Below are 254,407 nucleotides of genomic sequence, written 5' to 3' on the forward strand. Positions count from 1 at the left end.
AGACTTCTGATATACATATTTCATTGTGACCACTTAAGTAGGACAGTTTACAACTTGTGTTAGCTGCTCTGTGTGGTGTTAATTTGCGAAGAGGAGACTTTCCCTTTTTATAACTGAATCTGTTACAAACAACAAAGCACAGGTAGCCCTGATTTCAGATTCCGTTCCATTCATTTTTTGTTGCAAAAGTTGGGCCAATGGATTATAAATTGAGGTAGTGTTTTTATCTTGCATTTTTATGTTGTGAACCACCCAGAGATCTACAGATGAAAAGTGGTATATAAATTTAATTAATAATGATGATGCTGCTCTCTGGGTGACTGTAGGTCAGGTGCCATTTCTCAGCCTAACCTACCTCAGGTTGTGGTGATGATAACATGGGGCAGGGTCTGAAATGTAATAAAGAAATGAAATTAACCTTATCCTGTCATTTCACTGCATATTTTCCACTCATGATTAGCATAACTGTGGTATGTCCATCTTTCTTTTAAAAAAACCCTAATCTAAAAAGAAAAACAGAACAAAAAAAGGCACAATTGTGGAGGCTGACAGTTAATGCACAGCATCTTATAAAGCAGAAGTTATAAAACTGAAACTCCTCTACCTTTCATCTTTCCTTCTATTAAGATCTTCAGCTGTACCATGCTGTGACTTTCTAAAAGTAAAAACTCTGCTTTAAAAGCCTCTGCAATTAAAGTCCACATTTCTTACTCTTTTCAGTGTATCTAGGGATTTAATTACAACTCTGCAGTTTGAGAGGACTGGAGCCTCATATCTTCTTGTGTGGACTCCTTGCACTTGTCTTTTGTGATTTATTTTGCTTTTATAGTTGCTATTTTATCCTATGCAGTGATTAATAATAACCCAGAATAACCCTGGGCAGAATGGGAGAGAGGCTGTCCTTTTTTAGACACCATTTGAGATCACAAACAACAACGAGCAACACATGATGCAATTAGTTTGTTTTTATTGCATTCTTTCATAGTATTTTGGATTAACGCCTGTTTGGTTTAATCACCCAATCCTAGGAAATATTGTATAGCCTCATCACAAAAGATCGTTTATTTAGAATAACTCAATGAACAACTACCAGGGTTCTAGATTTGCCCTTACTCAAATTTCAACAGGGCTGGCCCTACCACTGGGTAGAGTGAGACAGCTGCCTCGGGTGGCAGATGTTGGAGTATTGAGGAATGGCAGTCTGATGTTGGAGAACAGGACTATATCTGCAGTATGGCCTGCCCTGTGCCCCCTAGATTAACCTGTTGCCCTCAGATACAGTGGAGGAAGCTGGCCTGTCAACCAGTGTTGGGGTATGATTCAACTGCCAGTCTAGTTTAGTAATGATGTTGGCTTCGTCACTGGTCTTTACTTCCACTAAATCACACTACTGTATAACAAAAGTGTCTAATGAAAAACACTGAGCAAAGTTCATGAACCTTCTGGTTGCTTATTAGTCTTATTTTAGACAGCAGTTCAGATAAAAGCAAGATGGGCACAGTGGTACCTCTGGTTAAGAACTTAATTCGTGCTGGAGGTCCGTTCTTAACCTGAAACTGTTCTTAACCTGAAGCACCACTTTAGCTAATGGGGCCTCCCGCTGCTACTGCGCCGCCGCCACACGATTTCTGTTCTCACCCTGAAGCAAAGTTCTTAACCCAAGGTACTATTTCTGGATTAGCGGAGTCTGTAACCTGAAGTGTCTGTAACCCGATGTACAGGGGAAGGATATGGGATTACACCACTGGCTCCAGTCCCCCGGTCTTCAGGTATTGGTCCCCAGTCTGTAAAGAGTCTTAAAGGTAAAGGTAAAGGGACCCCTGACCATTAGGTCCAGTCGTGACTGACTCTGGGGATGCGGCGCTCATCTCACTTTATTGGCAGAGGGAGCCGACATACAGCTTCTGAGTCATGTGGCCAGCATGACTAAGCCACTTCTGGCGAACCAGAGCAGGGCACGGAAACGCTGTTTACCTTCCCGCCAGAATGGTACCTATTTATCTACTTGCACTTTGCTCTGTGGTTTAACCCACAGCACCACCCGCATCCCTGTAAAGAGTCTTACATGCATACAAATTGTAAGACACATTTGCCACTTTTCCCCATTGGTTTTACCTAACTGTCGTCTGAATAGGGCTAGTGTGTTTGTTTGAATGGGCAACCACTTGGATGAGCAGGTGGTACCTTGATTAATGTGTAAACATTACAGAACCCTTTTATTGCCCAAATAGGAGACACAGCCATCCTATAAGGATGTCTATCAAAACATCTAACTGGATGTGAAGAGAGAGTCCTTGGGCACCTCTAAATCTAACTGGACACAATTCTAAATATGTAGCTTTCGTGCCACTATTATCTGTGTGGGTCTAGGCAAATTAGTAAGTTAATTATGATGCAATGTTGCATGTGTTATGCTTATTATAAGGCTATTGAGAATTGGTATTTGCCCTATATTTTAAAAACACCCCCAAAGTCACAGAAAGCCAGCAGTAAGTCTTCTGGATGATTCACCAGCTATGGAATCTTCACGAATTATCTCAGTGAATGAGCCTGTTTAGCAGCTTGAGCTGCGTTTGTGTGGCTTACTGCTCTTCCTTACCAGCACTCCTACGCAGATCGTACCTTCCCTGGCTGCCATGACTTAACTTGCAAGTCCCCATTTTTGTAGAACTAAAAACTACCTTGAAAGAACAAAATACAGGGTCATTGTTTAATAGTTTGTTGCTGAGAAAACTATGAAAAATTGCTCCCGTTACGATTTTCAACTGCTCCATGCAGTCCCAGTAAATGTGACTGGGGAGCTGCAGGCACTTATAAAATGGCGAGTCCTCTTAAATTCATAAGAAGCAAACACCCAGGACCAAACATTCAATAACTTCTGACTTCTTGACTGCAGCATCAGCTCTCATATCACCATGTTCCCCTCTAGCTAGGACACTGGACAACTCAAACTTATCAAGGTCTGAGTCTTCTCAGAAGATGTTCCCTCCTCCTCCCCCCCCCCTTTGCTTTCTGTGAACCATTTTATTTCCAAATAAGGAATCTACAGCCTCAGGAAGCATCTGCCAAGCTCTTTCAAAACTTTAAATATGGGACAGGGAGCCATCTGGGTTTTCTTCTTCTTCTTTTCCTTTTAAATGAGGCGGTGATGTCTCTTTTGCAGTAAACTTGCTTGCTATTTCAGGATTCTGAAGCCAGTAACTTAACCTGCTTACAGTTCCACTTTTATTTGTCTTCTGCAATCATCACACTGTGGAAATGAATCCACTGCAGTTTAAATGAAAACAGTAATAATAACAAAAGAAATTGTGAATGGACGCTTTCTGAAAAAATGCACCCAGATTTCCCTAACAAGCTAAGACTGCTCTTTTTCGGGGCCAGCCCTGCCATGAGACAGAGTGAAACAGTGGCCTCAGACAACAGATTTGGGGCATCAGGGAAGGGCAAAAAATTGCTAATGGTTTAATTTGTTGTTATTATATTGATACTGCCAGGAAATGGGGACAGACACTTGCGGAATTTTCTGCCTTTAGTGCAAAAAATCTTGGCTAGCCTTAGGATGACTTGGAAAAGGGACAGGGCATAACTTGTTGCTCTGCCTCAGACAGCAAAATGTATTTAGTTGACCCTGCATGCTTTGAAGATGTACTCTACAGTGTTCCATTTGTTGGTATAATTTTCTGGTCATTTGTAGTCTTAGATAATCTCTGAAATGTGGTGTTCTCTTTCCCTATTAATATAAGAAATGTAAGGTAAATTTTAGGATGAACATAGGAAGTGGCCTTATACTGAGTCAGACCATTGATCCATCTAGCTCAGTATTGTCTATCCTGATTGGCTGCAGCTGTCCAGGGTTTTAGGTGGGAGTCTGGAGATGCTGGGAATTGAACCCACAACCTTTTGAATTCAAGGCAGATTCTGTACCACTGAGCTATGGCCCTTCTTCAGCGCTACACTAAGCATTCTGGGCACAACCTCAGAAAAAGGAAGTTTAATGAAATATTACTAGAGGCTTAAGAACACAATTCACTATCATTATTCTGCATATTATATGGCTATGTCTGCAGACACTTCTACACAGCAGCTTATTGTGGACTTGGTGCTGCTCATGCAAGCAAGCTTTAAGAAGGGCCCATCATTCTCTGTGAGTAGAAGCGTGGCTGTCTGAAGCAAAGTCTTTTGCATTAAGAAGGAAGATCTGAAGGGGACTTCTAAATCCATTCAGCCTCCTTGGGATCAGAAAGTTTGATAAGGCAGCCTTCCCGATCAAAAGAAGACTTCTATGTGGGAAGGAACTTTACACAAGTAAAGATGCATTGCTCTTTAACTCAAGGACTGTCTCTCCCCATATGAACCAACCTGAATCCACCTCTCATAACCTGAGGTCCTTTGTGTGCCCTCTGCGCAAGAGACCTGGAAGCTGGTAACACCAGACTGGGCCTTTTCTGTGGTGGCTCCCCATTTGTGGAATGCTTTGCCCAGGGAGGCCTGTCTAGTACCTTCATTACATATCTTTAGGTGCCAGGCAAAAATATTTCTCTGTTACCAGGCCTTGGGCTGATTAAACATTCTATGGCCCTTTAAATGTGTTTGTAGGACTGAGCTTATTAGTTTATTTTTGTTTTATTGTGCATTTTGTGTTGTCATTTTGCTTTCCCCCCCCCCCTGTGAAGTGCCCTGTGATCTTTGGGTGAAGGTATACAAACTTAATAAATAGTAAATGCAAATAGTAACTAAAAAAAGTACTGTCCAAATATAGTTAAAAGCTCATTCTTCTCAATTAGCTTGCGTTCACCAAGATTCAATTAGCGTTAGCTACACACACATTTTTGTAGCAGGAGGGGAAAGATACTATAAAGGATTGTGGAAGTTTTATCCCTGTAGCTATGAATGCAGTCCTAACTTCTGCCCTTTATACAAATGGTGCCACATTGTCTGTCTATTTGTTATAGCTTCACCAACGACTAAAGAGTTCCTTCCAACCACTGAAATAATTTATTGGTGATCATGATCAGTGCCAGGCCAGATCATTTGTGTCAGCTTAGATGTAGAAACTTTTCATTGAAATGTTTCCCTTCTCTTAGATAATGGGTAGATTGTGCCCAGAAGACTTGAACAGGATGGATAATTAGTACAGCATTCTAAATTATGTGGTGTAGTATGTATATGTGAATATATCTTAAAGGCTCATTAAGTTATGTGGTGCTCTGTTTTGCTTAGTTTTACCCTGTTGAACTGATTCTGCGTCCAAAAACAACAGAGTGGTGGTGGTGAGGGACCCTTGACATACATTCATATACACACTGTCCGCAAATCCCAAAAGGGTTTAAAATAACAATGCTATTGGAGAAAGTGTCATCTCCCAAATGAAAGATTGGTTTAAAAAAGAATGGGACTTCCAAATCAACAAATTATATAAGACAAAAGACAAAAGTGGGATCCTATTATCATTAGCTGGTCATCTTTTGCTAATTTTTGTAAAAATGCAGTACTTTCAAAATGTGAGCAAAATTTGGTTTATCTGGTTCATCAGTGGACTTCATAATTATATCATAGTGAAATCTGTTATCAGTTTAATATGTTTTAGAAATGAATCTCAATATATGCTAAATACACATCATGAAAGAAAACTCCAAGAAGAGGGTTATACTTGTGGTGGTTTAGTTTGGAGTCATTTGAACTCCTTTTTATTTTTTTTTAAAGTAACCACTGTTTTTTTGCAAGTCTAGTAGACATGACAGTCTGAATTCATTTAAGTTACTTAGATTTATGTTTGATTCGAACATTAGCAGTCTGGGCTAGGCCAATTAACGGCTTCAGCATTTTGTGCTGACAGGACACCCAATGTGTTAAATGGCAGATTTGGTCCTTCTGATAGGCAGCCTGCTGGCAAACGCTGCTAAACATAGTCAGACATATCACAATACAAGCAATGGGGAGTGTGGTGTTTCTCTGACAGGAAGTGAGCACTGTGCACTACAGACATTTCATTTATCAATCTCATTTTGCCCAGAGACTGAGCTGGAGTTCTTTATATTTATCAGCCAAAATCAGTTCTCCCCAAAGGATCTGCTACCCACGGAATCATTTTGTCTGATGGCTGCTGAATTTCATCATGGCCTAATCGCTGGATTATGACATTTTGCAATGAAAGAGGAAAAACACTGACCAAAAATGCAGAGATAGGATTTCCAGAGTTCAACTTACACCAAGAGGGACAGCTCTGCCTCTGTACATCACTGATCTGCGTCAGCCATGATGATGTTATTAATTTGGGAGGGGGCAGATCTCTTTAAATTACAGGGTCTAATAAAAGTGAGATTTAATCAATGCTTGGAACATTAAACGGAAAGTTAGGCTTTAAATAGCTGGACTCAGCTTTCCCTGTCCAGGAAACTGCCTGGCAGAGGAGCCATCAAGAGAACCCAAATTTGTGGTGAGCTTGTCAAAAAGAACAAGGTCTTTATAGATGCACAGGAAAGAGTCAACACATGATTTAAGTGCATTTATACAGCCAGCTATTATAATCCAAAAGAAATGTACATACCTATTTCTCAGTAAGACATCTCTACAGGTTTCCTTAGGTCATCCGTATATAGGTATCTTTCCCCTCTGGCATATTCTAGACTTCCTGGGGCTATTCAGGGATTGTAGGACCCCAAGTGGCTCACCTTTCACATACCTGATCCATATTAATTGGAAAGTGTGATGTAGCCAAGGCTCGTCACTGGTTTGCTCCTTAAGGCTGGAATATAAAAATTTAAAGAACATGTTAAATACTTAGGCATCCCGCTAAGTGTTTATGTCAGATCTGTGAAGCTTTCCAGAGCTTTATAGATGACACCCAGCACAGAAACAATGGACATTTCTGCAGTGTTTATACTTCAGCCTTCACCATCCTCCAGCTGGCTGGGGCTCATGGGAGTTGTATTCCAAAGCATGTTGAAGGCACCAGGGTGGTGAAGGCTGTCTGTTCTATATAGGTAGAGTCATTTGTGGGAAATATACATAATCTCGTTTCACACAAATGGCAACACCTCATATAGAACTTCACTCTTGGGTACCCGGAAGTCGAAAGGAAGAAGACAAGACATTATATTTATACGCAACAGTAGCCACAAGGCTATCCAAAACAATGGGAGAAATTGGAAGGATCTCAAAAGAGAAGATAGACAGGGACTGGAAGGTGTTCATATTGAAACCATATTGAAAAATCAGAAGTCCTATTAGAATAAACAAGTTCCGTTTTAAATACTGAAATACTAAATAAGATGGATAACAATGTGTAATAGAAAAAGAAGCATGAAATTAGGTTAAAGGTATGTGAAAGAAAGTAACAGAAGTGGGAAGAAATTGCAATTGAGTAGATTGGAAGTCTAACACAAAGGTGGGGTGAGGGGTGGTGGATGGTGATGGGAAAAGGAATTATCTGTGGGAATGAGTGTAGGTATGTTTGAACATTTTTAAGGATTGTATGAAATGTATGTTTGTATGCTTGTATATTCGCAATATGTGTGTATTAATGCTGAACTATTTTAATAATAGAAACTTTTTTTAAAAAAGAACTTCACTCTCTAACAGTCTTTGACAACCTAGTGCCCTTCACGTATTTTGGACTACAACTCCCATCAGCCCCAGCCAGTTCATCTGATTATGTATATCAGGTTATATATGCATCCTACACCATGGCAGAGTTCTTTACTGGAATTTTAATTGCGTGCCTCCTTGTGTGATAGATAGCTTTCTTCATTCTCCCACAGACATTCATTCTCCTCCTCAGCAGTTTACAGGCAACTTCCCATTTATTTGGGGGTTATGTTCCAAGGCACCGAGCATTTAAATGAAACTGCGTATCTTGGGAACACCTTTGAAAATGCCTGCAAGCACCCTCTAAACCTCTGGAAACCCTTGGAAAACTCTTTTAAAAAACCCCCATCAAATTCCACCACAATCGCTCCCTCCAAACCTCCTTGCTCAAACTCCAGCTGTCCACAGGCCTCAAAGGTCAGTGCAAAAGCTCCTGGGATTGCACTTGCAAAGGCTTGTGGTATTGCTAGACACTATTTTTGTGCCATTTTTTGCTAATTTCACATTTTTAAAGCTGTTTTTGCCCCTTTCATGCCACTATTTGGTTCATGGCAATGAGCACATGTGCGGTGGTGCGTGCCTCAAACGTACGTAAATGGGAACTTGCCTATAAATGCAATGCCTGTCTCTTGGAAGCTTATTTTTTTGCTAAACCAGATGCAACTTTAATCAGCATCTGACTTCCCTTCCTTGTTGTTTCGCTTTACAAAAAAATATATAGCCATGCTCTCCCCTGATTCAGATCTAGACTGTCCTGTGGCAGAGGAGGGGAGTGAGGCACACTGTGTTCAAAGTGTGAAGCACATAAGTGGCATAAATCAAGTGAAAAACGGCTTGCCCAGGGATAAACTTAGACAGGGCCACCCTTACTGTTTGGCAGAGTGAGGCAGCTATCTCAGGTGGTAGATGCTGGGAGATGGGGTGTGGGACTGGGTATTCTCTGTGATCTGCTCTAGATATCCTTAGTAAATTGCTACCCTCGTGCATAGCAGAAGATGCTGGTCTGTTGCCAGTGGTGAAATAAGATTCATCTGGAATGGGGGGGGGGGACGGACGGACAGGATTTTGTCCTTCATCCTCAGGCAGCAAAATATTTCAGGCTGGTCCTGCTGAAAGAATATATGTGACTGATTTTAAGCACATGTTGTTCTGCTGTCATCACTCTGTGTACTTACTACAGCTATGTAACTCTGCAAAGTTGGCTCACAACTATTGTGCCTCCTGTTTGTTGGCGGATATGATCTATCAGCATGTAATCATGCCATTTCTGTTTTTCCTGTGTTCAGTCTTCCTTAAACATAAAGGAAACTTGATGAATCCCTCCTGTTGAAAATGCCTTTGGATTATATCGGAAGACAAGACAACTTTGATCTGCTTTGAGCTTGGATGGCTCTTTTGATATTTCAGAAGGAAAGGCTGTGAAAGTTATGAGTCTTTATCTCTTGGAAGGACATCAAAACAAAACCCACTAGAACACTCAAGCTAGGATTGAACTAGATTTGAGTGGCTCCTTTTAAAGTTAAAAGCAGGCTCAAGAGGCCCTGCTTTGGATTGGGACCTGGCGTGATACATGAAAGGGGCACTTTAACCCTTCACCCCCCCATGGTATAAATCTGGATTGTCCCCCCGCCTTCTATTTGCATTAGAAGGAAAGTCTACTTTTGTGGCTGCTGTTTACTTTGTAAATGTGATTCACTCGATCGGAGCTGGTGCCTGATGTTGCCTACTTTGTCCCCTGTATCACCTGGCTCTGATTGTGGAGATACTGATGGAAACACACATAATATTGTGGGGTGCCTAGAACCAATGAGGGCTGCTCCAGTGGACAAATAGGACACCAACCTGGAGCCCTCCTGTCTTCTTACTTAAAACAACTTCAAGGGGTGGTCCAGGACCCCAGGCTGTCTGCTTTCTCCTCCTTGATCTCAATTTTGCTCTCTTAGAGAACCCAGGAAGGAAAAGTGTCAGTTGACTGAATGTCACTCCTTAGCACCACTGCTCAGCCTTCCAGCATTTTTGTAGGGTAACCACAACCCATTTGAAACATATGAGATTCAAACAGGCAGTAAAGCCTTTTAGAAAAAACAGCAAGCATTTATGCAGCCCAAACAATGCAGAATGAAGCACTTCAGGGCAAGTGTCTTTGCACAGGGCAAACGTCTTTGTTCTTCTGCAAAAACGTGGCATTAGAATGTTCAGTTCCTGGAGGAATGTTGTTGAAACAAGTTTCTTCTTCTGAACTTCCTAAAAGAAACAATCTGTGTCTACAATTCCAAGTGCTTCTGTTTTTGAAAAAGTGACACAAACCCACTTCGCTGTTGCAACATTAATAAAGAATTACATGCCATTTGTATCTATTTACACAATGTATTTAACCTGTCTCCGTGTAGTTGCTGAGTATTCAGAGGCTCAGACATACAGAATTTGCCATTATAATGTACAAATATTATCAACTGAGATTCTAAGTCAATTGCCATCTGAAGGTTTATATTGCTTCCTGTTGGCTGCTGGTTTTTGTATTAGAGTAGTAATGGAATTAGTATTTCATAACTATATATTCTAATATTGTTGTGGCTCTAAATGTTGTTGTAAGCTTCTTTATTGAGAAGCTTTCTCAAAAAGGCCAGGTAGAAATTCATTAAATAAATAGCTGCATATACATCTGAAAAAAGAGGGACGCGGGTGGCGCTATGGGTTAAACCACAGAGCCTAGGACTTGCTGATCAGAAGGTCGGAGGTTCGAATCCCTGCAATGGGGCGAGCTCCCATTGCTCGGTCCCTGCTCCTGCCAACCTAGCAGTTCGAAAGTACGTCAAAGTGCAAGTAGATAAATAGGTACCACTCTGGTGGGAAGGTAAACAGCATTTCCGTGCTCTGCTCTGGTTCGCCAGAAGCACCTTAGTTATGCTGGCCACATGACCCATTGGCTCCCTCGGCCAATAAAGCGAGATGAGCGCCGCAACCCCAGAGTCGGCCATGACTGGACCTAATGGTCAGGGGTCCCTTTACCTTTATGTCTGAAAAATACTTACTTGACTTACAAATTTTCCCAGTTGGGTAAGCAAGCACATTAAAGATTTAAAATGTCAAAAATAAGAAAAATGGGGCTGAAAATTTTGACTGGAATATCCATGCAGGGCAAGGTTTGGGATGCAATCCTGATCCCAGCCACTGCCCAACAGGACTTTAACAAAGTGGTGGGTCCATTGACACATCCTTGGCCCTTCCTTGATGCCTTCGCATGACAGCGGTGGGGCTGGCTCAGAATTTAATGGATGCCTCTGATCACCCCCCACCCCCACCCCGCGGAGCTGACTGTATCGTGTTAGTGTGGCCTGTGCTGGCTACTCCTGGAGTAGAAACTTTGGGTTGTTGTTGTTGTTGTTAATTAGAAGTAAGATACTAATCCAAGTTATTCTAACCCGAGCTTTCCAGGAATACTATTTATTGCTGAAATTGTTCCATGCAGGACATTAATTAGTCTGTTTCTTGACAAAACTCTGTGTAGCTTGAGGAAAAGAGGAAGAAGGGAGAAGCTGTGCTGTGCTGTGCTGTGTGAAACATTTACCCTTTTAGCAGAGTTCAAAGTTTAAAATGTCTGGCTAAGCGCCTAGTTTTTGTATGGCTGTTTGTTTTTGTCAACCCCTTATATTATATCTGGAATGATGGCGAAATTGCATGAAGAGAAAGTGAGAGATTGTGGGAAACTCTTGCCTGGCAAATGGTAGTAAACAAATCATTTTAAAAAGGGAGACACTTTCACTCAATCAGCTTAAAATGCTCTTGATAAAGAGGATGCAACAGGAAGCGAATTCCAAAATGAACTATAGCGTGAAGTCAGTAGCTGCCTTTATGTATTATATGGGAAAGTTCCTACTCTGAGAGGAGCCTACGTGTAGGTTTTTGGTTAGCAGACCTGGATGTCAGGGTGGGCCAGGGTGAAGCTATGTGATTTCAGGAATGGCAACTGCAGTAGCTCTGTCCTCCTGCCCCTTTGATTGCATGGAGAACCTCCAGAACATAACCCTCCCACTCCACACAATTTGGTCACTGCCTGTATATTAGACCAGCAGTTTCCCAAACTTTCTTTCCCTATGGACCATTGAAAAATTCCTGATGTTCATGATGGACCACTTAGTGCTAAATGCTGCATGGTTTTTCGTTGTATTTTTCTAGCTTCTTTTCTTTCCTGCATTGTATTCTATTGTCTTACAACTTGAATTTATATATAAATTATAATAATAAAAATTACAATACAAAATTAATAATCAAGGTGAATATTTAATGTGCTACTCCAGCCGTTCACAGCCACTGCTCCTGCCGTTCTTCACAAAAACATTGTGGACCACCTGAATGAAGCTCATGGGAAACTGGTGGTCACAGTTTGGGAACCTGTGTTTTAGATGATTGAGATAAATGTGGTACTATACTGAATATTTTTCACTGGACTGTAATAGGATCTTGTGAAATTTATTTGAACCAAACAGAAGTAATATTATGGCAAAACCAGGAAGCACTCTGAACAGGAAACTACCGTACAACTTTGTGACTCCCCTCTATAAGACGGGGGGGGGGAGAGAGAATGGTGGGATTTGTAGTTTGTGAGACTAACTCCCCAAAAGTAAAACTCCCAAAATTTCTCAGTTGTTCCCCCCCCCCCGGCATTTCCTATGCATGGGCTGGAGGACAAAACAGGATTTGAGATGATCATGCTGATAATAAAAAAAACTGAGGTGCTAGACACAATTATAGCCAGTACTGCTGATAGGATCTATAGATCTAAGAATGTATGTGAGTAAACAAGTTAGGTTTGGGTCTCCAGAGGCAATAGAAAATTGATAATATACATATGCCAGGAAAAGTACACTTGTTTCTTCCATTCGTTTTAAGACTGAAAGCCTCAGTTACTTCATATTTTAGTTCTTAAAAACCAGGTTCGTTTTGCTTCGTGTATTAGCTTTTCATTTGTTTTGCTGTTCCAATCTGTTGTCTTCCACCGATTCCAATGAAAAACTCAGTTGCTTTTCTGCTTCTGTGACTCACTGTTTTCCTGGGAATTGGCCTTTTTGAGCATTCTACTACATCCTGCCAATGAATCAGACACACACCCCCTCCCCAAATTTCAGGCAGTGAGAAAACGGCTAGCTCTGTTTTAAGAAGTAATTTTAAAAGACACAGAGACAAAAATAATTTCATTTTAGTCCAAGCGCTGGACATCAATAGCACGTTAGCAGGTGATCCTTTCAGTGATCCTCTTGCCTCGCTGTGGAATGGTGAGGTGAGGAGGGCTCCTGAGCGCCGTCTCTGGTCCTGTGGGGCCCACGATGCCCCTGGTATTCTAGGGAGCTGCGTGTGATGAAACAGGCTCCCCATCTCTGATTTAGAGCCTTGTATGATTTCATCGTGAATTTCACTCATATACTAAAATCACTTAGCCTTCCAACAAGGATGTCCCTCAATTTCCGGTTTTAAAGCCCATAACACACACTTTGTCATGTGCTATTAGTTACAGAACATGTCACAGGAGGACAAATGGTGGTCATTAGCAGAGGTTCCTGGGATGGTTGTTTTTGCTATCTCTCTTTTTCCTTTTGGTCCCCTCACATTTAACAGCTATTTCATGTTTTGCCTGCAGGCTAAAACCTTGACTTATGCCAGAAGCATTTCTACTTTCTCTGCTATACACACCCCATGCCTCCCCCCCCCCCATTAACACTTTTGTTTTTAAAATAAAATGGGGAAGCCGTGTGCAAAACAGAGAATGTAATTGATGTTGAACACTTGCAAAATAATTGCATTGGATGAACAGCTGGTTAATGCAGTGCCAACGAGAACGCAGAATCACCTTCAGTTTCCTAGAATACAGGTAAAATAAAGTTAGGGAAAGCTTGTTAGCTTGTTGGAGTTGGAGCACAGATTCCAAGTACATATTGTGAAACTTGGCTAAAGTCTGTCTATCTGTTTGTGTCGTGTGTGTGTGTGTGTGTGTGTGTGTGTGTGTGTGTGTGTGTGTAGTTGGGGGGGATTGGTACAAAAAACGAGATGCTGGAACTCCTATATGCAGAAAGTTTCATAGGTGCTAGTGCAAAATGACTGCCATAAGAAGCAGGGAAAGAGGGGGTGGTACTTCATACCTGTGAGTGCTGTCACACACAAAAAGTCATGAATTAGTGTAAGATCTGCTATGTAGCTCTGCCTCACTCTGTGCAATAGAAGCATTGGTCCTCCTAAGGAGAGATTCCATTCATAGGTGATATCCCCAGGACAGCTTCCAACAGCACAGGGCCAAACTACACATTCTTTTAATCATGTAAGTGCAATATTTTCTTTTTACAAACAGGTTGGGACCCTGGCTTGGAAGCTGTGGGCTGTAACCTCTTGCTCCATGTTGTGGTCCTGATCTGGATCCGAGCCCCCACGTCTGCATACTTGCCTTGGGGACAACAGCTCCTCTTTGCTTTAAAGGGTAAACCACATCATTAACGCAATGTGTAGTTTGGTCCAAAGATACACTGGACACAGAATAAGTCAAGATGGTTTGCATCTCCTTAAAAAGAACAAGTACAGAACACATTAAAAGTCCTATTAGTGCAAGCACGGTCATAGGTGTTGTTTTGTTATGAACTGTTTATTATGGTTCTCAGTCATGTACAAATGAACAAAATGTAAAACATTAATAAGGTTATTCTCATGTATAGTCTCCCACACCCTTGTGCGACTATACCACCTCTGGCTCCGGAAACTGGAAGAGTAAATTAAACATAGGAAAAAAGGTAAAACTTTTGTAAAGGAACGCAATGATTTTTCAGCTGCTTCTCTCCTCAGCTGGCATACAACCCTAAGTGTTTGCCCCTCATCACATCTATAAAATTGTCTTCCTTCTCATGTTTTACCAATGTCCCTGATCTGTGGGCTCCTTGGTCTAAAAAGGTTTGTAAGCCATGATCCCATGGAGATTTCTTTGATTTCAAGATTCTTAACCTCATTGTGACTTTGTTGCTTTCCAGCATTTAGGCACCCATCCTGCATATCTTGGGGATTATTTAAAAATATTATGCCAAATGCAACAAAACTGTGGGTGTCCTCCTCTTTTCACAGGGTATTGTGTTCATGTCTCTTTTTTTCTGCACCTGAACGCTGCAATTATTTTGTTTCAAGTTATACTACAATGCACATTTGCTTGCAGTTTGTAGATGTGCTCCTACTGGCCACTGGATGTCACTATTGGTCTTTGCTAAGTAATTCTGTAAAAGTTTCAGAAGATCTTAATATGGTAGAAGAACAAAGATTATTCCTGGTTTCCTGACTACGGTGAGTATTGTTATTATATTCCAAAATGTGTATTTGTAAATAACTGTGGAGAAATACAGAATAGTATATTAGATTATATTTGATGTAACAGTGAAGCAAATTGAGAAAAATATTGTACATGACTTCATGCACATAGGTAACAGGCTAGTAATATTTCCTGTAATGTTGTCTTCTTGGGATTAAATTGTCAATAAGAGTGCCTGAAACCCATAACGAAACCTGAAAATAAACTGATTATTCTTCATGCATCACAAAAAAACCTTACAAAACAAGTGGAACCAATCAGTACAAAATTAAAGCAATGATAACAATTCTGATATGGGAAATGATTCTTAATTGAAACTTGGTGAGGTGTTTTCAGCCTGTCACAGTGCCAGCAATAACTCTGGCATTTTAAATGTGGAACATGTTCAGATTTCTTTACTGGGCATCACTGTGGGTGTCAGGAGTCAGTCTAACAGAGACCATGATGGCATCTAAGGAAGAGGCTTGGGATCCCACAGAAGGTTCCAACACATCTGAGGAGCCTTTTAAGTAACCTGGATACTGGGAAATCTACTTACTAGACTTCAGATGACTATGGGATGGTCTTATCCTAGTAATCATTTCATGTGGAACTGACACAAGAATCCACAAATACTTGAAGTTCATCCATTTTCCCACTTTGCTATTCACAATTTTGAATTGGAAATTTCAGTGCCAGATACGGATTTTGAATGTGATGCTTTCAGCTCAGGATTATACATTCTATTGCTTTGGACTCATTTTGATTTTGACAAACTTCAGTGTGGAACATTTTCCTGAAATGGAGAAGTTTGAAAACCACTGTGGTACACCATTGCATGTCTGCTGTCAAGATTGACGAATACGAAATGTTACGCTGTTATAGATCAACTCCCAGGTATGGAGAAAATATCAGCTGCCATATATCATACATTGAAATTAAAAAACCATTGGATGCCTAAAATAGTGACATTTAATATTCAGAGAATTTTTGAGCACCCAGTGGACTTGTGGATAGTGCTTTTATTTTAAATAATGGCAAAGGAGATTTTTGAGAAGCATCTTTAGGAGCAAGTTCATTTCAATTCTGAACTGTTAACAGCAATCTGAGGTATTTTTCTTGTATAAACGAATTAAACACCACACCTTTTTTCCTAACAGGTTGCAGCAGTTAACAACAAATCACAGCACTAATTTTTGACATGTTTAAACATGTTTACATCCTTTTTGGAATCCAGAGATGTTGACTTCTCAACCTCCTCTGACAGACATTTTGGAACTTAAGGAAGAATACCGTACATTTTTTTCTGCCTGAAGCAAAGGAAAAGACGATTCTCTCTCTCTCTCTCTCTCTCTCTCTCTCTCTCTCTCTCTCTCTCTCCTTGTACAGAATCTGACCAAACTGGCTGTTGAATCTTTCTTTGATAACTCAGGTAGAATGGTGGCTGGACTGCTGCTGTTTTTTATCAGCTGCCGCCTGAGGCAGACGCCCCACTCTGCCTAATGATTAGGGCTATTCCTACTAAGGAAGCTGTGCAGTGAAGCCCTGGTAATAGCAGCCACAATCTAAACAGTACCTGTTGATCTGACCTCAGTTGATTGTCAATGATGGCTACATGGCCACTTTAATCTATAAAGACAGTTGCCCTCAGTGCTCTGACAATAGTTTTTTCCAGTTTTGTTACCCATCACTGCACTTTTTGACAATTCTAATAGATCTTTTCTGGAAAGGGATGCTCAGAACTATTAACTCAATATTAATATTTCATATACAAAAATGAAATAAAGCTGAAACATTTTGTTTTCCTTGCCATGTTAAACAGGTTTCTAAGCCATGCTTTTAATATTTTTTAAATATATATATTTTACTGGAATTTTCAATACAGAAAGAAATGACATATACAGCAACATGCCATCAAAATTAAATAAGTACATCAAGACAAGATAAAGCATATATATAAGGTATAACAAGAAAATGTATAAATAAAGGAAAATGGAGCTTAAATATACTTGTAAAAATGAAACCAAGAAAATCATTTCATTTAAGAAAATGGAAGAAGGGGGGTTTTTCAGTAAAAATGTTTCAGTATGCTATGGTGAATAAACAAAAAATAGCTGAATTAAGGGCATGTTATGTAATCAGACAAGAAAAGGACAATATGGTAGAAGCATGTGCTAAGGGAGGCCTCCCATCATTCTTTTTACTTGATGTATACTTGGAGGTCACAACCATTCTGCACAGAATGTATCTTTGTTGGATTTTAACTTTGTCAATTTTTCCATCCATGCCAAACTTGGGCATAGCTCAGTCAAGTTTCCATTAATCTGCTTCCAATTATGAGCCACCACAATGCATGTTGCTGCAAAGAAAGAGCTTTAACAGGTCTTTTTTATTAAAAAAACAACCAACAACAATCTTACCCTTGTCAACAAATTTAGAGAGCAATGCCATGAGTTGGTCAGGCATTAAATTCTGTCCAAGGATCGGCTGGATTTCACAAAATATATTTCCCCAAATATTCTTTGATCACTGGACATGTCCACCACATATGGAAAAATAAACATGCCTATCTCTCCATACCCTCTCCAGCAACTGTTACTTTGAGGAGTTCCACTTAAGGTGTGGAGTTGGGTACCATCTTTGGGCTCCCTTGAAGGAATGACACCAGAGTTTGTCCAAGGAAGAGAGAAATGGATTCCACTCTCAGATCTGAACCTATTTTTCAGAGCCAAGGCTTTAGATCTTTTTTTAGCAAACCAATGTTAACCTTTCCCCCCACTTTCTCTCTTTAATGGAACACAGTTTGTCTCTCTCCCCATGTCCTCATTTTGCAATTTGCTCTTTGCTCTGCAGTGAAAAAGGTCAAGAGTAAAGGCATTAGAGACAGCAAATGAATGCAGATCCCAGCTGAAAGGAACGGGAATCCATAATAGTTTCCAGCATTTATAGTATGAAAATTTTGGTGCAGTTATATTTATTTTTTTTGTAAAATGCTATGTAAAAATTAATTGTTAATCCTGTTAAGGGTGGATGAGTGCTTTTCAAAATAAACAACAAGTTTGTTTTTAAACCCCACACAGACTCCCAGGTTGCTAGAGAATCTTAGCCTTCTCCATTGGCATTCTGCATATGAGAAGTTTTTCCCTGCCTGTGACCATATCATGGAGGGTCAGGAATGCAAGAAGTTAAAGTGTAGAAATTATATATAATTTGTAGCGTTCTGTGTTACCTTTGTTTCTTCCAACCCTGCTTCCTTCTTAAGGGCAACAATACATTTTGCTATGATTGGTTAACTTTTCTTTCACCCAAACCCTAATCTGTCTTCCATTTTAAGGGGGGAAAGTGTGTCCTGCTATGATTGGTTAATCTTTGTTTCACTCCACCTTGTGACCTGAAGCAGTCACACCATTGCATAAATTTTACAAGTGGGCTATAAATGTGCAATTAACTATTATGTTAAGGCTCTTCAACTGGGTTCAATTGGGCTTTTATTCTGCATCTTCTGGAGGGTAGAGAATTTTCATTTCAAAACACAAATCAATTGTCTGGTGTTATTGATCTTCCAGTACTGTGTAAAATCTGAGTTATCCTTGTACTTCTTTATCAACTCAGGCAAATACTAGAAGCTTTTCTATATTTGAAAAATCATCCTGATATGAGCAAGTTTGGATTGTGACATTGTAAAGAAATCTTACATATTGTAAGAGATTTAAAAGACAATGTACAGCAGATAGGCTTGTTCATAAATCACTGGAATCTGAAATATGAATGTAATTTTAAACTGTATATATTATTTTCATTGATATAAGTCTGACTCATTGCTACAGTTGAAATTTTCAACTATTGCATATTTGCTATGCTACACATATTTGGGTTTAAATATAGGATGATTTAATAGTAAGGTTTTTTATGTATTTTAATAACTGTAATTATGTAATTAAAATAACATTGTAATTAAACAACAACAACCTCTGTTTCCTTGAATTCAGTTCCTTGTGTCTGTCGACAAACCTAACTTCTGATTAATCATACTGGTCAACATAGATTCTGATGGGCTTTACTCACTGCATCTAAATGCCTTGTTGGTCTTGGTTACAATGAACTCCAGGGAAATTGGAAGGTAGCAGAGTCATAACCTATTACCCTAGCTTGATCTCTCCCCCAGAAGATTCCTAGAAGAGCTCTATTCAGATGTTGTATCATTTGTGTTAAAATCAATGCCCTGGGATGAGGGCATGAGTACTGCCTCACCCACTCCCAGTGTCCCTGTTCCCACTGGCTTCACTTCTAACCTTCTCAGGAGCAGTGCAAAGGTCTGAAGAGAGCTTCTAAATGCATTCAATGAATGTCTCCAAGTAATAAGAAAGAAGCCTGGTTCCTGGTCATGGGGAGGCTTCAGCTGCACTTAGAAACCATCTTTACAGCATCACCAATCAGAGGGACTATGACCTGGACACTAGTTGCAGACACCCACCCCACCCCTGCTTCCTACACTAGTTGATTATAACACAGATAATGTAATACCCAGAGATGCCTTATTCCCGGGCGATGGGGGACATTCTTGAGGGATGATGTGATGTGTCTAGTCCCAGTGATATAGCTGGACACCCATCTAATTTGACTTACCTGAGGTGCCAGGAAATGGTCATTGGATGCAAAATTATTGAAAGAAGTAAACGCAAAGAAACATTTTGAATCAGCCAGCCCATAGAATTTTGGTTTTCTTAGCACAGTATTGGGATTCCTTGAACAATTTGGATTTCCCTTAGTTCAGTGTACAAGCAGCAGTTTCTGTTTATATGCAGTCAAGACGGCAAAATGATCTGAAGAACAAACCAGCATTTGCCTAGCCGTAATACTTTTTCTTTCTTTCTTTTAAAGGTTTTGCCCTGGCTAAAGTTATCTTGTTCTGATTGAGCATCTTTCCAGGAATTAGGGCACAGTGGGAGAAGATAGCCCAAACTGTCTTGCTGTTTAAAAACTTTTATAAAAGTGCACGCACGCACACACACAAATTATAGAGAATAGAATCAATTTTCTCAGTAGGGAAGAAAGCAGGGATGTATTATTTAAGAAAGATATACAGCCAATGTGATAAAAGTATCTTTCCACCACATCTTTTGGTCAGGTGCTCTGTGCATATAAATGTTTCAAGTTAAGCTTTAAGATCAAGGGGAATTCTGTAGGGAACCCGAGTTCCTGGAGACCTGCTTGCTGGAACAACTCGGCAGCACTGACTACCCTTTTTTATTATTATTTCATTATTAAGGATGAGAGGATGAATCATTTTCTGGTACACATTAGTTCTTTGCCCGCCATTAATTTTCGCCCATGATTCTAAAGAACTCTAAAGAAGCAAAGTGTGTTGGATATCTTGCACAGATATTTGGCCTAAAGGTTGGGTTAGCTGCTTCCCATGTTTTAGTACAAAGTTTTACATCAGTGGCTTGGTGGAAAATGGGTAAGATTTCAACTTTTCGCAACAAGTAAGGCGTTGTCAGCCTCCGATCACACTCAAGCAAAATTGTATTCAGTGTGTGTGTGTGTGTGTGTGTGTGTGTGTGTGTGTGTTATCCTCACTTTCATTCTGTGTCTTGGGGAAGATGTTATTTACTTATTTTTGGCATTTATACGCCACACAATTAACTATGTCCTCTAGGCAGGTCACAAATTAAAATCAACAAAATTCAAATACAAGCAACAAGCTGCTAAAAGAGTCAATACGAAAGCAGTACTAGCACAAAAAATAGCACAAAACCATGAAAAACAGCAGGGCTTTTTTTCCTGGGGGTACACAAGCAGCACTTGCATTTAAAAAGGGGGGGTTAAAAGTGTGGCACTTACTGTGACAACTTCATGGTGAATACCACCACCTTTTTTTCAAAAAAAGCACTGTAAAACACAATCTTTTATAACACTTAATCGATAAAACCCTCCAAACAGTTTACATAATGCAATACAAAATATTCATTAAAATACAGATAAATGTTAAAAACAAGTTCACATAAAATTATTTAAGTAGAAATAAAATTAGCAGGTTTAAAACAAATATATATAATAAAACTCCATGTCAAAATTACTTGTAAAAGAATGTCTGCTTAGCCTGACAGCCCAAATGTAGAAATTATTTTTATATTTTAACCATGTTTAATGAGAAATGCCATGTATGTTATAACTACTACTTACTGGACTTTTTAAAAAATAATAATAATAAAGTGCAATTAAGTTGCATCCATGCATTACTTCTAAATCCTAATGACTTCTAAACTCTGGCCTTGGGTAGACCTGAAGCATTCGAACACTTTACAGGAAAAGTTGTGGCACCTACTGATTCATCCTAATGCTCGGAAGGAGATGCCAGGGAGCTTTGGGGGGGGGGGACAGAGGTGATCGCATTCTGTATCATTTGGAGAATTTACACACCCACATTTTCTCTTACACTGCCCTCATGCAAAATGCAAAGCTAACAAGGACTGATCCATATTCCATGGAGCTTAAGAAGTCGACTCTCTCTTCCGCTGACTCTGGAGAAGAGCAATTACAGTGACGCTTGATTCCACTACACCTGATTTTTCTAAAGTAACAGTCAGTTGTGTGTGTGTATGAGAGAGAGAGAGAGAGAGAGAGAGAGAGAGAGAGAGAGAGAGAGAGAAAATCTTTACATTCTCCTTCCATTAGGCTTCCATTGCTTATCTACCCCCACCCCCAATTATTTAATATTCCACATTCCCATGCCTTAACACACCGTTACAATTCCAGTGTAACTTGGCTGTAACACTAATATATGTCTTTTGTGATATTGTTCTGGCATAGATGTTGGTAGGTATATGCCCTTCCAATCGTTTTATATATTTGGCACAGCAAGTCTTAAGGGTCATATATATGTACTGGATAGCTCAGTTGGTTAAGAGTGTGGTGCTGATAACACCAAGGTTGCAGGTTTGATCCCCATATTGGACAACTGCATCGTAGGGGTTAGACTAGACTAGACCTCAGGGCCCCTTCCCATTCTATAATTCTGTGATTCTATGAAGTGGACATAGAGTGGCCAGATCCAACACAGAGCGCAGGGCACCTGCACCTTTAATACATGTGTAGAAAGGGAATTTCAGCAGGTGTCACAAAATACTCAAATGACACCTATTGAAGTTCCCTTTTATTTGTATTTTTTAGCTTGGAATGGCATGAGAAAAAGACATTTTCCATGCTGCTCCACTAGCTGTGTGATCCAGCACTCAGTTGAGGCCGGTATTGTGCAATTACTCCACATGATGAAGATGCTGAACTGGTATGGTGCTGCCCAACTTTCTCACCAACTATAATAAAAGAAACTTTTATCATAAAAACATAGCTGCCTTAGAAATTAATGCATGCATCACTCAGGGATGGATAGCAAAGATGGTTTATTTTCCCTACCCTGGCTTTCCTATAGCTGACACTCACCAAATGATGACTTTTTTTTTCCTAGCACAGCTAAATAGTTGGTGTATTTAAAAATGAATAAATGTAAGATGAATTTTAGTAGGTAGGCACAGCATACCACAAATAAGCAAGAAATACAAGTAAGAATTTTAAAACGTGTACTTTTATTATGCATAGTTGCTTTTAAATTCTGTTGATGGGATCTATATTTGTTAATTTGCTATATTTAATAATTGTCTTTAAAGGTTGTTGACTTAAATATTTTATACTATTTCATGTAAACCACTTAGCTTTTTTTTATTAAGTGATTGTTACATTTTGTTAAACAATTTTTTGTTACACTATTTTATGTAAACTGCTTAGATTTTTTAAATTAAGTGGTCTATAAATATGATTTAAAGAATAAACTATCACTCTAGGCAAAACAAATGACTGACAATGATAAATTGCATTGGATGAAGATATCATATAGGTTTGTGTTTATTCCTGTTTCAAGATTTTGACGTTAATTTGCCAGAGGCATATTCCTTTTAAAACTCAGCATCTTTTCCTCAAAGGTTCATATATTGTCTCATTTTCATGAAAGTTCTATAGCAGGGGAGCTACAGTCTGGAAATGAAAGGTAACTAACCTAGAGCACTACGTGAACCTATTTCCTTTTTAAAGACAGCTTTAAGCAGAACAGTTTGGAGTCACAGCTCTACAAACTGAACATAGCCTAATGTTGCAATTCGGGATTTTACATTTTAAGGAAAATTTATCAACTTTCCAAAACAATGTGTGAACTGAGCACACAGACCGCCTTCAAAACTTGCACTTATCTGAACCAGATTATTTGTACTTATTGGTAAACCATGTTTCCAAAGATTCATATAATAGGGGAAGGTGTGAATAAAATTAATATATTACTGAAAATGACATAGAGAAAATACACAATATTAGGGTAATCTACTTGCAAAATCATTTATCAAAACTGCATACAAAAATGTGTTTCTTAGGCAAATTTTCACGAGGATTTGGTTGGTTGAAAAAACAACAACTGCAAATGGCTGCAGAAATGTAGAGATGGGGAAAATAAAAATCTGAGTGGCCTGAAATTATCAGATCCTTTCACCCCTAGCTGCAATAGTTCATATTTAGGGAGCATTTGATATCTGTTTTGTTGACCAGTCTCCCTAAACCCTTATGGCAGATAAATCTGTCTGCTTTAAACTGACCATTTGGGTGGTCTGCCAAAAACAGTGTAGAGTGCAGCCGTGCAAAGTGGTGAGAAAATGTTGTCAGTGATTTCTGAAAACAAATATTCATTTTAATTTATAACTGCTCATGCTGGGAAATACCATGCCTTTCCCACTCCAGTGTATTAGGCATTGCCCACATTACTTCAAGTGTTGCATTTTTGTCCATCTGCAATTATTTATGACACTCCTGTTGAAAAGAAAATGGGCCTCTCTAGGAAGCTATATAGGATGAAACAGAATTAAGGAAGTCTAAGTACTAACAAATAGAGATATTTAAATTCATTTTGTTCGCAGGATAAACATAGATAAAAGCACAGTAAATAGGAGACTAATATCCTTGGCACAGGAAGGAGACAGACAGTTTTCTTGGCCAAGTGCCTTTGTAGCTCTTTACTTCACCAACCAACTCAGAGTACATGCAATATATCTGAGTCTATTAAAAGAAGAAATGCGACAGTTCTGTTCTTTAAAAAGCTGTATCAGGATGAACAAATGTTTTGGGGAAGGAAAATAATCACCCATCAAGTACGGAATTAAGGTGATTTGGATTTTATCAAATACTATTTTACCGTGAAAGGAACAGGCCATAGCCCAGCACCCTATTAATCTGTTGTGGTGCACAGAGCAACAGGTACAGCTGGAACCATGGTCATGAGGTAAATGATGCATAGGAATGTAGGGATCCATTGTCATACTGGGTAAGAATATTGGACTGCCTAGCTAAGCACTGTCTACATCAGAGCTTGCCAACCTTATTGAGTCTGTGGACCCATTTGGAGTTTTGAGAGAGTGCCCATCGCAAAATGACTGCTGAAGGGGCATGGAAGGACACAAAATGGCTGCTGTGGGAGTGTGGCGTAACACAAAATGGCTGCCGTGGGGCATGGCTTCAATGCAGGAGATGGCGACCCAGTGCAAACAGGAACTGAGTAGAAGTGCTAACAGTTTCTCGTGTACTGCAGATGTTTGAGGGAATATTTACTGAGACCTCTCGTAGGTGCCATAGCAGGTACCAGCTGGCACACCAGCACCTGTGGGCACTACACTGGTGACTCCCAGTCTATATTGACTTACAGTGGCCCCCTACAGTCCCAGACAAGGTCTTTTCTACCTCTGCCTGGAGATGCCAGGGACTGAACTGTGAGATTTTGACCAGCTTCGGCCCATCTGAAGCCGGTACAGGCTCGTCTTATCTTGAGCCCAAGCAGAGCATCGTTACACAGCAGAAGGATAAGCAGGTAAATGTGCTACATTGCTAAAGTTTATTTACACTCTATGCTGAGAGCATACAAACATCCATCTTGCCTCTGTGAGAGCAAAGAAGCAACTACTCTCGGAAACAAAGAACACCGAGAGAAAACAGTGAAAACAGGAAACCAGTGTACGTCACATCCAGTCTCCCATTTCCCGTGGGAACCCAACAGTAACTCTGACTGTGGAATGTAAACAATTGTCTTGTGACAAGCATTTTGCTGCACAGTGAAGGAAGCAGAAACCAACATGAACCTGGTCCCTTTGGAATTCAAAGCATGTGCTCTGTGCTGAACTGAAGGTGAGTTATTCCTAGTCTCAAGCCATTTGCAAGAGCAGCACAATTCTTGTGTATTACCCAATAGTGACATCTTAAGAACTCTTCTTGCATGTATTCCAAACACATGAAAGGCATACACTAGGGGAGATGTGTTTCTCTCCAGAAGCTGAGAATGTACGTGCCACCTGGAACTAGCTAAAGCACATGAGGAGAGGGAAATTCGTCAACAAAATATAATTTGTGATGTAGTGATGTAATGTGTGGTTGTATTTAACTTGTTTGGTTCCCTTTACCAAGAGCAGGTTGTGGCAGGGGGACAACAGAATTAGACTGTGATGCATTTTGAAATAATATGAATGGTTCAATAGCCATTCTTGCATAGCTCTTTGAGGCATATATCCCATCTTGCACACAGTTCTTCAAAACACACAAAGCCAATCCATGCATCACAGTAAGCGGCATGCAGGATAGATTATGCTTGTCAACATGCTGTACATCACTTCATTTAGTGCTCCATCCCTTTCAAATTGAAAAATGTGGTCATTAACAGGATGACTTGCAGTAGGAAGTTACGACCTGAGCTGGCATTTATAGCAAAGCGGAATATCTAGCCTTGGATTCCTCTCCTACAGGTCACTTGTCCTGCTAGCAAACTGAGTGGTTGCTCCCAAGGGAAAGAAAATTGGCCCATTATGTCAGCTCACACTCCGAGAGAGGCTACCAATTTCATAGTTTTATTTGTACAGCATCTTCAGCTCTGCCCTTTCAGTGGGGTCAGTGTTGTAGCAGCTGAGAGAGAGGTTTCAGCTTTGAGTTGGGTGCATGTAGAAGGTTGTACCTGACTGTCAGGAGCAAATAAAATTATAGACTGGCCCATTTGGTGCTGCATATTTGAAAACACTTATATGATTTGTGCCTGTGTCTGTATGGATCATTGATTTAAATGTCAGGCAGATTAAAAACATCATTCCCACATGCCTTCATCATTATTCTAACAAGTATTCCTTTCATGTTAAAGAGCACTAAAGAATGCCAACTTTTGACATTACCAGAACAGCCATATCAGCTTTCATTTTCCTTTGTTTGGTTGTCAGGGAATGGACAGCACAAACTGTGATGTCAAATTGGTTAACTCAATGTTATTTTCTCTGTCTGCCCACTCCCAATCTCTTTTCCTCTATAATGACATTATATCATGTAACAAGATTAGCATTCGTTAGGAAAACGCAACAAAACATGCACACACACTTCCAAAAATGGTTTCAGAACTTTCCAAATATTACTTTGATTTAACAGATTCATTCTTTACAACCGAGATAGCAAGAATTAACATAATACAGCTGTCCTGCAGTTCCTGTGCAATATTTTGAATCTAACCAAATAAAGTACCATTTGGAGAGAAGCCGGATTATATAACATGTCCAAATGATCACATGATAATTTGAACAGACATATATATAGCTATAGTACATAGTGGTTGGGTTTTTGTTCCACAATCCAATCCTAGTTGAACTTGAAGCCCTGTTCATAATCCCAGATATATAGGAACAAGCTGAAGGGTTTCAGAGAGTAGCAATGAGCAGTGGTTAACTAAGCAATGCCAAGGCTAGTCCAATCACTTTGACCCTGACAGCTCCATCATGTATGCACTCACAAACCTTGATTTCAGAAGCAGCTCTAACAGGGGTTTGCTGCATGTTTGCTGAATGGGAGGGAAATCCTAACACTTTTATTGTGTGGGTAGACATGGAGACTGCTCCCTCCAAATCTTGCAAGCACATAGCTGCTGAGCACATCGCAACACCTGCTGCAGGGTCAGGCAATGGTAGCAGTGGTCCGTGCTGGGCACTGCTATCCATTCAGCAGCCATGTGCTCGCATGGTGATGAAATATCAGCACACACATTGTTATCTGATATGATTAGTGATCCTAGAATTTTTTATGTGAAATGTTGGCAGCAAACTTCAGTCACCCACTGAATTCAGTCACTTACTTCTCTGTAGACGCTGTCAGTTCTTCTATGCATTCATTGCACTACAGTCCTATAGCCATTTGCATGGGAGAAAACACCTTTGAACTTGATAGCAGTTACTTCTGGGTGCATGTATAGGATTGCCCTGTGGGTTACTTTAGTTAGAATACGACATATTTTTAAGCAAAGCTATTCATTTGTTGTTGAAACACCAAAAGCAAGCAGAAAGTGATGTGGATACAGAACCCAACTACCATGAACTTAAAAGTTGTTTTTCTCTTCTTGAGAGGATTGCAAACTATTTCGAAGTTTGACTCAATATATCACATTTCATTTCGGCAGTAATGAAAATAACTGATTTATGCAACCCAGTCAGCTGGAGAGAAATTAAATTATACAGTTAACCAAGATTCAAATTAATTAACACTAAAATATTTGAATAATGGACTCTGGGAAAAACAGAATCATGGTGGGAAATGCTTACTAATTACAACCAGGGCAGTTGCATGGAGAGCTGCTTTTTAAGTAAAGCTTCAAATTCCAAAGGTCACTATGAGTGTATTCAAGCAGAGCAAGTCATGTTCACTATCAGATCTGTTTCAGTAGTTTTATAGACCTGATTTGCTATTTCAGCTTTCAACAGGAACTTGATATATATTTTTAAAAGAAGCATACGGTGAGCTCTGTTCCTGTAATAGACTGTAGATACTAGAGACAGTATATAAATATAGAACTTGGCAGTTCATGTTCATTGAAATCTAAATTGTGATTCACCAGGTGTATTTCTCCTCTGTCCTGGGGCTCTCGCAAGTCATTCAGTTTCATCTCATGTTCGTGTGATTAAATCAATTTACTCTCTTGGCTTTTAATGCTTTGCCAAGAGAGCATGCCTCTGTCCACCATGGGCCTGTGCAATGAACAATGATACGGGGATGTCACATTGCCAAACGATTTAGCTCTTGATTCCCTCTGTGATTTTTATTTTGTCTCTATCCCTGTAGGTTCCTCTGGCCTTTGGCCTCTGGGTAGGATCACATAAATTTGGATTGGGGAGGTGGCTGAATAGACGAGCTCTGTAGAATGTGTTTGCTGTGTGTTGTGAGAGCAAAAGAGAGAAGCACCTGGGAAGCAGAGTTCCTTCTTTGTCTCGATGACTGAAGGAGGCCTGTTCAATATATGATGCAGATAATAAATATTACAAGTTGCATCACATGAATTGTTGACATCGGGAGACAACGTTAGGTACTGTGCTTTGTGAAAGACAATGATTTAATAAGGCAAGCATCATTATGAAAGGTAGAATGGCATGCAACTTCGTGCCTGAAAGAGTTATTTTGAGACACTTCCAGTTGTGTACATGGAAGTGACACAGAACTGTCTTTCAGTGTTACAGTTTCCCTAGATACTGTTATGGGGTGGGGGGTGTCAGTCTGTATGAAACCCTGGGTCCCCTTCCAAACCTGTGATCGTCTATCTCCAATGGTAGAATGCATAAGGAGAAGTTTGCCAAACCATGTCCTTTGTCAAGGTAATGGCTTTGGGTGGCTAGTTAAAAAACATGATTTAGCATATCCAAACAAGTTGCTCTCTACCATAGAACAAATGGCTGGGCCTTTCCCCTCACTTGGCTGGTAGGTAGAAGAAAATGGCCAGCATTGTTGTGTGAGAGAGCCGGATGCTGAATTCTCTAAGCTGCAGACAGAGGGACACATTTTGCTCTGTGCTGAACCTAAGCAGGGCTTTGGGGCTCCTCTGGAACCCAATGAAGAAACAAGATTTGTTGAGGTGCGGTGATAATGCTATGAGCCCCTCCATCCTATGCTCAGGTTGCATATGTGTAAATAAAACCACATATCCTAAAGACATTACACTCTTCGCTGACCTTCATTCCAGGGAAATCAAACCTGGGTTAGCGGAGGAATCCATGAACTCTCTCACCACTCAGCGACTCAGATGGCAAACTTTTTGCTTGCTTGTATTTGCTGAAACACTACAGTTAAAGCAAGAAGACTACTTTTCTGGCCTTTGCCACATGCTCTGTGACTGACATTGCATAAGAGCATAAGAATATCCCTGTTGGATCAGGCTAGTAGCCCATCTAGTCCAGCATCCTGTTTCTCACAGTGGCCAATCAAATGCCTATGATAGGCTTGAGAGCAGGACCTGAGCACAGCAGCACTCTCCCTGCCTATGGTTTCAAGCAGGGGAGCCAAGGGCCCCCAGGTTATGGGTGCCCAGTGTGTGTGACGTCATGATGTCATGTGCAGCATGACAATGTCGTGCCCCCACCTTGCTGGAACCTGACTTCCGGTGGCACCAGAAGTCAGCCTGCGAGACCTCGTGAGATCTCGGAAGTTGCATTGGGGGCCCTGAAGTATGGGTGCTGAGCACCCACAACAAAATGTTAGTGGCTGCTCAGGCACCCAGAGCCCCTATAGCCCCCCCTGGTTTCAAGAAGCTAGTACAGTGGTGCCTCAGGTTAAGAACTTAATTCGTTCTGGAGGTTCATTCTTAACCTGAAACTGTTCTTAACCTGAGGCACCACTTTAGCTAATGGGGCCTCCCGCTGCTGCTGCGCCGCCACCATGTGATTTCTGTTCTCATCCTGAAGCAAAGTTCTTAACCTGAGGTACTATTTCTGGGTTAGCGGAGTCTGTAACCTGAAGCAACTGTATTCTGAGGTACCATTGTACTGCCTCCAACCACAGAGGCAGAGCACAGCCATTGTGGCTAATAGCCTTATCCTCCATGAATTGGTCTAACCCTCTTTTAAAGTCATCCAAGTCTGTGGCCATCACTGCCTCCCATGGAAGTGTAGCCCACAGTTTAACTGTGTGGCATAGATTTGTATTTTGATTCTCCACCCAGGAGCTCAAGATTGTGTATGTTTTCCTACCCTTCCCACTTTTGTATTTTCAACAGCCCAGAGGATCAATGCCAGAAGATGGCGATGGAGGCAGAAACCCTGATCATGGCTTGGAGTTTATAAGGTAACAGCCCAGTGTGGTAGGCTAGGTTAAGTTAATATATGTGCATAAGAAGCTGTTCTTGTCAGCAAATTGGGGGGGGGGGAGAGATAGGGAGAGATGCTGTTGGCATCCCTGCTCTCTGTGAACAGCACTCTCAAACTGACTGTTTTAAGGGGTGTTCAGACAACAGCTTTGCTGCCAGCATCTCTGTTACGGACTCTGAATAAAGAGTATTGTGGGATCACAAAGAACCTACCATTTCTGTAATAATTTTGTATATTATGATAGGATTACTTGACAGTCTCTTCCAACAGCATTGCATCGTCTAATCTGACAGGTGGAAATGTGAGCCTTAGGACTATTAAAATGGATTTTCTATTATGTCTGGTACGTGTAGCAAGGCCCTTGGTGAATGGAAGTCCTAATACAATCTGAAAGCTTACAATTTTCAATAGCTTTCAGCATTTCCCATGGCTGCCCCTTGGTGAGGAGGCCTGTTGATTATACATATGGGCTACAGTAGCAGCAGACATCTGTGTCTGAGACGTTAATCTGCCTGTGAGATACATGCAGGATTTCTTTATTTCTCTTGGAGAAGTTCCCTTCCCGAGTACTTAGATCACTGCTGAGCAGCAATAAATTGGACAAATCATTGCAGTGTATGCGCATCATAGTAGAAGAATAACACTTACATGAGAAACACTTAATTTTATGTATTTTCAGTGTCTACATGATGACATCATACCAACCTGTGTTCTAATGCATGTTAAAATGTTAATACTTTAATCCACTGGTTTTAATGTTTTATTATTTTTGGCATGAGAGAAGATGTGTCTGCAAAAGGAGAGACCGGATGAATTTCTATGAAACAAGAATGATGATTAGCAAGCAGCAATGCTCACATATTAAAACACCAAAGCTGTTCACAGGAACAGAAAACATGATTTCAACAAGTTCTTCAAATCACATAGCAACATTTCTATGGACTGTCTTTCCAAAATGACTAGCTTTTTTCTTCGCACACTGCAGTAGTCATGCTTCTCATTTTAATCATATACATATTGTTATAAGCTTGTGAGTGCCAACCTCCCCTAAATGCCAGGAGTTCAAATATAAGCCAAGCCAGTTTCCTGATGAGGTAATCACCTGGGAGAGGAGCCATTAAGATATCAAAGGAAAGTGAATGGGGCATTAAGAAAGCCAAGGATAAGGGGCTCTGTGCCAGACAGTAATTGGGTGGGACGCCTCTTCCAGCTCTGAGTTAGTTAGAAGACAAAGCCAGAGTTTAGAGTTGAGTTTAGCTATGATGTGAACTGGGGGATAAAAAGTTGCAGGGTGGTGAGAGGGTGAGAGGCAGAGCACATTGGTTGATGTCTGTTTGAATCCAGGGCTGTAGCTATGAGAGAAACAAGACCTTCTTGGGGTTTTAATGCTATGGACTGCTCTACCATAGGCTCAGGGTTTATATAAGTGCAAATAAACCAGATAGCATAAAGACATCACAGTCTCCACCATGTGTCATTCCCCAAAGGAAACACAGACCCTGGAACCCCTGGAATCTTGCACTGCTCAGAAATTAGACTGAAGTGCAACAATATATATTTATTTGGGCCAAAAAGGGCATTTGTGCAAGCTGATTTTATGGTGCCTCTCTGGCACCAAAAAGGATGGCTGAAACTAGGTAAGGTGCTATACTCCAAGGGTTGCAAACATGGAGCCTTCCAGAGGTTATTGGACTCCAACTACAATCAGCTCCAGCCACCATGGTCAATGATCAGGGATGATGGGAGTTGTAATCCAACAGTATCTAGAGGGCATTATGTCGACTCCTCCTGCTACACATTTCCCAGTGAAGGATAGTCTCATGGAGTTTTATCCAACTAAGCTATAAACAGAACAGACTCAGTGAAGTTAATGGACCTAGCTTAATTATGTCCATTGTTTTCAGTTAGTCTACTTTGAGTAGGACTAACATTAGATACAACCCATGGGCTTAGTATTACTGAAAGTTACCTGACATGCGTACTTTGCCTAAAGAGGTTAAATGTGCACAAAATGGAGGAACTATATAGGAACGGTAAATAAAGACATATCTTCATTAAGGATAGGCCTGTCGTTGTGTGTTCTGATTTATATAGCCAGCTCTTTGAACCCATGCAGTGCCCCAATATGACTCAAGCAAGCTTATCTCCAGAGAAAGCCAACACCCATAAAAATAAAATGAAAAAGATAATTCCAAAATTGCCCAAAATGACCTTTCTCTCTTCCTATCCCCTCATGCACACCTTTAATTGCAAAAATAAAACATTACCTCAATGAAATCAATTTCCCTTTATGTTCACTTTGGGCCTAGCTCAATTGCCCATTAATATTTTTTAGCATCCAGAGCTCTTGAGCTCCCTTTTAAATGATCTGAAATAAAAGAATGTGGGGTTGGTTTTGTTGTTTAAGAAGTCACTTGAATCGAGATGGTGAACCTGCTTTAAGAAAAGGCTAGGATATGGTAGAAGCAGCCAAGTCCATACCTACATGTTGTCATTATGGAACCTGAGCAGTCAACAGTGCTTGGAAGAATTGCTCCCTCTCTCGTAAACCACAACCGCCACAGAGGCTTCTCTGCCAATGATGTCATTGGTTCATTGGTGATTTTTAGTGCTTTGAGGCCTTTTAAAAGGCCTAGCATAATGTGACTTTATCTTCCAATGTGCACACTCATCTCAAACCTGCTTCTGAACTGACTGGAAGCCTTGATTCATTTTTATATCAAAAGTCTGGGTATATAGATCTGTCAATGTCAGTTCTCCCAGTTTCTAGTTTTTCTCAATATTTAGTTTACATTTTGCAGCAACTGCCAATCAAATAAAAATACTCATGAGCAATTTCTGCTAATAAACAAAATATATGCATGTCAGGGAACTGACATCGGAGGCAAGAGGAGAGGTAAGGCTCCCCAATGATGCAGGGGAGGGAACCAGCAAGGAGAGAGAGAGAGCTTCCGCTGGGGAAGGAAATCCAGGGGACACCAGGAAGAAAGGGGAGGCTGAGAGTACTGCGGAGGGAAGGCTCCGAGACTCTTCCAGTGAGATCAGCGGAGAGAGCACAGGACCTCCACTTGGCACGCCTACGCTGCGCAGAAAGCTTCCGCGCAGAGAATCTAGGCGGAGACTTTGAGTCAAGGAACTTTTATGTTGGAAGAAGTTTAGGAAACACCCACTGACGGATTCTGCCAGTGACTGAGACAGTCGCGTTGTAAGGGCTGTCAAACCAGAGAAAGGTTTAGCTATACAACCAGCTTGGAGCAGTTTGCAGTTTATGCACAAGCAACCCCAATTCCCATTACATATGCAGTTTTGACCAATGTATACCTCTTTGCAAGCAATTCCTCATAATATAATGTATTTTTATAAAAATGGGTTGGAAAGTGTAGATTTGATAGATTTGGCATTAAATGTATATTGAATAAAATTTTGCCTCCATTCCTATCCCCCACATCACTTGACACTGCGCTTCCTACAGAAAGTTCCCTTGGGTGGAAAAAAAATAGTTGTTTGAAGCCTTCTTAAAATGTCAGTGGAATAACTCCACAGACCTGCTACCAACCCAAAGAGGTCTCGTGTCCACACAGATCCCAAGACCACTGTTTGACTACAATCCTATTCTCCTTGAAGCAAGCCCTTTCCTTCTAAACTCAGTGGGACATTTCTGAGTAGGCACAAATAATGTTGCAGTGTAAGTTCATCACTCGTAAGAGAGTGTTCCTTAAGCAAATGATTGTTGACATCAGTAATTTTATTATTAAGGAATGAGTAACTATCTAGAATAAGGCTTTAAGGAATTGGATTAAAACAATTACCTCTTTCTGTATTTTTTTAAAACGAACAGGTAAAGTGGTTATTTGGCAGATAATAACTGAGTTCAAAACTTTATTTCATACAATGTTATTCATAAATGTTCATTGAAAGTATTGTGCCTGGAGAAAAAAGTATTAAAGTTAATAAGCTCCATTGTGTGATAAACATATTTTTCTCTCTCTACAGAATGAAAGATTTTCTGCAATTCATATATTTTCCATATTAATTTTCTACAGAACTATATTCATCTTCCCTTATAAATACTCATTACTGCCTAACACCTACAGCCTGCTAGCATCTTCGTTTTGAGAAAGCATGGCTTCTTAGCAAACATCAAGGATTAGGTGTGGAGAGAACTTCTCATGATGTGAGACAGTCTGAGTCTTTGGTGAATTCTTTTGTCTTCAAAGTAGTGTGTGCAACGGGCTGAAACTCTGACATAAAGAATAGCTGAGAGCAAATTAAAACTGTAAAACATGTACAGCAAGCAATACCATTTCAAGATACTTCCTCAAATATTAAAGCAGATTTCCTTACGCAAATGATGAGCTCATGAAATGTTCATGGAAATGTCATGAGTATTTATTCTAGGTAACGTGCCCATAGTCCAGGACCCCCCTCTGAAGTTCATGTGAAATTCTGTTTTGTTTTATTCCCTATATTTTCTACCTTTAAATATTGTAAATCAAAACAGTCATCAGATCAGATCTTTGAATTCTTCAGGAAGACCCCCTACCGTGCTCTCTGAATTTTTAACCTGTTTGGTATCTTGTATGACAGACACTTTTTTATAATAATAATAAAAAAACCTGGACATAAGCTTGCAGGCAGAATGTCAGCTTTTTAAATTTCCATCATTCCAAAGTAACTTCAGAGCTCCTAATTTATCTTATTCCTGTTTGCATTAAGTGCTCAGTCATGAATAAAGAGCCACACCTCTTGTGGTAGAATAAACACCGGTTCCTCTCTCCTGGAATGGAGCCTTAAACAGATTTTTGCTCACAGCTGTTTTTTCCTCTTCGGATTTAACTTATGAAGCAATCCGTGCTCTTTTTTTAGGGTTGCTCAATGCACTCCCTCTAGTGATAACGATGTATAAACATTGTTGCTTTGTGCGTTAGAGATGGAATTTCCCAGGTGGCCTGCAAACTATTTAATGAAGTGTACAGCACAAACATTTCATTACAGCATATCGTGCACTTTTACCTTTAATAACTACATTCCTCATCCAGGAGGTCTCCATAGTTTTCAGAAATGAATTACGCTAGTATTATTTCCAAGAGAGTGTATCCCCCCCCCTGCCCGTTTCATTGCTGAGAATGATATTTTACTAAACTATTGCATTGATTACCAAATGTGTTGGCCTCTGATACCGCTGCTAATTTAATCAAATACGATTATATGTATGTCCTGTAAAATAATTTGAAATGATTAGCCTGGTTTTATTTTGTCAGAGTGTTTTCACAGCTCTGCATTGAATAAGGAGGGAAACTTGGAATATGGAATGGCAATGACTAGAATGAAAGTAAAATGAAGTATTCAAGAAAGTACCGTATTTCACCAAGACAGGATCTTCACACTATATCTAGACTGGAGAGGTGAATCTCATAGGGCCAGTGAATATCCTAGCTTTCTGAAAATCATTATGATATTTTGCTTCTGTTTTGTCCAATACTCTCCAAATTTTCCTCTAGTGAGTCTCAAAATCTGGCTTTGTTAGGAACATAGGAAGCTGCCTTATATTAAGTCAACCACTGGTCCATCTACCTCAATATTGTCCACCCTGACTGGCAGCAGCTTTCCAGGATTTCAAACAGGGCTTTCTCCCAGTCCTACCTGGAGAAACTGGGAACTAAACTAGGGATCTTCTGCTGGCAGATGCTTTAACACTGAGCTATAGCCCTTACTCTCCATCTCTGGCTCCTTCTTGCATCCAGTCTTCTTTCACAGTTGGATTCTACCACTTAGCCATCAGTTATACCACAATAGTTTTTCACATATATACTTCTGCCCTTTTACTCCTTCCTTCTTCCTTCTCTAACAGATCGAGTTCATCCCTTCAACCCAATCTGTCACCTGAGACAAGTGCCTCTATGTGTCTCATGTTAGGGTCAAGACTGGCTAGCTAGATCAGTGTTTTAGAGGAAATGCAAAAAGTAGTATTTTGACACAGTTGCAGTCATCAATGTAGGGTAGGGTGGTACTGCTTAATAGGCTTCCCAATGGCAGGGTCACTGACTTACTAAGAGGGAAGTGATGAGCTGGCAGAGAGGTCAATGCATTGCAGAGTACAGCAGCAGAGCCAATCTGCAGTGCCTGCACCACACTGATGTTGTGCCTGCGCCATGGCTAGCTGCTTCTCTTACCAGGTTGTTGTAATTGTGTGTTACTGACTCACACTTTTGTGCATAAAAAGAGTTAACCTGAGCCCAGAGCTCAGGTTGCAAGTGGGTGAGGCTTAGCAGACTCTGCCCCACCCCCTTCTCAGTCTTTTTCTTTTTGTGCTTCCTGGAACAAGTGAAGAAGGAGCCATGCGGCTTGGCTCCCAGCTCAGAAAAATGTTTCAAATGGACTGAATCTTTCCAAAAGAGAGCTTTTTCAGCCTTTGGTAGGAAACCAAGTACTTTTTCTTTTAAGTTGTTTGGGACCTTTCTTCAATCTTTGTTTTACCGCCAGCAGCTGGAGACTTGTAAGTTGTAACTCCTGGAAATGCTGTGAGTAAAATCTTCACATATTTGGAAAACTAAGTGTCTATGATTTATCCTAGTTTAAATATTTGTGTGGGGAACGTTTGTTTAAAGATAGATGAGGACAGATGAAATTTTAACGGAGTTTTAATGTTCCTGGAGCAATCACCATTGTGCTTAACTCTACTACTGAAGACTAGGAATCTCTCTTCCAAACCTCTGTCTCCAACACAGGTAACCCTACAGCCAGGGCTCACCAACCTTGGAGAGGGCTCACCTAAGGCTACTCTGCTGAGGATCCCCTCAAAACTGGAGCTGGCATAAGAAACAGATTTATCATGTCAAAAATATGCTAGCCATCAAGGTGCCACAGGACTATTTCTTGTTTATTTTTAAAGAGAGAGGGGAGGGAGGGAGGACAGGTTGCCTGGTGCATAGTAGAGTAATGAGACTGACATATGAACCAGCATTTGCTGATACACATTTCAGTGGCAAGCTCAAGAGGAAACCAGGTTTGGAAAGTATCTATGGGAGCTGCTTCTTGTACTATGGGTGAAAGCGGATGTAAGACTCTAAGCATGGAGGATAGACATATGCATTATAATGTGTGTTGAAAGTGGTTGGAAGGATTATTGGCTCAGAAATGGAAGCAAGAAGAATTGCCGACGATTGAAGAATGGAGGATGAAGTTAATGGACTATGCAGAACTAGATAAACTAACAAGAAGGATTTGAAACCTGCGGAACCAGAAGTTTACTGAAGACTGGAGTAAATTTACGGACTATCTGATAAGTATTTGTGAAGACCAGACAACGTTTGTAGGTTTGCAAGAAGTTTTGTGAGAAGTATTATTAGAAGTATTGCAAAAATGGAGAAGGGGGAATGATAAGTTAAGCGATGTAAACGCAATATAAAGTTAAGAAATGCATAAGAAGTGGTTAAGATGGAGGATCATCAGAGGTGCTGATGGAAATCCAATAAGATTGTATAAGTGATAAATTGTGTGGTACATTTTATAATTTGTATGTTAAAATCAATAAAAAATTATATATATATAAAAAGTAAGTGGTTGGAAGGAAAACACATTTACTGACCTTTCAGAGCAGAGAATGTGTGTTCAAACTACTTCCAGGATTCCGTCTGTCTTTACCCCAAGGGTTCAAGCCTGTTCCTCTTTTGCATCCAATAAAGAATTAAAAGCTGGGAAATGCTCAGGATATAGTGAGCTGCAGCATGACCAAAAAGAGAGAGAAAAGCTTACCAATCAAACCACCTGATATACTTAGCTCCTTATTAGCCAATACGGATGATTCTAACCTTTGCTCTTCACACTGGGGAATGTGAAGTCAGAGATGCTGCTTCCCACTAATGCATGCCCTATTGTGGTCAGCAAACTTCCACCCTCATGTGCAAAAGCACATCAAGTAAAAGACTCACGAGCTATGACAAGCAAGTCAGGACCTAAGAGGATAAAGGAAAGCATTTCTGAAAAAGTTATTCCCCAGATGATTTGTGTGCACTGTAGTATTACATGTAGATTTTATTTTGCCAACTATGCATCCCCCCACTGTGCTTAAAAATATTGTAGCAACTTGTAGCAGCAGATGTGGATGGTGGTGTGTATTCCAGTGTGCACCCATAGAAGAAAGTAATGTCATGTGCATAGACAGCAGAGACATTTGGACACGCATCTAGTTTCTGCCTACATTTTCTGATCAAGCAAGGGAATATCTCCTTATTTGGCTCAGAACAGCAGTGTTTGGTTACTGAGAACTTATTTGCACAGATCAATCTGTAACTAGAGATAGATGAATCTGTCAATTTTGGTTTGTCTCAGTTTCTCATTTTCGCAATATTACATTCACACCATTTCTGCATCATTTTGAGATTTCTTTTTTTAAGAAAATCCTTGTGAAACTTCCTCAGCCTTTTTGGGGCCATATATACACATTTTTCTTTGCAGAGATGTATTCAAGAATTGTTCCTGATATAATGCACTTTTATGTAGTATTTTCAGTAATGTATGCATTATTATGCAGTTATAATTTTCTGTTAAAGAAAGCTCTCCCTCCCTGCAGACTGCAGTTCCCAGGGTTCCCTGAGGAGAAGGAATTAGGTTTGCCCTGATAAAAACAGAGGGAGGAAGATGAGTGACATGTATTTTAAGGAATTTTAAATGGGTCCCATGTAGTACAGTGGAGCTGTATGTTGGGGTCCTGGGTCTCAAAATGCTGAAGACTACTGTTATAACCCCTCTGATCTATTAAACTCAGATACTTGGCTTATGCATTTATAAAATGCTTTTGAGTACAGGAGATGTGCTACACTTGCTTTGGAGCCTACTTCTTAAGAATACAAAGAAGGCCAATACCATCAGTTCATGCCTTTGCAAAGCATTTTGTTTATATTGCAACTCTGATTGTGAGAACATTCATTTCTCTATTTTTTTAAAAAAATTAAAATGGATAAAGCCATAGATGAAACTATTTCATGCCATTTCCACCTATGCCATACATTTGCATACAACAATTGAGAGAGAATATTTTATCTTTCTAACAAAATCAGAAATAATAGATGTCTTTCCCATGTTAGAATTTTGTCCTTGGGGCATTGCAGTTATTCTGAGTGTAGTGCTTCTGGCAGATACTTGAAAAGGAAAGCTCTACTGTGTGCATAGACATAGTAGCAGCTATGTCTCCAGTCTCCACCTACAGGTATTTACTCTCACAGAAGATGTTTGAAGATGGAGCTATCCGCTGAGGCCAAATTCTGCACAATGAATCGATGTTATTGTGCGAGTCTTGGATTGGATGAGACTTTAATAAGAGGGGCAAATGTCAGCATCTTTGGGGGTCAATTGCACACAAATATCATGGTGCGCCCACTGAACACATGCTCCTTTCTAGCCTTCTGTGTAGTTTGCCAATTATTGTTTCGTAGCACATGCGTTTCTTCCACCATGGAATTCAAGGTAGCATTCAAGGGTCTTCCCTAAATAATAGCTTTCCTGCAGGACATTGTGTTGCTGTGTGACATCCAGTTAGTTGTTATTCTGCAGTCAGGCCTATCATGGGAGGGTTTCAATTCCACAGCATTTTGCTTGCTGGGAAACTGCTATCACTTCCTCAGCAAGACAGGTCTGTTTTGCTTTGAGGATGGTGTGTTGTTGCCCAGCAGGGCTGTCTTTCTTAGGCATTTCAGGTAAACTCAAACACAAACAGACATGCTTACTCCTAGGCTTCTAAGGCTCACACTGACTTCCTCCCTTCACTAACTGGTACAGGAATCTCTCACTTCAAGAACTTCATATTGACCCAAGAACTAGCTATATACATAGGTGGGAATTATCCAAATGTCACAGGCATCTACCGGTAATTGTGAGAATAGGGAGACCATTGTCATTGGCTAGTCCTATTACCACACTAGCCAATGAAAGCCCTTCTCCTTAGGTCGAAGGCCCATTGCCTGCCAAGGCCTACCCATGTATAATTGCCACAGGATGGAGGCTTGTGTTTTTACTCCAGATAGTTGTACCTTTACATTATTATTTTTACTCTCACGGCAGGGTTGGCATGAATTCTCATCTGTAGATGAATTTAGTGAAGCAGCAACTTAGCCTCCTTTTAATGTATACTTTCTAAAATGTGTCCAGGAACTTTATGAAAGGAGACCCACTTGTAATAGTTTCAGATTAAAAGAAGAGCCAAGTTTCCCTTTTTAAAGAATAAACAGAAGAAGAAAAAACTCTATCATTCCACACACACCCCACCCGACACACACACGAAAAGGAAAATAGAAGAAAAAGAAGTGTAACAGAAGGAAGGATCTTAAGAGTTGCATCAGTCAAACAGTGCTCCAAAGGCAGGGAGTAGCTCAAACACAATTTTTGCACCTCTGGCTTTCAGAACTCAGTTGGATGTAATGTCTACATCAAGGAACTGACAGAATGAAGCTAACTGGTGTGAAAAAACCACTCCTTCTGAAGAAGCTTCTAAATACCAGTTGTCTAAATCTATTGATAAGCATGGATGCATTATTTATGAGGCCTGCAGCTCGCCTGGTGCTGCTCAGATGGTTCAGGCATTTAGTAGGAACTATTTCTGTGAAGTGTTGCACAGAATAATGACAGTGTCTGTCTTAAATCGAACAAATGACTCTAGCGGGCTCTTGGGAGGCTCCGAGCAAGCAGATGCTTTTCCAAGTGAAAGGCGGCGAGGTACCACCTGCTGTAGGCAGGCAGGCAGGAGCAGGCCACTGGAATATTGACTCGTGAATAATTCAAGGCAACAGGAACCCCCAGCTCTTCGAACATCGCACTGCCCCTTCATCATGCGCTTTTCATCACCCTAATGAGTGACTTGAAGAATTAGATGCTAAAATATCTCCCAGCACTCCCCAAAGACTAGGATTCAAAGTGCCATACTAGTGGATAAAAAAAGTCGGCAGTACACGCAACAAGAATAATGTTGCGAGTTTCCGAAAGTAGGTAAGAAAGGAATCCATGGCTTCTTAAAAAACCATCTTTAGACCCGGCCAGTATGGCCAACTATCGCCCAGTCTCAAATCTTCCATTCTTGGGCAAGGTGATTGAGCGAGTGGTTGCTGAACAACTCCAGGCACGCCTGGAGGATGCAGACCATTTGGATCCCTTCCAGTCGGGATTCAGGCCTCATCATGGGACTGAAACTGCCTTGGTCGCACTGGTTGATGATCTCCGGCGAGCTAGGGACAAAGGTGAGAGCTGTTTCCTAGTTCTGCTGGATCTCTCAGCGGCCTTTGATACAATCGACCATAACATCCTTCTGGACCGTCTAGAGGGGTTGGGAGCTGGGGGCACTGTTATACAGTGGTTTCGCTCCTTCCTCCTGGGCCGTGTTCAGAAAGTGGTGGGGGGGGATGAGTGTTCAGACCCTTGGGCCCTCACTTGTGGGGTGCCTCAGGGTTCCGTCCTCTCCCCCATGCTTTTTAACATCTATATGAAGCCGCTGGGAGAGATCATCAGGGGGTTTAGACTGGGTGTCCATCAATATGCAGATGATACCCAGCTCTACCTTTCTTTCAAATCAGAACCAGTGAAGGCGGTGAAGGTCCTGTGTGAGTGCCTGGAGGCGGTTGGAGGATGGATGGCGGCTAATGGATTGAAGTTGAATCCTGACAAGACAGAAGTACTGTTTTTGGGGGACAGGGGGCGGGCTGGTGTGGAGGACTCCCTGGTCCTGAATAGGGTAACTGTGCCCCTGAAGGACCAGGTGCGTAGCCTGGGAGTCATTCTGGACTCACAGCTGTCCATGGAGGCGCAGGTCAATTCTGTATCCAGGGCAGCTGTCTACCAACTCCACCTGGTACGCAGGCTGAGACCCTACCTGCCCGCAGACTGTCTGGCCAGAGTGGTGCATGCTCTAGTTATCTCCCGCTTGGACTACTGCAATGCGCTCTACGTGGGGCTACCTTTGAAGGTGACTCGGAAACTACAGCTAATCCAGAATGCGGCAGCTAGACTGGTGACTGGGGGCGGCCGCCGAGACCACATAACACCGGTCTTGAAAGACCTACATTGGCTCCCAGTACGTTTCTGAGCACAATTCAAAGTGCTGGTGTTGACCTTTAAAGCCCTAAACGGCTTCGGCCCAGTATACCTGAAGGAGCGTCTCCACCCCCATCGTTCTGCCAGGACACTGAGGTCCAGCGCCGAGGGCCTTCTGGCGGTTCCCTCATTGCGAGAAGCGAAGCTACAGGGAACCAGGCAGAGGGCCTTTTCGGTGGTGGTGCCCGCCCTGTGGAATGCCCTCCCATCGGATGTCAAGGCGATGGACAACTACCTGACATTCAGAAGACATCTTAAGGCGGCCCTATTCAGGGAAGCTTTTAATGTATGATATTTTAGTGTTTTTTGGTTTCTGTGGAAGCCGCCCAGAGTGGCTGGGGAAACCCAGCCAGATGGGCGGGGTACAAATAATAAATTATTATTATTATTATTAAACCTTTTCAACGGAGTGTGAGTTACAGTAGGTACTGTATTTTGTAAATGTGCTGGGACAAGGGCAAAAGTTGGGTCACTTGGCAGCGTTACTTATTATAATTTAGTATAATAATTTAGTAGTACGTGATCCCAAGTTACATAGTATGGAAAATCAGAAATGTTTTCTTCAAAAGAGCTATAGCACTGGATAGGTTTTCAACGCTCTGTTTCTCAAACAAGGTTTTCTTTTATAAAGGTAGTAGGTTGGATCCAGGCTTCAGTTACATACATACGATACAGTTAAAGCACTCTTATTCCACTTTAGCATCTTTGGCTTTCCCAAAGGATCCTGGGAACTGTAGTCCGTTAAATGTGCTGGGGAATTGTTTCTCTGTGACAAACTGTTGTGTGTGTTTTTTCAGTTGTATACTGTCTTGTTATCTTTCCTGTGAAAGTGTGGTTTATAAATGTTTAAATAAATAAAAATAAAATAGATACAGTGGTACCTCGGGTTACATATGCTTCAGGTTACATACGCTTCGGGTTACAGACTCCGCTAACCCAGAAATAGTACCTCAGGTTAAGAACCTTACCTCAGGATGAGAACAGAAATCATGCTCCGGCGGCGCGGCGGCAGTGGGAAGCCCCATTAGCTAAAGTGTTAAGAACAGTTTCAGGTTAAGAACGGACCTCTAGAACAAATCAAGTACTTAACCTGAGGTACCACTGTACTTGGACCAGAGGCACCAATATGTTGAACTGAGCCTGGTAGCACACAGGCAATGAATGCAGTGGTTTTAGGATCGGTATGACATGATCCTATGTAGCTGCCCCAGTTCGTAACTGGGGAGCAGCATTCTGTACTAGCTGCACCAGCTTCCTAATCATTCTCAAGGGCATTGCATTACACAAAGCCCATTGCAGTAATCCAAATGCTAGGCCACCAGAGCATGGATTACTGGTGTGCTTGTGTGAATCCTTTTTCAGGGGCGTCTTACCCATAGAGGCTAGTGGTGCAGGGTGCCAGGGCACTGAGTTCTGGAGGGCACCAGGGAAGAGGCAGAGGCTGGATGCGGCACCTCCCGGCACCAGCTTGCCACCCTCGCCTGCCTCCGTCATGCCGCACAGAAGCAGCGCCGCGCCCAGAGCTTCCATCTGCCATGGCTACCACGGCACGAAGCAGCCAGCTGAGCCGGGAGGTCCAGCCTCAGCCTCTTCCCCACCAGAGGAGCTGCCCTCCGGCCGCTGCCTGCCTCCTCCAGCCCCGCCGGCAGCGCCATCCTCCCTAAAAAACCCTCTGGGAAATGGGGGGGGGCGCAGGAGGGAGCTTTGCACCATGGCGCCAGATATGCTTAAGATGGCCCTGTCCATGTTTTATGTGTTAGTCTTATAGGAACATAGGAAGCTGCCATGCTGAGTCAGACCCATGTGTTCATCTGCTTCAGTATAACCTACACTGACTGGCAGCATGCTCTCCAGTGTATCAGGCAGGGATTCTCTCCTTTTCCTACTTGAAGAGGCCAGGGATTCAACCAGGAAGCTTCTGCATAAAAAGCGAATGCTGTACCACTGAGCCACAGCCGTTCTAATTGTCACTGGTATGGATATCTCATAATAGTGACCTTTTTATGTTTTTCTTTGGTCCACATTTACCTCAGTTACTATGCCTTAGCTTTGGTGTATCACAGCTGATACTGCAAATTCAAGAAATTCTTTGTATATTCAGAACATCAGGATGCAACAGAAGAAAGAATGTGAGCAGTAATTGTCCTTGTATTTGATTCATGTTAATTTTCTTCAGCAAAGAAAAATATTAGTTCATAGAGAAAAGGTTTGTGGTATCATTGGTGTTTGTGTATGTGTGCATGTTGTGCAAGTACATCACACTAATGGGAGCACCCAAAGGCAAGCTGAAGGCTACAATGGCCTTCTAAAGAAAATACTATATCATGGCTTCCTCCCCATCCCCTGAGGTTAGCCTTTTTAATTTTGATTTTCTGCTACAGAAAGCCTTGGGTCATTGCAGGACAGTAGAGCATTATTATCTTGAGTGGCATGAAAAGAAACCTGTTTTTATTTCTCACAGTATGATGCCTCATTTACACTGACTGACTAGGCATGGTGGCTTATTATAACCTTTTGGAAGCTGCCACATGTAAAACCATCTGTATCATGCATTTCCATAGGTTGGGTTTTTTATGTTTTGTACTGCCAAGGTGAAACTCAGCAGAATCATGTGGCAAGTTTTGCCATGGCAGTACAACAGGGTGGTGTGGCAAAAATTCCTGTGGTGTGTGGCTGAACACCAATGCTTTGATATTTAGAGCTTAGGGTACACAAGAACCCCAAGTTCTGCTTTGCATTTGTCTGTATTTTGTTCTGTGCCCTTTCTGCTTTGAACTGTGCTGCATCTTCCAAGCCGCTCAGTATGAAATGAAGCTCTGCTCCCTATTGATTATAATGGGCAATCTAAAAATGGCTTTAACATTCTTCCCTTTGGGTCAAAGTTGGTGGAATTTACAGGCACAGAGTTCCTGTAGCAAGCATGGGTTAAGCCTGCCAAATTGTAGGCAGATACACCCAGGATTTTTCATTCTCTGTCAGAATTTGATCTTCAGAAATGGTTGTACCTTCAGAGCAGATGAAGCTTGCCTAACTCTGATAAGATATATGCAGAGATTGTCCTGCAAAGGCATACCTTACCATTTGGGGCAAGAACAATCAGAAGCAGAGGTGTTGGCAAAATAACATGAACCCTCCCCACCCCCAAGCAAAGACCCTTTTAATGTCTGGTGGTGGGTGGGTTTCTGCATCCCTCCCCTTACAGATTTTTGGAGATTGGACGGAGATCTCTCTGTTGCATAGGGAAGCAGGGTGGAAGAAGGAGTTTGGGGGATACAATTTAAATTTCTCCACTGACTTGTATAGGGAGAGGCATTAAAGCTGTTCCCCAAATCACAGTGATTGGCACGCCCTGGGGAAATAAATTGTTGTGATTAAAAGCTGGACCTGTTCATCAAAATGAAAGACACCCCCCCACACACAACTCTCCCACACCTCCCCCCTTGAGCTCTGGGTACTTCTGCAGTCAGTTTGCTTTTGTATCTCAGCTGGCAGGAGAGGGACACAGCCACGCCATTTTTGTAGAGCCAAGGCCTCAGAGCCACTAAGAAACTTGCAGAGTCCTTGATGTGCCTCAAGAGACATCTTGTTAATGGTACAATTGAACTCAGAAATGTGAAAATCTTCCCAGAATCACCCTGATTCATCTTGTGATTGAGAGTACAGACATAATTGATGTGTACCCTTAATGTTTCCATTATACACATGCATATCTGAATTATGACTATAGCAACTTAAGAAGAGCTCTGTTGGATGATGATGATTTATTTATATGCCGTCCATCTGCCTGGGTTACCCCAGCCACTATGTAGTCTAGCATTCTGTTCTCACAGTGAGCGAGCAGACACCTGCATGAAACCCACAAGCAGGATGTTAGTGCAAAAGGACTCTCCCACCTGTCAACCCAAGCAGCTAGCATACTGCCTCTGATCCTGAAGGTAGTCTAAACCTACCATGACGATCAACTATTGGTAGACGTATGCTCCAAGGAGCTAAAGATGGTGTTGAGACTGCTGGTACTGTCCTATCCAACTTACTAATGTATTTGTTTTGTTTAGAAAAACCCTTAAATTTGCACACATCAATAAAACACAAAGTCAGCAAAATAAAAAATAAAAACAAATGCACAGGCCTAAACTGTATGTTACTTACTTTTACTTGACTATACAAACCAAGGACAGCTCACAGAAGTGGCTCACCAGGTGGGATGGAGCTATTAAGCCAGCTTCCAGGCAGGTGAATCGCTTGTGCTTACCAGGAGGGAGAGCTGCAGAAGTGAAGCAGTGGAGAGGTCAGCACAGTACAAATACACCAGCAGGAGTGCTGGACTGGCTTTGCAAATCTTACAGATCTTCAGGGCAAACCTGGGATTTTTTTGGTGCTAGGTCAACTATGAGTCTGTTACTGAAGCTAACTGAACTAACGCCTGAGAAAGGACACACATTGCATTCGATGTGTCTTATAGTACTGCAGAGGAACCATGGATTATTTAATACCAAAATAACAGTCACACTAGGTCAGCTTTCACCAACCTGGCACCCTCTAAATGTTCTGGACTACAACTGCCATCAGCACGGTGGCTGGCTAAGGCTGATGGGATCTGTAGTCCAAAACATCTGGACAGTAAGAGGTTGGTGAAGGTGGTGCTAGATGATTCCAGAGTGAGAGACAATAAAGCCTCTCCCTTTCCCCCTTTGCTGTGACAGCATCACATTTATCCTGATATTTGCTCCTTGTGTAGACTTTAATTATTAAATCAATAGTCTTAATATTCAATAAGGCCCTTGGGGAAATGCTTTGAGTGAAGGTGACTAATCAGTATGCCCATTGCTCCAGATCTATATAGCTCCATGTTCCATCAGAGAACACTTTTGCCAAAGAAATTAGAGAAGTGAGAGTCTTTCCTTCCTCATCTTTCTAGAGAAAGAGCAGGTTCGTCTTACACATATCTTTAAAAAAGTTTGCCGTTTTGGCATCTTACGGTGTGAGTGCCGTGCAATGAACCATAAATGAGAAACATCAAAAGTAACTTCGAAAGATTTTTTTTTAATATTAAAGTGATGAATCAGAGGCCAAATTAACAAGTGAAAGAATCCACCTATAATGAAATCTTTTTTCCAACATAACACTTCATTATAAAGGGAGTTTTTCTATAATAGTAGCAAGTGTAATTACATTTTTATATATAATTAGGACATTATTATCATTTCACCATATCAAAGTTCATTATAAGACATCTCCAATGCATTTTTCATAGAGCAAAAATAAAAAGAGAACAGGGGTCCTTCAATTAGACTAGTATAAGGACATCCACAGAGACTGACGGAAGCTGATCAAACAGCTTAGCCCAAAAGGGACCAGGTAGGCTGCTCATTGCTTTTAAGGCACAGAGAAGTTGCATTTTTACATTCCCTGCTTGGTTATTAATTATATTTTTCACCTCACTCATAGTTTAGTCCATTATTTAGAATAAAACTATGTCTCAAAAGTTGTCCGGAACCAAACATGAACAGACCACCAAACTCATTAGCTTCCAAAAGAGGAAATACTGATATGACTCACATACAGATTTTCTTCTGAATTTGGCTATGTGGAAAGCATGGTCCTCCGCACATTTTCTCAGAAAGAAATTGTACTGTGTACAATGGGACTTACTTACAGGAAAATGTATGTGGGATAGCTTTAGAGCCTTCAGGTGTTATCAAGGTTGAATCTGGTAGTTTGAGTATACTCAGATATTTTTCCTTAATTGGGGCGGGGAATATTGTTTTTATAGATGCTCAACTTCAAGCCAGATTTTCCTGGCGAACGGCCTTTTAATTAGTTAAACAACTCATTCATTAATAAATAGCTATAAAAATAAGGCCGTGGATTTCTAGACACTTAGGACAGGCCAATTTACGTAGTTATCTTTGAAACATATCCATCTGTTTACAGAGGAGGAAAGTAACTCGTAATATTTTTAAAGCTACGATAATACAAAAATATGAATGGTAATTAATTGATGTATAATCACAGTCATATTGCTAATACAATTTCATCTTCAGTGTAATTATATTAAGTCAGTGAATGCTCTTTTAAAAGGAAGATGACTTCTGAATCATGTGCAGTAGGCCTCTTACAAAGGAGAATATTCTGCACTGTTGGGTCCTTTACAGAGAAGGTTATACATATACCTCGCACTCCAATTTCACAAGATTCTCACAAGATTTTTATTTTTTTGTAAGGCTGGGTTGGCTTATGGGGGGGTTAGATACTCCTGAAACACATATGCTTTGGAAAAGGGATGTCCACCTTTTTAAGTCTGGGGTAGAGTGGGGCATATACTTTAGCACTCAGGTATTTGAAGGATATGCGGGTGGTGCTGTGGGTTAAACCACAGAGCCTAGGGCTTGCCGATCAGAAGGTCAGCGGTTTGAATCCCTGCAACAGGGTGAGCTCCTGTTGCTCAGTCCCAGCTCCTGCCAACCTAGCAGTTCGAAAGCACGTCAAAATGCAAGTAGATAAATAGGTACCGCTCCGGCGGGAAGGTAAACGGTGTTTCCGTGCGCTGCTTTGGTTCGCCAGAAGCGGCTTAGTTATGCTGGCCACGTGACCCGGAAGCTCCCTCGGCCAATAAAGCAAGATGAGCGCCGCAACCCCAGAGTCGGCCACGACTGGACCTAATGGTCAGGGGTCCCTTTACCTTTATTTGAAGGATTGGTTCATTTACACAAATATCTGATTAAGTTTTACATATTCTATAAAGGACTATGGTTTTCCCCAGGAGAACTGGGTTTTGCCACTCAGCCTTCAGATGTAGTTGGTATCCCCAATATGGAGGCAACACAGCCTAGTCTAGAAGCCACAGGCTCTAGAGATTTAGACAAAAAGCAGAGGGAGGTGCTATATGGCCTGCATGCTTTTATTTGTCCATTCCTCTTTCTGATTATTTGTAAAAATGTGTACATTATGCAAAATATACATATACAAATACGTGTATATTAGGAGACACTTGCACTATTTTTTATGAAGACCTTTAAAAAAATAAAATGTGGAGAGATTGGTAAAAATGAGCCAAGCTTCTTCACTGTATTGTATTCAGTGTAGAGCTCTGAAGTTTCAGCCAACCATTAGTCCAGGAGTTAGAGAAAGTTCAGAACTCCTTTCTAAATAAAGTATTGACTTTACTTGTTGGCAATCCTGCCATTTATATTTGTGCAGAAGTGGTTGGCCCTCTGCTGGGCTAGAATTCTAGTCCAGGTCTTATATTTCAATAACAGAATGTTAATTGTGCCATTGCAAGCCTTTAAAGTTTCAAAGGTGATTAGCTGGTTTAGGTACACGTGCCAGAGATCTTGATAGTGAACTGACTAAGATCTAGTCAGTGGCTAAGTGACAGTTCAGGCCTATCCTATATGGGAAGGAAGGCTTAATTGACTGATCTGCTAATTATCCATTCATTGAGATTTTCTAGGCTGTATCCCTATATCAAGCCAGAGTATCAGAAAGCTCACTGTTTGGATCTAATTAGCTCCATGTAGGAATGCTTTTCTTGAAAGAAATTACCCTTGGAACCACTCTTTTGTGTGTCCCGTGAAATGGTTATACAGGATATTCTTCACTACATTACTCAGTGTCCTTTTATAAAGGTCCTAGAGAATAATATTTGTCCAAGTTAGGTTTCAGGAAGAGTTTTGTCACACTTAGTGAGTTCGGGTGTTTTTTGCTTCTTGACATTGAAAATTGTATTACAGTATATTGCCTGTTTCCTTGTTTGTGTTGGCAGCCAACAAAATTTGCAGCCAGCTAAAATTGTGGCTCAATTCTGAATGTTCTTTATGTTTTGTTATGACTTATAGCCAAGCAAGTAAAACTATTATAAAGAGAACTTAAGACTAGAAAAATGAGAAATGGAGAGAAACCAATATAGTCTGATTCACACATCCCTAGGAAGGAACCTCTCAAGACAATTCACCCTACTGCCCAGCACCTTTTACTGTTAGGAAGCTTCTCCTCCTACTACTTAGCCAAATTCCTTACAATATCCACCCTGAGTGCTAGTGTACTATGCATTTTATGCATGTGAAGCAAATGCTCCATTCGTACATCCCCTTGGATAGCTCAGGCAGTAGAGCTTGAGACTCTTAATCTCAGGGTCATGGGTTCAAGTCCTGTGTTGGGCAAGAGATTCCTGCAATGCATGGGGTTGGATTAGATGACCCTCATGATCCCTTCCAACTCCATAGTTCTATGATTCTGTGTCAGATTCTGTGTCAGATGCAGCTGTGAAGAGCCAATCCAGAAATGGGTCTTCTCTGCACATAACCCAGCATCAAGTGATGCTCAGTGCCGCACTGCAAGGGACAGCAGGAGGATTCTGTATGAATCAAATCGAGGTTCATTTTCCACTTCTGTTGTCAAACTTGAAGGGCTGGATCTGCATGTGAATAGGCATCAGATTAGGTACCGGTACGTGTATTGAACCTTTTCACACATATGCATACCAAGATGACCCCCATATCTATTTTATTCCAATCTCCATCTGGCAATGCAATCCAGAATGTATACAATGCAAGCAGGGCTGTTGTCTGCTGGCTCTTCATGGAAAACGTTTGCACCTGAGAGCAAGACTGTGATCATGCAGTCTAAGCCTGAAGAAGCGCTGAATGAGAGATGACTGACTCTATTAAAGCATTCCCTGTTATAGCCTCATGTCTAATTATTAGTAGGCATGGAGCTGAGCAGCTAACCATTTTATTTTTTTATTTTATTAAGTATCCTTATCTCAGATTCTCTGAACTACAGTGGCAGCGTTGTTTAGATTCAAGTTATTCATTTACGCCCAGATGCTTTGGAACAATGCGGCGATCGATGGTTTACACCTAACAACTTGCTCTCCTGACAAGCAGGGAAGTTAAATTATGAAGCCAACTTGAGCTTTGAAGAAATTTTTTATTTAATCTGTATTCCCCTGTTTCATCTGCTCATCCATCCGGCACAATCTGCATCATTATTAACCGCACCATATTTCTAAAAAAAGAGCCTGAAAAGTAAGACATCTGTGTTATAGCATTAATATATTCAAAGGTTTTTCACTTTCATCTTCCAGGCATTAACACTATGTAAGTGCAATGTAGCCGCAACTTGCAGCATCAGTGAATTAGCCAGGGGGGGGGGCGACGACAGAGAGAGTCATTTAGTGACAAAAAAGGGTGATCATCGTGGTGGCAGTGGCAGTGCAGAAGATAAAAATAGTCAGGGCATTATGTAAAAAGCTGGCTTTTATTTATAAACAGAGCCTCTCTCCTTTTTCCTTTTCTTTCCCCCCCCCCCTTCTTTTTGCCCAGTGCTGCTGTGCACCTTGATTTCTAATTGCTAGCACAATTTTTAAGGCACTGAGGCAAGCCTCCAGCAGTGTGCTGAAGGTGTGTTTGTGCTGTTATGCCCTCTGGCTTGGCTGCCAGCCTATTCCCTTAGATCAGAGCCAGAAGGCAGACTGTTTTCGAATACCGATCACCTCACCCGGACCTAATCCTTTGAGTTCTCTTTGGCATCCATTCCTTCTGCCAGTTTCCTCTTCTGTTCCTCTCTTTTCTTCTGAAGTTGACAACAAAGACATCCTCAGGGCCCTCCTTAGATGTAAGACCACTCTTGATGTTGCTACAGTGGTTGGGTGTGTTTTTTTTTGTACCCTAAAGTTGTGCTACTTTTACATTCAGCTAGCACAATATTTGCACACCAGAAGATAAAGAAAATGTGAATAAGTTATATGGTTTCTTTTTAATTTGTACACCTTGGTCATTGGGATGGAAGCCCCGGTTGATACCTCTGATATTCATCTCCATACCTGATCAAGAACCTTGAAGGTTTTGGTTTTCTTAAAACACACACACACACACACACACACACACACACACACGTAGGCTACGTGGCTTATATACCTTAAATTGGCCTGAGCTGCCACTTTTAATTTTAAAATGATGGCTGCATGGGATGTGGATGAATATGGAATTTCTATGAAGCACAAAACTTTTGAACGGTTCCTGTCCTCTGTGATAGTGAGTTTTAAAAGGGAAATCTCCAAAGAGCTAATTAGTAGACAAGTAGAGCTCAGGCTGAACAAAGCTGAAAAGATAGCAGATAACTAAAAGGACCTGGCCATAGCTGACAAAAATCAAAGCACTGACAGAGAGCTGGCAGTAACCTTGGGCTGCTAACTGACAGGGACAATAAAAAAAAAAGCCTCTGAGTGTGGCTGAGAGTGACAGCTTCACCACAGGCTCTCTAAAGAACATGAAGCCTCCACCAAAAAAGAAGAGATAATCTTCTGACTGGCGATAACATAGGCCTCAGCCCTCCTCTCTAATTCGGCAAGAGCTGAGCTTGTTTTTATTATAGCCTTTCATACAATATATGGGTCAAGGTAGAAAACATGCAAGGACATGAAGACCCAAAAGCAGGGGAACAGGGAACCTTTGACCATCCAGGACTACAACTCCCATCATCCTTGACCAGTGGCCATGCTAACCTGGGGCTGATGGGTGTTGTAGTCCTGCAACAACTGAAGGGTTGCAGGTTCCCCAGCCTTGCCGTAAAGGCTATGAGTTAACAGAGGATTTGCTCTAGTGTGAAAGGAATAGTTGGTTCTGATAGTAACATTTCTAATTTTGATTCTCATTTTTTACTAATCCACCTCACCACCACACCACTCAGTAATGCCATCTATGTGCCATTTTGGGGCAGCAAAGTGTTGAAGATTCATTCCCCATGTCTGCAGTCATGGGATTTTGTCTTTCACATGATGGTGTATGTTTTGACTCCACAGAGTGGGAAGTGACGGAGACAGGATATTTGTGTTACTGTGTTCTGTGAAGTTGGGCTATCGTCCTTTGTTCATTTTCTTTGCTGTCTGATGCTAGAGAGAGAGGGAGCCATATTGCAGTGCTCTGCATGTGTTTATATGTACCAAATAAAGTAGATTAGCCAAAATGCTGAGTTGCTGAGGTCTGTTACGCAAGCTGTGAAGACTCTGTGGATCCCTAAGTGTGCCGATGTCTGTTGGCATCGGTCGCTGTGATGTTTGAACTGAAGAAAGCTTTTGAAGCTCCCGAACAAACAACCAGGAGGGAGAGAACATGCCAGTTGGGCATGTGACTCTACCAGGGTCCTACTCGAGTGTAGGACAAGCTCCTGACACAAAGATGTGCAGAGGGGAGTTTGGAGTGGCTTCTCCATAACTGTAAAACGTCTGCTCTGGGAAATCCACCAAAGGACATGCCTGAAAATCTTTTGTAAGTCTAACACCACTTTTTCCTTGTTGGTTTGTTTTTTTTATTTTAGACTGTTCGGTTGTGTGTTCATAGGGTTTTCATCATATGATATATATTTATATTGGGCTACATATACACTCTGACTTTCCGTTTTTCAAAACTGGTATTTATTTTCCTTCCGTCGTCTCTAAAAAGTAGAGCCATGCCCTTCTGCCAGCTTCTTCTTTTATTGGGATAGGTAGGGCTGGTTCCTGCCTTTAGACATAGTGAGGTAGCTAGAGACGTTGGAGGTTTTGTACCCCCTAAGCTAGCCTGCTTCCCGCAAGTGCAGGAGAGAGGTCTGCCTTGCCACCAGAGCTGAAATAAGGTTCAACTGCCAATCTGGTTGACTTTTTTTTGTATGGAATGAGAGAGACGTTGTCTTGTCCTTTGCCTCAGGCTACAAAATGTATTGGGTTGGGCTTGTCGATATGTGTGCTATGTTGTAGCATCACGTCTGGTCTGTGTAATGCAAATATTCTATGGTTGTGCCAACTCTGTGTGGCCTTTTATGGTCTCGTGGTTTCTCTCCATGTTGGCTTTTCCACTTCAGCAAGTTTGGTGTTTGCTCTATATTTTCTTCTCAGTGCAATGATGGAGTCCTTGATAACAGGGATTACATGAAGAGTTTGGACTGGTCCTGATACCTTTGCCTCCCCATACCCAGAATGAATTTAGCACCAATTAGAAATTAAGAGACAATACGAGCCTTAATTTACAAAATACATCTACAGAATCATTCAAAACTCTATATTACTGATACTTCTATGGCACTTTTGTTTGGATTAAATGTAGTGCCTACTCAGGGCCTTTGTGATGAAGTGGAATATAGATTCAAATAAATAAATAGTCCTTGGCTAGCAATAGGTCACCAGGCCCTTTGAAACTATAGTTTGTGTTCTGTTCAAGATTATCTATTTACCAAGCATCAGATATATGTGCTGAAGTGTCTGCAGGGGGGGGGGGGTAAGGGTAAGGGAATAACACAATGAAAGGTATTAATAATTATATATATATACACATACACACACAAAATGGAGACACTTACTTGGCTTAGGACAGAGTCTGCTTTTACTAAAAATGTGGAGGTTATTCCTATGTGAACCAACAGCCCTGGAAGGATCAAATTCACTGAAGTACCACTGCCATACATATTCCTTCAAATGATGTACAGCCTTTAAAAGTGAGCAGTTTTATCCCATCCCCCATTTCCTAAAAGTTTAGAAAAAGCTAATAATAAAATGGACGAAAAACCCAACAGAAATTGATAAGCTTCCCCCCCACCGAACGCTCACTGAGAAAACTCGTACATTCCAAAACTCCAAGTTGAACTGAAGAGAGTTTTGCCCATGATAATCAGACAAGTGAGATTTCCTGCATCAGAAGTAGGGTTTTTGAATGGTGGGTCCTTCCCTAGGGTCTGAACCACATAGTCCTTCTGACAGCCATGCCTGATGCCTTGCAGTATCGTGACACCATTGATTTATTTTCCAGCACCCTAGGGGAGCATCAACCAGCTGCCAAGGATAACTTGGTAATGGTAGGAGCCAACTTTTCACTCTGAAAGCCTACTTTTTGTTTATTGACCCAAATTAGCACGGCTTGTGCAGACTAGGATGCCACCAGTTTGGCTCTCAAGGCAGCAGCTGAAGCATCTCAGGAGTGCCTGAGCGCCAGTTCTATCCTCCTGTCATCTGATCCTCAGGGAGTTCTTCCCTCACCATAGGCAATGCTGTCTCCTTAGATAATGAGGCAGCTGCCTTAGGAAGCTCAGGCAGAACAGCGTTTCCTTCACAAAGGAAAAGGTAAGCTTGCTGACTCTGAGGGAGTGGAAGGGTCTGCCCCACATGAATCTAATGAGCTGTGCAAAGGGGTGAGTAAAGGGGGGGAACCGACTAGCTCCAGTTGTGCCAACTGCTGGAATGTCACAATTCTGAAAGGTCCCCCCTGAAGCAGAAGTCTCCTTCCCTGTCTTGGCCCAGAAGTTTAGAGAGATAATGACTTCATGAAGTAACCTCTCAAATGTAACTGAGTGTGTGGGGAAGAGAGAATCTGTTGAGGAAGATTAGGATGCTTCCAAAGACTTTAAATTGCAAATGGGTCATTGAGATACCACAAATGGGTCATTGGCAGCAGGTGGTGGTGTGGAATAACTTACTGGTTTTCCGCAGAAATGAGAAATTTGAATTAAATAGCAGTGGTGGGAAAACAAACTAGCATTTTGATATCAATGAAGTTTGGATGTTGCAAAAATATTGCATGCATGAGGAGCACTGATCTCAGAGTAAACACCTACCCAGAAGCACCCTCATTATCGTGCCTGAGCTTCTGTCCAGAAAGCAGCACAAGACAGGGAATCAAATCTCTTGCACCTGCCCTAGTCTTTTTCTCACTGATTTTCTTGCACAAGACAGTCTTCCTTTGTGCTTATAAGGCAGAGGGAGAAAGACTCTGGAGAAAATATGCTTCCTCTTATTTGCCTTCCTGGTATTGATGTTTTATTTTTATTGGTTTTTATGTTGTTTTTGAGCCACTTGGATAACTGTTTGTTATGGGTGGCCTAAAATTAATTAATTAATTAATTGTTGCATTTATATCCCACCTTTTTCTCCAAAGAGCTCAAGGTGGCATACATGGTTCTTCCCATTCTCATCTAATCCTCACAGTGATTTTGTGAGGTAGGTTAGATGGAGACGCAGTAACTAACCCAAGGTTGCCCAGTAAGCTTCATGGCTGAGTGGTGATTAGTCTGGCAATAATTCATAATCCATTCAGTAATAATGAATGAATGAATTGGGATCATATGGATGGGCTGTTCAAGTTCTAGACCAGCCTTTTCCAATCTGGTGCCCTCCAGATGTTGTTGAACTTCCGACTCCTCTCAGCCCAAGCAAACATGGTCAATGGTGAGGTATTATGGGAGTTGTAGACCAAGATACATAAAGGGCACAATTTTGGGGATGGCAACTCTAGACCAAGGAGTAAGCTATGAGAGCACTTGCTTTGCATACAAAGATCCCAGGTTGTGGGTGGTGGTGGTGGTAGTGTTAGAGTGCAACCACTGCAGAGCAGTGTCCCCAATACTCATCTCCCATAGACAGTCCAGGAGGATACCATGGTTGATGATAACAAAAGCTAATGTAAAAGCAACAGGGTTGTATTCTCCTTATCCATCTCCCAATCGTGATCATCCTTCTTAGTGACCAAGGCAGATTCAATATTAAACCTGGGTCTGAACGGGCCTAGATTACCAGTTTCCTCCAGGAATGTCTGCAGCTGCATTACTTTGACTCTCTCAAGTACTTTGCCCCAAAAGGGGGGCATTTGCAACTGTACTGTAGTTGTTAAATACAAACGGGTTCAGGGTGGACTTTTTCAGGAATGATTATTATCTCCTCCAAGGTGCCTGGCACCACCCCATCAGCAAACAACTCACAGGGAGTCTCTGGGGGCTCTCAGGCTCCATCCACTGATGTAAACAGTCTATGGACTATCCTGAAGAGTTCTGCTGGTTGATGTTAGGGATGGGCAGGAACCTAAGCAGTGCAGGAATGTGTGGGCAGAGAAGACAGACTGGGGGGAGGATTGTCCAGGGGAAGGAGTCCGTGATTTGTGGGGATTTGTGCCACCTGTGCTGCAGCTGCCAGTAGTGGGTGAGGAACAGGGTCAGGAGCAGGAGACTGCGTAGTCAGAGACAGCGGAGAAGGAGGCAAGAGAAGAGCTGCGGGAGATTCTGGGTCCAGGAGAGCCTGTGAAGCTCTGGGAAAGGCTCATGTCTGCAGAATCCCCTGGGTTCCCTGCAGAATCCCCTGGGTTCCCTGTGGTCTCCCCATTCAAGGAGGGACTTGAAGTGAAGGGAATAGCTAGAGCTTCCACTGAGGTGGAGCCATTGGGTGCTCAAGTGCACCATGTCAGCAAGACGGTTTAAGAAGGATAATAGTCCCGGCATCTCCAGACAGGGCTGGAAAAGACCCCTCTTTAATAATAATAATAATAATAATAATAATAATAATAATAAATTTTATTTATATCCTGCCCTCCCCAGCCGAAGCTGGGCTCAGAGTGGCTACCAACAGTAAAAATAACACAGTTTACATAAAATCACAATCAATTAATTGAAATACATTCTAAAATCAATTCATTCTAAAATCAATTCAAAATCAGATTAATGGCAACCATTGGGCTAGAGTGCTATGAGGATTACAGGAGGAGGGTGTAAGGCTGTGCCTTGGCCAAAGGCCAGGTGGAACAGCTCTGTCTTGCAGGACCTGCGGAAAGATGTCAAGTCCCGCAGGGTCCTTGTTTCTTGTGACAGAGCGTTCTACCAGATCGGGGCCAAAGCCGAAAAAGCCCTGGCTCTGGTTGAGGCTAGCCTAACCTCCCTGTGGCCCAGGACCTCCAAGCTGTTTTTGTTTGAAGACCGTAAGTTTCTCTGTGGGGCATACCAGGAGAGGTAGTCCCGTAGGTACGAGGGACCTAGGCCGTATAGGGCTTTAAAGGTTAAAACCAGCACCTTAAACCTGATCCTGTACTCCACTGGGAGCCAGTGCAGCTGGTATAGCATCGGATGAATGTGATCCCGTGGCGTAAGGAGTCTCACCGCAGCATTCTGCACCCGCTGGAGTTTTCTTTAGCCCTTAAGAGCCAATTCTATGTCAGTATAGATAATAGATGGACTAATAATCAGACTCAGTAACATATATGGTACTTTTCTATGTTCCTGCTAGTAAGACATGGCCACAGAAAAGGATGGGGAAACATTCCATGTGAAAAACATGTTCTGTCGCATGTTTTGTCGTACACTCAGCCCACCAAGGCAGAGAAACATCTGGACTTCAGGAAGGAAAAAAACAATTCTATACCCAGGTTTCAATTATCTTTGATAAAGGCTGTCTCTTACCAGTTTCAAGAAGGAACTGCACCTCAGAGATTGGTGCTCAGTGCCACCTGGAAAAATGAAGTAACCTAAAGGGCACACTGTACATGATTTCAGTTTTATTTGTCTGTACATTACGATGGATGAGGCGTAGGAATGTACTTTGTTCTCTCTCTGGCCCTTTTGGGAGAATGCAGCTGAAGACAGATAGCCCTAGAATTTCTGGACCTGGTGAGGATAATGTGGCAAACTAATTAGCACTTCTGCTGTATAGTTTGCTCACAGTCATGAGCAATGATATGCAATTTGAAAAGTTGGATAACTAGGAAATTTCTAGGTTACTCTTTTCAGAATTACCTTCAGCAAGGCTACTCAAGTAAATATTCTATTACTTCTGGGCACTAGTCATCACTGTGATTTTCCCTGCTTCCTCTCCCCATCTCCACCCTCCGCTGCCTGCAACTTGTAGCAGTTGGCTAGAGAAATTCAAAGGGTATCTATTGCTTGCTATAGTGACTGACAGTTTGTTTGTTTGTTTGTTTGTTTGTTTAGAAACCAAACATAGTATGTGTTTGAAAGGGGGAGAAGGGGAAGAGAAAGAGGGAGATAGGCAGAGTTTTGAATTTAAAATTCAATATATGAGATGTGAGTGGGGAGAAGAAAAACATAGTTTCTGATATTTCAAGGATCCCCTGGTATAACTACACTATTCATTAAGAATAAAACCAGTTAAATTGCATAGTGATCCATTTTTGCCTTTGCTAGGTATGGGATTTAAAGTCTGATTTCTTCAATTTGCCAAGTTTGGGGATGAAATTGGGGGGGGGGGATATTAATTGTGCAATATATATATTTTGTGCAGTAATGGATGCCACTGATTAACAATTTTGATACCAATCCATTTCCCCTGCCATATCCTGTGCCTTTGACAAGGTGTGGGTTGGTTGTGATTTATTCAGTGTCTCTTCTCATAATTCCTTGATAGCAACATACCTTTGACGATGTCAGCGGTGCTGAGTGTAATCCAGTGACTGAGTATGATACACAGGCTGCATGAAACCAATCTCTCCTTTGCCCTTTTCATGCCTCTTCTGGTTGTGGGAGACAAGGAGGGAGGAAAGCTTATCAAAACAGGAGGGGGAGACATCTGTGACTCAGCCAGCCTGACTCATCTCTGCCTTTTGGCCTACCTCCTCCCCTGCTTCAGTTTCTGCCTCTGATTCTGGACTCCTCTCTGCCACAGATTCTCCCAGCTCACTAACCTCTGTTACCTCTTCAGCTTCTGACACCATGTCTTCTCAGTCTTCTCCCTCTAACCATTCATTGTTGCCCCACCACCAGTCTATGGGCTCTGAGCCTTCCTCCCTCGATGGTTCCCCCAGCTGGGTTCTCCCACAATTCCTCTGCATCCAAAAAGTCCATGATATCTGGATGGAGGACAGAGAGGTGTGTGCGTGTGGAAACTAGCCTACCATACAAAAGTAACATTGACATTTGTTGCTCTGTCCACTTTTGCCTTTGATCTTGCTCACCAGGTTGCCCAGAATGGAATGTGGCCCTTGAGATGAAAAACATTCTCCATCCCTGGCCTGATGGGACCTATACAGTCTGGCTCAGCCTGCAATGCCAGGGAAACATAGAATAATACAATCATAGAATTGTAGAGTTGGGAGGCTCATCTAGTCCAATGCCCTGCTAATGCAGGAATCCCAACTAAAGCATCCATGACAGGTGGCCACCCAACTTGGGCTTAAAAACCTCCAAGGAAGGAGAGTCTACCACTTCCCGAGGGAGTCCATTCTCCTGTCTAACAGATAATCTTGGTTGCCCTCCTCTGTACACGTTCCAGCTTGTCAATACATAGAGTACAATGCGCAGTTCTCCAGATGACATAATAGGTCACAGACCCTTAATGAGGATTGTGTCACACAATCCTAAATTCTTAAAGGGCAGTTCTGAAGCTCCTGGGAATTGGCATCAATGGCATTTCATGCCACACCCTTGTTGTGTCAGGCTTCTGATGCTTTTCACAGGTCTCTGTAAATATGTCTTAGTCCTGTCAATGCTCAGGTAAAACTGAGGACACAGACCTTTTGAGCTCCAAGGCTGTATTTCTAATTTTGTACATTTAACCTAAATAGTGGCTAGAAATGCTTTCTTCTTCTTCTTCTTCTTCTTCTTCTTCTTCTTCTTCTTCTTCTTCTTCTTCTGACTTGAAGATGAGATGTGTGTTGTTGTTTTTTTAAAGAAGGAAGACAGCATCTCCGTTTGTGTAATGAATTTTTATTTTGTATGTGCTCGTATAATCTGATAAGCATATTTTATAAATCAAAAAGTGTGGCATACAATTGTGTATAGTGCATTCAAAGAGAATGTGTTATGAAAGCTTACACTTAACGGTATCTAATTCAAAGACCAAAATCCCACAGCTTACCACAGGAAATGGGAAATGAAAGGGATAATACTAACGCAGACAGATTTAAAAGTCCAGCACTTTCCTCCTTGTCCCTGAAAAAGTGTTTATTGCAGCACAATTTCAAGGTAAAAGCAATGGGCTGAATTTATCCTTAGCATTGTTGTCAATGGGGTGACACCTTGCATGAATTTGTCCCATATTTGCTGCAATCAATTTTTGTTGCCTTGTCACAGCAACTCTGATCTAATGCGTTGAAAGCATAATTCTTACATGCCACTGCATTGATTAATGGTCTAGAAGACTCATGGGTGTGTGTGTGTGTCTCACTCACTCACCTCATCATTTATCTAGCTCCCCAATATCTTAGGATCCTTTATCCCAGGAAGCTGCACCCTCAACAGTCACAATCCAACAAAGACATGGCTTTGGTTGGCATCCGTCTGTCTCAGGAGACAGTGGAAGAGTGTGCCTTTGGGGGTGAAGTCAAATCATAGGAGAGTTATAGCGCCTGCTGTGGCTGTGGAGACATGCTTTATTGCAGGTGGGGCAGATGAAGGTGTCCGGTTTTGCTGCTACAGATGCACAATGGCATTTCTTCTTTTTGCAGTCCTCCCAGCGATCATTCCTCTGCTGGTCACTGCTGTGGATACACAACTTGTCTGTCTGTCTCCAGGCACTGTGGCCACCTGCAAGGAATTCCCACACACTGCAAGGTTAATGTTCCCAGCCTTCACGTAACATTTGCAGACATCTTGGTAACTCAAAGCTGGTCTGCCAACAAACCTGGTGCCTGAAGACAGCTCCCTGTACAGCACATCCTTGGGGATCCTGTCAATTAATGGATTATGTGTTCATTGTGCATTTGAGTCCACTCTTATTTCACACCATACAGCAGTATTATATTGCTTTAACAGTCTTAGGGGTTCTGACCTCACAGAGCTACATTCCCCAGCATTCTCCATAACTGTTAAGGTGGCATGATAACGTTTCAAATGATGTGGATGTGATCACAAATTCCCATTGTTCAGAGCAGATAGGGCTAAGCAATGGCCCACATGTCCAATCTGGTCTCCCAAGCTATTTTCTGCGACTTCCCGAGAATTTGCAGCAAAGCAGAAGAAGAAATTCACAAACTGTACTGCCCTGAGACTTTGCAGTCCTTTCCTTTTCATTTCTTCCCCAGTAGCTTTCCCTTCCCAGAAAAGCACAAAAGTGCAAGGTGAAGGTGGAACTATGAGAAGCTACAAACCTGCTGATTCCTTCTGTCTTATGATGCCCCCAGAAATAACACATTCTCTCCCACCCCCTTGCCCTTATTTCTTCATCCATTCCTACTATGATTGCTAAGAGCAAGAAGCCCTGTTGCTACTGGAATAGGTTTTATTTGCATGCCGTTAGTGGAGAAAGCCTTGCAAGACATCACTCAGGAGAGAGAGTGCGAGAAAGTAGTTCATCTGAGCTCCTTGATGAGGCCCTGCTGGACAGCTCCCTGGCTAGAAAGGTCCAACACATTTGCCAAGGAGCTTGATGATCAAGGACTGGAAGACAAAGAAAGCCACACATGCATCTGTGTGTGTACGTGTACGCATGCATGTGGTGTTTGCGTGCATCTGTGTTCATTTGTGTTTCTCTCTGAGTGTGTGCTCCCTCCGCATTTCTCCCACACCTGCCACTCCGCTGTTTCTGTTTTGAAGTTGCCTGTCAACAGTTAGCACCTAAGATTGCCACCTGTCCTGTATAATGCAGGATTGTCCTGTCTTTCAGTATAAAATGCTATGTCCTGTATTGATACAGTTTTGTCCAGTATTTCAGGTCCTCTTTCTCTCTCCCACCCAAGTTAAGGATCCTCCAAGTGCATGTGTTGGGTTAGCTTAGCACAGATTGTGTGTGTGTGTGTGTGTGTGTGTGTGTGTGTGTGTGTGTGTGTGTTGCAAATTCCAGAGAGGGGTATCCTGTAAGGCTGCAATAGATTGTACAGTGGTACCTTGGGTTAAGTACTTAATTCGTTCTGGAGGTCCGTTCTTAAGCTGAAACTGTTCTTAACCTGAAGCACCACTTTAGCTAATGGGGTCTCCCGCTGCCTCCGCGCCGCCGGAGCACGATTTCTGTTCTCCTCCTGAAGCAAAGTTCTTAAACCGAGGTAATATTTCTGGGTTAGCGGAGTCTGTAACCTGAAGCATATGTAACCCGAGGTACCACTGTAATGGTTTGCTTTGAAATAACATCAGCACCAGATAATAATAATAAAATCTTCCACCATTCGCACCACCCTACACCGTCCTTTCCTGTATTTTGCCATAACAAAGGTAGCAACCCTATTAGCACCTGACCAGCACTGACTGTGCAGGCACACAGGTCACCTGAACACTGTCTTGCCTGTAGTAGTGACAGTGGTTACCATGGGCAGAGGCAGTAAGGCTTCTGAATACCAGTTGCTGGAAACTGCAAAGAGAGTTCTTTTGTGTTCAGGCCCTGCTTGCAGGTTTCCCGCAGTCAGCTTGTGTGAGAACAGGATGCTGGACTGATCCAGCCAAGTCATTGGCCTGATCCAGCAGGCTCTTCTTATGTGCAATGAATTGTATATCTATTCAAATTACATATATTCTTTCCCTATTGTGCCAATTTAATGCAAGTCTGTGCCCCGGCTTGTTTTCTTTGTTTGGTCATGCACAAGTCCTCCTGTCCCCCATCCCCTTAGAAGAAGCAAGAGCAGATGAGTAGCCACCCCACAATTTGACTCTCACATTTCCTTGCCAGAGCTACAAATGGTTTATTTAAAAACACATTAGACTGCCAGTGACAGGTAGCAACAGCAGCAGCTAAGCAGGATACACATGAAGTGCACCCCTGTTGCTAATGAGGTAAAATCCAATTCCTATCAATCCTGTGAGCATTCAGAAACCTTTCCCTCCCATATTGCTATATAAATAAAAGCCAACGAGATGTGACACACACGCCTTTTTGCAGACGGGTAAACCAAAAATATCAGCGATTCAAGAGACACTTTGAGAAATGTGTGGACTGAGCAGTAATAAATGCGTATGTTTTCATCTCCTCATTCCAAAAAGAGGAAGGGATCGCTCTTTTAACAGCCATCTTGAATTCATTGCAGCAGGAATAGGCAGTGGTGAATAAGCCATTAAGGCAGGTACAGGGGAGCTGGTGTTTATGATGTTTCTGCCAAATATGTTTTCTGCCTTTAACTGAGCTAAGTATTTTATTTTTTCTGTGCCTTGCTTTTTTGCTCACAATTAGAGAGATGTGTGTGTGTTTTTTTTAAAAAAAACCCTACTTTCCTGCCCCAAAAAGATTGAAGGTGGGAAGGGGGTACCTAAATCTCTTCAGAACTCGTTGAAAATATACTGTTATAAGATTGTGGGTGTTAGGCTTCCCCTAAAATCCTGGGTTCAGTGAACGTTCGAATTTTTTAAAGGCTTATGTGTTGAAACTGGGTAAGCAGCCGGAGTGTGCATTTAAGCCGTGTGCTAGACCTTGCTAATCCTTTAATTAAGCCAAGTGTCAAAAGCCAGTTAAACCAAGTGTCAAAAGCAAGTTAAGCCAGGACTAGTCTCCTGCAGTGAAGTGTTAGCCTGGGGTAATGATATATTAGCATGACAAAGGATCAATGGCAGTGTTTTGAGGTTAGAGTTTAGAATGGCAGTTAGGAGTTACGCAACAGAGTTAGGAAGCAGTGGGCTGGAGAGAGAGAGTTAGAGAGCAATGTTTGAAAACAGTGGTTGGGGTCTGCTTAAGTCTAGGGCTGCTGTGGCAATGGAAGAAGCCAGAACCTCTTGGGGTATGAATGCTGTGACCTCTCAATTGGAGGCTCAGGTTGTATCTATGTGTAAAGGTAAAGGGACCCCTGACCATTAGGTCCAGTCGTGGCCAACTCTGGGGTTGCGTCGCTCATCTCGCTTTATTGGCCGAGGGAGCCGGCGTACAGCTTCCGGGTCATGTGGCCAGCATGACTAAGCTGCTTCTGGCGAACCAGAGCAGCGCACAGAAATGCCGTTTACCTTCCCGCTGGAGCGGTACCTATTTATCTACTTGCAGTTTGATGTGCTTTTGAACTGCTAGGTTGGCAGGAGCAGGGACCAAGCAACGGGAGCTCACCCCGTCGTGGGAATTCGAACTTCCTACCTTCTGATTGGCAAGCCCTAGGCTCTGTGGTTTAACCCACAGTGCCACCCGCGTCCTGTTGTATATATGTGTACATAAGCCATATATCACAGAGACACAACAGTCTCCACTGTGCCTCATTTCCAAAAGGAAACATGAACCCCAGGTTGTGTGGTGAGGCCCTGGGCCCTGGAGTTCTCTTAGATAATAAACACATGGACTGCACCACAGTTTAAACAGCAAGAGGCCACGCCATGACTGTGCTGATTGGTCTGCATGACGTGGCCAGGAGTCCTGATGACATGGGTGGCATCCCTTTGCCCTCCAGCCAGGTCACTGGGAGGTCCCAGATGCCCTTCTGCAACACTGCCCACTGGGGAAGGTGAATGGACTACTGTAAATGCTTGGAACCCCTGGAATCATGCACTACTATGGAGATTAGGGTGGCATGTAACAATACTATCACATATCATAGTTTGGCAATTATTTCTCTTAAACAGCCTATCCCACAACTTGGACTGATTAAGAAAGGAATGAATACTGCAAATAATAGTTGTTCAGGTCTGAGTGTGTGAAGTGAATGTCTAATGAAAGACATTACTGTATGTAGAAGACATAACCTAATCCAGAATCAGAAACATCCCGTCTCAAATGGGTCGTCTGCTTTCAGCCTCTGACACCGATTGTGATCAGTCTACTGTAAATAAAAGGGTAAGATCCCAACATTCCATACCACCCTCCCAACATTTTGACACACTTCAGTGTGGCCGAAAACAAGAACTACCACCACCTCAGGACCCAGCTATGTAGACAGAAAAAGGCTTTATTCTCAGGGACTACCGTCATTAGGGGCAAGGAAACAAGTTTACCCCTCACCCCTCTGTATATGTTGTTTATTTCTTATTTAAAATATTTATACACTGGCTTTCTATTCCCCCAAAAATCCTTAAATTAATTTACATAATAAAATTGGGCAACAGTTAAACTGTCCTTAGACCTAGTGTATTTGGACTCTCAAAAAGCTTTCAGCGAAGTATCTCACCAAAGATTCCTGACTGAATATGCTTAACAGTTATGGATAAGAAGAGAGATCCTCAGTGGAGAGCTGAATAGCCTGGTACACATCTTTCATCATTCCTATGTGAATATTATGTATGTGTGAGGCATTCATGTGAATAGCTGACCTGTAGGAATATCAGGTGACTTAATGTTCGAGAGCAGCTGACCTATTGGAGCATCTCATGACCTGGTCAGCTGACATATAGAAACATCATATGTGTAAGTTTGGTGTGTGCTGTTGGTGGGGGGGGGGGAGAAGTATTAAAAGGTGAAATGCATGTGAGAATTATCTGACTAGGGAAGAAGTCCAACTCTGCATGCTGGGTTCAAGCTACCAGTGATGCTAAAAGGAGAATGCCTATGTTGAAACTGCACTCTTATTTTGAAACCTAGTACTATACATCTGCTCAGGAAGGAGAAGCATTTTTGTAAGTACAGATAAATCCAGGGAATGCTTCACATCACATTAATCTGATAGCCCCAAATTGAACTTCATTGCACTTTATTTTGCTTTATGTTTTGTAGACTGGTAGTGAGAATATAGCACATCATGCATTATTGTAGCAAACAAGTAATGTTGTCAAGGTGATTTAATGGTGTCTGGTGACAACTTATTAAATAATATTGCAGCAGAGTCCAATACAAGTCAACTCAACAGTAAGCCCCATTGAATTAAATGGGACTTACTCCCTGGTAAGGCGGCATGGGACAGCATCATTGGAAACCTTTTAAATGAGGGAATTTCCCCACCTACCTTAAAAACATATGTTTACACCCAAGCATGTGCACACATGCACATGCAAGCACACACACACAATAAATCCATGTATTTTGTTTCCAATAAAATATTATCTACCAAATGTGAAGTTTTTTCAGATCTTCAGCAGTGCTAAAGGTACTTCCTAGCAGTACACTATGGAAATACAATGCATGTGTGTATTGACACTCACGGTAAAAAGTAATTGTTCATGTTATCTGTAAAGATTATTGTCTTTGAGAGAAAGACATTTATAACAGTAAATTATTAATCCCAGAGGATTCACTACAAGGAGAAGAAATTGACTTCTCAGCTGCCTTTTAAAGGAGCCAATTAATTGTAGTTAAAAAACAAAATAATAAATGCCATTAAGAACTACTTTGATCTAAATTACAGTCTTGAAGTAACAAAAGACGTAACTGAAGAAACATAAAATGGTTCTCTCTTCAGAGCTGTTTTATTATGTGTACACCAAAGGGAGAAAGGCAGTGCCAACTAAAGGAAAAACATTAGCAGTGTAGTCAAAATAGGTGTGAATCTGGCTCAGATATTGAAAGCTAATAATTTATAAGGAGCATTTTTTTTATTTATCACTAAAATTTTATTTCTCTATTAGGAGTAACTGTGTGGGGTGACACTCTGAGTCCTACTGAAGTTAAACTAGGCATTAGACACGTTCCACATAATTTGCTTTTTCTGTAAAAAGTAATCAGTAAAAGTGGAAGGGGAGCCTGTGCCCTTGACTGGGGTCAACGTAATCATGCCCTCGGTTACAATCATGTAACAAAATAAATTAAGTCAAAATTACAAACCAAAACCAGTGAAATGCTGCTAAATGTCTGGCCAACATTGGTGCCTTAAAGAAAGCAAAGATGGTGCCTTGATAAATGTCTCTGGTGAGGAAATTCTGCTGCCAGTTCTAAGGCCCCGTTCTTGATAGACACTCCCCTCACTTCAGAAGGTGAAAGCACCTGGATCAGAGCCTTGATTGAAAAGCATAAAACAAGTTTATATGGGAGTAGGCAGTGATTCCATGATCACTGCAGATGGTGACAGCAGCCACGAAATTAAAAGACACCTGCTTCTTAGGAGAAAAGCAATGACAAACCTAGACAGCATCTTAAAAAGCAGAGACATCACCTTGCCAACAAAGGTCTGTATAGTTAAAGCTATGGTTTTCCCAGTAGTGATGTATGGAAGTGAGAGCTGGACCATAAAGAAGGCTGATCGCTGAAGAATTGATGCTTTTGAATTATGATGCTGGAGGAGACTCTTGAGAGTCCCATGGACTGCAAGAAGATCAAACCTATCCATTCTGAAGGAAATCAGCCTTGAGTGCTCACTGGAAGGACAGATCCTGAAGCTGAGACTCCAGTACTTTGGCCACCTCATGAGAAGAGAAGACTCCCTGGAAAAGACCTGATGTTGGGAAAGATGGAGGGCACAAGGAGAAGGGGATGACAGAGGACGAGATGTTTGGACAGTGTTCTCAAAGCTACCAGCATGAGTATGACCAAACTGCGGGAGGCAGTGGAAGACAGGAGTGCCTGGCGTGCTCTGGTCCATGGGGTCACGAAGAGTCGGACACGACTAAACGACTGTACAACAACAAGGCAGTGATTCAGATACTATATCCCTGACTGTTTAGATATCTAGTAGCAATCCTAGTAGCAACTCTGTCCAGTGGGAATAACTCAAGGATAATCATTTAAATTATTTAGACCAGAGATTCCCAAACTTATTTGCCCTACTGTCCCCTTTTTAGCACCCCCACCTGGAAATCTACCTTCTTTAAGTGAACAGGAAGTTGCAGTCTATTTGTATTTCTACTTGCGTCCTGCAATATAGTAAAGAAAGATGCTGTTGTAAATAAGACACCTCAAAGCTTGAAATTATAAAATTATTTCTTAAAATAAAACCCATAGTGTAGCTTGCCGACTCAGTCCGATACGCCCCAGGAGCAGAGCCAGTGCGGGAGTCCGCCTGCCATCGGCCAAACAGGCAGGCAAGCTGCGATCCACTTCTTGGGCCTGAATGAAGCCAAAAAGGGTTCGCCCAAGCCAGGGAAAACCCCTTGGCTCCAGCATGACTGCCAGATCAAGGAGAGGTGTGGTCGCCCCATAACAGCGCCTGACCTGGCGGTAAGCATCATTACACAACAGATGAAATGTGCATGAATGGTTTTCCATAATTTTATTCTCTTCTTTCTTTATGCTTCCACAACCCCCTTACTTTTATTCAACACCCCCCACTATTGCTCCCAAGGCTACTACCACCCCCAGGATCTTTCCAGAGCCCCCTGCAAATATTTGATTTTTAATAACTATACTACAGCTATTTTGCTCTATACTATCTACATAGACCTGTATATCTTTCATACTTTAGTGGGCATCCTTGCTTTCTAAGGAAGTTATATATCATTCTTAGTACTTCTAATCACAAAGCATAACTTAATGAGAAACATGCAAATATGGGGATTATTTGTTCATAGCCCAAGTTTCTAATATACATTTAAATTGTGCTATTAAATAAGCATATTAACTTCACAGTTTCTGTTTTACACTTTTATTTTTAATTAAACCACTGGCAGCCTCTTTTTATTTCACATTGTGGTCCGCTCCAAACAGGCTGCAGATTCTGAAGTATCATTCAAATGCCTGTACAGGATGAAAGTCTTTCATGCTATTCCATACAGTGAGAAACCAAAACGGTAAATAATGTGCAGTATCATTTTTGACTGACTTGTCTTTGAAATGGATGCAATCTACGTAAGCTGTTCTGCGGGTGCAAGGTTTTGAACCGCAACACTAAATCATTCCATAGATTAGTCTGCTAATGTCGAAAATGATTATAAACATCTCAGTTCATCATATTAATGAGTTATAGTCAATGGGAAAGGACAAAAATCCATAACTTTTCCACAAACTTAGTTAAACGTCAAGGTTTTTAAAGGCCTAGTTAGCAAGTATATTAGATGAGATATGTCAGTTTCCCAATTTACGACTCTGACTTGTCTCTTGTGATTCCTTATAGCCTCTAGCCATTCTCCTCTTACCTGAGGCATTCTCTGGCAAAAACCTGATGCTTCCAGTCATTCTGCATTCTTGTGTTCCTTCAAAAATAATTGGACAGGCAGCTCTCCATAAACAATCATCATTAGTCATATAAGGTACACAGATAAGGACACCACAAATAAGTTGCCAGAGAATATATTCAGCTAAATAATAATAATTTGGCCAGCAAGTGGAAAAAAAATGTGATTGACAGAGATTTAATGCACTTAACACTTTTCTAGGAGGCTGTTAGAATTGCGGTCGTTCCTTGATGCTCAGAGAGTCCTGCTCCCTGAAAAGTGACACTGACATTGACCATTGAGATGGTTGCTGTTCAATAACATCTTCACTCCCCAGACTGTATGATTAAAGTCATTATGGCAACTGTCAGCAGGGAGGAAAAATGGAAAATGTCATAAAAAGCAACTGACAGAAAATATTTTTTGTTAAAAAAAATAATGTTCAACTCAATTAAAGCATCTGATTCTAATTTCCTCATGCCAAACTAGAATAAAAGTTAAAATAAAATAAAAATCCAATACTGTTAGCCTAGGTCCTCCACATAATTGCTCATGCCTAAGTTTTGTTTGCTGCTAAATTCTTCATTAATACTGGAAATCAAGTAACAATTTGACCTATAACCTATGGAACAACTTGGATTTTAGCCACTTTCACCCCATCAATCTATTGGGTTCAAGAGGATTTATATTTTACCATTTAAAAAAAAATAATCACAGCTGTATTTTAAAAAATGCTATGTGGAATTTAAAATTTCAAAACCTGTTTGTTTAAATTGACAGGATATCATGTATGACTCAACATCAATAATTCTTTCCAAGCATTATATTAATGTATATACTAAAAAAGGAAATACTAAATATGATTATACTAGTTCTTAAGAAAAATGTGTCTTTCATTAGCATGAATATCTCTGTTTAAAATAATATTAACTGTGCAAACCTAGACTACAATCTTACACACACTTTTGAAGTAAGTACCCTTAGAACAATGGAGCCTATTATTTCTAAGTAGGTATTACATTGTTACAGAGAGATCCATATTTGTTCAAAGTAACATATGCACAACAACAAAAATATGATTTGGCTCTGTTCGTAGTACTACATATTTAGTTTATCATAGAGCTGAACATTGCAGATGGGAGTGTATATTTCTATGCATGCACTGTACATTATAAAGTGCATGGTATTGAATTGAATTTCAGTATTTACTATCATTATAGTAACATTGATGCACCTGAGTGGGCTTTAATGTGTCCCTCTGTCAACTCATGAATACATGACTTGCACGTTGCTCTAAGATTTGTTTTCACCTTTACTTTGTCAGTGTAACCTCCTGACCCTTTTTCTCCATTAGGTTTTGAAATGCTTTATACCAATCAAGAATGACCTAGCATAGAGGGCAGTGTTGTTGTTTGTTTCTAACCCTACAGTTGCCTCGTATTTATTTTTCTCTCCTCTATGCCTATGCCCAGGTTTTGACATTAGGTACATTGTGTTTGATATTTTCAGCATTAAAAACCACTTCAGGCTTTGGTTCCACTTTACACCCAGTCAGAAGGATCAGAAAAAGCTCAAGTCACACAGTGAGAAACTTTATTCACTGAATGAGACATTATTCATTCCACTAGACTACAAATCAAAGAGTATCTCTTAGGCTGCTTAAAAATTCATTTTAAAATCTGATCCTGATTGTACTTTTATGGTAATTTCATACCATCAATCATCCTTTTACCTTTAGTCTCTAGGTCCACTGCTTTCCCCATAGATCTCATTCACTCTACCTCATTATAATTCTTTAGGTGAAAAAACAGAGTAAGAAACCTTAACAGAAAATGAGAGAAAGATGTAAATTTCTTGAGAAAAGTCAGGTTCACTAAGAAGCATGGCTAATGATATGTTCTGATCTAGTTTTTTTAAAATAAAAAGAAGAGGCGGGGTAGAGGAAAGGACAGAATAGAAGTGGAAAACATGTTTTCCATGCAAATAACTTATTTGTACATTGCACTGCACCTCAGTCACATCATTTATACTACTAAGCTGCCAAAATACTACATGCAGGTAAGTTGGAAGGAAAGGAAATCCAACTAACCCACAAATATTTCTGGTGTTTCCATGCTACTTTTTTCTGGTTTTGAACTTCTTAGAATTCTCTCATTTTCCTCCTACTCCAATTCTGCTTCACCTTTCTTAACTCCATTGATTAGAAACATATACAACATGAAAACTTTTGTCAGTGTGGTTAACATCTGTGTAGCTATGAATAGGATAGCCGTCTCAGTTTACCATAAAATCAGGTGTGTAGCTTGGCTTGTTTAACAGCTTGTGCTAGCCTTAACTACAGAAAATATATAGTTGGTGCAGATTTGTAAAAGCTAATGGAACTGTAAAGCTGTAAGCCACACACACACACATGCAGTGGTACCTTGGGTTACAGGCGCTTCAGGTTACAGATGCTTCAGGTTACAGACTCCGCTAAACCAGAAATAGTATCTCAGGTTAAGAACTTTGCTTCAGGATGAGAACAGAAATCGTGCGGCGGCGGCACAGCGGGAGGCCCCATTAGCTAAAGTGGTGCTTCAGGTTAAGAACAGTTTCAGGTTAAGAACGAACCTCCAGAACGAATTAAGTTCTTAAACCGAGGTACCACTGTACTTGGGAGAAAATCCCATTGAACTCAATGGGATTCCCTTCCAATGAGACACTGAATGCACAATAAATATCTAACCAAAGATTATCATAATAGAGCATTTTTGCACTAAATTGTTTTTGTAGGTTTGGAGTCAAATTGTAAAACAAAAGCGTGTTTCACAGATCATTACATTTGGCAAGGTTAATTCATTTCATCCTGTACACCCAAGAAGCTGAATCCAATAAATGGGAAGAATTATTAACCTCCCGGGGGAAAGGATCACCTCCCCCCCCCCAACTCAGTTTGGGTAATCTCTATTTCATTTCCTAATACCTTTAACAAAATGTAGCCATAAACCACTGCATACCTAGTAATAGGCATAATCCCACCGAAATAGGCTCTTACCAGCACTTAGTGACCAGTTTCTTATTTAATAGCCTAAGGGGGAGAGGCTTTAAAAAGACTCTATGCAATGTTTCCTCTCAGGCAATTTAAATGGATGCATTAAGCTGCATTTCTTCAGGGGTTTTTTTTCCAAATGTCTCTAACCTTAACAAAATTCTAGTCTGAGGAAGGTTAAATAAATCAGCCATGATTTTTATCTATTTATAATTAAAAATTATTGGGGGTAGGGAGCTGAAAAGGGTGCTGTTATCCAGATAATTTAGGCTTAACCCATTTATCCCACTGATACATATTCTTTGCTCAAAAACCTTAAGTACCTTGACTTAACTATTGGTGAATAACTATCAGGGTTGCATTGTTCTAATTAAGCAAACCAGCTTCATTTGAAAGAATTTCAGATACATAACTGCAGATTATAATTTATGGTTAACAAAAACAGAAAAGCACACCAATAACTTTATAGTTAGATGTTATAATTCTACCTTTAATAAAAATGTAGAGAAAATACCATGTTTCAAACTACAGTTCAAGCAGATCTTAGGAACCCAGTAAAAAGAAAATCAAGAGTTTCCTACAAAATAATTTGATTTTGCTGACCTTAGAAGCCCTAAACAGCCTTGGCACTGTATACCCAAAGGAGCATCTCCACTCCATCGCTCAGGTAAGGTCCAGCTTCGAGGGTCTTCTGGCAGTTCCCTTGCCGTAAGAAGGGAAGTTACAGGAAACCAGGCAGAGGGCCTTCTCATTGGCACCCACCCTGTGGAACACCCTCCCATCAGTTGTCAAGGAGATAAACAATATATGACTTTTAGAAGACATCTGAAGGCAACCCTTTAATGTTTCATGTTTTATTGTGTTTTTATATTTTGCTGGAAGCCACCCAGTGTGGCTGGCCCAACCCAGGCAGATGAGCAGCATATAAATAATAAAAACATCACCATCATCATCATCATCACCATCATTAATCTAGCCAGTGTTATCCATGAGAATAAATGGGTTTTCATTTGCAATTTCTCTGCACCCATACATGCAAAGGGGACAATTCCCACATATAATGACATAGCATATAACAGAGCTCTCAGCTCTGACAGGCCAGTCACCTTTTCGGCCAGAGTACGGAGAACGCAGGTATCAGATTAGTCTAGATGCCTCTGGACTACCCAAAAGGTGTTACCAAAAAGTTATCAGCACTTGGACCAATCCCTGCCAGAGAGGAGAAACAAGTATTACAGGAGCAGAACAGAATGTGAGCAGCCTCCCACCTTTTTAGGAAAACATTTTGGATATGTGCAGCAAACTACTTTTGCTCCATATTGCTTTTATAATTCACACCTACTGCATACTGTTGAGATTTCAACCAATATATTAACTTTAGCATGGTAGTAAAATAAATAAAATTTATAAATGGAAAATATTCACAGACTAGGAAGATTATGTTATTTTATCTAACATACTGGATATAAATATTGGATTGTAAGTATTCACTGAATAAGGAATTAATCAGAAACATTAACCTGACTATGCTAGAAAAATCAAATGGCTTACTGGCATAAGACTGAATACTCTGAACTCCACATTGAAATGCACTCACTCATTGGTACAATCTTGATAAAATACTGGACATTGGTACAACAGGGTGATAAATTTGACCTATAAACACCTGAGAAGGCTGCCTCCTTTTCTTTGTGCAATCACAGCTGTTAAGAATACTTCCATGTTGCCAAATTAAATCAGCAAGGTGGGCACAGAGAGAGGCCTTCTTAGTCGCTGACATTCAATGGGCCACCTAGAGTGATTGGCATGAGTGCTCATACAACAGTGATGCAGAAGGCAGTACAAATAAGATGATGATATTATATACACACACCGTACAGTTATACTGTAGAAGCAAAGGGGATGAATTATGGTCTGTGAAATCCCTCTAAATATATTAAGTAAGTTAAATGAAAGGCAACTCGGCAACTCTGTGAAATTCAAATCTCACTTAACCCACAAAATCAGTCTTAAAAATGCAGTCTTATATAGATTTGCCCATTGAACTCAGCGGGGCTTACTTCTGAGTAGACATGTATAAGATTGCACCGTAAATGACCTTACATTTATATACCTCCTTTTTCCTCCAAGGAGCTCAAGGCCTCAATGGTCCTCCCCTCCCAATTTTATCATCACAACAACCCTGTGAGGTATGTTAGGCAGAGAGACAGTTCTTGGCCCAAAGTCACCCAGTGAACTTTACAGCTGAGAAGGGATTTGAACCCTTGTCTCCCAAGCCATAGTACAACACTCTAACTATAACATCACACTGTCTCACAGGCTCATCTGCAACGTGGGAATAAAAGCAACAAAACTATCCTGAAAAGTGGTTGTAAGGACTATTGAGACAATGCCTCTTCAGTGCTTTCAACACTAAAAAAATAAATAAATCTTTTCCATCATACACTTAATCATATTTAATCATAAGAAGGCTTCGATACTAATCGCCTGTAAGTTCAGAGGATGAGTTTTGTGAATCTATGTGTAGAGCCGCGGTTTGGAGTTGAAATAGCCTAACAAGGAGTGAGACACTTGGCATTATCAATTCTCTGTGAGATTCTTCTGTGTAACAGAGAAGCCGTACAAAGGAGAATAAATAGGAAGACCCACCTGAATTAGTTCATGCTAAGCATTAGGAACACAAGCATTATGTGTCTGAAAGCAAGTGACTTTGGGCACAGAAACATCCCAGATGAAAAATACAAAACACAGGTAAGAGAAAAAATCAGAAAGTGTGCTTGAGGCAAAGAGACAGAGATGATCAAGGGTGAGCAAGATGGGAATAGTTTTCTTTAGTGTAGCCTGAGATGGATTTTCGGCAAGTAGAACAGCCTCTGCATGCATACTTTGGGTCACCCATTAAAAATGGCCAGGATGTATTTCCAAGTTTAAAAAATATTATTTAATACATTTCTATACCACCCTTCATCGGAGGATCACAAGGCAGTTTACAATAAAATAACATAAAACTGCATAACATAGTAACAAACGAAAATAATCACACATACACACACGTGCATACAGAGAGAGAGAGAGAGTTTAAACGGCCTCAATTGTTTAATTAGCCAAAGGCCTGGTAGAAGAGGAACGTTTTTGCCTGGCACCTAAAGATATGTAGCAAAGGGGGCCTCCCTGGGGAGATCATTCCACAAATGGGGAGCCACTGCCGAAAAGGCCCGTTCTCATGTTGCCATCCTCTTGCAAAGAAGGCACACAAAGAATGGGCTCAGATGATGATCATAGGATCCAGGTGAATTCATATGGGAAGGGGCGGTCCTTGAAGTATTGCGGTCCTGAGCCATTTAAGGGTTTACCAGCTCTTTGAATGGGGCCCAGAAACTAATTGGCAGCCAGTGCAGTCTGGCCAGGATTGGCGTTATATGCTCAAACCGTCTTGCCCAGGTTAGCAACATGGCCACTGAATTCTGCACCGGCTGAAGTTTCTGAGCTGTCTTCAGAAGCAACCCTATGTATAACATCTAACCTAGAAATTACCAGAGCAAAAACCAGAGCATAACTTGTTCCACTGAAATAAGTTAAATGGAAAGGCACTCTGCACTTGTGGTGTGCAATTCTTTCCCAGTAAGATTCTAAACATATTTTGTCAATATGCAAAATAAAAAATTGCCCTGATTCAAAGAGCTCGTCACATAGAGCAGCATGCTGCTGCTACATCCAAAGACCATCCCTATTGAACGGCCAATCGGCACCCTCAGCATTGACAACAATTCTTGCCACCTGTACTGAGACAGCCTGGATTCTACCCCAAGAAATCAAAATCACTGTCAAAGATAACAGCTTCAAAGGCCTGTTTGGGTGAATGAGCAGTGGAAAATCACTAGGTGTGCACAGTCAATTAAGCAGTATTTAATGTGCATAGAACCTGAACACTAGGAAAGTGTTCAGTCTGCCTTTGGTCTCATACCCCTGGCAATGTTAGTTTAACTAAATCACTTGACTTGAAGCCTGCTTTCTGCATCGCCATTGTATGAGCACTCATTCTATGTCAGAAAACATCACATGAAAATGATTGGTTTTAATTATATGGACAAAACTACAAATCAATTCTATTAAAAATATGATAGCAGAATGCTTACTACACAAGTCGTAATAGTTTGGGGAAAGATGGATTTGCTACAAGACTCCAAAAGTGGCTTCACAGCACACGTCTTTCTCTGAGACCGATAATATATTAATCACCCCCACGCTATGTTTTCAGATGCAGGAATGACTCTCAGGCGCACTCCTGTGTCATTAAATCGTAATGTGTAAAGCACTCCTGAGCTAGAAAGTTAGACTAGTATCACAAGTGTTGAAACTTCATACTTACTATGATCAAGATGCTTATTTTTATTTTGCTGCCAAAGACAGAAATGAAGATTGTGTCGTGTGAAATGTGAAGATGCGGCATTGGTAGTTTTGTTCACATTGTGGCTTAGTCAGTGTGCAGCCTGTATAACTATGAGTGTACCGCAAAGAGAATTTACTTGGTTTCACTACTCGTCAAGTGCACCTTACTGGTGTGTGTGCCTAATTTTGCCAGTAATTGCCAAAACAACTTTTATGCTTTATTTATCCTTCCCTTCCCCTATCCTCCTTCCCCACCCCACTTCATTCTCATCTCCAACGATCCTTCCACTTGTATTTCTGCTCCCCAATGTTTTATTTACATTGTATCACTGAGCACTCGAAGGGACCTTATGTTTCATGACTAGCCCCCTTTTCAAAGCTCCAGGCTCAAACAGAATAACTTAGTATTAGATGACCTTTTGCACTGATTTTTCAGTCAAAGCTTAGGCTAGAGACTGCCAAAAGCAGTCTGTGTATCGGAGCTCTTCTCATTATGTAGTACAGTTTCTGCAGTGCAGAAGGTGGTATTCAGAAACATAACCTCTGCTTTTTATTTAACAGTGATAAGGAGGAAATCGAAGGATTATTTAGTTGTAGTTATCTGAAAGATATGCATTGTCATTTGCAAAACACTGTGGCAAAGCTTGCTCAGTTTGTGTGTGCAGTTTAAGTGTACACAACCTAACAGACATAGGCAGAAATTCCTGATTGAATAGGTGCTGTATCGCATATCATACAGTTTTATAAAAAGCTGACAAAACCCTAAGATATATATCTGGGACTAAGCACCATTGATCAAATTTCTGAGGATACATGCATAGGAATGCACTTCTAACCAGAGCAAATTGGTTCTTTATTGGCTTACTGTGCAGTCTGATCCTATGCATGAGTACTCAGAAAAAGTCCTCGTGTATTCCATCTGGAGTCCTGTGCCCTGTTGACTTGGCTAAGTGTCATTAAGCACAGTAGAGGTTACTTTTTAGTAAGCACACATTGAATTGGGTGCACATCATGCAACTATTTTTAAAAGGAAAGGCCCCATTATAACTGACAGAATCATGTGTACCTTTGAAACGACATCTGTATTTGGTAACATAAATAGCAGCTGAAGGGATATTTCAGCTGTTTGGGGACAATGGGAAGGGTGGGTGAGAATGAAAAGTTTGACTCTTTCTCTCCCTGCCTCAATCCTGATTAAAAGTGGTCTCACAGAAGCTCCTGTTTTCATTTCAAGGGAAGCTTCCATTGGTGCTGAATGGTAGAAGACTTGGGGCAGACAAGAGGGAGTTACTTATTCACACAGCACGTGGGTAAACACAGAATTCATGGCGAGAAGGTATAACAATGTCCACCAACTTAGGCTACCAGTCATGAAAGCCGCATGCTGCCTCCAGCATAAGGGGCAACATGCCTCTGATTACTGGGGGACAACAGTGAGAGAGAGAGAGAGCCATTGTTCTCTTGTCTTGTTTGGCATGTGGTTAGTCACTGTGGGTGGGTCTGTGCTAGACTAGACAGTGGGGGCTCTTTTATGTTTAGAGTGGGTGGTATGAGCATATGGCAGTTCCATGGCCCCCAGTCCATTTCCAGTCCCAAGTCCAATACTGGTTTTGACATTTACAAGACCTTCACAGCTTGGGACCCGAGTATCTGAAGTATCTTGTGCTTCCACATGCATCTACCTGGACCTTTTGGGTGCTGTCTCCACTGTCTGAGATGTGGTGGGTGGCTGTTGGGGAAAGGGTCTTCTCAGTGGTGACCTCCCTACAGTTATGGAATACACTCCCCAGAGAAGCTCACTTCTCAAGCTCCTTGATATTTCATCAGCAGGCTAAGGTCTTCCTTTTTTTCCTGTGCCTTTTAATCCGCTCCACCTCAAACTTAACCAGTTTTATCTTTGCTGCACAATTTTTATATACTTTATTGTTGACTTGCCCTGCTATGTTGTATGGATTTGCTTTATTCAATCTAATCAGGCAGTAGTTACTAGGGGGTAGATAACCAAACCTATCCCCATCTAGGTACAGTGAGGGGGAAAGTATTTGATCCCCTGCTTAATTAGCCCATTTGCCTCCTGACGAAGAAATGACCAGTCCATAATTCTAATGATAGGTTTATTGTAGCTATGAGAGACAGAATAGCAACAGGAAAACCCCCAGAAATCCAGAAGACAAAAGCCAGAGATTGATGTACATTATAATGAGTGAAATAAGTATTTGATCCCTTTGCAAAAGATGACTTAGTACTTGGTGGTAAAACCCTTGTTGGCAATTACAGAGGTCAGACGTTTCTTGTAGGTGGCCACCAGGTTTCCACACATCTCAGGAGGTATTTTGTCCCACGCCTCTTTGCAGATAGATCCTCTCCAAGTCAGTAAGATTTTGAGGCTGATGTGTAGCTACTCGAACCTTCAGCTCCCTCAACAGATTTTCAATGGAATTAAGGCCTGGAGACTGGCTAGGCCACTCCAGGACTTTAATGTGCTTCTTCTTGAGCCACTCCTTTAAGGGTGCCTTGGCCATGTGTTTTGGGTCATTGTCATGCTGGAATACCCATCCTCGACTCATATTCAATGCCCTGGCTGAGGGAAGGAGGTGCTCACCCAAGATTTGACGATACATGTTCCCATCCATCGTTCCTTTGATGCGGTGAAGGTGTCCTGTCACCTTAGCAGAAAAATACCCCCAAAGCATAATATGTCCCCCTCCATGTTTGACAGTGGGGATGGTGTTCTTGGGGTCGTAGGCAGCATTCCTCCTCCTTCAAACACGACAAATTGAGTTGATGCCAAAAAGCTTGATTTTGGTCTCATCTGACCACAACACTTTCACCCACTTCTCCTCTGGGTCATTCAGATGTGCATTGGCAAACTGCAGACAGGCCTGTACATGTTCTGTCTTGAGCAAGGGGACCTTGCGGGCTCTGCAAGATCTCAGTCCTTCACAGCGTAGTGTGTTACCAACTGTTTTCATGGTGACTATGGTCCCAGCTGCCCTGAGATCATTGACAAGTTCCCCCCCGTGTAGTTCTGGGCTGCTTCATCACCGTTCTCATGATTATTGCAACTCCACAAGATGAGATCTTGCATGGAATCCCACACTTAGGGAGGTTGACAGTTATTTTGTGTTTCTTCCATTTGCGAATTATTGCACCAACTGTTGTCACCTTTTCACCAAGCTGCTTGTAGCCCAGTCCAGCCTTGTGCAGGTCTAAAATCTTGTCCCTGATATTCTTGGACAGCTCTTTGGTCTTGGTCATAGTGGCTACTTTGGAATCTGCTGGATTGATTGCTTCTGTCAACAGGTGTCTTTTGTACAGGTACTGTAATGAGCTGGGATTACAGGTAAGACCTCTCCCTTACAGCGGGTGCTTCCAATATCAGCTCATTACATACAGTGAAGATACCAGGTAGCCTGACATCTGGCTGGTTGATAGGGGATCAAATACTTATTTCACTCATTATAATGCACATCAATTTCTGACTTTTGTCTTCTGGGTTTCTGGGGTTTTTCCTGTTGTTATTCTGTCTCTCACAGCTACAATAAACCTACCATTAAAATTATGGACTGGTCATTTCTTCACCAGGGGGCAAACGGGCAAATTTAGCAGGGGATCAAATACTTTCCCCCCTCACTGTAAGGACTATAGCAGATGCAGATGTATCAGCCTAAGCTGGTAAAAGGTTCTCTGTGCCGTGGAGGTACCATGTGCCTCCAGTGATGGTGGATCAAAGAGCATGACCAGACTATATACCTGGTTCCTTGGGGCAAGGGTGGCTAACCTGTGGTCCTCCAGATGTTGTTCAACTCCCATCAGTTGCAATTACCATGGCCAGCAGTCAGACATAATGAGAATTTTAGTCCAACATTATCTGGAGGGCCACAGAACAGCCACTTTTGCTTTAGGAGGAATGTGACCCCACTCTAGAACTAGTTGAACATCACTCACCTGGGCAAAACAGCCACCTGTTAATCTTGTCTGGATTGAGCTTCACTCTACTGACCTTCATCCAGTTCATTAATACACCCAACCACAAGGCCACAAGGCCTGGTTAGCAAGGAGAGAGCTTAACCACAACTGGATTTGGATGACACAGCAAGCCAAATCTGCTCCAGAACCTATTTGTGTCCCCTGTTCTTTGCTTATGTTTGGAAATAAAACAGATATTGCAAGAGTCCAGTTCTCTGCCATCCAAAGGAAACTAAATCCTGTGGCAATGTCCCTAAACTTCTCACCACTCAGGAAAGTGAGGAGTCTGTAATGCTATACACTGATTACTTGTTGAGACTGGTGTGGAGGGGGAGGGGTGGAAACACTGATTTCCCTGTGAAGACAACAGAAAGGTACTATTAATTGTAATTGGGATGGCAGCTTTGTTCTCGGGGACATGAAACTAAACTGGTAAATCAAAGGAAAATATACTCTGACAATTTAAACAGAGAGCTCTGATGATCTCAGTGTAGCACTGCAACTTTCAGTTTCATGTTGAAGGCTTTGATACATGCCTACACTTGCTTTAAAAAAATAATAATTTCAGAACAGGTCTGTGAGTGATCAGCAACCAGTCATGGGAGAATCCACATAACAGGAAGTTTAGAAAAGTGTGGACTGGAAGGAGAATGAGAAGAGTCTCTTCTTTTTCAAGAAAATGGCATTCTTTGTGCTTCTGACAGCTTCACTAACACCGGGGCGGGGGGGGGGGAGTCTTCAAGTCTTGTTTTCTATTGTTTGGGATGATGTATGGAGCCCAAAGAACACAGCTTCACATTTGTTAGACAGTGGTGAAATGATCAAAAACTTGTTTTGACTGGTAAACTGAGCACACATAGAAAGGAAGTTACAAAGCAAACACTTCAACACCAAGGTCTCACTTTTACAGTGTCTGCGTGTGAGGAGATGGTTATGTGCTTTTTGCACAGGGTGGAAAATACTTTTTTTATTTCATACCTGTGAAGTAAAAGTATAGAATGTAAAGAACACTTTTGTAACTTCCTGGTACGGAATAGGAAATAAGCATGGCAATGCCAAAAAAAACACTGAGTTTGTGACAGATATAATATAGTGGGTCCAACTTGACAGTGTGTGTGTCCCTAAAAAGAATGCTTTGGGGTTCTTGTGTCTGCACGTTGACACATTTGGCCTTTGGGAAAGCAGGAGGTGTGTCACAAAATGGCCTCTGTGATGGCAGGAGGTGTGATACAAAATGGCAAGAAGGTAAAAGTTTGATCTAGTAAAAAAAAAATGAATAATTGTGAATGAGCATGATTTTCACATGCAATTTCCCCTGCCCCAAAACCACTATCAAATTGAAGTTTCATCCAGTGCAGCCATCCCGTGCGCTGTTCTGTAGGGGGCACCACAGCAATGCTGTGCAAGAGGCAGGGGTGCCAAATTTTAGCATCACACAGGATGCCACTGGGACCTGAGAGCCCCACATCCGCCACTACTCCAACCTCCTTCCTTCATCCACTCACTACTGATATTGGGGACACTCCAATTTCAGAACAGTGTGAGATTCTCCCGCACATACTAGGAGATTCTATATCTTACACCAATGCATCCACGGGTAAGTTATGTTGGGGTGGGAGCCTCCATTTGAGAAAGGCCACGGTTAGTTCAAACTATCCTGGAAACGGAAGAGAAAGTTAACTTGCAAGCATCTAATTTGAAGTTTTGGCACTTTGAAACTATGCTTCATGGCTGTACTTTGTACTAGCATGACACAGGGAAATCACTTCTAAATGTGTTCACATAGCATAGGCAATGCCAAGATCTACCTCTATCTAATTTGTTATTTATGAAACATGGGGGCACAAGGAATCCAAGAGCAATAAATAAATGTAATGCTAATACAGGAGAATGCTTACAGGGCAGCTTTGAGTTAGGGCTGTACACTGGAGCCCAGTGAAAGGAGAACCAGGCTGCTGTGGGCCATCTAGGCATATAATAATGTAAAGCTGTCATCTGCTATGTTAATATAACCAAAGATGTGGCCGCAATCTTATGCGAAAAGAGGCAGTCACCAGCTGTTGTTCCTGAACAAACAGAGGAAAATAAAAACAGGGAACATTAGGACATGCGGTGACAAGATTGTATAAAATTAAAAGACTCTTTAACACCCTAACACACACCCCGCCCCTGCCCCCCCCCCAAAAAAAGATCAGGGGCTGAAGGCAGGGAAGGCAGGAAATGTACTGTAGGCTGTAATAATTGCAGGCTGCCCAGGGAAAAGGCATCAAGGCCAGAGCAGCCACGGTTCCATGCAAGCACATCCTCTAATTATTGAAAAACCTGTGTAGAGTCTCAATGTTAATCAGTCTCTGAGAGACTTCAGCTTTATATGGTTAGTGCAGATTTATGGCATTTTTCTTTTCTGGTTATTAAAACTGATATTTCACAAGGAAGGATCTTTCTCCAGACAACTGTTAAAATGCAAAGTTTCAGTCATAAAAGAAAACTGCAGGATTATTCTGAGACTATTCCACAGAGAAACCAAACAAGGAGGATAAAACACATCAAAAGGCAAGCAGGGTAGGATAAGAAAAGAGACAAAAAATTAAGTGAAGACTCAACAGTTGGCCGATAGATTCCAGAGGTTAGGAGCATAATTAATTTCAGCGCTTGTTGCAATTACAGAAATAAACACAGCATCCATAAACACAGCATGAGCTATGCATAATTATTAGCAGGCAGAAACAAATTGCGCTGCTTGTATGAACATGCGACCGAAGACAGTCGCATTGCTGAGCAAGTCACACTAATAAAAGTGTGGATTTTGAAAGTGATGTCACACAGCCAAACTTTGCTAGACTTGCAACTATTCCCATTAATTCTGTAATTTGGGTGAAAAAAACATAGAAGCTGTCTTATGCTGAAGTAGACCACTGGTCCATGTAGCTTAGTATTGTCAGGGGTCAGCAAACTTTTTCAGCAGGGGGCCGGTCCACTGTCCCTCAGACCTTGTGGGGGGCCGGACTATATTGGGGGGGGGTGAACGAATTCCTATGCCCCACAAATAACCCAGAGATGCATTTTAAATAAAAGGTCACATTCTACTCATGTAAAAACATGCTAATTCCCAGACCATCCGTGGGCCAGATTGAGGTGGTGATTGGGCCGCATCCGGCCCCCGGGCCTTTGTTTGCCTACCCATGGTCTACACTGACTGGCAGCTGCTCTCCTCAATTCCAGACAAGGGATATTTTCAGCCATACCTGTAAGTACTAGAAATCGAACATAGTACATTCTGCATGCAAAGCAGATGCTCTGCCATTGAGCTAGAGCCTTATTGGGTGGGTGTGGATATTATAGCAGCCTCTTGTGGACCATTCCTTTGTCACTCTGGTAGCCCAGAACAACTGGCATTTCTCCTCAATTGGGAGCTGATGACAAGAGATGACCTCCTGGGACTTTTGCCATCATGCCTCCTGCCAACCTGACTTATCCCCACCTAAGGTCTGAACCCTAAGTTTACAGGGTGCTAAATATTGCAGGGAGCCCATAGACAGAGCAGGGACCTGCTCCAGACCTTTAGTACCAATATATGGATGACCTGAGAGTTGATAAGCTGAAACCTGCTAAGGCATGTGCCGCAGTTCCTAGGTCCAGATTTTGCCTGTTGTAGATGGGATAACACTCTCTCTGAAGGAAGGGGTATGTAGCTCAGGGATGCTCTTACAATTATCTTTGTCCATAGAGTGCAAAATGAAAAATGCATAGTAGAGAATGCATTGTTGTTGTTGTTGTTGTTGTTTAGTCATTTAGTTGTGTCCGACTCTTTGTGACCCCATGGACCAGAGCACGCCACACACTCCTGTCTTCCACTGCCTCCCCCAGCTTGGTCAAACTCATACTGGTAGCTTCAAGAACACTGTCCAACCATCTCGTCCTCTGTCGTCCCCTTCTCCTTGTGCCCTCCATCTTTCCCAACATCAGGGTCTTTTCCAGGGAGTCTTCTCTTCTCATGAGATGGCCAAAGTATTGGAGCCTCAGTTTCAGGATGTCCTTCCAGTGAGCACTCAGGGCTGATTTCCTTAAGAATGGAGAGGTTTGATCTTCTTGCAGTCCATGGGACTCTCAAGAGTCTCCTCCAGCACCATAATTCAAATGCATAGTAGAGAACATTTCAGGTCCATTTCAGGTCCATTTATCCTATGCAACTACATACAAACAGATTTCTGGTCTCTTTGTAACACAGCATCCTGCAAAGTCATCTGCACAACGAGACATGAAAGATGGTTGGCAACATGCCACTTTTAAGTCCACTCTTGACCAGGTGGACCGATTCACAGGTGGTCCTGAGCAGCCAACCACAGGAACTTCACACAGCCTGGAAAATAGAAACAATACCTTTTGGGGGGCTAGAGCATGAATTGACTCAGTTGTCAATAACAGGGAGATAGGGGTTGTCAAAGTGTCCCTACAACTAGAAAATCTGGTAATCCTAAAGGGACAGGTTAGGGCAAGGCAGAACCGTGTCACATCCCTGACTGTCAGTCTTCAAAAAGGAACAGAATAAAACTAAACAAGGTAATGTTGCTCTACTTCTCATTTCAAAATGACAGTCAATGGATAAACGCTGTTGTTGTTCCTTGGCAATGGAAACTTGGCTTCAAATCCCAGCTGAGCCAGATAGAATTGATTCAAACCTTGGATAGGCCTGGGGTTTTGTTTTGCTTTGTTTTGTTTTGTTTTGTTTTGTTTTGTTTTGTACATATTGGAATTCTTCTCCCATCTGCATTCATACAGAAGTTATGCAATGTGCAAGTTGGGAGGGTGGTCAGAATTGTTGTCCCTGAGAACAGATACCGAGGTTTTAAACTGGCCATATGAGTGCTAAAACCAAGAAGTCTAGCAAGGGCAAAAAACTGCCCAACATGAAAGCTGATGTAGACTTTCGACAAGGCCCTGTATTGTTAGTAAAACAAGGATTGCCATGTTCTGTCCCACAGAATTATTATAGATGAATGATGTTGTAAATGCATTTGATGAACTATAAAGGGCCGTAGAGATATGTCATAACGGCAATAATTTTATACATCAGAATTAAGAAGTGATAATATAGCAATGAATAACTCCCCCCTCCACAACTCAGTTCTGAGATTTCAAAGCTTCTACAGTGTATTGCTTCCAAAGGAGTCAGCAGGATTATGGGATAAAGGATATATGCTCTGAAGCAAGTGCGCTGTCCCTTCCTTAGCCCAGTGGCAGAAGATAAAAGTCATAGCACTATTATCTCTCTCTCTCTCTCTCTCTCTCTCTCTCTCTCTCTCTCTCTCTCTTTCTCTCTCTCTCTGAACTGGCACAGTGATCGTCTCCTGTATGCCAAAGCACAGCCACTATTTTGCCAGCTTCAGCAGTTCAACTGTTTTTATTTTGTTTCAGTTTTTTATTATGTGGTAATTTAGATGTAGCTATTGAAGTTTCTACAGTTTGTGTTAGAAAATTCTCAGTAATCCCCCAGAGTTTTGTATCTTGTTTTCAAGTCCTTCCCTTGTTTTTATCAGTTGTCATCTATTGTGCTTGAGTATTTTACTCTTGGGTATTTCAATTATATATGAATGTGAGTGCTTCACAGCAGCTAGTTTTCATTTGCCATCTAAGTATCTTTGTACATGAATGGAGCAACCTACATTTAACTTCAGAAGCACTCGTGTAAGTCTTTTGTATTCAGGGCTGTGTGCGTGTGCGCATGCATGTGCCTTGCTGGCTCTGGTTTGCTTGCTTTTATTTGATGGTTTCTGGTTGATTCTTGCAGTGTTCTTCAAAAACAACATTTTAAACCCGCTTTTTAAAATGCACTCCCCTTTAAAACAAAAAAAACCTTATCACCTCCATCCCAATGCCTACAGCAGCGGCCAGTCATAAATTTTCGAACAGTTCCATTTGCATGCGGGGGGGGGGGGCTAGGCCCGCAGTTAACCCATTCATAAAAACACAGGTCCCATGTGGATCTCCACACTGAAGGGCCTGTCTGAAAAATCACCTCACAGTGGGAAAACAATGTATGAGCTTCTCAGCAAGTGGAACAGAAAAGAAAAAAGGGGGACTATGCACATGCTGTTAAAAGCTTCAGTGCTCAATTTTCAATACAATGCATGGATAGCACTTTGACCCCTTTACATTCAGCCTAGAAACTGCTGCATCTGAGCAACTTGAAGAACTAGGAAAGAAAAGATGGCTGCATAGATCAAATATACAAGGGGCAAAAAAACCCAAACAGCATCTTTTCTGAATTTAGGGACTCAGGGACCAGGCTGGGAGCTCTGATTTTTATATTTATGGGCCTTTCTGAGTGACAGCAGTTAGAGCGAATAGGCCCAAACCCGTTAACAGACTGATTTATTTCCTATTTCTTTGGAAGTCTATTGTCACACTCTCCTAGCAAAACCTTCAAGGTAAGTGTCTGTTGCTTCTGCCAGGCTCTATATAATCTTCCCATAGCAACTTTGTGGGCTTTCCTTCTGGTTGTCACTATTCTCTTTTCCCTCCTTCTTTGAGAGCTCTAACATCTATAGGATTCTCCTGTCTGTCCTCGGAAAAATTCCTGCCTCTTTTGCCACATTTCCTCCCTGCAGGATGTTGGTGATCACTTTACTAGCATCATTGAGACACGGGGTGCTGTGGTGAAGTAAACAGCACTTCTCTCTGTGCACATGGAGAGACACAAAATTCCCAGTAGCAAAAGCAGTATACAGTGGTACCTCGGGTTAAGAACTTAATTCGTTCTGGACCTTAATTCGTTCTTAACCTGAAACTGTTCTTTACCTGAGGTACCACTTTAGCTAATGGCGCATCCCGTTGCCACTGCGCCGCCACCGCACAATTTCTGTTCTCATCCTGAGGTAAAGTTCTTAACCCGAGGTACTACCGGTATTTCTGGGTTAGCAGAGTCTGTAACCTGAAGCGTCTGTAACCTGAGGTACCACTGTACTATCTCTGAACATAGGTCTTGATGGTTATTCAGCCAAATTAGGGCTACTGAAAAATAAAAGGCAGATACCGGCACGTCTGGCAGAAGAACAAGTGTTGTTATTGTTATTTCAGAGGACTGAGTATGATTAGTGTGTATGGAATATTAAGTATGTTGCAGTGAGGGGAAACTGGAAACTGGAGTAAGTAGAGAAATGGAATCATAGAGTTGGAAGGAACCTCAAGAGTAATCTAGTCCAACGCCCTGCAATGCAGGAATCTCACAGTCCCCCATCCCATTTGAAACCATGCCAGACCCTGCTTAGCTTTACAAATGTGCTAACAGTTTTATTGCTGCACCTCTAGGTGTAGTAACCTGTAAGAAGGCATAACTGACTTGCGCATTGAACTGGAACACTCCACACTCCCAACGCTTTGTTGCTAGTCTTACTTTCTTAGTTTGAAATGATTAAGCAACTCAAGCAGTCTGAGCAGTCACAGTTAAAAATCGCAATCAAATGTGCATTACCTTTAGTCCGTCTGAAGTCAAGTTAGAAATATATTCCTCATATCAAAGATCTGCGATTTATAGGTGAGAACTGAAAGAGTTTAAATTAATCAAGACAAATCTTTTATGGTTACATCCATCTAATATCACACCTGTGCTACATTACCTCTGAGTATATGAAAGCGCTTGTTAATCGTTTACCTATATCTTTTTTTAAATGAGGGAAGCTTTTTGAAGTCACGTGGTAATCCACGATTTGACTGACAGTTGTGATAATTGGGGAAATAACATGAATAACTGACTAAATAAATACAAGTCAAAAAGCATGAAAAAATACATGACTGACAAAAACAACAACAGGAAATCCATGGAGGGGGATGCTGTCCTCAATCCTGCTAAAATACAAATTGAGCTTAAGATGTGTAATTATTGGTTAAACTATGTTTAATGAAAAGTAAAGACCTTTGTACTCCTGAATGGATAATTTATGTGCCACTTTATTGTCTCCCAAGGTTTAATTAAGTGTTTGCCTCGTGGCTAATCAGCTACAATTAATAAGAGAGGCTTATATTCATGTCACTTATAGGGAATGTTGAAATGCTCTATTAGAATTTCACTAACTAATTTGTTGATGGCCCAGAAAAATAGAAACTATTTTCCCTCAGAGTCTTAGTCATAAGAGTAGGCAAAATAAAATGCCAGGACTAAGCGGGTACAGCAATCCTATACCTGCATTGCCCTGAGACTGGAAATGCTCCTCAGTTACACCAGCGGAATGGTTGCGGAATCCAATGCATGTTCAGCCCAGAAAGGGAAGAGAAAAATACAATGGGAAAATACAATGGTGGGCAGAAAAATGGCAGACACACCCACAACATTCCCACCAGTTTGCCCTTCCCCTGCTTACCTGCATGAGGTGCACTGTCCTCACATTTTCATCTGCTGGGAGGCGAGTTTGTTGTTTGTGAACTAACATCAGTGCCCACCAATCAGAGACTGTGCTAGTGGAAATGCTTACTTGTTCTGCTGCTGGCCAAGGGGGAGTCTTTCTCCCAGTTTGCATGAAATGGAGTGTGAAATAGATCTGGGACAGGGGCTGTGAAGAGCAAAGGGTGGTATAGATTGTGTAAGCACTAACATGTTTGTAGCAAAAAATGTAGTTTTTCCTCATCTTCAACATTCTGCTTTCAATCAAGGCATACTTTGCTCCCTCCATTGCATCCTCATTGTGCTGTTCGGAAGAGCTTTTCCAGGTAGTGTGGGGCCTTTTGTTGTCTGGACTGAAGGAGGTGGCAGAACCGACAGTAGCTCACTGTCACTTGTCTGTGCAGCATTTTGAGGATAAAATTGGTAGCATCCACTTGGACGTTGACTCCACAAGTGTTGATTCAGTGGATGAATCTCAATGAGTGTCCAGAGCACTGTCTAGTCCTGCTGTGTTAGTTTAGTTTCGGTTGTTAAGACTTGAAGATGTGAACAAGGTGTTTGGATCGGTCCTGGTAACCACTTGTGTTCTGGACTCCTGTCCCTCTTGGCTTATAAAATCTAGCAGGGAGGTAATTAATGCCTCCTTGTGAGAGGAAGTGGTCCCTGCTTGCTTGAAGAAGGGAGTGGTAAAACCACTCCTTAAGAAGCCCTCCCTGGATTTGGAAAAGATGCTGATGACACATAGATCTACTTCTCCTTTACATCTGCAGGTGTGGCAGTGGATGTGCTGGACCCTTGTCTTGCCTTGGTAATGGGCTGGATGAGAGCCAACAAACTGAAGCTCGGTCTAGATAAGACTGAGGCACTGGTAGTGGGTGGTTCCGTAGGGCCAGATAAAGAGACCTAGAGAGGGTCACATTTGGCTCCTGGGCCTGAAGTTCCCCACCCCTGTCCTAAGACTACCCCCTCAACCACACACTGCATTCTAGCCCCACATCTCTTCTTCCCCAAAAGGAGTCTCATAATTTCCTTCCCTGTCTCTTCAATTGCCCTTCTCCATATTTTTACTTTTATTTCATTATCTTTAACCAAGGTGGAACATAGATAAAAGGAATCATTTTTTGAATCAGTCCCTATGAAGCCTGGTTGCTATTATTTTCCTTCAAAAAACCCAAAAAGAACCCCCTCAAGAACGACATAGAAAAAAATGTATCTCACCCTATGTTTTGATTATCTTTCACTCATTCAAAAAGGAGACCTTCGCGTTCATTTGCCTGAGGCTATGAAGAACTCAAGGTCTTTCATACTCAGGAAGGAAAAGTAACAGCTACTGTTCTAGAGAAAACCTTTGATGCTTGGATTCCTCGTTATATATATTTTACAAGATTTATATACCGCTTGATTATAATACAAAACCTCAAACAACTGCTGGTCTATGACCGTAATAATAAACTGATTGATTGACCTCAGTTTACAAAAAGGTGTTTATGTAGCATTCCAGTCATAATTCAATCCAGCCGCGTTGTGGCCAATATATGTGCAAACTACCAGTGTTTAAAAACAAATCTTTTGCTGATAACCTGTAGCTGAAAGGAACATAAGCAGTAAGTTTAGCATTTAGATTGCAATATTTTAATACTGCTACATGTAACTCCCAATCTATGCCAAGCAGTAAGAAGATTCCAGGGGTTTCTGGGGACTGACCCAGAGTGGTGTTTCCTTCTGGAGAATTAGGCAGAGCAGAGACTGCCGTGTTTTTATGAAATACGGTTTAATTACACATATTTACAACTTGCACCTAGATGGAGAGAGTTCCCAGCATTCACATCACAAGAGAGTCCTTTGTCGCCCTGCTAAGAGCAGCCAGCTCAAATCCAGAAGCAGATAATCAGCCATGCTGCCTGTGCCCTGTGGTGATGGCTTCTTCTTCTTCAGCCCCGCATGGCTGTCTGCCCATTTCCTGCTTCTTCCCAGCACCAGTTGCAGAAACAACTCCTCCTCTTCCGCTTATAGCTTCACCCATTGTCACCCAGGCAACCTCCGTTTTCCAAGCCTATTGCAAAGCAACCACATTTTTTTCAAGGCCCACTGTAACCCGGACAACCCTTGTTTTTCCCAGACTCAATAATCTTCCTTTGATGTGTTCATGACTGGTCATCAGCACCTTTTGTACTCCTTAACAGCTTCCCCCCAGGCGATGCCCTGGTCTGGAAAAGAAGCTTAGTCCACAGGAATCTATAGGGAGGCAGGGCACCCAGACACCCAGGGGAATTTGGATACCCACAAATCCATAACAATACTAATGTGAGTTCATATGTGTATGCAGATGTGGAGTCTAAGACAGTAACTAGCATGTGAAATGTATTCCTCCAATTTCCATATATCTTTTGACCATTTTATTCCCCAAAATCTATCTGCATAGGATGAATTCTATTCTGATAAACTGCTTCAAGCAAGTATTCTCTTCTTTACTGGCAGAACAATATACTCCCTCTGCTGAATATATTATCCCGTCCCACACCTTAAAACCCTCCATTACAAAGGAATTGTCTTTCAAAATAAAAAAGATATTATTTATCTTATATTTTAAAAAATGCAACTGCTTCATCAAAAGATGAATATAATATTTTAAAACCTTAAAGACATATTAAGAACACAAAACTTAAGGAATGGCAGAGGCAGTTCTAACTAAATATCACACATCTTTTTTGGATCATTATAAATGTACAGAATTAGGCAAATTTCAATTTGCTCAGTGAATTGTCTACACAAATCCAATCCTTGAGCCAAATAAAGAGCATTGGCAATAGAATTACTCCTGTGGCTTTTGCATATAATGTTATCGATTTATCCATCTAATAATACCTACCACTAGCATCCTAATCTGTAGATTGATTTCCCTTTCCATGGAACCACCCATCTTTAAAACCGCATTATGGTATGTTGTATGATGGTTAGGTAAAGATATGCATTATAGTAGATTTTAAAAATCTTCCTGGAATTAAGGATTCTTAGTGCTGGAACTGTGAATTTAAAACTTAGTACCATTACTGTAAAATTATGTAGTTTCACAATTTTTAGTTCAACATGTAAGTTCACGGATCACTATTTTTGTAAAGGTTATATTTACTCTCTATGTATCCACTATTAGCGAACCCTGGAATATTAATATTTCTTTTGCTCATTGTCTAAAGACACACTTTACATGAATTAAATCTGCAGGATAAAAGAGTTTTCTTCCATTTTGAATTCCAGACCTTCAAATGGCATGAAAAGAAGCTGCTTGAGAAAACAATTTAACATACCTAGTACTTCTATTCAGATTCTTTTTACTTTAAATTGATTTTTCCTCTAAGTAACCATAAACAAGCTCTGAGCACTTTTTCACTGCCAACAGCACATTCCTAACCATGACTACTCAGAACTATGTCCCAGTGAGGAACGCGGGTGGCACTGTAGTCGAAACCACCGAGCCTCTTGGGCTTGCCAGTCGGAAGGTCGGCAGTTTGAATCTGTACAACGGTGGTGAGCTCGCGTTGCTCTGTCCCAGCTTCTGCCAACCTAGCAGTTTGAAAGCACACCAGTGCAAGTAGAAAAATAGGTACTCCTGTTGTAGGAAGGTAAATGGCATTTCCGTGCACTCTGGCTTCCATCACTGTGTTCCGTTGTGCCAGAAGCAGTTTAGTCATGTTGGCCACATGACCCAGAAAGCTGTCTGTGGACAAACACCAGCTCCCTCAGCCTGAAAAGCGAGATGAGCGCTGCACCCTCATAGTCACCTTTGACAGGACTTAAGTGTCCAGGACTGGAGGAGACTCTTGAGAGTCCCATGGACTGCTCACTCTTGAGAGTGAGTGAGCCATGGACTGCAAGGAGATCAAACCTCTCCATTCTGAAGGAAATCAGCCCTGAGCGCTCACTGGAAGGACAGATCGTGAAGCTGAGGCTCCAATACTTTGGCCACCTCATGAGAAAAGAAGACTCCCTGGAAAAGACCCTGATGTTGGGAAAGATGGAGGGCACAAGGAGAAGGGGACGACAGAGAATGAGATGGTTGGATGGTGTTCTTGAAGCTACCAGCATGAGTTTGATCAAACTGCGGGAGGCAGTGGAGGACAGGAGTGCCTGGCGTGCTCTGGTCCATGGGGTCACGAAGAGTCGGACACGACTAAACGACTAAACAACAACAAGTGTCCAGGAGTCCTTTACCTTTTTTACCTTATGTCTCAGTGAATGAAATTGGGCTTACTCCCTGGTAGGGACCATTTGCCATTAAGTACTTGATTTATCTTTATACATGGCACAGCTAACACCAAGCCTTAAATAGGTTTAGAAGAGCTTACGCTCTGGTAAATATGTTTTAGGACAGCAGGGGATGGCCTTCCAGCTGTTGATGGACTCCAACTTCCATCTGACCCAGCTGGCACTGTCAATGGTTAGAGATGGAGATAGTTGTAGTCCAACATCTTCAGGAGGACCACAGGTTACCCCATCCTTCCTTTCTATAGAAAGACTAAATGAAATAAAAGTTTTGGCTTTTTAGCCTCTAATGACAAGAAACATGATGCTAACCCATATTAATGAAAAGCAAGACTGGAGATTCCTTTAGTGATTTCTTTATAGAAAGTCTGTTTGATCTTCATTGGCACCCACTGTCTCCATCACGTTTTTCAAACAGAGTTAAACAAAAGAAACACATGACACAGAGACAATTCTGACGATGGTTCTATAGAAACTATGTCTATCATTAGAAAGAAGAGACAGATTACTTTAGTAGGTAGGGTGTTGTTTATACAAATGTAAACGGGCTGTCTTGGTAATCAGTCAAAAGAAAACCAGCATGTTTAGTTGGGGGGGGGGAGTGTTTGATTGAAATCTCTATCTTCATAACTTTTAAGGAAATCATAGGAGATTAAACATAGGGGTTTGTAAAGTTAGTATGCTCCTAGGGCAGGCATCTCCAAACTCAGTCCTCCAGAAGTTTTGGAACTACAACTCCCATCATCCTTAGCTAACAGGACCAGTGGTCAGGGATTATGGGAATTGTAGTCCCAAAACTTCTGGAGGGCTGAGTTTGGGGACGCCTGTTCTAGGGAGATGTAGCAGAGTGAGGTGAGACAGAAATGTCAGAGAGGGAAAAAATATGTCGAGGAAAGAGTTGGGACAAATGCTTGGTTCTTCAGTGGCCATTTAAGAGGCCACTGAGAAACCTAGAACCTTGGCATACACAAAACTGTGCAAAAAGGAGAAGGCTGCAGTCAATGCTGTTTTCCTTAACTTGCCCACGCGGGCACAGAGCAACAGCTCTCCATATGTCAGTCAAAACACCAGCCTTTTGCAGCTACAAAACACATTCTGAAATTTGCAAGGGAGAAAGATTGCTTGGGGACTAGACGGATATGATAAACTGAAAGATACCCATGATTGTAATATCATATTAACATTATTTCTAGACAAGAAAGGAAGTTATATGTTAAAAGATTTCTAGAGTTCTTTTATGAAATAAAAACAGACAGCTCATACCACACAACCTATGATTCATTCACATGGGCAGCTGAATCTGAAGCATATTTACTCAAAAGAAAATCCTGTTGAGCTCTATGAGACTTACTTTCTCATATGAGTGTCACCACCAACGCGAAGCCTGCCAGGCCGCTGCTGCCAACCTCACAGGCTGCTATGAAGCCTGCCACGCTACCAATGGCAGGAGTGCCAGGCACTTCTGGAAGCCGGTGCCAGAAGTTTGCTTCTGGAATAGGGCTGGCAATATATCAATGTATCGCCCCAAACCGGTTTGAAGTTCATATCATGATAATTGTTTCATAATATTTGAGCTGGGCAGTGGCAGAAGTGGCGGTGGCCTGCCAGGCCTTGCCACAATGGTGGGAGGAGGCAGCAGAAAGCAGCGGCAGAAGCAGCAGCCTGGCAGGCCTTGCTTCTGTGCCGGGAAGTGGCAGCGGCAAAAGCATTGGTGGTCTGCCAGTCCTCATCACAGCAGTAGGGGGCAGTGGCAGAAACAGCTGCAGCCTGGCAGGCCAACGCCGCTTCTGTCAATACCTCCTGCCACCTCAGCGAAGCCTGCCAGGCCTGGCAGACCATTGCTTCTGCCACTGCCTCCCACCACAGCAGCAACACCTGCCAAGCCACTTCCACTTCTGCCACCTCCTGCGGCCACTGCCAGGCCGACTCCGCCTCTGCCACCACCTCCCGTTGTGCCTACCACACAATCTCTTTGCGAAATCCTGTGTGTGCTCTAAATTCGGCCCCGCACACCATTTGCAAAAGGCGTCATCTAGCTGCAGGCCGAGGTTGCCTGCTTACCAAGAAAATGTAACCGGCAGTACCCTTCCAGCAGCTGGGTTGGGATGCTGAAAAAAGTAACCCAACAGGATTTTTCACTCACATGCCCATAACAGACTGGCAGCTATTTCGACTCTTGTAGCGACCGACAAAATAGCAAAGGGCCAACTGTTAATAATAATAGTAATACAGTAATAATAATTTTTTTATTTATACCCTGCCCATCTGGCTGGGTATCCCCAGCCACATGAAAAAGTCTCCATGAACCGAAAGTGGAGACGAAAGATGCACTTTCTCCCCGTTTATTTGTTTGTTTTGTAGCGCAAGGAAATCTTTCAATTAAAGCCAGTTTTTCCAAATGAATGAATGAATGAGCAGCGAAGGGAGCCATTGCAAGACGCCAGCCGGCCACTAGCATGAAGCCGGATCCTTCCTCTTCCCTCCAGCCAGGCCGAGGGCGGGAGGGCGCGCCTGGGAGGCGGGGGCGGAACACTTTCCCTGGCGCCGCCCCGTTGCCATGGTGACGGCTAGGCGTCTTTCCCTGCCCGAGTCCGTAAGGCCTACAAGTAAGCGGTGCAGACGTGGGGGTAGACCCGGTCTTCACTTTCCCTTCCCCGGGGGCTGGGTTGAACGCCGTTATTCATGCTGGGAGGGCAGGCGCGGAGAGAGAGAGAGAGAGAGATGGAAAGAAAAAGAAAAGCAACAGGTTGAGCTGCTGGTGGAGAAAGCGCCTTTGTATAGCCTGGCTCTAGCTGCAGGTGCTGAGCCCCAGTGACGTAGCGTGGGTTGTCAGCACCCGGGGCAAGGCAAGTAATTTGCGCCCCCTAACCCGTGGATTTGCGCCCCCTAACCCTAACCCCCAGATGTTGCGCCCGGTGCGGCCGGCCCCCCCCCCTGCACCCCCCACGCTACGCCACTGCTGAGCCCTCCCTCTCGCATCCAGCGGAGGGCAGGGAGAGGGGCTGTCCTCTCTGCGTGCGCCCGGCTACTGGGGGCTTCTTTCACACGTGCATAGAATTGGGCTGAGCGTGCCCGCGCAGAGAGGCGCCTCGCCCTTTCCCCATCTGTGTGGGGCTTTTTCTTCGGGGGGGGGCCGTTGCGCGCTTTTGTGTCTGGATCCTATAGTAGACTTGTTTTCTAGCGTGTAGAATCAGCCCACGTTTCTCCTTTCTCCTTCAGTTCCGGGTTGAGGCGAGTGGGGCGAAGTTGGAGGTGATGGGCAAAGGGGAATAGTGGGGAAGATGGCGAGGGGGGGCGACGAAGATCCGAGATCAATGGGGTCTTCTTTCTCTCCCCCCCCCCCCCATTCCGGGCTGTGTGTGTTGAGAGATTGCTGTGCCGTCTGGTGTTCAAATAAATCGCTCCTGATCCCCGATCACGATTAGTTGCCTCCTTGGGATTTGGGAACTGAGAAGCGCAAAGCTGGAAAGCAAAAGGTGCTTTCAGACGCTCCAGAGCTAAAACTGCTGGCGCGCGGAAGCGCAGCGGAGAATACATATATACATAAATGTAATCGGGCACATTTTAGCTCCGGAAGAATCATTTTGCAGTTGTCAGTCATGCTTCACTTTAATAGGTGTTGACCCTCTAAAATGTACAACACAGCAGCGCAAGATCTCGGACGCCCTGCGAGAAACCTTTGTGGGGGGGGGGGGGAGACGAAGAGGACGCAGTGGAAGCGCAGTTTCTCTCGCTAACTGAACAGCAAGACCCTCGTCAGATTCGTGTAGCTGTCCAGTCTTTTTAAAAGCAAGTAAATGCAATATTTCAGAACTCCCTCCAAGGCTGCATTTCTGTATTCATCATGCTGGTTAGAGGTGGAGTGGTTATTTTGCTGCCACAGTAGTCTGAAGCGATTTGAAATGTGTTTCATTAAAAAGGATTTGCCTTAAGTAAGTCAATAGGCAGGGAAACTTCTAATTCAATATTTATTTAAGGGCGAAAATAAGTGTACAAGCCCATAGCCAACAGTTAAACTGACTTATGCCAACTGAAATCAATGTGCTTGAGTATGCCTAGCTAAGTTACCTCCATGTTTTAAGTTAGGATATACAAATGTTACACACAAAAATGGGTGGGGGGTATACCTGATACTTTTGCGGGAGGATATAGATAGTATTTTGAATTATGGTGCTGGAGGAGACTCTTGAGAGTCCCACGGACTGCAAGAAGATCAAACCTATCCATTCTTAAGGAAGTCAGCCCTGAGTGCTCACTGGAAGGACAGATCGTGAAGCTGAGGCTCCAATACTTTGGCCACCTCATGAGAAGAGAAGACTCCCTGGAAAAGACCCTGATGTTGGGAAAGATGGAGGGCACAAGGAGAAGGGGACGACAGAGAATGAGATGGTTGGATGGTGTTCTTGAAGCTACCAGCATGAGTTTGATCAAACTGCGGGAGGCAGTGGAGGACAGAAGTGCCTGGCGTGCTCTGGTCCATGGGGTCACGAAGAGTCGGACACGACTAAACGACTGTACAACAACAAGGCAGTGATTCAGATACTCATATCCCTGACTGTTTAGATATCTAGTAGCACACGACTAAACGACTAAACAACAACAACATAGATAGTATTTTAGGTTTTACTGAATAGTAGCAAAGGGAAATTATAAATGTCAATAAGAGATTTTAGGAAAACAGTCTTGTCAACCCTTCACCAATCACGAAAAAGCTTGTCTTGAACCTTTCCAAGTACAGTATAGGCAAGAGAAAGGATCCCAGGTAATCAAAATCATCACAGAAAGCAAGAACTGTCCCTTTGAAACTGCTTCTTTTGGGTGGCATGCCCTGCACTTTAGCACTAATCCTTTCAAGAGCAATAGTGTAATATCTCTAGCTGATTAAGAACACTGTGAAATTGCTTTTGATGTAGGAATTCTTCTCCAATTAGGCCAGTTTGGACAATTCAACCCCAAACCTCTCAAAGAAGGGTTTTTTTAAATCGCTAGTCCTTTGTTAAAATGACATTCTGTTGCTTTTATGTCGTAACTTTACGGTTCTAGAAGGATTCTCCCTGCTTCAGAATGTAACATTATGGCAAGATATGTGTATGTAGATCCTCAGCTTTTTACACAATAACTTTAAGTAGATACAGTTTGTTACTTGGTGAGGTGTAGGTTTTCTGCATTTCATAGTGAACTCCTGGACTATTTTTCTTTCAAGATGATTGTATTAACATTTCCCTGCACGTATTTTTTGCTTGCTGTTGCACACTATCCCCGTCCCATCTATTATATAAGCCACTGCTTGTAGCTATTCTAGAACTGGATTGGGGTAGTGCAATTATAGCTCAAGCATCAGTTTTTGTGAGTTTGCTGCAGGTACATTTGAAAAGGCCTTCAGCAACAGACAGGGCCAAACTAGATGTTATGCTAACACATTTGCAATCCTAGCCCCACATTTGCCAAGATAGCAGGGCTGGGAAAGGGTTGGCAGTGGGGTGGGGTGTTTATCTCCTCCTATACCCATTTATAATCCACTGCAAATACCCTCAGAGATTTTTTCCTTCCCCTTATGGGGGGTGGCTAACTTTGTTGCAGAGCCTAGTGTGAGGGCAAAAAGCTGCCTGAAGGCATAGAAGAATGATTGGGTGATTAAATTAGGAATTTGGCTAATTAAACAATCTATGTATTTTTAAACTCTGTGTGTGTGTGTGTGTGTGTGTGTGTGTGTGTTGCTGTGCTCTGTATTTTTGTATTTTTATATTGTAAGCTGCCTTGGATGAAGGATAGCATTGAAATTTAATCAATCAATCAATAGCCATTCTGCCCTGCTAATCCCTGCAACTCTTCTGCTGGAATTAAGATGGAAAATGTGCTTCTTTTGTAACAATTTGGGTGACAAAAGCAACACTGGTAATCTGGTAATGTGTATTGGCTACCCACAAGGAGGAAGTTTGCCAGCTTTTTTGGGGATAAGGTATGTTTCATTGTCTTGTAGGAGGGGATTTATTCAGACTAAATAGATAAGATGGTTATTTTTCAGGAATATATAAATCAGGTGCTTATTTTTCAGAAATAATTTTAACATTCTGAACATTTGGTAGTTCTTTCTGGAATTTTCCACTCATTTTAAAATTAGCATAGTTTATGGAAGTTGGGTGACTCGATCCAAATGCAGCAGAAACGTGGTCCAGGTTTGCAGCATACACCGAAAAAGCTTTAACAAATTTATTACGTCACAAGCATTTAGAAAATGTGCATATGGTTATGCTGCAAACATTATTACACATCTATTCAGTAGTCAGTCCCATTGAAATCAGTGGGTTTACTCACATGCCACTGTGTACAGGATTAGAGTCTTACGGTATCTATCTACTTACCTGTCTAAACTAGTTCCCAAGAACTGTCACACTATTCATGTAACCAAGAAACAACCCAGATGCAATTTGATTCACAAATGCTAGGGGCATAAGGGGTTTGAGTAGTTTAGCTCCTGGTCCTGTGGTGTACTCCTTTACTTTTCCTACCCTATTGAATATTCAATTACCATCCAATCCTGCGGGGTCAGATAAAGTGCTGCACTTGAGTGTGCTTCTAGTCAGGGCAAACCTGCTCTCAGCTCTCAATGACAGCGATTGTGGCAGGGAGTGCAGAGTATGCACAGAATATGCAAAGACACACTGCAGTCCCCTGGTAGCCTTGCAGTGTACAATCCCCACCCCTGTGGTGCCTGCCATGAGGGACACTTTGCTAACGCTTAACAATTTATCAATTTCTTTGTCTGATATGTGTTTAAAGTGCATTTCTTTCTTTTTTAGGTATCCTAAAAGAACAAGCACAGCACTGCACTGCACATCATTAAGCTGTAAGAGTTTATCATCTTTGGTTCATTATTCATACAGTTTGAATAATCTCTGTTCTAATTTTGAGATGTTTATGGCACTCAAGTAGCAGCTCTTGGCATGGGCATAGCCAGGGGGCAAGGAGGGCCAGCTCCCCCCCCCCATCAATAAAAATCAATAAAAATACATAGTTAACTGAGGTTCTCTCCCCCCTCCCCAAGAAACATCCTGGCTACACCCACGGCTCTTGGTTATGTGGCAAACTGCTCATATGCAGTCGCTTATTAGGTGGATGGGGAAGCGTTCACAAGTCACGGCAAACTTCTAGTTTTGACATGCGCAGTGCCATGAGTAGAAAAATATGGTGAGCTGATAGACACAAATGTTTCAGTATATGTTGCCATATGGAGTGAATTAAAGTGAACACCGCGTGGTAACTACCCCATAGCCTTTCTTCTGATGTCATTGATGAAAATACGCTGCTTTCAGTTTTATTCTGATTTCAGAAATGGTATTCTGGCCACGAACCACTGATACATCTAAAGATGGCATTGCGTACTTGTTGGTCATAGTATTCACAGACTCACTAATGTGTAGAAATAAATTGCTGTTATTTTTATTTTGCAGGAAAATGGTTTAGAGTGGTATTCTGGGTAATACTTCCTCATATTACAACTTTGTGTATTTTATATGTTTTATTTTTTCTTTCTTTAAGAAAATGTATACATCTTTTGATTATAATAAAATCTCTAAGTGGTTTACAAGAAATATTAAAATTATCAGCAAAAATTAACAGTAAAACAGATGAAAACCTGTCAACATCTATTATTCAGTTTGTTTTGTAAGCTGCCTTTGTAAGCCTGAATGGCAGCATATAAATCTCTTAAATAAGTAAATGAGATTTTATTTGGCTTCATTAAGCACTGTTCGACTTTTCAGTGACAATGTACTGTCACTCTTCTTCACCTGCTGCTGGCCTGTCAATCTGCATTTTAAGCTGAACCTGAATACATCCCCTAAGAAGTTTTTTTATTTACTTTGTTTGCACATTCTCATGGCAATTATCCTGTCAAATGGAGTTTTCCCTAAGAGAAAGACCTGATTTATATACATTATTCTGTGTCTTGATTAGTAATGGGCAAGCTTTCTTTCACGTACTTTGGAATGGGCTCAATTCAGATCAGCCCATTTAAGTTTTAGGTCTAATCACACACTTGGTGATATAACTAGGAACACAATGAGGCAATAATGATTGCCATTTCCTGCTGCCTCTTTCACTTTTTCCAAAACTTTCTGGGAGGTAGCATGCAATCAGAGGTGGTTTTAGGGCAGTGCAACTGGTTCCACCACACTGAGCACCAAACCTAGAGAGCAACAGGGCATCACAACTATGATGTAGTGAATTGAGCAGAATGGAAGGCGAGAGATGGGGAGCAAATTTTAGCTTCACACAGGTCACCACTGAAATTTGAAAGACCAAAGTCCATTCCTGATGCAGTTGTTGCTTCTGCTTCTGCTGCCTTGACTAAATCCTGGAACACTCCAGCAATCTCAACACGCTTGCCAGAATCACTGGGATTATAGTGGAACTTGCAATTTTCCAGGAATCTTGAGACACACAGTGCTGTTACATGGTCTAACAAAGTCCCATTTAATCACTGACCCCAGATAGGTTTCGGCAAAACAAGGGAAGTGAGTGGCTTTGGTTGTGGGAAGGGCTGGTGCTAGGGCAAAATTGGGTTAATTATGAACTGAATCCAGTCTCTAGATATGTTTGCCCTGCACTTGTAATTTATTCAGAAGGTCCAAATGAAAAAAGTTCGAATTCAAAAGACTGCAGTTCTGAAATGGGGATTATCATTAGTCTTGATCTAACAACAGCAGAGGCTCTGTTACTTATTTTTACTTTTTAACTACTATCAGCTATTCCGTACTTGTAAAGCAAACTAAATTTCCTTGGAATAACATATCTCTAACAATTGGAGAACCTTCTCTCCATTTTTACAATGCTGTGTTTCTGGCTCCATTAAAAGTTTGTGCCTTGAGGCCTGCCAGCAGGGCTTACAATATCTACATTAAACCAAATTTAAGAGTAAGGGTGCTCCTGCTGCTAACATTCTCAGATCATAGACTTGCAAAATGAAGGAACTGGCAGCTGTAACTTTAATGGTGGAAAGTGTAAGCTGAGTACGTGGGGAAAAGAACACAGTGCTCTATGTGACAAAAAAGTCCTATTAGCATTTATGAACTTCAAAATGACAAGCTAGACTGCTCTGTCTAATGGCTTTTTGTTGTTGTTCTGCTTAAAAGAAATAAAGCTTGTGCTCATATAAGACTAATTGTTGTATTAAGTTACTATCATTATGTTGTCATCATAACATGTTAGTGTTCCATAAGCAATATTCTTATAGCTACTGAAATGTAAGGCTGTTAAAATAAGTACTTGTTGGGTCATTATTTAAAATTGGGGTTTCATTCTAATATACAGGAGTTGGAAATTTGTTGCAAATGTTCAGTTAGAAAGAAAAACAGTGAAACAGAATGTTACAGTTAAATGCTGGGAAATGCTAAGTTGAGATACTTGTAGGCAACTTGTACTATCACTGTTACAAAAATAGCTATGTTTTTGTTTTCCCTGTTCAACATGAAGTTTAGTAGTATGATCACAATATTCTATGTATTAATTTCCCACCTGCTCCATTATCAAACATAGATTTGTCTCATGCCTACATGATGATAAGAGAGCGGTTCTATTGCAAGCACTGTTTCTGGGCCAGTGAATATAACCAAATCTAATATTTCAATCTACAAATACTTAGAATGTTTTTGAAATCCCTATAAAAAAATTCCTTCCAGTAGCACCTTAAAGACCAACTAAGTTAGTTCTTGGTATGAGCTTTCGTGTGCATGCACACTTCTTCAGATACACCTGCATGCACACGAAAGCTCATACCAAGAACTAACTTAGTTGGTCTTTAAGGTGCTACTGGAAGGAATTTTTTTATTTTGACTATGGCAGACCAACACGGCTACCTATCTGTAATTTGAAATCCCTGTTTTTATAAAAAAAAAAGAACAACAAAAACTTCTCTCTGCTTTCATTGTTACTTTTATGTCTCCCAATATTCTTGGAAGTTTTGCATCCCTAGTTAAAATATGGTTTTGGGATAACATCTCTTCATTGCTGCTCTTACTCCAAGTTGATTTCAAATTGGTGTGTGCTATGAGGGGTCTCTGTTTATTATGATGGGTATCTAATGAGTCAATTTCACAGTGACTAAAAGCTCTGCTGATATCTTGGTGCTGCGAAACCTCTGAACAACTAGTATAGTTTACACCGAACAACATACCTGTAATGAATGTCTAAGAAAAGTGAAAACTATGTGACATGAATTTCTGACAATTCTGTATTCATTTATTTAGTTCAAGATGAATATATTCCTTCCTGTGCCAGTGCGAACCCCCAAAGCGCATCCAAGTAAGGAAGAGATGAGATGCCCATCACCAGAACTTGCAAGGTGTGTGTTTCTTGTATTTGTTTGTTTATTATGTCTCAGTTGAGTGTTCCACTCTTTAAAGCTAAAGTACTGAAGGAGCACATTGAGGTACAGGCCAGCAATGAGAAAGAGTCAGACCTGTGCACTAATTGATTCTGAGAGGGACTGTATGCAGTCAATTAATGTGTAATTAGAGTGTTTTAAAACTTTACGTCTCCCTCCCCTTTCTGCTGATGACCAAGTCACAATAAAAGTCAAACTGTGTGCCTTGTGATAGAAGTACAAAATAGTGGAGCTGAAATTAAAATGGAGAGGCATTTTTAATATTTATGGATTCTCAATAGTAGCTGTTTTTCTAAGTAAATGGGCAGATGGTCTAGGTATAAAAAAGAGCCTGTTGGGGGGATAGGTGAAGGCACAGGGGCCTGGAGGAGAGAGGAAATCACACAAACCAGTCTTCCTCTGCTTTAGGTTGACAGTGCTATCCATCAGTGGAGGGGACAGCACTGGATACCACCCACGGTCTCTAAAGTTTCTTACCAATTCACTATATTTCCCCCCTCAGGAAGCTAACCACCCACGGTCTCTAAAGTTTCTTACCAATTCACTATATTTCCCCCCTCAGGAAGCTACATTTGAATTTATTTATTTTTAATTGAAAGCATTATTTGACTTAGTTCCCTGAGTTTGAAGTAATGAATGCATTGGGTCTCAGTTGTGCTCAAATGTTGTTGTTGTTTAGTCATTTAGTCGTGTCCGACTCTTCGTGACCCCATGGACCAGAGCACGCCAGGCACTTCTGTCTTCCACTGCCTCCTGCAGTTGGGTCAAACTCATGCTGGTAGCTTCGAAGACACTATCTAACCATCTCGTCCTCTGTCGTCCCCTTCTCCTTGTGCCCTCCATCTTTCCCAACATCAGGGTCTTTTCCAGGGAGTCTTCTCTTCTCATGAGGTGGCCAAAGTATTGGAGCCTCAGCTTCACGATCTGTCCTTCCAGTGAGCACTTAGGGCTGATTTCCTTAAGAATGGATAGGTTTGATCTTCTTGCAGTCCATGGGACTCTCAAGAGTCTCCTCCAGCACCATAATTCAAAAGCATCAATTCTTCGGGGATCAGCCTTCTTTATGGTCCAGCTCTCACTTCCATACATCACTACTGGGAAAACCATAGCTTTTACTATACGGACCTTTGTTGGTAAGGTGATGTCTCTGCTTTTTAAGATGCTGCCTAGGTTTGCCATCGCCTTTCTCCCAAGGAGAAGGCGTCTTTTAATTTCGTGGCTGCTGTCACCATCTGCAGTGATCATGGAGCCTAAGAAAGTAAAATCTCTCACTGCCTCCATTTCTTCCCCTTCTATTTGCCAGGAGGTGATGGGACCAGTGGCCATGATCTTCGTTTTTTTGATGTTGAGCTTCAGACCATATTTTGCGCTCTCCTCTTTCACCCTCAATAAAAGGTTCTTTAATTCCTCCTCACTTTCTGCCATCAAGGTTGGATCATCAGCATATCTGAGGTTGTTGATATTTCTTCCAGCAATCTTAATTCCGGCTAGGGATTCATCCAGCCCAGCCTTTCACATGATGAATTCTGCATATAAGTTAAATAAGCAGGGAGACAATATGCAGCCTTGTCGTACTCCTTTCCCAATTTTGAACCAATCAGTTTTTCCATATCCGGTTCTAACTGTAGCTTCTTGTCCCACAGAGAGGTTTCTCAGGAGAAACCCACAGAGAGGTTTCTCAAATGTTACATCTTATCAAAATGTTACAAGGATTTTGTGAACTGCCATCGGTTGGCATTATCTAAAGCAGTTTGTTACTGGGTTATGCCCTGACTTTTTCACACGGGTTAGATAGAACTCTGTGCTAATATTTCAAAACATTTGTGATTAAACCTGATTTTCAAAAAATAACAGCGAAATCCTCCTCAAAAGGAAATTCCGTTGAATTTAGTGAGGATTACTCCCCGGTAAATAGGGGTTAAGATTTCAGTCTAAATGTATCTTGCCCAACTCAAATAATGCTCATTGTGGTCATTGCACTTGAGAGAAGATGCACGTTTACTTCCCAATCATTGCAAAACATGGAGTCCAATAAGGTTTATTATTTATGTACTAAAAGTGAAAGTCATGAATAAAAGGAGCCTTTCTACAAAATAAAGGTTTGAATTAGCTGCAGACCCAAAAGGTAAAGTGATACTTGTACATGTTGATAAAATACTTTGTCAATATTTTAATATTTATCTATCATTGCTTGGCAAAGGTTAATACATAATACATGTAGCAGATTTTGATGTTAAGTCACCTCACTGTTCTTTAATTTTTTTTATTTAAATTTAGGATGCATTTGATCAAAGGCAAAGATGCCATCGATCGTTATTTGGCCAAGCATATCAAAGGATTGTCAAAACAAGAGGCTGCTGCGTAAGTAAGGTCTTTCTGAGGCATTTTTATACTGAAAGTTTATTGTTTTCTTTCTTTCTAGTCTTATTCATTGAAATCTAAAGTTCCTCAGGCAATTTTCTGAGGAACATGGCATTTAAAAATTAAAACTGATATTAAATAATTATGTTTCACTGCTACTTATCTTGCATATATCAAAGCATTCAGTTCAATGCTTGTGTTAATTCACCGATTTACCAAAGTAGATTTGCAGCATTTAATTGTTTGTCAGTAATTAAAACGTATTTTTCTTCCTTGGTTTTTGTAAAGCCTCTCACTTAGGGCTGAAATTTTACTTTCTGAAATATACTATTGTGATTTGCAGTACTTAACTCTTTAATGTTCCCTGGTTCTCTAAAACCCACTGTCCAAAGTCAGCCTGGGGAAAAGTGCAATTTCCCACACAGTTTACACAGCAGAATCACTGCTGTTTCTACACAGTGTTTAAAAATAGTTGTATGCATAGCAGCATTTTGATGTAGGTCATTATCCCAACTTTTGCCCTTGTTTTGTCTGTGACCCTGAAATTAACGTCGTAATTCAGGAATTGCTACCTTAGGGTTCAGTATTGTAGTTGCAAGCAGAGTTTGCCTTTGACTTGCAAAAGAGCATTTTATTGAAGTCTAAATGTGATTCTTTTTTCAAGGGTAGATACCTGGAGGAGTTGCTGTCTGATCGTCTCCATACTCCCCCTCCAGAACATTCTTTATTTCATGTAACAGTACCCTTCATTCTTATTGTGCAAGCTCATTCACCATAGGTATCCAATCACTAGCCTTCTCATTAAAACAAGACAAGTGGAAAAAGACTAACATTTGAAAGTGAGACAACTATTTAAAAATACTTGCTTGGGGCAGCCCGTCATATGACTTCAGGCGAAGGCTCATTCAATTTTTGATTCCTTGCTGCTGGGATCTGTTTAGGATTTCTGCAAAATCCAGTGTAAGAACCTGAATTCATGCCTCCGTGATTTTTGCAGACGCCAGCTTCTCCGAGTTCATCTGTAAGTGTGGCACTCTGGCCCCTTTTCTCTCTCCTGTCCCTTTTTCTGGTGAGGAAACCTCTGAAGCACTGCCACATTATTCACTTCAGTCATGCTTCAGATTGGAGGGCACAGAACAGAGAATCTCCGCGCTTCATAACATGTGTTGATAAATCACTAAAGCTGCAATTGCACTGCAAATGATACCAAAGTGCAAGAGTAAATTCTGGACTGCACAGTAACATTCTTCCTTTCCCTTTCTATTATTATGTGCTATTGCAAATTCAAAAATGAGATTGTTTCAAAACAATTAACAGCAGGCATGTTAAAATATTGCTTTTGGAGAAAAGAGTTGAAATATGACATTAGAGATTACTTTTTTTGGAAAACTCACCCAAAGTCTCCTTGTGCACAGTTGTGCTGTTCATTTAAATCTAACCAAAATAAAGATCAAATGTAGAATATTAAAGTAGATTAAGAAGTGCTGATAAATTATCCTAAAAGCAACAGGCCAGAGCATTGCCCCTCTAGCTGCAATAAAGGAAAGAAATCGTATTTCCCACCACAAATACCATTGGTGCTCACTCTGTTTAGCTTTAGATGCCTATTAAAAACCCTTACTGACATTCTGAAAACTTTAAATATTTCACAATTAACAAAATGCAGTACAGGTATAGAAACATAAATTAAATTGGTACCTGAGTACGACAGATAGAGATAGGAGCCTGTAATGAAATAAAATGTAATTTCAGGGATACTAAATTATGCCAACTGTGTCCATAAGGTTTAGTACAGTTGAGAAATACCTGCTGAATGTGTCTTTGTTTTAGTGTTCCTTCTATCTTCAGTAGAAGTAGAAGAGTGAAAGACTGCTTATACTCAATTACAATTCCACATTTGGGTAGGAAAGTCAAGTCAGCTTTCTTATGAAAGCCACATAGTACAGTATGATGAGTACATTAGAGCAGCTTCCTAATGTAGTGTTATGAAATTGAGCATTTTTTAAAAAATAGGGTTATGTCCACCTGAGCTGCTCACTGGTGTTAAAATTTCTGTCAGAAGAATGAGGAGAGAAACCATTTTCAATGATTTCCCCTTCCCACTCTGCATCCCCACATGCCCTCCCTAAATCTGCTGAGTATAAGCAGTCTTTCACTCTTCTACTTCTACTGAAGATAGAAGGAACACTAAAACAAAGACACTAAAACAAAGAACCTTACATTTGTCCCTGTTGAAATTTGTTTTGTTAGTTTGGGCCCAGTTCTCCAATCTTTTCAGGTCCTCTTGAATCCTGATTCTGTCTTGGCTACCCAAGCCAAGTCAGGATTATGTTGAATCCTGATTCTGTCTTGGCTACCCAAGCCAGATGACACTTTGGTGTCATCTGAAAACCTGATGAGCATCCCTTCAATATCTTCATCCATGCCATTTATAAAGATGTTGAACAACAACAAGCCCAGGACAGAACCCTACACCACCACTTGCCACTTTCCCCCAGGATGACCAAGAACCATTAGTGAGCACTCTTTGGGTTTGGTCAGTCAGCTACAAACCCACCTAACAATTATCTCATCCTGTTCACATTTAACCATCTTCTCTACAAAAATAACATAGGCGACTATGTCAAACGCCTTACTGAAATCAAGATACAGTATGTCCACAGCATTCTCCTGAGCCACCCAAGCTTGTAACTGAGCATGTTTGGTTCTCATTCAACTGTATTGGGATTTCTCTCTCTCTATAAAAAAAGTACTTATGCAAACATACTTATCCTAAGCCTGCTGATGCTTCATTCTTGTGGAAGTTTGGTGGGGGTTCCATTTTGGATACATAAGGCTCCACAGTTGGATAATGAATTCACTAACAGTATATAGTGAATTCAAAATTAAAATTTGTTTACCTTCTAAACTCCCCACTGATATGATGCTGTCCAAGAGAAAAAATGAAATACATTATAGACAGTATTATAAGACACAGATTTGATGTTTTTTAATAACACTGACATTTTTAATTTTGTTTCAATGTGTATTCCTCTTTTCTCTAAATAATTCCTAATAATCTTGCCTGTTGTGACCAAAATTTTATGTTTTTATGAAGCAATACTCTCTTAGAATTATATTCTCTTCGAAAAAGAGGAGGGAAGTGAGTCTTTTATTGAAATCAGTGGTCTCTCCACACTTTGATTTGATCTGATATATATGGTGTAACTAGAGAAAGACGAAATAATAGGAATGCAAGGGAAATGAATAGTTTACCATTCATGAAAAAGCTGCCCTACACATTTGGAAGAGTTTTCTTGGAAAGGTTAAAAAGTTCTAATCAACTTCTGTACATTATGTAGAAGTTCCATTTTCTAAACTCTGCAAAAGAAAGTTTCATATTTAATGGGAAATCATGAATAATTCCATTTATTATCTACTTCCTCCTTTCAAAGACATGATCTGGATAAAAGGCGGGGTGAATAATTTCAAAAAATACAATACATTTTTAATGGGAAGGTGCAAACTACAGATTCTCATGACTATTAGCAAGTGTAGAGGAAACAGAATTTTACTTGCAAAAACTCATCAGATTCTTGCAAAGATAAAATACAAGACATTATTTAATAGAGAAGAACGCTGTGAACTGAAGTTAACTTTGTGTAACTTGTTTTTGCTGAGTTTAGTCCTATTGTTTTCCAAACCTTTCTTTTATCAATAGTTCAACAATATTTAATAGGAAATATAGGGCAAAAGTAAACAACTGTGTTTTATTTGTGATGTGCACAGAGATACTATGAAAATATTCAGAATGTAAAATGATACAAAATGACAAGTGGGAATTTCATTGTCCTAGAATTTATAGTGAAGCTTCTTTCTGAACTCCGTCATGCTCTGGCTGTCTCTCTCTCTCTCTCTCTCTCTCTCACACACACACACACACACACACACACACACACTCACACACCACAATTAATTACAGTGGTACCTCGGGTTAAGTACTTAATTCGCTCCAGAGGTCCATACTTAACCTGAAACTGTTCTTAACCTGAAGCACCACTTTAGCTAATGGGGCCTCCTGCTGCTGCCGTGCCGCTGGAGCACGATTTCTGTTCTTATCCTGAAGCAAAGTTCTTAACCTGAAGCACTATTTCTGGGTTAGCAGAAGCGTCTGTAACCTGAAGCGTCTGTAACCCAAGGTACCACTGTAATTGTGTGTGTGTGTGTGTGTGTGTGTGTGTGTGTGTGTGTGTGTGAGAGAGAGAGAGAGAGAGAGAGAGTGTAAGTACACACACACACACACAACACACACACACACAGAGAGAGAGAGAGAACACACTGAAAACCAAACATGAATTGTAACTTTGATGTGCTGCATATTTTTTGCCTAACTTTTTTCTTTCAATGTTCCCGTTATGAAGCAGAGGGAGTCTAGTAATATCCCGGTTTGAAAGACAACGGTCTTGTTCAGAAGTAATGAAAAGCTATGGTTATGAAAATTAGCATGCATAAGCCTTGGGCTTTTATTCTCCCCCTCTCCTCCCTCCTTCTATGCATGAAAAGAGTTGTTAAGACAGATCAGTTTGTTGAGTTTGGACTTGATGGAGAACTATTTTGAATGTTAAAAAGTGAAAGCTTTCAGTGCGTTTTTTCCTTGCATGCTAAGGGGTATGCAAGCCAATGCTGGCGCAGGCTTGTTCTGTGAACAACAATACATGGTTTGTCATTTCATCTGAACTCAGCCAATGAAACAAAGCTGCAAGCAATTAAGGTACCGTATTTTTCGCTCTATTGGACGCACCGGACCACAGGACGCACCTAGTTTTTAGAGGCGGAAATCAAGGAAAAAAATATTATCCCCCCCCAGCCCCAAAGAGCAACGGACAGGCTGCATGCAGCCTGTCCACTTCTCCCAGAGCTTCTCGGGGCTGCGGGGGAAGCCCGGGTTACCCCCCCCCCAGCCCCAAAGAGCAAAGAAGCCAAGACAGCGCACGGGATCCATGGCCGCGCAACCTCTCCAGCCAGGAGCTAAACCTCTCCAGTGCAGCTAAAGAAGACAAGGCAGCAAGCGCGATCCATCCCGCTCACTGCCTTGGCTTCTTCTTTAGCCTTGCACAGCATCTTTAGTCTTGCGCAATGGGATGGATTGCGCCCGCTGTCCACCGGGGCTGGACTAGATGACTCCTGGGGTTCCCTTCCAACCCTGCAATTCTATGACCTCGGAAGGTGTTTGGGGTCTCCACCACTGGAGGCTTTTAAGCAGCGGTTGGGGGACCATCTGCCTGGCGTTCTTTAGCTGTGATTCCTACATTGTGAGGGGGCTGGGCTAGATGACCCTTGGGTGGCCCTCCCAACTCTATACAGTCCTACAGTTCTGCGGCAGGAGATCCACAGCCACTTCACACAATGCCCACTCCCAATTTGTACCCCCCTACCTGCCACACTTCCCCCACCCCACTTAAGCTGAGGGAATTCCTGCCCAGAGAAACTCCCAGCAATCAAGGAGGAGGAATCCGCTGCAGCTGTGAGCAGCGGTGGATCCATGGTCCCCTTCCTTCTCTCCTCCGTAGTTGCTTTGAAGCAGGAAAGTGGGAGAGGAGCTGCTTACACGAGTGTAAGCTGCTCCCCTCCCACTTTGCTGCTTCAAAGCAATCACGGAGGAGGGAATCCGCTGAAGCCTCCAGCAGGGGAGGATCCATGGTCCCCTTCCTTCCCTCCTCCGTGGTTGCTTTGAAGGAGGAAAGTGGGAGAGGAGCTGCTTACACGAGTGTAAGCTGCTCCCCTCCCACTTTGCTGCTTCAAAGCAATCACGGAGGAGGGAATCCGCTGAAGCCTCCAGCAGGGGAGGATCCATGGTCCCCTTTCTTCCCTCCTCCGTGGTTGCCTTGAAGGAGGAAAGTGGGAGAGGAGCTGCTTACACGAGTGTAAGCTGCTCCCCTCCCACTTTGCTGCTTCAAAGGGAGCCCGGGAGGAGGGAATCTGCTGCAGCCTCGAGCAGCGAAGAGGATCCATGGGTCCCCTCTTTCCTTCCTCCGTGGTTGTTTTGAAGCAGGAAAGTGGGAGAGGAGCTGCTTACACGAGTGTAAACTGCCCCCCTCCCACTTTCCTGCTTCAAAGCAATTACGGAGGAGGAATCCGAAAGTGGGAGAGGAGCTGCTTACACGAGTGTAAGCTGCTCCCCTCCCACTTTGCTGCTTCAAAGGGAGCCCGGGAGGAGGGAATCTGCTGCAGCCTCGAGCAGCGAAGAGGATCCATGGGTCCCCTCTTTCCCTCCTCCGTGGTTGCTTTGAAGAAGGAAAGTGGGAGAGGAGCTGCTTACACGAGTGTAAGCTGCTCCCCTCCCACATTGCCGCTTCAAAGCAATCACGGAGGAGGGAATCCGCTGAAGCCTCCAGCAGCGAAGAGGATCCATGGTCCCCTTCCTTCCCTCCTCCGTGGTTGCTTTGAAGCAGGAAAGTGGGAGAAGAGCTGCTTACACGAGTGTAAGCTGCTCCCCTCCCACATTGCCGCTTCAAAGGGAGCCCGGGAGGAGGGAATCTGCTGCAGCTTCCCCCACCTCCCGCAGAAGCCGTGCGCTCTTTAAAGGGGCTGTGCGACTTCTCCTGGCTTTTCTGGGAGGTGGGGGAATTCCCCCACCTCGGAGAAAAGCCCGCAGGAGCCGCGCAGCCTTTAAAGAGGGTGCCGCTCTTGGGGGCTTTTCCCCCAGGAGGGAGAAGGGACTGCTGCAGCCAGTCACTCCCTTCTCCCTCCTAGAGAAAAGCCCGCAGGAGCGCACGAAGCTTGTGTGCGGCTCTTGAGGGCTTTTCCCGCCTGCCTCCCCCCTGCATTCGCTCCATAGGACGCACACACATTTTCCCTTGCTTTTTAGGAGGGAAAAAGTGCGTCCTATGGTGCGAAAAATACGGTACTATTCCTGACGTGGTGTTTTTTAACCTTTCAAGATGCCTTCACCCCGGTATGGTTCCCCTTTAGCACATACATAGCCCAACAAGACAACAATGAGAATCCACCAACAGCATACAAATTAATCTGGCTAACCTGATCCAAACACACACACACACACACACACACACAACTCTCACTACAGCCAACCAAAGACAACCAATCACATCCTAAGTGGTAACCAAGGAAATACAACAAGTGAATAGTAAGAAAACCCACCCAAGTGACGCTGACACAAACCCCCACACATACACTAAGTAGAAGAATTGAAACATAACCACCCAGTCCCACACCACTCCCCACTCCCAATCTTTTCTTCCTAACCTAACACTGCATGCAACACTAATGTCTCACAACAAATGAAACTGACCTGTAAACAACACAACTTGAAAAAAGAGACAATGCATGTATTTTTGTAAACTAAGAAATCTTTAATGAAAGATATTTTAAAAAATAAATAATTGAAAGGTCAATTTGGCTTCCTACATCTGAATGTATTTGGAATATACCACTTATTGGGACACTTGCTTTTGTTCAAAGGGATGATCCAGTATGAAATGGCTTCCCTAAAATTTATAAGCAAATTCTATTCTTCACCACCTTAAGTGGAACTGTGGGTTTCTTTCACATGTCATGTGTTAAATTAACATAGCTTAACTACAAAGATGTTATTAGCAATGACTGCTGTTGCAAATTGGTCACTGTTCTTGTATATCTTTGGCCTTTTTGTAGAAATGTTACAGACTCAGTGTTAAACCTTTTTTATGTTTAACTCCTTCTGTAGGTACTTTGATTTCTCTCTGTTTGTCATCTAATGATAACACGTCATGCAACAGAAATAAGCTCAAGTCCACAAAGATTATGCTACACAAAAATTCAGTCTTTTGGGTGCCACAGGAATCTTTTGTTTTTCTTTTGTTTAAGTTACTTTGCATTAATAAAATATGATACGTTCCTTTATTAAGTGAACATATTTAAACTTCAGAAACATGTATTTCTCACATCAGCAAACAGAAGTAAAAAAGAAGTTGATTTTTGTGGAGAATAGCATTTCCTCCCAGTGTTGATAAATAAATAATACTTTCCCCCAGTATTTCAAATTGAATTGGCTTAATGTTGGAAAATTCTAATACAAGCTGTTTCTTATGTTTTAATAGCACAATCCTATCCATGTCTATTCACAAGTAAGACCCATTAAATTCAATTTTACTCCCAAGTAGGTGGGCATTGGTTTTCAGCCTAATCATCTACTTATCCCAATTCCAAAGGATTCTAGTTGGAATTAAGTTTTGTTTGTTACTGCTGGGGCTTTCATTCGCATAATGAAAAACTGAGAGATAAACAGGTTTCAAAACAGAAGTTTCAATTTACCTGTGTTAGCAAATGATACATTCATTAATTTGCAGTCATTTCATCTGTGACTTATTTACAGTGGTACCTCGCAAGACGAATGCCTCGCAAGACAAAAAACTCGCTAGACGAAAGGTTTTTCCGTTTTCGATTTGCCTCGCAAGACGAATTTCCCTAGGGGCTTGCTTCGCAAGACGAAAACGTCTCGCGACTTTGTTTCCTTTGTCTAAAAACAAAGACATGTTTTGTTTATAAAGTTAATTTATTTTCCCTTCAATTTTTGAACTGCTCTTTACAGTATGTGTGACTTTAAAGAGCAGTTAATAAACTGTTGTTGTACCAAATTTGGCTTTGTTTGGACTTTTTTTGACCATAGGAACGCATTAATTGATTTTCAATGCATTCCTATGGGATTTCATGATTCGCAAGACGAAAAATTCGCTAGACGACAAAACTTGCGGAACGAATTAATTTCGTCTTGCGGGGCACCACTGTAGTATGGTTACAGTTGATTGGTTCTTCTTGCCCTGCATTACTAAATTGGGATGCATATATTTACAGATTAAAGACATTTTACTGACATATACATCTTCAAACATATTCCTGACTTCCAAATGGTTAATTTAGTACAAACATCATTGTCCTTCTGTAAAGGGGAATTTATAAAAAAATAAACAAATTAAAAGAACAAGGGTAAAGCAATGTAAAAGGATCAGAATATTGTTTTATAGTAAAATATTCAGAATTGCAACAGAAACAGTTGGAATTATGCTATTTATAATTACTTAATTTCTTTTTAATCCAATAATGTACAGCTTTTTTACAATAATATCCCTTGAAGTGTGGCTGAACTGCATGACTACTAAAAGTGGCATAAGATTTATGAGACTGAAGCTGGATGCTCATATTCAAAAATAAATAAATCTCTGTTTAATTGTTCTATTATGAAAATATCCAACAGTGTTTGGAAGTTAAAACAACGTTATCAAAAGATTGTATATGCTCACTATAAAACCTTCTAAGTTTATTGAACAGTCTTTTGTAAAAGAAATTAAGCAATATAAAAAAGTATATTGTAGTCCTATAAATAAAGCTTGCAATGGCCCATTGGTTATTTGGTGTTAATTAAATTTGTTTCAGAAATCACAGAAATCAATAAGACCTTGAGGTCTTAAAGAGATCTCTACTTGAAGCTTGCAGGTGCCCGTTACAGTTACCTGGGGGCTGCTTAAGGTAGAAGTGCAGGTTGCAGCAACAAAGGCTATATTTTTATGAGGGTTCTGGGGCTAAAAACATATCCAGGTTTCTCCAGTAAGCAACCACTGAAGGAAACAACAAGAAGTCATAAGTAATTTATTTCGCTCTTACAAAGAAGGGATCCTCCCTTTTTAACAACTTGATCTCAGTTTCGTCTTCTGTCATTTAGTCACAGTTGTCAGGGTCTCATAAGATAACTTATTCAGGACCCAAGATGGTTGATTCGAAAGACCCTATTCAGTAGCTTATTCAGGCAGATGCCTCACAGAGTGCCATTAAAAGCACCTGCTGGAAGAAGGAAAGGTCCACTTTATCAGAAATTAGAAACTTGCATGCTGGAGCACATCGGTTTTCAAGGGAGAGCCAAATGGCAGAGATCAATTCATCTTCTAGTAGCCTCACTTGTATCCTCCACTGCTAGCTTCCTCCTTCATTTTTTGGGCCAGCCTTTTGAAGGCCCAGGCTCCACCTTCTAGTCCCAAAGTGGTCTATTTGGGGGAGAACGATATCTGAAATGTGCAGAGCTCTTGCATGGCTTTCTGCCCTTCAGAATAGGGAGGCTCATCAGCTGAAAATTACTCCTCAGCCACAGTTAGGTCTGAGCTCTTCTTTCCATCATCAATTTGGGTAGTTTTGAGGGTCAAAATCAGGCAGCATTGCATAATCCTCTGGCCTTGTGGTAAGTAATGAAAAAAGAAAAATCTTTGGGTCCCCAGAAATCTTTCCCTGAGCCCTTTCCTCAAAAGCTAGTCTTTCTGCATAATAATAAATGTTATGCAGAAAACTTTAGCCAGCTAAATAGGGAAGAACAAATATGTAGATATGCTTCAAATGACAAGCTTCTAGTAGTAGTTTGAAATCGTCCCGGGGAGTCAAAACATCCCATTAGGCTATAAAAATTATATGAATGTGTATTACAAGATTTGCCTTGAGGTCTCACTGCAGTGTCCTAATTTAGAAATGGTTAAAGAGTTCTTATGTTATTATTTTGGGAGTATTGATCAATACAGTGTCACATAGTTTCAGAAAACGGTCACTTCATAAGCTTGTGTTCACGTTGAGATCAGTGGGAAAACTCTCATTGATGCTCTGAATGTGAATTACACACAATGCACTTTGTATTTACTTTTGTTCAACAATGCTATATTGTGCTGGGTATTACTCGAATAACCAGATTTAACTGCAATATAGCTAAATTACCAGCAGATGCCCCCAGAGGCCATTCTACCTATTGAAACGGTGTTTTTAAACACCAATACCTTTGAATTTCATTTCTTCATAGAACAATGCAGTGCTAATTAGAATTTTCTAATTGGAACAAACAGCATGGTTATAACGAAATCTTTGCCGTTTCAAAATCAGCTCTGATAAGCAGCATAAGAAATAAGACAGATGTTCAAAACTATGTTTTAGAAGTAAGAATCTCACTTGTAAATACACCATGTCAATAGGTTCCTTTGCATTTGGTGGCTATCTGTACTTCCTCCCTGTAAAAGCCAGAATACCCCAAGTATGAATAGATTTGTGGGCTATATATGAATAATTTCCCTTTTATCTACTTTGATGGTATAGGTATAATACAGGATCATTGTCAGTTGGTTAAATCCTATCAATAAAAACCATGGGGATAATTTATTTGATTAAATTGTCAAATTAGAGACAATACAAGTTTTTTTTTTAAAAAAAATCTCATGTTCTGAGCTACCCATTAATTAGCTGATCAATTGCTCCATCAGGAAGTTGGCTTATGCTTTATTGCATATCCAGCCCACTCAGAAAGAAGAGAGAGATCATCCAGAGACGGAACTGGCACTGAGTAATATTTGTCCCCAAAATTCAAGAAAAAGAAAAAGATAAAACAAAGAGCAGCCTATGGCCCCTTTACTTTTATTCTAAGCTTTTTGAAACCTGATCTTTTTTCAGTGTCTGCCTTTCCTTGCTTCAGAATCCTCTTTTAATTCCTTCCAGCCTGGTTTCTGCTCACATCACCCTGTTGAAATTATTCTCACTTCAAGGAAGCTTCTGCCCAGCTGTTTATTATGGACTTGGTACTGATCATGCTTCCAAGTTTTTCACACTGTCCACATGATGCCGTCATCCTCAAATTGCATTACAAATCAGCAACATGGCTGGGTAACATCATGGGCTATGCAGAAAGCCTTTGTGTACTAATCCAGTGTTTCCCAACCGGTGTTCCGCGGCACACGAGTGTGCCGTGAGACATCGGCTGGTGTGCCGCGAGATGCCTGGAGGGAGGCGGGCGAGTCGGGCGGCGAGAGGCGGGGCGGCGGCGGCGAGGAGAGGCCGCGCCTCCTGCTGCTGCCTGGCGCTCCTCCTCGCAGCCGGCAGCGCTGCCTGGGCGCCTCCGTGCGACTCTGCCTCGCTGGGTTTGGTCTCCCAGCAGAGACGGGTCACACGCGCACCTCCCTCCCTCCCTCAGCCTGCGCGGAGGGAGAGCCAGAGAGAGGCATCGCTCCTGCGCGGCGGGAGAGGGAGCAGCCGGAGCGATGCCCCAAACGAAGGCATGGGACCGGAGGGGAAATCCTCTCCGAGGAGGATTGAGCGCAGCTGAGAGAAGCCTTTCGAGGAGCTGCCGTGTCCCCTGGAAACCCCCTTCCCAGCTCTGCCTGCCTGCCTGCCCAAAGCTTGGAGGTTCCCCGGCAAGGGGGAGGGGAAAAACTTTCACTTTTGTGCGTCCCTCCCGGCGTGACGCTGCGCGCTGACGTCACGGGGCGGGGCTTTAATGGTGGTGTGCCGCGAGATTTTTTTTCAGTAAGCAGGTGTGCCGTTGCCCAAAAACGTTTGGGAAACACTGTACTAATCCATTGCTGAGAATAGCTAGTATGTCTGGGAAGGGGGAAGGTAAACAAACAGGCTGTCTTTCTGCTGACAGATTCAACAGGGGTCTTTTGGTGGCATCTGTTTTCATCATGGAAATAGGCATGTTCTACGGAATCATCTCTGCCCCTGAAATATAAAAAGTTTCTATTTTGCCATTTGTGACATATCCTGGTAATATTTGTTCTTATGCATTTTCTGAGACACACCTGTGTGCATACCCACAACATAAAAAGATAGAGCAGGGCAGGAATAATTGAGGGGAGGAACAAAAAACCCCACACCCAGAATATTTTTCATCAACCTCTCCTCCTCTGGTGTGGATGGGAAGTGATGGAATAGAAAGGAATATAATGAGTGGAAAAAACAGGTGTATATGGACATTTGCATATCAAATGTGTCAGAACTACCCTTTCCACAAAAACACCTCTGTGTCGAAGCACCCTAATTTCCAATAACCTTCTCTTAGCTAAATATTAGGTTATTCTGTCCTCCATCTGATTTTTTTGATACTGTACTACTAATATTGTACTCTTTCCCTTGCTTTAGATTTTAAGCATCCTGTTTTTGCTAGATTTGTCTTCTTTTCTTTTTCTTTTTAAATTGTTTCTTTTAATAGTACATTTAAAATCCCTTCCTCTTTGGAGTTCCATGAGGCTCTTTCTTAGGTCTTCTTAGGTGTTAATTTGACTTCCCTTGTTTGTTCTTTTAACACCGTCATATATAGAGAGAGAGTTTTATTCTACTGAGCTACAACTATATATTAAATCTCCCCCCCCCTTTTTTTTTTTTTTGTTTAGCTAATAATCTGTGGCTGTTTTATTATTTTCCTCATTAACGTTTTCTTGTTTTTTGAATTTATCCAAAAGTGAACTCTTAGTTTTGCATCTGTAGGGATTTCTACTGGTCAAGAAGAGGAAGAACCCTAAGGAACCATTTTTCCTCAGTCTTCTGTTCCCAATAATATTTCTTGTCTATGTCCTCAGATACACCTCTCCAGAGGCTCCCTTATCTCTGGGGGCTCCATCTTCACTACTATACCAATCCTAGAGGCCACAAAGGACTTGTAGGGAGGTTTCTGGTCTAAGCTCTATTTAGATCAGTGCTCACTTAAAAGGGTCATTCTCTAACTTCTGCAGCATGAACCTTCAGCAGACCCTTTTAAGTGAACGTTGATCCAAGGAAGAGCCTAAGACATACACCTTCAATAATATTTCAGTCTTCAGTAAGCTGCAGACCAGTTCTGGAGCCAGCATTCTGGCCTTCTTAGTCTTGTTCTGTCTCCTATTCTCACTGTAGTTCCTCCGGTCTTGACATATTTAAATTACAAAATCCACACTGTTGCATTTCTGCCATGCAAGCTCTGTAACCCATGAATGGCTGGGGCTGCATGTATTGTACAACTTTACTTCCACCGTCTGGTAATTGGCCATGTCACCATTGCTAGGAGAGCACACTTGGTCAAGCCAGAATGTCATATGTTATCTCTTATTTGTCCCTTTTTAATTTACTTATTTCTTACCTGCTGACAGTGTATTTTACAGGTTAGGTAGAGTGAGGCAGCTGCCTTAGTCAGCTGATGCTAAGGAGCAGGATGGTATTGGAAGATAGACCTTTGCCAGCCATATGGCTTGCTCTGTGTCCCTAAGCTAGCTTGCTATCAGGTGTGGCGAAGGATGGTGCCCTGTCACCAGTAAGTAAGATTCAGCTGCCGACCTAGCTGGCTTGTGTATGTGGTAGGGGAAGAAGCATCAAATGCCTTGGGCCAGCCCTGTGCCTTTTTGCATGATATTACGTCAGTTTTCCTTTAAACTGTTGTGATGTATTTTATTCTGCTAGGTCTATTCTTTAGTTTTCTGCAGTTTCCTACTCTTTTCCTCTGTCTCTGTGTCCAGTAGACCAAAAACTTTTGCAGACAGGGCTTGTCTTCAACTTTGTTTGTTGTACAGTGCTTTTTTAAAGTGCTTCACTAATGTTTGTTGTTGTGCATAGGCTTCTGGTTTCAATAGTAAAAATGCAGTTACCATTGTCCTTGAAGAACTTGTTTATAAAGCAATGCAAAGATCTTCTTGCTTTCTTTAACAACATTACTAGTTAGTAAATAGCAGTGCTCTGTTCTGAAATTTACTTTGTATATAAATCCATATACTAACCATTAGGGACTGTTATCAAGTTCTACTGCTTATATTAAAATATGATCAGAGCAATGCTTTTAAGCAAAATCTGTTTCCATTCATGTTTCAATAACAGGAACAAGTAAAAATGTATGTTTCTAATGTTTCTAAGTGTATTTTAATGATACAATATTGAAGGGCAGCACTTTCTGTAAAATTGGAATTAACTGAACTTTTAATCAAAAAATCAACAATTAATATTCTACAGTTGGTTTGATGTAACATGAAAATGGCCTTGCTATAGCAGAGTAATATGCCTTGAAATATGTACCATCTCTTGATAGTGTTTAATTATACATGTTTTAATATGAATATCTGTTCCATGTTTATTATTAGAATAACTTTGATATACATTCTTCATTGTATCTCTGTGGATATGTCATTTGGTTTTAAAATTAGGTGGAAATTATGAAACTTCTGTGTTACTAAATTAGTCCCAGCTGAAGACGGATATTGAACACAGGCAAATAATATGTAAGGAGTCTAGTTCTAACAAATACTATGTCAGACATTTTAAACCAAACCACCATAACCTCCAGCAAAACTATTTAACATATACATTGTTTTGACATGCAGTATATGCTTAGTTTCCCCCACTGCTGCCTGTTTTAAGTAAACTCTGAGCTTGTGTTCTAGTGAACAAATGCCGCAACGTTTGGGTAAGAATCCCCCCCCCCCCCCCGCGTAGGTTAACTCAGTTGACCTTCATGGCTGATTTCAATTGCAGAACACTGTTATATTTGTAGTGCAGTTGTAGTAGAAATAGTATTAAACGCCTACTGCGGCTTTCCTTTGTTGAAGATGTGTGGGCATTTACCAAGGAAAAAATGAGTTGGTGAAAGAAACACTTGTCACATTTTAATCACTGGTGTATACTGATTGCGTGTGTGTGTAAGTAATATCTCTGTGTGTATCTTGATCTCTTTCAGTGGAAGTAGATAATTCACATTTAAAGAATTAAAACTGGCCCTTTTTTAAATTCCCAGTTACCGGAATTCATACAAGAAGAACATCTGCATAGACATGCTGCGACAGGGTTATCACAAGTCTTTCGCCGAGCTCTTTACTCTGATAGAGCACTGGAATGCCTTGAGGGAGGCTGCAGGGCCTGGGTCAGCCATATGGCTGGAGAAGTCCCTAGCGGAACAGCCTGATAAGCTGGATCAGCTTCACCACTTCCTGACCAGGGCTGAGGCAGCCCTACGATCAGGTAAAAAGAGGAATTCTGGGTAATAGAGCAGCAATGTGTGCCTGGGGGGAGATTCCAAATTGTTTCATGTATGAATTTGAAACATTACTGGGCTTTAGCACATTTCAGCCTTAGTCAACTGTATTTATAGAATAAATTGTGGGTAACACTGAATTATCAGACTTACAGTTAAATACTCAGGTGACAAAATGAGGAGTCTTTTCTCTCTCTCTCTTTCTCTCTCTCTCTCTGTGTAAAGATGTCACCAGGACCCCATTGATAGATTTAACTAACATCTCAATTACAATCACTCTAGTGTTTTCCCTACTGTTTAGTTTTATGTATTGATTTTTAAAATTAAGTACTTGCTATTGTATGTTTTTATCTAGCAATTAAAGTCAGTTTGGTCTAAAATGGAAGACCCAGAGTGTTCTGTGCATGATATTTTCCTACAAATTCCAGGCCAAAGTTCTTTTCTTTGTGTTTAAGAATGGGACCATGACTATTAATATTCTTTGATAAAGAATGTATCCATGTATCAGTTGTTGAATTCCTCTGATTGAAATTGTTGTATTGAATATGGTCCTTCTAGGCTGCAGTCTCGCATCCACTTAACACACCAGTTTCATTGTGAAAGTAATTTCACTGTGTTAGTGGTGAAGCGTTGCAGCCATGAGACATAGATTTCTGAGGAAAGGCCTCAGGGCATGCATCAAGGGCATTAGTAGGTAGGAGAGGGAAGGACTTTGCATCTGATGGGGTCAGGGTGCAACAGGATTGGCTGTTTTGGAATGGTGATCTTATACCCAGACTGCAGGTGGAAAGGAGGTTGAAGGAAGAGGCAGGACCTAAATATGGTATGGTGTCACAAAGAGTTTTCCATATTAGTTAATGGAGAATGCTGGGCACACTGTGTATAAGAATAGGGGCTGTAGTACATTTACATAGTGTGGAAACAGGCAAAATTGCAGCAGCAAGAAAAGGCTGGTATGAATCAGGGTGAAGGGGAGCATTTACTATTAAATTTCATAGGATATGCTGTCAAGTTTTAGATATAGTAGTGCAGTGTATGCCAGCAGAAAGCTTGCAAGCAACTTGTTTGCCATGTGCTCCTCTGATGTGCTTAGTAGACATACAAGCAGGGCTAGTTTGTACAGTCATTCTCAGTAAAACTTCCTGCATGCAGAGTTCAATATTATTTTACACAATATTGTAGCCCAAGTTTGATATCCCTATATACAATTTTCTCCAAATGGTTAAGAAGATGCTGACTGTATTATTTTAATGGCTCAGTCTGTCATGTTGGGAGCTAGGACTGGTTTGCAGGCCAGTCTAGGCCTAATCCATAAAGTAATGACCACCTTTTCCTCCATCATGCACCCTTCCCACAAGTCTATGAGTTGCTAGTTATTCCCAGGTACAACCTGGTTTACCCAATATGGTCTAAACTATACAACTGCTGAACTGTGAACTCTTTAATCTGTCTACCTTCTCAGAAGCCTTCATTTTACTCACAAGGTTCATCACTTCTGTAATGTTTCAGTTTTAGGCTTTCTGAGGTTTAATTCTGAAACGGACGGACAGGCTTTTTTTGAGGTTTAATTCTGAAACGGACGGACAGAAATTAAAACGACAGCTTAGAAAATTTGCAGGAAAATGAACAACTTTAGATTGTGCTTATAAAAATGTTTATCACATGTTGAAGACTGGCTATGTGGAAGACAAAACATTTGTTTTCTAGAAAGTGGACTAACCCATGCTAATAGCATACTGTGATCAACAAAATTTTGTTTTGAACCCAAAGCATGCTGAAATATAATGTGGGCAATTATCTGGGAGAGCAGTACTGTCTCTTTTTTATACCTGTCCATGCAGTAATCTAAACAATGTAAAGAGACAGGCTAAAATAAAAAAATTGCTCTGCTTTATTCATATGACTCCAGCACATTTGGCCAGTTTGTGTCCAAAACAATTATACTGAAACGGTTATCTTTGTGCACGACTTATTCTTATTCACTGAAAGGATAGACACCTGAGGGTCACATTAAAGTTCATTCAATCAGGGCTGCAACAGTAACAATAGTCAGCCTCAGGTCACTTCCATCTCTTGAGAATTGTAGGGTACTTACCTCAAGTTATTTGCATAATTTTACAGAACTCTGCAGCTTTGATATTTAGTAACAAAGAGCAGTTAAAGCTATCCTGTCGTATGTATTACTTTATTCCAATTAGCAGTCACTCCATTTTTTTCTTCGCTCTTTTCGATCTGTTTACATGTGATATACTTTATGATACCATTTAATAGGTTTATTGTTACTTGCATTCGTATCTGCTGACACATATCACATTAAAATGCAGATGGGTGACTCTGAGGACTGGAAATGCAATATTGAATGTAACACACATGTGTTTGTTTGTGTGTGTGTGTGTCTGTGTGTGTCTGTGTTGCACTGCCTCCGAAGTGGACATGGTGGCACCATTTGATTTAATATTTGCCTGGCAGGCTTGTCTTTAGAGCTAGAAGAAGACAATAGCCTCCTTGCCCTTTTGCTCTTTTCTCCCTCATACAGTACTTCTTAAGGAGACAGCATGAGCATGTAATTTCATTTGATTTTCTCAAACTAGTTTCAGAGAATAAGCACTTTTCCAAGCAGTGACACTAAGGTAGATGGGAAACTTGCATTACTTCAGGAGGGCCTCTAGGAAGGCAAAAAATAGCTGCTGCAGACCATTCCATTCACCCAGTAAAGGAAGACCACAATAAACTTGACCAAGAGAGGCAAGGGAATCAGTCAAGTGAAGATTGAGTCCTGAATGCCAATGAAAAGGTGCATTTGAATGGGGGAGATTTGCTCCAATAAGTACTGTAAACAATAACATTCTGCCAGAGCAGTATGGTTTTCTCATGATACCACCAGATATTCCTGCACAAAATATACTGAGCTACAATATGATTATTTATATGCGCACCTTAAAGCTGTGTGCAGGGTGGAGTATAATAATCATGCCAGAACTGGTTCTTATTAGTTGTGCTTCACAGGGAAACTGAGATATGAAAGCTAGGAGCTAAACGTCACCTTAAACCTAGGTTATGGTCGCTGCAACAGAACGTCTAGGCACTCTTTTGTATAACAAGAATGCAAAGATGAAAATGAATGGACTGGAGCTAAAATCTTATATTCATTTTTCACATGGTCTAGTCCTCATCTGAAGACTACAAAAAACAAGGCCATACTTCCCCTGCCCGCCCCCCTAATATTCTTGAGAGGGTCCCTTCTCTAGTCCTCAGAGAGTGGCAGAAAAAGGTCCTTCTTTCGTTCCAGCAGTGGCCGTTTTAATCTGAAATCTTAGGCACAGTACTGCTCCCAGAGTTCAGAAACTGCTTGCATTAATGAAATTCCCTGTCGCAAAATGTGCCTAGAACAATGGGAGTTTTGGACGCTGTGGGGCGGATGGGCTATACTATAGAAATTTACTTCATTGTGCCACATAAATTCATGTTGCTATCAGAGAATATTAGGTTCATGACAAGAAGCAGTCTAGCCAAAGTGTAGAAGAGATTATGTTGAAATTGGTATTTCAGAACAAATTCAGTTCTTGTGTTTCTATTTCAGATGCACATCTATTTGATAACATTTGATTTCCTTTAAAAATATTATTATTATTATCATTATCATTATTATTATTATTATTACCTGCCTTTCAACAGCAGGTCCCAGAGCAGGCTGCAGCAATTTCAATTTCAGCATTAAAAACAGTTTAAAAAATTACAGGGATTACATTCCTGACCCTCATTCAGGTTGGCGGGGTTCGCATAAGCCTTCTGCACCCTGTTATGCCCCATTATGCTTCCACCCCTGTCTAATTCCCTTTTCAAGCCCCTTCCGGGTTGCAGTGATGCGCACGCGTGTTGTCGCACGCAAATTGAAGGTGTGCAAAACTGTTGTTGCTTGTACAGTAGCGGGGATGAGGTTGGGTCCTGAAAACCCACATCTCAGATGTCAAAGGCCAGGCTAAAGAGGTGCATTTCCAACATCTTCTGAAAGCCAAATGGTGAAGGTGTCAGACACACCTGTGTACAGAGGGCATTCCACAGCTTCTCTATATCCTCAGGCAGCAATATTTGAAATTGATCCAGTACAGATGGAACAGACTGTGTATTCTGAACATAAGAGAAATATTATGCCTCTCTGCGGGGTTGATCTTGATGAGAGGCTGAATGACCCTGGAAAGGAGATCTGGCTCCAGTTGCAATTGTGTTTGCCAGTGTGATACTTATATTTTTCTCTATAAGTGTAGATGGCTGCTGTTAAGGCATGTATTTAAGGGCAATGTTAGGCTTTGAACTTCACCAGCTTCCTGACCTTTGTGATCCCAATTTCTTGGGGAGAGAGGTTTTGGCCCACCTCCGTCTAGCTCAGGGGTATGTGTGAACTCTTAACAAGCATATGATCTACGTAAATACTGCCCAGAAGGGATAGAGTCCAATGAGATCCATAGAAAGAAATTCAAAGTCTTCAATCTTGCGTATTTATTTTTAAACTTAACATTAAGAAAGTAAGCATAGCGTATATTTTATCATATCTTAAGATTTAATTACTTTCTTTTCACTGAAGAATTATATGACGAGGTGTATTGTAACCAGCTGAATTTGGCCTATTGCTTCAACAAACCAGAAGACAGATGGCTAAGGAATTACTTCTATGAACAATGCTACAAAACTGCTCAGCTGATTAAAATAGATGGCGGAAGGAGAGAAGCTGAAGCGCATTCAAATATGGGACTTGTTTATGAGGAGCAAGGTAGGTAACAGAGAATATAATTGATTGCATTGAAAATTATTGGCAAGGTCCCTAAAAATCTGTATGTGAGCAGTAAGGTTGTAAAGTGTAGGATGTGGCATCTGATGCAGAATCTAGCAGTTTGGGTATATTTGTTTTCATGTTCTTTCTGAGGGAACATGAAAATTTGATGATCTTTGCTGAAGTGACAAAACCATCAAAATAGTATAAATTCTAGTGACCAATAGTTAGGACTGTGTGCAGATGATGACTCAGTGAACTGTTTGGTAAACACCAATTTTGTTTCTAAATTTTGTTCTTAGCAGCCGTGGAATCTACAGATGCAATTACTAAGTAGCATTGCCCTTTATACAAATCCAGAGTTCACATTTTCTTGTGTTGATTAGTGTATGGCAATATTGCACATATTTCTGTTGAGTTATGGCTAAAGAATTCTTTATAATGGCAAAAGCTGATGCAGACTTGATTTTCCTTGTTTTCATTTTTAAACTGTTTCACCTTTCAGAGATAAAAAATGAAGTTACTGTCAGAAAATTATATAAAAATTAATATCTTCAAAGACTCTTGTGAAGTCGTACTCTCTACCCTTATTAACCCACTGCCTAAACTCTGTTTAATGCATGGTATGAGAAAGATAATTTAATATTTAAATATATTTACGGCAACATTGCATGATATACTAAAAAATGATACACTCCAAAGGTCATAATGAAAACTTGTTCAGAAGAAGGCTACAGAGGTTTTCAGACACCTCCCATTTACTGAAAAATAGCAATGGTGTTCAGTCTGTTCTGATTGGAAGAAGCACCAAACCTGTTTTTAATAACATTTTATTTTCACAGGAAAGTGAAGCATTGTGAAATAGAAGTAGGAAAATTCTGATTTGCTCTCAGGGAGTAATTTGTGGCTGGAGCATCTGTAGGAATCCTTCACTTAATAAAAGCTAAAGGAATTCAGCTACAAGACTTAACTGTAGGAAATGATTGAAGGATTGTGAATTACTGCATTCCATATAGATTACTCCTTTCAGTGCACTTTTCTTTGCAATAGTCTACATAACAGTGGGATCTGTTTATTTCAGCATGGAATTCCTTTAGATGTTAGTGCCCTTTCACAGAATAAAAACGACAAAAGAACAGATAGTATATTAGCAATATAAATAGTAGCAACACTTTAAAACAAATAATATTGCAGGCCAGATACTTCACACAGCAGTGAAAAGCCAGAAATGAGGGGTGAGGCAAGCAATCTCTAGGGAGAGAATTTCATAGTCTAGGATGGCCACAGGAAAGGCTTCCTTTCTCATTCCTGTTAACCTCAACTAAAAAATGCAATAGTAGCCTATTCAGAAAAACTAATGATTGGGCAGATTTATACGGATACAAGCAGTCTTGTAATTATCTCTTACTAAGCCATTTAGGGTGTCTTTGAGCCCAGAAACAAACCAGAAGTCAATGGTAGCTATTTTAACAAGTGTGTGTGTGATCTTAATGAAGAGCCTTATTCTGCACCAGCTATAGTTTTTGGACACATTTCAGAGGTATCCTCATATTCACAGTACATTGCATTAGTCTGGTCCGGATGTGTAGCTAAGACATGGATCACCATGGCCAAATTTGACATCTCTAATGAGCATAGCTAGCCCTTCAACCTAGTCTCAACTGACACCTAAACATAAGGTTCGAGCCTAAGTCAAAATTACAAACCAGAGTCTTAAAGAGGACTGCAATTCCATCCAGACTTTGTATTCTCATATCAGTCATGCTACTCTGTCTTGCTTGGAATAGCCTTCAATTAATTCACCTATTGACAGCAAAGTGTACCTATTGGCAGCCAAGAAATTACTGTAATATTTGTAGAGAAGTATTGTGTGCCAGTGTAATGCACTTCCAAATTTATATTCTGACAGTGTTTTAAATCTTTTGATTCTGTATACGCTTATGTGGTAGGAAGTCCCACTGAACTCAGTGGAACTTACAAATAGGCATAGGATTTTGCTCTTAGGTACATTCGGGTGGGAACCCTACATTGAAGCCTATTTTAGAATTACATTTTCACTTTGGAAAGTTGTTACCAGTCTTCCACCAAAATGCAGTGACCCAATTCATGCGTAACACTGAGCTGAACCATGGCTCAGCATGAACATGTGAGCTCCCAGAGGGAAGACTGCAGCTGTTTTGCTCCTTCTGGGGCATGCTGCTGCATTGCTATGAGCAAAGAAATGGGTTGACTTGGTGCATCACCGAAACCTGGGCTCCTGATTTGTTTCACTGCAGGCAAAGCATGAATTGTTAGCAATAGAACAAACCTTGGCTACAGCTTGGGGTTTGTCTGTTGTGAGTCAAACCACAAGCCCGGGTTCAGATAATACCCTAGACCAGGCTTCCTCAACCTCGGCCCTCCAGATGTTTTTGGCCTACAACTCCCACGATCCCTAGCTAGCAGGACCAGTGGTCAGGGATGATGGGAAATGTAGTCTCAAAACATCTGGAGGACCGAGGTTGAGGAAGCCTGCCCTAGGCCAAGTCACAGTTTAGCTCACAGTGTCACAGCAGTAGCTGGACCAGAGGAAGAGCAAAGCAGGCATGATTTCTTCTCTGGCAGTCCATGTGCTCACACATCCGAGCTAAGCCACGGTTTAGCTTTGTGTTATGTGCGAACCAGGTCAGCAATAGTTTCATAGTTCCAGTTGCATTAAAAATTAAAACCATTTTCACTAGCCTATGAAGTTTGACTTGAGAGGTCAATGTGAGAGTTTCTGCAGTATGTTAATGTGGAATGTCTTTGGAGACTGGTACAATTCCCTGCCATTCCATGACCAGAGGGAAGCACCCATAAATCCAGAATGACAAGTCTGAAGAGCAGACTGATGGAAATACTTATTGGATAATTCAGTTCATCTCTATGCAAGCGCAGGGCTTTGCTTCCCGTACAAAGATTCTAATCTTATTACACTGAAATAATATATTGCTATAGGTATTGAACTGACAGTTATTAGCTTGAATTAATTCCACATTGATTATTTGTATCTTCAATTTAAATGAATAGGATGATGAAATCTACAAATAGGCCTGTGTGACAAAATGATATGTATGCTGATGAACAAAAGTCATATTGTTGTTAACTATGGTAAAAATGCATGCATGCAAGCAGCTGAACTATAGTGGAAATTGGAACAAATTGAAAGGATTTGTCATGCTGCATTTACTTATACTGTAGTACTGTTTGGCTTTTTGTTACAACTATATATTTATGTTTTAATATTAGGGAGGGGGAAAACAAGAACAAATCTCCCTTTTTATAAGACTTTGTGTAAACATTTCTTAAACAAATTATTTAGATGCAAGCAAGTACAGCTGAATTAGCCCTGTATGAATGCCTTTTCAGCATTCTGGCTAACACACATTTTTAGTAGTATTTTGTAACTGTAGTATTTTGTAATTATTTTTGTTTTCATAATTTTTAACTTACTGTCAAAAATATAGGAAAACTGTAGCAGTTTTAATGATGAAGCTTTTTCATTATACCTTCTATTGTTTTAAGTTTAATATCTTAGACAGTTGACATGCAGTCAAAGGTTTAGCTAATCAGTTCAGTTCAATTTATTGTGTTTAACAAGTAGCCATTACGCACACACAAAAAATAAGAAGAAGAATACTGCTGATAATAGTGGTTTACATTTCTAATTAGTTCTAATTGATACATGAATCCTATCATCCTCTGATCACCACTTTGGGCTCCCTAGCCCACAATCTCAAAAGTTTGCCTTGTGTTCAGCAGCTCCATTGATGCTGCTTCTTCTGCACTTACCTCATACATGAGCATTTCCTTCAGCCTCGTTTTCTCACTGGCCATCAACTTATACATGGTACAAGTTGTCCCCCTTTTCTTCAAGGCTTATATCCCCCCCCTTCCTGCTTCTAAGGAAGTAAAATTCTGTGTTGTGTGTATGTGAAAATCTTTGCTTAGCGTGCCTCTGCTTTTTAGCAAGGAAGTGAAAAGTGGAAACCTATGATCAACAGGGACAGCCTAGACAGGGGAAGGCAGAGACTGTTTATGTACTAAATGTATAGGCCACTCTTCAGTGCAAGACTCTCATGACGGTATACAATAAAGGGAATAAAATCCTGCAATAAAACACTACATGAAATCAATACAAGTCACGAAATGTCCGAGGACAAGTAAAATTGGTTGACAGGGCTTTGCTTTGATGAGCCAACTAATTTTGGGAGGCATTCCCTTGTCGTTTCTCTTAACGAAACAGGGCAAGGTAAAATGAAAAAGGAAGCTGTTTGTTTTTTTACCACACCATTATACACTCGCATATTCCTCAATTCCTTGCATGGTGACAGCAGTTGCTCTGCTGTCAGTGGAAAGGAAGACAGAAGGGAAGGAATAGGGGCAGCTTGTGTGTATGTGTGTTGATGGGGAGCTGCTCCATTCATCTCTATGGCTTCTGGAATAAGCATAGCCACTTCTTGCCTTTCTGAAAGTTTGGAGTCCAAGTTGCAGGCATTCATGGCAACGAAGTGTTTTTCTTTTCGCTGGAAGCACAGGTGGCCTTGGCCTCCTCCTCAAGAGCCATCTTCTTGAGCCCCTTCCCCCACACCCCTCTTAAGGGTCATTTCTTCCTTCCAGCGATCTGTTGTTGCTCCCACGCCCCCAGCTTTTCCCTGAAGTGAGGCAAAATAAGCTGAAGTGAAATCAGTAACAGCACTGCAGATAGGAAAAGATAATAAAACTCTAAATGGGCCTGCTGTCTAGCTGTCCTGCATTGTATTTTTATTTTTTTTAATAAATTTTTTATTGGTTTTTCACATTTTATAAAGACATAACATACACAAAAAAGACAAAGACAAAAACATGCATAATTTCAAAAATCTTATTTTCTTAACCTTGTTTCTTGACTTCCCCCCACCCCCCTTCATGCATCCCAATTTCCATAATTATGTCAGCAAGTTATTATTTCTCCTCTTTACCATCTTAATATAACACATTTTAAAGAAAATTAGGTTCTTTCCTAAGTTGGACTCAAATTCCCTTCCATCGATTTCCCAATTTGTATTAGATAAAAATCATGTTCTTAGCCTGAGTTCCTCACATCCGAGGCCTTCAAATCTCTTTCAGTCCCTCTCCGCCGGTCTTGTTGGTAGTCGTTTATGTTGGTCATCGAATCTCGAAGGAGTTCTGTCCCAATCAAACCAGGTTTTCTTCCCACAAGAGCACTTAAAAACAACTGCTGCAAAAGTTCCACAAACTCTTCATCTTCAAAGTGGGGGCCCCAGTCATATTTCTTCTTTATTTTAAATTCCTGTATTCCAAGTATTCCAGGGGCCTCCTCCTTCATCTTTCGCATCTTTCGCAGATTTGTAATCCATGTGATCCAAAGGTCTTCTTGCTTATACTCCACTAATATAACCTTCTGGTTGGTACTTTCCATCTGTACTTTCTCCTTTCCTTGTTTAGTCTTCCTCAATTCTTGAGATATCTCTTCCAGTTCAGCTGCAGATTCTTTCCCATTCAAGTCCTCAGTACATTCAACAGAGCTGCTTATTCCAGAAGTCAAGGTCGTGAGTTGTTTATTCATAGCCAGACTCTGTTCTTGTAAAATTCCCACAAGATAGAACATTCTTTCTATCTCAGCTAGTAACTTTCCATCTGCAGCCATTGTAATGTCTCAGAATTCCCCCTAGAGGGAATCTGGTTACTTAGTAATCTTTTTCCAACAGTCCTCAACCTCGTTGGTTTCTTTGTTTCCAACAACTTTAATTCAATTGTATCACATTTAGTCCAGAGAGATCTTAAGTAGCAAGCTTTTTCACTTTAAGTTGCCCGTTTGACAGCTTTGACAGCTGTCAAACTCCTTTCCTCTTCAACAGGCTCAGAGGCAGGACGCTCCCGGGCCCGGGAGGGGGGGGGGTTGCACACAACAAGAGAAAGGCTTCTGAAATTCCGCTCTTACACTCCAGCTCAAAACTTCTTTTATCAAATCGTGAAAGTTAATGTCTTTTTAACTCACCCCAAAAGGGTAGGCTCTCCAACTTAGTTCTCCTGCTATTGCTTTAAATCTTCTGCAGGAGGGGGGGTGCGGACTTCCCTTTGACACATCCCCCGGTCGTATCAAATTCAAAAATAGATATTTTAAAGTCCGAATTCCAATCTACTCACGGGTTGCTTCTTTTCCGGTCTGAATTTAAGGAAAAAAGTCAGCGCTCATCAGCCATGGCACACGGCTCCGCTCCGCTGGGATAGCGGTCTACTCCCAGCACCACGCCGCTCTCCGTACCCTCTCCGATGCCTTTAAAAAGGCTCTTCGTGGGTCGGGGAGGGCGCTTAAGGTGCCCACCGAGTCACCAGGTCCGCAGGCATCCGCGCCTGCGGTTTTTGAGGGTCTTCGCGTCGCCGTCGCGGTAAGACCCGTCCCCAGCGGAGCCGATTCCCTCCGGAGCTCGGAGGGAATCCGCCATTAGCTGTTCGCGCCAACCCGGAAGTCCAGCTGTCCTGCATTGTAACACAGCCTCTTCCTTCCTGAATATTCCCTGTCATGGAGACTCCTCATTGTCATAGGTATAATACAATACAGTGGTACCTTGGGTTAAGAACTTAATTCGTTCCGGAGGTCCATTCTTAACCTGAAACTGTTCTTAACCTGAGGTACCACTTTAGCTAATGGGGCCCTCCCGCCGCCACCGCACCGCCACCGCTGCACTATTTCTGTTCTCATCCTGAAGCAAAGTTCTTAACCCGAGGTACTATTTCTGGGTTAGCGGAGTCTGTAACCTGAAGCGTCTGTAACCTGAAGCGTCTGTAACCCAAGGTACCACTGTACCAATATCAAATGATCGTGATTGAGCTGATTATTAGGGTACCGTTATGTTAGCTTTCTTGTCTGCTATATACATATCAATGCATACATAATGCATACATAATGTTAGAAATGAAAATAAATCTTCTATCATTCATCATAAATGTATGTTTGGTCTTAAGCACTAAAGTTCAAGGTCTTGTGGTTGAAAAAATATAGACACAGCACGCTCTTTTCTCTTTACTTTTGCCGAGTTTCTTGGGCTGAAGTTTGCTCCGCAGAATGTCCAAAGCATAAAGTCCACTGAATTCAAGTCCACTGAATTCAAAAGGAAATGGGGGGGGCTGCTTCCCCATGAATTGCTCTTGTGCAATATGCCCCCACACCTTTTTCTGAAGTCAAGGGAATTTTAAAAGCAGTCTGTGGGTCTGAAGGAACAGCTTCTGAAAAGGAAACACTGTTTAAAAAATTTAGGTGCCCATTTGGATCATAATTAGGTCCCATCCCTAAAGTCTAATATATCTTTAAACAAGGCTGCAATTGAAATTTATTAAAACTTCAAATGAATTATTTCATTGCTTTTTTAAAATTCATTTTTCTACATTTCTCTTTTAAGTCTGTTACTGACACCGCTGCTTGTATTTTACCTGTCTGTTTCTGTGGTATTTTAATTATTTATTGTTTAATGAGTAGTACTGAGATGAAGCTTCATTCAAAGCTGCTTTCACCCCCAAAACTTTTTTTTTCCTTTTTTTCTTTTTGCTTCAAAGCTTCGCAAGGCATTGGAATGCTGCACTGGATCCTAATGTTCTTGTTAAATAGAACAAACTTTTGGAGAAGCAAAGTTACTGTTAGTTCTTTGTAGAGGAGACCTTGGTTTTAGAGATGCCCTTTCCATTGGAGCTATGGAATTATTGTCTAGGGAATAAATGATTGTCCGTAGAATTATTGTGCGGTGAATTAATGTGTAGCTACGATCCTTGTTTTTTATATCTATTTATACATTATTCAAGTGTAATCTTGGAAACAATCCAGCCAAAGGTTTGCAGTCACACTGGTTTTAATAGAATTAAGCCTTAAAGTCCCCCCTGGTTCATTAAAATGGATTTAATATTACTTATTGATGGCTGGAATGTATAGCTAAATTCTTACGTTTTACAATGGCTGGATCTGATAGCGTATCGGCAATGAAGTAGTCAAATGGTATCTCAAACAGATACTCTGGCAGTGAGACCCCAGATGTCTTACTCTCTTGAATGTATGGCAGATCACCAGAAGAGGGAGCTACTGCCCTGATATCTGAAGTGTTTGAGTGTCACCAAGGCAGCTGAGTATTACTTGCTGACCTACAACTGTCAAGTGACATAAGGGGCCAATAGGATTTCACCTGACCCCATAAAGCATCAAATTCTCTAGCCAGTTCTCCAGTCTAAGCAGCATTGCAGTCAGAAAAGGCTGGGTTGGTATAGTACATATACGTACTTGCCCCTTGCTTGCTCTGCTTTACCTTGCTTGCCTGTGTAATTCAAAGTAATAATAATAATAATAATTTATACCCCGCCCTCCCCAGCCAAAACCGGGCTCAGAGAAGCTAACATCAAATGTATAACACATTAACATAAAATCAGGTAATCCATTAAAATACATCCTAAAATCAGATCAGGACCAGAATAAAATCCAGAATAAACTGGTCTTTTGTCCACCCAACCAGTGACATAAAATGCACTTGTTTATTTTAAGGAAATATAACCCACAGTTCAGCAAAATTTGCAGAGCAACATACAAAAAATTAAAAACACCATAAAACAAATCAAAAACATGTATTATCCTGTTTTGCATGTGACACTAAGCCAAACCATGACTTAGTGCAAATGTGCAGGATCCTGGAGAAGAGCAGGAGCTTTGCCCCTGCCCCATCTTTTTGCTGCTGTCCCACATTGTCTTGGCATGTTGTCCAAATCCAGGTTCATTGCTTAGTTTTCTCCACAATAATAAAGAGCTGTAACTAAGTTTTGACCAGTGATTTACAGCTTGTGGTTTGTTCAGCACAGCCAAACCTGCATGCTCATGTGTTTCCTCTAAGCTGTGGTCTGGCTTAGCATGATGTGCAAGCCAGGCCAATAAAATATAGTAAACTCATTAAAATATAGTATATGCAGTAAACTCAAATAAGTATAACAAAAAACAAAACTGGCCAAGATAAAACAGATCAAATTGAATTAAAAGGCCTGGGAAAATAAATGGCTTTGCCTCGTCGTGTCTAAATGGCATTGGAGTAGATGTCAGGCAAGTATCTCTCCCTTATCTAGTGGCAAAATTCCTGATTATAATTTCTTGTCTGGCAACATATTAATTAATAGTCTCTCTTGCAAATCTTGTAGTATGCTTGTATTTCATGAGCTTAGGCAGTATACACTTGACTTTATTGAGTTTCTGATTATTTTTGCTCGTGATTTGGGCTGTTAGTTTGATATGAAGCTATTAATAGTGTTGGCAAAATGAAAGCCAATGCATTTGCTAATAGGAATTGCTTACTGTTAACCATAGGAGGAACTGGGCGATATACTTACTTTGTGCTTTCTAAAATCCCATCCACTTTTAAAAACAGGTACATAGGGCCGTTTGGTGCCACTGACTGTACTAAATTAATTCAAGAGGCCAAATAGAATGTAAATCTCTCAAGCATTTAAACTGAGTTCAAGCCCTTGCATTAGATTTGAATCAGAATAATATTGTTCACTGTTGGTTCCTACTTGTAAATAAGCTCACTTAAGTTACTAGCCTGCAGGGGATGGTATATGTTATGTACAGAAGTTCTCACCCTGGGCCAGCAGGGGGATACTGTAGATAGTTTTCACTCAGGTCCACATATGCAGATAAGGAATTGAAAGTGACGCTCAGTGATTGGATAGTTACAGAAAGTTGTTACTGTTGCGTTGTAGTGGAGCTCTGTATAAGCAGGCTGGCTGAACCCTTCAGTTCAGTTCTGTTCTGGCCTGTGAATAAACAAGAGCTGTTTGAAGAATCGCTGTGTCGTCTGATATGTTCACCCACAACTTAACAGTATAGGCGAATCTGTATTTCCCCCAGCAAACCTACTGTATCTCTGTGCTTGGGCTGGAGGAGGAAGCTGAGCAGAGAGGAAGGATAGAATACCCAACCTGCTTTCTGTGCTGTCACATCATGGAATATTATTGTGATTTTGAGGAGATTTCTATGGTAATATGGCAATGCTGCTTTCATGCCTTCAAAACCTGGGGGCCAGGGGGCTTTAAGGGGTTAATTCTGTTTCTTTTATAAAATGTTAAGTTTCTCACAGCTAAGTTATATGTTGAGATGGAAGCTTGTGGGAATTTTAATCTCTATGATAGGTTTCTGCTGATCCCATGCTAGCACCTGGAGCTGACACTATATGCTAGTCTTAGAAGTTATCTATGTTGGCGGTCTCCCAAACACCCTAACAGTACATAAGCCTCTAGACCACCTCTGCTAGGTTTTTAAAGATTTATAATAATCAGCATATGCCAGAGAAAGCAGGAAGTGTGGTGTACTGGCCGAGCTCCAGTTTCAGGAGTCATGCCCATAGCTGATAGGGTTGCTGGCAACCTCAAGGATGTAAGCATAATTGTAATGCTTTGTAGCTTTCTTTTAGCTATTTAATATAATATTTAGCCTTCATTTCTATGTTCATTGTGTTCCGAATTCATTAAAAGACCACTTTGTCCTTTGGCGGACGCCAGCATGCAATTCCTCCTTGCCTATGGCTACCAGGTGAGTGCTTAAACACAAAGCTTCTAGTAACTCTCACTGCTAACAGATTTTAGAATTGTGTATTATTATTATTATTATTATAATTTATTATCCGCTCTTCACACTAATGTCCCTGGGTGCTTTACAACAGATTAAAACACAATGTTAAAAACTGTTTAAAGTAACTTACAATCACAAGAAATAAGGTGGGTTCTAAAAATATACACCTCAGGTGTCAAAAGCCACCGTAAAGAGGTGTGTCGTCAGTACTGTACTGTATAACAGCTTATTCCACCAGATACAGATTTTAGAGCTGCTACATACCATATAGTAGCTTTTCCCCCAAAATATAGATTAAAATTGTAATAAAATGTTATTGGCTCTCTCTCAGTTTTAGCTTCTTTTAAAGTTTCCAGTACAATGTGGACAATATAAAATTAAATGTGCTTTCTATCATAATGCTGCTGAACAAATGCGCCACATAGACATGTCAGATTATTTTTACACCATTGTTTTCAAGTGGGTTATTTTCATTGCAAAATGTAAAGTCTAGCAGAAAAGGAAATAATTAGTTTCTCTTGATATTGCTGAAACATGGAGCTAGAACAGGTCAGTCGATGCATCTTGCGGATTGCGACGTTTTGAATTACCTGAATAATACTTGAAGCAATCTGTGGACCTAATTAATGTCAGTTTGTTACATACAGACCTAAGAGAGATTTGCATTTATTTACTTATTAAATATCACATTCTTCCAATCATCCGTCTTTATTTTTCTGTATTGTAAACTTCAAATTTGTGTACTGTTTTCTTAAGTGGGGTAACTCTTCTTTTTCTTCCCCTGCCTTCAAGTAATCAATGTGCTGCTGAATGAGTTCATTTTAATGCATTCAATCATGCCTCTAATGTTTGTAGCTTACGGGCGCAGGCATCAGTAATGCAGGAATGTTATATGGCTTTAGTTTGGGCCATTTCATAAAATATTCATGGAATCAAAAATGTGCATCAAAATAGCGTCTGGGAGAATTACATTTATGTGCCTGCTTTTATGGCAGCTTCACATTTAAACCCATTTGTGTTAATATCTAGTCAATCTTTCTGCTCAAAAATAGTGCAGAATGATAAAGATCATATATATCCTTTTTCATTCATATTTGCCTAAGATAATTCTTTCCTAATAAAAATTTACACTTTTGCAGTTATGTAGAAGAATAAGTGTAAAGAAGAATAGTATTCAGAAACCATAGAGATCTATGTGAATATGCATTTCCATTTACATCATATAGTTCGGGGGGGGGGAGCTATACCTGCCACCCTCCCAAAATCAGGAAGGATACATTGCAGTTTAAATGTAGCCCGGATACCAGATTATTATTCAAAATGTAAACTTTTTTTAAAGCCACAAATCTTTTGCACTCACATTTCTAGTTTCTATGAAAAATGAATTATTTACTATATTTAATTCATTTTAATATATGAGTATTGTCTTTCCATTAGTATAATAGTTTAGAATGGGGACCCCCTATTGAAAGAAGCTTGCAGTTATACAGTGTCATTTCAGCTATTAAGAAACAAAGGTTAACTGATTGATTTGATGCTGTATCCTGGGGGCCTCTTAAATTATAAGCATTTTTAGCAATTCTTTAATTTCTGTTAGTGATTCGTGTAATGGTATGTAAAAGTGCTGTGTTTTCAAGCGTATGATATGTTTGTGCTGATCAGAAGGTTGGTGGTTCAAATCTGTGCAATGGCGTGAGCTCCCATTGCTCTGTCCCAGTTCCTGCCAACCTAGCAGTTCAAAAGCACACCAGTGTCAATAGATAAAGAGGTACCACTGCAGCGGGAGGGTAAACAGCGTTTCCATGCGCCCTGGTTTCCATCACAGTGTTCCGTTGTGCCAGAAGCGGTTTAGTCATGCTGGCCCAGAAAGCTGCCTGTGGACAAATGCCAGTGAGATGAGCACTGCACCCCATAGTCACCTTTGACTGGACTTAACCGTCCTGGGGTCCTTTACCTATGTTCATGCAATTTAGGGTGATATTGCTCAGGTAAGTTAGAGAGCTCCTTTTAAATGGAACTGCATTTCTCTTCAAGGTGTTTAGAATACTTTCTACAGATTTTCTTTAAACAGGGGGAGGGGAGAGCAATGAAATCAAAAGTTCTCAAGCATGCTTAACTCTTCACTGGTTTGTAGTGAGTATATTTGGGACTAATCTTAATTCCTGATGAATGAACATATCATGTTTTCTTTTCTTTTTTCCCTTTTCCTTTGCTCATATTTCCTCCACAAGTGACTGTGCAACTTTTAAAACACCCGCTTTCTTACAAAATAACAATGATATAAACCCCTACCATACCTATGGTTAATTATGGGACAATCTGCAGCTGGTTTCCTAAGATCAGTCACATATGACCATCACAGCATCTATGCAGTATGGGATCTGTTCCCCATTCCCTTGCTTACCTGGGTGAGGTGCACTGTCCTGGCACTCTCACTTGTTGGAGTAGATTTTGGTGTTAGGTGTTCACGTCCAGAGGCCAAGGCACACTACCTGTTAGGGCCCTAGTGTTAACAGCATGCTCAAGTTCCCATGGGCCATGTGTGCTGTGAGAGCAAGCTATTTTGTGAAAGTGCCTTTTCTCCATAGTTTCCTCTCAGTCCCACTTTATGAACTCTAAGCATTGGTTCACACTATGTGCCCAATCACCTGAGTTATGTTCTCCTTGTGAGGTTTATATGCAGGTGGTAGAAAATGTTGATTTCGTGCTGAGTTACATCACATCCTATGCTTGGTCTTGGTGAGGTGGGCATAGTGAACATTGATACAGAGACAGCTATTTTTTTAATTCTCCCTCCCACCCCATTGAAGTCAATAGAAGGGAAATTTCCTGTGCCAGGTTCAGGGCAGGTGCAAAGTTGTGCCTTCAGGAGTATAGCTACAGTATAGCTTGAAGGGGTCCACACCTTTACCAATACATCTTCAGCAGTGGAATGGCTGCGTTGATGGACAGAATATCATGAGTATTGTGCCAGCATATGGCTTCCACCATATTTTATAGCCTCTCAGTTGGCATAACTGATATATTGGATTTTGTCCACAGCTGACTTTCTTATCCTAATCCTATATTTTGTAGTTTTGAATACATTGATGTTTTCATCTATATTTGATCCTGTTATCAACTAGTGTAGCAGAATCCTGCTAGAAAGGCCCTATAGTTTAATTATTTGTGATTTGTTCTCTATTAGCTCATCACAGTTCTGACTATCAGGATTAAGTTTCTAAATGTGTTACTTTAACCATCTAAACTAAAAATCAGTTTCAGAGAGAATAGAATTATTGATATACCTGGTTTCTCCAGTTGCAGTCAAAAAGTCACTATATAATGGAAAGCTTTCTGCAACTATATTTCTCACAGTAGGCCCTTAGCGGAAAAAGAGTAGACACAGATGCTTTATATATGTGACTCTTGTGTGACATTTAGTAGCATTTTCCCCCTCATAGTCTTTTAATTTTTATTTCAATTTCCAGTCTTTCTCTCAAAACTCCAGTGGGTAGATTGACAAGCTAAATATGCATGAATCAGAATCCCACAGTTTGCTTTGAGGAACTGTCTAGAAAGGCCCAGACCTTCCACCTATATATGGAAGAGACCTCAGTGATGGGGTGATCTCCATAAAAATGTATATTCAACTCACTTTTGCCTATGCGTCTATCCCAGGACTCAGATCAAGTTTCTTGATTGAAATGGTTCATTGATCTGAGCCACTGGATCACATTTTCTTCTATTGATATGTGATAAATTCATATTGTTGCACTCAGCTGATTTTACTCCTCACATCTCCCAACCAACACTAGCCTTGTGGTGGGAAATTATATTTTCCAACTTCTTTTATTAGTGGCTGCTTGCTTGGGATCTCTATGATATGGACATAGTTTTCCAAAGTAATCACTTGGAGATTTCTTCCGTTTTCCATTGAACTTCTGAGGGCATATTTTTGAAGAGTATGTCTAAAAGCATATTTCTGGGGACAATATCATTTGTGGAAATCATCTGTTTCTCTCCAAGATTTACAGCTGACTTTACAAGGCATGGACATGGACAGTGTTAATCTCAAAAAGACTATATTTTACAAGCAAGATCAAAGGCAATGGAACAAACACCAAAAATTATATGCTCGATAACAGAATATAAATACTTCTTTTAAAAAATATTTCCCTGTTGTTAGCTGCAATTCTATAATGAAACTATAGATAGCAGGTTGAGTCATATGTTTCACTCCAACTAGTGAGTGCCTATGCATGTTGGAATGAGTTTACCCCTAGATACATGTGTGTTTCATCAAGCTAAGTTCAGTTCAGGGGCAGATGTGTGTGGATAGCCTTAAAGATTCTGACAAGATGTCAGAGCCTTGCATCCTGGAGAATCATGCGCACAAAAGCCCACTAAGCAGCTGGGTTGGCGCAATAGTGCAGTCTTTTCAAGAACAATAGCTTTAAAAGTATTTAAATTCATTAGTAAGTACTGGTGATTAATGATCTACTGTCGGCTTTTATTTCCAGTGAAGTCCAAATTAAGAGAAACACACAGATCAAGGTGTACCTGTATAGACAATCTTCTGAAGGCTGTATTTGTCTAGAAATCATTTTTATTTGCTTTGCAGACTGAAACTAATAACAAACAAAATAAACATGCAATTACTTTATATTGTATGCTGGTCCTAACTATTACTGCCAGGATATCTCTGTACAAAGAAATATGTAGTGCTCTATATTACAAGTAGCTGCATTCTGTGGGGGGCTACATTCTGAGGCACCACGAATGTCGGTGAAATTGTGTATAATTGAAACCTATTGAAAAAGCCTGCAAATGCCCCACCCCACTCTGCTCCCGTTCTTCCCTTTTAGTGATGCTTCAATGAATCTTTATGATGTTTCCGGTCACTTCCAGGTTTGGCGCATGTACATGGTCGCATGGATTTTGGACATGCGTAAATGGAGAGCTGCATGTCTGTTCTTCCAATATTGCTGTGGACACCCCCCAAATTTTTGTCTTTGAATTGGCATATCAAAATATTGTCCCTTTATCATAATGTTATTCTCAAATATTGTGCCTTTAATCAGTAAGTAATATCCTATTGGGAGTAGCTAATGATGAGAGTTCTTCAAGAATATTTTGTAAACTACGTAGATGCCTTATCATTATGACTGGCTTACATTCTTCAGGTCAGTTCCTGAAAGCCGCAGAACATTATGAAGCATTCTATCAACTGACAGTGGGACGGATATGGAAAGATGATACAGGCAAGACTCTCACTTCACTAGCCTGTGAGCATCTCTGGAGAATTTACACATTACTAGCAGACAAAATGCTAGGAAATAAAGAACACCAACAGGCCATCAGAACTCTAATAAAAGCACTTGAAATGGCAAAAGAAGGTGGGTAGAAAATAACACTCCTGCATTTCTCTCTTTAATGTGCAGGCCTGTTCTTTCCCAGGAGTAAAGTAAAAAACATCAAGTGTTTGGTGATTATTTTCTATGAAATTCAAGACAAATGCTATCAATATATTTCTAAATCTTGTTGTAAAACAGAAGTACCTACTTGCTGACAAGTAGGAATCCATTTATTTCTTGAAAGCTTTTAACACCAAAAATGCAGTCTCCTGAGAGTACTTTTGTAAAACAATGAGTCCATAATCGGAAGTAAGGTCACTGGCAGCACTGCTGGTTGCGGTTGTTCACTGATTATTCACTGTTACTTGGCTGGCATTGCTTATTGGACTGTCAGCTAATTATGAAAATAAAATCATTTGTTTGTATCAGAGCTGATAAGCTTTTTCACCTTAGTGAAAAGTGACTTTCTTAGTGACTAAGATAAAAGCTTGATTATTGGGGAAAGGGTTTTGTGCTTTCTGTGCTAAGGGTTTTAGGAAACTTGGAAAGTTTAGAGCACTTCTGTTTGTTTGTTTGTTTGTTTGTTTGTTTGTTTGTTTGTTTTAGGACCAACTCTATTTATTTATTTATTACATGCATTTATGGCTTGCCCTTCAGCAAGCAGTCCCAGCATAAGTTGCACGCAGCTAAATAAACAAATAAAGCCAGACAATGCTTATCAGTAAGCCAATAATTAAAACCAACTTAAATAGCAAACAAAGCCTGGGCAAAAGGATGTATCAAGATTTGCCCATTAGAAGAATTGTATTTCTAAGTCTCACATGCATGCATGCATACACTTTAAGTTACAGAATATCAAAATTATTAGAGTATTTCCTCAAGAGATAAGTTGATTTAGGTAGATACTATGTAGTCTTAACTTCCTTCATGCACAAACTCAGCCGCATGGGGACTGCTTTGCCGTGGTGCTCACTCTTGCTTATGCTGAAGTAGAGCAAAGCCTCTCCTCCTTCCAGAGGAGAGGAGTTGCGAGCGGGAGCCAGTTCCCATGTCAGCAGGGGGGGGGGGTGTTTGGCCCTCTGCGTCATTACCCAGCTGCTGCGCCGCGCCCGTCAGCCATTTCAAGCGGCAGTGGCAGCACCGTCCCCTCATTCTGCCACCAATTGGCACCAGCCTCTTGGTTTTTCACTTACCTCGTAGCAAATCGTCACAACTTTTCAGGTATTGGCGGTTAGGCATTGGAATATGTGTTGTGTGTTGGAGGGCAGGTTGTGGCCATCACCTACCTCTCCCCTTTTTGGGTATTCCGTTAAAGGAATCCAGCTGTCGTGGATCCTGTCTGATGCCCTGCTGGTGGCTAGGGCCATGGCACGACCCTCTGTGACGTCAGGGGAAGCTTCCAATTGTATTTGCATCAACAAGCTCCTCCCACTGGTTGTTAACCTTCGGATGACTCCCCGCTGAACAGGGTGGAGTCATATATAGATTGTTTGATCCAGTGCCTAAGCCAATACCACTCACATGCTGTAACCAATAAAGTTGTGGCCTTATTTAGTCCATTAACTAAAATACATGTCTCCTTGTGTCTTATTTATCCCTAAGCGGGTGGTTGCAAGTATCAAAGGTATGGCCATTTGCATAGGTCTTTCCCACTTGGTGAGCTCCCGTCTTTCGGTCCCAGCTCCTGCCCACCTAGCAGTTCGAAAGCACCCTTAAGTGCAAGTAGATAAATAGGTACCGCTTACTAGCGGGAAGGTAAACGGCGTTTCCGTGTGCTGCGCTGGTGCTGGCTCACCAGAGCAGCTTCGTCATGCTGGCCACGTGACCCGGAAGTGTCTCCGGACAGCGCTGGCCTCCGGCCTCTTAAGTGAGATGGGCGCACAACCCTAGAGTCGGACACGACTGGCCCGTATGGGCAGGGGTACCTTTACCTTTACCTTCCCACTTGGTTGGTCTGCCTTCCACTGAAGCAGGGTCTGCTCAGCCTGCTTCTAGTCTGCAGCCAAATATTGGAGATAGCATAAGTTGTGGAAACCCTTTGGTGATCAGCAATTGTACCATTTCAGCTGAAAAGATTCTGAGTGAAGAAGAGTGGGCTCCATACTGCACACATTGCCCCCAGCTTATGGATAAATACCTACTATCAAGAAGATATTGACTAATCAGGGTACTGCTCTGACTTTCACACCTCACCAGTACTTGGTATTCAAACTTTGGTTTTCTCCTTGACATGGGAGGAACTTTGCACTCAGTCTGTTTATGATTGCAGATTATTTTAAAGAAAACAGTGCTTCCCTTTTTTGTCAACCTTTGTCTAAATATTGTTCAGCATGCTTTTAACAAAAAGATTTATTCTGGAGATCATTGGTCTGAATGCTGATATTTCTTCCTTCTGCAGAAACATTCCTTAAGCCGCAAATCCTAACCCCCCCCCCCTCGTAGTTGTATAGTTATGAAGTTGTGTGTAATTTAAACATATTCATTTCAGAAGTGTGTAAATATTAGGGGCTATGCAATGAATCGTTGGTTTTGTGCAGGGGCTCAACAGTTAACTAGTAATTGTAAATTTCACGGGCATGTTTAAATGGCTACCTTTGTTGTAATATGCATGGAAGCAGCAGAGAGTATCCAATACTAGTTCTAGGCCCATTAAAATTAATGACCATTATTAACTTAGGCCCATTAATTTCAGTGGGTTTACTCTGAGAAGAACCTAATTGGATACAACCCAAAAACTTTATCCTTAATTGAACTACCACTTATATGTCTAGAATCAGGGCTGGCTCTAAAAACCTGAGATGCCCTGACCTTCCAATAGTTCTCCTACTTGCATATGGAGGAACCCTCTCTCCTGGATACACAGAGATTGATAAAGCAGCTCGCTCCCAGCTTCTGCTGGAGCACAGCTTGTATTCTCCTGACACTACAGTTCTACTTAACTACCTGGTCACTGCTCGCCATTGACTAAAACAGGAGAGGGCTGCTTTGTTATGGTATTGCTTGCTGATAACTTACATCTACAGAAAATGTAGTGTGGCGGGACAGTAGCATTCATGTAACCTCCCAGCAGCTGAGTTGCTGCTACTGCTTCCCAGAAGAAGGAGGCAGTGGGGAGGTCCATGCAGTGTGAACCCACTGGCAGGAGCACCATGCCATCCTCCCCTCTGCCTCTTCCCCCTCTCCTGGTAAGCAGCATCTTCTCAGGATGTCAAGTGAGCACCACCATCCCACCACAACTGGTGTTCACAACTGATCTACAGGTTGAGAAGATAAGTAATAATAAACTATTAATGTAAAAACATGATATTTAGAAATGCATATCAAGTACCAGGCATCGCATTAGTTTTTAAGCTTTCTGATGATAAATCTTAATGATAATTATTGCCTTGATACCTCTTATTTAGCGGGGGACAAAAAGATGGAAGGAGAAGCTGCCTATTGTTTGGGTCTAGCATATCATACAGTTGGAGAAGAAAAGACAGCAATAGAAGTAAGTTTTTTAAAGAGTTGGTTCATTACCTAATATACATTATTGAACTTACTATTTAAGCTATCATATCTGTGGTGGGTTTGGTTTATATATTGTTCTCTTAATGGATTGAATTCTGAAAAGAGATAAAACTATTAGCTCGGTAACTTAATTCTATGTCAATTCTTAGTTTTTAGACAGCTCGTTTTATATACAGACAACCTAAGATAATTAAATACAAGCACAGGAACTGGTTTCTAAGAATGATTGAAGCAATTCTCAATTGTATTTTTTTCCTCTGTTGTTTCAAAATAATAGTACTGCAAAAGACTCATTAAGTGAAACCCTGAATTTTCAGATATACCTTATAGCAGCTTATAAACTTTCCTTCCTGCTGTTTTAATACAGTTTTCCTGATGGCCATAAAGCTGAATTAGGATAAATAAATGAAACAGAAACAGATAGAGCTAAAAATCTATTTGGGCATTTTCCCCAGCTATCAAACATACTTTTTCAAAACAGAAGCAGGATTTCCCACATTGTTAGGGTCAAAATCAAACTTGAGAAGCTTTGGTGAACCCAAAAGAACATTGCTGTTGCTTAAAGGTTACCATAGCCTAGTTTTTCACTTCATGGGATTAGCAGTTTGACACTCCTTTTTCAGTAGAATATATTGAACATACAAACTTTGATTAAAATAGCTAGTATTTCTAGTTAGAATACTTTTTCCTGTAAACAGTTATAATACAGAGGAAGTTAAAGTCAAAGTTAGTCCCCATTATAATTATTATTATTATTATTATTTGTCATGTCATACATGTTATATATGTAATACTAAATGTGGTATACCATTTAATTATAATATCCCGACAGAAGAAATTTACAGAATCGTAAAAATAAAGCGCAATGCTTACTAAGAAAAAGTGCACAGTGAGGAATGAAAAATGTTTTATAGAAGCCTCTAATCCTCAACAGTGATCAATATATATACAGTGGTAAAATATCTGCTGTTTTCAATTCCATTGAGCACATGTGAGCTTTACTATCCAATTAGAAATCATTGGCTTAAAATTTACGCTTCTGTTCTCAGTTTAATGGTCCCTTTATCCAAGGGGAGCTCAGATGCTTACAGAGATGAAATCATTGCATTCTGCTCCCAGAGGACTACTGGTTATCATTACTTGTAACATGCAGACAATACTGCTGGAAGCCAGTTTGCCACATGGTAATGTGTAGTTCATCACCAGCTTCTGTAGCATGCTAAAAGGGTCTTGCCACACAGCATGGGACTATTCAGGTATACACTCAGGGGTCTCAACAGTTATTTTCCTGCTTTGCATCAGAGTTTTCATCTTCTTTATCCCTTTGTTCTGTGGGCCACCTCAAGCAGACTCCTTCTGGGAGAATCTAAAAGGCACAGCTTTTTTCAGATGCTGTTGCCTCCAATTGCTGCCTGTCGTCGGTTCCTTTTGCCATTTTGCTATTACTCTCCTTCCACAATGCAAACAGCACAGAAAACAAAGGTTCGAGGTAATCCACCTGAAACACGAGTTTTAAAAGGTGACACTATTAGATTGCCTGATTTAAGTACAATTATGTGCCCACCTTGTCTAAAGATTGGAACTGGATTTTCTCCCTTGAGGTGCTTAATGATTGAATGATATGTATTCATTACAGCAAAACTGACTTTAAGTGGATACTTTAACAAATGCAATTTAAGCCATCTCTGTCACAGGAGGGGGTGTGCCTCTGAATAATAGTTGCCAGGGAACACAAGTAGGAAGAGCGCTGTTGCTCTTGTGTTATGCATCTGGCTTGCCACTGTGATAACTGGATGCCAGACTATATAAGCTTTCGGTGCGATCCAACAGGTATCTTCCTCTGTTCGTCTCCTGTTTCCGCTGCTTGTCTGGAACCTCGAGAACAAGGAAGTGGTTAAACACTGGTCAGGCCACAGCACATGGGTGATGGGCTACAGTCACCTTCATCAAAACCTGTTGTCCATTAAGCACATATATTAAAGCATACTTTACTCAAATATGAATAGAAATAGGCTTGTGTGTTTGGAGCAAGTTGAAATATAGGGCCTAATGGCATTTAGGAATGACTGGAATTCGAAAAGATTATAGTCTCTTTCTTCGTCACAAGAGGGTAGTGGATCCTGGTGTTCTGAGGTCTGCCTCCCCAGCTGGTTGGCACTAGGTGAATTTGTATTAGAAGTGGGTTTCAGAGACAGGGGTCTATAATGCACTAGGAAAATATGATCAGCTATCAGCCCTGCAGCCAGGATAGCCGCTTGGGTACACGTCAGGAATAATGCACTCTATGCCTTGGAAGATGACTCAAAAACTTCAGCTAATGCAGAATGTGGCAGTTTATCTGGTAACAGTGTGGCTCAATTCATATATTTTGTGGAGCACAGATACCCCATATGGCTCCCCCCTTAATACTTAAGATTTTCTGCTCTTAAATCTACAAACTCCTCTTCCTTACATGCACTTCTCACTTTATACTACATTTCCTTTTGACCACAGAAAGTCCAAAGGGAACAGATATTTGTCACCAGAGCTGGCCTTATTCTGTTGCTCTTGCTGGGGTTGTCCCCCTAGCTGTTTATCACCAAGGTGGCTGTTGTAAGTTGGCATTAAAACGGTAATCAGTAAAGTTCAAGCTTGTTCTCATTTGTGCCACTTTCTCTCCACCCTCCCCATGCTGATTTCAGTTAATCACTAGCACACATTAGAAATGATTCTCCTGAGAGAGGCATGCATTGAAAGAATGAAGATGGCCACTCTTTTACAACTCTGACATCCCTGATTGTCTACTGTACTGTACCACCAAAGTTGCTTCTGACAGAAGCTAAACTCATTTGCATGCTTTAAAATACTTTGGTTAGACACGGGTGACACTGTGGGTTAAACCACAGAACCTAGGACTTGCCGATCAGAAGGTCGACGGTTCGAATCCCCGCAACGGGGTGAGATCCCGTTGCTCGGTCCCTGCTCCTGCCAACCTAGCAGTTCGAAAGTGCAAGTAGATAAATAGGTACCGCTCTGGCGGAAAGGTAAACGGCGTTTCTGTGCGCTGCTCTGGTTCTCCAGAAGCGGCTTAGTCATGCTGGCCACATAACCCAGAAGCATAACTCTGCCGCAACCCCAGAGTCGGTCACGACTGGACCTAATGGTCAGGGGTCCCTTTACCTTTTTATGACGCAATTATAATATGAATTTTGTTAGAATGACCTGCAGTTGTCTGATGCCATGTGGATGGTTGCACCTGGTAACAAGGAGCTTTGTAAAACATGTAGTAGATGTACACCTTAGATGAACAAAGTGTTTTTTGCATTGCTAGCAAGTCATTCAGAAAACTGACTTGACTCTCTGACTTGACATTCATTATGTGTGGCTTTGAAGGTAGAGTATTGTTCCTTTCAGTTGCATCAGACAAATAAAGATAGCTGCATATGTAAGCAGGTGATCTGAAAAGCTGTATCTGTTGAATTTCTGCCTTGTAATATTTATTTACCACTGCATTCCAAATGAGCTAGTTGTACAATTAAAATTCATACACAGGCTGATTCAAGCAATCCTCTTGTTCTCCCTGCCTCACCTGCCCATCTAGGTCCACTTGTGTACATCCTGTGATTATAAAACAAGCTATAGATGCTATGCAACTTCCTTTTTAAACGGTTCACAGCCCATGACTACCAAAAAGACCTTTATTTATTAGGAGGAAAACGTGGGCTTTTGGGATCCTTCACTGCTGATATTGGGTTTGTTATGGTATGACAATGTTTTTAGTTTTTCAGTTTTAGGTGTTTTAAGTAGTGTAAATGGTAGTATTTTTATACTGTTGTGTACTGCCCTCAGCCCCTGTGGGAGCAAGGACAGTATATAAACATTAATAAGATAGTTTACTATATTATTAACCCTCTCCTTGCTTTCCATTATAGATATGCTAGCTTTCTCTTGCTTTGCCCTTCCGTCCTGCCAAATTAATTGCCTTAAAAAGCCTTACTAGGGGAGGGAGGAATCAAGTGCTAGAGGGCTACCAGTAGCTTCAAATTATGCACAGGAATTTACTATCTGTTTCCACTGCCAACTTTCTCTTGATCTCTATCCGCAGCTCTATCCTGCCCTATGACATACATGTTTTTTCCACCCTGCATGGCTGTTCTTCATGTAGAGAAAATATAATACATGATATAGAACCAACTTAAATATAGCAATTTGCCATTGCCCTGCCTACACAAAGTAGGGTTATGAGAGAGAGCCAGGATACCATGTTAGGAGTGGAAAAACACAGCTAGCTTTACTTTCCTACTTGCAATCTCTAGCCTCCTTGCACAGTGTCACCTACTGGCCTTGTGCTTATACAGCTAACATCACAATAGAGTGACCCAGCTGATTGAGGAGGGTCAGATAACTCTCTCCCTCTTCTGCTGATCTACATACTTTCCATGCTAACCATGGAGGAAGGAAAGTCATTTCCTCCATGACTAGTGTGAAAATGCTAGCCGCTTAACAGGATTGTAGAAAAAATGCAGGCTAGTAACTTTTGTTGGCTTATTTACATGGCTGATATATAATGTGTACCAATGTAAAATTAAATAGATTTGTTTCATATTCTCACTTCGCTTGCAAACACTTTGTCAGTGACTTTTAAAAGCAGATAAATATAAATCATTTAATAAAATTTTGGAAATAATTGAGCTCAAATTATGTTTATGTTCAAAAAGTGGGAGTGTTTCCTCATTCTATTCTGCTGGAGTTCATCTGATCTCAACTTTTAAATATGTATAAATTTTACTTATTAATTATAGTTGGGCATCCCTTTCACAATAAAACCGGAAGTATTAGTTAAGCCTGCTCATTCTGTCAATTTATTTTAAACAGACATGTATTTCATAATTTCAGTTCTAATCAGAAATGTTGATAGTAAACAGTAAAATAAATAAACCGGCCATTCCATACTGTGAATGTAGTAATATCAATATTTAAACTACTATTGTCTGAAATCTTTTTATGATTGCATGTAGCAATACAGTAATGCTACTGCTCTCCACTGTTTTATACACTATGATATCAGCTACTAAACATCATAAAAGTATTGTATTTTATCATTTAAATGTGCCCAAGATTTCAGTTTTTATTTGCATGTAAAGGTCTAATTTTTTATTCAGTCAATAGTACAGTGAATTTCTTGCAATTCTGTGGACTTAACCTTTGCAAATGCAAGCTTTTATTGATTGAGAACTTTTCCTTCAACGTCAGTAGTTTTGAAAAAAGAAAGTGATTATCCAAATCATGTGTTTTTTTACTTAGAAATGCTTCTGCCTGTATTGTTTTATTCCCTTATCTTAGGGGAAAACTGGTATATTATTATTTTATGGATATTCACTGCTGGAAATGACAACATTAATTTCAGAGTATTGAAGTCAATCAGCAAATATCTGTGAAACCTTCAATTGCTGATTGGCTTCAGTAGTCCAAAGCTTATGTTTATATTCCCACCAATTAAAGCACACACCATGGTATCAACAAAGCAACATCACCCTGACAGCAAGGTATATAAGTGTAGGCATATTAGTTTGATAAAAGCAATTCAGACATCAGGATCACAGTGCTGCTGTACAAGAGCATGCATTTTTACTTACCCGAATCTTCAGGCACCTTGCATCTAGCTCATTGTTTTCTTCACTGTCTTTGAAGAATCTCCCCCTTTCAGAAATCCTCTCCATCTGCTGGTGTGTGTGTCTTGGTGGCCCTTATGTTGCCCATCATATTGAAGAATCCTCAAGGTGAAGGATGGTAGCCTCATCCCTGCTTCCGTCTCTGCACTGTTTTCAGGCTTGTCACTGCTCAGTACTCAGCGCCACACTGGCTTGTTTTGTCAATAACCATTTATTTGTTGCTGGAGTAGTAGCAACCATTACATCTGACCTCCCTGTTTCATCAATTATGGATAGATTATTGGATGTGAACATCTGCAAAAGCTTGCTGCTGAATTCACCTCCTGGCTGGGATTAGATAAAGTATTAAACTGTTGTTTATTGTCAGGCCAAAACTCTACTGGGAAGCCAGGGAATTCCAAGACCAGCAGATTCCCCATCAGCAAGCACCAAAAACTGTTTACTGTTGCCACTGTTTCCCATAAGATCTTAGCATTTATTATTTACACTTATTACTAGTTGTTATAACATACTTGATAAAAGCTCTTGGCAGGCCTAGCATTTTGAGCCATTGTCACAGCTGTCAGGACAGAAAGCATACATAAATTGCTTTTGCCTCTTATATCACCTCTGCAGGATAACAGACGAAGCCTCTTCAGACTGTCACAGCATTTGTACTTAAATATTCACCACATTTGCTGGCTGAAAATATTAGGTTCCGGTTTCTAAGGGGGAAATTATGCTAAGCTTTAATTTTGTTTAAAGAAATGAAGCCCATGTTATTCAAGATTTGAATTTAAGTAGATTCTGAGCTATCCATATTAATCTAATGTACAAAGTTACTGGAATTTGTAAGTAATTACTGCAAAGATAAATACTGTATATGTTGTTGAAATAGCTTAGATTTTATCAGTATTAATGTACATGCTGATACATAAAAATAATCAGAGAATCAGTGCAGTAAAGGCGATAAAAGAAACAAAAAATATAGTTCAGAAGTGCCCGTAGTTCATTTTAGGTGCCATATTATGTAGCCTATTCATTTCTGCTACTTATTGAAGAAAGTTATAGCCAGTTATGACAATAAGAATAGATGTAGACATGATGACTGAAGAACATGATAAACACAATATCCATGTTCACGTGTCCTGCTAAGAGCATAGTACAATGTACACAAGCAGGAATGAGCCAAAGCAAACTTTCCACCTTCTCTTCTCCTCCTATATAGCTAGGAGAAGGAGTTTGGAAGCTTTTGATTCTATATTTGGTTAGCCACAGCTTGATCTGATACTAAAATTATCTAGCAAGTGTTTTGAAGCACCCCTAAAGATATCCAGCTTTTGCCATGATAGCCAGCACCTCAAAAAGAAGTTTCAGTTTTGACCTGGAGAAGCTTCAAGGCAGACTCCATTACAGAAAGCCAAGCTTGCTCCAAACAAGGTGAGCTGCAAGAGAGACGGTAAATTCACTGTCGCCTTACACAGTAACCTCTGCCATTCCTCCCTCATCATTTGTAAATTTGGAACCAAGCAAAAGAGCATCAGGCTCATAGGAGCGTTAAACCAAGATGTGGCCACCCAAATATTACGCCTTCCTCCCCACAACCCTCACATTTACTAATCAAGAAGTTTCAATAGCCTGAGGGCCTCTTGCCAGAAGTGCCCCAAAGATGTTAATTTCTTTTTCCCATTTTACCTGGACAGCAGAATCTAGAAACAATTTTGCAAACATGTATTTAGACAAACTCTTCCTGGCTGACATCATTTTGCTTTTTACACCCATTCACTGTCATCTTTGGTAATTTTCTAGCCTAACTCAAGCATAAGAGGTGGTGCCTTTCACCATAATATCTAGGAATCTTACAAAAACCAAGGAAACCTCACCCCTCTGCCTAGAATCTTTCCTGTGGATTCCCCCCTCTATTCCTTTTGTTGCTGAAGGGGTGCTCTGACTTCCAGCACACCAAAACCCAGCATCACAGTACAAGGACAGGTATTAACACCACTTCCTCTCCAGCAAGCCCATCAGCTGGCCAGACCCTATCTCTGCCCTTCCACTACCTTGTGCTTTCAAGCCCCATCATTTCTCTTTTTTTTCTTTGAGAGATTTCCTGTCTTTATTCCCCTTGCCATGCCCCAAACTCTTCCAATTGCTATATTAGAATTCTTCCCCTAAAATATTTCCCAGACTCCCACAAAATCACTACCCAAACATTCCTTATTCCCAGACAACCTCCCCATCCCTTTCTATAAAGAAGCAATGCAACTCAGCAACCAATTTTTGCCTTCTGGTACCACTTCACCCCCATCAGTGAAATCTACTTCCTCTCATTCATTTCATCCTCAATTTTCCTGGAAAAATTCTGGTTTTCCTACGGAATGCTTGTAAGTATAACTCTTGAATTGGCTTTTAGTTTCCTAATATCAAACTAATATTAGTGTACTTCGTAACATAAAAGTTTATTCTTGTATTATTACATAATTCTGTGAAAATTGGAGGGAGAATGAATGTGGAGAACAAATCAAATATTCTAATATTTGAAAGCGGAAAGATACATTATTGTGCATTGGTAGATATACAATTGTGTGAAATGTCAGCACTGGGTATATCTAGGTATTCAACATAGTAGTATATTTTATATATCTACAGATACTTGACAGTGGCGGGAAATGTTGCCTGGAGTAATGTCTATAAAGTACCCAGTAACAAGAAGTTTGAAATGCAATAGATGAGGGGCTTGCAATGTTATGTTGAGGAATGAAAGCAATTGAATGAGAAAGATGGAAATGATGTTTTAGGGTAACCAAAATAATTGTAGTAGTCATGAAGACTTCAGCAAGAGATACTTTGAAGCAGAAGACAAATAGTACATTAGAAAAAAATATGTAGTTGAGCTTGGCAGATTTGTACACGGGCTCTTATAAAATACACTAGAATGGTCAAGGATGATGAAGACAGATTTATGGATAGTGGTAAGGAAGAGTGTTTCCCTTCTCTGCTGTAAGACAATGCCCACAGCTCAAATGTTGGGCTGAAGCTGACCTCCATCTTGAAGTCTGACCTTTGGAAATACATATTTAATGCTAAGACAACATAAATATAATTTAAGCCTACTGCTGGGTTTGAGTATTCCAAACATTTCTTCTAAAACAGATTATTTCAGACCTCATTTTATACCACTCCTGTCTGTACATCGGGAGTTGTTTTTTTTTACTTTGTTTTATTTCATTCAGCTGGAATGCTCTGTTTCAACATTTGCTGTGACTTCTTGATACTGCTAACATATTTCCACTCTAGAATTGCTTTTGCTACAGGCAGTGGTTTATGCCTATGCATTGGAATGTGTATTTCTATCCAACATACCATTATTGAGCCTTGTGAAACATAGCTTCTCTATGCCAGGATAGGGGGGAATAGACAAATGTGGAATGTGCCCACATTTTCATCATTATATAATGTTTATTATATAATAATGTATATATGTATAAATATTATACATACTATATATGTTTATTTTAAAGGCATTGTACAAACCTAGAGAAATGCTTGTTACCCAGAGTTGAAATTAGTAGTATTTGTAATATGTATTGTTTGCTAAGACAATTAAGGTTAAAAGCTAAATTCTGAAATAAATTAAATTCATTTTTAATACATAAGATTAGATCCAGACATTGGTCATACTTGGAGATGATTCACTGAAATCAGTAGGACTTAGATTAGAGTCTTCTCTAAATATGACTGGCTCTTGATCCAAGCCACACTCCTTTACAGTGTTAAGGAAGAAACTTTTCAGAATGTTAGGATTGGCTTTATCTATATTTTAGCATTATCCATTTTCCTTCTGATGCCCTGCATTATCCATAGGTCCAATCCACACTACCTATAGGGCACAGGGAAGAAATCTCCTATATGTAAAGAACGAGAAAGATGCTGCTACCTATTTAGAAGTGTTTTATTGAATATAATATAGATATTCCAAAAAGAGGAACAGGATTCTAACATGGCCACACTTAAGCTGTTTGGTGGATAGCAAGGAAGCAAGGTTGTGGCAGTTGAATACAAAAGTGGCAGAAATTTCATTATGAACCACATTATGAACTGTGAAAGACTTCAAGAAAACAGAGAATTTGTTCAATAAACTGCTTCTAGAGTTATGTGATGCTCTGGTCACAGAAGTTAGATCTTTACCTCTACTTTATCCAACACTTTATTCAATACTTTAGACATGACCACATCCCCTTACAAGCTTCCTAGTGTAGTATTACAGTCTTTTAAATAGTAGATAGGTAGCCGTGTTGGTCTGCCATAGTCAAAATAAAAAAATTCCTTCCAGTACCACCTTAAAGACCAACTAAGTTAGTTCTTGGTATGAGCTTTCGTGTGCATGCACACTTCTTCAGATACACTGAAACAGAAGTTGCCAGATCCTTCTATATAGTGAGAAGGTGGGGTGGGGTGTTACTCAGAAGGGTGGTGGGAATGGGAGGTAGGCAGATAGCTGAGAGAGCCTGTTGACGACTCTTAACGACTGTAATAGGTCTTACAGGAAAAGGCAAGGGGTGAGAAGGTGAGAAATAGTTTAGTCATGTATAGTGAGATAAGAATCCAATGTCTTTGTTCAGCCCAGGTCTTTCCATGGTTTTAAGTTTGGTAATGAGTTGTAATTCAGCAGCTTCTCTTTCCAGTCTATTTCTGAAATTCCTTTGTAGTAAAACAGCTACTTTGAGATCTTGTATAGAATGTCCTGGGAGATTGAAGTGTTCTCCTACTGGTTTCTCTGTTTTGTGATTCTTGATGTCAGATTTATGTCCGTTTATTCTTTGGCGTAAGGTTTGGCCTGTTTGTCCAATATAGAGAGCTGAAGGACACTGTTGGCATTTGATGGCATACACAATGTTAGACGATGAGCAATTAAATAGTCCCGAGATGGGACATTACAACTCAAACCATGGAAAGACCTGGGCTGAACAAAGACATTGGATTCTTATCTCACTATACATGACTAAACCATTTCTCACCTTCTCACCCCTTGCCTTTTCCTGTAAGACCTATTACAGTCGTTAAGAGTCGTCAACAGGCTCTCTCAGCTATCTGCCTACCTCCCATTCCCACCACCCTTCTGAGTAACACCCCTCCCCACCTTCTCACTATATAGAAGGATCTGGCAACTTCTGTTTCAGTGTATCTGAAGAAGTGTGCATGCACACGAAAGCTCATACCAAGAACTAACTTAGTTGGTCTTTAAGGTGCTACAGGAAGGAATTTTTTTATTTAGTCTTTTAAATAGTAGCTGCTGACACATTCCAGGCTGTCAGCACTGCAAAGGTGAAGTATTCTAGCTCACATGGATGAGATCCACTTTAGCCAACCCTTAGAAAAGATTGCCCTATGATGTGTACTAGTCAAGGTTCATTTGGACTGGGCTGCATGTGCTCCACTTAAGGTACATCTGAACATCAGTAAAGCCTTATGGTTTGCATAGATTTGTCCAGCATGGTTTGCATAGATTTCCTGTTCACTTCCCATCCCCCCATTAAACCTCGTAAATGACATTCACTAATCTTTTCTTGAAAATGTGCAAAAAGGATTTCCATAGATAGTCTTTGGAGAGTTCTTGTGTCCTCATGTGTGTAATAGATTGGGTCAAGGTACTAAGAGGGAGGGAGGAAAGAATGAGATTTCATTATATATACATGCTTTCCTGCGACTCATTGAAAAAATTGGAAAAGAAATTATGCAATACAGATTATGTGAGTGTTTAAATTAAATTAAGTTCATATGTTTCACTGTGGCAGCTGTAATCCTTTGTTTACAGAAGAGGTCACATTAATAGACTAATTCTAAATGAATATTAACAAATCACTTTTGTGCAAAGATTATTAGAAGCACATACAATAAATTTGTATACAACACTTGTTTTCAAGTTTACCCTTTTAAATTCTATACAATCTATTATAACGGATTCCTCTGGACTATTATAAACCAAACAAATGCATAGTAACTATTACAAGAAGATTGTGCATTTGAATGATTGATGCCAAATCTGGGTACAACTAATGGAATTTAAGGATGTTATCTCATAATTGCCAAGCATGTATGCACAACTGGTAAATTGTATAAATTGCTTTGTTAACTGAAATTCATGTATTTAGCTTCTTATTAGGCTAGAACAGTGATACGTTTTCATTAAATCAGACAGTTTGTGTGTATGCGTAATGTTTACAGAGATGTGAAACAATTATACAAAAATCCCTTATGCAAATGCTTTCACATAAATGCTGTCCATTTTTGTCCCGCAATGTGGACAAAAGGTTTCAAAGCATAAATTGCTAATAGTGTTTATATCTTCTTTTTTGTCTTATAGAAGCTAAATACTTATCTGGAAATATCCAAACTACTGGGAGATTTCGCTGGTTTAGGGAGAGCATATCAAGCTATAGCTCAGGTCCTGGTAAGGTAGGTTAGTGCCTCCTTGTCTTACTGTCACTGTAAATTCATTCAGCTGTGAAAAACTTAAATTGTTGGATGTCTGTTGCTTCCCATTACTGACTGCTTAAATTTTAAGCAATGGCCTGCTTTTCCACATATGGCTTTTCAGTTCAGAGTTACTTAAATTAAGATACCTTATCAGGCATCAAAGCATTTCTTTGTGCACGATAATCTTACTTGAGGGTATTAAACAGGATTGGAAGTTGCGTTGTTTATTTTTGCCTTTCAGAAAGGGTAAGGCACGGCTGAAAAACAAACATCCTGTCATATCTTACAGGCTAAAAAGCAGAAAGCACAGAAAATTATAACATGCTTCAATAGGCATGCCACAGTGTAACCTTTCCAGAATTCTTCTTTAGAAGTTTTTATTTATTTATCTAGATCTGCCTCACTTTTTCCAGCTTTTAGAACATGAGCAAAATTTCTAGTAAATACAATTCAATTTCTATCATCTCAAATTATTATTATATGCCATGAAAGTGTGGATTATGGGGGGAAATTGAAACACCTGGAACTTAGTGGGAATCATTGATACAAACTAATGTTTTTGTCAGTAAATCCTGTGCAGTCATCCCAGCACAGAGTTGAACATATTCTCTAACATGCTTACAGAGGTCATGTATGCACAGAAGTCCCCATTTGTTTCCGTAAAAAAAAACTACAGATTCAAAGCAACACATGGGGAGATCAGCTCCCTCCATTAAAATGCATGGAGATGATTTTGGTTGTGAAGAACTAAGTGTATGTATTGGAGCTCCTTGGTTCGTTAACAATTAGTGTTCAGAGCAGGCTATTTTATTAATTTTTTGTTTTTAAAATTATGTACTACTTTTCAGCATGTTTTCAGGGCATGTTTTCAGGGCAATGTACAAAATGTACAATGTACAATGTACAAAATTACAGTAATCACTATAGATATTGCAATTTTTCAACCTGAATGTCCTGAATCTCAGAAGCAGAAAAGTTGAGCTACTTCCAAAAACAGATTGTTTAATGTGTTGCTGGCCAAAATGCCCTTATTTTTCCTTTCTTGGAAGATATTGAGATGCATGTCAACACACTTAAGCAAACAAACCTAAATAGATTTTTGAACATGCTTCCAAGATTTCCTTTATTGTCACTGGGGCTCCATCACCAAAAGCAATAATGGCAATGCCAGTGTACTTTGATCAATCCTTTCCCCACCACCACTAATTTTACATTTAGGACTACTCTGAGCAGCAAGAAATATGTAATAAGATTTACATTGTAATGGAATTCAGAGGCTGAAGAACAAGCTACATATTTGTATGCGTGTGGCTGTAACTACATGACCACTTACAAAGATTGCTAATTTCTTCCCTCACTATTTTCCAAAGACTAAGACTACTACTGATAGCCTGTCTGTCCTTTTGCTTCTAGAGGTTGTGAAAGCAGGTGATATGGCAGGCAGATAGTGTTATTATAGTAGCATCCTTTTCTTTTTATTGAAATTGTTAAGGGACCATCTGGCAGAGATCATAGCCTGAGATGAGTTGCAAAAGTCTGATCTTTGAGTGCTCTTGAAAACAGAAATAATGTTCTTTAATGACAAGTAGTTTTTTGAAATTTGAACAGAAAACTACAATCATCTTGTTTTCAGATTAATATACACTGGTGTTTACATGTTTTTAAATAGCTGAGGCACATTTGGCACCTGAACAGATTTACTTTTAAAGTGTGTAAGAGAAATTACTCACCTTCAGCAGAGTTTACACAACCTGTGTTTCATATTTCGGGAGTGCTTTCTGCAGAGTGGCAGTGGGAAGCCTCCACCTATGAGTGGCAATTCACCTGGATCTCTACGCTGGGAATAACTGAATTATTAATTTCTATCCAGTGCAGAGATGCGGCAGTATTGCCAACTTTCCAAAAGAGACTTAGAAGAATGCAAGTCTCATCATAACAGTGATGCAGCAGACTCCTTTGGGAGTGAGCATGTACAGTTCCCAAGATCCTGTAATTATTAATTAAGGTTTAATTGCTTACTTAAAGTCCTTTCATGGCACAAAGTTTAGGAATTCCTGTTATTTACGATTGATATGTACTGAAGGGCTAGGTATTTATGCTAAAATATATTACTTTGAATGATCGCCTGCTTCCCTGCTAATATAATTGTGTGTTTGCTAGCAACTGCTGATTCTGTACAGTCTTGAGTCAGCTCAAAATTATTTATAGGAGAGCCCTGTTCGAACCCCATTTAAATAAGTGAAGAAGATACAGCACAGTACTAGGAGGATTATACCTACTACCTACTACTTAGATCTGTGCACTTGGTTCCAGTGAAAAAATGGGGAAAAAACTGTGTGCAGACAGGAAATGAATGGCATTTATTGAGATCATACCAACTTGCCATAATTTGGCTAGTGACTTTTATTTCTCCTTGATGGCCACATTGTTTGTTGATAGCATATGCATAGCATACCTGGCAGTTTCCTAGTTCCACGTTCTAATATGACTTCCTGATCCCATACAAAGGTAGCTGGCATCTTTGGCAAAGGTGACCCCATGCTATATTATATTGGGGGGGGCAGGTCTGAGGCATTTCAGCGCTTGAGGCTAAATGCCCTCAGGAAGGGATCCCAAAGGTTTGAGAAACACTGAACTATGCACAGGAATCTATGGTTTTCTAGCCCAAACTGTTGAGCCAAGGCATAGGATATTGTGCCTGAGACTCTCAGGTAAGTGATTTATAATGTTCTTTTGAACACCTTTAAGAAAAGGAGATAGGGACGTGGATGGTGCTGTGGGTTAAACCACAGAGCCTAGGACTTGCCAATCAGAAGGTTGGCAGTTTGAATCCTTGCAATGGGGTGAGCTCCCATTGCTCGGCCCCAGCTCCTGCCAACCTAGCAGTTTGAAAGCACATCAAAGTTCAAGTAGATAAATAGGTACTGCTCCGGTGGGAAGGTAAACGGAGTTTCCGTGCACTGCTCTGGTTTGCCAGAAGTGGCTTAGTCATGCTAGCCACATGACCTGGAAGCTGTACGCCGGCTCCCTCGGCCAATAAAGCGAGATGAGCACCACAACCCTAGAGTCGGTCACGACTGGACCTAATGGTCAGGGGTCCCTTTACCTTTACCTAAGAAAGGAGGTCACATCCACCCTTAAATAGTTTGATCATTCACGAAGAAGTATTGAAGAGTTGAAAGCTTCAGGAAGTGAAATGCTTCTTCATTAGAATCATCAGGTCTCAGATTATTTAATAACTGTTTCAATAATTTGGGAATAATTAATTCTTCATCAAGATGCCTTATCCTCCTTCTAACATAAATCACAGGCCTCATGTAAATGTAAGTTCAATGATCTGTAGGAATCAACACATGAAACCTTCCTAGGGAACATTCATCCATTGCAGAGGTATGGACTGTATTTTCTAACAGAGCCTAAACATACTCTTCATAATTTTTTTAAAAAACTGTTTTTACCCCCAGTGTTTGTAGCTTCTATCACATAGTGTGATGTTTTCTGTTACCAAGGAGTAAATATAATTTGTAAAGAAAGGAAGGTTAAAATTAGAACACCTGAAGATAACCAAAAGTTCCTTCACGACCACGGAGAAGATCTCCAAAAAGGAGTGGATTGGCTTCCAGTCTTACCAGCACCAATACTGCCTGGAAGCGGGCCAACGCCTGCACCCTCGGGATCTGAGCAAAAGGAAGACACCTCATCCTAAGAACATCTTAATTAGAACAGGATGTCTCTGCAGCTACTTAGTTGGAACATAAATGGCGGGAATTCTCCGGAAAAAAGAAGGAGGATATTTCATATCCTAAAAAAAGAACAATTGGATGTAATATGCCTTCAAGAAACACATGTGACTAGGCTCCATAGGAAAGTATTAATCAATAAAAGACTTGGCCAAGAATTTATCTCATCAGACAAAGTTAAAAAAAGAGGCGTTGTAATTTATGCAAAGGAGAACCTGTCACCAAAATTTCTATTCAAAGATGATCATGGAAGAATTCTCGCAATTGAAATCCAAACACAAGGGGAAAAGATTTTGATATTAGGAGTTTATGCGCCAAATGATGGAAAATCAGAATTCTATAAGAAGCTGCATGAGACAATGATGGACTATTTGGACTATTCTAACATTATTGTGATGGGAGATATGAATGGGGTGGTGTCTACAAATATGGACAAATCCCAAAATCAAAACTTAACAACAGACGGCAGACTCCCTAAAACCTTTTTTGAAATGACAGACAATATGGACTTGATTGACATTTGGAGGAGACGGAACCCCTTGGGTAAAGAAGGAACCTTCTTCTCTGAGGCCCACTTGTCATGGACACGAATTGACCAAATTTGGATATCTAGAGGGCTGGCCCCGAAAACAAGAAAAGTGGAAATCTGCCCAAAAACCTGCTCCGACCATAATGCCTTAAAAATGGAATTGAGACTTTTCCCAACTGGATCCTTCAGATGGAGAATGAATGACACCTTGCTAAGAGATCAAGAGATTGTTAAGAAGGCCCAAAAAACGCTAAAGGACTACTTTGAAATAAATTTGAACACTACGGTGGAGAAAAGAACAATCTGGGATGCAAGTAAAGCTGTAATGAGAGGGTTTCTGATACAACAGAATACAATAAAGAGAAAATTTTGGAATGGAAAAAAGGAAAAAATTTTAGAGAAAATAAGTGAAGGAGAGAAAAAGTTGAGAACCAAACCGAAGTCAAAAGAGGTGCTAAGAGAGATCAAATTCCATCAAGCACAATATTCGAAACTGATCAATCAAGAGATTGAGTGGAAAATTAAACAAATGAAGCAGAGATCGTTTGAATCAGCAAATAAATGTGGAAAGTTGCTAGCTTGGCAGTTGAAAAAAAGACAAAAGTTAAATACGGTTACAAACTTGGAGATTCAAGGAAAAATAGTTCAGAAACCAGAAGAAATAAGAAAGTGCTTCCACAGATACTTCAAAGAGCTTTACGCACAAGGGCCTCAGAAAGAACCGGAAATAGATCAATTTTTGAGGATAAATGGACTACCTAAAATAAGCCAAGATAAAAGATCAATTCTTAACAGCAAAATAACTCAACAGGAAATTGAAGGTGCCATCCAGAACATGCAGCCGGGCAAATCTCCAGGCCCGGATGGACTTACCTCCAAATATTATAAGACTTTGAAGGACTTCTTGATACAACCGTTGTTGGAGGTTTGTAACCAGATCATGGAGGGGAGAAAGGCACCGGAAACGTGGAAAGAAGCATTCATCACATTGATTCCCAAGTCAGAAAGGGAAAAGACTCAGCTTAAGAACTACCGTCCCATCTCACTCCTGAATGTGGATTACAAAATATTTGCAGACATTTTAGCAAATAGACTTAAAAATGTACTAAATGAAGTAATTCACAAGGACCAAGCAGGCTTTCTCCCTGGTAGACATATGTCTGACAACACCAGGAACATTATTGATATATTGGAGTTGTTGCGAATTAGAAACACAAGGGCTGCTTTAATCTTTATTGATGCGGAGAAAGCATTTGACAACATTTCTTGGATGTTTATGAAGAAAAACTTGAAAGGGATGGGAGTGGGACGGGGGTTTGAAAATGGATTAGAAGCAATCTACTCAGAACAAAAAGCTAAACTGATAGTGAACAATGTGGTATCGGAGGAACTCCAAATTGAAAAAGGGACACGACAGGGGTGCCCTTTATCCCCTCTGTTATTTATTTCTGTTCTGGAGGTATTGCTGAATATGATCAGGGAGGACCAGTTGGTGCAGGGTATAGTGGTCGGAGCGAAACAATACAAACTGAAAGCTTTTGCAGATGACCTAGTCATTACAGTACAGGAGCCAGAATCTAGCACAAAAAGAGTTCTTGAACTTATTTTGGAGTTTGGTCGGGTGGCGGGATTCAAGCTAAACAAACAAAAAACTAAGGTTTTGGCCAAAAATTTGACGCCTACAGAGATAGAGGGGTACCAGAAAGAGACAGAGCTAAGTGTGGTTAAAAAAGTGAAATACCTGGGGGTATCTTTGTCCACCAAAAACTTAAATCTATTCAAAGATAATTATGAAAAATGTTGGTCGGAAATTAAAAAAGACTTGGATATTTGGTCAAGATTGAAACTTACCTTGTCAGGCCGAATCACAGCTATAAAGATGTGTGTTTTGCCAAAAATGTTATTTTTATTTCAAACCCTCCAGGTCGTGGACAGAATGGAATGTTTTGGAAAATGGCAGAAGGATATCTCTAAGTTTGTCTGGCAGGGCAAAAAGCCCCGAATTAAATTCAAAATACTAACTGACTCAAAAGAAAGAGGGGGGTTTGCCCTGCCGGATTTAAGGTTGTACTATGAGGCTGCAGCCTTCTGCTGGCTGAAGGATTGGTTTCTGTTGGAAAACACCGATGTCCTAGATCTGGAAGGGTTTGACAATGTTTATGGTTGGCATGCATACTTGTGGTATGACAAGGCGAAGGTTCATAAACTGTTTAAAAACCATATTGTCAGAAAATCAATTTTTGCCGTCTGGATGAAGTACAAGGACTTATTAGAAAGCAAGACCCCGAGGTGGTTATCACCAGTGGAAGCCAAGATTTCTAAAAAAAGGCCCAATATGGAGGCCTACTGGCCAAAATATTGGGAATTGATTGAAAGAGTTGGAGATAATTGGAAGCTCCAAAGCCAGGACAAACTAAAAAATAAGGTGCGAGATTGGTTACATTATGCTCAAATTCAAGAGGTATTTAAAATGGATAAAAAAGTGGGTTTCCAGTTGGAGAAATCGAAACTGGAGACGGAGTTACTAGAACCAAAGACTAAGGTACTTTCGAGGATGTATGACTTGCTGCTTAAATGGAACACACAGGATGAGACAGTTAAATCTGCTATGATAAAATGGGCACAGGATGTAGGACACAACATTATGTCTGAGGACTGGGAAAGGTTATGGAACACCGGTATGAAATTCACGGCATGTAGTGCCTTGAAAGAGAACATTATGAAAATGGTATACCGGTGGTACATGACCCCAGTCAAGTTGGCTAAAATATATCATCTTTCTGATAATAAGTGTTGGAAATGCAAGGAGGCAGAAGGGACATTCTTTCACCTCTGGTGGACCTGCCCGAAAGTAAAGGCCTTTTGGGAAATGATACATAATGAGCTGAAAAAGGTATTCAGATATACCTTTTCTAAGAAACCAGAGGCCTTTCTTCTGGGCATGGTGGACCGGAAGGTGCCAAAGAAGGACAGAACCTTGTTTATGTATGCAACCACAGCAGCTAGGATTCTTATTGCAAAGTTCTGGAAGACACCAGATTTACCCACACTGGAGGACTGGCAGACGCAGCTGATGGACTACATGGAGTTGGCAGAAATGACTGGCAGAATTCGAGATCTGAGCGAAGAAACAATGGAGGAGGACTGGAAAAAATTTAAGGACTATTTGCAAAAATATTATAAGTTGTTTGAATGTTAAGATTGTGCACGATTAAGAAACGTTATGCTTCTGCAATTTATTTAAGTAAATGATAAAGTAAGTATTGATGGAAAAAAACGAGACAAATTAGAAACAAAATATTATGTTTATTAAGAGTGTTAAAACTAAATTACAAATTTTCGAAATTGGTAACATAATAAATTTAAAGGTATAATAAGATGGGAAACAAGATAACAAATTGCTGAACTGGCTAGAATAATGAATGCAATGCTGAGAGGATGTGAGGAGGTCCAAAAGCGAACTGTCGAAGGACGTTATGAAAGTTTCTTAACTTTTTTTTCTTTTTTTATTTTTCTTCATATATAAAAAATGTTTCTTGCATGTTGCTATGTAAACAAATCTGTTAACCTATGGAAAGAAACGCAATAAAAATTTTTATAAAAAAAATATATATATATATAATTTGTAAAGCATCAGATTGTACCAGTATCAGAGAAGGCATGTGTGAGAAAGTGGAAGGCACTATTTACTAATCTGATGAAATTCCACTGAAATTTCTAGCTCTATCTGGAAAACAAGACTTATAGATAACAAATAGCCACTTCTGTCTGCTGAAGCTTCAAGATGCACATTCTGTATGAATAAGATATATAAATGAAATGAAATAATTAAGAAAAGTTTAGTTCAACTCAGCAGATGTTAATCTGATAGTAATGCTTGTTTAGGGTTTGCTCCCTGCATAATCATTTGGCAGACCTGTTTCAATCCTGTTTTAATCTTGTAGCAGAGTTTTATTCTCATGGCATAAATAAAGCTTTGTGTTGGCATATTGCCTTTTGATTATAGAACAAATTAATTCTTCTTTCTTTTTTCTTTCTTTAGGTAAATGGTATTTATTTTTTGTAAATGGAATATAGGTTCATGTAATGCTATATCAAAAAAGATCAAAAATACATCAAAAACATTTCTATTAATTCATTACATTAAGAAAACCTTTTTACATTTTCTCCTGTCACTGATTCCATTTGACTTATTACTTTCAGCTTCTAACCCACAAACGTGGTGGCACAATCAACAAAACCCTCAGTGGCTGTTTCATCTCTGCTCTATTTGATTTCTTCACTCTGAGTAAATGATTAAGATTTCATGCATTGGTTCAACCAAAATCTATGTTCACTCAACCACATCCTTTATTGATTACTTCTACTGCAAACAGTAGGCCAAGTGTGATATACATAATTGGACAGTTGTCAGGGGATGTGGGTGTTAACAGTCCTGTTTTCCCAGTTGGAAACTGGAATCACCTTGATACACAAATATTCTGCACAGTTTCATTCTCATTCTTTGGACCAAGGAGTACTTTTCCTCAGAATATATGTTTTTAACTCTCTAAGGTCTGGTTGAATGAATTTAATGATTATACCATATAATATGCTGTTCAAGTTGCACCTGTGCACTGCATATAGAAAACTAGAAAAACTGGAATTAATATTTGTCTAACATTTTAACCTTGTCCTTTAACTTATATAAATCAGTTCAGTTCTTCTGGGTGGAAATGTTTGATTCTCTCCCCTTTGAAAGAAAAATAGCCATCAAAATGTGACTTTGATTTTAAACTTTAGAAACCTTTTGACATATGGCAAATGTTTGCAATACATTTTACATTCCAGGAATGTTTGCTTGCCGCCTTCTCCTGATTGTAATAAAATAAACACTTTCTATGGATGAAAAAATGCTAAATGTTAGACCATTTTTAACCCCATTGAAATTTTGGACTGTAGTCCTAAGACTAAACTCAATTAGACATGAGTAGACACATGTAGGATTTCACTGTTAAGCACTTTATCAGTTTGTTACAATTTAGATCCCCTTAATCATGTGGAGGCATCATGGCATTGTTACAATTTTGTAGATATTGTCTTCTATTTCTATGGTTCATACGTGAGGTTAGAGAACACCACCATTCATATTTTGGTACATAGATATCATACTATGTTGGTATATTTTTATTTCTTAAAGCTCAGTCTTTTGCTGCATAAAATTAACTTGAAGCGTCTTCTTTAAAACAATAAGAGAACAATTCCCTTTGCCATTACCTATAAACTTTAGTTTCTACACATTTCTATATTAGGACTGGAGGTTTTGGCTCACTGGTGGCATGACATTTAGTTTTCTGCACTGCCACATTAGACACTCAGGTTCACAGCTAATATTAAGGTCACCAGCTATGACACAGACTCAGAAAGAAGAACTGTGTGATGTTTCACCCACAAACAAACTGTAGCATCTGGCTGTGTGTTGTAATGGCGGTGTGGAGGTGCTTTGTTGTTAATATAGCTTGCTTTATTAAAAAAATGTGCAAATGTCTTATCAATGTACATTTGCCAATATTCAGCTTAGATTTGGCAATGACCTCAGGTTGTGTATATTGAATTGGGAATTAGAGGTAACACCTGCAATCTACTGCAGATGTGGTAGGTAGTATGACTCCAGCAACCCTTGGCTTACCCAGATAAAGAGCAGCAATTACATCTTGAAGGAGGCCATGGTGTTTATGAGCTCCAGCCTTCAAACTGTGATGTAGCTGCTGCGGCCTACAATTCTTCCGCAAACAACACTAATAATTTCAAGCTACAAAATTTTGCCTTACAAATTTCAATGCACTGATTGCTGAGCAGAGCTTCAACTATAATCAGTCATGGTATGATGAATTTGCTCCTTTGATGAATTTGCTCATTAAATGTTTATTTGTTGTTTTGTTTCTTAGTCTGGGAGAAGTGGAGGAAGCTATTAAGTACATGGAAAAGTTTATGGTTATTACCAACAAAGTTAATCTTGGCCCAAGTCTAGTGGATGCATGTACATTTCTTGGAAATATTTACAACCAAAAAGTAAGTATTAGTTTGAGAAGTTATATCATAGATTAAGTATAACATCGTCAGTGGATTCATATGATCTGATTCTTAAATATAAGTATATATGTGCAGTTGCGACATGGTTTGTTTGTTTATTTTTATTGATATTTGTTATGGATGCTTTTGATGACTTCAATATAACTTAGAATGCCTTATGTGCTTGTATGAAAGTGTGGGTCATAAATACTTTAATGCATGCATGCATGAAAGAATGAAACGTTGCTGAGAATAATGTTTCCTAGCTATTTTTGTGTCATATCCCAACAGTAGCAAATCTTGGGAGTACTTGCTTTAGATAGCCCTAAAATGAAATGGGTGGGATTCAACTAATGAGAAGCCCTGCAAAAGGATTTCTACTTGCACAACAAATCTCAGGGTGGGGTTGGGGGTCATTCCATCTGGTAAGCCAAAATGTTTGCCCTGATGAAATGATCGCCTTAGCATGATGATGAATTCTTCCCAGTGATTTTAGCATTTGTAACTTTCAGATGATGACTTGATGCACAGTCTAACATAGCTGCAAATACTCAGTACACATTTGGAAGAGCTGTGGTTGACTTAGGTAGTTAAGATCCAAAACTTTTCAGTCTAGCAATTTATTGAAAAGTACAGAGGTATTGGCCTGCATACCAACAAAAGACGGAATTATCCTGGTTGTATGGTAACAGTGCATATCTTTCAGAAACTGGTTGGACATCTGAACCGTAGCTAGCAAGTCAAACATTTAATCTTATTGTTCTATTCTGATGCAGCTTCAGCTGTGACTGAAACTCCCCCAATGTGATTCCATTCTTCAGTGAGCAGGAAAGCTGATTTCTGCACTAGGCTATTACAGTAAACTGCAGCCTTAAAATGACAGGCATCTGTGCTGCTTACTGCTTCCCAGCTTTTGAAGAGGGTAAAATACGGAATCCTGGGTGGTGTCAGATGTGAATCTTAGGTGCTCATCATTCACTTTGATTGGTGCCAAAGTCTACACAATGTCAGGTTTTCTGTTCGTTGGTTTGCTTAATCAAGCCCTTTTTCTGAATCGGGAGCTGAAATACAGTACCACTTTAAGTTATCTTTTAATACCTGTTCAAAAGAGTTTTTCAGAGAATAGCTCATGTTCTAATTCTTTTCATTCAAGTTTGATTTGACTCAACTCCTTCATTGAGATTTCAGATTCTTTAGGATATGAAGAACTGCCCCAACATCAGTGCTTTTTTTCTAGAAAAAGAGGTGCAGAAACTCCCACTTTTTTTTGACAGACAACCCAAAGTTGTTGAGCTTTTTTCTTTAGGGAGAGCCAAAGACGTGGAGCATTCTTAGGGGAGGGATCAGTTTTTTGGGGGGAACACTTCTCTGCCTGATCGCTCCACTGCCGGCATTGCTGCAGCCGCATTACATCAACCCCAACACGCTACAGACATAAAGCCATGAGTGGCATGAAGCTTGAAGCCTCTGACACACAGCTCTGGGCGCCATGCTGCTATACAGCTGCCAATATGCTACAAAGAGGTACTAGAACACACCAAAGAAGTGTTGGAACTAAGTTCCGGTGAGTTCTGGCTGAAGAAAAGCCCTGCCCAACTGCCCAATTGGACATGCACAATTTAAAAAAAGAAAAACCAGGAGAGTTAGAACATTAATTCCTATCAACTAACTTTTTTCATTATGCATGTGTATCTCACATGAACAAGTAACATGGAGAAGCCTAGACAGTCCATAGTCACTGGAATATCTATTTAGTAATAACTATGAATTAGTTCCAGGGACGCGGGTGGCACTGTGGGTTAAACCACAGAGCCTAGGACTTGCCGATCAGAAGGTCAGCGGTTCGAATCCCCAAAACAGGGTGAGCTCCCATTGCTCGGTCCCAGCTCCTGCCAACCTAGCAGTTCGAAAACACATCAAAGTGCAAGTAGATAAATAGGTACTGCTCCAGCGGGAAGGTAAACGGCGTTTCCATGCACTGCTCTGGTTCGCCAGAAGCAGCTTAGTCATGCTGGCCACATGACCCGGAAGCTGTACGCCAGCTCCCTTGGCCAATAAAGCAAGATGAGCGCCGCAACCCCAGAGTCGGCCACGACTGGACCTAATGGTCAGGGGTCCCTTTACCTTTACCTATGAATTAGTTCCACACATGTGTTTTAATGTTTCAGTATATGCAGAAAGTAACTTTTATGAATGTGTTACAGATTAATGACTGGATGCATAGGATCCTCCCTAATTTCTGCTGCAGCCCCCAGCTGCACACCCCACATCATTTTAGAGAATTACCCAATTATTGGGAGTAGCTTTTGTTGTTTGTATTTTGCTCTACATTAACTGTGTTTGAGAACTATTTGGTTGAAAGGTGGCATAGACATGTGCTACATTAATATTACTTTTTATAAACTTAGATTAAAAGTGGAAGGCTATCACAAAAATAGTTTTATTTGTTCCACTCTTCCTTTTGGTTTCAATCTTCCTCCAAGGAACTCAGGGCAGTGCACATATTTATTTCACCCCACACCCTGTGAGGTAAGCTAAGCAGAGTGTGTGTGAGTGGCCTAAGGTCACCTAGTAACCTTTTTAGCTGTGTAGTGATGTGAATCATGATCTCGCCAGTCCTTGTCTAGCACTGTCATCACGACACCCCAGATAAATGCTTGATAAAGTGAATTCAGCAACACCTAACTGCATATATACTGTATCGTATATCTTCAGGCTATTTTCTAAACAAAACGTGGGGTTGAATTTCAGGGTTGTATAAGTACCTGAGTATCTTATTTAATGTTTATACTATTTTTCACCTAACATGGAAGTGCTTATCCATGTCCATCATCATTATTGTCTTTCTAGATTTCAAGTATACCTTTATGGCACACTTTTATTTGCGGGCATTTTGTTTGTTTGTTTGTTTGTTTGTTTGTTTTGACTTATAATCTATTGCATGTCAATGACTTGGAGCTGGTAACCATATTCTAATTATTCTACTCCTATTCCTGGCCACAAAAAGGTTTGACTATCAGGCACTGCTTCCAGAAGATATACACTGTACAGACTTAGGTGTAGACAAGTCTCAAGGGGGGGTGGAGAGTCCAGACCACTAGGGAACACCCATCTCTGTGTAACCTTGCAGTCCTGACTTGGTACATATTTGCTATATATTGAGTATGTTTAAGGGAGCCTTCCCAGCTGATCTTAAAGGTCATCATGGAACATTTTACTGTAGAGAGTAGGATTATGGGGGAAAGTGACAGTAGCAGTAATTCAGGGTTCTAGCAATTCTCTGAGATGATCCAAACCATAAATTTAAGTGCCTCCTCCATTTTCCTTGCTTGTATTGGGAGAATAGGACTCTTGCTTTTGCAAAAGGTAAAGAGTAGAGTCAATAGCATTTTTCCTCCCCGTTTTTCATCAGACAAGGAAGGTCATCACAGGAGGATAATTATCCTTTTAGTTACAGTACTTCCAATATTGGTCTGCTGTTTAATGTTCTTTCCATTTTAAATGGTACAAAATGGAGTCAATAATGTAAAGCTGTAAATCCAAGGGTATCTATGACAATTTGCCACTTTGTTGGTTCAGTATGCAACAAACTGCAACCTCTTAAAGGCTGCAAGTGGGGAAAATAAGAAATGCTGGAGTATTTGAAAACTGGAACGTACCTGTCTTTTCTTTTATTAGGGTAACTACTCCAAGGCCTGCGAGTATTTTGATCAGGCATTTGATACAGCAAATTCTCTTTCGGACTGGGCTCTAGTGAACGAGACAAAAGTATACTGTGGCATTGGGAAAGCTCATAACATGATGCTGAAATATAACAGTCGCACAGAAGCTGCAGATTACGCCAACATCAAGTACCTGGTGGCCTGGAAGGAGAACCGAAGTGACATGTTCACTGACCCTTTTCCAGTTGGTAAGACAGTAGTTATGAAACGCATTAGTGCTGCATTGTCCTTATGGTTAAGTCATTTTTCTTGTATAGTTTTATTAAATTACTTGCTGAGTTTAATCCTATTGGACTAACTTTGTCCTGGGTGGAGGTAAGACTTGTGTTTGCATGAGATTTTTTTAAAAAATTATTAAATAGGTCTATATACAAACACAGACAATCAAGTCCAATGGATATCTTTGCTAGAAGCTCACTGACAATTTCAAGCTTAGAAAACATTGGTAAAATAATTTCTTTTCTTGATACATTAACCAGGCCACATTCTCACAGGAATGTAACAGCAGTGTATTATTTCTCATGTGAATCTCAGTTAAACTGTAGCAGTTGCAACCAGCAGTGCAGGGAGCAGAAGACAAGCCTATGCAATGTCTCTCTTCCTTTCTCTCCTCTGCCTGCATCTCCCTCTGCCCCAAAAAGCCTTTCCAGAGGGTAGTAAGGGCCTACCAATCATTGCAGATTGTGCAGGTGGCGGGTGGGAGCATGAAATCGCCTGAAATCTGACACACAAATTCCTCTGCCTAGTTTGAAGCGATTCCCAACTCCCACTGCAGCTTGCAGAAGGTTGAATAGAACCCTTAGATATTTATCTCTTTGATATGGAAGCAGGGCTATGAAATGGCTTTTATGTAAGTGCTGGAAATATACAGTGGAAAATGTGCAGTGGTAAAGAACTCTAAAACTCTTTGTATGCATATGTGTGGGAGTTCATATAGTAGCCTTCACCACAGTCGTTTCCATGGCATATTATAAGGATGAAAAGGGGGTCTGCCCTCTTATTTTACCTTGTTGGCTGGAATCTGCAAGGCCTTATAGATGACTCTGTAGCGGCCAATGGGTCCTTTTAGGATAATGTATAGAAGTATTTAGTTATTCACATGCTGCATATAAACAGTTCATTCAGAGGCAGATTTAGGGGAGCACAACTGAGGCAAAGGCCAGCACTGAGCGTAGAGCACAAGAGCTGTAGGAGCACTGAATTTGGATGTCGCACAAAGCACTGCTGACACTTCTTCATTTTCCACTCAAAGGCATACACATAGCAGAAGCAGGAATCAGATTTGGAGGAATCGTGAACCACAGCAGGTTGCTTCAGACAGTTTGTCTAAGCTGTACTGGACTGATTTGGGGTGCTGCAGAGATCTGACTGTTTTAAACAGCTGTAGAGAATGTGTCTGCCAAAACAAACATTTCTCCCCTGCCCTATAAAGGAAACACCAGGGTAAGGGAAAGTAGGAGGGAGAGCCCTTTAGTGACTGACAAGTCTAGCTTCTAATTTGAAGGGAATTGTTTTATGAAGGCTTTCCAATCCAGTCTCTCCTAGGGATGTTGAAGTGATGTATTCCCTTGTTAATGTTTGTTCTGTGCTCTTTTCTGGTTCTGCTAGTAGTGCTTGCTCAGAAAATGCTGAATATTCAGCTCCTTCAGCCACATTACCACCTGTTCCCACATCAACTCCTCTCAAATTAGTTTTGCACTTAATTCACACCTAAAGTCACAGAAAGTGAGCAAAACACAAGCCTTTGCACCATTCTTCTGAAATTTCACAGGATACTTTCCCAGGGGCTCCTCTGAGATGCATGTTGTTTTTATAACAAAACCATCGCCCACAGAACCACAGGGAAGAAAGCAGATCCCTTTTCATTCTCCCCCTAAATAAAAAAGAAGTAATATTTAAAGATGCCTAGCACACACACAAAATGTGAACTTATTTGCCTATAATTTACCATGCTTCTTACCTAGGGGTACCTTTGCAATGTATGTTATTTTCATGCAAATAGTCCATAAAACAATAGGGAAGATCAACTAAATTCATTTTAACTACCCAAAATTGTAAGGATGGCCATTGCGGGGAAATACGGCAACTAACTATCCAAAATTTTAGGGGAAATCATCTCAGCAAATTTTCCCAAAAAATAATAAAGTTAGGCAGGTGCTTTTTTTGCAAAAATTAATTTTTTTAAGTGCTCAGCACAAAAACCCTGGACCTATTTGTCTATAATTTTTAATAGAATATTTTTGTTGAGGTAATGGCCCTCTAAATATGGGCCATTAAGATAACAAAGGAAGAGGCTCTGTGTCAGATAACAAATGAGTTGGCCCTCCTTCCTCAACTCCCCTTAAAAAGACAAAGAGGAGAGTTGAGAGTTGAGTTATGTGAGCTAGAAGGTAGAAACAAGGCTGCAGGTTGGGAGATAGAACCATGATTGATTTATGCTGGAATCCAAGGCTGCTACTTTGGGAGAAGCAAGACCCTCCTGCCGTGAGTCCCTCCACCATAAGCCCAGATTGTATGTATGTGTAAATCAACCATATATCATAAAGGCACCATAGTCTTCTGTCTCTCATTCTGAGGAGACATGAACTTGGTTATGTGCCTGGAACCCCTGGAATTTTGCACCGCATGGAAATTGGGGCAGTGTGTAACAGTATATATGTGTGCATGTAAAATTTTAATTCTATCAATGCTTAATTCTTTTTTAACAATTTCCCCCTATGTTTTAATTGCTCTTATTTTCTGATCAGGATTTAGCTTCAGAAACCAAATTGGATAGCCTGTAAGTCACTTTTCTGAGTCAATTGTTTCCCGAAGCACCAAATCAGAGTCCAAATTGTATCTTGTGGTTGGTGTCTGTCCCTAACACATAGTATCACTTCAATTAGAAATCCCATAAATTATTATTATTATTATTATTATTATTATTATTATTATTATTATTATTAGTTAGTTATACCCCACCCATCTGACTGGGTTTCCCCAGCCACTCTGGGCAGCTTCCAACAGGATATTAAAAACACAATAAAAGATCAAACATTAAAAACTTCCCTAAACAGGGCTGCCTTCAGATGTCTTCTAAAAGTCAGATAGTTGTTTATTTTTTTGACATCGGATGGGCGGGCGTTCCACAGGGTGGGCACCACAACTGAGAAGGCCCTCTGCCTGGTTCCATATAAATTCACTTCTCTCAGTGAGGGAACTGCCAGAAGGCCTTTGGCACTGGACCTCAGTGTACACGATGAACAATGGGGGTGGAGACGCTCCTTCAGATATGCTGGGCTGAGGCTGTTTAGAACTTTAAAGGTGAGCACCAACACTTTGAATTGTGTCCAGAAATGTACTAGGAGCCAATATAGGTCTTTCAGGACCAGTGTTATGTAGTCTCAGCAACCACTCCCAGTCACCAGTCTAGCTGCTGCATTCTGGATTAGTTGTAGTCACCTTCAAAGGTAGCCCCACGTAGAGCACGTTGCAGTAGTCCAAGTGGGAGATAACTAGAGCATGCACCACTCTGGCGAGACAGTCCAGGGGCAGGTAGGGTCTCAGCCTGCGTATCAGATGGAGCTGGTAGATGGAGCTGATGAGGTATGATGCCTTCTAAAAGGGCACCTTGTTTGCAGGTAGTTTCATTTCTTGAAACTAAACTGAAAGCTGTTCTCCGTGAACCCTCAGGAACATTTCCATTTAAATGGAATCCAAGAGAGTTCTAAGCTTCACATTGCAGAAACAACATCGTAGCTGCTTTAACAGAGACAACTCACTAGACATCTGAGCCCATAGGAAGAGAAACTGAGGCTTCAGCTGCTAGCCATGGAGGCTTTAGAAACTGAGGCAAAGGCCAGACAACTAAAAGTGAAGCCAAGAAGAAAAAATCTGAAGAATCTGGGCTGCTGAGGTGACATATTAACTATTCGATCCTACAAGACAAGAAGAGGGAGTGTTAGGAAAATACCAGTAGATCAGTTTGGATGCCAATAGCGAGAAAATAAATAAGAAATTTCTGCTTCAGACCAAAATGCATTGTACTTATTCAGAAAAGGAAGGGGATTTGCAGTTGTTGGTGTGGGGGAGAAATTCCTGGTATTCCAGCAGTGTTACAGGGATAAAGAATGGTTTTAATTCAAACGCATTTCTTGCACTCTGTTATTTCATCTTCTGTTTAATTAATAACCAGTTGTATAGTTAAGTGTTCCCAGCATATCTGGCATTTTTATTATTCCATTATACAAAAAAGTGCTAAGATTTACTCTCATTTTTGTCTTAATTGCAATTTATTGCCTCTTTGCTATTTTCCATATGAGCATTAAAACATCACCTATACTTACTTTATACTTTTCAATTAAATACTTTGTCTCTTTAGTTCAGCATACATTTTTAAAGTTTCTTTCATCTTTTTTATACTTCATTTATGACTTTGTCTTTACATGGTAGATCATTAGTATATTTCCTGAACAGTTTGATGCCCTCTGAACTTATAGGCACAGCACATAAAAAGAGGAAATTAGAAGATTAGAAGTATTTTTTTAAAACTTCTCTCTGATTACTGATTTGCTGCTAGTTGGTTTTTGGGGGTTTTTTGAGGTGGGGGGGGGATGGACGTGAAAGCTTTTATTTCATGCAAGTTCCAAAATACAGCACAACTGTTAGTTGAACTAAGGCCACAGTAGTAAGATTCTTCACAGATCTATGATCTACGATACCAAAATTCAGCATCACATTAATAACCTTCTACTCAATCATACCAAGATGGCTAGTTGAAATGAAAAGGCTGTGTAAATGAAAGCAGATGCTTGAAGTAGAGTTGCCATACATCTAGGGAAACCCGGGCATATCCTGGGGGGGGGGGGGTGACCAACATGTCCATCTGGGTGGATTTTTACATTTTAAAGAAATGTCCGGGCTTGCAGGGGGGTTGGTTCAGGCAAGTTGGACTTGGGCTGATCTGCATGCCACAGCTGCTGCCAGCCCAAGTCAAGGAAAGAGTATTATTATTATTATCATTATTATTATTATTATTATTATTATTATTATTATTATTATTATTTACTTGAAGGGTCTCACCCATGTTGACTGACTGTGCTGCATAATGCTACGCAATTGCCAGAAGAGTTGGCAATTTCCCCTTTAATAAGTTTGAATTGCACAAGTTCAGACTAAGATATTAATATGTGGCAAAGACAATGCTACACATGTGTAAGTAAACACAGAGCACCCAGCTTCTTCTGCTAAGAAAGAAAAATGGGAGTGAGTGCCTGTTACAAATGTCTTTGAAGGACACCCTTGGCTCACATGTCCTATTGCTCCAAAGACTAAACTGTATTTTGGCAACCAATGTATCCATGACATCCTAAAAATAACATTACAAAGCTTGAAATTTACCCCCAAAATTATGCCTTGTAGACATAATGATTGTGCTGAAAGTACTGAAGGCATCATTGTAAGATCTGACAACATTCATAAGAAAAATAGGCTAGTTCTAGTTGTGCATGGAACACTAGTGGGATTCTGTCCACAGCAGTGAGACTCTTTGTTCATCTTTTGGGCTCACTATATTTCCATATCTTGGATGTAATATTTGCTTAGAGTTGCCACATGTAGAGTTCAGTAAGGTCATTTCCTGAAAGTTAGGAGAATTAACAGCCACACTGATCAGGTCTATAGTCATTGAGTCTGTAGTCATTATTTCAAATGTTGTATACAACAATGAATATCTGATGGCACCAACACATGGTGCAGTGGTACCTTGGTTCTTGAACTTAATCCATTCCAGAAGTCTGTTTGACTCCTGAAACCTGCAGTCAAGCGGAAGCTGCGTCAGACATTAGGCTTCCGAAAAACGTTCACAAACTGGAACACTTACTTCTGGGTATGCAGTGTTCAGGAGCCAAAATGTACGAGTACAAAGGCATTCAAGAACCAAGCTACAACTGTACAAATGCACTCATGAGCCCACTGTGTACTGGTCTTGTGTGTAGGCACTATATTGGTCCATAGTTTTACACCAGTGTTTTTCAATCTTGGGTTCCCAGCTGTTGTTGGAGTGCAGCTCCCATCATCCCTGACCACTGGTGCTGCCGACTAGACATGATGGGAGTTGTAGTCCAACAACAGCTGGGGACCTAGGCTTGAGAAACTCTGAACTGATAATGCTGAATTGGTTGACCCATACAGGAAAGTGACTGACAGCCACCATTTCCAGTTTTCGAGCTCTTTCATTTCTGTCTCTCTTTACTCTGGGAATGTTCCAGGTTAGAAGGTAGTAGAACAAGAAACCATAGCCAACAACTAATGATGTCAGATCAGCCAGGGTCAGACTGAACTCTGAGTAAGGCAGCATTTTCAACTGTGCTTTCCCAGAAGCCGACTATCACCTTACAAGAATGAAATAATGAATATTCTGCTACTGCCCACATCCAAACCTTGTACTGGTTTCATCCTGGTATTTCAGCCCCAGAGCATACTGGGTGATGTTTAATATTTAATGATAACTGTGTTGGAGTGAATGCACAATGTACACACACACACATATATATTATTTATGCCCCTTTTACTATATATAAATTAGATTGGATGAACCAAAACAACTGAGCTGGTTATCTAAAGTGTGATCTCCCAAAAGGCCTTGTTAAGCAAATGTAAATTGCTTGGATATTATTATTTTCAAAAGTAAAGTCACCTGGGCCAAAATATGTCTGGGATGTCTTAAAATCACCCCGTTCCCTAATTTATTGACAATTATAATAAAATACATACTTACAATGTGTAGCATTCATTTAAAATTGCAAGTACTATGATGCTAAGCAACAGGCTAGACACTTTTATTTACCTATAGTAAATAAACCACAGAGGAGATGGCAGGGAAGCTATTAATGTCATATTGTCAGCACATGGGAATCACCAAGCAACTAATCCCCACAGAGTTACTAATACTAGTACTGAAATCAACAGGTTGTTCATGTTCATGTTCTACTGCAAAGGTTTTTTCCTGATGATAATTTAAATTTTTTCTATTTGTGATTCTTAACCACAGTCAGAAACAGAGGTTTGCGAAAGGGAAGTTATGCATTTATTGCTTGCGCAGCACACATTTGCTGTAAATGCATACCTAATTTGATGAAATGATAATCATGACAAATAAAAAGATACATATACAAAAGAAGGAAGAAAACACATATATGATACAAATTAAGCTTGATTTTGCTCTCTATGACTCTGAAATTGAACAGGCATATTGATACACAGGAAATCCCATTTATAATTACATTCTAAATTACATGTGCCTCAATCCCTCCCCCCCAAAAAAAAACAGAATGTAGAACAAAAAATATTTAGATAAATGGGACAGTGAATTATGGGGATATTATTGACGGTGAAATGTGTGCTTTTGGGACATAATCTAGACACCAGAAACTATTTTGGATGAAAGAGATTGGGATAAAACTCATATGTCCACTTATGTTTAACTCTCTCAGAAGCTGATATTGAGCCCTGTTATTGTGAGGTACCATGCAGTGTTAGAAAAAGCTTTACATACTAATTTTATTATGGGGACATTAAAGAAATTATTTGGCAGAAGGATACAAGTGGAAGTCTCACATGTCCATAGGAAAACATGGGGTTAAAGTGGACTGTATTTTAGGCTATATTCAGTTGACTTGCTGTGTGGGGAGAGGCTGAGCAGTCCTGGCTAATGACTTGCAGGTACTGAATCCTCAGGTCTCTCAGGTGGTTTCACTCGACCAGTTTCAGCAGAATGATGAAAAGGCTGAGATAAAATAAACTGACAGTTGCTACTCATCGCAGGCAGCAAGCTGTACCCCAGCAGCTGAGACCCCGGGAGCCCTCTTTTTTTAAACAAAGGCTTTCACTGCAGTGAGCAATGAACTCCACACACACAAAAAGGGAGAGGGAGATTGGCAGCTGGTGACCGACAGGAGGAGGGGAAGAAGGAAAACTGGGAAACACAGCAATTGTTGGCTAATTAGAAGCCGTTCCCACCTACTTAATACCAACCCATTAAGCAGAAAACACTTTTTCATCTTACTCTTCACATGACATTACTGCTTCACATGACATTATACTCCAATCAATACCCTCCCACTGGCTGCCTCAGTGCCCACAAATGAATACATTTCAGTTCAAGAATGCAGTAATTGAGTTGGGGCAATGAAATTGGAGCTCTCACAGACAAGATCTTTCTCTGAAGATACTAATATTATATTTGTGAAGCTTGGATAAAGAAATCAGATCTTCCTATTGACAGATGTCTGAAATGGGCAAATGAAAAAAGACAGTGATTAATATATTTTAACCTTTGCATTTAAAGACTGGGACAATTTCTATTTTCTGATACTCGTTTCTCTTTTTGATAGAAATATATTGATATAAGTTTACATAAACAGCAAGCCTTCTGCCGTTTCAAGCATTATTTAATGGCAGATTGATCTTTTATTTGCAAGTGATTCAAAGTAGAAACAGAGGACCTATTAAAAAACCATTCATGAAGTGACAAACGCATCATGTGGGAACTTTCTTCCCAATGATGGCTACCATGTAGTCAACATGTGACAAAAGCTTCAAACAATCAGGCTGATGTGATAATAACATGGAGTTGGATTCTTAGTTGTCCTTACAGCTCCTCCCATTTTAAAAAATCATAATTGGTAGCAATAGCAATTGTTTATATCACACTTCTCTGAATATGAGGGAAAGTAATCCTAAATTCATCTTCTCCTCCTTGTTTGTTTAGTCGTTTAGTCATTTCCGAATCTTCGTGACCCCATGGACCAGAGCACGCCAGGCACTCCTGTCTTCCCTCCCGCAGTTTGGTCAAACTCATGTTGGTAGCTTCGAGAACACTGTCCAACCATCTCGTCTTCTGTCGTCCCCTTCTTCTTGTGCCCTCAATCCTTCCCAACATCAGGGTCTTTTCCAGGGAGCCTTCTCTTCTCATGAGGTGGCCAAAGTATTGGAGCCTCTGCTTCAGGATCTGTCCTTCAGTGAGCACTCAGGGTCGATTTCCTTAAGAATGGATAGGTTTGATCTTGCAGTCCATGGGACTCTCCTTACCTCCCCACAATAATGGAGGAGGCTCTGATCCAGTGGAAGCTAATACTGGGAGAAGTGGGGGAAGCTATTTTCACTGATTTTCCCCATGCCCTCCAACAGCTCCCAGTGCTATCTCCCATCAGGGTTGTCTTTACCTGGGAGTGCAAGGGGTGTGGGGCACCCGGGCACCAAATTCTGGGGGGCAACCACTGCTGAAGCTGCCTAAGCTCTTAAATATCTACCTGTTGTGAAATAAAGCCATTTCCGGCTTCAAGGAGATGGGGTTGCGGGCTTGCTCCACCCCACTCCCGCGCGGGGGCTGGTTCTTCCCCCGCGCGAGAACAGGGAATCCCCGGGCGTGTCACTGAACTGGCCAGCCTATTGGCCGGCCGGGGAGGCGGGACCTTGCCTATTTAAGGCCAGGCACGCCCGGGGATCGCCCTCTTCCCACCTGGACCCCAGAGAGGTTTTTTCCCATCCCACCCACCCATAGGTTTAGCTAGTCTTGGCCTTGCTATGGACTTCGGTTGGTCGCCGCAAGGGGCCTGGTAGGAATTTTTCCAAGTTGGCGCACTTCGTGCCTTTTGGTTTTTTCGCCTACCTCGTAGCAAACGTCACAACTTCTCCGGTGTTGGCGGTTAGGCATTGGCAGGGGGAATTGATACGCAAATGAGAGGGGGGGAAGGCAGCGCCATCACCTTCCCCCAAATAAAAGGGGTAGTCCGGTAGAGGACTCCGGGGGGCGTTGCCTTGTCCGAAACCTGCGGAGGTAAGGGCCGCCGGCACGCCCCCGAGCGGTGACACCCATGGGATCCTAGTTGGCGTACTCCAGCAGGACCCCCCACGGTTTGTGGACAACCCTCCCGGTCACCATGCCGGGTAGTCGATAGGAGCCAATGCCTAAAGCCAATACCTTTCAATTCTGTAATCAATAAAGTTGTGGCCTTTTTATGCCCATTAACCTAAAATATTGTGTCCCATGTCTTCATTTCTCAATGGGGGGGGGGGGAGTATTGCCACGCAATAAATAATTTTGATCAAGCTAGAAAACAAAATACATATATACTTAGGTGTTACCGAAATGTATACCTACTGTTTCACTAAAGGACTTTCAACTTTGTGCGCTCATTTACCAAAGGCGTGCCAGCGGTGGCACTTGTCATTCACAATGGCGGCACTTGTCAGACTCAGCGACGGGGCTTGTCAGACTCAACGGCACCGTGCACACAAAATTAACTCTTACATCAAAATATTATGTTACGTATTGTTTGGGAGCTAAACTAAATTTGGGGGCGCTGGGTGGATCTTTGCACCCCGGTGGCACACATGCTAAAGACGGCCCTGTGTTCCTTGCTGCTTTTGAAATCCTCTGGAGCTATTTTTGAGAGGGCACAAGGGGGCTGAAGGGCAGGGAGGGATTGCCTCCCCCTTTTTTTTCTCCAGCAGGAATGTCCCATAAGCCAAGTTCCATTCACAGGAAGTTAGGATCCAAGCCAATAGCCTCTTAATCCACCCTTCAGTGTAACTCCTACCAAATTAATAAAACTTTTTCTTGAGTTGTTCTTTGTGTGGAGCTCTAATGGATAATGATTTATTGTGTGTGTGAAATTGTTTTGTTGTTTTTGCCATGCTTCGTTGTGAACCACTTACAATATATGCAGATGAAGTGACTCTAAGTAGGTAAACTTAAAAGAAAGTAAGTTCAAGCGATATTAGAGGTCTTGCATCCAACTAGGACTGCAACCCCATGTAATTAGATACAAAAGCTACCTTGAATTCAGTAGCAACAACTTCTGAGAAAACATGCTTAGGATCACACTGCACTTGGTTTTGGAAGCCAGAGCAATGGGAATAGTTCTGCAGTGGACAGATTTAGAAAGTCTCTGTGCCAAAACATGTGTGGTAAATGTGAAAATACTGTGAACCCCTTTTGACCATAAGCTGTGATTTCCCCTGCCTTTGAATTCCAGAATTCCAGAATGTGTTGTTATAGAAGGAACTTTTTCAAAGGAAGTGTTATGCTTCAACTTCTTATGCATTTTCATTCTCTCACACAGCCCTTTTTTTCCAAAGCCACAAATTGAAGGTTTATAAATAGAAAGCATCTCATAACCCGCCTGTATCTGTCTTCTTTCCCATGTTCTTCTATTATTCCTTTTCATCAAGCTTTATTGCATGCCACTTCTTGTCTTGGACCAGACTAGGGATAGGATAGAAATTTGATTCAGTTTGCATTTAAAGCTGATCCTACCTATTTCACACTTTCCAAAACAATACTAGAACTGAAACACAAACATATTTTGTAATGTGCACATCTCTGAATTTTGTGATGCAGTTCTCCAGTCAAACAGTGTTTACAAAAATGCATATATTAGGGCAAAGTGTGCATATAAATGAATATATTGGTGACAATAACATTAAAATGCATTATATTAAAGTGAAGTGGCTTGGGAAAATATGTGCATTAGTCAAAACTGCATACACATGGAGGTTTGGCCACTTGTGGAGCCAACATGGTTCCCAACCCCTGATCTAAAATAATATGATGTGCTTTTAAATAAATTTACTGCTTTTCAGACAGCCCTTTTTTGTTTATCAAATGCTGAAGTGCTCTTTAGCATTATCTCAAGAACCGCTGCTTTAAAAATGAAATGACGTACTTACCAATTTACCAATCTTTAGCACAAGCTTTTTAAAGCACTGGGGGTGTTTGTTCTATTAAGTAGACTGAGCCCTGACTCTTGATCCTACTGAAACATGGTTAAATATTCTGTATATCCAAGATAAGCACATTAAATCATAGAATTGTAGAGTTGGCAGAGACCGCAAGGGTCATCTACTCCAACCCCTGCAATGTAGGGATTTTTTGCTCAACAACCCTGAGATTAAGAGTCTCACGCTCTACTGACTGAGCTATCCTCTTTGTCGCACTGTCATAAACATGCTGATTTTCTGTCAGTTTGTTAGACAATATACATGGCACTTCTGAGTCATAACCAGATATGAAAATCCAGGGTATGTTTGGCTAAAATTGGAAAGAATCAAAGACTGGGAGTTGTGGGTTTCATTAAAAGACACTATCCTTTTCTCCTATATTTCAAATGCCACTCTTGTCTCTCTGATGAACTCACTCATGGCTTTAGACAAGCTGCCTTCTTTCAAACTTGCCTCGTCAACACATTTGCAATAATAATAATCAGGGTAGTTGCAAGGTAGATCCTCAATCGGCTCTCTCTCGAATTTGTAAAAGTGAGCTTGAAATGGCTTACACCCAAAGTCATGTCACAGGTTCACATTTCTGTGCTATAACTAAATATAGGAATATATGCTTGACAGGAAAACTGTGGCTTGAACCAGGAAGCCTTTCAGAACATGGATGAGGAGCCTCTGGCTCTTCAGACATTGCTGGACTACAGTTCTCTCATCCTGGAGTCTCAGCCATGCTGGCTGAAGCTGAAGAATGTTGGAGGCCTGTACAGTCTCCATTTCTGCTCCAGAATCTAACCTGGTGATCTGCCTGCTGGGATTGTACTTGAAGTCTCAGAGCCAGGTGCAAAAGGAAAGAGTGCTGTGGAACATTGGCTCTTGCAGTTGGCAGGCAACCTTTGGATGAACAAGAACTGATATAAATGCTAGGATTCTGGCTTTCCTGCTTTGCCTAATGGGTCAGTTAAAACACCTTATTGAAATATCTCTAGCTGCTCCACACCCTCCAGGTCTAGATTGAGTTTTGTCAGCATGAGTTACTACATTGCTTGTTATGTCTATACACACGGTGCACATGCAGTCCTGATCTGGTTTTCGGGTAGAGTTTGCTAATAATATAGCAGTAGGTTTCACACAATTACAGTGGAACCTCAGTTTAAGAACAGCCCTGTTTACGAAATATTCGGTATATGAACTCCGCAAAACCAGAAGTTAGTAGTGTTCCGGTTAGCAAACTTTATCTCAGTCTAAGAATGGAATCCAAACAGTGGAAGGGCACCAGCAGCAGGAGGCCTCATTAGAAAAAGCATACCTCGGTTTCAGAACAGCTTTGGTTTAAGAACGGACTTCCGGATCGGATTAAGTTCATAAACCACTGTATTTGGCTGAGCAGATCATCATGCATTGACCCTTTTTCAGTTGAATTTCTTCCTTTGAGGCTTTATCTTGATTCCTCTTGGCTACATTCTGAGGCATGGGTAATCAGCTTAATGCAGCAACAAAATATTGCCATAAAAATACTCATTTTTTTGCAATAAGCCATTTCAGAATCTTTGTATTCTACAAAGAGAATGAATCATAGAATCATAGAATCATAGAGTTGGAAGAGACCACAAGGGCCATCGAGTCCAACCCCCTGCCAAGCAGGAAACACCATCAGAGCACTCCTGACATATGGTTGTCAAGCCTCTGCTTAAAGACCTCCAAAGTAGGAGACTCCACCACACTCCTTGGCAGCAAATTCCACTGTCGAACAGCTCTTACTGTCAGGAAGTTCTTCCTAATGTTTAGGTGGAATCTTCTTTCTTGTAGTTTGGATCCATTGCTCCGTGTCCGCTTCTCTGGAGCAGCAGAAAACAACCTTTCTCCATCCTCTATGTGACATCCTTTTATATATTTGAACATGGCTATCATATCACCCCTTAACCTCCTCTTCTCCAGGCTAAACATGCCCAGCTCCCTTAGCCGTTCCTCATAAGGCATCGTTTCCAGGCCTTTGACCATTTTGGTTGCCCTCCTCTGGACACGTTCCAGTTTGTCAGTGTCCTTCTTGAACTGTGGTGCCCAGAACTGGACACAGTACTTCAGGTGAGGTCTGACCAGAGCAGAATACAGTGGCACTATTACTTCCCTTGATCTAGATGCTATACTCCTATTGATGCAGCCCAGAATTGCATTGGCTTTTTTAGCTGCCGCGTCACACTGTTGGCTCATGTCAAGTTTGTGGTCAACCAAGACTCCTAGATCCTTTTCACATGTACTGCTCTCAAGCCAGGTGTCACCCATCTTGTATTTGTGCCTCTCATTTTTTTTGCCCAAGTGCAATACTTTACATTTCTCCCTGTTAAAATTCATTTTGTTTGTTTTTGCCCAGTTCTCTAATCTGTCAAGGTCGTTTTGAAGTGTGATCCTGTCCTCTGGGGTGTTAGCCACCCCTCCCAGTTTGGTGTCATCTGCAAATTTGATCAGGATGCCCTTGAGTCCATCATCCAAGTCGTTGATAAAGATGTTGAATAAGACCGGGCCCAAGACAGAACCCTGTGGCACCCCACTAGTCACTCTTCTCCAGGATGAAGAGGAACCATTGATGAGCACCCTTTGGGTTCGGTCAGTCAGCCAGTTACAAATCCACTGAGTGGTAGCATAGTCAAGACCGCATTTTACCAGCTTCTTTACAAGAATATCATGGGGCACCTTGTCAAATGCCTTGCTGAAATCAAGGTAGGCTACATCCACTGCGTTCCCTTCATCTACCAGGCTTGTAATTCTGTCAAAAAACGAGATCAGGTTAGTCTGACATGACTTATTTTTCAGAAATCCATGCTGACTATTGGTGATCACAGCATTCCTTTCTAGGTGCTCACAGACTGTTTGCTTAATGATCTGCTCCAGAATCTTCCCTGGTATTGATGTCAGACTGACTGGGCGGTAATTATTTGGGTCCTCTCTTTCCCCCTTTTTGAAAATAGGGACAACATTTGCCCTCCTCCAGTCTGCCGGGACTTCGCCTGTTCTCCAGGAATTCTCAAAGATGACTGCCAGTGGTTCTGAGATCACATCTGCCAGTTCTTTTAATACTCTTGGATGCAGTTCATCTGGCCCTGGAGACTTGAATACATCTAAACTAGCCAAATATTCTTGTACTATCTCCTTAGTTATTCTGGGCTGTGTTTCCTTTGCTGAATCATTTGCTCCAAATTCTTCAGGTCGGGCATTGTTTTCTTTATCGGAGAAGACTGAAGTTGTGGAGTGATTTGTTTTTCTTTTGGAAGCTGAAGAAAGCTATTGATTCAACCTAGAGTCTGTACTGTGGATTACAGTTCTGTATTTTGTGCTCTGGTCCTGGAATGCACTTTGTCAGGTTGGAGGGGGGGGCTGGGAATCAAGAAAAAAGCTATGGAGTGAGGCAGTTTTCAGGTACATGCTTTTTATTTTTGGTTGTGTTCTCTGGGTTGAAAGTAAAAAGGTTACCTTCAAGAGTGTTGCTTATCGCTGTAGCTTCTTAGTAACAGCATCATAACTCAGTGTAGGGGGGGGGACTACTGGACATCTCATAGTACAGATTAATTTGGAAGGTGATGAAAAGCTTGTATTATTCTCTCCAGTTGAAAACAGCAAAAGGGAACTGCCTGAGAAAACCAGTCTGAGGCCTTAGGTGTACACACGGGGGGAAGCATTTTGTGACTTAGAACTAGGGGAGGTTAATGTGATAATTTTTGTTTATTGAATAAGAGCACCCAGGTTGATTGATACAGTAATTTCAGCTTTTGCTATGGCAAATATTTAGCTCATTATCAATTTTAATAGCATTTTGCAGAACAAGCCTTTTCTTGATATGCAGAAAATACTATTAAATTTCCCTGCATAGATACATTGTTATGACATGCAATAACTACTTGAATATAAAGGGGGATTAATAATTTAGGAGGTGTTAACAAATTAGGGCCATCATTAAAAATACTTTGAACCATTTTGTAGAAAAATCAGATTGAGGTAATGCTTTGCTCTTATGATAAAGAATTACAGCATTAATTCTGCAAAGTGAACTTATTGCTCCTATTCGTCTCCTAAACCCTAGAGCATTAAAAGACAGGAAGAATGAAATGATCATTGCATTTTTTTTCTAGGCATAACAGCTCTAATATTTCCATCACAGTTTCATAGCTTAGCCTTCTTGGATGTGCTGGAGGAAAAGCCCACCAATGTTAGCTTTTCCTTTGTTTTGCTATTGCTGTTTTATGAAATCTGCTCACAGTTTGTAATAACACGTTGGGAATTTTGCTTGTACAGCATTCTACACTGAATACATACTGGAATCTCTTTTAAAGTAGTTTGTTGCTTCAAATTATAAAACCTTCTTAGTTTTGTTTGTGCACTTTGCCTTGATATATTCTTTCTTTTTTATTTAATGCAAATGAAATAGAAGAGAAAAGAACAATGTCAGCTCACGTTAACAAAAAATAACACATCAATCCTGACTTAAATGTATAGATTAATATAAGTAGTCCAGATGTCCAAGTAGATTTCTGCATGAGATTGGCAAATATAAGATAGGTGTTTAATTGTAGAAAGGGCAGTAAGATCTTCAGACCGCTGGTGTTTGGTGCATATCCTTCCAGCCTTGAAGTCTCTTTCAAACATAAGGGCTCGCAGGATCCACTTTCATTGCCCATCTGTTCATCTCCATAATTTAAAAGTGTGTGAACATCCACAAATACGAATGATTTTTCCAAAACATAGCTAATACAGCTTCTCATCAGAAAGAAGACACTACAGGACACTCCCACTTCATATGCCTCAAAGAGGCGTTATCAGCATTACATCACCAGCATCTATCATAACTACACAAATTCTTTATAAATAGGCACTGTAGAGTCCTGATATGCTTGGAACATCCATTTTTGTTTAGTCTCTAGCCTAAACACTAGATACAGGTGCTAAAGTGTTTTTCCATAGATTGAGTGGAACGGAACACTGTCGTTCCCTGTTCCATTCATCTCTAAGATCCTGAACATCCAATTTTATAACATTTCAATAAACATTTATAAACAGCTACTGGAAGTTCAAATTTCTGTAAAGATCCCATCATTTCCTCCAGCAATGTAGAAGATACCAAGGCACTTGAAACTGACAATACATGTTTTTTTTATCATTATTAAACACCAAAAGGTGTTGTAGTTGACAACAGTGCCATTCACATTAGCAGGCAAGTGATATCTAAGCTCCAATGTAAAAAAAAAGAAAAGAAAACCCATCCATTCTTATTAACCAATCCAGTTCAGTTACCATCTAGCTCAGTGTTGTGTAAGGGTTGATAAATCCCCAGAAAAGATTTAGAAAGCATGGGGGGGGGAGAGAGGGGGGAGAGAGAGAGAGAGAGAGGAAGATCCACTGTGGAAGCAAATGGATCAACCTAATTGGATGCAATCTGGTATTTTCAGATATATTTTTGTCCCCTTTGTCATTTACAACAATATTGTATTTGTGTGTGTGTGTGTGTGTGTGTGTGTGTGCGCGCACACACACACACACACACACACGTTACCAAGAGGCCCTGCTCTAGTTTACCCACTTCCACCAGCATCACCTTTAGAGATTTTGTAGGTAGATTAGGGCAGAGGACCTTTCCTGTGGTGGCATCTGTATACCATCCCCAGAGGGGTTTGCCTTGCACCTGAGCTTCTGTCTTTCAGGCATCAAGGAAATACTTTTCCATTCTCCCAGGCTTTTGCTGATTTTTATACAGTTGTGGTTGTAATTGGTATGCTTGTACTGGATTATTACTATTGATATAATGATTATTTTGCCTTATTGGATGGTGGGGTGGAGTGGGTAGGGTTCAGTTGTTCTCCTGAATTCCATCACAGGAGGTGGGCAAACATTGTCCCCATCTTTTAAAAGTGGATGTGTGAAAGTTATTTTTTTATTTCTCCACCCCGTTAGTGACTCAGTCACTTGAAGTCACCTCAGACGGGGGGAGGCAAGGCTTTACAGCTGTCGCCAAGGATACATATATGCTTGCAGAATGCAAGCTGAATTTAGTAGTGTACATATATCCTACCAAATAGAATCCTGCTTGCTCCTAGAATGATCAGATGATGTAAATCTTAAAATTATTGAAAACCAGAATTGACTGGATATAAGCATTTTCACCATCATTATTTGCAGACTTTCACTAGTGTGTCAGTGAGAAAATTTAGGAGAACATGGTGCCATAGTAGAAGCAGCAAATCTCTTGAATTACGCCCCCCCCCCTTTCCCAAAAAACAACAACACTGCAGTTTATTTTTATAGCACTCTTTACGTAAAATAAAATGCAAACTGGTCTTCAGGGAGTAGTCAGCTAAGTTCAGTGAGCTTTCCTTTTGGATGACAACTCTGTAAAGTGCCAGGTTTTTTGAGTGCAGAAAATTGCACCAAAAATCTATTTCTCTCATCTGTATTGTGCTGCTGCAGTAGAGGCTGTCTTCTTGCTCAAATACCTAAAGATGCTGCTCCCAAATGTAGCCTCTGATAAACCTTCCGAGAGCCAGTGTGGTGTATTGGTTAAGAGTGGTGGACTCGTGATCGGGTGAACTGGGTTCGCGTCTCCGCTCCTCCACATGCAGCTGCTGGGTGACCTTGGGCCAGTCACAGTTCTCTGAAGTCTCTCAGCCTCACTCACCTCACAGAGTGTTTGTTGTGGGGGAGGAAGGGAAAGGAGAATGTTAGCCGCTGTGAGACTCCTTAGGGTAGTGATAAAGCGGGATATCAAATCCAAACTCTTCTTCTCTTCTTCTACATGGGTATGTCAGCATCGCCCTAGAGCCAGTGCACCAACTGGACTCTTGCACCTCAACCCCGACTGGGCTAGGCGAGCTGGGTAGCACCGCCAGAGACCTCCTTTCTCACAGGAACAGGTCACAGTGCTGTGGACTCACAGCTTAGAGCTGAGAGCACCGGATTCACTGTCTCAATACTACAGTCGTTGCGCAGCAGAGTTTTGCAGAGTCTTGCAGAGTATAAACCACTCGGAGAGCAGCTCTGTAGAATATCTTCCTTTTATTCTGTAACTACAACTATGATACAAAACTATATACAGAGCTGAATATTCTAAGCATAAATCAATGCTACACTGAGAGTCTGCAGCTGCTCTTAGCAGCAATCTTATCTCTAGGATCTCTAACACTCTCACTCTCTCCGATACACTGACTGACTGACTCTCTCTCACACACACAGATATGTTGCTGGGCAGAATAAGTAGATTGGCAGGACACGCCTCCTTCTCTCTGTGGAGAGTCAGCAGAGACCATCAGGAGATGATCAGGAGATTCTTGGGTATGGGAGGGGTGAAATCTCCTCAGGGTAGACTTTTTCCAATATGTCCCATTGAGAACATTAGGAACAATGAAGTTTTTGTGCAGAAGACTGTGAGCTTTTATGTCCCTTTAAGGCAGGAATGGGCAACCTGTGGCCCTCCACATGTTGTTGGACTCCAGTTTCCATCAGTTCCAGCAAATATGGCTGGTGCTGAGGAGTTATGAAAGTTCTTGCCCACCAACAACTGGAAGGCCAGAGCTTCCCCCTGCTGGCTTTAAGACTTTAAGATTTCCCTACCTGAAATCTTCCAGTCTCCAGTGTTGGGAACTTGCCACCCCTTCCCAAAATAATCTTGAAAATATTGACTTTTTTAATGGGTTTCTGTAACCAATTCTGTTCAAGTTGGATTTCGATGATCAGCATAAAGTTAGTTCCATAAGGTTTTGGGTTGAGTTTGAGGTTTGGTTGGTGAGCAGCAGGGAATGGTTACATTGGTTACACCTTGGTTCAAATAATAAAGAATGGCAAAGTATTTTTCACTTGTATAACTTTAAAGAATTGTAAAACAATTCTGAGATCTGCGCATGTGACTTATTGAAGTGTGCATGGAAGTTGCATGGTTGCAATAAAAATCTGTTGAAATAGCTGGAGCTCATTAATCCGGGAAGAGTAAATAACATTTCTGGCACAGCATCTACAGCCCATAGAGAAGGAGGGTGAATTTGGAACTGTGATAGGTGAGAGGTCGGATAGGGATCTATAGCAGTAATGAACAAAGATCAGAGGGTGCCACATCAAAGAATATTGGAAGGTTTAGAAAATCAAACACCTGAGAGAGAACCACATTCTCAAGAGAGAGTGGAAATGAGAATCAGTAGAAATGGCAGAAGGGTATATGGAAGAGGTGCAGTACATAGCAGCACAATTCATTGCTTACTTTGTCTATGGAAAGCCATGCCACATTCTTTCTATTTGCTGTATTGATGAAGTGGTATATGCATGCTTTACCCTATTCATTCATCTTCCACATTTTCTAGCCTTACCTTTACATTTACCTATTTCTCTCCACTACTGTATCCTTCCTTCCAGCCAGGAATATATAGGATGCTATTGTTATTGTTGTTAATGTACTTGGCATTGACTATAAATATATATATCAGAATTTTATGCATCCCCAATACATTCTGTAATCAATGCATGAGCAATGTATTCTAATGTAGTAAAGTACTAGAAACCAATGTAAAACACAGAAATAGATTCTCTTAACTGTGGAGCAAAAGAATAAACCTGTTAATAGAGTAAACTCCCCTCTAGGATTGTGTATTTAACAGATGTCTACTGGATAACATATCTAGGGATTTGATTCTTTGTTTAGTATAAGTAGCAATGGGAGCACAGTTAAAGGAAAGGCTAGCTTTCTTTGCTGTCTTCAGAGCAGATTGCCTTAAGAGACACTGAGACTAAAAGAGAAAAAGAGAAATTACATAGATCCAATAGGCTGAGAGGGTTCTATTATATTTCTACCTCAGAGATTGTACCACCATTAAATCCACACTTTAAGGCCATGGGAATCAGGCCAGCATGATAAAGAAGTTTGGCGAAAATGAATCTGCTATATTAGTTTTTGTGAAAATGATTAAGCTTTCTGGGTATGAGATCAGTACTATTTTTCAAACGGTCGCTGTTTGGAAGCTAGGCAAATAATCCCTAATATGAGAAAGAGAATGAAAGGGAACCAGACAGAGATAAAATTGTGTACCAACATAAACAAACCACCTGAATATATTATTTGAAATAGAAAACAATGCAAGGTAATTTATTTGTACTAGCATGAAAAAAACCCTTTTCTACTGGCAGGCAAATATTTTTTAAAGTATTTAAAGTAGAGTGCCCATCAAGTAAGCATATTTATAATCAAAATCCTTAGAACGTTCACAAAAAATCCTAAAGGCAGTCAGCTCTACTCAAATTACCGTATTTTTTGCACCATAACACTCACTTTTTTCCTCCTAAAAAGTAAGGGGAAATGTCTGTGCGTGTTATGGAGGGAATGCCTACGGGTGGCATGCCTACGGATTTTCCTCCTCTAAAAACTACGTGCGTGTTATGGTCGGGTGCGTGTTATAGAGCGAAAAATACGGTAGTAACTCAGATAAATCACCATTAATTAGCTAATATAAGCCAGCAGGTGGTTTCAAGCCCAGAGACATTCTCTGGTTATTTAAATTATGTATACTACACCACACCAAAGTTAGAGTAAGTGAAAGGGGAGCAACAGACATGAACGTATTAAAAAACACCTGTTTAGGGGTAATACTCAACTAAAATCTCCTGCAGTCCAGTCCCCAGATCCAGCCCAAAGGAATACAAGGCAGCTTTGACCCACCCCCATGCTCAAATAATATAATCTATGAACACCTCATGCTGCTCTTATTTTGGCACTGATTATGCATGCAATGAGCAAAGTCTGCTGTGGAAGATAACTTGCATATATTTGTACAATGGGAAAATAACTTCTGAAATAGTAAGGTAAAGGTAAAGGGACCCCTGACCATTAGGTCCAGTCGTGACCGACTCTGGGGTTGTGGCGCTCATCTCGCTTTATTGGCCGAGGGAGCCGGCGTACAGCTTCCGGGTCATGGGATCAGCATGACTAAGCCACTTCTGGTGAACCAGAGCAGCGCACGGAAACACCATTTACCTTCCCGCCGGAGCGGTACCTATTTATCTACTTGCACTTTGACGTGCTTTTGAACTGCTAGGTAGGCAGGAGCAGGGACCGAGCAATGGGAGCTCACCCCTTCGTGGGGATTCGAACCGCCGACCATCTGATCGGCAAGTCCTAGGCTCTGTGGTTTAACCTACAGCTCCACCCGCATCCCTTCTGAAATAGTAACCAGTTTAAAAAATTACGTCATAGATACTTGAAAGATAAGGTCAGTGCAATATACCTGAGTAATCTTTTTCATTTGGATTTCCTCAGAACATTATTCGGAACTTAACTTGGATGCAATATGTTAATGATGAAATATAAATTACATGTCCTGGTTAAAGCTGAAACAAATGTAGAATTAAAATTCAGATCTCTAATGCAGGTGTTTTATACATCAAAACTTCAGCAGATTCCAAAAGTTGGGCAAAGGGTGGAATGAGAAGTACTCCATAAAGTTCTGAAGATGACAGACTGGCCCTTCTACAGCCATATCCAATATTATTATTTTTCTCTACCTCTCTCTGTTCTTCTTCCTATTTGTAATCCTCTCCGTTCTGGAGACCACACACTTGAAATTTGAAAAGCAATAGAAGTGTGAAACTCCAAGCAGTAGCCTCATATTGAAGATTAGGTTTCTAGATCTTGTGGTTGGATGACTCTTTTTAAAAAATTAAAAGTGTAAAGATAAGTCTCTTGTCAGTTGGCTTACTGAGAAGGAAAATGTATATAGTCATGATTAGAAATGATGAGTGTCAGGAATAAATGGCGTAAGCATGCACAAAGCATACCTGTCTGACTAAATCTCTGTACAGTGTTTAATGAGATGATTCTACAACATCCATTCCTGCCCAAAAAGAAACACATGTCTCGGGATGCCTTTGAGGAAGTTGTTGGGGCTCATGAACAGGATAGTGCTACTGCACTCATGCCTTGCTTATGGGCTTCTCCTAAGAACTTAAGAAGAGTCTGCTGGATCAGGCCAGGGGCCCATCTAGTCCAGTATCCTTTTCCCACAGTGGTCAACCAGCAAGGAGGAATATAGCATAAGAGCACTCTCCTCTCCTGTAAAAGGTAAAGGGACCCCTGACCATTAGGTCCAGTTGCAGACGACTCTGGGGTTGTGGCGCTCATCTCAGTTTATTGGCTGAGGGAGCTGGCGTTCAGCTTCCGGGTCATGTGGCCAGCATAACTAAGCTGCTTCTGGTGAACCAGAGCAACGCAAGGAAACGCCATTTACCTTCCCACCACAGCGGTACCTATTTATCTACTTGCACTTTTGATGTGCTTTCGAACTGCTAGGTTGGCAGGAGCAGGAACCAAGCAAAGGGAGCTCACCCCATCGTGGGGATTTGAACTTCTGATCGGCAAGCCCTAGGCTCTGTGGTTTAACCCACAGCGCCACCCAAGTCCCTCTCCCCTCCTGTAGTTTCCAGCAACTGGTAGAAGCACTGCTGCCTCCTACTGTTGCATCTCTGGTTGTCCTCTGGTAAAAAGACAAAGTCTTTGTCTGATCCAACAAGGCACTTCTTATTTTTCTATGTTTAGAAAGCAGTGACACAAAAAGGGTGTTTATAGTGGTTGCTCCCTTACAGTACTCCCTCCCACTACAGACTCTCCCAAGTCCAAGCCCTAAGCACCTCCAGGAAACACTGTAAAACCTGCCTCTTTAGGATCATCTTTGGGGCTGATAGTTAAAGCGGGAAAGGTTGGGGCAACAATCCATGTGACTCCATTTCTATTTTAAAGACTCCAGAGTGAAGGACATGAGGACCAAGTTGCAGACTTCACATAAAGTCCTGAGTGTGCTTGTGTGTGTGTGTGTGTGTGTGTGTGTGTGTGTGTGTGTGTGTGTGTGTTAACTGGGGAAGAGAGTGTTAACTTGGCAAGAACTGATAACCAAGCTACTTTGGGCATGACTGCTGTTAGATGTGAATTTTATTTCAAGCGGCCCTCCCTTGAGCAGTAGGGACAAGTGATAACAATACTTTATAATTTTCTGGCTTTTATGAATGTTGCTTTATTTTTATGACCTGATTTATACTTGATAAGTGTAATTTTTATTACATGTATTATTAAAAGCCTATCTGTGGCATGTTAGCAAGGGTGACTGGTCTTTTGACATGCAGCATAGGCTGACATTAAATACTTCAACTTTCTCTGTAAATAAGAACTTGAAAGGTTGTTTTTAAAGCAATACAAGTATAATGTGTCTCTCCTGTAATAGTTTCTTCCTGGTTTATCTTGCTCTTGTATATACAGTCCTATTACATAAGTAAGGGATTAGTTTTGCACGTCAGTATTTTACATCTTGGATTCCTAGTAAATCTCCCTTTGCTAACCTGATGTTGCAGGGATCCATATTGATCTTTTTTTCTACATGTATTTGTGGTGTTTATTTTTTGAGATATTGGGGATTAATAACAAAATTAACAAGTGGTGAAGAATGTTTCTTTAGTACCTTGGATTACGTTCTTTTAGGAAATAAAGAGAGCAAAGGAGATGGTGTAATAAAGGAATCGATTTATTCTATCACTGAGTATAAAAACATTAGCCCTGGGAAAGAAGCTTCCTCCAGGAGCTTTAGCTGCCCAGTCCCACTTACGTGGCACAAAATGATTTGCATTTTTAGAGGAATTTCTGGTCTTCAGTGAGCTCTCGTGAAACATGAATAAATTGCTTTCTTTTCCTCTTTTTACAGACTTTATGAAGCTGAATCCATTAGGAGCTGAGTCAAAGTGTAATGAAATAAAGGCAACAACTGACATGATGGAAACCCTGGATTAGGTTTCCTGCTAGTCGAAGCTTAGCTGTCATGGCCTACGTGTCAAGTTAGTGGTCTTTGGGGAGGCTCATGAGTACATGTGGATATTTTTTTAAAACTGCTGCATTACAGCAGGTCTCTAAAGTAGGCAGAAATTAAATAGAGAAGCAAAGATTAAGAATTAAACTGAATAGTAGCAAGCAGTTCGCTACGCCAAACCAGATTTTGGTCATATGGTCCTTTTCTAGCCTGCTAGCTTGCTATCATCCTGCAGCTGTTTTGCATGACATATAGATAATATTCCTTTATGCCTGCCAAGCATAGCCTTTGTATAAGAAAATGTTGTAGACAATGCAGGGCTCATAAATCTGGTTGTGAGCTAGAACAGTTACCAGAACTTAGTGCAAAGGGACATCTGTGAGCAGTGAAGCACTCTGCATTTTTAGTGTTCAGGTATCGTTTGCAAAATAACCTGTTTAGCTGGTGTCACTGGTAATTCAGTGCCTTGGATATAGGTCCAGGACTAAATTTATTTGTCAGCCTTTTAGGATATGTGAGCTTCAAGCAGTCTGGTTTGGGAAACACCATTCAGAGCAGACCTCACACTTTTGACTGTGAGCTAGGGTGGACCCAAATGGTTCCTGACATGAATGTGTAAGAGACTGTACCTACAGTTTATATATACCTTGGTTCTCGAACGCCTTGGTACTCAAACGTTTCGGCTCCCAAATGCCGAAAACCCAGACGTAAGTGTTCTGGTTTTCGAACCTTTTTCAGAAGCTGAACGTTAGATGCGGCTGTTGGCTAATGTTTTGCTATTGGCTGTTGGCCTGTGCCAATCGGAAGCTGAGCATTGGTTTTCAAACATTTTGGAAGTCAAACGGACTCCCGGAATGGATTATGTTTGAGAACCAAGGTACCACTGTATACCACAGTGCATCATGTAGGACTCCTTGGCTGCAATCCTGTACACACTTCTTTGGAAGTAGGTCCCATTGAACCTACTCAGGTCTACCTCTGATGTGTAAGCTTGCACTGTTTATCTGTCTGGGTATTGCAAACTGAATAGACCAATAGGTTGGTGCCACAAACCTGGAGAATTAAAGCAGTCTTGTAAATAAATATAGAAATATATAACCCACCTGCATATGCCTGGAGTTGCAGAACATCTTGAAATGAGAGGAGGGCAAGCTGTTAATGCAGAATGCGTAACTACAGAAACGAGAAACTACAAAACCAAAGTCTACAGTCAGAAAAGAAAAAGAAAAACTCCAATTGCTGCAGGACATGACCCTGCTGTCCCCTTGTGCACTGAGTTTCTGAAATGGCACTATGGGGTAAGGATACGGTCATGAACCCAGTGACTAGCTCTGGGCCACCACTTTATATATTGATATGCCCTCCATTTCCATACTAGCTGATTCCACAACTCTCAGACATTATTTTCCTTGCAGAATAGGCTTCGAAGAAGAAGAAGAAGAAGAAGAAGAAGAAGAAGAAGAAGAAGAAGAAGAAGAAGAAGAAGAGAAAAGGTTTTGCAGGGAATGCTTTTTCTTTCCTCTCCCTAAATGGATGCTTGCACATTCATTTATATTCCCTGTCCATATTAAGAGACAGAGCTAATTGCCACTACTAGGAAAATGATTTTACCCTGTGCAAAGATGCACAGATACCACTGGAACAACTGAATGGCTTCAAAGGGTGACTTTTTTCTCTCTGAAGAGTTTTCCTGCAGGAAAACCAGCTCTTCTGTAAGGTTCAGTGACAGGAACTCTACCTGTACTCTGAAAGCATCAGAATCATCAACCCGCTTTTCCCACACTTCCTTACCCTGAAGGGATGCACTCAAGGCTAATGCTCCTTAAAAGCTTTAAAGCAAAACTCTAGCCTTACAGAAAATCTCCCTGGCATCCCATTTTGTTGCAGATGCATTCCTGAATTTTCTCTGCTTTGCTGGCTTTAGTTTCAGTACCCTCATAAAATACCTTTTGCTAAGATCTTGAAAAGCCAGTTTCAAGGAGGAAACTTGGTGTGATCTCTAAATAACTCAGATGGCACACGGTCTGTAAGCAACTAGGCAAAATATTGTCAGAGTTGCCAAAACAAAAGTTTCTAGCTTCAGGCTGACACTGTCCATTCTTACTAATATTTTGTTACTGTTGATTAGCAAACGAAGACACAGGCCTTCTGAAGCAGACAGGTGTGAGAAGAGGCCTCTGTAATGAATAAACCTTAAACATTTCCAGAAAAGACAAATCTCTGTTGATCTGCACTCGCACAAAAGGAACCACTACTGCTAATATGCCGATCAGGAATCTAGGAAGAGCCCTACTGGATCAGAGCAAAGGCCCATCTTGTCCAGCTTCCTGTTCTCACAGTTGCTAACCAGATGCCTATGGGACATGAAAGATGGTGCCAGGCAGCAGAGGGACCAACCCCCACGACAGGTTGGCAGGAATGGACAAGACAAGGGGAAGTCCTTACCATCGGCTTTTATTCAGTATTCACAGAGGGAGGCTTGGGAATGTGGCCTCTCGGAATAATGGCGTTGCTCTGAGTAATTCTCCCCTCCCCTTCTCTCCCACTTCCTCATTCCTCATCCCTTCTACGGCTGGCACTGAGGGCCTTTCGCTTCTGAGCCCTTTGCTCTCCTATTTTTAAGGCTCGCTGGGTTCTGAGAGATGGTTGGTCTGGAATGCTTTCTAGTGACAACATGTCAGCCAGCTGCTACTCCGGTTCTGCCCCCTCCTCCTCTCCCATTATTTCCCAACTTTTCCCCTCATCTTCCTCTGAGCTGTGATCTCCCTCAAACACCTGTTGTGATTCTGAACTGTCTTCTTCTTCTCTGGAAGGGTCAGGCTGGGGAGGCAGTCTCCACCATTCTTCCTCTGCCCAGTCCCTGACAGATGGAGATGGTGCACTGTCAGCATGCCTAATAGCCTTATTCTTCATAAATTTGTTGTGGATTTTTTAATATAAAAACCTGTCACCAAAGCCTGTTCCAGTCCGTCTGTACTTCTCCCACTCCTGCGTCAACTACAACCAACTAACATGAGGAAGAACTTACGACGTGCTATATGTTGATTTTGTTTTGTTTTAAAATGAGCATTTATGTTATTTGTAAGCTGCCTTGGAAGGATTCACATTCTAGAAGGCAGGATATATAAATAATTGTAATAGGAACAGAGGAAGCTGCCTCCCACCAAACCAAACCATTGGCCTGTCCAGATCCATATTGACATACTGACCGCAGCTCTCCAGGGTTTCAGATGGGACATTCCCAGTCTTACCTAAAGATGTTGGATTGAATCTACACCTTCCGCATGGAAAAGGGATATCATTGAGCCATGGTTCTTCATCAGGTGTAAATACATTCCATATCTTTGCTTATGAAACATAACTCAGCAATTTAATGCTAGATAAAAAGTCTTGATTATCTGGGAGCTTTGCCTTTTAATTCCCCCTAAACTGAATTTTGCAAAGACACCTTCCCTCCTTAGTTACAAATCCATGCACACATTTCACCACATTACGCAAATTAGAAAGAATACACTATTCTGGAGCCTTTGAGGCCTTTTTACTTTTCAAAGCCTGAAAGCTGTTCAAACTTCAAGTTGAGTTGCCCCTGACAGCCACAATAGTTTCATGAAGAAGTCTGAATGAAACTGTTTTCAATAAATAGATAATAATAGTGGCAGAAGAAGAGATTTCCATTAGGTTTTCTATCTCTGCTCAAAAATTGTGCTTACCGGGATCCCAAAAGATTTGACTTCCCATTTCAAGGTGTATAAAATAAATCCTCCTTCTAATTCATAAACTGGGCCCCAACAATCAAGCCTTCTGCTCATATAAACCTACCTATTCAAAGTCAAACATTCCAAACGCTGTTCATTTAGGACTCCCACTTGTGCTCATAAAGACTCGTTCATGGCTCTGTATAATACATTGCTTCAAAGAGACCCAAATAAAACATCTTTACAATCTACATTAAACAACTTTGAATAATAAAAGCAGAGGAATTCTCTGCCTTAAGTCTTCTGGAAGAAGCACTGAGTCTTCTATTTAGTATTTCATTTTATCTAGATTGGGCTAAAATATCTGAACAGTAAGTGAGCTAAGATAATGCAGTTGTTTTGTCTTCTCCTGTGCCAACTAATCAGCACCGACTTTAAGCACAAAGGAAGTTCAGCACAAAAATTACAATTTGTAATATAAAATGTGATATAAAGGGGAATGGAAGATGAAAGATGTGTTTTGTATTCGTTTGCAAATGACTCCTAACATACCTGGTGGTGACAGGAATCATTCTCTATGGTAGTTGGTTATTTTAGAATTTCTCTTTGGACAGTAGGCCCTAGTAAAAAATGTTTATGCAGCAATAAATCTGAAAGGCTTAAGGAGGTTCATGAAAGGATGTTTTCCTGTCCCTCCTATACTCTGTATCCTCCTATGCTCCCAAAAAACCTCTCTGGAGGATCATGTGGTCCTTCTGAACCATACAGGGTAGGATGTTGGGGTGATTTCCCTCCCCCAGCAACACCCTGTACTCTATCTTGTGGGAATGTTGAGGGTGGCAGGAGAGAATATATTGATTATTAATATCCTTCCTAACTCACACTAGCAAGTTTCTTTATATAGTAGAGAGCATTCCCCCCTTACGCAGCAGAAAACTGGTTGCAGACTTGTGTGAGCCTCTTAAGACAATAGACAATTCAATCTGGCTTGCCCAGATTGAGATATGTTCTATTATTCCTGGTAAGACCCCTTTGATCCCTCCTAAAAGAATAAAGATACAGTGGTGCCCCGCAAGACGAACGCCTCGCGAGACGAAAAGCTCGCAAAATGAAAGGTTTTTTCGTTTTCGAGTTGCCTCGCAAGACGAATTTCCCTATGGGCTTGCTTCTTCTCCCCGCAGCCCCTTGCTTCAAAAGAGGGGACAGAGCGGCGCTTCCCCTCTGTCCCCGGACGGTCTCCATAGGAACGCATTGATTGATTTTCAATGCATTCCTATGGGAAACCGTGCTTTGCAAGACGAAAAACTCGCGAGAAGAAAAAACTTGCGGAACGAATTAATTTCACCTTGCGAGGCACCACTGTACCACAGTCTTATTCATAAGGAACAAAAAGTAGTTTTACTCACAATCAGGCAGAGCACAGTGTGATCCCCGAAGGCAGGCTTTAAGTTACAAACGTGTACAAACAGGTTTACCCCATATGGGAGATAACCTGGGGGGGGGCTGATGGCTGGCAGCCAGCAGTCCAGTCCAGGTGAATCAGGAAGTTTGCAGGACGAAAAAGATGATTGAAAAGAGGGAGGTGGCTGCAAGACTTGGCCTTTTACCAGGTCTGGAAAGGTCACGCCCTCCTACTAGTCACATGCAAGGAAGGATGCTCCAGCCAGGTGTAGCAGGAAGTTCAGCTGACTGGACCAACATCTCCTGCATGACCACTCTAGCAAAACAGGTACAGTGGTACCTCTGGTTACATACTTAATTCATTCTGGAGGTCCGTTCTTAACCTGAAACCATTCTTAACCTGAGGTACCACTTTAGCTCATGGGGCCTCCCACTGCCACCGCGCCACCGCCGTGCGATTTCTGTTCTCATCCTGAGGTAAAGTTCTTAACCCAAGGTAATATTTCCAGGTTAGCAGACTCTGTAACCCGAAGTGTTTGTAACCCGAGGTACTACTGTAATGTTGTACTTGACTGCTCCCAGTGGATTACATCCCATGTATCTCACATTGTTCAACTGTCCTGAGAGGTTTATGAGGTGGGAAGCAGCTGGCTACAGGGGAAGAGGATATTTGACTTCCATGAACTTTCTTAAGTTAGATTCTCATAAGATCCAAGCCTTTGTCTTCTAGGTGCCCACAAGACACCATGGGTTTTTTGCTGCAACAAATTTAGCATGGCTTCCTTCTGGGATTTATTATTTAATATTACTGTTCCGTTTCATTTGTTCTGTTTTCTTATTTGTTCCCTGTACCCACCAAACCCAGGACTGCTTGTCTGTTAAACTCTAGAAGATCTAGCTTACTGATCCACATCAGAGCTGTGCCTAGACATTTTTATGCAGGGGACAAATTCTAAGCAGGTTCCCAGTTCTGTGTCTCCCCAGGGACCCGGCATCAGAGAAGGTTGGTCCATTAGGGCAAACCAGGGCATTTCTTTACTAAGGGAAATTGCAAGGGCACACCTAATAGACCTATCTGAATCGTAAATATCTATTCTGAGGATGCTCAGAGCTGTTTCCTTGATGGCCACACCTCTCCATCAAGAGAAGCAGCAGGAAGTGTTTCCTACTTGGAGAAACTTGTTTTGCTTTGCTGTACAAGTCCTATTGTGAGGAAAACAACAAAGTTAGAAATTGCAGCCCTGCCAAGTCAAAGTGCCACCAGCTTCCACTGCCTGGCATTAAACATGGTTTGAACTCCAAGGCAGAACCTTGGGAACAATGAAGAATGGAGCAGGGGGACAAGGGGTTGAGAGAAATGGTGAAAGGACAGGATGCTCAAAGGCTGAATCTACCTGCTTGTGTTAAGCAACAGACACAAAGCCAATGAGAGCTGCAAAACTGAATCCTCCCTGGTGCCCTAACTAAGCCTCCAAGACAAGCTAAGGTCTGACTTAAAATTGTTCTATTCTGGAATGCTGACAGGGTGATTAAAAAATCCAGCAATTCTGTAGACCCTCGACAGCTAATATGTGTTTTTGAACTGTTTAACTGATTGCTGAACTATGTATAGTAGTCTCATAAAGTGCTATTTTTCTAGAAAGAGAGGTGCCAGAACTCACCGTGAACAACTCCTTTGTTCTCTTATAATGGCAATGTGCCCACCTGAGAGGTGCCGGAACTGAGTTCTGGTGAGTTCTGGATGGGGGAAAAGCCCTGGTCTCATGTAATCCTTCTTTCATACTTTGCCTGGTACTTATCTTTGTTAGACTCTCCAGCCCAGTCATAAACCTGGTCGCTCCGTGTAGCTTGTCTCTAAATAAATATACTTAGGACTGCCACCTGAATAGGGTTATAATTATTTTTAAATAGAGTATTCTTGTGCTTTTCTGAAGCACTTCTCATAGTTTAACACACTGTCTGGCCTTTTCACATTACATGATCAACTTTTTGACAGAGCAGGAGTGGACAAGCACAGCTAATGGAATAATAGCCTGCAGGGTCTAGCTAAATGATATACGAATATAATCAACCTTTGTGATGACTATTCAAAAGTAATCCCTTTAGCTTTCAAGTGCAACATATATTTCAGCACAGCAAAGCTGCAAGAAAAAAATCTCTGCAGACTGCACTGATACAATATGGCTTTCATATCTCCACAGTGGTTTTGACGCTCATTGTGAGGCTTAAATTTAAGGTAATGGCTACTGTATATTCATGTAAGTTGAGAACAATACCTTTGATTTGTTGTGGAAATGTTATTCTAGCTACCAAGGGTCCTATTCTGTAAACTTTGACACAACCCTTATATGCAGTTTACTGCATACTCTCTCTCTCTTTTTAATGGAATGTGCTAGATAAAAATGGTTTGCGTAGCCAAATTTTACATATTCATTCATCTGGATCTTAAGAAAGGTACCAGATAAAACCGCCACTGTTTCCAGACCTTTACTTCTGATAATAGTTAAAATCAGCAGCAATTAGTAACTCTGCTGTTAATACTGGTTAAAAACAGATAATAAAATTATTCCATGAGATTTTCCTGCACCATCTCCATGGAGATACATGGAAACTGTGCAAAAACCCTACTGTGCTAGGAGAACTTCAGAGAGGTTATACCCATGTCTAATTGTGGCAATTTCCCACAGTGATTTTTATTGTGTTTTGCTAAACCGCAAAAGCATGACTGTTTGAAAATTCAAATAAACTTCAGAGCAGAATAAGGAAATGTTTCTTGTCATTTGAAATATGCCAAATCGAAGAGACTGCATATCCTGTCAGATCCTGGTCAGATTTTATCAAATGTATGTTACTATAGAAATAGCATGTATATGGTTTACACTTACACTTATTAAAGTGATAACTCACACGTCAACAAATAATATAGTGCAGACGGCAACAAATGGAATTACAGAAAATGAACATGAAAATCTTGCAAGTCTAAGCAATACTACCTGAGTTTTATTTTATGTGTGCTATACTCAAATATTTAAAATATAGCATAACAAGCAGAATAAAAATTGGCTCAGTTATTGGTTTAATTTCCTTTGAAACTGCTTCAGTGTGAGAAACTTTTGCATATAATTTTGTGAATATCCAGAGTACCATAAATACATAATGGGTTAAATTTTTCAAAGTTCTTGAATTTTCAGTTTTTATATTTGTCTAGTGGGTTGAAATGTTGGACCTGGAAAAAAAAATAGTGGGCAAAGAAGCAGGGGAAGGAGAGAAGTGATAGTTCAGTGTTCAACTGCTGGTTATCTTAAAGCATGGGATAGCTAACACTGTGCCTTCCTGATGTTGAACTACAACTCCCATCAGCCCCTGCTAGCAGGGCCCATGAAGGCATTGTAGTTCAGCAACCTCTGGAGGGCACCATGTTGGCTAAGTAAAGGTAAAGGTACACCTGACCATTAGGTCCAGTCGTGGCCGACTCTGGAGTTGCGGCGCTCATCTTGCTTTATTGGCCGAGGGAGCCAGCGTACAGCTTCCAGGTCATGTCGCCATCATGACTAAGCCGCTTCTGGCGAACCAGAGCAGCGCACTGAAACACCATTTACCTTCCTGCTGCAGCGGTACCTATTTATCTACTTGCACTTTGACGTGCTTTCGAACTGCTAGGTTGGCAGGAGCTGGGACCGAGCAACGGGAGCTCACCCCGTCGCTGGGATTCGAACCACCGGCCTTCTGAGCAGCAAGTCCTAGGCTCTGTGGTTTAACCCACAGCGCCACCCGCGTCCCTCCATGTTGGCTACCCATGTCTTAAAGCAACGTAACAATCAACCATTAATTAGCAATAAACCTACAAAGTTAAAGAGATACTATTGTTAACCGGGGTAGCTCAATTGGTAGAGCATAATGCTCTTAATCTCAGAGTTGTGGGTTCAAGCCCCATGTTGGGTAAAATATTTGCATTGCAGAGGATTGGACTAGATGGACCTTGTAGTCTGTTCCAACTGTTTGATTCTGTGAGTCTATGACTGTATCATGGCACTTTATAGGGTGAGAAGAGAGGAAACAGGAGATGAAGGCTAAAACAGGGAAGAACGTGTGCCCATTACTCGTACGCTTTGTTTCAGTAAAAGATGAGGATGTGTCAAAGGCATCACAGAAAATACATTTTTTTAGGAGGAGTTTTCAGGGAAAGAGAGAGGTGACAATCCTAGGTTTCTGTGGGGGAGTTCCAAGCAAATGGGAGTAGCAAGAGTGAAAACACTGGCATTTAAGGGAACAGGAAACCTTTGGGTGGGAAGGCTGGAAAAGAGAATGTTGCAGGCACAGATATCTCAGAATAAGAAGTTGGAGTAAAGCAAGAGTAAAGCAACGGAGGGCTTTGAAGGTAGGAATGAGAAAGTCATGCTGGATCCAGCTGTGAATGGATTTAACAGAGACCACATGACCTGAGTAACAAAAGGTGACAGAATTTTGAACAAAGCTAGTGAGAAGACCAAGGAATGGCATCAGAAAGCCAGGGAAATGGGAGTTAACTGGAACTTGAACCACTGAGGAGGCAGAGAGGAAGGGTCATGTTTTTACAGCATTGTACAGGAAGGAGCAATTTGACTGAATACTGTTGCTTAAGTTTATGTAAATAGTTCAGCTCTGTAACATTAACTCCCATCATTTGTTATTGCCTATTTACTCTATCTGCATACACCAGAAGTCACTCACAAAAATGAAGGGGTAATGGAAAACTAATAGGGAAAGGAAGGCTGCTTTATAGATTACTTCTTCCTTGCTTTTTAAATTACTGCTTCTCCACAGGCTTCAAAGGAGCTCTGCCCATACTTTTTTGGAAGGTGTCACAATTAACTCTGAAGTTGTGCATAACTTTCCTTCCCATACAAAAGGTTCGATGCTTCTCTAATACTGATATTGATTAGCCAAGGGTACATAAATTTCCAAGCTAATTGCTGGGCTGCTAATGAGATCCTTGCTAAAACTAGATATTATGTAGATGGGGCCTCTAGCAGCCTTCTTCAACCTAGTGCCATCCAGATGTTTCAGACCACAACTCCCATCATCCCTGACCACTAGCCATAACATCTGAGGCTGATGGGAACGCTAGTGTATGGTATGTGCATCTGGATTAATAACATATTATAATATTAAATACTGTGATTAGCATAACTTGAACGCATGACATATTTCTATGTTGCATGGGCTTCAGATGTTTCAGCAAAATGGGCTGCTACAGAAAGTCAGCTCTGAGTTATTTTCAATACACAGAAAGTTTCAGTTTATGGTGAGTGTACAATGAATACCCAACACTTTGATTAATCCTAAAATTAAGGTCCCATGGCAATACCTATCAGACTTCTCCCTGTGGTGCATAGATCAAAGTTGTAACACTAATCAAACTCTGGCACTCTACAATGTGGTCAATTTGGAATTATATATATTTTTATATCTCAATTTCTCAGTTAAGAAGGCTGTCATCTCAATAACTCTAGGTTCTTCTGAACCATGCAGTTGTGGTAGAAGACTCCTTGCCTGGAATATCTGTCTCTCTTATGTCTAAATAAAATGTCTTATAATAGGTTGCTTGGGTTGGGAGACTGTAACTCTATGTCTAAGATGAAAGAAGACCAGTCAGTTCTACATCCCAAATGGAGCCCACAGCACTGAGATATAGCTCAGCAGAGAAAGGCAGTTCACTGTGTGTTTTTAAGAAGCTACTGTCATTACTGACATCTTACTTATAGGAAGAAACTACTGGGAAATTCCAAAGCATGTTTGTGAAACGGAGCTGCAAGCTTTAGTTGGTGGATTAATCAAGTAAAGCTTTGGCTGGTTAAATTGTAGGGACCAATTTTAATCAGTGAGCACAAAATTTAATTGGCAAAGCTGAATGCTTGCTTATTTTTTAAGACACTTTAATAAAGTTCTGGTGTGCTGTTATAGTAGGGAATTAAAAGGAAAATATCTAAGAGGGCTTTCCTTCTTAAGAATAAACTTATTGTTTATTAAATGGAGTGTTATATTGTGTTTCCTTCAATATGTCTTAAAGTCACCTTTAGTGGAAGTCTGATGGTAGACAGATCTGTTGGTATCTAAATGATAAATGAATCAATTAACTGACAAAATTGTAGATATGTTAACTGCTTAAAGCTTTTTTTACAGCTAATGAACCACCCTAGGGTCAAAAAATGCACAAAATATTTGACCACAATGCCTGCAGTTCACATGAAATGTAATCCCTAGTTTAAAAAGAATGCTGGGAGTGGTTTTGAAAGAACCGTTACCCTGTGCAATGTTTCACATGCTTGGCATTGTGTATAAATGGTTGAGGCCAGAAGTGGTTGATGCCAGAGCATGCAATGTTAGCACGGTAGGTATCACTGGGAGTAAGTGATGCTGGCATGCTGATTAAATACAATCACTGATAAAATCTGCACATGGCAGCAGAAACACCTGATGAACCGGGGGGAAGTTTGCAGAATAACTGGTCCCCACTTCCCCTGGCTATACTGGTCACAATATCACTTTTACTGCTTTCTGTTTTCTCAAATGCATAGGCTTGCATAAGGAAGAATGGAGATGTGCTGCAAAGCCCGATCCCCTTTAGTGCATCACCTCGGGCCCCTATACAGCCCTCCATGGGTTTGAGAGTGAGGGTGTGAAGCAAGGAGCGTCTACTCTTGGAAGCTCCCCACACAACTTAGAACACTGTGCACATGTGTTTCAAAGTCGTGGGGAGCCTTCACATCTAGGAGGTGGTTCTGCTTCAGACCCCCATCCTTATGGAAGGCTGTAAGGGGGCCAGGGATAACATGGGGCATGGCTGGCCATTGTGCCTCCACTGACCTTCCTGTGCCTGTTTATATGCAAGGAAACAATGCCTGAGTAGGGCTTTGTAGCATGTGTAGAAAGCAGTGATGACCTGGGACTAGGAGAGGTCTCAAGTAGAGCCACTCTGCACTCTGTTCCAGCAAGTGAAACTTCCACCTGTAATCTCTGTAGCAAGTGAAGCATCTCAAGTACTGATGTGTGTTTCAGATGGCAAGAAGACAGAAGAAAATGTTGAACGTGTACTTGGATCCACTGCTGCTTCAGATGTCGTCTGGTAATTTTTTTAACTATATGCCAGATATCCATTCTGTTCACATCTGTATATGCTGTCGATTCTACATCTTATATTGATGTCAGTAAAAATAGTTTTAACCCAATCATGAATATGTTTTTATTACGCATTTTTGTTTTATCCTATCCAGATACTTTATTCCTAATGGAATGAATAAAGCTATATTAGAAAAGCATTTACAATTCAACGTTAACCAGTTAACTTTTTTAAAAAAAACTTTATTAAATTTTAAAATAAAGACAAAATGCAAACAGCATCAAGCATACTGATACAGAGGAGGCAGGAGGAAAACTAGAAGGGAGGAGAAGGAAAGGAAAGATTCATGCAATGCTTCTTTTATAATCACAGTCCAAGGCATTGAGAAATCACTTTATCCTAACCTACTAAAATATATCATCTCCACAAACGTAATTGAACCTCTGGGGATCTATGCTCCATCTCTATTATATTGACATATATCAGAAATTAGGCCAAATAGCATAAAAATGATCTGATTTGAAGTCTCCCCTGGTTACTTTTCTTTTATAGGTGAGACGCTCTGGGAGATCTATATCCCAGACTATACCAAACCAATAATCAACCATGGGAAATGAACAAGATTTCCATTGACTTGCTATTTATGTTCTGGCTGCTGCTCATGAAAAAAGACCAATGTCTTATAAGATTCTCTGGAATTTGCATTGCTTTCTGTGAAAGCAAGGCCAAGACTAGATCTCATGTTAGTGATTTATCTGTTATTTGAGAGATAGTGGTAAAATCCTTAATCCAAAAACTATATAAAACTTCACATTCCCACCACATATGCATGTAAGTTCCAATAGTATTACAGCCTTGTCAGCTTAGTGGAGAGATATTTTATTGATTTTGAAAAGGTGTTCTGGAGTCCAATACCACCTAAGTATTTTTTTAGAGTGGATTATTGAATCCTATATGATCCCATTCATGTTAATCAATGTGACATTCAAGGTCACCCTCCCAGGATATCCTAAGGCCCTGGGAGGAACCATAACCTATCTTATTAGTAATTTGTAAATATTGGATACTGAGCCTTTGGAATTCAGAGATTTCTGAATTAACTAAATCCATGTATGTGGTATATTTCCATTTTTTTCATTTAAGGCTGACATGGACATAGGATGACTATTAGGAAGAATATTCTCAGTTTTATAAATTTCTGCTGCCTTCCATTGTTTATATTGTACATATTTGTCTGTACGGCAGAAGGATAGGTGGTCCAGTATAGGAATTAAAGGGGATGTAAATGGAGCTAAATGTGAACATCAGTTAACTTCGTTTCACTTTGTTTTCCATTCTGCAGAGCTATGGGAGAGCTTCTGAAGCTGATAAATGAGTTTAAGAAGATACTTATTAGGAAAAGCACAATGAAAGTTTGCATTTCATTTTGGAACGTTAATAGGGGAGTGCATGGCAAGTATAATCAGATACATGTTTTAATGTGTGTTATCTTTCATGTCCACAGTTGTCAACATACAGCAGCACATTAAAAGAATTCCAAAAGAAAATGCCTTGTTATTCATTGCCTAACTGGCACCTTATTCTACAAGGTGACCCCCAATTAACTGCTTGGTGCCTCCATTTCCATCAAAATGAATGAATGCGATGGATTTGTCCAACTAGATACTGTAAAGAACATTAAATATATTCTCAGGTGTACATGTGTCAAGTAACTGGTTTGCATTTTGTCCGTTAGGATTATAGCTGGTGCTGCCTCGGAACTTACCAAGTGAACTTCACAAGTTCACAATGATCTCCTGGATTCTCTTTCAGCAGCACAGAAGAAAGCTTTGCTGCACACACATCTTCCCTGTGTCTGTGGCATGCTCATGGGTGGCCGCAGACTTTAGAAACCTTATGGAAATTGCCTCCATTGCAGGGTGTCCAGACTCAGTGCTCTGCCTTTTGTTCCCTCTTGCCTTTGAGTTGTCCCCTCTGTGAGGACAACTCAAAACACATCATTTGGCTGCTCTGTAGGACATTGGTGTAGAATGACCCCAGTCAATCAGGCCCATAAGAGGAGGAAGGAACAAGCACCTCTCCCAACACAGACAGGGGATTGCAAAGCAGCACAATTTCTTGTTGCTGCTTTGCAGCACCTTCCTTGTGCTTTTGTTTTAAATTTAGACCTAGTGCGAAAAAAGACAATGAGTGAGCAGCGTGATCAGCGTGGTAAGGTAGTAGAGAAGCCCCTCCCTTTTCCATGTTATCTCTCCCCTGATTTTTTCTTTCCTGTTCTTTCTCAGAGCGCCCCCATTTTGTCAGACACATTTCTCTAAGTTTCTGCACTGCAAGCCTTCCTGGCAGGAGCAGAGTTTGCTTGTTTTTCAGACTGAGGGCCACATTTCCTTCTGGACAATCTTGCAGGGGCCGTATGCCACTGGTGAGCAGGGCCAGAAGCAAAAGTGGATGGAGAAATACGTGTAAATTTTACCTTTCTATAGTAGACAGAGCCCTCTCTGTATCCTCCGCCCAGGGAAACAAGGGCCATCACACCCCAGCAAGGCAAATAACACTCAGGAAGGATGTGAAGCAAGACTGGTGGGAGAGACAGGTGCCTGAAGAGGAGTGTGTCTTGGAAAGAATCTTAAGAGACAAGGAGAGAGGCCTGGAACACCACATTTGGCTCCCAGGCCTGAGGTTCCCCACTTCTGCTTCATGGGCATAACCAGAATTTTTGTGGGGGGGCAGAACCAATGTGATTGGCCAGTTAGTTAAGTAATTCTATTGTTTTACTTGATCGGGGGGAGGGGGGTGCCTACACCCATGCTCTGCTTTCTGGCAAAACTACTCCATTCCAAAAAAGTATTTGTCCCAGTAAGGAAAGCACTCAACATCGCTGTGCTGAATTTGCAGAGTATGTGCATATGCATGTGTTTCATTCCAGAAGGGAAGGGAGAAGTGTGTGTGTGTTTAGGTCAGACCTGCTACTAAAAAACAGTGGTCAATCCTGAAGAAAAAACAATTCTCTAATTACTTGAAAGCTGGGAGTGGAGCTCAGCCACATCAGGCAACTCAAGTGGGTGGGTGGGCATGTCATGAACTGGCAGGAAGACGGGAAGGGAGAAGAGAAGAGATTCCCAAGGACTGGGACACACCAGAGCAAGCAGGGGATGAGGATGGAAGTACTCACAGGGTGACAGATGGCAAAGGGATGGGAGTCAGTGCGTAGGAACCAGAGGAGCAGGAGCCAGAGCAGCCCCTGTCTCCATAGACACAGCAAGCTCAAGGAGGCTGAGGCAGGCAAGGGCCCACAGCCCAGCTCCCTAGCTGGCCAGGTGGAGCTCACTAGCTCTGGGAGGAGAGATGTGATTCCTCAGCTGGCTTGGAACAGGTGAGGGTCACATGCCTCGTCAAGCCCAGATGCTGCCATCAGTGTGCAAAGGGCAAAAGGGAAGCAGAGCTGAGGTGCTTTATTTGCTCAGCTTCCCATGTTGGACCTTGGCTTGGATGCACCTGGACTTCTATGGAACTGTGCTTTGGGTTTGACTCTGGACTGTATCCTGACTGCTGGACTTCAGACATGGCTACTTGGATTGACCCTGGACTGTGTTTCCTGGGCTTTGGACTTTGCTTTTGTGGCTTGACCCTTGGACTTTGGACTTGGCGTACTGACAGGTAGGCCAGGGGTTCAGGACAGGGGGCATCAAAGCCAGCCCTGTCCTCCTCCCATGTGTTTTGTCTTTCCTGCCTTCTTTCCCTGAGTCCTTGAGTTTGCTTTGTCCTAGTCCTAAAGAATGACCTTCCATTCTGAAAGATAATAAGTAAAGCCTCTTGTACTGTTTGCTGCTTTGCAGGGGGAAAGGGGAATGAAAAAGAGAAAAGTGTGTGTGTGCATGTGTATGTATTCTTCTCTTCTATTGAGTGGGAGACAAGGAATATGAAGTAGCTTTAGGCAGAGCAATGTTTACTCTGATGTGCATGAGACCCATAAAACAGACAAAATGGCCAATTATTGGACCCTGAACTCTGTTCTTTGTGTGGAAGCTGGTCCTTCCAAATACATCCTCAAGCAGAATATGAGATAATTCATTTGTTGATGCTTCTCAATGAAAAATTACATGATATAAATACATTACAAAGGGCATGAAACAGCCAGAGTAAAGCACTTCTGAGACCTGTTTGTATAAATGGAAGAGTGAGTTATGCATATGCCACGTACGCAAGGAAGACTCCTGAACGCAGTGGCTTACTTCTGAGTAAAGAGGTGTTGGAATGTGTTGTCAGGACAGATGAACAGCCATAATTTAATATATGTGTGTGATTCCTCTTGATAGACTGAGAAGCCTGTGAATGTCATGGGTTATTGGTTGAGATGATCTGGCTCTGTTGCATGCCCATCCAGTTTCAGTCAGCTGCCAAATCTGGTTACTCCTGCTTGCAGCAGAATTCCTTGTTGTGGTCCCAATGTTTCAAGGCCTAAATCTGTCTCTGACTACTGTTAGCTGGCCTGGCAGCCCTGCCCTCCACCCCACTAGCCCCAATGGACCCCAGCTGCCATGGCTCAAGAGCTTGTGGAAATTACAAATTTTGATGAACTGGTCCTCTAGTTTTTACCTTGCTTCTCCCATGATCCATTGTGAGAAAAGAGCATTGCCAGTGTATTCAAAACCTGACAATACATTTGGTGGTGATGGCTGAAGAAATGCCTGAGGTGATAATATCTAAGCAGAAGAGAGCCAAGATTTATGACTTCAAAAATGACTCCTGTCAGGCTGCGGTTCTTGGAGAACTCTGAGCTAACACACACTAAATGCTCTGAGAGGGATGTAAATACAAAACACACTTGCTCATGCATATTTTTCAGTAATGTTAATATAAATGACAAACTCTTATCAAGGGAAAATTGGTACCTTTGTGGTTCCATATAAAGTTTAAGCATTTGTCTGTAAACTCTGCAGATTTCCATAATAACAGTAAATAGATCCCTAACTGTGACAAATACTTTCAAAACATTGCAATGGTGGACTAATATGCCAGCCTTGCTATGATGGAAGCTTGCTGGGATAGCTTAGAATGTCAGGCTGAGTGTTCCACAGCAAACATCTTTCTGAGAAACTTGAGGGGTCTGGAAGGGGAGCAAAAAAGCAAGACCTGTTTGGAAGCCAAAGTCTACATATCAATTTCAATTTCTGCACTCTGCATATGACTGAGCTGGCTATTCCCCACTGTTTTTACATGAAAGACCAAATCAAAATGGAGTAGCAGTGTATCCTCAGTGAGATAAAGCATTTGGGGGGGGTGAGTCTGGATGATATTTGTGGGTCTCTTCTGAATTTGTGATGCTGTGTATCTGAGGGTAAAATCTATAATGGGAAACCAGCCATACCTGTTCCCTTGTTATGGCAATAGCCTTAGCTGGCTAGTTAAGTACTGTTGTTTACATTACCTATTGCAGTTGGGTGATTCTACAGCCTTTTCTTCCATCATATAAAGGATTCTTCTAAAATGCTTGTCAGGCAGTATTCAAGGAAAAGAAGGGTAAATGGCAGATTCCTTCCCACCCACCACCCACCCAAGATCCAAGTTTCTTAATAGCAAGCTTGGGAAGAATGTTTGTATCTGCATCTCACCCACCCACCTGGAGACTTTTGCACGCATCCCCTCTCTCAAGAAGCAGAAATGAGGACGGGGCAGAAGTAAGTCATTGTGTTCAGCGGGGCACCCATGACTCTGCACCAGCCTGACTCGTCTCTGCCTCTTGGCCTCCCTCACCCCGCTCTTCAGCTTCTGCCTCTGATTCTGGACTTCTTTCAGCCACAGGCTTTCCCAGCTCACTAAGTCCTGTTACCTCTTCAGCTTCCGACACCTCCTCCTCCCAGTCTTCCTTTTCTCAATCTGACCACTCATCATTGTCCCGCCACTCTTCCCTGGGCTCTTAGCCTTCTTCCTTTCATGGTTCCCCAGCTGGTTCCTCCCACCATTCCTCTGTGTCCAACCAGCCCATGACATCTGTGTAAAAAAAAAAATCTCCCCCAACTTCCAATACACAGACATCACTCAGAACAGTGTACAATTTAGAATCACATTAAAATTATCTAATACGACAATTTAAAAAAGCATTATTGTGAGGATCAAATGACAGAATTATGTGATAAGCAGCTGGGGCTCAGATCAGAGACAATGTAGTGTAGTGGTTAGAGTGCCAGGCTAGGACTGGAGGGACCCGACTTCAAATCACCACTCAGCCATGAAGCTCCTTCAGTGACCTTGGGCCAGTCACAATCTCTTGGCTTTACCTAGCTCACAAGCTGGCTAGCTCACATGTGAGAGTGGGTGGATGCTCATGGAAAGGAGAGGTTAAATTGGATTATTTGCCAACTGGATGTGTGGCCCAAAATGTTTTGGAACCTCTGTTTTAAAATTTAGGTGAAAAGATAAATAAGGCCAGATAAATAAAGTTTTAAAATGTTAAAATTAATAAAAGCATGTAAAGGAATCTGGTATTTGAATTCACCCCTCCATTAAAAACAAACTATCCACACAGAAAGCCAGCAGATTACAGACAAGGCTAGGCTAGAATTTCTCTTCCCAATTTGCTAGCTTGCAAATGGAGAGGAGTTCTTTTGATGTGGATTTGGTCATGCTGTTCCCTAGCATTCTGGAATGGTACCGTCCTAGGAGGACATGCTTTTTACTAAAAAGAGAGAGAGAGAGAGAGAGAGAGAGAGAGAGAGAGCGCAACCTACACATGACCTTGCATCTCCTGTAGCTTCCTTCTGACCTTCATGACAGACAACCACCATGATATCAAATGATGCTTAAATAAACACAACAAATAACTGGAAGTTGCCACAACCACTTTGCTTCGAGATAAATATGACACATGAAAGCAAGTTTAGTTCAAGTGTTTATTAGCTTTTCTTCTTTAGCATTTAATGTGACTAACTTTTCACATATATGAGCCCTATTGACAATATGATGTAAATGAGCATAAAGCCTTATCAAGTCAAAAGATTTCTTTTTATTTATTTGTTTTGACAAGGTGGCTTCTTATGAATATGAAATAATCCTGGGAGCCATGGCAATTTTTATTACAAAAATGAGATATCAACTGCTCTGTGTAAAACCTGACTACCCGTGTTTAGTGTCTCTCTTCATCCAGCCGATTCCATTTCATCAAAAAGAGCATCAAATGGCTGTGAGTTGCATTTAAGAAGACAGAATTAGAACAGCTGTAGCAAAGACTGCTTTGAGTCAAAGATGTTTTACAGGAAAGCGGTATGAAAGAATCTCTAGAGAAACATATATCTTTGCCCCAGCACTCTCCATTGTTCAAATAGATCTATAATTGTTTTATGAACAAAAGATCAGTTAAATAAGCTACCTTTCCTTCTTTCATCCTTTCTTCAAAATAAAAGCCATCAGATCATAGTAACCTATGTATATTTCTTGTATATGATACAATACAGTGCATAAGAAGTAAGAGACCCTGATGAGGTTTGGCCAGCTTGGCCATGCCTTTGATATTACGCCAGGGGTGGGAAGCCTCAGTCCCAGAGAACAAGTGGGCACTCCAGAACACTCTTCTTAGCCCTCAGGACATTCCCTAGACCACACCCTCACTGGTCCTGCTCTGTAGCCTTCTCAAGTACTTTGGCCTGGCTGGAATTGTAATAATGCCTCCTGCTTGCCTCGATGGAAAGGTGTGGGCATAGAAACCTGGAATGTAGTCTTCTGTAGACATTTGAGTCCCATTCATTGCTCTGCCCAGTTTTTGCCTCTGGGCTCATCCACTTTTGTACCTGGCTCCATTCACAACTGGCCTGGAGACCCTGGAAGGTTGCCCATGAGGGAATGCAGTTCTCAGAATTAAAGAAAGACTTCCCCATTCCTGGAATAAACAATACATTGGAAAGGATTCAGATTTGTGCCTGCTGCACCAAATCAGTATACATCTGCAGTATTGTTAAGTAATGCTAATTCTCACCCCTTTGTGCTCCATTACTTTCAGCCACAGGTGCACAACCTGTGGCCCTCCAGGTGTTTATTGGACTACAACTCCCAAAAGCCCCAACGAGCATAGCCAGTGATCAGGGATGATGGGAGGTGTAGTCCAACAATATCTGGAGGGCTGCAGGTTGTGCACCCCTGCTTTTAAATCAAAACACTTCAGTACTAAGCATGCACAAACCATGCCTCATCTAAGGTTACTTGAGATCCTACTTTGGCTCACTTGCATCAATTCACCAAGGTAGTCTTACTTGTGTGAACAACTTACAATATGAGAAGGCAACCAGTGTGTCTCAGGTGAAGCAAAAGTCTATAATGAACCTTCAGTTATAAAGTTTGCTGTACCTAAGATCATAGATCTTCCAGATCATATAAATACTCCAAATAAATGGTTTATATTGTCATAACAAGTAAAAAGCTTCAAAGAGTGAAGAAAATAAGTTGCACTGCTTCGTGTATTTTTATGATATTGGGAGCTGCCCTTAGTGGGCTATGCACCCAAATGCAACATAGAGATTTTTTTTAATCACATTGATTATTTGGGCTAGTCTTCCTGTGCATCACAGAAGGAAACCGTGGCTCTAAACAAAGGTCAAAGCAAAGCACTGATTGTTGGCAAAATAAACTGAAACTATGTACATTGTATATACCTGTGAATCTGCTTCTTCTCATTTGCTTGCATTCTAACAGCCCTAGCCCACCCTCCTTTTTGTCTTTCGGGGCAGGTTTAGCAGGTCATCTGCTAATAAAAATGAATTTTAAAGCCTTGGCTACCTCCCAGCCAAAGTTAAACACACTCAAGTCCCATTCATTTCAGTGAGCAAGCTAAGCACACATTTATTCTTTACCACAGTAAGTACTTAATTTTTACTGTACTTGACTCTCTTCTTTTCTCTCTGTGCATAACTTCAACTGACACTTGTTAAGATGTTGTGTAACAGACTACCAAAAATTGAGGTCCATGTCAGAAATAGCCTTACTTGTATTTCTCCAGTCCAGTACCCTGGACAGCTCCATATACCCAGTGACAGGGTCCTGCAGAACAAGCGCACTAGGCTACAAATCACATCATCAAACCCTCAGAAGTGCAGGGAATTGAAAAATGAAGTGAAATATGGGCGCAGTTGGAATTGAGAGAAGTCACTAGCTGAGGTTAAAGAATTTAATCCATCCTGAAGTCCAAGAAGTTTAACAGTCTGGCAGAAAGGCTTGTTAAACCAAAATGAATATTCCAATTCCTTCTTTAATAGGAAATAAATGTTTCACTTTTTTCAGGTTCTCACCTTGCAAACATTTTTTTAACAATCACAACTTTATTTGTTCTCAAAAATAGAAGCATGCCATTCAAACTTTCTTAAAAGTAATACCGGAGCTTTTACAATGAAATGTGCAAGATAAACATCAAAAGAGAAACTCTTGTTCACTGTGTGTCTTGTTCATGCCACTATTTATTATTATTTTTTACTACTACTACTACTACTACTACTACTACTACTACTACTACTACTACTGTGATGTCATTTTACTCACAAAAGTAACCCAAAGTGACTTGCACAACACAGCATAAACAGTGAAACCAATTACAACACACAAACCAATAAAAACAAAACAAAAAACCCCACATCTATACAAATAAAAGACAGGTCTTACAGAACCTGCCCCACAGCTATGTGAAACCCTTCAAATTAAGGAACAAAGGACCAGGTTTAAAAAAAGGTTTTGCCTGGCACCTAAAAATAGCACCAAGTGCATCTACCTGGGGAGAGCATTCCACAAACAGGGAGCCACCACTGTAGAGGCCTGCTCTCATGCTGACCTATTTGCTGGAGCCAGAGTAAATGGAAAGAGAGGAGTGTGTGAAGTGGGAAAACATATCCTGTGAAGGGCAGTTTCTCAGCAGTATTCTTTTTGACTTGAACCTGAAAGATTCATTCATATGCTGTGAAGTAATTTCTCTAGGCCAAGTCTGTTAGCTTTATCTATTTACTCTTAGCCTTGGCTTGGGTTCATATGATTCCTTTGTTGCCCATTAACCAAAGTAGTCTTTGCTTTGGGGTGGTTTTTCTTCTAATTTCAAAATCTATTGCAAAAAAAGGTTTTAAAATTTACACTGGTCTCTGATAGCTATGGCTATCCTAGCACCCTGATGACTAACTTCCTCTCTGTGCATATCTTGTTTTGAGCATAAGAAGCTGCCTTATAATGAGTCAGACCAGTAGCTCCATGTGGCTCACTACAGTGGCTCTCCAAGTTTCAGACAAGAACATTAATCCCAACCCTACCTAAAGATACTGGAGATTAAACCAATGACCTTCTGCACACAAAACATACACCCTACCACTGAGCAATGGCTCCCAAACGTTTACATAGGCACTACAGAAGTCTTTGACAGCATTAAAATACTTAAATATGTAATTTGAGGCAGTCAATATGCTCTGAAGCAGATTAACGAAGTACATATATTAGCTACATTGTTTGAATAGGAAACAAATTGCCTGCTACTTGGTTCTCCTTGGGTCACCAAGTATATAATCAATTTCCACTAGCTCTGCACCCAGCTAAAAGTTATTCCACTGTCACCTCAGCTGCCCGCAGTGATTTCCACTACACCATAAACTGACTGCGTCGCAATGAATGGCTATGCTATGAAATCCACAACACCAACCGGCATGACAACAGGTGTGATCACAATTCTGTCATCTGCATGGAAGCAACAAACCCATCAATGAGCCACTGAAACAATCATGAATTAATTTAACACTTGTAGTGCTTCTTGAGTATCTGTGCAATGTCAACGCAAAACTGTCCACCTGGTGCCTGCTGTAGCATGATACAAAGTTCTCCATCTCGTTGACTATATGTTGTCATTACTCAGATACCTGTCACCTGGCCTATACTTACACCTTCTGAGCACTGAGTAGTGATTATTCTCCACATTTCACTGCAGTATGAAGAGATGCTCAGAATGGTTCATGGCACATTGACCCAGGTTATCAACGTTGAACAGCCAGATAAAAGATCATGGGTGGTTGGTTGTGATGCTCATCATTTCTTCAGAGAAATAACCTAGGTATTCAGCAAAGAAATGAAAGAAAAGAAATTAATGGGTACACCAGCAACTGAACACTCAAGACACACATTAAAAACTTCCTTTGAAGGAAAAATACATGAAAATACAGTAGGGTTATATGTATCATTTAAGGAAAAACGGAGATTTGAGGAGATACAAACTGTTAGAATCTTTTCAATAGTGTTTTGGTTTCCATTTTATTTGTTACTAACTATGCTCAAAAGTTCTTACAACTGTGGAGCGAAGAATGCACACACAGAAGCCAAGTCATAAAACCTGCCACCTGAGATCAACTGGCCTCTGTGACATCCACCCAACCACTGGCAGTGGCTGCCCTAGATCTCTGGCAGGGGTCTTTCTCTGCTACTTCAGGTCCTTTGAATTAGAGATGTGAGAAATTATAACATTATTAGGAGTGGCGAGGTCGGTGGCTGAGGACACACTTTCAATGCAAAAGGCCCCAGGTTAAAACAGTCAGACTATTTTATGAACTAAGACTGCAATCCTGCAAATTTACCTGGGAATACATCCCATTGAAAACATATATGCCCACTGCCCATTAACTAAAACTTTACCCCAGTAGTGTGGATTGTGGAAAGGCTGAGAGTACTGAAGTGAATATAAATGATATTTTATAGTTAATAAGTCTTGCAATAACATATCCATTTTGACAGATAATTCTGGGGTGTACAGTGAAGTCCTGTGTCGGCCTTCTTGCAAATACAGACTTCAGATTTGCATGAACTCCTTTGGGTTCTTTTTTTATTAGAACCCTCAATCCACTACTTGGAGTCAGGCAAAATTCTGCCTGTGGGGGCAGAACCAGGTGCAAAATGGGAGCACAGGCAGATCCAGTTACGTACAGCCCCCATACACAGCGGTGACTCGCATACACATCTGTGCTACTACAGAGATTCTCAAATGGCCTAATTGGGGGTAAGGAAAAGCTTTTAAATTGTTACATACGGTTAAACAAGTGGGAGTCAGAAACAATTGCCAATCTACACAATGCCAGTGTCAAGATAAACTGATGCCTTGGGCAATGTTGTCCTTCCCTGTCACTCGCTGACCTCTTCCTTCTTGTCTTTCTTTAGCGTTTGCCACTCTGATGCGGTAGGATTGCCATGTTTCAAAAAGTAAAATTCTTGACAGCCACTGGGAACAAACACAAATTGTTTTGGTGGGAAAACTCCCCCTAAAATAGTGGTTTTAAGCTTTTAGAGCTGTTTCCACTGCTCTTTCCATCACGTTGCCATACATCCGGGTTTTCCCTGACATTTTGCCAATTCCCCTGATGCCATTTTTACTTCCCAAAAACCAAGCCATGTCAGGAATTTTCTTGATGTATGGCAAGCCTAGATGGGGTGTGTGGTACCTCTTCAGGCCCGCCCTCCGCCTGACAATGTATATCACTTTGGAAAAGTGCACAATAGAACAAATGGTCGTTCTAGAAGAAGGCATTGTTGAGTGTCAAGCCCTGAAGCGTTTCTGTGCCACAGCTGCTTTGCAGCTGCAAATACTTTTTAAGGTTTAAGAGTACAGTGGTACCTCGGGTTACAGATGCTTCAGGTTACGCGTTTTCGGGTTGCACACCGCGCAGAACCTGGAAGTACCGGAACGGGTTACTTCCGGGTTTCAGTACTCGCACGTGCACAGAAGCACTAAATCGTGCTTTGTGCATGCACAGAAGTGCCAAATCGTGACCCGCGTGTGCACAGGTGCAGCGCTGTAGGTTGCAAATGCTGCGGGTTGCGAACATACCTCGCGCATGGATCACATTCGCAACCCGAGGTTCCACTGTAGTGAATGCTTCCAACTTAGAAGGTTTTGTCACTGTTAAAACTTCAACCAGTATTCAGTGCAGCAAAGCAACAGTAACAGAGGAGACAATGGAGATATTTGGCTACTGTGCTCAATGCTCAGTCTCTTCTACCACTCATACAGTGATGGAGAAAGCCACCCGGGCGCCTGGGACAGGGCGAGCCACCCATAGGGACGGGGCGCACTGTGGGGCCTCCGGGGGCTGCCTACCTCCTCCCACTCAGCTGCCCTACAGCTGGGGGGGGAGGCAGCAGGCGGACTGTTTGGGCAGCACAGAGCCTGCGCACGCCCAAGTCACCTAAGTCCATAAATTACCATATAGCATATATTCAACACAAAAACAGTGACAATTTGTTGTTGACAAAGGACAGCTGGACATATAAAGGGCCCCATTACCTTCAGTAGCTTGGAGCCTCATCAAATCATACCTAAATCCGGCCCTGCTATGGGTGCATGAGCCACAAGGACCCTTCCTGGTGCCTGCAAGGTCCCCTTTCCTCCCCCACCTTGGAATGAGGCTTGAAAGAAACATTACTTTGTAGTCAGTAAACTAGGTTGTGGTGTGTGCTTGGATGTGATGTCCGTGCATGGTGTCTGTGGCAATTTTTCTTGTTCATAAATGCACCCATGTGAATAAAAAGGTTAGTGAACCTGGGTCCATGTGACACAAAGCATATGCAAATTTTATGCAAAGCTATGTCATCTTTTGCAAGTGTATTTGAGGGTCAGATCCATATACAGCATACCAAGCCATGAAAATCCTGTTGGCACGCCTGCCTATGGCTTCTGAAGTTACCTTTAAACTGGGACTAGAGCGGCTGAGTTACTTGCAACAGTTGAAGTTGTTTTGTATTTGATTAATTGCTTTTAACCCAGTTTTGTTGTCCGGTGTACCATAATATGGTGATGCCCTTTCTCCTAGTTTTACCCACTCTTTATCTCTGAGTGCTGCGCAGACCAAATCAAGTCTCTCCAGTTTTTCTAAGGAATTCTTGCAGGTCAGAAGCAGGGCAAAGGGTACTAATGGATGCTCTGTGATTCAAACCTCCTCTCCGCACCTCTCTACTAAATACCAGGGCTTCGATTGTTTTCAGCACAAGTCAAAATGCTGCATGGATTCACTCAGCTCAGGCACAGCACCCTCCAGTTCAGTTGTGTGAAGTTGCCCTCACGCAACCAGTGCCATTTGGGGCACGGGGATTGGGTCTTGGAATATAGACCTATCAGTGATTAGTATTGGGGTGTCAGTTCTGGGGGAAGGTGGGCAGTGGCAGCTGGTACTGCTGCAAAAGGGTTGCGCTTCCAGGGCTGACCTGTGCATGAGACGGACTGAGGCAGCCACCTCAGGTGGAGGAAGCCAAGGGGCACCTCTGCAGGTGACAAGAGGGGGACAGCATGCAGATGACACAGACGGCAGCACCTTCCCATTTCTCCTTGCTGCTCTGGGCGCGCCTTTGGCAAGCACCGCCTCGGGAGCGCGCCTCGCCTGCCTGCTAACAATGGGCCGGCTGCCTCGCTCGCTTGCTCGCGCTCTCCCTCCTGGCTGGCCTGCCTGCCTGCCTGCCTCCCTCCCGGCCGGCTGTCCCCCTCCTCGGCGCCTCGGGCCACTGGCACCGTGTCATTGCCACCACGCGGGCTCCCGGCCTGCCTCGCCTTGACCCAGCCGCTCATCTGTCAGCGCGCTCTCATTCCTGTTATTTACATCTGTCTTTAGCATTCTAATTACTCGCTTTATTACTTTCGCCCGGAGGAATCCCGGAAAAGGCAGCCGCGAAGGAGGCGCCGACCAACAATAAAACGGCGCCCGCGGATTCCCGCTGCCTCCGAGGCCCCGCGCGCCTTGGTGACCTCGAGATGTCCTTAAATGGGGCTTATTCCTGCGGGGGCCTCCCTCGCCCGGGCGCCACACAGCAGAGTCCGGCCCCGGCATGGTAACATAAAAGTATACCGGTGGGGCGCAGTGGGGGTGAGAGAGAGAGAAAGAGAGAGAGATTTTATCACACGGTCACCATACAGGATGGATCCAGTGCCTGGCCGTCTGGTGGAGAGGAGAGACAAAATACAGAAGGAGAAAAGTTCGCTCCTCTTCGTCATCGGGTCTTTCTGCTCTCCAGCAGATTTGCCTTCGCTCTTCCTTCCAGGAGGAGACAGCGAACTGCCCGAGCTAATTGTGGTGATTTCATCTGTCAGGTGCATCAACGTGCCAAGAGGTAGACAGGGAACGGGGAGCGCGGATCGATTTCCTCTGACCGTTTTACGACGCCATCAGTCTCCCATTTTAAAACGGGGGGGGGGGAGAGATTAAATTTATTTGGATTGGGAGCTGTTGTATACAAAGCTGCCGCGGGTTCGGTCTAGGAACACAGGGGGGGGGGGCCGACAAATTTCGGGCAATAGGATCGGGACGCCGAGAGCGTTCACGTCGAAGGGTTTGGAGAGGAGCCTAACCGAGCCCAGGGCTCCAGTTTAGCAAATCTGCTCCCTTTATTGGTGAAGTGCTTTGCTTTGTACACCACCTTGTGACATTTCGCTTGGCCTAACAAAGGTATTGCCCTGAGACTGAATTTTTAAATGTACCCTTTCCGAAGGGGGTGGGTACATTTTCGATTAATCTGTCGAAAGCAAGACATCCTTTTTAAGAAGACCTGTAATCCTTTGATTTCCTCTTCAGATCCACAATGTCTCCCATTCCTTCTCTTCTAAGCAGATCTTGGACCTTCATCTCCTTCCTCCCCCCCCCCCCTTTTCCCTTGCCTCATCTCTACCCTTCCTATCCCCTGAACTGAAGGAAGGGCTGGCGTGGTTAATGGCGAGCCACGGAGGGGGCCCCGGAGGCTGTATGCAGATTTCCCTTATTTATCTGAGCTAGTGAAATGCTTGTTGCACTCAGCGACAATTTAATGCCGGGGCTAATGGGCTTCCCTTTATTATCTTTCACTAACATAATATCCTGCAGGAAAAAAAAGATGACAGAACGTATGGATTTTTAGATAAATAACAGGGGTAATTTATTGCCCTTGATGCTCTTCTGATGGAATGGTTGATAGATAATGTAATAATATGTACATAATTAAGAGGGCTTACTGTACCTCCGTCAAATTAGGTTCAGCTGCGCTGGAGATGGGCTTTCCCCCACCCGCTACAAGCAGCCACAAGAAACTCCGGGTGAATTCATGGTGGTGAATTCTCCCTTCCTGCTCACTTGGGAAGACCCTAAGGCGGAGGAGGCAGATCCTTGGAGGTTTCCAAAGGCGATGATTCGCTCTTTTACCGGCGGGGGGCGGGGCGGTGGTCGCGAGACAAGGGTTCAGGAGTGCCTGCCCTATTGTGCTGCTTCCTTGTCTTGTCCCTGCTGCCTGCCTCCACTTCCTCTGTCGTTTCCCCTGCGCAGAATTTTAGATTTTCATTTTATTTTTAGACTCCTTGGGGCACTGTCACTTTGTGTCCACAAGGGCTGCGCTATATACATAACTAATCTTGTGACAACCATAGACCCGGATTAAAATCGCCACTTTCCACACCGAGACACCTTACAGGAAAAACTCGTGCCTACTTTAGTCCACGTTCTTTAAGTCTGGAATATGTACCTATTGTTGGCTACTGAAAATCAGCAACACCCGGGAACGGGGTTCAACCTTTAACCACGCTGAAAATGAATAAGGACAATGTCCAAAAGATTAAAATTAAGGGGTAACTAACGAATGCAGACCCTTGTTATCTTGGGTGAGCGTTTTTTAGGTTTTAAATACATTTTCACTAGAGGAATAGGTTGAGACATCTCTCTCTAACACACACAGACACACACACACACGGAGCAAGGGAGAAGCTTCTACAAGGGGCACAGAAGGAGCGCAGGCTGCGCAGCCAATGAGGACTAGTATATTACGCAGCACCTTTTTTGGGAGCGTCTCAGCTCCTCATCGTTGGTCCGGTTAGTCCTGCCAACAGTGCAGGCCCAGGACTTCTCCTGCTGCGCAGCTTTCAGAGTCGGAGGCTCTGGAGTTTTCCTTCTCTCTCTATTTTTCTTCCCGCAATCCTCTCGCCTCCTTTGTAACCAAGTCAGCCTCGCTCTCCCCCCGCGCGCCCCCTTGTTCTTGTAGGTTGTCCATTCAAGGCATGGCGCACTTGCTCTTCCAAACTCATCTAAATTACATCAATAACAGAGCGCACTCTTTAATGAGCTCTCAACTTTAAAGACTTGAAGGATATTAACAAGCCGCTTGACAAATGGTGCTTAGAAGCACATTAAAGACGCAGCTAATGGAGCGCATAATGACGGCTAATTTTCGATCAGATATAAATTAGAGCCCCAACAGTTATTTGCCTTAAGGACTTTATGTAAATGATCCTGTTCTGTATAAACTGGAAAGCCAAGAGAGCCCTGCCTGTTGGCAATCCTTGTGGAGATGATTAATAGAGCCGCAACCGAACTGGGCAGACAACGCGTGGCATTTCCAGCTAAAAGTCACGCGGGGGGTGGAGCAGTAAATATTGTGCCGGGCGACGCGGAGACAATGAGGGCGGCCGGAGGCTGAGTCGAGCAGGCCGAGGCCGAGCAGCCGCGACAGATGGGAGGACAGGGAGCTGCTCCACGGGAGGGGAGGGAAACACCCCGGCAGCCACGGGGGCTCCAGCGCTGCCCCTTCTGGCCTCCAGCCCCACTCACAGCCTCCCATCGTGCACATCCCTACACCCATCGGGCTGGCTGGCTGGCTGGCTTCCCTCCTTCCCTCCAGATCCACTTCACTGCCTGGAAAAGTTGAGGCTTCAATCCAGACCCTCCCGTGGCCATGGTGGTGGGCAAGTCATCAACTCTCTTTCTTAAACGTTGCAGCAGGTTTGTGGCGAGCAAAACACCCTTTGGTAGGCCGGGAAGCGCAGAAAACGAAAGCACGTGTATGCTGGAAAATGGTCTTCTCTTGTGCCGCTGATACAGCTCTTATTCCCTTAGCACCAACAATGCAGTGGCTGATCATCTCTGGTTTCTTTCCAATGGCTTCACGTGAAGAGAAATGAGATTCCAACTTCACATCAGGAAGAACTTTCTGACAGTAAGAGCAGTTGGACAATGGAACAGACTCCCAGGAGAAGTGGTGCACTCTTCTTCCTTGGAGAAGCAGAGATTGGGGTGGTCACCTGTCATGGATGTTTAAGTTGAGATTCCGGCATTGCAGGGCATTGAACTAGATGACCCTTGGGGTCCCTCAAAACTCTGCAATCTTAAGATTCTATGATTCTTGGTGGAGAGAGCTGGAAAGCACCCAAGTTGCACCCAAAGGAATTCAGAGACTGTTCCCTACCTCACTTTCTACTTTTTAAAGACACTTGGAAGTTGTCCCAATTTCTAGAAGGTGAGATGGCCCTCTTGCCTGTCCTGCATCAAGAGCCACAGAGAGTCTTGTAGCACCTTAAAGACTAACATATTTATTATGGGAACAGCTTTCCTGGAACAGAATCCTAACAGCTTATGCCATGACACATTTGTTAGTATTTAAAGTGTTGCAAGGCTTTGTTGTTGAATTCTTCTGAAAGCATGGTGCCTGTATTCTTGATGTTCCTCACACAGCCTCACAGCAAGTTCACCACCACAACCAAAGGTTGTGAACATATCAAGGTTTAAAAGAGAAAATCTACATATGCATGAGTATCTACCTATCCGTTTGGAGTCAGTTCTCATGTGATATGCACACTCCTACCCTCCATTCTGCAAAGATGTCCGATTCTTACCCACTGCAGTACCTCACCTACCAGAACAGATGCCATCGTACCAGCAACACATCTAATCCCAGTCCTCTGGGCTTTCTTTAACTAGCTCCATGCCGTGCAAAGGTCATATGGACTCACTGAGGAGGCACACAGAGTTGCTGGGCCTCCTCTCAGCTGACTGTGAATGGCTTATCTGGGAAAGAAAGCTGCCTGCTTGCTCTCTTGACTCCCTTCCTACCAGGTCCATAGTTCAAAGGATGAGTCCTGGGAATCTGCACATCTCTGGAAATCTCTTTGTTCCCTATGGAAGTCAGGTGTGATAGAGAACCCCTCCTCCAGTTGTCTATCCTAACTTGTTTGTTCCCTTAGGCTGAATGAATTATTTCCTGAAACTTTTGTGTTTTCTAGACCAGGAGTTCTGTGGCCCTCCAAATGCTGCTGGACTCCTATCAGCCCCAGCCAGCATAATCAGTGGTCAGAGATTATGGAAGATGTAACCCAGCATCATCCAGAGGGACACAGATTCTTTATCCCTGTTCTGTACGATTGAATATTTATATCTTATTTTAAATAGGAAATGTGTTTTGTTGAGAAATAAAAGAGAAACACGTTTTAAGAAAAGAGATTTGTAACACTCAAGTGTTTAATAACAGGTGCTTCTGAAGAAAGAGTTCATCCCTTGTCACAAAGTAGGTACTGGCTCTCTCCCTACCAGTTTTCTTTATATAAAGCCCTTGTCATTTCCTGTCTGCCCCGGGGTTGTAACTCATCCAGTCTGTAGTTATTGGTAGGAAGCATGTGCTTGTATATTATTAAGGGGGGGGGGGAGTCGTGACTTAAAAAAATAATATATGGACTTTCTTTCTTTAGCATTCCTAACTTACCTAGCCGATCCCCTAACGGTTCCTAGGAAAAAGGTTGTCTGTCTAACTATTCTCATACTTCTGTCCTGTTTCTATATAGAGGGCAAACGGCTCAAGTAGAGGTGGCACCTGATTCCTGAGCCTTTGTACCTGCTGGTAAGGTCGGGCGCCCCCTGTAGGCCAGTCAGTCTCTGCCGGCTTCTTGGTCCTTAGCCGCACGTGTCCAGGCAGCAAAAATACGTGGCAGGAAAGATGTACACAGTGAAGTACAGAAGGGGAAAGGTGTCCTGCGAAGTAGCTCTTGGGCTGTAAGAATGAGCTGGAATCCTGAGTTCGTGCAGGACCGGATCATCCTTCAGGGAGGTCACCTCTGATCCTCAGGAAATGCTCTGATGTACAGCCTCAGCTTATTTCTCCCGTACTGATTCCAGTTAAGAAATTGAGCAAGCCGGCCACGTTCCTAACAGAGGTCGCGAGGAGTCATGCGCTCTTTTCTCCCCCACCCCCGCTGCAGCTGAAGTTCGCACGAGGCCTTTGAGGAAGCATCCACCCACGCGCAGAGTTCCTGCCCCCTTTTGAACTTCTTTGTGCAAGACCCGCAGCTCTGCCAGCCTTGGAAGGCCCTACTTGACGCCTTGGATTTTGCCAACCTACCTGCTGCTGGAGTCCTTCCTTGGGAGCCGGGGGGGGGGCGTGTGTGGCTCTACAGCTCTCGATTCCCTACTCTTCCTACTTGAAAAGATTTAGAAAACTGGATGGACCAACTTCCGGATGGCAGGCCACTGGTTTCCAGAATGGTGGTGGGAGGGGGGGGGGTGACAAGAAACACTGCCCCGGTAGCCTCCCTTCCTGTCGTTGACCCTTCACTCCTATGCGATGCAAGCCCCCAACGCAGAAGCCGGTAGATCTCTGTCGGAGGATTTCTCTGGATCCCGCGTGCAGTCAGAGGAGAAGCATGGGAGGTAACTTTTCTGGAATCTTGGGACACCGGAAGCCACGCCCTCAAGCTCTTCCAAGGACTTGCGTCTGCAGGAGGTTCTTGTCCACATGTCCAAGGGACGAACAAACCTCTAGAGTTATTGTCAGGAAAAAGTGTCTGGTGCGAAAGAGAGGTGATGGAACTGCAACCTGCTCTTTATATAGGCTTGGAGAGCAGGCGACAGCTGTGACCTTAGAGTTTGGTTCACGCCACCGGTGAATTGCTTCCAGCTGGAAGCCTTTCCTTGGAACCTGATCTCTAATTCCAGAGGTTTAAGATTTGGCCTGTGGTTTCTAGGGGGGAAGACAAAGGCACTCTTCGCTTTTTCAGTATTCCCTTTTAAGTCCCATTCATCAAATTCTAGAGCTGTTCGGTTCAGTTCTGGCGATCATTGCTATTTTCTCGGAGTTGCATCGATCAGTTCTGTCCTAGAGACGACTGCAAGAATGAGGAACCTGTGGCCGCCAGATATTTCTGGACTACAACTCCCATCATCCCTTGCTATTGGCCATGACGACTGGGGCTGATGGCGGTTATAGTCCAGCAACACTTGAAGGGCAACACGTTGGCTCCACATCAGGCAAATTTCATAAATCTGAGCCTTGCTATACCTAGGAGATGGAACTGACAAAAAAACATTTATGGTAGGAAAGAACTAAAGGCCGGTTAGCTTTGGCTCCAATGTGTTCAATATGTTACTGAAGATTAATCCATTTCTCCTGAAGATGGAAGAGGGGCTGGATTTAGCAAAGCTTTCATAGAGTTTGCCTCCGATCAATTAACTCTTTTAAACCCCCGAAACAGAAAAGCAAGCATCTGCCACCTTCACAGAATACACTCTGCTTTTGGAACATTATAAAGCACAGTCAGAAGGCGGTAATTAAGATCCCTTGCTAATTATAATAATAAATCCCTAATCATCATCATCATTATTAATAATAATAATAAATACAACGCTGCTCTCTCTCTCAATTAGACAGTTCTCTCCGCCTGCCACTTCTTTTAAGTTAACAGGGATGCGCTAATGAGTCGAGAGATGCTGTCGCCAACTTACCCTCTTCCGGAGGGCATACACGCTTCCTCTCGCTGGATGAATGAAATGGGGCTCCGTTACCTCGCGACTCTCCTCCATGCGGTATTGCTCTCAAATATTAGCGATGCAGCGCCTGCAGGAACGAGGAGCACACAGGGAAGTCAGTGGAATTATGCACATCCAAAGACGCACGTCCTCCGCGCGGGGCGAGGTCTAAGCAATGGATTAATTAAGAGCTGCTTGAACACAAATGTTTGAGATTGCTGCAGAGAAAGACGCGCATCCGCTCTGGATAGTGCAACAAGTCTGAATTGTTTGGGGAGAATAGGACGACAGTCTCCAAACTAGAGGAAGAGTGGTGCGGACTGGCTTTCTTTAGTCCATTGGAAAGAATGGGCAAAAAGTTCGCGAGGAGTCACTACCCTTTGGGGGGATGGGCCGTAGCTCAGTGGGAAGAGCTACTATTTCAATCCTGGGCATCTCCCAGCAGGCCTGAGAGAGCCCCTCTTCCCTGAAACCGAGGGATAACTGCTGCCAGTCAGTGTAGGACTGAGCTAGCTTGACGGGTGGTCGGACTCAGTTTAAGGCAGCTTCCCTCCCTAGGTCCCTTAGGATGAGTTCTAGCCAAAGTCAAAGAGGCGATTCTCAGTGCAAACTTACCTGCGGCTGTGTCTTTCAGTGTGCCCCACTTCCAAGCCGGAATACCTTGGACTCCCTACTATTTCCACCGAGAGTGTTAAGCCAGCTTCCATTGAAATCAAAGGGTTTTAATAGTGCTCAGCCGTGGCTTCTAGATCCTCCCTAATTTTATTTAAAACCAAAACTAGTCGTCCCCGTGATGCTTCTTCCTGACAAATTTCCATGTGTGTTCCTTTCCTTCTAACTATAATGCACAGGGTCTGCGTTTAGTTCCTTATTGAAAAGGCCACCAAACACTCATTCCACATGAGCTCCCATTTACATTATAATAAGTGGAATACGTTCCCTCTAGCTTTGCAGGAGCTCAAGGGGCTGATGGTATATAGACGTTATCGAAGATGGAGCTGAAATAGAAATACCGTAAAGGTTAGCGGAAGGGAGAGGTAAATGTTTAGCCAGTGCAACTTGCCTCTTGTTCGTGCCTTCTTGCTCAGTGACGGATCCTTCACTGCAGGCTAGAATTTCTGTTTATTTAGAAACATCCCTACCAGTTGAGCAGGATCGCGGCTTTCAGATTTTTGTAAAGGATTAACCGCTTTATAAATGCTTTTTTAAAAAAAATAAATCTGGGCTCCTTCGGGAGGAAGGATGGGAAATAAACTCACATCCTCCTCCTCACACCTTTAGGCAGCAATCCCATGGCCATTTACCCTATTGAACTGAATCCTGTTTACTACCGAGTAGACACGTTAATAATTTGAAACAAAGCGCTTAACTTTTGCTGGATGGGTTCCTTCTGTTGGGACCTGCGCTTTTGCCTTTATTAGAGCCTCAGAAAAAAGGGGGGGACCGGACAGGGGCGTTCGCCTTGTTATCCTCTGTCTGAAACGAAACACGGAACAACTCCCCCACCCGGTGGTAATTCTAACTGATGATCGATTCCTCCTGGTCAAGGCAACCCCAGAGGAGGGGGCTCTGAAATGTGTGCTCCGAGTCCGCTCTGCTTATAGATCCGCGATTCTATTTGGCCTTGTCTGTTGCCTGCCTCGTGAGGTTTTGTGAAGCCGGAATGGAACCAGAGGTGGGAAAATGCCCTCATTTCTAAGCACACTATTTAGCTTGTTGCACTAAGACAGGCGTGAGGAACCTGTAGCCATCCAGATGTTGCTGAACGGCGATTCCCTTCATCCCTGGCCTTGCATGCTAGAGCTGAGGAGAGTTGTACTTCTAACATCCGGAAGGCCAAAGGTTCCCCTACCTGCGCTGTTTCTGTGACAGTGTTCCGCCGCTGAATATCTCCTCTGGGACATGAATCAGACCCGTGGGAACATGGAGTTGGGAGGAACCAGACACTCAAGCCCAGCGTTCATTCAAATCAGTCATTCCCCACTAGCGCAGAAGATGTGAACTTACCGCAGGTTCCGAGAAGTACAGTGAGGAGCAACTTCAGGGCACCCATGTGCTTCCAAGGAAGATAGCTCCAGCAAGTCAGCCAAGCCACAAGCTGCAAGGGGAGGCAAAAGGAGATCAAAACCCAGAATAGCGCCCCCTTGCTTTGTGCACATCCTCAATATACCCTTCACTTTGTCCTCATTTCCCAGGGGTAGCGAAGGTCCAATAATATCTGTGCTAAAGAGGGAAGCAAGATCGGAGTTCAGAGAATTGATTTTTACAGCCTACCCTGACTGCCTTAGAGGAGCCCAGGTCACTAAGTTGAAAGGAACCCGAGATAGATATGCTGGAATCCCGAGCCCAGCAAGCCTCCCTTCACCGCCGGGCAAAGATCTTTAGGATTGCAATTTGCTGTTAAGGTCAAAAGAAATTCTTCCTCCTCCGTCGTTTTGGTCAACATAATGACCTGTTTTTACAGAAGGTTGCTGTCTTAGTTAACCATCAAATAGTGCCCTTCTCTTCATGATATGACGCAGGCGAAGGAGCGTTGAAATGAACAACCACTATCCTTTTTAAAGGTGAAGAAGGGACTCGGGTGCCAATTATTTGACCTTGCTTCCTGAAGGGGTGCGGTGTCTGTTAAGGAGCTGCTTAAAGATCTCTGGTAATTACTCCCAAGTAACTTACTGGTATGGCGTATTTAAGTCTTACCAAAAAAAGTGCAAGAGGGGGAAATCAAAGGGGGGGCGACGTGTCCCTCCCCAAAAATGGGATGCTCTCATTTATTGAGCGTTAGTCAACAGGCAATAGCTTCACTGCTAAATTTGCTGTTTTGTTTGCCTTCTATCTGAGACATTTCCGTAGCATAGGCGAACTGATAAAGTTCGCCAGGGTGCCCTTAACCTCAAAACATTTACTTCTGAAGTAAGCCTACTGACTTAAATTGACTCTCTCCCGAGTAAGGAATATGAAAGTTGCCCTTTATTACAGTCTTTCATCTTTCTTTCACCTTTCTGCAGCCTTTCACTTGACCTGAGTTGTGCTCACTTTAACATGGAGAACAGAAAAGGAACCGTCTCTTAAATAACGTGTGGGGGGGGTTTGTTTTGTAAGAGGACAAGATTTGATTAAAATGGGGGTTGGGTGGAGGCCTGGGTTGTTTTCATCAAGGCCCTTACCTTCCCCTCTCCGGTAATTCTAGCAAATGGCATTGAGAGGGACTCGCTCTCACGTTAATTGATACACTAGGTGTTGCGCGCTCGCACAAACACACACAGACACGAATATCATAGCGGCCCGAGTCTGTAGTCCTAGGGCAACTATTATACTTGAAGCAGAACCGAGCTACAAACCCCACATGGTATTATGTCAGCCGTTGTGGGGGGAGGGGTGACAATGTTAGTGCTGAACAGTATTTATTTTGAAGGGAGAGGGAGCTAAGAGGCTCTGCCCCGAAGGGCTCGCAAGCTTTGAATGAATGAGTGACCAGTGATCTCTGTCTTATTAATGCCCAAGGCCGGTTCCTTTTCTCATTAAAGTGGATGGCGCTGTCCCCGGCTGCGGTTCTGCATCGGTTCTTCTCAGCTACGCCTCCGCCGTTTTGCTCCCGCCTGAGGCTCATTGGTTTAATTTAAAGCCAAGCCTCTGTCGGGCAGGAATATATGCAGCAGGGCGGGATTAACTTGCTGCATTAGGGGAAGACCCGAGACAATGTCCAACCAAAGTTTAAGAAACAGAGAGCAACTAACCGTTTGGGGGTGCAAATCCTACAGGATTCTTTCAAACACACGCACACAGAGACAGTTCTTTTCCATTTGACTTTGGAGTGTGTCGTTTGGGAAAAGGAACAGAGTGTTACCTTCTCTTCAGCCAGCGCTCAGACGTTGCCCATGAACTCACCAGACAGTTGTCTTTTCGATGTCACCGTGTAGTCAAGTCCTCTCTCCAGGACTATTTTGTTGGTTTCACATCCGTATGCTACACGACGGTAAAATCAGAAAGCTGCAGTTAAATTACTCACAGTGAATAATCTCAGAGGGCTCTGACGCTTGGATAGGTGTCTGTTAACCAAGAAGAAGAGATTATCATAGCACATTCGAAAATGTCGTGTTTCAATAGACCTCGCAGCAACAAGGGAAAGTCCAGAAGAAAGCTTATATTTTGGGGTGGGGTTGAAGTGTCGGACTGGAGACCCAAGTTCAAAAACCCCTCTCTTAGCCATGAAGTCATTGAGCGACCTTGGGCCACTACTTTCCAGTCCAACCTACTTCACAGGGTTGTTGTGAGGAAATGCAGGGAGGGAAGCACTTTCGCCGCCTTGACTTCCTTAAAGGAAAGGCGGAATATAAGAGCAGTAAATGATACCATGCAGACCACGTTTAATTCCGGAAGCATGTTGACAAATCTGGACCTAAAACTGACTGTTCTCAACCCAGACTGGGAAGTGAGGAAGGGGCCAGGGCGCAAATTAAGTCATGCTTTTTCTCGCCCAAGAATATGCAAGTTTCATGTCCTTTAAAAAAAAAAGCATAATATATGTATTGAGCTCTCCAGGGCATTTCCTTGGAAGGGAAATGGCGAGGCCAACTTAGAATTCAAATGGCCGCGGTTATTAAGAGGCAATGGGCTTAAAACAGCCCTTAATTCTGAGTGACTGATTTGGGAACTTAAGGGCCGGGGTCTCTTGTGGAGAGGCATTTGTTGGAAAGTGTAAGGCAAAGGCGGCGAGACAGTTAGCTAAGCTGTACAGGCTTTGGGTCTGCCTTCAACCCAGTTCTGGGGCTGCGGTTCTCCCAGCGGTGGGGACTTTGCTGTTGGGGGGGCCGCGGTTTGCTGTGATTAATGTTCAGCAGCAGAGCAAAGCCTGGAGAGGCGTCCCCTCCTTCCTTCCTTCCTTCCTTCTTTCCTTCCTTCTCCCTCCAACCCACCCGCCTCTCAGCGCACGAGCTACAGGCCAGGCCGCTGCCTCACCTCCCTGGCTCGCTCTACCTGCGCGAACAGGCGTCTCGTCAAAGGAACACAAACAGAACTGACAATCTTACTCACCCAAAGCTTTGGGAGCGTTTGAAAGCGAGATTACACCGCGAGGAGAGAGGTTGCCTTTGCTCTTGCCATCCCCAGCCTTCATCGATTTGTTCCTGAAAAACCCTGCGCATTCTTAGAACAGCCGCAACCGATTAATATTGCATTAACCCCATTTAGAAAAAGAGAGCGAGAAAATCCAAAAGCACCAGAATCCCGTTCCCTATCAAAGCCATGTATTATTAACGCACGTGTAATTGGAGAAGCGAGGTAAGGGTGTGTGTGGGTGTGTGAGAGAGTGTGTGTGTGTTACTGGACAAAAAAGGGAAACACGATTGGTGACAGGACTCTAGGAAGGGGAAAGAAGCCGAAAAAGCGTCTAATGTTTCATTTCAGGTCTGTGGTTTTTCTAATTCGAGATTAAAAGCAGTCACGTCTTTGAAACCAGACATTGGGTGTAAATGTACAGTTAAAATATTCCATGCCAGAGTCCCCAGACGAGGCTCCCTCCAGTCCCAGGCTTCATTAAATTTTAATTATCATCCCAGGCTCCAGCAAGGAAAGGGGAGGAAGACTGTCCACCTAATTACAACTGATAAAAAGCCTCAGATTTTCCTCCTTTTTCTTCTCCAATATGTGATTAAAAACATGCTCTTCCCATCCACAGCGTGTGTGTGTGTGTGTGTGTGTGTGTGTGTGTGCACTAAAACATTAGATGCAGAGAAAGGAACGGAGGTGATCACCTAGTAGTGCGCACTGTAGATTTGCTCGTTACAAAAATACACTTACGCTTTAAGGGGGGCGGGGGTCGTGTTGAATAAGGTGATGGTGGGGAATCCTGACATTAGCTCTGGGCGAGACTTGGCGAAAGATCCACAGAAGAGGCGACACTGCTCCCTCATTAGGTTCTCGCAGTTACCAGATGAAGGCTTTTATTGTCTTCAAAACAAAGCGCACGCTGCTTCCCTGAGCGCTCTCGGTTCCAAGAGCCCTTCCCTTTTTTTGCAGTATGAAAGGAGGGAGGACGCTCCTTCGCCCTCGATCTTGGCGCCTCGGTTTCATCTGCCTTTAATAGGCGATTAAAGGCGTGACCGTAGGATACTTTCGGCTTCCAGGCCTAGCTCACATATAATATAGATATAAAAATATAGGATTGGTTGATGTTTCCAGATTGCTTTTTTAAAAAAGAGGCAATCTTTCTCTCTCCTCTGTCTCTGTCTCTCTGCGTTTTGACTTTCTAAGCAGCTTCCTATTATCGCCACTTAATTTTATTTCCATTCTCTGCAAGTTAAATAGCGAGGCCGGGCCTCGCAGGGGAGCTGCCACGCGCCTGCAGACTAGGGATGTCAAGCAAAGCCTCGCTGCGCGAAGTTAATTTCAATTCCCGAGGAGAGTTTCACATTCCAGCTCACTGTGACCCGCAGTAATTAGCTGAGATAACGAATGATTACTTACTTATTCCTTGTAATTATCTGGATTTAATAATTCGCCGTGTAATTTATTAATAGCCTTTAAGTGAATGGCTCATTTAAGAGGGCCAAGAGGAAGTGCAAAGATTTCGTCTCGCCTTGCGCAGGTCTCTGGACAACCCCCCCCCTCCTCTACAGTCCTTAGTCATTGGGGCTCGTGCTTTTTCGGGGCTTGTCCTGTCTTCAGAGCTATACAGTATAGTCGCCATTCTTCTTCCTCGTCTTTGCTCTTCCTCACTGTTAGCTATACTCAAGTTCCAGATTCAACCGAGTTGCAAGATTTCTGAACAGGATCCCCCATTACACATAGAACGAAAAATAAGGGGGTCTGCTAATATTTCATCCATCCCTTGTGGACCAAAAAACTATCACTCAAAGGGCTATATTTTGGACAGCGCCTTTTGCTGAATTCTTTTCTTGCCAAAATACATTTGTCGCACGCTGACGCTCCCCGATGCCTGAAAAAAAAACCTACACTATTTACTAGTTAATGTTGAGGCTTCCTTTCCTATCCTCACCAGATTAAGAAGTGAGATACTTTTATTAAAATAAAATAATCATAATGCTCATCATCAGTATCACCAACATCAACTCTGTCCTCATAGATTTAGCTTTCAGTGTTAAAGAATCAACTGGAGCAGAAATGTGTAGGTAAAACTCAGTTCTAGACAGAGAGAATGCGCACTGAAGTTCTGCTTCTTTGTTGACAATCCCCACCCCCATCAAGTGTGTGTGTGTGTGTGTGTCCTTTTTGATCGACCTAACGTGGAAACGGAGAAAAATGGAACCCTATTACAGAAGCTGTCTGCCAATAAAGATGAAACTCCAGAACGCTTTGTCCAAAGCACTGGTTCGCTTTTTTAATTTTTTTTTAAGTGTGTGCGCAACTCCAATCTATACTTTCTGTGTCCACTACCTCAGCCAACACCATCCCCGGGATCATATTTCCGTGTCTTAACAACTATCCCTAGCAGCAACTGCTGTGCCGTTTTGAGTGTTGTCAAAAATATCTCTCAGCATATGGGCCATCTGCTTTGATTGAAAGACTATCAGGCCTCCTAGGAAGCACTTCTTAGCCGTTCAAAGTGTATCAATAATAATATTTCGGTACCGACAGGCGAATCTTAAAAGGTGGCGTTACAAAGAACCGACTAACTTCTTCCTTTTAGCGTCAGATGCCGCTACTTTCTAGAAAATCGAAATAGACTGTAGCCAACAAAATCAGGGTTTTTTTTGGTCTGTATCAGTTTATCAGGCAAGGAACCTGCATTCATAGAAAAACAAGAGATCAAGGAAAACACAGTTCCTTCGAATGCCTTCCTGATTACACCTAATAAGCAAATGAAAGAGAAATACTTTGTGCTTGGAAGCAATAGGGCTCTGAATTAACATAACGCGAAGAAAGATTTATTTGATCGATTAATGGTGAAATTACACCATTATAATATGATGCATCATTTCAGCAACGAGATATCAACTCTTGTATTGTCGGCGGTGGGGGGTAGCGCCCTTTATTCTTCTCTCTGTCATATGTACAAAGCCTATGGATTTGTGTCAGCTCAAAATATTAAGTGGCTTCGTTGCCAATATTTTGCGCCTCCGTTGCAAATCTTTCCCCCTTTCTCGGTATTTTGTTTTCTTAAACGTATTTGCAGTAGGTTCGCACGTGAGCGTATATTCTAAGATCAAATGAAACTTCGTTTAGTTTGCTGAGTCCCAGTAGCAAAAAGCTGCCACATTCATCTCCCTTCCTCCACCCACCCCTCCTTCCCAGCTCACTCCGCCGCCCCCTCTCTTTCTCTCTCTCTCTCATTGCCTCTCTCTTCTTCGCTGTCTCCCTCTGTGAAAGGGAAGAGACAGCCTCTGGCAAACTGGCAAGATTGAACTGAGAGCAAGAGAGCGCCGAGGAGCTGTCCTTGGTGCTGAAAGCACTGGCGGCAGGGAGCAGATCGGCTGCAGTGGCAATATCATCATTGTCACCGAAAAATCAAAGGTGGGCGGAAGAAAGGGTGGAAAGGGAAGGGTGGTGAGGCTGTTTCCACTCGCTAACTTTTGTACGTAAAAAAAACAAATAAAAGATTTTTTAAAAAAATACTGGAACCTTTTTTTTTGCTCACAGACCAGTCTCTCATAGGCCACAGACCCGGCTCCACAATGGCAATGACAAGAAGACTTCATGTTATCACCCTAACACCATTTTAGGGGGGATGTAGATAAGCTCACCAGAGCCTTAAAATTCCAGCAGAAAACAGCTCCCCCCTCCCGCCCCCATTCAAACTCGCTACATCAAAGACGTGTCTCCTTAGGCAATAAGGTTGCCAATTTGCACACCTCGGTTTGATTCCAAGGAGACACAACACACCAGATACAAAGCTTTCTATGGGCTGCTAGTTCTTTACCAGGGCAGCATAGTTCTGTCGGGTATTTATATAGCTCCTTCTGGGCGATCTTTTGATCGCATGGCATCATTTAAATTTAGCTCTTGATCCGGGGCAATTCGTGGCCGCTTATCAAACCCAAGGGGAGCTACAGCAGCGGTTTGTCTGTGGGTGGTGGGGTTAGGGAAAGAAAATCTGCTGTCTTTTTTTCAGATCTTTCCCTGGGGCGTCTTCGGTCTTCCCACAGAAGTGTGTCTTGTTCTAGGTTAGGAGCACATGAAAAGTTCTCCACCTGAACATCTTGTAGAAACCTCTGCACTCCTAACCTGCCTAACCCTGTGCATTTTCATTCGAAAAGTAGCCTGTGTTCAGTAGGGCCTACTTCGTATTAAGTCTGTTTAGGATTGCAGCAGCCTACATTTGAAACTTGGCTCCGCTATTGGTTAGATTTGTTTAGCTGTGATGCTGCAGCTGATTCCCCCACCCCCACCCCCGCATGTCTTTGAAGCACTTTAAGCAGTACAGGAAATGAGGACAAATAAGCGGGCAAGCCTTTCTCTTCTTCTTCTTCACCCCCTCTCTCCTCTCCTCCTCCCCGGTTCTGTCTGTCTCTTGATCTTGCTGCTTATGCGCTTGGCACTGCGGTGGTGGCGCTGAGCTCTGGGGACTCAACCTGCCCTCCTCATCATTCCCAGAGTCCAGCTACGAAGACGGGCTAATTGAATAGCTCCCTTCCAAAGTCCCTAAGCGCCATAGTCATTTTCCATGCCCCTGGTTTTTGCAATCTGGCTATCTACAGCCACAATACACTGAAGCCCATCAAGGAAATGTTATAGATTTACATACGATGCGCAGGAGGAAAGCAATAACGTAATCCTTGCAAGGTCCAGAAAATAAATGCCAATACAGAGATCTGTGGTTCTCTCCTAGTCTGAATACACGCCAGGAGTTTGAAATACTTTGGGTCAATAGAAAGGGCTACTCAAAGAAATAACTCATACCTTGACTAGCTGATCCTAAACCCAATGAATTGAAAGTAAGTCCCACTGATTCCAGTGAAATCTGTTTCCAAAGAAGTGAGTTCGAATTACAAGTCTCTGTAGCATTTTGGAAAGAGTTCAAATTCAATAACACAATCTAAAATGAGGAGGGGGGAAGTGGGGGGAAGGAACTCGGGAAACAGGGTTTTTTGTCAATAAAACGTTAAAATCTTTTTTTTAATGAAAGACAATTCAACAACATTTTAAATAAATCAATACATTACCATAATAAATAAACTTTCTATTAACAAAACCAAAGAAATCGTCATAATGTACAGAAGTAGGATTTCAAAGAGCCTTTCGAACATAACAGCAATGCAGCGAAATCTGTAAGAATATAACTGTATGTGCGTCAATTCTGAATGAATTATTTACAATACACAACGGTACCACAATCTAAGTACCTCGGGGAGGGTTTGTTTCAAAAGAGTTGTACCGAACAATGTGAATTTACAAACAGTGCATTCTCCCTTTTTATCTCTTGCGCGCCCGATCTCTCTCGCTCTCCTTTGCTCTCCCTAATATCGTTTTGGCTTTTCTACAAACAAAACCTCCGAAAATAATGCAAAAGCGAGAGAAAAACACCCTCTAGCAATCAAAGGAAATAAAGAGTAACTAGGAGACCCGAACACTGACGAGAAATAGCGTTGAAATCTAGAACAGATAGCTACTTAGATGAAAGGAAATCTAAAAGCAACAGAACCCACCACCCTGTCGCCTACTCAAGGGGCGTCTTTTTAAGCAGCGTGTGGTGGGGACGATCTGGGGAATCCCCCCATTAAATATGTAACGCAGTCAACAAATACCTCCTTGGACAAGTGAGTCATTCTACACAAACAACGCAGGACAGCCACTATAGAGTGAGAACGCCTTACAAATATTTGCTGGAGAAACAGTTTCAATTCAGGTGAAAATATACAGATGGCCAAAAGGATTCCTCCTTAAATAGTAATAAAAAGTTTAAAGTTCGTAAACGCTACCAACCAACGGAAAATAATGAATTTACACTAACCATACTTTTTTTCCTTTTAACTTTTTTTTTATCTAGACTTTGATGAAAGAGGTGCAATTAATTAGGATGAGCACAAAATGAAGTTACTAGAGAGATAAATCAATAATTTACAAGGGGTTGTTTGGCAGTAATCTAATAATAGCTCTTAAAAGATCTGTGAACACAGCAGGATCAGCGCTTTCCTTCCACATTATCACTTAAGAGAAGGAAACAGATAATAGCCACAGTAAAAATATATATATATTTATAATATGCAGTGTAATCGCAGAAAACCTGCCATCTTATTTTTTAAAAAAATCAAAATACTTTTGAGACGCCTCTCTTACGGTATAAGTTTCAACTCTAGATTAAAGTTTCAGTCTCTCTAATCGGTTTATTATTTTTTCCTGAAAAATAGCTGCAAAGGGTACTCTTACATCTGAACAAAGACGATGTCTTTAAGAATAAAAACAACTCTTACTTGATACGTCTTCGGTCCTTTATAAAGATTTCTTATCTGCTTTCACACAATCAGTCTGTCTTTGATGCCTGCTCAAAAAGTCTGAGCTTTCAAGTCCAATTATTTCTGCTGCCAACTTTCTCAACTTGACAATTTACTTCTCCAGTCAAAGTCTCTCTCTCAGTGTGTGTGTGTGTGTGTGTGTGTGTGTGTGTGTGTGTCTCAGTCTGACCCTCTTGATGAACTCTGGCCTCTTCCTTTCTCTTCCGGAAATCGAAGTGGAAAAGTCTCCTTGCAATGTTAGTGTTTACTTATTATTTTACTTTTCTGGGGTTTTTAAAAAATTTCTAAGCAGAAAGGTTTCCAAAGACTCTAAATCCCAGCGGAATATTTCATCCGTTTCTGTTTCTGTCTCTGGTTACAGAACCAGACCCGAACCACGTTCTTCTTGAGATCCAGTTTCTCCGCGATGGCCGCTATTTTTTCCGAGGAAGGACGCGGCTGGATGGCGAAGTAGGCTTCCAGGGACCTCTTTTCCGGAGCCGCGATGGAAGTGCGTTTCCTCTTCTTCTCTGCGCCGTTGAAGAGCTCCGGCTTGGTGAGCTTCTCCCGGTGCGATTTCTCCGCCTCTTCCAGCCAGGCTTGTAGGATGGGCTTGAGGGCAATCATGTTGTTATGGGACAAGGTGAGCGACTCAAACCTGCAGATGGTGCTTTGGCTTAGGGATCCCACCCCGGGGATCTTGAGGTTGGCCAGGGCCGAGCCCACATCCGCTTGAGTCACCCCCAGCTTGATCCTCCTCTGCTTGAACCGCTCGGCGAAGGCTTCCAAGTCCCGCGGGTCCGCGTCCACGTCGCTCATGCAGCCCATGTGCGAGGGCAGCCCGTGAGCGTGGGCCATGCTGAGAGCTGCCTGGTGCATGGGGTTCATGCTGGCCATGTGGGGAGCGTGGCCCGGCGTGGAGACCACCGAGCCGTCGGGGCCCGTCATGGCACCCAGCGCCAGCCCCGGCGTGATGTGTTCCAAAAGCTCCCCTTCCAGCGCCTGGTGGGGTTGGTGGTGGTGGTGGTGGTGATGGTGGTGGTGGTGGCTCCCGGACAGGGCAGAGGGGTGGGAGATGGGCACCGAGGAGGAGGAGGCGGCCGACGTGCACGGGATGGTGTTCATGGTGTGGTAGGTGGCGTCGGGCTTGAAGGGGCTGTGGTGCGGCGGGTGGTGGTGGTGGCTCTTGCCGGGAGAGACGATGTCCACCGCAGCCAGGGCTTCCGCGCGGGCCAGCAGGCTCTCGTCCAGACCGCCGAAGATGTTGCTCTGCAATTGCAAATAGAAGGCACACATTACTGCTGCCAAGAGGGAATTCGCCTCCTTGCTCCTCGGGGTGCCATCCGAGGCAGCTCAGCCCTGCTCAGAGAGAGAGGCGGGGGGGATGAGGAGAGAGAGAGATGAAAAGAGAAAAGGAGGAGAGAAGAGAGATAGAAATAGGGGGAAAGAGAGAGCTGGAAAGAGAGAGGAAAATGGAAAAAGAAATGTATAGAAAAAGGGAGGGAGAGAGGCAGAGAAGAGGAAGAGGGAGGAAAGAAGGAAAGAGAAAGTGGGAAAGCAACGAGGGCAGAAAGAAGGGGAAAGAAGCAGGGGGGCAGTCAGGCAACTCTAACTCTCTCTCTCTTTCTGACGCTTCCCCCCCCCCCTCCTCCCAGCCCGGCTCGGCAGCAGCATCGCAGGTCGTAAAAATTCATGGCAGCCCCTTGGAAGCCTGCGCTGGGTTTGGGGAGGGCGGGAGGCGCGCGGGGTTGATTTGCTGCCTGGCCATGAAATAAACATGCCGGCGCCTGGGCTGCCCCCTTTCCACCCTTCCCGCACTCGGGAGCGACGGAGCGACCTACCGGCGGGGTGGGCAGGCAGGCGCGGCGCAGGGCCTCTGAGGTGCTGTTGCTGCTGGTGGTGCTGCTGGGCGCGCTGCTGCGCCCGCCCGCGCCCCCGCTGCCGGCGTTGGAGATGCTGGGCGAGCTGGCCGACGGCACGGAGGCGGCCGCCGACGAGGTGCACGGCGACGCGGAATGCAGGGCCGAGTACTTGGCCTCGTGGAGGCCGCCGCCGCCACCACCTCCGTGCGCCATGCCGAAGGGCTGCTTGCTGTTGAGGGACATCATCATCATGGTGGCCGGCGGGAAAGGCGAGGAGGCGAAGAGGCGGGAAAAGGCGCGAGGAGAAGTTGCTGCCTCAGCGGCCGCCGCCGCCCCGTCAGACTGAGGCGCCTCGCCGGCTCTCGCGTCCTCTGCCTGCCCCTTCGGCGAAGCCTCTTCCTCTCGCCACTCTCCGCCGTCAAACTGCCCCCTCAGCCGCCTCGCCGCTGGCTTTTTACTCGCCTTGCCCCCCCCTCTCGCTGCCTTGTCACTAGGACGCCCCCCAACTCTTTGGGGAAAGTCCCTTCCTCCTCCTCCTCCTGCCCCTTCCCTGCTAGTCCTCCTTGCCTCGGCTCTCCTCAGCGCCCCTCCTTCCACTCCCCAGCGCCTCCCCCTGAAGCGCCAGAAGCCCCTCGTCCCGCCCGCCCTCCGCTGCTCCCGGCGCCCCAAGAAGCCCCCTCCCCGCCCAGCCCAGCCTCCCTCAGCTTGGAGCCCCGGCAGCTGTTGCTCAAACTGGAGCAAGAGCCCCGAAGCGCTGCCTTCTTTCTTCGCCGCCGGCTTCCCCTCCCTGCCCGCCCAGCAGCAAAAAGAGGGAGGAAAAAAGGCGGGAGGAGCGCTCTAGCCTCGCCCTATTGTTCCTTCCCCGGCGGCTGGGACGCCGCCTCAGCGCTGGGCTGCGGCACACCTTGGCCTGGCAGGTGCCGAGCGCGAGCCAGCGAGACCTCCGCGTAACTGGGCTGAGCGAGTCTTTCTGTCTCCCTCTGTTTCTCTCTGCTCGTCGCCCATTGGACGCGGGCGAAGCCGGGGCTGACAAGGCGAGACGCATGCGTCCTGCGAGAGAGCGCGCGCGTGTGTGACTGCCGAGCGAGGGGCTGGAGGAGCGCGAGGAGGGAGACGGAGAAGGGAGCAAGGGATTGTATGAGCTGCGCGTGTGAGAGAGATAGAGATAGATATTAGACGTTAATGCTAAGAGGGAACCTGAAAGGGATCTATCATCACAAATATGTTGGCAGGATGATGTGTGGAGAGGGGAGGGTAAGTGTGTGAGTGAGGGGACACGGGGTGGAAAAGTGCGAGAGAAAATGTCCTGTGGAGAGCAAGTGAGGGAGACCTCGTTGCTGGAGAGAGCGGGGGTCCCCGTGAGGCCACGTCGTGGTCCTTTCTGAGGGGCTGAAAGACGAAGGAGAGAGCGGACTGTTTCGAAGCATAGCAGAATGTGTGTGTATTTGTGTGTCTCTGTGAGAGAGAGAGATGTGGATTGAACTTTACTGTCCTGGGAGGTGAGCTCTGTGGGACGGATAAAAGTGTTTACTATAGTTGTATGTAGATGACATACAGTATTTGGTTGCGCTTTTTTCTGCCTCTGTGCGGAGTCCATAGAGCAGGGCTGTGAGAGTGTGTGAATATAATCTAACGTATCTATCTCCCTTGGCTTGTGTTCATACGTTGAGGCAGCTCCCTGGTTGGGGCTGTTGCAATATTGTCGCGAGGGGGCTGGAGAGAGCGAAGGGAAGGAGGGGTCTGGAGAAAGGTGAAAGCCTTTCCATTCGAGTTATTATCATTCATTAGCCACCGCGGAGTGGGGGGGGGAGGCAGTTTGCCCCGAGAGACTTCACTGCGCAGGTGCAGCGGGAGGACACCCCGCGCCACACACCCGCTACCCCAGAGACTAACTGGCACGACTCCCTTGAGTTGCCGCTGGCGCCTGGTTTTTATCCTGCCGCGGTGGCTCTTGGGAATTGGAATCCTGTGCCGCTCTCCTCCTCCTCCGAAGTGGGCGCGTGCCAGAGGGTGGTGCCGTCGCCTCCCCTCGGTCGCTCCCCCGCACCATCACCTTTGTTTGCCGTCTCCTGCGTCGCACTCTGCAGGCTGGATGAAGCTGCCCGCCTTCAGGGGCCAGGCGCTGCGGGAGGAGGAGCTGCTTGCTGGAGGGGGTGCGAAGGGCGGGGCAGAGCAGAGCCTGGAACCAGCTGATGGCTCTGCTCCCTGCCAGCCAGCAGCCTGTCTCTCTCGTGCCATTGCTTTCCCGCTTGGCCTCATGCAGGAGTTCCACGTGGGATTTCCACGGGTGCCATGGGCCTCTCCAGGCTAGCGTGACACTAGGGGGAGGAGATGCCCCCAAATGTTCAGACCATCCTCCTCTTTCACCTCTTGCAATCCGGCATCTTAGTGCCACCCAAAGCCGCATGATGTTCTGAGCCCAGCCAGTTCCTTGGCTCTGTCAGTTTTATGATGGATGGGTTTCATATTTAAAATATATATAGGTGTGGGTGGGTGAGTGTGTAAAAGAGAGGGGGGGAAGGCTGCTGAGTGACTTATTTCAATACAGCTGGCCCTTTTGTGTGCCTTAATTTTACACTAGGCGGCTCCAGCAGGTTTCTCACCCCAAACGATAGGCTTCGTAATTTTCAGGGAAATAATAATAATAATAATAAAAATCCATTGTATCAGCTCTCACTGTCGCCAGCTCAGAGAAATGAAATAAATCAAAGTTAAAAGCTTGAGTATCATTTAATTATTGTGCGAACAGCGCTTGGAAAGGAGTGGAACAACATCTCTAAACAAATTATGGCCGGGCCAGGAAGGAATTATTAGATTGAAATTTCATTTAGGCTCGGGAGACACAGCGCTTCAATATGTAATCTGTTATGCCTCATCTGATTTGTATGCTTAATTCAGCTTGACGAATTTATTAGTTTTCATAATAGTAAAAAAAAAAAAGAGCAAACCACGGAGCAGCACTATGGGCTAATGCATTGTGTGTACTATAAATTGTATGTAACCGTTGAAAGGCTGAAGTCTATAGAAATCTTTTATTAATGGCAACATAGAAAGGGAGCAGATTCTTGCAAGCCTTTAAGGAGTTCATGTCAGCCCTCCACAGGGCTGTCTCGGTAGGCCATTAACATATCGTCATACTAATTAGGCTACTTCATCAGTGATATAATTTCAAACTTTAAATTATGTTCTAATTAACAAGGGTTGTCCAATTTGCTTAATCTTCAAAAGGCTTTTGGCTTGTCTAATTAGTCTAAACTATTGAGCATCTCAAACGCCTAATAAAAAGATCTGTAGATAATATTTTTGTATTTTCATTGAAAGAAGTTTACAAGGGACAGTTGAAGGGCAGAGGTGGAAAGCAGGTTTCTCTAGCCATCAGCCTTTGGATTGGCCAGTCATATTCCATATTTGTGTTACAGGTCGAGGAATCCTAAGCAAGCAATAGCTGTTTAACATTGCATTTCAGGATACTATTAAAAATTAAAAACAAAGGCTGAGGACAATTATGCTTCCCACAAATCAGCCAAATAGACCTCAAATCAAATTATTTTCTAATTTTCTAACAGATAATTAACAGGGCATTCTCAATTTAATACTTAGCTCTCAAGTGAACTTTGAGTTTAAAAACCCTCTTTTAAAAATATTTAACCCCCTGTATTGGGTTTAATTACTTGCACTAGTTGTTTTAATGTATGCTGTCACATGGGAGAACTGAGAATGCATATCGTTAATATGAATTAATCTTGATTTTAATAGCAACTGACAACTGATCTCCAAAATGCTAAACACTTGTCACCACTTCCTATGGTAAATAAGGGATTATAATATATTAATGAAATAAAGGGAACACTCGTGAAATAAGTGGGCAAAGTTTGTTTGGTGCTACGTTTAGCTAAGATTATTTAAACACTGCAGTCTCCAAGGCCTCCTTTTCCAAAGGTCTGGGCAGAAGGGAAATTACTAAATCCGCGATACTAATGTAGATTAGTCATTCACGCTCTTTTCAGCAAAACCTTCTCCCCTCAACAGTATGTGACCTATATTGTCTGCTATCCTGTGTATCGTTGGGGGGGACAAATCCTACTGAAGCAAATGAGACTTAAGCCGCCCAATTCTGCTCGGGAATGGAACTCTTGTCATTAAACATAGATTCGTCTGTAGTTCTGATATGTAGCTATAAGCCCTTTTTCCTCTGTGAGAAAACACATAGAAAGAAACAAAAACCCTAAGTCACCATTCATATAGCTTCCTTCAAGCCCATGTGACAAAAGTCAGGCAAAAGCGGACAACGTAAACAAGGTGCTAACCTTGCACCAGACATTTTAAAATCTCTTAGTCACCACAAAATACTCTGGAATAGATGCGCACCATATAATGTAATGTTGTAGTTTGCACTTTGACCTCTGTGAAAGGGTCGAGTCCTGACTCCTGGCCTCTCTAAGATCAGTGGGAAATTGTTCGTTGGATGGGATGTCAAATGCTTGGGAAAGGTTCCCTTGGATAGTCATGAGACAACAGAGTTGTAGGAGAATTCGGAGGTCTAAAGAGGCGACTGTTGTCTCATCATGAACCTGACTGGTATTGATCTGACGACGTATTCACGACTTAACAGTTTGCCTTCCAACAGGAATATGTTGTTCTGCATGTTGAAGATGTTATTATTTTTAAACGCCAAGCAGGAAATTAGGTTGGGTTCCCCACATCAGAGAGTCTTTGGGCGCTTCTGGATTTGGAGGCCTCTTTGTCTAGCAGCAGCTTCTGCCACCGACTGGCCTCAGACAGATGTGAAATGCAGCTGTCCCAGAGCAGCGTCAAGCCCTCGGGTACCAGCGCAAGGCTGCCTTCGCAAGCCTTCCAAAGCCATTAGTCTTCCTGCAGGCTCTGCGCACAAATGGACTTGCCTAAATAAAATTAGAGTCCCCCTTTCATTGCCTGACCCACGCAGACATCTGGGGAGAAATCACTGTCGCCTCTCATGTATCCCTGCTCTGATTTATGATTAAAATTTAAAGCAACACATTCATATTTTACCGAACCTAATGCGCCGGATGAAATTTTAATCCATTAAGATGCAGGCTATACTTTAGGAAGTCCTGCCTTTGTTTTTCAGCAAGGAATAGAGAGTTCGGTTATGACCAGGGCAGTTATTTATCGAAAATGCGGCTGTCCGATGCCCTCCCTGTTTTATATTAATGAACACACATTGCTTAGCACCTCCAGTTTTATTTTAGTGCACGGGAATGTTCCTCCGCCGCTGCCTCCCCCCACCCCGCTCAGCCCGGCTTTCCCAGTCAACAAACCTGCTCTGAGATGATTTATTCAAATAATTTGCTCGTTTTCTTTGCCTAACACCGGCAATCCTATGGGGAGGAATGTTGCGCGGCACGGCTGCCAGGTGATGACAGTTACTGGCTGGTTAAGTGAAAGAGTCAGAGCTGCGCTCGGGAGTCTCTGCCTGGCGTGAGGGAGAACTTCGGAAGGAGCTTCAGGACCCTGGACAGCGCAGCGCGACCGGCGCTCCCTCTTCCTATTGGCAAGTGCGAAACGAGAGCAAATAAGCGCACCACCTTCCAACCCGCAGGAGATCCGCCTCGCTCCCTCCTTTCCTTGCGCGCGCACACACACAAAACACAAACAGGAGTAATCCTGAAGAGAACCACCTGGGCCAACACGCCGGTTCACGCTGAGGCCAGAATCATCCTCTCAAGGTGCTGTTACCTGAAGACAACTTGGAATATTATACTAGCACCGAGCGGACCTTGTTCAGGTCAAGTGTTGCCTCGCAGGATACCAACCCCTAACATAGCCGAGATCGAGAAAACAGGAATGAGCTGTTCGTTGTCTGTTCTGCTGGTTCTGCATGGAAATCCGAAGGCTCGCTTAGAATAGCTCCCCGCTTCCTGTTGAGAACCTGCGATCTGAACAGGACTTGGAGAGGTCCGAGTTCAAGCTCATAGCTGAGCATTGGGTCCACTGGAGGTTCCCGGGCAGGTCATTCCCCCCCCCCCCCTTTACAAGTAGGAAATGGTCAACAAGGCAGAGAGGGTGGGGGGACTTGGCTCATGTTTGAACTTTTGTCTGCCATGAACTTTTTGGGCAGCCGTGGGAAGAGCCACAAAGTGAGTCTCGGAGCACCTGCTGATAAATGGGTATAATCGCGATCTATTTCACAGACTTTCTGGGAAGGTTTTGAAGACGTTGTGAAGCAGTTATACACACATTAATTATGCTCGGATGCAAGTCCCACTGGGTTCAAAGGAAGTGTGTTTAGGATTGCAGCCTAAATCTGCAATTCTAATCTATGCAGGCTTCCTTGGCTGTAAACTTGACCCCAGTGGGGCTTCCAAATAAACATGCATAGGATTGCACTGCACAGCTGTAGTCCCACGTACAGTTACTTGGGACTATGTCCGACTGAATTCAGTGCCGGTTACTTTTGAGTAAACATAGAATCGTGTTGTAAGGTGCCAAATAAGGAATAAATTCTGCTAATATTTAATCTACACTGAAACCCGTAATGATTAGTCTCCCTGGACAGAGTTCAGATTACTGAAATTATTTTGCCATCTCTAAACACTGACGAGTTCACCTGTGTTTTTGTTACTCCTCATATCTACCTTCTCAAATTGCAGCCAAAATCCAGGTATGAAGGACCAACCGCCAACCCCCCCCCCCCGCTTCCTGAGCAAATTTCCCTATAAGCACCTTCGCCATATTCAACGTTTACAGCGTCCTCCTGTTGACGTTTGCCCTGAAGCAAGTTCCTCCGAGTTCAGAGGCGCTCTCACGTTGAAGCTGAGCGACTCCCTTACCAGGGGCGGGGCAGTGGGAGCGGAGTGCCCTGATGACTTCCCCCTGGCGGGTGAATGTACCTTTCCCGAAGTTAAGTCAAGTCACGAAATCAAACTTAAGGCACGGAACAATCAATGAAGCTTTTTGCAATCCGTGGCGCCTTGTGCTTCCTGGCACTAACAGAAATGCAAGAAATCGAAACTTAATTACTTGAAAGAAATCCAGAAATCCCTCTGCATAATTTATCCGGGAGTTCTGGGGAGAGTTTGCGTTGAATTGTATGCATTTAAACTTGGTGCCTTCTCTCTCTCACACACACAAACAACAACAACAACAACAACAACAACAACAACAACAACAACAACAACAACACACGCTGGATTTGTAAACTACTGGTTACTGGACTTCATTCTAAATCCTAGGGAGTATTTACATGCTCTTGTTTACGGAGCCACTTAGCACTTGACTAAAGTATTTCTCACCGATAACTAAAAGATAAAATAAAAGTGATTTTTAACAGAGGACACCCCCGCCGCCGCGGCTACCACCAAATATATGGTTCTTCCCTATGCTGGAATTTCAGTTTAGCCGCTAGTCTGTTTTACTTATTCTTCTTGGCAGCCTTTTCATTTGCTTAGGAATTCGACAGGGAGTGAGACAGTCTAAAGACATCCAAACGGTTCCGAGGATGGAGAAGTCAGACTGCTGGGCAGTGCAAGCTTTCGGGTTCCAAAGAAGTCTTCTGTAGAACCAATTTTGTTTGACTAGAAAGCTCGCTGCCCTGCGAAACACAGTGGGCTCCTTTAAACTCCTTTCTGACTTTCTGGCATTCTAGATATCCCTGACCTGAGGCTCTGCCTCAACGGGAGTTTGGTGGTGGTGATAGGGAGTTTCGAAGCTTGCAAGAGAACGATCAGTACATTCTTTCGGACTGTGGAAAGAAGACCATCAAACCGGTGCTATGAGCTGGAATCGCGGTTTGTGTATTGGTGTGTGTGTTTTAGCAGTCCCCCAAATCGCCCAGCCCCTCTTGCATTCATCAGTGGTACCCGAGTATCCGCTGCTCAGAGTCACAAACCAACTTTTATGGCTCATAGAATTTGAACTGATGTTATGAAAAGATGAAAAATGCATGGGAGGAAAGGAGGGAAGAAACTCCCTGGAAACATCAAGTAGATTTTTATTTAACTCACATTAGTGAAAATATAATGTAAAAAGTGAAAGGATCTAACAAAACCATTAATAATTTAAAAAATAATTAAAGATAGTCTGTCCTTACTATTCATAGCCATTCAGCACCTTAGACAAAGAAAGTGGAATATGCTTAGCGTGAGAAGGGATGTGAGCAAACTGCTAATCAGGAATCAGATAGAAACAATGATTGCCCTGCTTCTCTAAGAGATGCAGAGGAGAGAAGGGACAGTCTTGTATTGGCCTTGTTTCTGTAGGTGAAGATGCATTCTGGATTCCTAGTTGTATAAACCTTTCCAGTAAGCTATTGCCCAGATTTCAATCACTTCATAAACCCTGGTCTCACCCATGGAGGGAGCACATCAGTACTGACATTGCTGCATTGCTGTCATTCTTTACCCACTGAGTTCCATAAATTTCCTTATAGAGAAGAAGCCCTGACAACATGTACAATGCATATAGTGCTCCCATCATTCTCTTTTGGATGTAGACCTTTTCCTACAAGAATTATTCTCTGTGAATTTGTACTGTGTAAAAACTACCCACAAAGTGATTGGGGCACTGAATTGGATAAAAGTGGAAAGGGTATTGATGGCCACCAACTTGGGTGGCTTCATAAGAAGATCAGATGAATTCATGGAATATACAAGCCATAACGGCTGCTTTCTACTTCCACTGCCAGAGACAATATGGCTTTGAATAACCATGCTTAGAGCCATGGGTGGGGAGAATGCTGTTGCATTCAGGTCCTGCTTATGGGCTTCCCACTGGGGCAACTGATTGGCCACTGTGAGAACAGGATGCTAGCTAGACCAGATGGGCCTTTGGTCTGATACACCAAGACTCTTCCTGTTTTCTTATGATGAGGTATCCCATATGTCAAGGTGGGCAAGTCCTACAGTCTCTTATTCCTGCTTAATCTCTTTCCCTCAAACCTGGCATAATATAGTTCAGCATTAGGGAAAACCCAAAGCACCAAGGGAAACTTGAGATCTTTTGGACTGGTGGGAAGTGAAGAACCTGCCACCCTAATTTATTTGTGATATATCTCAGTAGTTGAGAGGGTCAGGACAATCCTTCCAATTCATCTGCTATGTGTCAGGCAGATGTGTCAGTCAACACATTCAAAATACATTTGTGCTCAGGGAGTTTGTACTAAGGCAGGAGAGCAAGTAGTTTCTTACCTGTTTTGCCAATATATATAATATTTGGCTCTGTGACCTAATTAACCCCCATGCATTTATTTATTTCATATATTTCTAAGGCACCCGTGGACCATCAGTGTAAACACAGGCGATATAGCTGAGGATTCCTTTGAACATATCCAACATGCCTATCCCTTTTAGCTAACATAGGTCTGGGCAGTGTCCTGGCATGGATGAAACAAAGACAGAACAAGGTGCTATTTTAGTTGGAATCGTTCCACTTTTAAACTGTGCATCATTACAGTCTAGTGAATCTGGCAATACTGAAAGACAGGTTAGGCCGAGGAATTATTTAGATTGTATGTGTCTCCACTGCTTGGAGTTCCAACTCCAGCATGGCAGATGAGACAACGAATAGCAGAGGGATAAACTGAGCTACCATTGGGGGCAGATGTTGTGTATTAGTGCACAACCCTCTTCCACCAGTGCTCAGATTGCATAACTAGGTTGCTTATCAGCACTCTGCTGACAGCAAACCAACCTGCAGGCTTTTGTTGTGTAGACACTGCCTAAGGAGAGGCTTGCTGGACCTAGGGGCCATCCAGAATGGTACCCTGTTTCCAACTGCAGTCAGTCAGAAACTTTCAAGTGCACAAGGTGGGTATGAAGGTGGCAGTCCTGCCATTATTGGTTCCTAAGTAACCTATATAGCCTTCCCTCCAACTGTCTTTCTGACTTGGCACGCTCCAAACTGTAGTCACCTGGAACTAAAGTCTATATAAATGTTCAGAAGCAAGTGAAAGGGGCATGGTACCCACCACCATGCCTACTTGTGCAAGCTTAACTGGAAAAATGGGGAGGGGCATATGGTTTTTATCTTGGGGCCTCCATCCAGCCCAAGACCAAAACCGTGATCTTGATATTGTAAGCCCTCTCCCATCTATTAAGAAAACTGTCTTCCATCAGGGGCTCTTCTTTAAAGAAATCAATATTAAGCAATAATCTGTAATGGTGTTCCTTTGAGCACATGGTATTTCCTCCTCCAGTGAGGAATTATAACTGTATTCAGTGTTAAGGAACTGGACTTGCTTCCAGAGGAGATGG

At 41.9% G+C, this 254,407-nt stretch overlaps 2 protein-coding genes and 1 long non-coding RNA gene across 7 annotated transcripts; 1 reads left to right on the top strand and 2 right to left on the bottom strand.

Moving 5' to 3' along the window:
* The first annotated feature begins 6,448 nt into the window (after positions 1 to 6,448).
* On the top strand, positions 6,449 to 210,964 carry TTC29 (tetratricopeptide repeat domain 29). Of its 3 annotated transcripts, none has more exons than XM_081208438.1 (13): positions 6,449 to 6,459; positions 100,594 to 100,617; positions 104,018 to 104,112; positions 106,432 to 106,515; positions 122,042 to 122,265; positions 126,861 to 127,046; positions 142,827 to 143,039; positions 146,402 to 146,487; positions 158,502 to 158,593; positions 168,811 to 168,934; positions 172,613 to 172,852; positions 209,368 to 209,423; positions 210,760 to 210,964. In XM_081208438.1, coding segments are annotated over exons 3-13 (1,395 nt in total). In that variant the 5' UTR covers positions 6,449 to 6,459; positions 100,594 to 100,617; positions 104,018 to 104,023; the 3' UTR covers positions 210,761 to 210,964. The 3 variants fall into 3 exon arrangements, with proteins under 3 accessions (XP_081064564.1, XP_081064562.1, XP_081064563.1); XM_081208436.1 differs by lacking the exon at positions 6,449 to 6,459 and adding an exon at positions 96,311 to 96,376 and having other exon boundaries at positions 100,571 to 100,617; XM_081208437.1 differs by lacking the exon at positions 6,449 to 6,459 and adding an exon at positions 97,640 to 97,702 and having other exon boundaries at positions 100,571 to 100,617.
* A 5,376-nt stretch (positions 210,965 to 216,340) lies between these two features.
* Positions 216,341 to 236,578, bottom strand: LOC308594919. 3 transcript variants are annotated; one of them, XR_014011666.1, is made up of 6 exons: positions 235,958 to 236,578; positions 234,812 to 234,889; positions 232,934 to 233,024; positions 230,903 to 231,014; positions 220,311 to 220,475; positions 216,341 to 217,290 (listed from the first exon to the last, which is right to left on the bottom strand). It is a non-coding gene; the product is annotated as an uncharacterized lncRNA (long non-coding RNA). The 3 variants fall into 3 exon arrangements; XR_014011667.1 differs by lacking the exon at positions 216,341 to 217,290 and having other exon boundaries at positions 218,902 to 220,475; XR_014011668.1 differs by lacking the exon at positions 216,341 to 217,290 and having other exon boundaries at positions 218,902 to 220,475; positions 234,812 to 234,972.
* A 5,904-nt stretch (positions 236,579 to 242,482) lies between these two features.
* Positions 242,483 to 244,687, bottom strand: POU4F2 (POU class 4 homeobox 2). The gene is made up of 2 exons (XM_081208448.1): positions 244,155 to 244,687; positions 242,483 to 243,582 (listed from the first exon to the last, which is right to left on the bottom strand). Exons 1-2 carry the CDS (start codon positions 244,425 to 244,427, stop codon positions 242,644 to 242,646), a joined length of 1,212 nt encoding a protein of 403 aa, XP_081064574.1. The 5' UTR covers positions 244,428 to 244,687; the 3' UTR covers positions 242,483 to 242,643.
* Positions 244,688 to 254,407: the final 9,720 nt, after the last annotated feature.

This window comes from Podarcis bocagei (assembly GCF_964188305.1).
Source record: "Podarcis bocagei genome assembly, chromosome: 9".
Taxonomy (NCBI): Eukaryota; Metazoa; Chordata; class Lepidosauria; order Squamata; family Lacertidae; genus Podarcis; species Podarcis bocagei.

Bases quoted from the DNA above. Each gene is read 5' to 3' on its own strand.
- TTC29 (XM_081208438.1), top strand. From the start codon at position 104,024: ATGAATATATTCCTTCCTGTGCCAGTGCGAACCCCCAAAGCGCATCCA. The intron at 127,047-142,826 runs GTAGGTAACAGA...TACATTCTTCAG, and splicing joins ACTTGTTTATGAGGAGCAAG to GTCAGTTCCTGAAAGCCGCA. The intron at 143,040-146,401 runs GTGGGTAGAAAA...CCTCTTATTTAG, and splicing joins ACTTGAAATGGCAAAAGAAG to CGGGGGACAAAAAGATGGAA.
- POU4F2 (XM_081208448.1), bottom strand. From the start codon at position 244,427: ATGATGATGATGTCCCTCAACAGCAAGCAGCCCTTCGGCATGGCGCAC. The intron at 243,583-244,154 runs GTAGGTCGCTCC...TTGCAATTGCAG, and splicing joins CCTGCCTGCCCACCCCGCCG to AGCAACATCTTCGGCGGTCT.